Source organism: Lissotriton helveticus, chromosome 12, assembly GCF_964261635.1.
Source record: "Lissotriton helveticus chromosome 12, aLisHel1.1, whole genome shotgun sequence".
In the NCBI taxonomy this organism is placed as follows: domain Eukaryota; kingdom Metazoa; phylum Chordata; class Amphibia; order Caudata; family Salamandridae; genus Lissotriton; species Lissotriton helveticus.
In genome coordinates this window covers 117,250,442-117,538,799 of record NC_136073.1, presented here as the reverse complement: position 1 = coordinate 117,538,799, position 288,358 = coordinate 117,250,442, and the positions used below count along the sequence as shown (strand labels likewise).

General features: G+C 46.6%; 1 protein-coding gene across 3 annotated transcripts; it reads left to right on the top strand.

Moving 5' to 3' along the window:
* The first annotated feature begins 151,656 nt into the window (after positions 1-151,656).
* GAL3ST4 (galactose-3-O-sulfotransferase 4) lies at positions 151,657-274,585 on the top strand. 3 transcript variants are annotated; one of them, XM_078671004.1, is made up of 4 exons: positions 151,657-152,810; positions 244,093-244,203; positions 253,076-253,394; positions 271,739-274,585. In XM_078671004.1, the coding sequence occupies exons 2-4, from the start codon at positions 244,097-244,099 to the stop codon at positions 272,675-272,677; spliced, it is 1,365 nt and encodes a 454-aa protein (XP_078527130.1). In that variant the 5' UTR covers positions 151,657-152,810; positions 244,093-244,096; the 3' UTR covers positions 272,678-274,585. The 3 variants fall into 3 exon arrangements, with proteins under 3 accessions (XP_078527130.1, XP_078527128.1, XP_078527131.1); XM_078671002.1 differs by lacking the exon at positions 151,657-152,810 and adding an exon at positions 153,100-153,167; XM_078671005.1 differs by lacking the exon at positions 151,657-152,810 and adding an exon at positions 187,875-188,184.
* Positions 274,586-288,358: the final 13,773 nt, after the last annotated feature.

The window sequence follows — 288,358 nt, the reverse complement described above, 5'->3', positions numbered from 1 at the left end:
AGCTTCCAAGTGTCCAACCTTCTTGTTCCTGGTGGATCTCTGATGCCAGCCTGTGAAGGTGTTCGATTGCTTTGTAGACGGAAGGTGAGTAGTCTGGGAAGAAGGTGCAACAGCTGGCACCGATGATACGGCATGCTCCTCCACGATCTGCTAGTACCACATCTAAAACAAGGCGGTTCTGTAAAGCCACCAGGCGGACTGCCTGTAGCTCAGCTGTGTTGTTGGTGAGGATGCCGGTTGTGATGTTCAAAGCTGTTTCGACTGCTTGGGTCAGGTGTCGGATGGCTCGACTGTTCGCCATCGGACCCCACAGAGGGATGAGTCCTTTTGCCGCATCGAGGAACTGTGATGCGGTAGAGTCTGCTTGTTCTGTGTCTTTGGAGCGCCTTTCTCTGTGATGGTCGGCTGGTGCTATTTAAGTTGGAGGGAGAACAAAGGCGATGTAGCAAGTGCCCCCCCCAGCCTTTTGGGAGCCAGGTGTAAGCTTTTGTACCGCAGACGAAGTACATGTTTGGCGATGCAACAAGTGATGTGGGATCAGCAGTGTCCAGAGTTCTTTTTATGGAGCAGGAACTGTGGCCCACGATTTTCGTCCCATGGCCTTCAATGCATACAAGGCCTGAGACATTCACCACAGACAGGGCCACCGTCAGAGTTGCAGCAGTTCGTTTTCGCAAGTACGAGAAGGTGGGTCTGGCTGGGTTGTTAAATACTTGTATTTCAATCCGTTCTTTTTCAGGAATGTTCATTTTAAAGGTTGCATTTGATGTCAGAGGGCAAAAGGGGGTAGGCGTTTTCTCAATTTTGTTCAGCCAGAACTCGTTGTAGAACTGTTTCATCGTTCCATCAGATGTAGTATTGTCTTTGTAGCTCTCTTGCAGGAGCATTAACCAGGCAAGGCAGGACCCATGAACAGAGAAGGGTGAAGGGATGAAGGGAATTTAATGTCAGTTGCATGTGGTAGCAGCCCACAGACCCAACAGTTTGTGTCATTGACGGCAAGATTGTGTTGATGTAGTGGTTGTACAAAGGAGTTGTTCCAGAATTCCTTGCGTCGTTCTTGAAGAGGTGGTGACAGTGATACTAGATAATGTTCTTTCTTGGTGGTGGGTTGCATAGTGGGTGAAATTGTCCGGTGAGCAGGAGCACTCTCTTCTATGATCCAGATTATGACAATTAGTAAGAGGCAGATGAGGGATGCAATGAAAAGTACAATTGTCTTTGAACTATGTAGCTTGGCAGTCTTGGAGTCCTTGCGGTGGGTCTTCGGTCGTCCGGGATCTTCCATCATTTTCAAGAGGCTCGGTGACTGTCAGGACCACATACTTTGTCTAGTATCTCCTGGTAGCCTTTTGTAGTGTTAGCTACCGCTCTGAGACTTTTGACTCAGTTAGTGGTCTGCCTCGTCGGAGCACTCTCCTTTCGTCGCAAGTTGTACCCTTTTCTGGATGGCACAGTGGAATCAGGAAATTCTGCCACTTCAAGTGTCTCTGTTTCTGGGTAACAACTCAGGGATGGTCTGTCTTTTGTCAGGAGCTCTTCTTGGGCGTCCACGTCTTCATTCGTTGCCAGTGTTGGGGAGATTCTTTTGCAGTGATGTGCATGCAGCCTGTTCTTCTTTCCCTCCACTCGAAGTGCAGTTCGGGTGGTGATCAAGACTTGCCAGGGGCCCGTCCACCTGGGTTCCAAACTCTTCGACCTCTGGAAATTCCGCGTCAGGATGAAGTCCCCAGGTTTAATATCATGTCCGGGGCCCCTGGATGCGTCTGATATGGCTTGCTGCACCTGTTGGTGGATAACAGTTAGTTCACTCATTAGTCTATGCAAGTAATTAGACATTAGTATGTCCGGGACGTCGTGGATGGAGGTTGGCTTCGGCGCGGCCCAAATGTTCATAGGCCGGCCAAAGACAACCTCATATGGAGTCAATTGGTGTCTGGTTAGGGTGGAGCGCATTGATAGCAATGCTAGTGGGAGTGCGTTGGGCCATTTCAATCCAGTGGTGGCAACTATTTTTGCCAGTTTTAGCTTCAGTGTGGTGTTGTGTCTCTCTACCAAGCCTGCAGATTGGGGGTGGAAAACTGCGTGGAACTTTTGCTTTACCCCCAACCCTTTCAGGATGTGCTGGATAACTTCGGCTACGAAGTGGGGGCCATTGTCGCTCCATAAAATTCTACAAAGGCCGTATCGGGGAAAAACTCTTTCAACAACACCTTTGCAGTAGCGATGACGTTATTGTCACGAGTGGGGTATGCTTCCACCCATTTGCTGAATGCGCACACAATAACTAGGATGTATTTCAGACCATGGCATCTCTCTAACTGAATGTAATCCATTTGGAGGATCTCAAAGGGATGGTCAGGGACCCCAAACCCTCCCCGTGGTACTACTGTTCCTTTCCCTGGGTTGTGTTGCAGGCATACCATGCATTGTTGTACTAGGCGTCTTGCCGAATCTGCTATCTTGTCATTATGTCACACCCTAGTAATCAGTTCGGTCATGGGAGCGGATCCTATGTGTGCAGGTAAGTGTGCCATGGTCAATATAGGGATCAGGTATGCGTTTGGTAATAGCCATTTGTCTTTATCTTTTGTCCTCCAGCAGCCTTTGTCGTCTTTTAGTCCTACCCGAGCCCATTCAGTCAGTTCGTGTGGTGTACTTGTCAGTTGGATGTCTCTTATAGTGGTCCTAGCGTCTGTCCATTTCTCAGCTTGTGACCTGGTCACATACATTCGTGTGGTCGCTCTGTCTTTGGCTGTGGCTCGGGCAGTAATGTCGGCTAGTGCATTTCCCTGTCCTACAATGTCCGTTACTTTCTTATGTGCTTGGCATTTAATTACTGCTAGCTGCTTGGGGAGGAGGATTGCTTCGGTCAAAGCGGAGACTAGGTCTCCATATATGATGGGTGTGCCGTGTGAGGTCAGGAATCCTCTTTCCCTCCAGAGGAGCCAAAATGGTGAACTACCCCGAAGGCATACTGGCTGTCCGTGTATATGTTTACTGTCGTCCCTGCTGCTAAAATACACGCTTGGGTGAGGGCAATCAGTTCTGCCGCCTGTGCGGATCGTTGGGCAATTCGGGCTGTTTCAATAATGATTCGGGCTGTGGTGACGGCATATGCTTCTGAGGTGGTGCCATCGGGGAGTTTGATGCATGAGCCACCCACCCATAGTTCCCCATCAAGTTCTGGGAAGGCAGTGTCTCGGAGGTCTACCCTACTCTTCATCTGTTCGTCGGAAAGGGTCACACAGTCATGTAGGGGAGTTACATTAGGGTCATTATCAGGCAATGATAACAATGTAGTTGGGTTCAGAGTGGTGCATCGTTTCAAGGTTATGTGTGGTGCTAAGAGGGTCAATTTGTACCCTGTCAGTCGTGCACTAGTCAGATGTTGGATCTTGGTCTGATTCAAGAGAGTGTCAACAGCATGGGGTACTAACACTGTGAGGGGGTTGGAGAGTACTATTCCCTCGCTCTGTCGTATCGAAACTGCTGCAGCTGCTACAGCGTGTAGGCAGGCTGGTAATGCTCTGGCTACTGGGTCAAGGGTGGCTGAGAAGTAAGCGCAAGGGCGCTGCTTGGAGCCTATCGATTGTGTCAGGACAGATAATGCGCATCCTTCTCTTTCGTGTGTGTAGAGGGAGAATGGTTTGGAGTAGTCTGGGGTACCTAGAACGGGTGCCGAACAAAGGGCGTCTCGTAATTCTTTGAACGCGGTCTGGCATTCGGGAGTCCAAGGGAGTGGAAAGGGAACGTCTTTGGCTAGAAGGGAAAGTAGGGGTTTGACAATGAGGCTAAAGTTCGGCAACCACTGTTGGCAGAATGAGGTGAGGCCTACCAGAGAGCGGACTTGCTTCTGGTTCTTAGGGACAGGAGTGTCTAGAATGGTCTGGATTCTATCAGGTGTGAGTTTCCTCCCATCCTTTGATAAGAGGTGTCCTAGATATGTTACTTGGGGTTTACAAAACTGTAACTTCTTTCAGGAAACTTTGTGACCATTCTCTGCAAGAAAGTGTAGGAGTTGGATGGTGGCTGTGACTGCAAGTGGAGTGGTGTCTGCTGCTAAAAGGATATAATTTACATATTGTATCAACACCACCCCATCTGGTAACTGAACTGCATCTAACCAATTCACCAAGACAGCCGCTATCTTTTTGGATTTACCCTAAGATCCTGCTCATATAGATTTTGTCGAGCACCCCAGGGGTTCACCGAAAGCCCGAGCATCTATAGCTCTTGAGTGCCTGGCTATAGATGCTCGGGCTTTCGGTGAACCCCTGGGGTGCTCGACAAAATCTATATGAGCAGGATCTTAGGGTAAATCCAAAAAGATAGCGGCTGTCTTGGTGAATTGGTATGGAGAAGAAGGCATTTTTGAGATCAATGACAGTGAACGTGGTGGCAGTGGACGGGATTAGGGTCAGGATGGTGGTAATGTCGGAGACTACAGGGTACTGTGGCACAACTATCTTGTTGACCTCTCGTAGGTCGATAATGAAGCGGTATGCCTTCTAATCTCCCTCTCCTTGTCTTTTGATGATCTGTAGAATTGGGCTGTTACAGACATTGCTCGTAACCTCTTCTACCACTCCTGAGTCTACTAGCGACTGTATTATTTCAATCAGTGCTTTCTCGCCTTCTGGTGATATCTTGTACTGGGGTACTTTCGGTAAGGCTGCGTCCTGTCGTATTGTCACATGCACTGAGTCTATCATCATTCGTCCTACGTCTGAGTCAGCTTTAGCCCATAAGTGTGATGGCAAAGTATGCAGTAGGGACACATCTACTTCGGTAATGGGGTACATGTGTTGGGATGGGAGAGGGTTTAGCTGATGGTAGTTGTCATATAAGATGACTCGAACTCCGTTGGGTAAGCATCTGATAGTTGCTCGAAAATGTTTCAGTAAATCGAGACCCATAATGGCATCTGGGGTATTGGAGGAGAGGAGAAATGTAGTGTCAATGATATTGTCTTTGAGATCAAAAGGGATCGGTTTGGACAAGGGGTTGGTGGAGGGCGTACCATCAAATCCTATTGATGTCACATGTGAGCCAGACAAGGGTGCCCTTGGAATCAGTCGTTTGGATAATGCGCTACGTGTTGCTCCCGTGTCTGCCAGAAATGGAGACTTTGTGCCCAGGACCTTTGCGGTAACTTAAGGGCCTTGCTGGTCAACATAGAGCTCGACTGGATCCCTCCCTTGCCCTTGGCAGTCCTATGCAAAGTCGTATGCGTTGTCATAGTCAGATTGTTGGCACTGATTCTGTCGTGGTCGGTCAAATGTATTCGTTTTACCTGGTCTCCCTTCACTGGCGTTGTTTGCGTACCCACTTCCATGCCCTCTACCTCTCGGTCCATTCGCTAACTCCCTTGTTCCTTTGTCCCTATTCATTTCCATCAGGACCGGGCATTGTGACTTCCAGTGTCCATATCCTTTACACTAAGCACACTTATTTTCCCCTAAGTCCCTACGTCCAGCGTAGGGTGTGGGTGCATTGCTTCTGGGCGGTGGGGTTCTAGGAGTATTTTGTTGGTAACCTCCCTTGTATTGTTCTTTTCCTATATTCAATCCTTGTAGTTGTGCTATCATAACTCGCTCTTTTAAATCTTACTTTTTCTTTTCAGAGGCTCTATCGCTTTCGTTTTTCTAGTGTTCGTAATACTGGGCCATTTGGAGGATGGCCACTGGCTTAGAGGCTGCCCAACTACTTTCACTAGTCTGTAGTTTCTGTGATACCTCCGGCAACAGACCCTTGACGTAATTTTGTACAAACAAGTGATGTCCAGTTGCAGTGGTCATGTCTTGTCGACTATAATCGGAGAACACCGTTTCGAACCGGGAGAAGTATTCGGAGACATCTTCTTGGGGTTTCTGGCGGCAGGCTGTTACTATTGACCAGTCTATCTTTTTCTCTGGAATCAGGGTGTTTACTTTTTGCACGATCTTATCTGGGAGGTCTAATATGGCTTTCAAGGGTTTCTGTCCAGGGTTTCGCTGCTTATCTAGCACATCGAGTTGCTCCCAGGTATGTCCGAACTGGTCAGTGTGGTTGATTTTCCGGATTTGCTTCCACACGTCAGCTGGCAGACATAGCCCAAAGAATAAGTCGATGTCGGCAAGGGTCATGATTGTTGATCCTAAAGCGGTACCTAATTCCGTGTAGAATGCAGTGGGATTCTTTCTTACAACCGGCAAGGATTTGCGGAACGTCAGGATGTCCTGTCTATCCCAGGGCTGATACACCCAGTTGTAAACTACTCTTCCTTTGGCATCCTAGTGATTTATGTTGTCATGAGTTCCCTGTCCTCTAGGGGGAACCCAGTAGGGGTCAGCTTCCTTTATGGGCATCATATTGTCTAATTTCTCTATCGGGGGTTCAGCTATTACCGGTGCGGCGCTCTTGACTATTCGTTCTTGTTCTATAAGGTGGCGGAAGACTTCTAGGGTGTAAGAGAAGAGTTCTGCTAAGTCGTATTCGCTCTCGTCTCCCGTGTCCACCTTTCTATATAGAGTCATGAGTCGGTCAGGTCCTATATTCTTACATTTTTCTTCATATGCCGTGAGGGTGTGATAACAAAAACACACAATGAAGTGTCGCTTGTGATTGTCAGCGTAGGAGTTACACGTATCTGTTATGTACTCTTCCGTTTCTTTTCTGTCAATCAAGGTTTTTACTATTTTCTCTATGCTGGTTCGTTAATTTTTGCTCAAACGAGGGATTCTCGCTGGTTCTTTCCCTTGGGTTTCGACTCTTCCTGAGGTATCTTTTGACAAGGTATTTAGCATGAGAGGCTCGGTCGGTGCAGAGGCCGTGGGTTCCGAGGCCCTGGCTCTACCTTCAATTATGTTCTGAGTTTCTAGGTGCTGTACTAAAGGATGGGTAGGGGCATAAGAAGGTGGCATATGGATGATCGGCGGACCTAAGAGCAAATCATCGTTTATCTTTTGTTTCGATGGTAGCTCAGGGTAAAGCACTGAGGGTGTTCTGACAGGACATTGGCCTGAGATTTCTGATTCTCGTTCTTTTCTAGCTTTCTCTTTTTCCTTGATTTCTTCTTCTAACTTTTTACTAGCTAGGTGAGCTGATTTCTGTAGTTCCTTCTCTATTTTTGCTTTGTTTCTCTTCTTTCGTTGCATTGTTTCTTTTCGCCACATGCCGAGACTATCAAGCATGGTTGGCGTAGTTGTCTTTTCGCGAAGAGCTTTCTATAACGCTTCTATTTTAGCTAGGTCAAAAGATCCCATCAGTGGACACTGACTTTCTCGGTCTTTCTTAGTATGTTTATGCCATAGTTTACTATAAGCTATAGCGACTAGTCCATACTTTACAAACATGTCCTTATTAGGGGTGCCTTCCGGTGGAGCCGGATGATCGACCTCTAATAAACGGTCCGGGTTGAACCAATTACCAATCAGTGGGGAGAAGATAGGCATGACGTATAATCGGACAAGTGAAGATCTCAAATAATTGTGGACAAAGGTCCGCACTACCTATCCTTCACTATTCGGAAAGAGAGAGAGAATATTTCTATTCTTCGTTGTTTGCAAACAGAGAATATCTCAAAGAGAACCAATATATTGAGTAGCAAACGAGGCTAAACGATCCAATCAATGAGAGAACCAATATGTCGAGTAGCAAACGAGGCTAAACGAACCAATCAATGAGTAATACTAGTATTTTCCAAACCCAACAATTCCAATACAATCAAACAACAATCGTCGTGTATCACGACCTTACCCGGACCGTATGGACAATTTCTCGTCTTCCACTTCCAGCGCCCGATCGTCCTCTATTCTCTGTTATAGCCGCGGCACTTCTGTGGGATCCCAGTCAGGACTGTAGATCACTCGAGAGAGGTCCGTTCGGAACCGGTGAAGTTCGGATGATCGTCTGCCAGACGAGGGTCTCTTTCAGGCAGGTGCACTTTCACAATCGTTGCAGTTGTTCACTCCGTCGTTAGGACCTCTCTACTGGACCCACGTGTCGCTGATGGGCCCCGCGTTGGGACGCCAATTGTTGAGTAAGCAGATTTCCCCCAGATATCCTCAAGCACTGCTTGGCGTTAGTCGCCTCTAATTCATACCATAATTATCAAATAAAGAGGCGGGCGCTGGAGACTGGAAAGCAAGAAACGGATTTATTTCTCCGGAGAAAAACACGTCGGTTCAGACAGGCTAAGTGTCTTCTCGAGGTGCTTCACCTGCATCTCTGTGGCCTGGCCTTTTATAAACATTTGTAACATTTTATTGCAGTGTAACACATTCCTGGCATTACTTTGATGCATTGTAAAACATCTTTGGAATCCCCGCTTCAGGCCCGTTCTCACACATATCAACAGTAATGTCCCCCACCCCGGTCTCAGCAGGTGATTGCTATCGCGCAGCTGGGCATCTCAGCAGGAGCTGAAATGGGGTCGTGCCATTGATTAACTCCGGCCCCTTTGATGGGAGGCGAGATTTTACTGTACGGGGAAATAAACTGTATCCGCAGGGGTTTGTTATGGCTTGGGATCAGATCGAACAGCCAGGTGCTGGGGAGGAGATTGTTAAAGGGCCTGTTTGAGCGCGAGGGATGAAAGGGCATGTGGGTTCGGCACGGGAAGTGGCTCCGGGGCAGGGTCGCGCTGAGGATGCTTTATGACTCTAGCATGTGTGCTTAACAAGGGAAAATTGACACAGCTGGGACACTGCGCAGTCCTAGTGTCTCCAAAGTTCTTCAATGAACACAACCACACCACACCTGTGTGGATCCTTGGAAGTCCTTGCACTGAGACAGGGTCTAAGCTGCTCCAAAGCAAAGAAAATAGAATCTATATTCCACTTCTGTGCAGTCACTAGTGTTGTAAACGTATCTAGAACCCTATTTAAATATTCCTTATGTATGCCCTTATGTGGTTATAACAAATAATACCCTTATAAAGGCATAAGAATGATATCCATATTTAGTCATAGCCAATGCAGTCCAAATACGGCAAGGCTACTCCCATAGACTCCTAGAAAGTACAACGCGTTCTTTAAACAAACCAAGCCTCCAGCAGCCCGGGAATTCCCCCTGCTTTTGTTTTGATTTGTCCAAGAACTCCTGGAGTCCAGAAAGAACTGTAAGTTCTTAGTGACGTCTTATGTCCAACCTTACGTCAAACTCGGCACCTTCCAGGTATAAATATACCAGCGCTTGCCTTAAGCAAACACACGGTGGTTTGGAGCAGATCGGCTATCTACTTGCCCGACGCCCAGCTGATGCGAGAGCCGAAGGAAGCCGACCCTCCCATTGACGCACTGAGAGAGACGCTGTCTTTTCTCCTGTCGAGCAATCCAGCTCCAGTGTTCCCAGCACCCTTGCGGGTTGCTGGGAGATCGAGTCCTGAGAAAGAGATACAAGACCTCCTTCATTCTATAACCAAGGTACGGAGCTGATTAGACCCTCAGAGAATTCTTGATTCAGATTCTTGGCAAAAACTAACTTAACTTAAACTGCAGCTCACTTACTCCTTCCCACTTACTAGGCCTAGGTTAGGTACACCGGAGTAGGCGTATGTTAGAAGCACCAGTTGAGTACGTTTAGTCAATGATTTTATGTATGTATATATTTTATCCGTTTTAAGTATCATAAGGCTCAGAAACCATATCAATGCTTTTACAGTATTATTTTATAATACTCCTTTTACTGTACGCACTTTACTCCATGATAAGTATTGCAATTGTGGCAACTCATTTCTCTTGCATGAGAAAGAAGACTGCTCAATAAATAACACCTTTTATTGAAAACGCCCGTCTCTCTATTTCTCTGCACTCCTGGTGAAATTAAGCATGCACGATTGACTGAGTGAAATAGCTGTCTATTGTTTTCACACAGCTCTAGAGATATACTCTTTATTCTGAGGGAGCAAAGTTGTCATGTTTATGTGGTTGTCAGAAACTAATCCCTTCTTGTCTATTCAGGAAAGTTAACTCCTTCCTGTTCACTCGAGAAAGTTTCTAGTGACCTCTGAGCTAGCTGGCAAACCTAATTAAGTCTAACATATTCAGTAGAGACCTAGATGACCTCAGTCCTACGTCTAAACTATCGTTTGTGTTATTCCAATGCACAGAGCATATTGGGAATATAGGAACTACACTACATGGTGCCCAACGTTTGGTAAGGCGATAATCTAACGCTAGATACTAGAGTAACTCAGTCGTGCTTTTCACACAGACCCCTTTTCCCCGTAAAAACTCCAATAGACGTCTGAAGTGGGTGAATGGTTACTATCCGCCAAAACTTAGTAGGATGAGAATCCTATGTATTAGTTCTTGGTTTAGTCAACGTTGAAGGATACAGTGTTCCAAAATATTGTGCACCTAATCTTTGTTTCCTTGAAACTTGCTCTGCAGCAAAACTTTCTGTCAGAAAACATGTCGGAAAGTGATGATGAAAGGGAGAGAGCTAGAATAGCAGCTCAACTTCTAGCAGATGACACAAGTCTCCAAAATGAAGACCCGAATGCTATAATCATTCCGGTAAATGTAATTAAAACTATAACTATGAAACTTATAGAAAATGGAGTATCATCAAGAGGTGGTACAGTCATATTTGTGGTAGAGGCCCATGAATATCGGCAGACAGAGGCATTCTATTCATGAAGCAAATCCAATAACACACGATTTCCACTATTACAAAATAGAGGAATCTCCAGAGGAATACGCCCCTTTCGAGGACGTTGAAATTCCACTAACATACCAAGAGCACCTGCTCTGGTTTAATGGCGCCCTAAAACATCAAAATTACATCACCAGGCTCGGTCCACTAGATAGACCAGGAGCCACATGGCCGGTTCTAGCCAGCTACACACCACATCCCGACATTGAAAAAATGTCAGACCGAGAACTTTTAGTTCAGCTAAAACTATTAATTAAAATACACAGACAATTGGTCCAATATGTCATGCAGACTTCAACAGTCTGACCAGCAATAAGAATTCCACAGCAAACCCCTCACCAGGGGAACACAAATAAAATTACCCCACAGACTATACAATCAGTCATTGGCAAAATTCCCTCAAAACGGGAACAAATTCCGTTCTAGTTAGCTAAAAAAATCACTCAAATAGAGGCAGTATTTACGGATACTACTCCTAATGAGAAACACAGAATTCTGACTATCTGTCTTCCAATGGGGATCGCACCACATGTGGAGGACTGTGACACTTGGGGCACAGTCTTTGCTTCAATATACACAAAAACACATGGTGTTCCATCTATGGCGGTTATACCAGACGTACTAAGACAGATTCAAAATGAATATGGTCCAGAACCTGCTTTAACTCTAGGTATGAAATTACTGAAAGACTTTAAGCAAGTCTCGGCTATACTTTTAGCCAACATAAAAGGAGAAGCAGCATCTGTGGTGATCCGCCAGAAATTGAAATAAACAGATATAGCAGAACAACTGTTTGAACTTACCAGAATCATAGAAAAATCCTATGAAGAACTAGGTAGAGATAGTTTGGGTGGGAAACCACTAAACCCCCAACTAACTGAATATCCTGAAAAAACCCAGAATCATAGAAAAATCCTATGAAGAACTAGGTAGGGATAGTTTGGGTGGGAAACCACTAAAACCCCAACTAACTGAAAATCCTGAAAAAACCTTTATTAAAAATAATCTCAATACTCCAAAAAAGAGGTGGGAGGGTAATAAACAAACCATTCCCAGAGAAAAACAATTTCAGTCCAGAGGAAGGTCTCCTTAGCGGAGAGATAGATCTCCAGAATGAGGAGGAACGTCTCCCCAACGGGAGCCCTCTGAAAAAAGATACAACCTTAGAAATAGGGACAATTTGAGAAAACCTGACAGATATCAAGATATTGATACACGTCCCTCTCGATCTTTTCAGACTTCCTCACAGAAATCGGAAAGAAGAGGACGGTCAGAACACAAAGAAGAGCACGTCAAGTCCAAAGACAAGAAACCTGCTCATCAAAGTAAAAAATTACAATTTCCAAAAAAGAAGGTAGCCAGTATTAAAATAAAACATGCCGAGGATTCTGAGGACACAACTGAAAAACGGAGAATGGGCCCAGACAATGCTAGACAGCGCAGTAGAAGTGACCATAGTTCGCAAGATCCTGATGAATCTTCTGGAGACAGTGGACACGAATGAATACATTCAGGTGGAAACTGCAGACACCAGAGTTAGCGTGCCTCATAAAATATACGAAATAACATTACGTATAGAAGGGGACAAAACTAGGAAAATAAGAGGTCTCTTTTGGGAGACCCTATCTAAAGATCTAAAGGCTATGATATCCTTCTGGCAGAAAAAGACTGGCCACCAGAGTTTGTCAGGGAGTGCCCACATGGCGAAGAAATGATTATGCCTGACTTCTCAAATCAAATTCCAATTCATAAAAAATACACATTTGCAAGAAAATGGGCAGTGGCCCAAGCCCCTGCATTATATAAAAATCATGTAGGATGGGATGAGGATTTCCCTCACCCTAAAATCCAGTTAAAAAATCAACCGACTGCACAAAGGCAGTATCCTGTTAAGCAAGAAGCCTAAAAAACAAGTCAGGGAGATCTTAGATCAACTTGAATATCACGGGGTGATTGAAACATCCACCTCACAAATGAACAATCCTTTGTTTCCTGTCTCCAAGCCAGACGGTTCATATCGTCTAGTTTTGGACTACAGACATCTAAACTCATGGTGCAAAACATTTGCAGTACAAAACTCACACAGTGCAGCACTAATGAATAACATCGTGCGCAAAAAATATAAAACAACATTAGATATTTCAAATGGTTTCTTTTGTCAAAACATTGCACCTGAAAGTAGGTATGTGACCGCTTTCTAAACAATGGGGGCACAACAAAAACAATTCTGTCGACTCCCACAGGGATTCAAGAATAGCCCAGGATTATTCTCAGCAAGGGTAACAGAGTTACTACAAATGTATGATGATGAGGCATTATCTTATGTCGATGACATCTATCTTACAGACGACGACCTGGAGACACACTTGAAAAGAGTGAACACCATTATACTTGGGTTCGCATCTGAAGGGTACAAATTCAACTTTAAAAAGTCACGAATTTCCCAACTAACTGTCCTGTTTTTAGGATATGAATTATCAAGTGAAGGCAAAAGCCTAGCAGACAACTTCTTAGAGAAGTGTGCAGTACTCTAAGCTCCAAAAACGCTGAAGAACTTACAATCAATACTAGGTTTCCTGAATTTCGGAAGAACATACATTCTAAATTATGCAGAAAGGGTTAAACCTCTATACGAATTAATAAAACCTGATTTCAAACCAATCAATTGGACTCAGAAACACACAGAAATGTTACGATCATTCCAAACAGACATGTTAACTAAAACCAAACTGCAAACACGCGTAAACGTACGCAACCTTGTAATCCGAGTCATCCAAGGAAGATGCGCATTCACGTACCTGATCTCTAATGAGGGAGAAACAGTACCAATAGCTTATAAATCACACTTAAACACGCAAGCTGAAATGAAATTCAGTTTTACTGAAAAAAATTCTAACTGCGGTTCAAACTGCTGTAGCAAAAGAAAGAGTCCTAGCCCAAGGCAAGAGCATATCTGTCTTAACAATAGTATCAGCCCTTGAGGCAGTAACAAGACCACGCATTCCAAATGCTGTGGCATTAGATCCTAAATGGATACAATGGGAAAATTCTCTTGCTGCAACAGACGTGAAACACGCTTTTGATCCGAAAATGAAAAAACTAGAAGATCTAGAATACGAACATGAATATCCTCTGCCGATTGAAATTCTGCCTCTAGAACAATACACCTGTGTAATCTACACAGACATATTTGCACAACACTACGTTGTGGGAAAACAAACTTACAATGCAGAGTACCCGATTGTTAAAGGTCGCTGGCGCTTAGGTAAATTCAGACCGATGGTCATCAAAACTGAATCACTCAGAAACTGTACAGCTCAGCGAGCTGAAATAAGATCTTTAAAGATGGCGCTTGAAAATGCCGATTGCGAATCCCCGACACTTATAGTGTGCGATTCACATTACTGCATCCGGTCTTACAATAACAGCATACAGACCTGGATTCAAAACGGTTACAAAGATGAGACAGGTGCCACAATAAAGCATAAAAAACTTTGGGAACAAGTAGTTCTTTTGCAGAAAGAACTACAAAAGACTCACGTGATACTTACACTGAGTCATCAACGTGATGGCGTTCACGTTGCAGGGCATTCATTGGCTAACAGAGCCACAGAGGCAGCTGCAAAACCAGCTTCCGTAGCCACAAAAAAGCGTTCTAAAAAACAAATAGATGGTGAAACGCTACTAGCAGTAAAAGCCTCAATGGAAGGCAATTATGCTGCGTTACCTCTAAATTATCCGCTCGGAAATAAATACATAATTGATGCGAACTTCGTTCCGTTTGCTCAAATCCCTGGAGTGGGGGATAGAGTAATTCCAAACACGAACCGGAGAGCTTACTTGATTCAAGAAGCACACATGGGAATGGGTCTGAGGCACCAAGAGATATTGAAATCTCTAATAGAATTACAATCACAATACTGGTGGCCGGGGATGAGCGTGCAAATTTATAACTTTGCAATGAATTGTCAGGACTGCAACAGAGATCGCACTTGTGAACTGGACCAGACAAAAGCTCGGACACCTCTATTAGAAAGCATTAGGCTATCTATACGCAAAAATCCAGATGGAAAAAGGTGATCCCATAATTATTAAGACGAGATTCATCTAGATGTGGCCCCAGCGCTCGGCTGACGCCAGAACTGTTATAAAAGATTTGCGAGCCTTTATCGGCACATACGCAATTGGCATGCTACATTCTGACCAGGGTCCTGCGTTTAGCTCTCGAGCTTACAAAGAAGCCATGACCAGCATGGGCATTGCATTGCGGTACTCTAGTCCATTCCATCCTGAGGGAAATGCTGTAGTGGAGAGAAAAAAACGTGACATAAAGCAATCTATAACAGCGAGGGTATTAGGTTCGGGTGACGGGTGGATCAAACATCTAACAAGTGTCCAACGTAGTCTTAATAATCTGCCAAGAAATTCTCTAGGAGGTATCACTCAGTACAAACTTTTGTTCGGTACTAGAATGATCATCCAGGATCTAGATTGTCAGACTTCAGTGGTAAAACAAAAAACTTTTGATATCAAAGATCGTTTGGCTGTTTTACAGGACTTAAATGAAACAAGAAGAAGTCTAAGTAACACAAAGCTAAAGCCAACAGCCACTGAAGAAAAACCACCTGTCCCAGCAAGACCTGTCTGGATTCCAAAGATTGGGGATCTGGTCAGAGAAAAGATCGCGGTGAAGAAGGAATTTGGGCCTTCTTACAGAAAAGCAGTACCTGTCTTAGCTGTCAGCGGAACAAGATCAGTTGTACTACCGCCCCTTGCTGGTAAAAAGGAGAACAGAGTTGTATCAATCGACCTGGTAAAACCGCAATCATGTGGCCAATAATAAGTAGTAGGCCCAGTGGACTCCCAAGAAATAGCAGAAGACCAAATCTTGCTGCAATCGAAGAGGTTCAAACTGAGAGACTAATCACATTTGATAAACCTGCAGTGAATAAAAAAGGACTATGCAACAAAGCCATGGAACTTGTGCCTCTTGAAACCCAAATTGCAACAGTTCGTCAAGAAACACCAATCTACAATGATGTAGCCTCTGAACATACAGAATCAAAGATTAATAACAATCCGGAAGCAATTCCAACAATTGACAGAACTGCATCTGGCTACTTCATCAATTTCGATGACTTTTCTGATGATCCAAGTGAACATGAAGAAGCGCCAGTAACAAAAACTTTCAAAGAAAAAATGACTGAACTCTTTCATCAACTCAAAGAGACATATCTGATTTCACCATGGATTGAATTATGGATTGTGTCAGGTGTACTCTTCCTCCTCCTCTGGCTCATTTTGGTTTTAAGCTTGGGAAAATTCATTGATGGAAAATATAGTACAATGGACACAGCAAGTCAGAACATCAACTTGGTCCTGAAGCCTCACAGATCTTCTCACATTGAAAAAAAGAGAACTATCATCAGTGAACATCACAGCCAATCCTATACCGAGTGGTGTAGCATGGGACAAAACTGATTACGAAATCTGTGGCCCGATTGAGCTCTTGAAATATCCACACCAGTACTTTTTTTTTATTTTTTATTTTTTTTAAAGATTTTATTGGCAGTGGAGAAAAAGGAAAAAAAATAATTTATACCAAAAGACAGAGCACAAAATAAGTATACATTATTTACAATTAACATAAGACAGTTAACTGAGCACATGGAGAATCAAAACTTCAGAGAAACAAAGAGTATAGCAGAAAAAATAAACATTGTCATTGTCCTAACCAGTTCGTAATAGGTAGCCATATTTTTTGACCTATCATCTTTCTTCTCAGACCTTTAAATTTGTATACAGCCCTTTCTAACTGATAAATATTTAGCAATTTTGATTGCCATTGATAAAATACGGGTGGTTCAACATCCAACCAACGAGAAGTTATACAATTGCGATAAGTTGACATGGCGATAAATATAAACCCTTCTTCAGCAGTTGTTCTATCGCTAATTTTATCAGTTTGTATACCAATTGTAACAAGTTCAGGTGTTAATACAATATCTACATCTAGAATAGTTCTTAAGAAATCTTGTACCTGAATTAGAAATAAGGTAAATTTTGGGCAATGAAAAAGCATATGACACAAGTCGGCCGCATTGTAGCCACAACGACTACAGTTCACACCTTTCTGAGTTTTCCATTTTGATATTTGAAATGGTGTATAATACAAATCAAACAGCGACATATAATGTTGACTTTTGAATGAATCATTGAAAATGACTTTGCTACAGACTTCAAGAGATCTAACTATGTCTACAGTTTCCAAGCCAAAAATTGTTTGCCATTTTTTTTGTTATGCCCAAACCCGGTCGAGAACTATTGCACCTACGGTTAAGAACTTTTCTGCACGTTACGGTAAGCCGCGTATCACTTTCAATTAACTTGTTTTTTTCTCACAAGCACATAACGTCCATTTCATTCGTAATCGCACCAGAGCACCGTGCATGCAATCCTTTTTTGAGTTACCCCACCTCTTATTTAACCGCGGATCGTCGCCGCGTACTGCACTCCTCCTCCCCCAGCTAGCCACCAACATGTGCATGTAATCTTGCTAGCATATTATTTCACCGGAGCACACGGCATTTTTTTGCACTCCGTTTAACCACACAGCCACCCTTGAGCGTTTCACAGTAAATCACGTTGTGTTAATTTTACTGATTACACTGGCATATTAACCTCAATCTGCACGATTGCTTTACCACGTCGTTCAGCATTTTTGACCATTCTTTTCACTTATTTAATACTTAGAGTACAATCATACTTTCTCTTTGTTAACAGAACATGTCCCCAGAAGAAGGCATGATTTAAATGCCGAAATGCATTGGGATAGTTTGAGTGCATTTATTGAACCGTGATGACATCATGAAATGTATACTTGTGAATACAACGAGATGCATGAAGAACATATGATTAAAAATTAGAGCATCACCAACGTTTGAACTTTGCCATTTATTTTCCATAAAACTGTGAAAGAAACCTTTATATAAGGACATTTGAGGAGCCCGGAGGACATTTCTCAATACTGAGAGTGCTACCCCCTCACAAATCAAACAGCGACATATAATGTTGACTTTTGAATGAATCATTGAAAATGACTTTGCTACAGACTTCAAGAGATCTAACTATGTCTACAGTTTCCAAGCCAAAAATTGTTTGCCATTTTTTTGCGTAAATGTCTAAATTATCCTCCATCTTCTCTAAACACTTTTGGTATATTATACCGACCTTATTACCCAGCAAACAACATTCCAACAAATCTATTTTACTCATAGACTCTGACATAATTAAGTTCTTCATAATTAAAAAACTACGGATCTGAAAGTATTTAAAAAAATCCGCTCTATCTAAACCAAATTTATTTTGTAATTCAGAATATGAAGCAAATTGCCCATCGTGATACAGTAAACCAAATGTTTTTATTTTTAGGCCAAACCATCTGTGCATAACAAGGTCATTAAATAACTCGGGTAGCATAGGATTCTGTAAGAAGGGAGTATAGTAATTAAATTTTGGCAGAAGATGAAACCTTCTGTTGATTTGTCTCCAGGTCTGAAATGCGGTAATCATAATTTTGAATTTAGTTTTTTTGTGGTAGCTAGGTTCTATTATCTTAAATAACCATTGCCTGGCTTCAGCTCCAAGCAGCATTTCATAAATTGATGGAGTCAGGGCATTATCTAGACCATAATCTGGAAACATTAAAATACCCATTTGCTTTAGCATGACTGCCCAGTAGTATAGGCGAAAACTAGGGACTCCTAGACCACCCCTCAATTTTGGAAGAATACACCATTTGAGTGCTCGCCTAGCTCTCCTATAACCCCATAAGAACCTGGAAATGCTATGATCCAATTTATTAAAAAAAAAAAGAAGAAAGGAGAAGAGGAATGGTGCGGAATAAATAAAGACATTTTGGTAATATAATCATTTTAATTACGTTAGTACGCCCAATTAAAGATAAATGCAAATTGTTTAGCCGTTCCAGGGTCCTATTGGTATATGTTAATAGAGGGTCTGTGTTAAGCCCTACTATGTCATCGACTATAGGAGAGATTATCACACCAGGGTACACAGCAGTAGGTGCAAGAGCTATTCCATCAGGTCTACCAGTAGAAGAATGGATTATCTGAGTTTTAGAAATGTTAAGTTTGTAGCCTGATAGCTCACCAAATTCTTGGGCAAGTTCTATAATTTTAGGCATAGATACGCCTACATCGGGAGTAACAACCGCGACATCGTCAGCGTACGCAAGGACTTTATAATCAATCTGATGTATGGTCACCAGAGGGATTCCTATTTCTTTTGTAATCTTATTCAAATATGGTTCAATGTAAAGGGCGAACAGCAGGGGGGAGCAGGGACAACCCTGCCTTGTCCCCCTGGTGATCGCAAATGAGCAACATGTTTCAGTCCCTATACGAATTTCTGCCTTTGGTATATATCTGAATGGCCAAGATATACTCACTGGGGAATCTTTTCCAGATTAGGACAGACCATAAGAACCTCCAGTCGACTCTGTCAAACGCTTTTTCCGCGTCCAGCAGAATAGCGCCGACTGGGGATCCTGTAGCCCGTGCCCAATCAAATAGGGTAATGATACGCCTAACATGATCAGTGGTGTCTCTTTTTTGAATGAATCCATGTTGGATCTTAGAAACCAACTTAGGCATTATGTCAAATATTCTATTTGCTAATAATTTAGAAACATTTTTGCTGTCTGCTGTAATAAGAGAAATAGGACGATACGACCCAAGTTCATTAGGATCTTTTCCCTTTTTTTTAAACACTATAATTGTAGCCAGAGACCACGATGCGGGTGGAGATCCCCGGAATGCTTGATAAAAAATCTTAAGAAGCTCAGGTTTTACAATATTCCTAAAGGTTCGATAGAACTCGACGGGGATTTGATCTGGCCCCATGGCCTTCCCAGATGCTAGGCTAAGAATAGCTAGCTCAATCTCCTCCCATGTAATTGGGGAGCCAAGAAACATTGCATCCTCCTCAGACATCGGCACATTCTCAATTCCCCTCAGATAATCGAGTGAGATTCTGTCTGTGTCGACCTCGGTCTCTTGTTTATTATATAGTGTTTTATAGAAGTCACTAAAAGCATTCAATATCCCTTCCTTGGATTCTTGAAACACTCTAATTATTTCATTTTGCATGACTTTTTGTCTAACCCTTTGAGCTAAAATCCTCCCGTTTTTTTCATTTAATTCGTAGCTCTCTGCCTTATGTTGTTTAAATTGTACCGCTACCGGATCAGCTAAATAAGAATATGAGATAGCTCGTTCAATAGTTAACTGTCGTTGGGCTTCCTGGATGTCAAAATCATTACCATTAATAATCTGCGTCACTAGATTTAGTTTAGCATTACATATTTTATCCATTTTATCTCTTAGCTCCTTTTTTACCTTTAGACGTTGGAAATTAGAATAACTTAATGTTTCCCCTCTTACAACGGATTTAAAAGTATCCCAGACTACTTGAATTGAAGCGGTATCGGAATTACCAGAAAAGAAATCTTTAATGGTCTCCGTCATATGTTGGATATAGTTCTCATCAAGCAGAAGACTCCTTTGAAATGACCAGTGATAGTTTGTATTGTATTTTTTATGGGAAAATGGCAGTTATAATATTATAGGATTATGATCTGAAATCATTTGTGGCAGAATCTCGATTTCGGCATCCTCAAGGAAAAAGGAAGAAGTAAAAAAAAAATCTAGACAAACACATTTTTTATGGGGATTTGAAAAAAAAGTAAAGCCGAGATCGGACGGTTTATTTTTGTTCCATACATCATACAGTCCGTTATTCAAAACTATCTCCCTTAAGGCTTTATAAGTCTTAATCTTACGGCCACTATAGTTTCCAAATGTCCTAATGTTACAATTAGCGTCAACATGGACATTCATGTCACCGCATAGAATTAGCGGCTGACACCAGCCAGCTAATTCCAGATTAATAGTATTAAATACCTCACAGTCGTCTAGATTGGGACCATATAAACAACACAAAGTAAATCTATTACCATTAATATTGAGCTCAGCCAGTCCCCATCTGCCCCATTTATCTGATAATGTTCTGCCACATTTTCCAAGGTTTTTTTTTCATAAGTATTGCAGTCCCCCTTTTTACCCCAGTTTGTTTAGAGCTGACCAAAAGTTCCAACCCCAGATTCCTCAGAATGTTACGTTTTCCCCATGGAATGTGGGTCTCCTGCAGACACAAGATATCTATATTTAGAGACTGAATTAATTTACACAGCACCCCAATCTTTTTAGGGTCATTGAGACCATTGATATTCAAAGTACATATTTTAACTTTCCTATCCATTGTTATAAATTCTGGTTTCTAAAAATATCAGGAATCCTCTTCTAAATAAGGGTATATACAAGAATAACATACGAAAAACTACTTTGGCCAATTTTGCTCTGTTTGATCTAACAATTACCACTGCCTTACACCCCCAGCACCCCCCCCAACCCCACCAATCCCAGCATCCACCCCCCAGTGACCCGCCCTACCCCCCTCCCCAACATCAGAGGCTCAGGAACACCCAGTTCCTGAAAAACATGGAATGCCGTGTCCCCCTGCCACTAGGCCCCCACAGGAAAAACCAGTTAAATAAAATAAGAATAGAGCATTTATAACATAAGACAATAACTGCTCTAGGGCAGAATTATACGACTCAAAGCGATTCTAAATATTCTTTAGCTCTAATCTCGGACTGGAAGAATTTGGTTTGCCCTTTCACAATTATCTTTAGCTTGGCCGGATTTTGTAGAAATACAATAGCGCCTTTCTTCTGAAAATCTGGTATAAGCTGGCGGAGATGCCAGCGCTGGATCACAGTGGCTCCACACCAGTTCAAGGTTTCATTAAGTGACTTTGTGACACCAAGTACTTTCTCTGATGATTGGGACTTTGAAAATATTAATAATATGATGTCAGATTTAGAAATGTCAGCAAAATTTACAGAACATGATTATTTACAAGGTTCATCAAATTATGAAGAAATGTACTGTTTTAATCATTATGGTCATCACTATTTGCATAAATCTGCTAATCCTAGAAATGTTTTTACTTATAATCAATGGGAACATTGTCCAACCCCGCCAAAAGGCAGTTCGAAAACATTTTATGAGAAATTCCCATACTTCTCAGGGTTTAATAACACTGATCCAGAAATGTTTTATTTTAAAATGTTAAATAAGACAGGAATGAAAAACATGTTGACAAATACTAAATTGATTTATTCTGAAAAATGTTATGAAAAAATGTCTACATTTGGTTTTGAATTTTGGAAAAACAACATTGAGACAAAAACCATCTGGGGTACAAAAGACTGGCAGGTACCAGGTCTAGAATCCTTATTCAGAGCCTGCATGATCCCAGAACAGATAATATTCCTGAATGACTCCATTCAACAAACAACCTGCCTTGGCCTAGCCAAGATAAAAAACTTAAACAAACCGTCCATTCCAAAGCCCATACCTGATAGTAATAGCACTACAGATATGGAGATAGACGTATTCCATATTTACACCAAAACAGAACAAATCCTGATTGGAAAAAATGGTTGATCTGGCCCACAGACACTAATAACTGTCAAGATAGATTCCTGAACAAAACACAGGGGTTCAAACAGACCAGGCCAGACCCAAGATATTCCCAGAGACAACATCCAGGGATAGTTACAACATATAGTGTAGGAAAACTATGCCTTGAATGGCTAGAGAAATCCACACTGCCTGAAATTAAGCAACACTTGACTTTACATAAAGAAGGTGCTGACTTGCGAGATTTCATATTGGGACCTCGCACAGCGTCAAAAACATTTCATATACACCGGTATATACGCTTCTTACAACGAAGCTTGGAAAGTAATGCAAATTGAAACTGCTGAAAAAATACGAGAAATTGATCGTATTAATTTGGAAAAATCACTTTCTGTAGTGGACAATGGGTTAATGACTGTGTCCTCCAGAATGTATTCACTGGACAGCATTGTATCATCTGCTATTGATATAATAGAGCAGGACCTGCTAATGTTACAACATGGCCAGTCCCAATTGCGTTCTATTGTACAGCTAGGCTGGACGTTACAAAACCTCTGTTCAGGCTACGTGCCATGGCGTCTAATCAACAAAACGTCATTATTTTCTATCTTTAACCTTACAGATAAACAAATCTCTTTGGCACAAAAAGGAGCAGACTATACGATACTGAGCATTGAAAAACTTGAAAAGTTACCATTGACAATGTCAGAACGACCTGTCATTGAATGGATAATACATGGTACAGTCACAATTCCGATAATGACTTTTCAGTTTCAATATTGCCAAAAGTATATACCAGCAGGCCTGTATGAAAGGTTGGGTAAAGGATACATCAAGTCAACCTGGAATTTACCTTATACACATAGATGTGATAGTGAAGGGAAAAAAGAGGTATTTCTTAGTGGTAACAACTGTAAAAAATCACTAAGCGGTACACTTCTGTGTCAAGGTATTAACTTGCATGGAGCCTGCGAAGGTTCATCAAACAACCTTTCATGTCACCTGCACGGCACCCCTGCAGCACAGGTAGAGCCTTTTTTCAGACAGCTTTCCAACGGCAGTTACGTTATAATAAGTAACCACAGCTGTTGTGGCATGGTGTCAGGAATAGCCTATCTCGTGAGCGTTACTTCCAGGGTCATTTGCTGTATGCAAGAATTGTATCCAAACAGCAAACCAGACATGGAGGCAGCAATATGGCCTTCTCTGAATATCTCTTCTATTCGAATTGATACTTTAAGCAGAATGAAGTCTATTCTTTTACAGACAACTGTGCCTTTAACCTCGTCCAAAGAGACGTATGATCTGCAAGTTGCAAGGACAGCGGCAGAGATATATACACTATTATCGACAAATTGCCCCGTGCATTTCGTAGAAATGTTAAGCCAAATCTTAAATATGTCTGATACCAGTGGCATCGCACATGTATTTAAGACAGTTTTTTCGGGACTATTAGCACCCTTTGAAGCAGTCGTGAATATCTTCCCGAATTTCGTGCACTCTGTGTTCGGCAGCCTGCCTCTTCTTTTGGGACTCGTAGCAGGAATTTTATTTTTGTTCCTTCTGCTCCGATATGGCAAGTCAAGTCACAGACAAAACCCAGGCAACAATGGAAGAAACGATCCTAGAGATGAGATACCGAGAAAGGATTACTAAAGTCCTCGGCTTGGCGAAGCTAAGAGATCTGAATACTACCTGGTTTCTTTCATTCAGACCAATCTGGCAAGATTGCATCTTACCTGTGCTTCGATGTCTGCTATGCGAAGAAGAATGCGTGTTGGATGTCTGTCTTACACTACCATCAGCAGTACCTATGGATATCGATACTTTGCTTGGTTCGGTAACGGCTCATGCAACGTGTTGTCCCCAGCGGCTACCTATTCTGATGACGGCATTCGTTGAGACTTCACCATTACGATTAGGTGGCGGTGAAGTACGAGATGAAAGCAGCACCATACAGGTACAACCTTCTGTGAGCATTGCTGATCAGACATCGATGATGGCAATGATTCTCACATATGCACTATTTCAGCTTTTTCAAACTTGGTCGAACTCTCACCTACTGTTGTAGATGAATTCTTTGCCACCCTATCTGAGTTAATGTTCTCTCCTAACAACGAGAATAACTTTTGAAACAAGCGAGCACACAGCATTCCCTGAACTATGAATTCGGCCTTCAGTTCTTGATAAACAACACTACTAAAAACATCTGAACTATTTTTTCCCCTGAAAGCGAAATTATTCCATTTCCAAAATATTGACTTTTTTTTTTTGAGCAAATGGAACTCTGCATAAAGTAGAACTATTCTTAGAGAACAGAACTTCTATTTTTAGAAACTATAGAGACAATATTTTGACTTGGTCTCTAGCACATGTACAGTCTTGTATAAATATGTGATGAAATGGTCTCGACCTTCTTTTCTGTATTAAGAGCCATTTCATAAATGTAATTTTCGCAATTCATTCAGCCGATATTTATTTATGCATTATCTGAATGATACCACTGCTTGAAAACGTACAGTACAAATACTTGTTTTTCGTGTACATACCATTTCAAATGCATTTTATGTATTTTGGGGTGGGTTGGAAAACACATGCATCGTTATATGTTTAGTACTGCTTAGTATTTAGTAATGATGGACATTATACGTGGAGTGGGTGTTGTAAACGTATTTAGGACCCTATTTAAATATTCCCATTTATGCCCTTATGTGGTTATAACAAATAATACCCTTATAAAGGCATAAGAATCATATCCATATTTAGTCATAGACAATGCAGTCCAAATACGGCAAGGCTACTCCCATAGACTCCTAGTAAGTACAACGCGTTCTTTAAACAAACCAAGCCTCCAGCAGCCCGAGAATTCCCCCTGCTTTTGTTTTGATTTGTCCAAGAACTCCTGGAGTCCAGAAAGAACTGTAAGTTCTTAGTGACGACTTATGTCCAACCTTACGTCAAACTCGGCACCTTCCAGGTATAAATATACCAGCGCTTGCCTTAAGCAAACACACGGTGGTTTGGAGCAGATCGGCTATCTACTTGCCCGACGCCCAGCTGATGCGAGAGCCGAAGGAAGCCGACCCTCCCATTGATGCACTGAGAAAGACTCTGTCTTTGCTCCTGCCGAGAAATCCAGCTCCAGTGTTTCCAGTCACCCTTGTGGGTTGCTGGGAGATCGAGTCCTGAGAAAGAGATACAAGACCTCCTTCATTCTATAACCAAGGTACGGAGCTGATTAGACCCTCAGAGAATTCTTGATTCAGATTCTTGGCAAAAACTAGCTTAACTTAAACTGCAGCTCACTTACTCCTTCCCACGTACTAGGCTTAGGTTAGGTACACCGGGGTAGGCGTATCTTAGAAGCACGAGTTGAGTACGTTTAGTCAATGATTTTATGGATGTATATATTTTATCTGTTTTAAGTATCATATGGCTCAGAAACCATATCAATGTTTTTACAGTATTATTTTATAATACTCCTTTTACTGTACGCACTTTACTTTATGACAAGTATTGTACTTGTGGCAATTCACTTCTCTTGCATGAGAAAGAGTACTGCTCAATAAATAACAACTTTTATTGAAAACGCCTGTCTCTCTATTTCTCTGCACTCCTGGTGAAACAAAGCATGCACGATTGACTGAGTGAAATAGCTGTCTATTGTTTTCTGCGACTCTGGAGATATACTCCTTATTCTGGGGTGAGCAAAGTTGTCATGTTTATACGGTTGTCAGAAACTAATCCCTTCTTGTCTATTCAGGAAAGTTAACTCCTTCCTGTTCACTCGAGAAAGTTTCTAGTGACCTCTGAGCTAGCTGGCAAACCTAATTAGGCCTAACATATTCAGTAGAGACCTAGATGACCTCAGTCCCACGTCTAAACTATCGTTTGTTATTCCACTGCGCAGAGCCTATTGGGAATATAGGAACTACACTACACTAGTTTCTTTAAAATCTGATGCATCATAGTCGCAGACACGTTGAGATGTGGAATTAGTAAGGCTCAGATCAGAGTCTTGGGGTGATAGACCAGTAGAAGCCACAAAATGGCTTTCACTCATAGTCATTGCTAGGAAGACCGATCGGTCGATACGTCTCGTCATGGACTTGAGAGCTCTGAACAAGGAGTTAGTTGTAGATAAGTACCCTGTGCCCAACATCACAGAAATTATGACCAAAGTAGCAGGAGCTAAGGTCTTTTCTACCCTAGACCTTACTTCTGTATATTATCAGGTCACACTACATCCGGAATCTCAGGAGCTCACTGCTTTTATCACTTCCATTGAGGCGTAGAAATTCAAGCGCACACCACTTGGACTTGTATCTGCAGCAGCAGTTTTTCACAGAATAATGACAAGTATGCTACGAGGGATTCCCTGTGTATTTTGCTATCAGGACGATGCCTTGATCTTTGAAGAATCACAAGAACAACACGATGAAAGAATCAGACAAGTGCTGCTGAGGTTTAAGGAACAGGGACTTAGTCAAAGGAGAAAATGTTTAAATAGAATGTTCCATGATAAACTACATAGGACATAAGATAACTGCTGAAGGGATACTACCCAAATCTGAGGTAAAGGATTCCCTAATGACGTTGGCCTCACCCAAAAAGTAAAGATGAAGTCAAGTCATCTCTGGGAATGTTGGAGTTCTACAATAAGTTTGTCAACAATTTTGCAGGTAAAACATACCACATCTGCACTTATTAAAGAATGGGGTACATTTTGACTAGATTGAGAAATGTCAAAGAGAATTTGAAGATACCAAAACTGCATTAGCTATAGCCCCTAATTTAAAAGTTTTCATGCTAGGAAGAAAGATCAATATAACTACTGATGGAAGTTTGAAAAGTTTAGGAGCTGCAATGATGTAAGAGAGTGAGAAGGGTGAAGAGACTTTGCTTTTGCCTCCGGATCATTGAGACAGGCTGAAACTAACTATTCAGTAATCAAAACGTAGGTTTTTGCTGTACATTGCGCACTCAACAAGTTCAAAAACTTTATCTGGGGAACGAAGTTCACTCTAAGGGCAGACCATTAGCCACTCACAGTCTTTTCAACGAAAAAAAGGTTAGACTCCATTTCCAGCAGAATTAGACTGTGGGTGGTAAGCCTACAAGAGTTCTCTTTTCAGGTGGAATATGTTCCTGGGGTGAGATATGATACCGCAGATTGCATCTCTTGTTTAGTTGATGACACTATGGAAGAAAAGGAGGGTGATGTGGAACTGGAGGAAGAGGAATTGGATATATGAAAAGAAAATGTATGTGTCATAATACAAGGGGACGTTGGGAAAACTCAGTGGAAAGAGGAATTGAAATCTGGCCCACTTATGCAGATGGTATGTGAAAAGACTATCAAAGTGTGGGTGGGACAAGAGAGACATGATGAAAATCTTAAACCATTCTGGATGAGATGTGAGGAGTTGTCCATAGTTGACAATTGTCTTGTCAGAGATACCAAATTAATTACCTCATTGTCTATAAGAAACAAACTCATCGACTTCTGGTCACCAAATATGGACTTATGTATAGAGAGGAAAATACATGAATGCATGCCATGCCCATCAAGTGATTAAGTCCTGATGTTACATACTCCACCCCTACACTGTAGACCACTTCCAGAGAGCCCATGAGTGGATATAGCACTGGATATAGTGGGTCCCCTGACATTCACCTTACATGCTAGTACAAATGGACCTTCACTCCCGGTGGCCAGAAATAACGTTTGTTTCTAAGATTAATACAAAATACATCATACATTTTCTAGTGGAAATATTCCTTAGAAAGGAGTTAACCATGAGTATACTAACTCACAATGGGGTCCAACTCTGCTCTCAAGATGAAGGAATTCCTACATTGTAATGGTATAAAATACAATCTTTGTGCTTTGTACCATCAAGAAACCTGGATGGTGAAAGATTCAATGAAACCATCAAGGAGGACTTCCAACTAGCTAACGTCAGTGGATTTATCTGGAGGGAAGAGATAATGAAATGTTTGGAAGCATACTGCCTAACACCCCACCAAACTACTAATAAAACGCCATTTGAATTTATGAAAGCAAGAAAGCCTAATTCCAGATTAGTACATGGGAGGATGAATTGCACAAGGGGTTGGTAATCAACTCAGAGAACACACACAAGCGGGAATAGGAATATAGATCCCAAACTGATCGCAAAGCGATGTACGACAATATACATGGAGCCGAAAACAGTAGACTTTAAAGTAGGTGATCTAGTTAAGGTTAAATCTTCCACGGGAAATGTGAAATTGTTTGCATTCAATGAGCAAATAAAGATGGTGAAACTATTCAAAAATGCTGTGAAAACACAAGATGGGAGAATTTTTAACACGAAAAGAGTGGTGAAGTGTGTAGTCCATGGTAGATATACTAGCATTAGGGCAAGTGACAAAGAAGGCACCCCCCGAAGGGAATAAATAACACTCCCTGAACTCAACGGTGAGAAGATCAGTATTTCCATCAGATCAAGTGGGAGGAAGACACGCCTTCCCAACTTCTTAAAAGAGTATGTGGTTACTACTACATGGCCCCAAACAGAACGTCATAACAATTCGTGAAGCATAAGTTTCCATATCTATTTATAGGGTTGTAAAAACATATTTGTGCAATAATGTCAAACTTTGTTTTCCCTTATCTTGTCTTTCCTTTTCTCCCCACCTTTCTTTGGGCTACATTTGTACAGAGGTTCTTTATTATAAAAAAGGGAAATGTGTAGTATCCCCCATCAGATGTTTCCCTCTATTTCCCCCCTCTACGTCCCCCTCTTCCGGCCCCAATGGTATTTCCCTCTGCCAAATTTACTAGCGAATGATGCTGGCATTAGAATGTTGATCACCGAGCGCTTCGAGTGTGTGCCAACTCTGAGAGGTTGTGAGTAACGACAGCTGTGGCTGAGGTGTATGCGATGTACCTAATAAAGGCATCTCCTTCTGAGTCAGATATCTAAATTCCATATTACTGCTCTTCCCTACTTGTTTTTTTTTCTATCCAATTGGCATACATAGATATACTTTTAAATAAAGTTGGAGTAAGCGTGCAAACATAGCCTAGATTTTAGCTTTCAGCGATACGATTTCTTCACATAGGCAAGTTACACGTGATGTTTAATCCAGCAACATTTACATCTCTGCTCCCCCCTGTGCTCACCAGGGTAAGTTTACTGGAGAAGGGATATGCATGGAAATGTGATTAATGTAGATTTCTAGGCATAGATAGGCCTTTGGATTTTTGCAGCTCCTCTAAAATGTCGAAATGTATGCAGCTCGTAGGAGGAAACATTTCTTGAAAGTCTCTGAAATGAGCTGTGTCAAATGCAGGTCGAACATTCTAACTTTCAGCTGCAAATGTCACATGTAAACAGAGCTTATATTGCATATGGGGCCTACATTGCATATGTAGGTAATATTACCTTTATACCCTGTTTAGGTCCCCAGTTCAAAATCATTCTGACAGCTGGCTTTGCACGAGCAGCTTTATTAATCTGATACAGTGTGAAGTAAATTGATAGTTTGTGGTTCATAATTTGTTTATTAAAAAGAGCTTGCCTGCTCGTGCAATTGTTTATGAACATCAGTGATCTATCAACACTGCCTTCTGACAAGGCCAGTTCGAAGCAACCCCTCCATAAAAGCGACCCAGCCTTAACAGGCCCTCCTAACTAGTGTTCTGGTCAGGGAAACCCTAAGCAACCCTGAAAATTTACTTGGACCAGACCTAGGGAAACACTGCCTGTCCCCGGGAGGCTGAAAACCTTTGGCTGGTGCTTTTGCTACTGGGGACCCAGGGCCTGTTCTAGGATTTGCGAGGCCCTGTGCTAAAAGGGAATGTGCGAGGCCCCTCTAATTTGGATAAGTGGCCCCTTGCAAGGAGACCATTCCGAGAACACCTTCAGTCCGATAGGTGTGAGAATTGCTTGTGGGCTAAAAGTTAAAACTGCGGGGATGCCAAAATGCTGGACAATGGGGCTCCCACAGTGTCTGTGAATGGTCTCCTTGCAATTGAGGGAGAGTCTCCCTCCACTATGCCTCCAGACACCATCCCTGAGAGGCCCAGGGAGGGGGTCCCTCCAATGGACCTTAATTGCAAGGAGACACCTTTCTTTAAAATGGATTGCCAGGGAAACAACAGGACACACCACCAGTGCGGGGCCCCATGGTAGTGGGCTGAGTGCGAGGCCCTGGGCAGCTGCCCACACTGCCCATGCCTAGCACCGGCCCTGTGGGGACCAATATAGTTGTACCGCTGCAAAACTGGCCCCCAGTAACAAAACTGGCCTCCACCACTGCAAAACAGGCCTCCACCCTTCCAGACTCTTGGGGAAATGCCCAATGCCCGTCACAGCCAGTCCGTCCCTGGCTCTGGTCCATCCACTGTAGAAATGGATGCCAAAACCATCCCTGGTAAAAGTGTCCAGACCAGGAACCACTTTGTAGAAGCCGCAGCAAAAAATGCGTCTGGGCGTGGGGGTTGGTTCTGAAAATAGCCTGCACCCTACCAGGGAGAAGCCACAATTTACTTAATGGTCTGTCCAGCTCTGGTCTATTCTTTATTTCTCCCTGAGTAGTCAGTAGGGTTTTCTCTTTGCCATCCTCTTTTAAGAACAGGCTTGTAAATTATAAACCCATGCTTTCAGACAGGCGATGGACTCCTCTGATCTGCCCGCAGGACCCAAAAGGGCTGAATCTTCATTCTGCTCGGGCCGCTGTTTCTCATCCTTTTATACAAACAAAATCCAAACCTCTGAAGATGGAGATCTGGCCAAGAACGTGCTGAGCGCGCGAGTCGCTGACGCAGCCCTTCCCTCATCTCGCGCTCCCGGGCCTTGCCTCCCTCCCCGGCAGGGCGGCCGTGTCCCGCGGCACCGGGCCAGAGCCTAGAAACCTCCTGACTCGGCAGCGGGGCCCGCGGGTGTGTATTACAGCACGAACGGGCTGTGGCCTGGGACCCGCGGGGGCCGGAGTGGTGCATTACAGCAGTCTGCAGGCGGGCCCGAAGGCATACATGATTACGGGCCTGTGTGGTACACGGGTGAATGTATGGGGTTTCAAAACCTTGAAACGATTATCTGTGTCTTCTCTCTATGCCTCCATGAAGTCCATGCCCTCTATGTTACCCCCAAAATTCCGAGAAGCAAAGAATTACTCTTAAATATTCGAAGAGAAGTTACAATTCTAGCTCAAGTTGGGGAGGGGGGAGTGAAAATGTGATGCCTTTTTGTGCTTTCAGCCAACGGGGAGAGATCCCGCCTTCCAGTGAATGCACCTGAAAATCTATAGTAGTGCACCAGCTGGAGACTAGCAGTGCTGGAAATGGGAAAAAAATACTCAGGGAAATTGGGGGTCAAGAAGTGGCAGCAGAAAGGGGAGAAACAGTGGAGTCTGACAGTCAAATGGTGCTATTATTTTTAGAAGCACTGCCTCCGAAGAAATTGCTAACAAGGACATAAGTGGTAGTACATTGCTATGGCTTACTTTATTGGCCAGAAATGTGCTGCTTTAAAAAATATTCTATCGGCTTTAGGCTCTTGCAGAAATATTCGTGTCGCAGCAAGTTTTAGAATATAATAGTGGTAAGATAACTGGTTGTTAACATCCTTGCTGGATCCTAGGGTGTGTAGCATGCAGGTGACAGGTTAATACTATGTAGATAGCTCAGTGGGTTACTCATTTTGCTGCAGAGTTCCTTGTGTTACCTACAAGCTGCAAGTTCTAAGCCTTGTAATGTAGCTCAGTGAGTTATAGTTATGCATCAAGGGCTGCATGCACACTGCAAGCCATACATTTAGAACCTCACGTTTGTTTCTCAATGTTGCATTACTCTAAGGCTGCCGAAAAGGATTGCCTTAGGTAGTTATTAGGACTTTGTGATTAGCAATTATTATTATTACTCATGCAGACAGATATATCTCACCCCCTTAGATGGTACACACAGCTCCTGGAAAACTCAGAAGCTGCCTCCAAACCATAGGTTAGCTAAATAAATTGTGACGCCTAGCTGAATTTCTTTGGTTTCTTGATGGCGTTGGAATTAGGGTGTTAAGCTCCAGCAGCCCTCAGTCAGAATGAGATTCTTACAAAAAGAGTGCTGATGGTCCTTTATATGAAGCATTGGTGTTGGGTCCAACTCAAACTGAAAGGTTCAGATCTCCCTCATCCCATGTAGGCTGCTGCTCTGAACATCAATCACTGGCAAAGCCCCTGTGCAAGAGCGCTGCTGTTCCACATAGCTAAAAGTTAGTGTCCTAGAGTGGAGTTTCGTAATGGAGTGGCGTAGATTGGAATAAAGTGTTGTGGCCCGCTGTAGCTTGGCCATGAGTGAAATGGAATGGAGTGGGATAGAGTGGAGTGCGGTAGAGTGGGATAGAGTGGAGTGACGTAAAGTGGAGTGCGTATGGTTTGATAGCACACTGCTCTGCTCTGCTGACTGGTAGGCTTCATCCTGAACAGCAGGCAAAGTGCGGGCACTGTTGAATGTGTCAGCAAATTTCAGTGCATATTTCAAAGCATGCTTCGCTGAGTCATGAATTCTATCTCCATAATATCTGCTAGATCTGGGGGTCAACTGCATCACCTTCATTTCTTGCTGTGTGTGGCATTGACATATGGTGGAGCTTCAAGAGTCACACTCTGGCAGAGTTGGTATAGAGAGCATACTTGGGGCTTGGTGCATACCATCACATGGCGGTGGGGATGAGGGGCTGCGGGCAGGCATCATGTCACAACAATATACAAACTGGCGGATTGCAGCACTGCTGTCATAATGTTATGGTACGTTAGCAACACTTCAGAAGTACAGCCTTTTTAGTAATGGCCACCACCACCCCTTCTCAGGAAAACTGCTATATTTTTAAACCCAACACAAACACCTCTCACCAAGGAACCTGAATCTATCTTATATATAGAAGCATGTGCCCCCCTATAACAGCAGAATCTTGTTAAAGGGCCCATGGAATTTTTAAGTTGTGCGAGTAAGGAAAAGACGTAGCACCAACAATTTCCTATTGACCATTGATTATTTGTAACTCTGAATTTTACATTAAATTTAGGAGGTCATAACACGAATCAAGTCAAATCCGACTTAGAGAATCAATTCAGCAAACCATGGCTGACTTGACGGATAATACATCTGTAAGTACGCCAGCTGCTTAACACTCCTTGACTCCTCATTAGCCCACAAATGTTTTCCCCCTTTTGCGCTATGTTGCACTTTTTCCAGATTGATGGCCTACCTGTTGTTTTTAGAAGGGACCTCTATTTATTAATTATATTTATTGATAGTATGCTGCCTTGTGGTTGTACTTAAGCAAAGGTCATCCTGTTCCAGAAGAGAACTTTTATATTAATAATTTTACTGTCTTACCTTTATTGAGAATGATGGGAGCAGGCTAAAGAAAAACGGTTGAATAATGTGTTAAACTTCGTCTCTTTTATATGGATTGTAATGATTTACTTAAACAAACAATAAAGTATTTACTGACCTCTCACCAAGGTAGATACACTTGTGCACTTGCTAGCACAGCTGCTGCATATGTAAAGAACGCTACCAGGTTAACATGTCAGCAGATCTGCTGTTCTTGCAATATTTCTGATATGGGGCGTTGAGTTATAATTTCATCACTTCTTCACATAACTGCACCACCACAATTTTATATAGTGCGGACATGGCTCGAAGGCATCAGAGTGCTTTACAACAGTAGCAGGATACAGGGTAAAGCAAGTTACAGTTACACTAATTAAATTCAGACATATCCAGTTTCTAAGAGTCTGTAGGACTTGAGATACACACTGCCTGTGTCTCTAGAGGGTTTTTTCTGACCATCCCCCCCTCATATCACACACAGACATTAAGAGGGTGACTAACGCAGGCTAATACATTGCTGCTGGGTTATGAGGAGCTACAACAGTCTTTGAAGCCTTTCCTTCTCTACATATGTACGCTGTTCTAGAGCTCCTCTGATTTTGGGAGCAAGAGTGTGGCGAAATAGAAGAGCAGCTGAAAAGTACAGGTATCTCCTAGTCTTTTCATGTTTTTAAAGGATGAAGTGGCTGTGCTTAGAGTGCTCCATATATATGCTCATAAGTGACAGCTGTTTCTCTTTAGCAAGGCAAGTGTGCATTTGAGCCAAAATATTCTGCAACTATGCACACCTTTTATGTAGTTTTATTCTTTTGAATGTTGGAAGGTTCATTTATACTTTCCGTCACATGCAGGTATTTATCTCATGCATGTATCACGTACAAAATCAATGATTTTTAGGCCTGGCGTTAGCCAAGAGGTTTCAGATTTTCTAAAATATGTATAATAAGCTTATAAAGGCTTTCAGCCACCTCCCTACATCCATTGGTCTGTTGTTGTGTCATTCAGATTTTGCTTCCTCCTACTACAGCATTTAGGATGGGGCAGCGGGCCTGCCTACTTAACCCACTGGTTGACTTCACTTTGAGTGACTGCATTTGGCTCTCTCACAAGGAGCACATCCACGCACAATCTAGTTCTCTTCAGCACCATTGTTTTTGTTTTTACTTTATAATTACCCTAGTGTTGCCTTTGCCACCAGAGTATCCAGGGAGGCGAAGTGAGCTAAAGAACGATGAGGGATCCAACCCAGATTTGTGACTGGGGGTGAGTGTCTGAAAAGTTTCATCGCTCCGTCCATGATCTCCTTGTGTTTGCCTTTGTGATTAGAGCCTGATGTGATAGCAGGACACTTCTGATGCACATTCCATCTTTATCAGATCCAATCACTTGTCAGTAATGTTGTAAATTCCTTTTGTGGTGATTTGCTTTTCTACTTTCTTCTATTTCACAGCATACCAGATCAGACTGTATCCATTTAAACTTTTATTTTTTTCTTTCTCTTTTTTCTTCTATCACCCCTTCCTTTTCATTCTTGGCTTGTTTCCTTCTTTTTTCTTTCTCTTTCCTTCTCTCCTCTTTCCTTCCTTTTTCTTTCTTTTTTTCTTGGCTTCTTTCTTGTTCTTTCCCTTTTCTTTCTTTCTTCTTTGTTTCTTTCTTTCTTTTTCTGTCTTTCTTTCTTTCCTTCTTTCTTTTTCTTCCCTTCTCTCTTTAATTCTTTCTTTCTCTTTTCATTCCTTCTTCCCACCCTTTTCCATTCCCTTTCCCTTCTCCTTTCTTTCCCTGGCTTTTCGATCTGTGTTAGCCAAGACCTTTTGATTTTACTAAAATGATATGTATAACAAAGTACCTTTAGGGATTTCAGCCAGACTTCATCCGTTAGTCTATGGTTGGTGTCATTTGCATGTTATCCCACGCTCTCCAGTATGCCCATGGTTACACGTTTGGCATTATGGCTCTGTTGTGACATAAAATTGTGCCTATATTTGCACGGATTAATGCCACCATTGGGTGGCACACGTTGTTTATTACAGGCATTCAACAGGAATGCAAGCCGGCCATGTTACACTTTCGCTACAAAAATGATGGTTAACTTAAGGGCACTAATGAAATGCTCGGAATGCCAAAGGGCCACTCCTCTAATGGTTTCAGCTGCTGAGCTTCTGTTAAGATGCTGCGCACCCAACAGGTCTTCTGCTCCTAACATCAGGCAGCTTTGGCAAAGCTTATAACTGCATTTGGAAGCCAGACCTGTTTGCTTAAATTTAGCGCATTATGTTTCTTTTTTGTCCTCATAGCACCCTCAGATGCTCTTTTTCCCAAACGTGTCCCAAAACTTGATAATGCAGACTAGGCCCGCCTTGTATGGTAAGCTCTATTGCCATATGACGTCAAAAGATCCATTAGAAGTACGACGTTATTATGAGACCATTGCTCATATTCTCACAAGTGGGTATTACAAGAGTTAGGCCCTTTTAAGGTCGAGCCTGGCAGTGCATGCGCTGTTGGAGTATGGCCTTGAAGCCCCGCCCACTCCGCATATTTGACATTGGCTTGTCATTGGCTTGTTTCAATTTCCTCCGTAAATGCTGGCTTCTGATTCGTTAATAGGCTTGTTAGTCCCTCCTTAGTACCGCCTTGTCTTCATTTGTATCCTGTCTTGCGGACTGGCCCTTTTACTTCGGTTGTTACAGGGTACAGGGTTGTCACAGGGTAGCTGTAAGCACTATTTTCTGTATTGGTTTCTCTTACCAGGGGTGTAACACAGGCCCCCGCAGCCCACGCGGTGCAGGGAGGCCCCTAGCTCCAAGGGGCCCCCTTGGCACTGAACTCTGGCCGGGAGAGCTCCTGATTGAGCCCGGAGGGGGCCCCCCTAAGTACCGTGCTGGGAGGCCCCCTCACTTTTCGTTACGCCAGTGTCTCTTACTGCAGGCACTACATGCTTTCCTGCAACATTTAGTGCATTCAGCATGCCGTACGAGCTTTCACATGGTACTTTTACAAAAAAAGCATTTGTTTGTCAACTTGACAAACAAATGCTTTTTGGGTAAAAGGGCCCCATACCGCTCTTTCAATTTAATAGTGGTCGTGGACCTCTTTTTACACACTGCTCGTCTAAAGAAAGGGGCGTTGGCTCTATTAACATGGAAGCGCAGCATGGGGCGCTTGTAAACAACAAGCATTTGCAATGCAATAGGTCTCGCATTTTAGAAACTTTGACCTATTGGATTGTAAATGACAATGGCTTTTATTATTAGAGGTTTGTTAAACACAAATAAAAGGCATTGTCATTACAATGTCAAGAGCTCGAAATCTCACAATTGCGAGACTTATTGCATTGCAAATGTTTGTTTGAAAATATGTCAAGTAGATAGAAATGCTTCACTTATCCTGCCCAATCCCCACCTGTTAGTGGAGATTGCTTTATCCAAAATCTACATATACCTTACCTCCCTAATGATATCATATGAAATTCAAATTCCTTCTGTTTATTGCCATAAAAATATATTGATTTGAAAAGTCAAAACCACCTGCTTACCCACATCTCTTCACAGAGAATATCAGAGATGATGTTATTCACAGCTTGCCATGTGGACAATGGCAGAAAATATGCATAGCAGTTATGCCTCACGTATTGCACTTTGGGCATACAGATGCTTCACTATGAACTTCACCACCTTCTGTGGAGTCCAATCGCGTGGTCCATGAAAAAGTTGGTCCTTCTGAGTGGTGCAGCTTTCATAAGTTTCACGGGTGCTGGCAGTCTGTCGAAAATAATCTGTTTGCCCATCCACTGCATTGGTGGTCCATCCGATACATTTAGAGCATGGCAGTTTGATGGACGAGGTCTGTCAACCATCTTTCGCCTACGCCCCATTTTCCTTCCCCCGTTAACGGTGTTAGTGTCCTAAATACAACAGGTGAATCAACAGAAAGACACAACTCTACCATATTTAGAGTAAAATTTATGTCAACACAAACATAGCGGTTCATTCTCCATACCTGTGTTGGATGTGGAAGAGCATAAATACACAAATGCCTTTAACTCTAACTGGCAATGCTGGAGGAACAACAGCATCATCCTCAACCAAATAGAAGGCAAGTACAACCTTTTCAACTTTTGTAAATATACTATGTTAACTATCAGTGACACCACTTTTAACTGTATGTACTGCAGGTAATATCTAACATCAATTCACCTGTTTCTCTGTCTGATCACATGCTTCACACTCCATACCCATAATAAATGTTCACCTAATACAATTTCACTACCCCCCTCACCTCAAGTCATTACTTCAATGCACATTTCTTATAAGTCCAAATATCCAAGCAACCATAATGCTAAAACTGAACATATTTACATAATATCTCCAGATAGGAGTGTTTACCATGAATCAACTATTCTCAAACTAACATTCATCCTACTTTACCCACTTATCACACACCCCACAATCCTATTGTTCAACCAGGTACCCCAAGTACATATTTTCACTACCCATTGACTGATATGTTATGTCTTTAAATCTGGTACATATCATCAAGGGCTGGACACACTCAAATGCCAGACACTGCACTCACATCCTTAACCTAGGCGTAGGCATATATAATGCACTCTTGGAATTATAATTGAATCCCAGTAGCCTGAATTTATTCAATCATTTAATCACCAAAAGCATAAAGTTAAATGAAGTCACACAGACTCCGCCCACACAACAACACAACCACTTGCTTTAACACACACGAGAAAGGGAATTAACTAAATCTCACACAGCACAACACATAGGAAAATTCCAAGATCTTGAAATGGAAGTAAATTGTTAGCCTACGCAACATATTGGTATATGCAATCACATATGGGCATCATTATAACATTTACTCAGACTAATTATATCTTTCAGTACACAAACGATTGAATTACACATTTTCATACATATTAAAGGCCAACAAAACCTTGAGTCTCTGGGTAGCGACTTTTTAAAACTAAAAATAAAACTGAAAGAAAAGTCTGGGGTTGGGTAATTAAAAAAGCAGTGTCATATCACAGACTTAATGCAGCATGCCTTGACTTCTTTATAGTTTCCTCCTCATGGGGCACTCCATTCTCCAGGATCTGATTGGTGCCTGGCAACCATTTATTGGGATGAGGTAGGGGTTTTGAATGTTTTTTGTGTGGGGCAGTGCCAGGTGGTTCTGAGGAGGGATGGCTATGGGAATGGTGAGGTTTTGGTGTATGAGAAAGTTTGGTGAGATGGGGGTAGGTGGTGGTTTTGGAACAGGTGGATTGGCGGAGGGATTGGGCCTGAAGGAGAAATTGTGGTGGGCTGTTGAACTGGGCCTGTGCTTTGAATGGTGCCAGGTGGTGTAATCGGATATGGGGTTGGGATTGGGTCAGGGGAAGAATTAGGGGTAGGTATGCTGGAAGCACTGGTGTTAACTGAGGCACTAGGAGAGAGAGAACCTCCCTGTAAGACAGTCAGGGCAGAGCACATCACCCATAGATGTCAATCACTTATGTGAATTGATGCCTGACATCCTGGATGGCATGGAACAGTGCTATATGTCCCACAAAAAGATTCTTAAGAACTCCAGGTGCCTGCTCTGACGCCAGTGCTGGTGGAACGCCGATAGGGGGAGATGTGACCTGGGCAAAAGAAACCTCTGCCCATTTACGGACTGGGTGTTGGCTTTGTGTTTGGAGAGGAGTGAGGGTACTGCTGGTGGTAGTGGCAAAAACAGCGACAGATGATACAACGTGTGGTTTCAGCTGCCTCCACAAGGGGATGGCTTGAGTCAGAGGATCAGATTCAGATGTTGTTCATTGCTACTGGGTCCCTTGTCTGTGACTCCACCTTTTGGCTCCCAATAACTCTCCTGCGTCTCCCCAGAGTCTGGCAACCTTCTCCCGGCTTGCTCTGGAGGAAGTTGAAAGCACTCACATGCACAAAATGAGGTTCCACAGAGACCAATAGCAAAGGGTACACACATCAAAGAGAGCCAAGTATAAGTTATTTTACCAGGGGCAGCTCCTCCTTGTGGGCGAGGAGCGTCGGCCCACCGCTTTCTCTCAGTGCAAGAAGCTAAGATAATTGGAAGCATCAAGGCCACGTAAACTCCACTGGTTCTTACGCAACTTAAGCTGAGACTTTTACATTCATAAATACTCGAGCCATGGCTCCTTTTTGTTTTAAAGAAATTACTGACTTTTAACATTTGTACGTTTTAAAATTGTGAGTTTTTATTAACTGTACAATAAACAAACCTTAAACCTCAGTGCAAGAAGCAGACACATAAAATGGTATTATAATTAATATATAATAATTAAAAATATAAATAATATATTTTATGTTGATGCTTCTTGCACTGCAAGAAAGCAGAAGGGTTTGGTTGGGGTCGGGCGGGTGAGCGGGTCTGCTCGAAGACAGGGGAGGAATGGCGAGCCCATTGCTGAGGGCTCTGACTGGTTGGTCAGCACTCTGGGTACGACCAAATCAGTCATGAACATTCTCCCTTTTCTCCATGTAGACTGCATGCAGCCTACATGGTGAAAATGGCCTCTCCATAAACGCCTGTGTGGTCGGCGTCCCAACCCATCACAACGCTGCCATTGCAGCGTTGTGATTGGCTTAGGGGAGGTGAAGGAGGCTGCCTGCTTCCTGTTCCAGCGGAGGCAGGAAAGCAGATGCAGACCCATCAGTGAAGGAATATAGGATATCCGACACATTGTGGTGGAATAATCTGTCTGTAAAAGTCTAAATCTGGGCCTAAACCAGAAATCTGACATGCACTTTGGCCAACAGATTACAAGTTAGATAGTCTTTAATGCACTTGGACAATGGTGTATGCCTGTTCTGTTATCTTTTTCGAGAACTATCCCTTCTAGTGAAACAAAACTCAGGTACATATTGATCTTTTTCTTTTGAAATGTTATTGACAGCAATAACCCAAGCCCAGCATTCAAATCTGTACAGATCTATTATCACACTTGCATAAATATATGGATCACAGCTATTAAACAAGCACTGGCGTTGCCAATAGGTCTCGCAGTAGGAAAGTTGGAGCTATTGGTTTTGTAAATGACATTTTATATTTATATATCGTTATTGGCATTGTCAATAACAATATATAAATATAAAATGTCATTTACAAAACCAATATCTCCAACTTTCCAAATGCGAAACCTATTGGCAACGCCAGTGCTTGTTTTAGTATCTCCCCAAGTTCACCCTATGTATTTAAACGATGTGTTTGTCGAATATTTGCGTGGAGTGGGGCAGATTTGTAACGTGTTTATTCATCAACATCCCCTTCTCATTTAACGGCATATGGGAAACATCACTGTGTAACTTCTGCCTCTGTTTGTGTTCCACCTTACAACCAATCACAGCCGGGAAGACCCGGAACCCAGCTCAGACATTCGGGGAACGTGCGCTCTTATCTTCTCACTGCAGAAAACAACCATGTTAGATCAAGAAAGCAACTACAAGAGAAGAATCACCCTAGTTTCATGTGACAGAGGTCACAAAAGTATATTTTGCAAATGTACCTGAAAAGCACTGAATATACGAGAGACAGAGAGAAGGAAAGGAGAAGGGTGAGGGAGAGAGAAAGAGAAGGAAGGGGGAGGGAGAGTGAGGTAGGGATGGGAGGCAAGAGGGTGAGAGAGAGAAGGAAGGGGAGAGAGAGAGAGAGAGGAGAGGGAGGGAAGAGGGAGAGAGAGAAAGAAGGGCCGAGAGATGGAGGGAGGGAAGAGGGAAGGGGAGAGGGAGCAAGAGAGAGAGAAGGAAGGGGCAAGAGAGGGTGGAGAGAGGGGAGGTAAGAAGGAGGGAGAGAAAGAGAGAGAGAGGGGAGGGAGGGAGGAGAGAGGGGGAGAAAGAAAGAGAGAGAAGGAAGAGAGCGAGAGAGTGAGGGAAGGAGGGGGGAAGAGGGAATGGGAGTGGGAGAAGGAGCAAGAGAGAGAAAGGGTGAGAAAGAATAGAGTGGGGGGGTCTAAAAAAATGACTCTCTCTCCATCAGAAATGACTTAGAAGGTCCCAAAAGCGAGACCTGGTGGGCTATGCCAATGCTTGTTTTGTTTGCAGTGGGAAGAGGCTCAGAGGAAGCAGCGATGGAGGGGATGGGTGTTCGGGATGTAAGCAAATGGTGGAAAAAAGCATTTGGTTGGAAGAGTAACATAGAGAAGGGGGGGGCAGGGATGTGAATGGGCAAGCAGCAGATGGCGAGGAAAGACCAAAACCAGAATTGCAGAGGAGCACACAAACTGTCCCGGAGGTGAAGCCTGGCATAGAACTCTACCATGTTGTATCACAATCATAATCTAAAGTGAGTCTGTTGTGGGTTGAGCTGTTCAAAGGTGGTGAATGCGTGAGCACTTCCTGAAATAAACTGTTATCGTCTGTTGTGACAGTGTACACGGCGACAGTGCAGGAGCAGCAACAGTCAGCAATTACCAGGGCATTCGGGAGCTTTCACACTAGCAGGGTGCAACACTCCTTCATCTCGCAGATGGTTGACGCGGTTTGCTCAGGGCGGAGCGAGAGGGTGGAGGAGCAGAGATAGGTAATGCTGCCAACTGTTCCAGCAGTGTGTTGTGACTCAGCAGAAAGGGCTAGGGTTATATTTCGTCCTTCACACTTTCTCCCGCCAGGGCCCACCCATGTTTGCATGACTTGAAAGCGGCTTGAATGCACTGCTGTGCACCAGCTGGAGAGATCACACGGGCGCGGTGTAGAGCGAGTGCACTTGTAATAAAAAAATGAAAGTTATTAAACACGTTTTTGAAGAAATTAAATGTATACTGTCATATGTTTTTGCAGAAAATAAAATTATGTGTTAAAATGAGAAGTGGGATAGTGAACAGAAGCTGGCTGCATATTTGCAGGAACTGAATTTCTGAATTTGCCATTAGCGAGGATTTCCCAAAGACAGACTTCCAACCCGTTCTTGTCATAAACAAAGAGGAAACTTAAAATGCCAGTTAAATGACGCTTAGATGCAAACATTAAAAATATATGAATTGATATTCTCTCCACATCACATGCTCCTGGCTGTCTTTTGAAATAAGATCCTTACAGTGTACCATCATTTCTGCTGAAAATGTGTCGCAGTAATATTTCAATGTTCTACGAAAAATGTCAAGAAAAGCATTGGCCGTGAAAGAGACACGGCCGTAAAAGTGAAAGTGCGGCCGAGAGACACGCTCCTTGTATGTTTATGTCTATTTATCTGTAGATGTGTCCATTTTCGGTATATTATGCAGCGAGCACATAATGCACATTTTCCGAGGCCCTGCCGACCCATGCTTTTTAAGGTTAAATTACATGAATGCAGATGTCTTGCTATCATTTTTACACATGCTTTAATTAAAAATGTCCAACAGCAATATTTCAATGTTCTACGAAAAATGTCAAGACAAGCATTGGCCGTGAAAGAGACACGGCCGTGAAAGTGCGGACTTGAGACACGCTCTGTGGTGGGGGAGTGGGAGGGTCAGGGGCTGTTGTGAGAGGCGCGACAACAAAGGAAAGGCAGAGGCAGAGGATGTTTATAAGATTCACCAAAAGTGTCCTATAAACAAACAGCTACGGCAGAAAGCATTCTTGAAGTTAAAATAAAATAAAACCGAGCTGAGGTTTACAATGTCCTCAGAATTCCTTTCAATGCATCGAATGAAATTACTCAATCACATGATGACATGTAAGGCCTCTGAACGGGATTACAGTGCTGCGTTGGTAAAAGCTTTCTGTTGGATTGAAAGCAGTTGAATTTAAAAGGGTGGCGGGAATGAGAACACAAGACGGAGGGCATTGCTGTGGGGAGGGGGTGGAGGAGAAATGCACACGGCGGGCAGGGGAGGGGGCGGAGCGGGGAGAGCGGCATGTGGGTGTTAAGAAGCCGGGCTTACAGAGAGCAGACAGTCAGTCGGGAGAAATGCACAAGGCGGGCAGGGGAGGGGGCGGAGCGGGGAGAGCGGCATGTGGGTGTTAAGAAGCCGGGCCTTTGAAGTGAAGCTAAGCTTCACTTCAAAAGGTGTCGGAGGAATGCGGCTGACGGCGATTGCGGCTGTGCACGTGCTTTTAAGCTCAATGCACATGCGCATTGAGCTTAAAAGTCACGGGCACTGCAAGGAATCGCCACGATTCCTTGCTTCTCAGTTAAAAGTTGTTTAAGCCGCAATAGGCTCGCAAGCTCGATGCGCATGCGCATCGACAGGCGAGACCTAAAAAACTGTGTGTATGTCAATGTTTAGGCTACCTTCTTAGGTTTCGTGTGCACAGCGTTTGCACTGTACTTGTAAAGTCTATGATATTAAATATATGTTAAAAAGGGTTTAACTTCTTACAGCATTTGCACTGTACTTGTAAAATCTAGTCTATTAAAAATCTTAAAATATCTTAAAAGTGCCATCACTTCTTATTTGTCATTGTGCTTGTCACTTTAGTATTCCTTTCTTTCTATTCGTTGAGCGTCGTATTTCGATTTTCATGGTGTGTTTTTCTTATCAGTATCCTGAGGCCTTATTAATCGTTCTCATCTGCTTCTCATTGGTTTTTATGGCTGAAACTACTTTTTCTGTGACAGCACGCATGACTAAATTGTTTTGTTTCTTCTATATTTCTTTTTAATTTTAATTGAGACTTTACTTAACTTCAGTGGCTGCACAATAAACTTGTCCTGGATGTGTGCATGTGTTTGCGTACTTTAGCTGATGATGGCCCATCCGATTGCCAGGGTTCCCTTCTGCTTTCAAAATACGCATTCAAGTGGAGTTTTGATACCCTTTTGGCTGTGTTCTGTGAAGGAAACATTCAAGGTATTGATTGGTATGCAACGCAGACTGCAGCGGCATCAGAGCTATGTTTTTTCCACAAACCGAATCGTAATGTAAGTTCACCCAGCACTTAAGGTAAATTTACAGCTCTATCTTCACACTTGTTTTCCTGCAAGGTAAAGTCCATTTTAAAATATAACTTGTATTTTAGGAATCTATTTTCATCATGTTCCATAATGCATAATGAGGCACATTAAAACTTAAAAAAGAATCATCCCTAATTTGACAGAAGCTGCATGGCAGGAGCACACAGCTGCGAAAGCCTGTCTGCCAGAGATGCACATTTACACAAGATTTCCGTAAGTAAGAAGGTTTTTTTCTAGAAACCGCCCCCAGCTTATGGTCTCTCAAAAACCTTCCTATTATTATTATTTTTACAATATCGCACCATTTTGAATATACAGAAGCAAGTGCCCGGAGCCTGGAACTGGCGGCACCATAAGGTTATGCTCCAAGTGTTTGATGCAGTGGTAAACATGTTGTATCTTTATTTTCCAGAGATATTCCACAAGCGTTTTTGCAAAGTCTCAATATGTGATTGTCTCTTACATGCAGTTCCAAAGGAAGCGTAGACCATTATACAAATGCCAAATCCCTCTCCTGGCGTGCTCCAAGTTTAACAAGTTCAAACAAGCTGTTTCCCTATCTTTGTAAACAACATCAGTCGAAAAAAGCAATCTTGGATTTTGTAGACTTCAAACAACAATTTCCACACCCAGAGCTTCAAATGTAATTACTTTGAAGTATGCTGCAATTTAGCGGATTTTTATAGCATGCTTCATGTTTACCTGCAAACACTCCTTTCTACTGAACATTCTCCTTGGAATATAGAATTTTAAACGGTCTGTTTCTCTCTCCTACTATATACAGCGCCTTGTCTTAATTAAATGCCTGCAACACCTTCCCATTTGTGCAAAAATTAATTGTTCCCTTCCGATAGTTTACTTTAGAAGTTGATTGATTTACACTGATATTACTTTCCGTGCATATTGCAACATGTATGTCTGGATTATATCTGTCACATTTAATTTTGTAGTTTTTATTGTGTGTCCTGCTAAAAGAAGGCTTCCTGGCACTAAAAGAACCAATAAACGACTAATTGATTTGCAAAAAAAACCTGAATCAATAAACAAAGATGGAAATAATGGAAAAGGAAGGTTTTGTGTACTTTGGGAAAGGCTAGATGTGTTTCAGCCTTCTTCATGATGTCTGGTTTGCTCTTGGCCAAATTTGAGCGAGATGTACATATTTTTAGGTTTTGTCCGTACAGCACTTTTGCTGTGCTTGTTAGGTTTTACCTGCACAGCATTTGCACTGTGATTGTGAAATCTATCGTATTTAATACATCTTTAAAGGGGCTTCCATCTCGTCTTCACTTTTTATTCACTTCTTATTTGTTCATGGGCATGTCACTTTAGTTTTCCTTAATTTCTGTTGGATGAGTGTCATATTTCCTTTTTTATGGGGTGTGTTTCTCTTATCAGTATCCTGAGGCCTAATTACTCATTCTCATCCGCTTCTCATCCACTTTGATGGCTGGAACTACTTTCTGATACATGTGAAGAATTCTTTTCATGGCAGAACACACAACTACATTTCTTTGTTTGCCATACACTTTCATTATTTAATTGTGCCTTTATTTAACTTTCTCTGGCTGCACACTGAACTTTCTCTGGCTGCACGCATTTTCTCGTGTACTTTAGTTGATAGCAGCCCTGTGTTGAAGCTCCGACTCCCGGCCTCCTTTCCACACAATATATTGCCTTTCTTAAAACCTGCAATCAGATATTTGGTGACATGTAATTCCACAGGTTACTTTTCCAGGTAAGGATTTTGATATTGGTTACCCAATGACAAAACCTAAGGATAAAGACATGCACACTAATAATTTGCAAAAATGATTAGTGTGCAGGTCTTCTATCCCCAAGTTTTAACATGGTGTTAAAACAATCCTCTTTTAAATGCTATTACTTTTAAAATGTGTGTTACATAGTAAAAAATCAGGCATGCTGCCTTTTTTGTGACTTCTAATAATATTTACATCAGACCAATGGCATCTAGCATAGCTTTTTCGAGTGCATCAATCAGGCTTATAGCTGTTATTATTGACTTGTCACCATATGCAACTCAGGCTTAATGGACTAAACTTAAGCTTTCCCACAAGGCAACCATCAGACATACTGTCATAAAATTACAAACATATACAGATTTACAGTTTGCAAAGAAAAATACTATCTTGCTTGGGAGGGCCTAACAAAGATTGTTCACAGAGCAAATCTTCTCGACGCATGGTTTGTCAGAGGGGGGAACCAGTAACAAAATCTTGCCTACTACGGTAATCTTCGGGACTCCATGCAACACAATACATGTCTGAATGCTTTAATACATAGTGATAACAACTCACCCTTAAATGCTTATTGACTTTAACATATGCTTTTCATAGTCAATATGGCACACCTTCTGCCTTTATCCTAATCTCATAATAAATAATCAGGCCTATATCCTTTATCATTGGCTTGTCACCATAACCAATTCATACCTACTGTGTTGGGCATAGGATTTTTTTTCAAGGCAGCCATCGGATATATTGTAATACATTTACACATAAGTACTAAATTACAGTTGTCCAAACAATATAAAATCCCTCTTAGTGAAGCCTAATACGGATTAATATAGTGCAAATATTCTACCCCCATGGTTTGTTCAGGTGAGTCATCAGCACCAAAACTGTGATAAAATACCTTGACTGCAGGCATTAGCACAATGTAATATTAATCCACCATAAAAAGCCAATTACTTTTAACACATGCTTTACACAATAAGTAAGTCAAGCCTACTGACTTTGTAATAATGTTTCATAATGAAAGTAAACAGGTTTAATCTGTGGGATTTGGCATTTTTTCTTAGCGAAAGGATTAGGCCCATAGCCAGGGCCACTGAAAATATGCAGCAAAGCAGTGTGGGACACGCGCGGGTTTCACCTGGGTGAAGACCGGGCCCTTAGCAGGCCTGTCTCCATGGCTCTGCCTAAACATTCTAAGCATGATATAGGTAAACATATATCCTCAACGGGTCTTGACACTTAAAAGGGAGCTTGCAAAGGCTTTCAAATCCTGACCATTTTAGCTTCTGCTGCTGGGGCCATCACTGAAGAGATCTCTCCTGCTGAGAAGGAACATGAGTTGGTTGTGAGTGCCAGTGCTTCCGCTGGGTGTGCTTCTGCCTATTGTTTCTCATTCTAAGAATTTCACAATCTTACCTGCAGGCAAAACGATTGAAACTTTAAAAACTGGTTCTCTGCCCTCCTTGAACTGTAGATGATGTTATGGTCTAACTTCTCTACCCCTGGCACCCTGCCTTAAAGAAAGAGGAGAATGAATGGCATGGCACCTGTCAAGGCTTCAAATCACAATCTTGGGGTCGACATTTCTTCTGATTAGCCATGCTATTCTCAACTATGTGACTTATCTCAAGTCTGGAAAATCTAATAATTAAATCCTTCACTTTATGCAATGACAGACTTTCCAAAATCGAAGAAAGCCATGGCAAACTTATTGTCGCTCCTATTTTCACTGCCAACAATTCGGCTAAAAAGAATCTACGGGTTCTGTACCAATGTCCAGGTCTGACTCATGTCCTCCAGTGGGTTCTAGACTAACGCCCAGTGGCACACCTTCAACCAATGTGGGTCAAAATGACAAGTCAATTGTATTGGAGGGCGATACTTCTTGCACAATGACTCTGTCCATGGTAGCCTGAGGTGTATATCTGCTGGCGGGGTGCCTAAACTCAGCAGTGGGGTGGTTGGAGTAGGATCTGGCTTTTAGATCACCTGCACTGCTTGTTGTTTAGACCTATGTCCCTAACTTGAAGGCTGGTACTTCGGAGAAGTATTTCCAATTGAGAAACAAGTTTATTAATTGGCTTAAAGGTCAGCAGGGCTCTTTGTCTTCTCTTTCAAATGCATCGATATGGTCAGCCGTTCCCCTTGGTTGGGTAGGGGCCCTAAAACTTTGACTAGAGACTGCATAGTTGTGAATTTTAATTTAAAAAAAAATTATTTTGCCAGCAACATTTTAAGGGATCTCTCATCACAGCATAGATCTGATACAGGAATACTACCACTTCCTTTGGGCTATTTTGATACATATCTGCAATCTAGCACTGCTACTACATTTCATAGCAGTGCTGCTCTGCCAGCTCAACTAGTCCATTCAAGCAGGGTTAACTTTAGGAGATCCATCAAGAACACCTTTGATCCTCTGAGCAATTTCGACACAAATGATTGACTGTCTCCTTTACCTCCCTTTCTTTTAGCTCAAGGGCCTTGTAAATCGAAGAACACGATTCATATAAATATCTCTTTGTTCGCACTCAACATTCTTTCTTGAAACATTGGGGCATTAGGGATGATCCTTCTTGGTTATCTTTAAGGAAATTTAACATCATCTGCTTCCCAAAAACTTTGGAAGTCAATAATTGCTTTTTTTAGATGGATACTGTGGTTTCTCTGTGGGAGCTCGCAGTTGCGGAAGGCTAAGAGTGGTCGCTTGTTGTTTTCCCTCAGCTTTAACTCTAAATTGCTACAACTGGACTCTGGTTCACCTAACCTGCTTGTAGTGCAGTTTTCCTTTTCCAGCACTTGTAGGCTGTTGTCCATTTCTACAATACCAACAGTATTCATTCTAGTGCGGATCATGTTAGATCCCTTAGATTTCTGCCTGGTAGGTATTCCTACACTGCTGATGTTTACACTCCTGTGATCTTGATGGGCAACTTTAACTTACATTGTTGTCACAAATATCAGGTTCTCTAACATTGCTCATTTCCCTCTTTCTGATTTTCATTTTGAACATACCAATCAGGGGGAATTGGTCAATACTGTGGTTCATGAATACAACAACCAATCAGTTTTGAGCCTGGATCTCACAGATTCTGGCTCAAGTGTCACAATGCCTACCTTCATCTGGAGAGGTGCCTCCACTGTAATAGACATTAGTTTTGTTTCCGCAGGTTTGATCCCATCCTTGATTTCATTCAAGGGGACAGACTGAGGGACCACAATCCACTGACAGCCACTCTAGCCTGGACTTCCAACACATCCCCCATAATGAACACACCACATGGACTGATGTCTCCACTTAGTCATGGACATAGACTTAGATGGAAGGAAGTAAATCCTGACTCTTTTTATTGTAAGCTACCCGGTCCATGCCCTGACGCTTTTATAACAATTCTCAATGACCAGCTCCCCGACAAGGTTTTACTCCGCTCTTTTGATACTGTAAGTCATTATGTGAGGTCCCTTCTTACTTCCGCAACGTAATGTTTGCATGCTCCTGCTAGATGGTTTGACCACTTCTGTAGCAAGGCCCACTGTGTTATCTCTTACTGGCCTTCAATGAGACCCAGATGGATAGGTCTAAAGTTCCTTCCCTTAGAACTTTATATAAAGCTGCTGTGCAACACGGCAAGCAAACTGTGAAGGAGGAGGCTTGTGAGGAATTGATTGCTGCCAGTACCTGTAGGAGTAGTTCTAACATCTGGGAGATGAACTGCCCACTTTTTAATCCAGACTTGGGAAATTTGTGAACACAGTCCTTTTTACCCGATCCTGGGTTGAACACTTTGAAGGTATTCCTGATATACCAAGTCCCGTTACTAGTGATACTGGGTTCCACTCTATTTTGTCACCTTATAGCGGATTCTACCTCTCCTTTGCTAGAGAAGAGCTTAGAGACCCTGTTCTTGCTTTTCCCAACAATAAATCTCCTGGCCCTGACGGAATCCTGCTGGACTTATTCAAGTCCAGCGTGTTTTGTTGTGGGCATCTCCATCCTTACCACATACTTCCATCTTTGTGGTCCCAATCAGTAATAGTGTCAGTTTTTAAACAGGGCTCGAGGAATGACCCGCCAGTGTTACCACAGGATCTCAGTGATAGATTCAGTGGTCAAGGTCATAGGGAAAATGATACTCTCCAGGTTAGTGACCTGGGCCAAAGACCTACAGGTGCTCTCTGATGTGCACTATAGTTTTAGACCGGGCACGGGCAATGTTTGAACCAGTGATTAATTTGAGCCGGTGGTTTTAGGTGCTTGGCTCTGGCACTTAATTGCTGGCACCGGCACTTGGGACAGCTGATCATTTAAATATGCGTAGAAATCAGTTATTAATACACGTTTAATACAAGTAATGACTGCCACCCAAACCATTCTTAACGCTTGGCAGCCTTGAACAGGGTGATTTGGCACACTTGTAGCAGTGTGATGGTTAGTAGTTGTGTACGTTGTGTTATTGGCACTGCTGGCAGTGGCAATGTGTGGTGCAAATTGTGGTGGTCTTATTAGGAGGGCCCGGCACTTATTTGTTTACAAATTAAGCACTGGTTTGTACCTGTATTTATTAATTAACAAATACACCGTGGCCAGATTGGGAGTGATACTTGGCCCTTGTGGACTTGAATTCAGCTTTCGATCGGGCTAAAAGAGAAATTGTGGACTATAATGCTGGAACTGTGGATTGGTCACATTTTTCTGTGTGATTTGCTCCTTAATTTGAATGCTTCTGTAAGATATGGCACGAAGGAGGAATGCACTGAGCACATTTTGCTTAATAGCGGTGTCATACAAGGATGTGCTATGCTCCCCTTTTTATTCACTCTGTATGTGAATAAGTTGGAACAAGGTCACCCATGTTAGGTGGCCAGCTTGTCCCAGGCTTGCTTTACAATGATGATACTGTCCTAGTTTCGAGGACAGCTAAAGGTTTGCAAACTCTATTGGACATCTTCACTAATTGTTGGACCTGGCCTCGTGGCGTGGTTCCCCTGATCCTCAGCACCCTGCACGCACAGCCCTGCACCCCGAGAACCACTGGTCGGCCTGTCACCGGTCTGCCCAGAGCCCTACACAACACTCCCTCCATGATCTGACCCGGTGTCGGGTGTCCCGTTCCTACATCCCTACACGTGGCCACCGGTCACCATTATTGCGACACAGGCCCACCGGCCGCCATTTTCCCTTCGCGCAATCCCTGGCTCTGCAGCCCTTGGCCGACCCCGGCCCCAGAGAAGCTTAGGCGGCAGGCGCGCTATGACCCGGCTGGGGGGTAAAGGGCCCTTGAAGTACCCAGGACCAAAGAATTCGATAGCCCCTACGGCCTCCCCCCGAGAGACTGGTTTCTCTCGCACCTCTGGCCTGCCCCTGGGGGCTGGTTTCGATCACACCTCTGGCCTACCCGAGAGCTGGCTCCAGACCTGGATGGGCGTCTGGGAATCCCCGGACACATCTTCTAAAGCTTCAAAGGGCCAGACGACGGGACCCTCCGCCGCCCCGCCCCGGACCACGAGGTCGCCTCCTGCGAGGGTCCGGATATCAAAGGGCCACTGGACTATATGAAGGCCCGCCCCAGAACTAGTGGGCAGTTGTATCCTGGACAAGAAAGCCCTGCCGATCTGATCGCAGCTGACCTTGAGGAGAGACCGAACTTTTTAACCTACGAGCCCTGCTGACGTGGTCACGGCTCCACCCTCGAGAAGAAGGAACTGAACCTGCGGAGCCCTGCTGACCTCGTCGCGGCTCTTCCTTGGAACTCTAAGGACCTCACTGAACATCCTGAGCCCTGCTGACGCTGTCGCGAATACAGGGCAAGAACTGGATTAGAAAAAGAATAATAAAGTCTGAATTGCAAAGACTACGGAAAGGCCAAACATAAAACAGACACAAGACTTTGGTGGTGTTCTTTTTTGTTTTTTTATTATTTTGGAATGCTTTTTTCACCAGAACTGACACTTACTTCTGGTTCTGACGTGGGTCTGCGAAGAGGAGTTCCAGTGGAGACCAAGGACCCAGATAGACACTGAGACCTGGAAAAGAGAAAGAAAAGGAAAGAAGAGGCAGTACCCCAGAGAAAAGAGATGTCTAAGAACAAGAGAACTTACTTTTGGTTTCAATAATCAAATAATGTTTTCAGGGTCTTAAAATCAACAAATTCTGTCTTGCCAACAAAGAAATAGATAAAGAAAAATACTGATTCAAAGACAGACTATTTCCTTTCTTCATTTGAAAACAACAGTATACACCCCCCATGCATCTCAGGCTCCCCCATTAGATCAAATTACAGGGGTACTCCTGCTTTTCTAGAGCTTGTTTTCCTCTGACATGGCAAACACAAGGAGATGATGGACGAAGCGCTGAAACTTTTCAGACACTCACCCCCAGTCACAGATCTGGGTTGAATCCATCATCGTTCTTTAGCTCACTTCCCCACCCTAGTTCATACCCAGATTTTGCCACCCCAGTTCAGAACAAGATATATGCAAATCAGTCTTGACCCAGTGACTCATAGGAACAGTCCAGACCGAACTGCCAAGCCAGGTCTTCCCTGGACCGGAAACAAGCATCATGGGACGTGTTTCGGGGTAACACCCCTCATCAGCCTGGCTAGCTTGAATCCAGTGGCAAAGTGAGCAAGCGACCCACGTCTGGGCATACCCTGCCAAGTTAGGGCAAACAAAGAAAACACAAAGAGATGATGGAAGGAGTGCTGAAACTTTTCTGACACTCACCCCCAGTCACAGATCTGGGTTGAATCCACCATGGTTCTTTAGCTCACCTTGCCACCCCAGTTCAGACCCAGATATATGCAAATCAGTCTTGACCCTGTGCCTCATGGGAACAGTCCAGCCCAAACTGCCAAGCCTCTGACATGGACCAATCCATCCGCTGACAACAGTTACCAAATGTAAGAAATATTGGGCTCCTTTGTATCTTGGCTATATAACTGTTAGCTACTGCTGAGGCTATATTACCACAGACCTTTGCATACTTGGGGTTCTGCTCCTAACCCCATATACCAGGCAGTGTCAGTCTTAATGATATTTCAACAGGGGACTTGCTCAGGGTAGCAACAAATTCTTAACTGCATAAATATTGAATTCTCCAATTGTGCGCCTGGTAACGTTACCACTTTTAGGATTCCCTTATGATAGAATATTGTATTCCACTTTATTGATGTTAGCATATGCTGACACATGAAGTAGTTAAGCAGGATTAAACATATGATATGGGTAGGTGGCCCCCCTCACTCCTTCTCTCTCACTCTGCTCTTGTCAGACTTCTCGGGTGGTAAAATCGCCAAATGGTATATCCTTTGCTGTGCTTAGTGGTTTTCCCCTGTAGTGATTTCGTTTCATTCCATGTTTTGCATGCTAAAATGAGGGCTAACACCCAGAATCGTTGTTAACCCTCCTCCAAATTCTGCAAATTTTCTCTTGGTCTGACATGATCCCCCTGTCTAAATGTCAGCTGGCATTAAAAGATACATTTGCACATCCAAATATTGACAGCTACTCTAGGGTCTCTGGCTACACTCTGACTCCAAGATAGGACTTACCACTCGACTCGCCATACACTCCCTTATGGAAGATGGCGTTGGTCTAAAAATAGCAAAATACGACCTTAAGGTTGTTGGACCTTCTGTTTCCCACATGTGTAGAGGAGGCATTGATGATGAAAGCAGGATGCTTGAGAAAATTGAGATGTTAACGGATCCCTGAAATATATCTCCCGGAGGGAGAGAGTTGAGTTTACTAAAAGTATGTTGTCTCCGATAATGAATCTCCTCAAGAAGGTTATTCCAATTAACATGACATGTGGATTTGTAAAGTGCACATATCACCCAAGGTGCTAAATAACAGATGTGTATTGTTACCCAACTCAATGGTACTCATTTTATCAACCTCAGATGGATGAAAGGCTGAGTGGACCCACCAGGAGTAGAACCTGTCACCATGCAATCAAACACAGGCCGCTAGTCCACTGCGCCACCAGACCGCTATATTGTCTAAGTACGGATTCAGGCAATTAGACAACATTATAGCAGACTTCTGCCACACAAGAGACTGAAAATAGGGCTATAGAAATGATTAAGAAAAAAGAGGCACTAGGCTCTCACATTTTTACAACTTAGAGACTGGTAGTTTTATAAAATATGTTCCAGTTACTGACTGCGTCCTAAGAAGAATTGCTGAGGCAGAATAAAAATAGTTAGTGAGCCTCTTAACATTATTGCTCTGCACTTCATCCCTTTCTCTTTTTAAAAATGAGACTAGCCTGATTTTTAAACCTACAGCTCATGCTTTTTTAATTCTCAATAAAAACATCCAGCTCTAATTTGAAACTTCTAAAAATCAAGGACGAGTACATTATGGAATCTTTCCTGAATTATACTCAACCGATTCTGGCAAAGAAATTATGTATACAGTTCAGATTTGGGACTCTACCGCTCTGTGCCTTTTCGAATAAGTGGTCCAAAACTCTATCTGGAGGGTTCCCTGCCTGCAATTATAAGGAAGAGACAGACTTACATGTTTTTTTCTTCCCTGGCTATAAATTTCCCAGACAGCGCTTGCTAAATCAACTCTGCAGGATCCTAGGCTTCGTACGTTGTGCTGAGGCATTTAGGGGCATATTATCAAGGGGGTTTATCTCCGCTTTTTTGGCTTTAAAAGCCAAGAAAGAGGAGATAAAATTATCTCCCTATTACCTAGCTGTCGCTAACACCAGTTAGCGACCTCTAGTAGGAGATAGCGACCATCTTGGGCCCCACTTTGCATGTCAGTGATATTTATCACTAATGACATGCAAAGTGGGCGTGCCAAGATGTTAGCGACTGGAAACAGTCGATAACATCGCTATCTCCTATTACCAACTTTTGGAGATATTCACGCTAAGCGCGAATATCTCCAAAAACTAACACCTGCCCTGAGCAGTTCTTAGCCATGTTATCCAATGGGAGGTGAATAACATGGCTAAGAGCATTAGCTCGGTAATGCATGAATATCGCTGACTTTTGAGCGATATTCATGCATTGCGGCCGTTTTTTATCGCATTTGCGATAAACCTTGATAATAGCAAGGTTTATCTGCGATAATTTCTGACGATGCTTAGCGGTAAAAAATTCGTTGCTAAGCATCGTTAGCGATAAATATCGCTTAACGTTGATAATATGCCCCTTAGAGTCTTAAAGTACGACACACATGCCTCCATTGTCTTTGCCGTATCTCGTTTCTTAATTTCAATGTGGGGTGTACGTTGGATTTTTTTCAACTAGCCATTACGGACCTAGAAATTTGCATTCTTTGTATTCTTTTTTTTATCATTGTATCGATTCCTTCCTTTTAACAGTTTTAATGATAATATCACTTAATGTAATACGTTTTTAAATCTCTGATTGCACTGTCCTATATATGTTCCTCTCCCAGTGACTCCCAGGCAGCTTTTTTTTACAAGGATTGAGATATGATTGGCCTAGGCTCATTTCTTGTAGGATTCTAAAATGCACTTTATTATCGCCAATTGTGTCAAACTGTATAGTTTTTACTGTATAGATTTTTATTGGGTCTCTTTCTAGCATATTTTCCTCTATATGAATTAATTGTATGGTTATGTATTATCTATGGTTCATTTGTGTAGATTTCCTCTGGAGAAATGTTATGAATATGTACTTTTATGGTCCATGAGACCGAAATAAAGTTATAGAATGGAATGGAATCGAAACTCTGAGTACATACCTTTATAATAAAACAAATGAATTGACATTTAAGACTCTCCCCTGGATAGAAACCCAGAAAAAAGCTGTAGGATTAAACACATTTAGCCACAAGAATCAATCAAAGAGCATTTGCAGAGCGCAGCACTATCACCCCATGGGGTATCTGGGCGCTGTGTCTCCATCGAGGAGCCATGTCTTGAGTCTCTTTCTGAAGTCTGCCAGCGAGGGAGCTGCACGGAGCTGGATAGGAAGGTAGTTCCAGATCTTGGCCGTGATGAAGAAGAAGGAGCGGCCCCGCTGCGGCTGCGATGGATGTGGGGTGTGTGTGTGAGGGTGAATGAAGAGAAGCTAAATTCTGGCTCTTGTCCTTTCATCATAAAATAAGGGCTGCAATAGCACAGTCCAGATATTCAGACACAGGATATACAAACTGGGACTGAAAGCTGATCCATGATGCAGGAATTATAAGGCTGAGTAAAGGGACTTTGACGGTGATATACAAATGCAACATGGTTCGCCCTCACACTCCCTCACCAGAGGCACATGTAGGATTGGCGGGGCCACAGCACTGGCACGCAGCTCTCCACGCCACTGCAGTGGTGGGCATTGGGATGCAGAGACAACTAAAGGGAAGTGGGTGTGAGGGAGGCCTTTCATTCTCATGCACCTTGGCATTCATGAACACCTACATTCAGGAACATCCAAGGTGGAGAGTTTGCAGCTGAAAGATAGCTACCTTTACCTCTGGACTTTCAGCAAAGTGTGGATAAAACTGGAGGGATAAACGTCAAAATTGCTGAGAAATATGAATATTTAAAAGGAAAGGGAATCTTTCCTAAACTGGGGAAATTGGTACATGAATTACTAGCTCCACTTCCAGTGCTGGCAGTATGCCAAGCGGTCGTAGGATGAACCCATTTTAGAAGGACCAGAACAAGCCCTCTCTCCATCAGAAGATTCTTGCAACTTTGTATTGTTGCTTCACCAGAGGAAAAGGTTCCTGACTGAATAAGTGAGGCAACCGTGCAGCAACTTGGGGCCAGATGTACAAAGGCAATGTGCATTCCAAAGTTTGCTCTACGCAAAAGTCTACCCACTCTTTTCACAGGGCTAACGCCAGTGTAATTTTCTGATAATTTTCAGACCTCCGGACACATGCAACAGCGCCTGCATATTGTCTGCTTTTGTTCAGAGCAGCAACATGGAGGTAGGAGGGGGCTTCTCACATTTCAGGGGACGCTTTTGCTGTTTGTAGCGCTGTTCTTGGCGCTGCATTGGACTTCCACTTGCCTGCTGATCCTGTGGTGACTTCTCGCCGCACCCGCTCCGCGGGTGCCGCTTCGCCCCATTTGGCTGGAGGGCTGCTTTGTGACTCTGCTGTGGAGCCTGGAGTTGGGTGTGGGAGCGAGGCGCTGCGGGGCTGCGAGCGTGTGCAGGGACTCCATTGTCCAGGAGTCCCTGCGTGACCTCTAAGACCTTCCGGTCCGCTCTCCCCGTGGCCCGCCCACCGCCCACAGGAGGGTACTTTACCTCCTTCCACCGCATAGCTCCTTGGGACGCTTTTGCTGTTTGTAGCGCTGTTCTTGGCGCTGCATTGGACTTCCACTTGCCTGCTGATCCTGTGGTGACTTCTCGCCGCACCCGCTCCGCGGGTGCCGCTTCGCCCCATTTGGCTGGAGGGCTGCTTTGTGACTCTGCTGTGGAGCCTGGAGTTGGGTGTGGGAGCGAGGCGCTGCGGGGCTGCGAGCGTGTGCAGGGACTCCATTGTCCAGGAGTCCCTGCGTGACCTCTAAGACCTTCCGGTCCGCTCTCCCCGTGGCCCGCCCACCGCCCACAGGAGGGTACTTTACCTCCTTCCACCGCATAGCTCCTTGGGACGCTTTTGCTGTTTGTAGCGCTGTTCTTGGCGCTGCATTGGACTTCCACTTGCCTGCTGATCCTGTGGTGACTTCTCGCCCCATTTGGCTGGAGGGCTGCTTTGTGACTCTGCTGTGGAGCCTGGAGTTGGGTGTGGGAGCGAGGCGCTGCGGGGCTGCGAGCGTGTGCAGGGACTCCATTGTCCAGGAGTCCCTGCGTGACCTCTAAGACCTTCCGGTCCGCTCTCCCCGTGGCCCGCCCACCGCCCACAGGAGGGTACTTTACCTCCTTCCACCGCATAGCTCCTTGGGACGCTTTTGCTGTTTGTAGCGCTGTTCTTGGCGCTGCATTGGACTTCCACTTGCCTGCTGATCCTGTGGTGACTTCTCGCCCCATTTGGCTGGAGGGCTGCTTTGTGACTCTGCTGTGGAGCCTGGAGTTGGGTGTGGGAGCGAGGCGCTGCGGGGCTGCGAGCGTGTGCAGGGACTCCATTGTCCAGGAGTCCCTGCGTGACCTCTAAGACCTTCCGGTCCGCTCTCCCCGTGGCCCGCCCACCGCCCACAGGAGGGTACTTTACCTCCTTCCACCGCATAGCTCCTTGGGACGCTTTTGCTGTTTGTAGCGCTGTTCTTGGCGCTGCATTGGACTTCCACTTGCCTGCTGATCCTGTGGTGACTTCTCGCCGCACCCGCTCCGCGGGTGCCGCTTCGCCCCATTTGGCTGGAGGGCTGCTTTGTGACTCTGCTGTGGAGCCTGGAGTTGGGTGTGGGAGCGAGGCGCTGCGGGGCTGCGAGCGTGTGCAGGGACTCCATTGTCCAGGAGTCCCTGCGTGACCTCTAAGACCTTCCGGTCCGCTCTCCCCGTGGCCCGCCCACCGCCCACAAACGGTCCATATATCTAGGTCCGGGTCTCCCGCGACGCGGGACGCGCGCGGGACTAAGTCCGGGGCGAAGACCGGGCAAAGAGCGGGCCGTTTGAGGCCGTTCAAGGTCTGAGCGGTCTGGTCTGGGCCCTTCCTCTGTCGCCTTTTTTTCCTTCCTGTGGTTGCTGCTGGCATTTGGGATTGTTCTTAGCGAGGTCCTACTTGGTTGCCGCTGTTAGCACACATGTGTACTCGTGTAACCCGCAACAGGGCGGCCAAGGCGGGGCCAGCTCCGAATGGACCTATGGATGACTTTATTACACGAACGAACATTGCCATAGACCATGAAATTACCAAATTACAGTCTAGAGTGTCACTGGACCTAGAAGCTGCTAGAAAACTGTCTCTGGAATTTGCCACCCTTAAAAAATCCTCCCTTGGGCATATCGCATCTGCCATTACTCCTACTCGGGCTTATAATATAGGGGGAACTGAAGTTAAGGTTGATGTCCACGATATCCCAATTTCACCTACCCCCCTTTCACCTTTGTGCCCGCTTGTTTTGCCCGAGGATCAACCAACGGTTGTGGGTAGCCTCTCTGATGCTTCTACCTCTATCCCAAACTCGCCAGATTCTTCTTTTGCCTCCACTACCTATGGAGGACTAGATAGTATCCCTAGCAACACTAATAAAAGAAAACGCTCACCTAGCATTTCCCCCCCATATAAAAAGATTCTGAAGAGGGGAGGTAACGGGTCTGTTATGGGTAACATATCAGTTATCGGTAGCACAGGGATGCCCTCCATTGCCCCCCAGACCGCTTGGTGTGCTAATAACGATGGGACTGCTTCTGTGGCTTCTGGTGGGTTTCCATCTGGCAGGAGTTTGGACTCTGCCCCAAACGACCAAGAAGGGAGGGAATCAGAATTTATAGGAGTAGTCTGGGACACCCTTAAAAGCCTATTGTCTCCCCTGGATTTAAGGCTCTCTCGAATAGAGAACAACCTCCTTGAGATGGAGAAAAGCATTATTGCTTTGGCCACTCTTGGCCTGAGAGGCCTTGAACACCAGGGTTTGATAGATAACAATAGAGTTGCCCAGGCAGCTATTCCCCCCCACACGGTCGTTTTGGGTTCTCAGCCTAACCTCACTGCGCCTCGCCCCACTCAGCCCATTCCCAAACCACGGACCAAGAGAGTTGACATTGCAACCCCGGCTCCTCAGCCTAGGGCCAACATCTCTAACGCCCCTACTACTCAACCACATGTTCGTGCCAACCCGGCCAATGCGAGAACACAGAATCCCACCAGGTTTAGTTCTCGTTCTGCGCAAACCTCCCAAAACAAATTTAGCACTCGTTCTTTGGGGGGTCCAAGCTTTAGGAGCAACTTCCGAGGGGGATATATCGATCTTCCACCTGAAGCCAACGATTACGTGGCAGTATTGACGGGGGTGCCTGAAATACAGAATGGCCTCTATGAACATCAGCAATCCCTCCATAACAAAGTTATGCATTGGCTCAATTCCCATAGACCCATCCCTAATGGTAGGAAGAGCAGAGTCACAATGGTTCGCAGAGTCCCCTGGGTGGGAACAACTATGAAATCAATCCCTGGGGACTGCATAGTCGTAACTTTTGACGATGTTTTTACGGCCAATTTCATCTGCTCCTGGGTGAGCCAGAATGAGGGCTCTTCTATTGCCCCGAGGCCCTTGTCATTCTTTTATCCACCTCGGTTGGTCCACCCTCAGGGGGGTAATTGGACTCTGGTTCCCCAGCAGCCCAGCTGGGGGCTTACCCCCAGGGTTCACAATCCAGCTAGTGGCTGGCTTGGTATCACAACCTTTAACAGGTTTGCCAGCCTTGAAGATGTGGATTGACCGGTAACACCCCCTGTTCTGGCTCCATCTCTCAAACCTAATACCCCGCAGGTGGAGGCTGTCTCTTCATCACTGTATACTACCTTGGACAGGGGGGGCATTGGTCCTCTGACCCAGGTTACGCCCCTGGCCACCCCTGGTCGGGGTTTGCTGCACCGTCCGCCGCTCGATGGCAATGCTAGTTCTTCCTCAGCACCGATCTTGCCAGCCCAGGATTCGCTGGAAACTATGGCTCATTCTCAGCATCCCGAGCCTGACGGTCTCGATGTTGTGTATCCAGCTACTGCCGCCCAACCTTGCATAAGCTCGGTAGGCATGTCCTCGTTCAAGATCTTAAGTTGGAATGTGGCGGGGCTAGTGCGCAATCTAAATAAACCTGACTGGCATTCTTTTGTGGAGCCTTTTGGGATCTGTCTCCTACAGGAAACCTGGTGTGTGGAGCCCGTGCACAGGGTTGGTTTTGCAACGTACCATGTGCCGGCCTCCAAGCCAAAAGGCAGTAAAGGACGCCCTTCTGGTGGCCTTCATGTCTGGGTCAGTATCTCTCTGGGGCTCACCATAAAACATATCAACACTCAATCGCCAGATCTGTTGAGACTTACCATTCGGTGCCCGGGGGGCAGGATTATGGAATTGTTTAATTTGTATGCCAGGGGGGGTCGGGGGGGGGACTCTTCTCCTCTATTTTTCTCTGGAGTCGAAGAAGAGCTTCGGGGTTGCGAGATTGATTCCTCTATCTTATTGGCTGGCGATTTTAATTGTTGTTTCGAACCGCTGGCCTGCGAAGATATTTTGGACACGTGGGAGGATGATGCCAAGAGAGGCATTCCTCTGCTCGATCTCGACCCCATTAAAAAATGGTCACAGAAGGCCATTGATATCAACTCTCTCTGCTTGGAATATGCCCTAAGAGCCACAAACGGCCGCTCCAAATCAGACACTAGGGGTGCGCACACCTATAATAGGGTGGGCCACACCTCTAGAATAGACTATATATTGTTGAACCACAATTTGTGGGAGCATTTTCTTGATATGGAGGTCCAACAAACAGCGGACAGTGATCACAATCCCTTGGTTCTATCACTTGCTCTTCCATGGGAGGCAGGCGATCTAGTATCGCCTCGATCCACCTGGAAATCATCTAATGAAGTTGTCCCATCCAACTGTGGCAGAAGGCTGAAATGGGCCAAAGTTGCCTTGGATGAATCAAGAATGGCCCAAGCAAGAACCATAATGCTGGAAGCCAAGGGTACCTTGAGTATGTTGGACTCCGATGAAGCAGTTCTAACAACCTTCACGGAGATTATCGCATCACTTGGCAACCTGTTCTTAGTTCCCCAGGGAAGGGGTGGGGCTAGGCGGAGAACTGTACTAAGGGGCAGAGATCAATGGTATTCTCCTGCCTGCCGTCTGGCCAAAAGCAACCTTATTCGAGCAGTCGGCTTGAAAGATCCTGGGTTGATATCCTCTGCTAGGAAGGAATATAGAAAAGCCCAAGAGGTGGCAAGGGCAACTCACGAAACTAACTTCTGGAGTGAATTAATGGATGCGGGTTCCAGGAAGGACTCAAGGGCCTTTTGGGCCTTGTTTAGAGGTAGGGACAGGCCGGTTGACTCATTGTTGACTTGCAATATTACAGGGGATGCTTGGCTGGCCCATTTTTCAAAACTTTATACTAATTCACAGGGGGCTAGGGGCCACTGTAGGGGCGAAAGCCACATAATATCGGCTAACAGCATACACCCTGACTCTACCTTTACAGCCAAGGAGGTAGAAGTAGCAATTAGGTGTATTGTGCCCAACAAGGCAGCGGGCCCAGATGGAGTTCCGGGCGACCTGCTGCGCATAAATATAGAGGAGTGGAGCCCACTTATTGCCAAACTCCTAAACGAGGCCATGGAGGGCGGAGGATTCCCGGATTCCTGGAGGGGCGCAGAAGTTGTCCCGATTTTTAAAAAGGGGTGTAGGGATGACCCTGCCAACTACCGACCCATAAGTCTGCTTGATTCCACCCAGAAGGTAGCAGGGAAGGTGGTATTAGGGAGGCTCCTCCAATGGGCTGAGGAAGCAAAGGTATTGTCTGACTTTCAGGCCGGCTTTAGATCTGGCACCGGCACTATTGAGCAGACATTCCGCTTCCTTATGTTGTATTGGAAAGTGGTTAAACTGGGCAAGGGCAGTCTGTATCTTGCTTTTATAGATTTGCGGACTGCCTTTGACCTAGTCCCACGTAACCAACTGTGGGCTGTTCTTGAGGGGTTGGGCATGCCCGCTTATTTGCTGGCATTAATCATCAAATTCCATGAGGAAAATTTTGCCAGAATTAGATGGGGTGCGCAGGGCGAAAAAACATCTCGCATCTCTGTAGACAGGGGGGTCCGCCAGGGGTGTGTGCTAGCCCCCACTCTGTTTTCATTATATCTAAACGGAGTGGTGGAGCATCTGCTCCAGCTACCTGCAGACGCACCTTCCCTGGCGGGCAGGAAGATACCAACACTCCTGTTTGCAGATGATACCCTGCTGATTTCGAAATCCCCGGTGGGCCTTCAAACCTTGCTAACTAGGTTCCAGGGCTTCTGTGACACCAGGGGCTTGGCTATTAACATCAGCAAAACTAAGTTCCTGGTGTTGAATCCCCCTAGAAAGACAGTCCACCCTCCATCCCTGGATTCAGTTCCCTTAGAAAGGGTAAGGGAATTTGATTATCTAGGAATCCGCCTCTGTGACTCTATGAGCTGGAAGGCGCACCACCAAAAGATCATTCTGGCTCATAGGAGGGTCACGGGTGCCCTACTGAAAGAACACCGTGCCTCCTCGCTCAAGCCCATTGGGGTGATACTAGACATCTATAGGGCAAAAGCTGTGAGTGCGGCTCTATATGGGGCAGAGTTGTGGGGTACCCAGAAATTTGACACTCTATCCCATCTTGAGAACAAATTCCACAAAGATTTAATGAGGCTCCCTCACAGCTCCCCAACTCTCCCACTTTTATTTGATACTGGTACACGCTCCATAGCCGAGCAGGCGAAGTTACGCCCCCTCCTCCTGTGGGCCCGCATTTGGAATGTTCCTGAACTCGCGAGCTATGCAGATGCTCTCCGCGAGCTTCTTTCCACCTTGGGCTGGTATAAGATCGGTTGGCTCTTGGAAGTTAAGCGCCTGCTTTGTGAACTCGGCCTGGATGACGCCTGGGCCAACAGATCCTCACCACCCAAACAATTATTAAAGAAATTATTTTGGGCGTGGGTGGATAACGAGAGATCTAAACAAACCAACCTATGTAGATCTGCGGTGGAGTTTTTGTCATTCAAAGGCCGCCCCCATAGAGAGCACTATTTGGATGTGATTTCTAACCCAACAGATAGGGCGCTGTATTTTAAATTCAGGGTCGGTGTTCTGCCCGTGGGATCATGGACAGCAAATTGGAAACCCCCCTGGCAAACTGTATCAACCTGCCCTTTTTGTCCAAACAGTGTCGAATCCATTTCCCATTTAATGTTTGTATGTCCCGCATATTCTAGTCCTCGCCGTAGGTGGTTGAAACCGCTTTGCTTGAGGCTGGGTACACGGTCATACGAGGAGGCACTATATTTGTTAAGATCAGACTCCCAACCCTTGCTCGCATGTGGCCTGGCGAAATATTTGGGGTGGGCCTGGAGGATAAGATCTACAAGGATGATGATCCTCCAGTAAATGGCTCCATTTGTGGTTCCTTCGGCACAGTTACTTATTGTTGTGTCTCATTCCATCCCCTAAGGTCGACTAAGTATGTGTCCCTATGCTTGCCCTAAGATGGTCGTTTTTTAGCACTGTTGTATATTGCACTTTTTAAATGATTTTTTCTTGTGATTTTAAACTCAATAATTGTTTTTATCCTGTATTTGTTTTATTGTAATGCTTTTAAGAAATGAAACATTTCGAAATAAAGCTATTTACTTACTTACATTTCAGGGTCCATCTGGCCTCCTTTTGTTGGAGTATCCTGGTTGGGAGCTATCAGGACCCTCTCACACCTAAATGCAATGGAGGGGAATCAAAGGTACACAGCTTATCACTTCACAGGCACGTAAGAGAGGCATGCTTTTGACTTTGTTCAGTCCCTGTGTATGAGATATGCGTGCACTTTTAAAATGTCAGGTGTGTTGGTCTGTCCCAGTATTTACATTAATAAAAATTGAAATTCCACTATTTTATTTTATTTCTTTTATAGTGCTATAGTGCTACTCATTCCATTGCAGGATGTCAGACTGCTTTACATCACATGTACACATTATACGTTGACAATAAATCATATGTGTGTAAATCCATGTACAGGGTGTGTTGAATAAGACAGTGAGGGTTACAAGGTGTGGGAGCCTCATGTCCTTGATAGGTCACTGTGCTATATTAGAACGGTTACAATGTATGAACTGCGAGGGACAAAAGGATCTCTGTGTTAAAAGCAGGAACCCACTTACCCATTTACATAAAATACAAATCTGTCATCTGCGTATTACATAATGTTCTTTGTAGAAAATATATTAACCCTTAATGCTACTTTCAAAACACAGACAAGACAAAACAAAACACAGACCTCGCCAGTAAATAGTTATCTTACCATTATTATTATTCCCAGAGATTTACTGGGCACACAAAGATCTCTGCAGCAAGTGCCATTAACCCCATAAGATATTGTAAAATATAAACTTTGCAACCAATTAAGCAGAACATATTTACTGATGCGTTCTCCTTGCTGCCAATTTCTTTGATGCAAAGGTTTTAAAAAATAAATGTATAAGTTAATGACCAGATTTTGCTTTGGGGCTGCATCGCTTTTTTGGCACAACCCTGGCTCAAAAATCTAATTTATTAAATATTGTAATGCACTCAAATGTACTCATTAAAAACCTGCTAAACATATGTGTGAGGTCTTAAGATCTGATGTCACTTCTTTTGAGGTCATGGGTTGCAATCACTTCTTGTTATGCCATGTGCGATGTCACGTGCCATGATATAATTTGCATCGTGCCTAACTTGGTTAGTTCCCCCCACTTCTTTCTTTTAGGACTTGTGCCCTGATAGAAACCAATTGTGGATACACAGATACAGGCGACAATAAGTACTATAAAGGGGAGGATGCTGAGGGCCCCTGGCAACCAATGCTCCAAAAACAAAATCAGCAGTGGTTAGACAAGGACAAGGTGTTAAGGCCTCGCTCGATAAAGGTGGCAAGGGGGCAAGGCAAGGCTTTATAAATAAATAAAATAAATAAACCCTACAATACAAAATACAACTTAATCATCACTCTTGCAATGAAGTATGAATGTCCAGTCAATGTTGTGTGTTACACGCTTTAACCCCTTGCGTGCTGTTGACGGCCCGCGTCCGTCATGCAGCACGGTGGGCGTGTGCTGATGACGGCTGGGGGCCGTCATGAACCCGCCCACTCTTTAGAAGTGCCGCACAGGGGCAGAATCGAATAGATCAAACACATTCACAGTATAAAAAGCAATCTGCAAATAGTAAGTACAGGACATACAATAGATATTTGTAAGATGATAACTACTGTACATATCATGGTCAGGGAATAAAGAAAATAGCAAAAGGGTGAGAGGTAAACTTTGGAAGGGGAGGTCAATGGCAGCTCGCCTCGGTTTACTATGCAACCAAAAATCATTGAATAAGTTGCCACCAGAAATTGCATAAGCAGGGGGGTTACTGGGGTTGTCCCGCGAGACTACAAGGAGAGAGACCATTCAAGATTCTCCCCATTCTCAGGGCACACCAGGGTCTGCTGAGATGCACCATATCTGCAGTTTGAGGAGTTTCCAAGGATTACATGCTCCACAAGTTCTGCCAAAAAGCGAAAATCCAGGACAACAGCTGTAGGCTGTCAGGGATAACGCAGCAGTTATCTCAGGGTCAGGCGTTCGTCCCTACATCTTGCTAATTGCAAGGAAAAGCGGGTGCGAAAGGGGCATGCCCTCTTCCTAGTACCTTGCAAGGAGACGTATCAATGGTCTGTGACCACTCATGTAGTCTCAAACCATTGAAAGGTCATGTCAGCCAGAGAAGTAGGTATGCTTTCGGGGCGTGGGAGCTATCTGGTTTTGAAACCTTCATGGATGGAAATGGCAGCTGTGAGGATCAGGGAAGCAGACAGTAGTGTCAGGATTCAGGTAAGGTGACAGACCCACGAGGGATGGTGGTGCTGGAGAACAGATGGATGGAGGCTGAGACAGGAACAATAGACCACTGACTGTTGGTGACTTTCGTATTCTCCGTTGGTTGGAGTCATTTCTAGGTTATGGATGGTAGAGCCCTATCTAGCCCTGGTAGGACCTCAGTTCTGTGCCTGGCAGCATGTTGCATGGATGTATTGGCTATTCGTTTACTATTTGTTGTTTTTCCCTTTGTGTCCCTTGGTCCCTTTCCCACCTAGTAATGTCAGTTGTGCTGTCCCTTGTCCAGTTTCTTGTAGAGTCTTACCTGCATGTGCTCAGCAGCATCTAGGAGCCTGGATCTGAATCCTGGCACGCTGCCGGCTCGCCATAGGACCATCCACTGCTCAAACACGTAAGCCTTGTTTCAGGTGTCAATTGTTCTTGCCATCCATTCGTATAGAATACTTACCACAGTCCCTGTCGCCAGTTGGTCCGATCTACTTGTTATCGTAAAATCCAGAAAAAGTGTTGCAGTCCCTTGAAAGAAATTAAACCGCAGAAAGTGGGTGCACAAACTAGACTTTCTCTCCCACTGCCTTTCCCCTTTCTCCACAGGTATCTTGTGATCTGTTCCATCTTGTGCACAAGCACAGACCTTCAGAGACAGCAGGGACTTTCAGCAGCTCTGCAATACCAACACCTGAAAAGCAGTCCTATGGAGAGTTGCACACTCTACCATTGTCATTTTGATTGTACCACATATTTCTGTCATTGCAACCTAAGAGGCAGGGGTTGCAATGATGGCAACTAGAGCATGTGGATACACAGAGGGAGGGCCCCCTGCATGCCTCGAGCTCTGCATTCTCAGGTACTCACCAGGACTGGCAGAGGAAATTCTGCTTCTTAAGCACTAGTGAGGCAGGATTTCTGCAAATCCTTACGAGGGAGCATTTTATGTTTGCTTCATTACTAGATATTACAAAGACCCAAAAAAAGTGGCAGGTCACATCATCAAATCAGCATCTACGATTCAACCCGAATCGCACACCTGGAAATTTGGAAGTGGCTTTGTGAACTTTAGTAAACAAGAAGTAGACCCTATCCTGGGTCCTTCTTTATTTACCACACCACAGCTACATTACAGCCAACAGAAGAAGCATGCCTTAAACATCCTTTAAACACCCAATTTTGAAAGTGCATTTACGGCTACAGCCATTTTCTGCTAATGCTAACCATGCCTTCACTTTGTGCCTTTCTCTGACGTGTGAAGTCCCAGAGCCATACTTGGCATTTCAGGTGAGAAATATTTTTATTAGTTTGCTCAGTAGCTACCGTTCACATTTCTGTATCTTTTTGAAGGTTTTCTGCAAACTTTCCCATCATGACTCCAGAATCCTGCTTCCTGGTAACTGCCTTAATTTCAATGATTTATCACATTATCTTCATTGGAGCCCTGTGAATGAAAACGTATACATATGTGTCTTGCCTTTGTAACTTATGATCCTTTATAGGGAGTTGCCTTGTCATCTGTTCCTGTGATGCACATAAATATTTTCTTTTCTTAAAAAACATTTGTATACTTCAGATCTGTGTGTGGGTGAGTTCTTGTTGGTGAGATCTTGGTCATCCCTTCACACCTTCGCCAACCACTACTGCCTGGATTTGGAGTTGAAGGAGGGATGGGCATTTCGCTTGATCTGTGCTACAGGACTTCCCGGTATAACTGTCCATCAGGGTGCTAAGCGCGGCCCGTGCAAGTAAGAGTGGTGAGGCTGGGTGGGGGAAATTTCAACAGACGATGTCTAGGTAAAAATAAATATTTATTTAATTTTCCCTCATCATTGTCCATCGAACCACCACCCGGCCCCACTGCTCTTACCTGCATGGGCCGCGCCTGCAGGGTGCCTATCCCATAAGTCTGAATTGCTTGTGAATCTATTCAAGAGGTAAGGATTTTGCATTAAAAAAGTTCCTTACCCTCATTAACGGTGCTTGTGGTAGATACTCCATCTGAGTTCTGGTCCCTCACTGATCCCTCACACTTTTGGTTGATCGGATTTGGGCCAACATGACATGGTTCCAATTTTCTGAAGTTGTACTACACACCTTATCTGATGTCAGTGTTGTCCTACTGAGTTGGTAATATAAATTTTTTTATCGGAAACTGATGACAATGGCAGTACTTCAAGGGGTTGGTGACATCACGAGGACTTCGCTGCTGGTGTTGACGGAGTGGGCACCCCACTAACGTTGGGGAAGCGCCACCGAGAAAGGTTTTCTGGACCAGTCTGGCGCCTGGCGGAGTATTCAAAAGTTGAGGAATCTGTAGGCAGATAGTCTCCACCAGGAACATTGTTACTTGAGGTAAGTAACTTTTTTATTGCACACAATAAAAACCAACACTTTTTGTATTGTGTGTGATAAATATTGTACAAGGTTGGCCCTGAAAATGGGGTGGGGGGGGATTTTGGTGCTTCTCACACCAGTATCTGGATATGCCGGTATTTACCTGGAATTTTCCTTCAATGAATAGCGGGAATATTGACCTTGTGAAAGTTGCGTGGGTGATGCGTTTTTAGCCCACCTAGTATGTAGCTATCGAGCCACCCGTAAAAGGGCCTAAATCGAAGACCATCTGAACTGCAGCATTCAAAGGGGGAGGGGGGGGCATTTAGATTATGGGGGGTCAGACGTGTTTGTGTGTTTTTTGCAAATGTAGCTCATGGGCATTTAAGAATTTCTCTTCTCCAGGACTGTCCTGGTTTACATGATAGACCCTGAGATAAAAAAAATTAAAAACAGGGGGACCAGCAGAGCGGCCACACTAGCAGGGGCATAGCTTTGGGAGGGGGCGTGTTTGACGTGTTACACCCCTCTAATAAATGTATTATTTAGTAAATAGATGGGTACTGAAGCTTTCATGCGGTATAGTAAGATGCCAGTTCAATTTCACCTGGGATTTTCAAACAAAAACACAGACACACACATTTTCGTCTCTGTTTTGAAGGTCTTAAAACATGGTTATTTTAGAAAATACTGTATTTTAAGTACCCCTCACAATCCGCACTTCATTCTCTTTCTACTGGCCCTGATATGCCAGTGTGACTGTTGGAAAATCTTAAGACCCCCACCCTTCAGTCTTACCGAACAAGCTGCACCCCTGCCCCCTAGTAATGGCATCTCTTCAATGTCATTTGTACTTGTGGCTGCTCTATCTAATGGTTTCCTCTTAACCGAGGCAGTGAGAACTTCATTCTGATGAACTCCACGTTTCCCTGACCTCTAAATGCAACAGTGGGTGCAAAATGCTGGTGGGTAGCCCATCCACCAGTTTCTGGTATCTGCCATCTTAGTTGCCACCTAAGGCCCTAAATCAAACTTGTGTGGAATAGGATGTGGTATTTCCCAGGAGTGAGGCATGTATCAGGTGTAGGAAATGGATCATATTCCACGTTTCAGCTTGCAAATGAGGCACAACATGAAATCTTGGTATTTAGCACACTGAATTCGGCATTTTTGCCTTTCTTCTGTGCCTTTTTACCCGAGATGGTTTTCCCTGCCAGAATCTATCAAGGTAAAAAGGGCAAACCTATGAGAGTTTGATTGTCATACAACTCGTAATTACAATGCCTTTGAAACTTTTTTTTTTACATAGGGGTTAGAATTTTGCCTCAAACTTGTCAAGTGGCCCTAAGACTGAGATCAGTATAATCCTTAAGCGCTACAAAGAGGGCATTTCCACCAGGTCCTGCAGCAGTTAGTGGTTACAGGACGTTATGTGTGGGTGGATTTGTCATTTACTGCCAAAGTCCCAGTGACCTGTGTGCTATCGCTGTCCCTTTTTACTCCTGACCATTCAATGTAGCAGTCGAGGTGAGGACAAAGAGCTAGCAGGAGATTGGGAACTGTGGTACAGCGAACAGTCATTACCCAATGAAGATCAGTGTCCAGTCAGGGCTATGGTTTTTAAAAAGAATAGATCTTTATTTACATCCAGACTAGGTGAACAATTACAATAACATACAACTTTAATCAAGGGCAATTGTGAAAAGCAGCGAGTCTTTTAAGACCCCCAATGCTGCCCAGTGCAGGGTTCACCTCAAATTCACTTTGGGTTCGCTATCAAAATAATGAGGCAAGCGCTGGCAACTGGAAGACAAGAAAAGGGTTTATTTCTCATGAGAAGACCACGTCAACTGCAGACACCGAGATGTCTGAGGGAGGTGTTCTGCTGGTATCTCCTTTGGCTCTTCCTTTTATACAGGTTTTACACAATGCATTTGTTTCATCAACATGGTTACACAAGTTTGGAGTCCCCGCCCCGGGTAGCTTGCCACACAAGCCGAACAGTAATTCTCTTCCCACCCAGGTCAAACAGACAATCTTATCTTGCAGCTGGACCTTGCTTCAGGGTCTAAAACATGTAAGACCGGTCAGATCTAACAGTCCGTTCTGTTGATAAAAACAGGTCCCATTGTTGGTAAAAACAAGTCTTGCTGTTTGCAGTGCAATAAATCATGTTGCAAGGGTCTTTTTAGTGTCTGGAACCTGTTTGTGTAACTAGGTGCGGTGAGGGGTAGAGTGTCCAAAGGTTTGCCTGCTAACAGAGATGAAAGGAAAAACGAGTTTGTAGCAGCGAGTGGCGCAGAGGTTTCTCGTGACAATAGGGTTTATAGCCCCCAGCACACATATCAGATTTGGTCAGAGGGTCAGAGGGATGATAGTAAGGGCAGGGTGAAACAAAGGTGACCAACAGAGTACAAAATGGCTGTGATGGATTAAAATGACTGCAGCTTATATGCACATAGAAATTTCCACCAGGCAAGATGGCGCAGGCAATGTTCACGATTGTCATTTTGCTTTTAACAGTGGCCCATTTGAACATAACTTAGCCAGCTTGTCAGTCTATTTTGATTTCCATAATGTCCTGTATCTCTTGATCATACATCACTCTCATTTTTTGAGTGTCCATAGTTTTAGAGTGCAAGGTAGTTATGCAAAGAGAACACAAAGGTGGTATACAGTGTATACCCAAACAACAACCACATATTGTCAGTACTGGGAACAAGAGAATCATTGATATTTTCCAACCCCACTCCTTCAAGATGCCCCAAAGCCAACTTCCAATTGTCCAAGTCTCTGATCCTTGATGAATTTCTGAAGACAGTCTATGGAGATGTACGATTGCTTCATAGACAGAAGGTGAATTATCAGGAATGTATACACAGCAGCTGGCACCGATGATGCGGTATGCTCCTCCACGGTCCGCTAGTATCACGTCCAGGACCATGCGATTTTGCAGGGCAACCAGACGGACCACTTGAAGCTCAGCAGTGTTGTTGGTGAGGATACCAGCAGTGACGTTAAGGGCGGTCTCTATCCCTTGAGACAGATGTCTGATGGCTCGGCTGTTTGCCATCGGACCCCATAGCGTGACGAGCCCTTTTGCTGCGTCGAGGAACTGTGATGCGGCAGAGTCTGCTTGATCAGTATCTTTAGAACGCTTTTCTCGATGATGTTCTGCAGGGGCTGTGTAGGTTGGTGGCAAAACAAAGGCGATGTAGCATGTGCTCCCACAGTTTCTTAGGAGCCAGGTGTAGGCTTTGGTTCCACAAACAAAGTACATATTGGGTGATGCAACAGGCACTGGAGAGTTGGCAGTTTTCAAAGTCCTTACAATGCTACAAGTGCTGTGACCCACATTCTTAGTCCCACGGCCTTCGATGCATACAAGGCCAGAGACATTCACCAAAGATAGGGCCACAGTCAGTGTTGCAACAGTTCTTTTCTTCAGGTAGGAAAATGTGGCTGTGATAGGATTATTGAACACTTGTATTTCCACTTGTTCTTTGGAGGGGACATTCATCAGGAATGTCACATTGGAGGTGTGAGGGCAGAAGGAGACAGTTGTTCTTCCTGTTTTGTTTAGCTAGAACTCATTTTAGAACTGGGCGATTGTCCCATTGGAAGTGGCATTGTCTTTGTAACTTTCTTGTAGGAGCATCATCCAGACAAGGGAAGATCCGTGAATAGAAAAGGGTGAAGGGATGAAGGGGATGGAATGTTCAGTGTCATGTGGTAACAGCCCACAGACCCAACCATTGGTAGTATTGGTGGCAAGATTGTGCTGGTGCATCATCTGCACAAAATAATTATTCCAGAATTCTTTGCGTCGTTCTCAGAGCTGTGGTGGTAGTGATACCAGGTAGTGTTCTTTCTTGTTGGTTGGTTGCATGGTGGGTGACAATGTTCTGTATGCAGGTGCATTCTTTTCAATGATCCAGAATGCGACCATTAGCAGGAGACAGGTGAGAAATGCGGCTACAAGTGCAATTGTCTTTGTGCTGTGCAGGTTGGCAGTCTTGGTGTCTTTGCGGTGGCTTTGCGGGTGCTCAGTTTCTTCCATCATCTTCGAGGAGCTCAAAACCTGTTAGGACCACAGACATTTTGTCTGGTGTTTTCCTGGTAGTGTTGGTTGACTGTGCTACTGATCTGAGACCTTGACTCAGTTAGTGGCCTGGTCGTTGGAGCATCCTCCTTTCGTCGTTCTTAGGTTGTACCCTTTCTTGGATGGCACTGTGGGGTCGAGAAATCCTGATAGTTGGAGGGCGTCTTCTTGTGGGTAGCAACTTAGAGCTGGTCGGTCCTTCGCGAGTATTTCCTCTTGCACCTCCACCTCTTCACAGGTTGCCAGTGTTGGAGGGACTTGCTTGCAGTGATGAGCGTGCAGCCAGTTTCATTTTCCTTCCACTCGGAGGGCAGTTCAGGTGGTATCAGGACTTGCCAGGGGCCCGTCCACCTACGCTCCAGACTCTTCATTCTTTGGAAGTTGCAAATTAAGACATAGTCACCAGGTTTTATTTCATGTCCTGGGCCCCTGGATACGTCAGGCAAGGCTTGCTGCACCTGTTAGTGGATAGTTGTTACCTCGTTCGTCAATTTATGCAAATAATCCGACATTAATATGTTCGGGACATTGTTAATGGAGGTGGGTCTTGGCGCCGCCCAAATGCTCATAGGCCTGCCGAAGACCACCTCATACAGGGTCAGTCTGTGTTTGGTTGGGGTGGAGCGCATCGAGAGCAACGCCAATGGGAGGGCGTCAGGCCTTTTCAACCCGGTCGTGGCAACTATTTTGGCTAGTTTTAGTTTCAATGTTGCATTGTGTCTCTCTACCAGGCCCGCTGATTGGGGGTGGTAGACGGCATAGAACTTTTGTTTTACCCCCAACCCTCTCCGTATGTTCTGTATCACCTCGGCTACGAAGTGAGGGCCGTTGCCGCTCCATAAAATTCAGCAAAGGCCGTATCTGGGGAAGAATTCTTTCAGCAATACTTTTGCAGTGGCTAAGGCTGTATTGTCGCAGGTGGGGTATGCCTCCACCCATTTGCTAAAAGCGCAGACAACCACCAGGACATATTTTAGACCATGGCATATCTCTAGTTGGATGTAATCCATTTGAAGGATTTCAAAGGGGTGGTCAGGGACTCCAACCCCTCCCCGTGGTACTACTGTCCCCTTCCCTGGGTTGTGTTGTAGGCAGACTATACATTGTTGTACTAGGCGTTTTGCAGATTCTGTTATCTTGACATTATGCCATACTCTGGTGATTAGTTCAATCATGGGGGTGGAGCCTATGTGTGCTGGTAAATGTGCCATGGTCAATATGGGGTTGAGGTAGGCATTGGGTAACAGCCATTTATTTCCGTCCTTAGTCCTCCAGCAATCTTCCTCGTCTTTTAGTCCCACCCTTTCCCAATTGGTCAATTTGTCTTGTGTGCCTGTAGTCTGTATGTCCCTTACAGTGGTCCTAGCGTCAGTCCATTGTTCAGCTTGTGACCTGGTCACATACATTAGTGTTGTAGTTCAGTCTCCTGCCGTGGCTCGGGCAGTAATGTCTGCTAGTGCATTTCCCTGTCCAATGAGATCAGTCACTTTCCTATGTGCTTGGCATTTTATCACTGCTAACTTCCTGGGGAGGAGGACTGCTTGCGTCAAGGCGGAGACTAAATCTCCATGCAGGATGGGTGTACCTTGTGAAGTCAGAAACCCTCTTTCTTTCCATAAAATCCCCAAATAGTGAACCACCCCGAAAGCATATTGGCTGTCGTTGTATATGTTAACTGTCGTGCCAGTTGCTAAAATACATGCTCGTGTGAGGGCAATGAGTTCTGCAGCCTGGGCTGAACATTGGGGAACACGGGCTGTTTCCAGAACGGTTCGGGCTGTGGTGACAGCGTATGCAGCTGAGGTGGTGCCGTCGGGGAGTTTGATGCACGAACCATCCACCCATAGTTGTCCATCTGGTTCTAGAAAGGCGGTGTCTCTGAGATCTATTCTACTCTTTGTTTGTTCATCGGTTAGTGTCACACAGTCCTGTAGTGGAGTCACGCATAGGTCATTTTCGGATAGGGGTAACAGTGTGGCTGGATTGAGGGTGGTGCATCACTTTAGGGCAATGTGCGGTGCTGGCAGGGTCAACTCATATCCTGTCAGTCGGGTGCTAGTTAAGTGTTGGGTTTTGGTCTGGTTTAGTAGTGTGTCGACTGCATGAGGTACTAATACAGTGACTGGATTGGAGAGCACTATTCCTTTGCTCTGGCGTATTGATACTGCTGCAGCTGCCACAGCGGGCAAGCACTCTGGCAGTGCTCTGGCTACTGGATCGAGGGCGGCAGAGAAATATGCACAAGGGTGTTGTTTGTGACCAATTGATTGTGTTAGGACAGACAATGCACATCCCTCCCTCTTGTGCGTGTAGAGGAAGAATGGCTTGGAGTAATCTGGGGTTCCTAGGACAGGCGCTGAACAAAGGGCATTGCATAGTTCTTTAAAGGCTGACTGGCATTCAGGGGTCCAGGGGTCCAGGGGAGAGGTGAGGGGATGTCTTTAGCTAGGAGGGAGAGAAGGGGTTTGACAATGAGGCTAAAGTTCGGTAACCACTGTCGGCAAAACGAGGTGAGACCTATCAAAGAGCGGACTTGCTTTTGATTTTTGGGGACAGGGGTGTCTAGAATTGTCTGGATCCTGTCATGCATGAGTTTCCTCCCTTCTTTCGATAAAATGTGACCCAAATAGGTCACTTGTGATTTAAAGAACTGCAATTTCATTCGGGAGACCTTGTGACCATTCTCAGCAAGAAAATGGAGTAGTTTGATGGTGGCTGTGACGGCTATTGGTATGGTGTCTGCTGCTAGAAGGATGTTGTCTACATATTGAATTAGTGCCACTCAATCTGGCAATTGTATGGCGTCCAACTGTCTTTTAAGTGCCTGGCTATAGATGCTTGGACTCTCAGTGTACCCCTGGGGTACTCTGCAAAATCTGTACGAACGAGAGTTTAGGGTGAATCCAAATATATAGCGGCTATACTTGTGTATAGGTATGGAAAAGAACGCATTCTTGAGGTCAATCACAGTGAAGGTGGTGGAAGTGGAGGGGATTAAAGTCAAAATTGTTGTGATGACGGAAACTACTGGATATTGTGGCACTACGATTCTGTTTATCTCCCGCAGGTCAATTATGAAGCGGTAGGCTTTTCCATCTCCCTCTCCCTGTCTCTTTACAACTGGTAGTATGGGACTGTTACAAACATTACTCACTATTTCCTCTACCACCCCTGTCTCTACCAAAGAGTGTATAATCTCTGTCAGTGCCTTCTCACCCTCTGGCGATATTTTGTACTGCAGTACTTTCGGTAGGGTTGCGTCCTGTCGTATTGTTACGTGTACTGGGTCAATCATCATTCGTCCTACGTCTGAATCAGCCCTAGCCCATAAGTGTGATGGCAAAGTGTCTAGTAGGGATGCGTCAGTCTCATAGATGGGAAACATGTGCTGAGAAGGTTTCTCTCTGTGGTGCTAGGGGTTGTCATACAGGATGACACGCACTCCATCCGGTGAGCATCTGATAGTCGCCTGGAAGTGTTACAAAAGGTCGAGACCCATAATGGCGTTGGGGCTGTTAGAAGAGAGGAGGAATGTCATTTTGACGATATTGTTGTCAAGGTTAAAAGGGATTGGTCGGGACAAAGGGTTGGTGGAGGGCGTACCGTCAAATCCTATTGAGGTCACATGTGAGCCTGACATGGGTGCCCTTAGAATCAGTCGTTTGGATAGGGCACTACGTGTTGCTCCCGTGTCTACCAAAAATGGCGACTTTGTGCCCAGGACCTCAGCGGTAACTGTGGTTCTGAAAATTCTGGACTCATGTAACCATTCTGGACTCGAGAATTAAACTTCGTCGAAATGTGACGAATTTGGTATCAAAAGGTCGAGAATGACGAGTACACTATGTACAAACATTTCCAGCAAATTCGAGTGACGATTTCACCTCGAAATCATCGTTTTCGTTCAGAACCCTCAACTTCCATTTTGGGTATGGAAGCCATTTTTCTGAGTTGCCCTTTACATAGGCTTATAATCCAGCTGAATTCGATCCCAAAAGGACACGTACACCTTCATTGACTTTCCTATGACCTGTGCAAGTTGGAACCACTGCCCCAGGCCGAACTCGTTAGGTCAGTTCCCCTCCCAGTGGCCGAGCAAGATAGCATCAAGGCTCAACAAACCATAAAACCATTTTCAGCGAACACACCTGCCGTATCTTGCTCGCATCTGTCTCTGCTCTTTTTGCTTCACTTGCTTTATGGTGGGGAGGTGCCCGTTTTATTGGGGGTCCACCGATATCTGATGAAATGTTGGGCCTTGCCGGGTGATTTGTTGTAGGCAGCACGAAGTGAAATATGGACATGTCATCGTGACTCTGCTTTTTCTTTGTACTAGAGATATGTCAATGATTTACTGTAAAACGAAGAATGTTTGCCTGAAGCTTAAAATTCTGTATAGGAAGAGAAGCCTGATTTTGTAAATTGAAACAGTCTCCTGAGAATATACTTCCCCGTGTGTTGTACTTCTAGGACACCTGTTACCTTGGTTGCAGCCAATAAAATCGATCCTTGACTTCACCTAGAAGACTCTGAGTTTCTGTGGTCTGAATCAGGAAGAACCCGAGGTCTCTGGGTGTACCCTGACACCGCTGGGTTGCCGGTTCTGTGCCGGTTCTTAAAAACCCAGTACCTCAGCTGGCGCACAACGTTTGGGGCAATTCCAGTGGTACCAGTCAGCCAGAGGTTCGTGAGGAGCTTCGTGTGAAAATTCCGGAGGACGGCCAACCACCTCATCGACCCCTGCATGTCGACGTGGTCCGAAGGTCTTTGCTGCGAGGTTCCCCGCTTCCCAACGGCTACAGAGGACTGCTGCCCTGGCTATCGCCCTGATTTGGACCCTTGAAGTTTGGTAGAGCGAAACACTAAGACGAGTCTTCTGGTGACGTCATCGATATCTCAGTTAAGTATAAGTGGAGCGTCTCCCAGTCCTTAGTTGGCTTTGATTTGGAGCTTGCAAGCGCCAAAGCCGAAGGACTCGTGTATTCACGAGAAATATCGTAATCAATAATCCTTTGAAGTTTGGAGCTAGACTAGTGAGCGAGGATGCCTAGTCTTAGACTTGGAAATTTGTTTTGTCTTGGTTGTAATAATAGGGACTCCCGATTGGAGGACTCATGTCCGGTTCCTCCGGTTGGAACTCCAACTTACGAGTTATATGTGAAACATGGGGTAGGCCCCATCACATATAATGAAGTGTGGATCAAATACACAAGAAAAGATGGTGTTTTAAAATGGCCCCAATATGGCAGCTTTGATACCGAAATCTTAGATAACCTTGAAGTTAAACTCTTTAAAAAGAAAGCCCGGCCGGCGATGTTTGACTCTTTCCGCCTATGGCGTAAGGAGGCCAAACAGAAGGAAATTAAATTAGCTAAGAAAAATAAGAGAGAAGGGGGACTTTCAGTAATGCAAGCTGCTATGGAGTTTAAAGACAATGAGGAAGAGCAGATGAGTGAGCAGTTGCACAGGCAACGTAAAATGGCAATAGATAAATGCTATCCAGTTTTGCTATCTCTTCAGCAAGAGGCGGCAAAAGAGCGTGAAAAAGATCCTTTAATGTCGCATTTATTAGGTTCGCCACCCCCTATGCGCAAAATGCCACGGCACCCCCGCAACCTTTAGTTGTGCAACCTGTGCCACCTGTTCCTCCGCAGCACCCACCAGCTATTCTCCAGCTGACTCCTGTCTCTATGGTGCAGCCTCCTCCAGGCCCACCGACCACATCTGCTTCACCTGTGCTTTCTACGATTTTGCCTAGTGTACTTTCTACTTCTCCTAATGTTCCCTCTACGACTTTGCCTAGTGCACCTTCTATTTCTCCTGATGCTTCTTCTGCTATTGTCTCTGCTCCTGCCTTATCTCACCCTGTTTTTACACCCGTTCTTCCGTCAGTTTCTCCTTCAGTTCGACAGAGAATGGCCAACACTGTTACTAATATTTTCTCACCTCTTTTCGGGTCGCCTAAAACGACCCCTAACATGGGACGAAGACAGTTGCGAAGTCGACTGCCTGACTATCAAGAGAGAGACTCACTGAATGGTTTAGCACGGAAATGGGTTATGGACACTGTAAAGTATGATGTAGAGTCTGTCATGGAAGTCTTCCATCAATGGGAAGCACCGACGCAGAGATATGTTTTTGAACAGATGTGTGTTTTCCTTTGTGAGGATTTGGAAGACAATGATCTGGAATGCAACCCGCAAGAGTTGTGTCGTTTACGGTTCAAGTTTGGAGAGGGCATGATTGTAGGTCCTGATGTGGAGAAAGCGGTGGAAATATTGTTATCATATCGGAGTAAGGAGAGCAGTTCTGGGTCACAATATGAGCCTAGTGCATCTAGTAGGAAAAAGGAGCGACAATACCCCATGAGAGAAGTTCCCCCACAATGGAGAGAGGGCGACACAACTGTTAACCCACCTATTCTGCCACACTTTCAGCGTGTATGGATACATGTCCCATGGAAGCGAGCTGAAGTTTTAGCACTTAAACAGATATTACCTGATCCGCGTAAAAATCCTGCAGGGTATTACAAAGAGTTGTCACAAACTATGGATCATGTATAATGAATTTAGCTGATATCGATATGTTATTTGGGAATGTTGTTCCACAGCCTTTATGGGGTAAAATTCGTCATACAGATCATGATCAGGAATTAGGTGACTCATGGGCTAATATTGCTGCTGCAGATGCCCGACAAGTTGGTGGTGCTAAGCCTGAGCCTTTGATAGCAGAACTCCCTGGTAAAATAGTTGATTACATGAAAACGATAATGCCTGCAATACGCGTAAATTGGGATAAATTGTCTGCATGCAAGCAGAAGAAAGAAGAAACTGTCTCAGATTTCTTCACCAGGTTTGAAGAAACATTTGTCAACCACAGCGGTCAAGATATAACCACAGAAGGTGGTCAGAGATTGTTCGTCGATAAATTCGTGCACAATCTGCTTCCAGAATTGTGTAAAAAGTTAAAGGATTCAGAAAGTTCTTGGGCTGTGTCATCTTCAGCCCAGATATTGGCTACTGCACAATATTACGAAAATAGAGACAAGGACGAGAAAGATAGAGCAGAAAAGAAAACTAAGGAGTTGAAAACAAAGGTTTTGTTACAGCAAGCTATCCGCCACGTGGTGGTGGTGGTCAAAATAATAGTGGTCAGAATAACTATCAGAATAATTTTCAGCAGCCTCAACAGTATCAGAGGAACTCGCAAAGAGTCGAATACACTCAGCCACGTGTCCCTGTAGGCCCCAACCAGTGTTCGTATTGCAGGGAAGAGGGTCATTTCAAGTATAGTTGTCCTATTTTGTCACAGCGTGCAAATGGTGGTTCTAGTGTAAGAGGTCGTGGTGTTCAGCAAGCTCCTAGAGGTAGAGGACGTGGAAACGTCCCCCACAACGCACGTCCCCTTCCACCCCAAAATTCTATGAATAGGTTCGATCAGCAGAACAACGCATCTGACAGGACAGCTCAATACTATGTTGATGATTACTATACAGAAGATGAGTATTTGGAGGGTAATGATTGCTAGGACAGCCATAGACAAAGAGAGGGAGTTGTTTCAGTTCCAGTAGATCAGAGTGGACCTTACGTTGAGGTGATTACATCAGGTGTGTCAGAGCCTTTTCTGTTGGATACTGGTGCTACAAAGAGTTCTATTATGCACTCCAAACTCCCTGGTGCACCTTTGTCTGGCGAAATGAACGTTTCTGTAGGTTTTTCTGGCGCCCCAGTTAGAAATCCGATTTCTGACCCTTTGGCTCTTTCTGTTGGTCCTTGCGAATTCGAAGCACCCCTCATTCTGACGACAGGTTGTGGCGAAAACTTGCTAGGATTGGATTTGTTAAAAAGATTGTATGCAACTTTGTACTGTTCTCCTTCAGGAGTACAGCTTACTTTAGGCAAGAAAGTGGTTTCTCCAATGTATTTGTCGAGGGATAAACTTCCAGCGGAATTGTTGTTTCTTCCAGATATTCTTTGGGCCTCTGGTCCTAATGATGTGGGACTTTTAGAAATACCACCATATGTTGTAACATTGAAAGCCAATGTTCAAATGCCACAAATTCCCCAATACAAAATATCTAGTGAAGGTGAAAAAGCTTTGCTAGCGATAGTTTACGAATTGATTGAAAAAGATGTGATTGAAGAAACACGAGGCAACGTTTGCAATAGTCCTGTTCTGCCTGTTTTAAAACGAACTGATCCCTCTCAGCCACCTGTGTACAGATTCGTGATTGATCTGAGAGAGGTGAATAAAATAGTTGTGCCACAATTCCCAGTTGTCCCCGACATTACCACATTATTGACTATGATTCCAGCTTCTGCCTCTTGGTTTTCGGTGATTGACCTGAAGAATGCTTTCTTCAGTATCCCGATTGCTGAGGAGAGCAGGGATATTTTTTCCTTCAGTTTAGGAGGTCGCAGCTTCCGCTTTAAACGTGCTCCACAGGGCTACTGTGAAAGTCCATCAATATACAGTCAAGCTCTAAAAACACAGCTTGATACGATTGTTTTCGATTGTTTTACCTAAAGGTGCTACTCTTGTACAGTATGTGGATGATTTGCTCATTGCTGCAGATACTGAGGAAATTTGTAACAAGGCCACGCTGTCATTATTGCGTCATCTGTGTGATTTACATCACAAGGTGTCACTTTCCAAACTACAATATTGCCGACAAGAGGTGACCTACTTAAGTCACCTCTTATCGAAGGAGGGAAGGAAACTGACCCCAGAAAGAATTCAGGCAATAGCGAAATTGAGTGTGCCAAGAACACAGAGAGAAGTGGGTGCTTTCCTGGGCATTACATCGTACTGTAGACAGTGGATTCCAAATTTTTCGTTAGTGGCCAAACCCTTGGTGGCACTAACGTGTAAAAATACACCCAATCCCATTCCTTGGTCTGAAGAATGCCAGAAAAGTTTTCTCGAATTGCGCACAGCATTATGTTCGGCTCCTGTGTTAGGTACTCCCAACTACAGTAAGCCTTTCACATTGTATGTCCACGAGAAAGAGGGCTGTGGATTGTCAGTGTTGACTCAGTTATTTGGAGGTAGGCAGCGTCCATGTGCCTATTTTTCGTCGACTTTGGATCTGGTAGCTAAAGCATTGCCAAGTTGTTTAAGAGCCACAGCAGCAGCAGCTGTTTCTATTCGACAGTCTGCTGGTCTAGTAATGAATAATACACTAGTCGTGATGGTCCCACATGCAGTAGACACGTTGTTAAATAGAACCAAGACACAGCACTTAACTAGTGCTCGATTGTCCAGTTACGAATTAACATTAATAGCGAGTCATGTGCACACAAAAAGGTGCAGTACTTTAAACCTAGCCACATTGTTGCCAATTATAGAGAAATCAGGTGTTTCAGAACAGCACGATTGTTTTCTTAGAACAGAGGAAGAGACGAAAGGGAGAGTAGATCTATCCGATACTCCTCTTGCTGAATGTGATGGTACATTGTGGGTGGATGGGTCATGCTTCAAGCTCCCGAATGGTGACACGACTGCAGCATATGCTGTTACGACTTTGCATACAATTGTTGAAGCTGCACGTGTCCCACATAATTCAGCTCAAGCAGCAGAATTAATTGCACTCACGAGAGCATGTGTGTTGTCTAAAGGAATGAAAGTGACTATCTACACTGATAGTCAGTATGCATTTGGAGTGGCTCACAGTTTTGGACGATTGTGGAGAGAACGTGGGTTCCTGACTTCGCATGCAGCTAAGATTCAGCATGGTCAGTTGGTGAATGAGCTTCTTGAATCACTGACCTTGCCTCTGCAGATGGCGATTGTGAAATGTAGTGCTCACAAGAAGGTAACTGATGATGTTGGTCGTGGAAATGCATTTGCTGATGAGATCGCGAAAGAAACGGCAAAGAATGTAATGAGCCGAATGTACGTTGCAGGCCCTGCGAGATGGACTGGTGATATTGGAATGTGTGAAGACACAATAGAGAGTGTGAAGTCCATCCAAGCTGAGGCCACAGAGAAAGAGTTGAGCACGTGGAGAGAAAGTACGGGTAGAATGGATGCAAATGGTTGCTGGATTGAATTATCAGAGCATCAGAGATGGTTGTTACTTGCAGTGGTTACAATGGCTCATGGAATGGCTCATATCAGCGTAAAAGGGATTTGCAAGTTATTGGCTCCAGTATGGCAGAATCCAGGGATTCCCAAGTGTGCAGAGAATGTTGTCAAGAACTGCATGGTGTGTCTGAAACACAATCCTGGGAGGGGAACCCCAAACTCCAGCTGGTCATTTTGCACCTCCTACGTATCCGTTCGAGGTTTTGCAGCTAGATTTCATCCACATGGAGAGGTGCAACAACTTAAAATACGTACTCGTTGTTGTTTGTGCCTTCTCAAGATGGGTAGAAGCCTATCCCCTAAAGGACTACACTGCCTTGTCCACAACAAAAGCCCTTGTGAAAGAGTACTTCCCCAGGTTTGGAATGCCTAGAATGGTCTGGTCTGATAATGGAAGTGAATTTGTGGGTCGTGTGATGAAGAGAGTGCGAGGGGCTAGGTATTCGGCAGAAGTTCCACGCTGCAAATCACCCCCAATCAGCTGGATTAGTAGAATGATACAACGGCACTTTAAAACTTAAACTGGCCAAAATCCAAGCGAGCACAGGTCTTAAATGGCCTGACGCTCTACCCTTAGCACTCCTGTCCACCAGAATGACTGTGCATTCACGAGTGAAACTTAGCCCGTATGAGATCGTTTTTGGCCGGCCAGCCAACATATGGGGAGTGCCTAGACCCACAAAATTCAGTGAGCTTGAACACCCTGTTTTGCTTGATTATCTGCATGAATTGACGGCTAAACTGCGTGTTTTGCATCAACAGGTTCACGACACCCTGCCTCCGGTCTCTGAGACTCCGGGACATAAGATAGACCCTGGATCCTGGGTCTTGGTCAAGAATTTTCAGAGAACTAAGAACGACCAGCCCAGGTGGACCGAACCGCATCTCGTCCTTCTTTCCACAAGATCAGCCGTTCGGGTGGAGGGGAAGGCCAACTGGGTCCACGGGATCCATTGTAAGAAAATCCCTTTTCCTCTGCCTTATGACCAGTGGGTCCAGAAGGGTGTCGCTGACCCAGAACCTGATACCGTGCCACATGTCATTCCTTTCAGTGATACACGGTAAAAAGAACTGACTCTGAACGAGAAAATGAGAACATTTCGCACGAAGCTGTGCCACCATCCAAGCTATTGAACACTACAGAGCCTGAACTTTTGTTCCAGGATCAAGCAGTACCTGGAAGACAACGGTATAATTTGAGACCGAGAAAAACGAACTGATAGAAACGATTTTTTTTGCAATTCGAGACCAAGATCCATGGACTAATAAAAAATATTCTTTTTCCTTTCAAACCCTATTTTTGAAAAGCGCAGCTCTCCCATTTGAGAAACTTGCTCATTTTTGGTTTTTTTGAACCGCCATCCGGGTTCCGCTGCTAGGGCTGCGGTTGCTCAAAAGTCTTTGGGGCGCAGCTGACGACGTTAGGTCGGTAGTTCTGGTTGGTCCAAGGGAGTTGCCCTGGACCGACAGTCACCCCGGTTTTTGAGAGGCCTCTCTAACAGCCTCCTTGGTTTCTTTCCTACAGAACAAACATCCGGAAATAACTTAAATCCATTGCCAACTGGTGTGGTCACGCCGAGGGTGCAAAGAGAACTATACCTTTAGCTGGACAGGATACTGAAATTCACCAGTGAGTATATTTAACTGACCCCTTTGTCTCAACAAATCCGACGTAGGGCGCAGCCTATGACCATGTATTAATTCGCGGTGTTCAAAACATTCTTTTTTGTAGCTGACTAGAACCTCCACCACTTTAACTACATTAAGAACCAGCGACAGGTAAGCTTATGGAGAGTATGTGGCGGCTGAATGACAGTTGAGAGTCTCTCTTTGGTTTTAATGTTTGACTGATAGAATCTTTATCACTCATTATGTCTTTCAGATTAATTGTGTTTGGTCCTGAAGAGAATCCTTTACAATGATTTAGGATTCGAAACGCGTCGACCGAGGTGGTAGTTGTGTGTGGTGCCAAGTTTTGGCTCTAAATAGATTTATATATAATTTAGAGTGATTAGAAACGATTGCGAAATAGAGTTTTGGTCTTTATTACTGTGTTGATCTATGGAGCTCACTGATTGTATTATACCACTCCTATGATTGTAAATAGGTTTGGCTCTAGTTCCACCATAAAAGTCAGCAATCTAACTTTGGCGAATATTTTGAGAACAACTTGACATCAATTACCACCACGTATTTGAAATGTTTTGATATATGTTCACTGTCCTGTGTACACGTGTCTTATGTCTATGTGTGTTGTTATTATTGTGATAAACCACTTTTACACATTTTTGTCCTCTTGCCCCCCAAAGAACCCTATTTCTCGTATATCACTAATCATGATGATAGTGTGTTTTTGTAAATAGATGTACAGACATTTACATGTATAAATTTCTCGTTTGAAATACAAAAAAAACAAATTAAACCACAAGCTAAAAGAAAAATAAAAATAAATAATTTTTTAATTTTCTATGAAGAATCTTGACTGAAAAAGTGGTCTTTTTTTAGGCAACGACTAGGAGTGTCTTATTTAAATGGTTGAAAACTAGTGCACAGTATTGGCATTTTTCTTGTTTACTACTGGACCGACAGAAGCACCCCTTAGCAGAAGCAACCTCCCACCGCGGGCAGCACCTTAGAGAGGATGGAGTTTTCCAAGATGGAGAGACCTGCCAAACCAACGAACTTTAAACGCAAATTATGCAAAGTGATGACAAAGAAAAGTTTTATAATATTGTGCATTTTTATGCTATTTAGTGTAATGATATTTTTGATCAGTTATGTTTTATTCTCTTTTCGTGTAACATTTGCACCCACTGTATCGCCCATACCTCCTCCTACTGTTTCCTCCCATTCTTTCCACCCTCTTCCTGACCATGAATCCAATAGGAGATTGGAGTTCATTAATAACTCCTTTGTTCAGCTCTTGCACCAACACCAACTTGTAATGAACACAACTAACTGTTGGGTGTGCGGTCTTATGCCTCACACCACGGATAAAGGTATCCCTTATCTGGTCCTGCCCTTTAGTCACAATGGTTCTGTATGGGCATATAGGACAATGTTCATATATGCACACGAAATCTACCCCCTACGTTCTGTAACAGACAATCCTAGAAAAAGTGCTCTAGTCAAGGGTATAGTAGACATGATTAAGGAAGGTATTTCTTATGAGACTATCCCGAGAGATGAGACACTAGTATACATAGGATGGAACATGACTGGATATGGAGCTACTCTGAGTGAGAAACAGCAAGCTAAGAGATCGTCCCCGATTTGGATTGTACCCCACCAGGGTCATCTGTGTCTGCAAGGTAATGGCATGAATCCCAGGGCTCAGTTAGGGAAGAGTATCTGCACTAAAACATATGTTTTCGTAGCCCAGACTTCCCCCGCGTTCTTAGCAGCTAAGGGTACTTATTTCATCTGCCATGATAGAGCCTATACATGGTTGCCCCCTGACTTTTCGGGCTCATGTTTTGTTTCATTTCTGTTGCCCCCACCTCCACAGCAGCGGCAGATTACCACAGGACAAGGATAGTTAGAGGTGTCTTGAGTACAGAAGACACTGCAGGTCAAGAATTTGGGGACTTCGCAAAGGGTTTTCTGCCGTTCTGGGGATCCATGGCTAACAGCAGGAACATAAGGCAATTGACAAGGGTAGTTGAGTCCACCGTGATTGAAACTGCTGGTGCCCTTAGTAACTTGACTGCTGAGCTCCAGTCGGATCGACTTATGACCCTTCAGAACAGGGTCGCTTTAGATGTCATACTTGCAGACCGAGGTGGGGTATGCAGATTGATCCAATCTAGTTGCTGTGTTTTCATCCCAGATAACGCTCCAACAGTGTACCAGGCCATCTCCAAACTACATAAGATTTCCGAATCTATTCATGTAGATAAAGGAGATTGGTCATTAATGGGATGGTTCTGGGAACTGATATCCGCCTGGGGATGGAAAATTCTGATGGTCATTGGGATGGTCTTAGCCATTCTTTTCTTCTTCTGTCTATGCGTACAGTGTGCTCCTGCAATATGTGGCCTTTGTGTCGCATCCTGTGTAAGGAAGCCTGTATCAAGAGATGAACTGAGTACTAGAATGATGTTACAGCAACATCTCAATGACTTTAAGAATATAGATCTGGACTCAGATTAGCATGAGAATAGATTAATTGCCTATGTAAGGGCAAAAGGAGGGTTTGTGGTTCTGAAAATTCTGGACTCATGTAACCATTCTGGACTCGAGAATTAAACTTCATCGAAATATGACGAATTTGGTATCAAAAGGTCGAGAATGACGAGTACACTATGTACAAACATTTCCAGCAAATTCGAGTGACGATTTCACCTCAAAATCGTCGTTTTCGTTCAGAACCCTCAACTTCCATTTTGGGTATGGAAGCCATTTTTCTGAGTTGCCCTTTACATAGGCTTATAATCCAGCTGAATTCGATCCCAAAAGGACACGTACACCTTCATTGACTTTCCTATGACCTGTGCAAGTTGGAAACACTGCCCCAGGCCGAACTCGTTAGGTCAGTTCCCCTCCCAGTGGCCGAGCAAGATAGCATCAAGGCTCAACAAACCATAAAACCATTTTCAGCGCACACACCTGCCGTAACTTGCTCGCATCTGTCTCTGCTCTTTTTGCTTCACTTGCTTTATGGTGGGGAGGTGCCCGTTTTATTGGGGGTCCACCGATATCTGATGAAATGTTGGGCCTTGCCGGGTGATTTGTTGTAGGCAGCATGAAGTGAAATATGGACATGTCATCATGACTCTGCTTTTTCTTTGTACTAGAGATATGTCAATGATTTACTGTAAAACCAAGAATGTTTGCCTGAAGCTTAAAATTCTGTATAAGAAGAGAAGCCTGATTTTGTAAATTGAAACAGTCTCCTGAGAATATACTTCCCCATGTGTTGTACTTCTAGGACACCTGTTACCTTGGTTGCAGCCAATAAAATCGATCCTTGACTTCACCTAGAAGACTCTGAGTTTCTGTGGTCTGAATCAGGAAGAACCCGAGGTCTCTGGGTGTACCCTGACACCGCTGGGTTGCCGGTTCTGTGCCGGTTCTTAAAAACCCAGTACCTCATAACATAAGGGCCTTGCTGATCAACATAGAGCTCGACTGGATCCCTCCCTTGCCCCTGGCTGTACTATGCAAAGTTGTACGTAGTATCATAATCTGTGTGTTGGTACTGATTCTGTTTGGATGGTCAAATGTGTTCAATCTTCCTGACCTTTCCTCACTTGCTTCACTCGTTTACCCTCTCCCATGGATGTATGTCATTACCACGCATACTTTTACAAAGCATGCCTTTACCACGCAAGACTTGCGTTGGGGGGCGCTGGATAGTGAATAGTTTAATTTACTATTCCAACTCCAGTCCCCGTGGATAGTAGAGAAGGTTTTGGATAGTAAATTAAACTATTTCCTATCCTACAGCGCCCCCCAGCGCAAGTCGTTGTAACGATTTGCGTTATAGAAGTTGCGTGGTAAAGTTAGTGCGTGGTAAAATTCGCATTGTAAACGCTGTTTACCCTCTCCCACGTCCTCTTCCTCTCTGTCCACTTGCTATTTCCCTCGCCCCTCTGCCCCTACCAGCTCCTAACAAAGCCGGGCCTTGGGGTTTCCAGTGTCCATATTCTTTGCAAAATGCACATTGATCCTGTCCTAGGTCTTGGCGTCCTACATATGATGTCGATGAATTGTTTCTAGGTGGCTGTACTCTAGGGGTATTCTGCTGGTATCCTCCCTTATATTGCTCCCTTCCTGTATTCGCCCCTGGAGTTGTGCTATCATCACCCTTTCCTTCAAGTCCTTCTTTTTCCTTTCTGTAGCCCTGTCATTTTTGTTTTTCTGATGCTCATAGTGCTGGGCCATTTTGAGGATGGCCGCCGGTTTAGATGCTGTCCAACTACTTTCGCTGGCTTGTAATTTCTGAGATACCTCTGGCAGTAGTCCTTTGACATAGTTCTGCACAAATAAGTGGTGTCCGGTTGCAGTGGACATGTCTTGTCCACTGTAATCGGAGAACACTGTTTCAAATCTGGAGAAATACTCTGAGACATCCTCTTGTGGTTTCTGGCGGCACGCGGTTACTATGGACCAGTCTATCTTTTTCTCTTGGATCAGCGTTTTCACTTTCTACACTATTTTGTCAGGGAGGTCCAATATTGCTTTAACCGGTTTTTGACCAGGGTTCCGCTGTTTATCTAGTATGTTGAGTTGTTCTCAGGTATGACCAAGCAGTTCAGAACTTTCCTAATCTGTTTCCACACATCTGCTGGCAAACATAACCCGAAGAACAAGTCTATGTCGGCAAGTGTCATTATTGTTGATCCCAAAGCGGTACCTAGCTCGGTGTAAAAGGCGGTGGGGTTCTTTCGGAAATCCGGTAAAGATTTACGGAACGTCAAGATGTCCTGTCTGTCCCATGGCTGATACACACAATTGTAGACCAACCTTCCTCTAGCGTCTTGATGGTTCATATCGTCATGAGTCCCGTGTCCTCTACTAAGTTCCCAATAAGGGGCAGCTTCTTTTATCGGCATCATGCTATCTGGTTTTTCTACCGGGGGTCCTGCTATTTTTGATGGCCTGTCCTTATCTATCCGTCCTTGTTCTATGAGGTGATGGAATACTTCCAGTGTGGATGAAAAGAGTTCTGTCACATCGTTGTCGCCTTCATCTCCGGTGTCTACCTTCCTATAGAGAGCCACTAATCGCTCGGGCCCTACATCCTGGTACTTCTCTTCATACGCAGTAAGAGTGTGGTAACAGAGACGTACAATAAAGTATTGTTTGTGGTTTTCGATATAGGAGTTACATATGTCAGTCACATACTCTTCTGTCTCCTTCCTATCCATGAGGGATTTAACTATTTTATCAATGCCTGTTCGCTCATTTTTACTTAATTGCAGGACCCTGGGCACTCCTTTTTCCTTTGATCCTACTTCTACTACTGTATCCTTTGATGAGGCATTTGGTGTGAGTGACTCGGTGGGAGCGGAGGCGGTGGAAAACGAGACGATCGTGCCATCTCCGGCTATATTTTGGGGGTCCAGGCATTGTACTATGGGATGAGTAGGGGCGTAAGGGGGTGGCATGTTTATGATTGGGGGACCTAATATTAAATCATCATCTATCCTTTGTTTCGGCGGTAACTCGGGGTAAAGAGTCGAGGGCGTTCTAACAGGGTATTAACCTGATATTTTTGATTCCTGTTCCTTTTTATCGGTTTCCTTTTCATTTAGTTCTTCTTCTAACCTTTTACAGGCTTGGTAAGCTGATTTTCTTGTTTCTTTATCTTGTCTAGCTTCGTCTCTTTTCTTTATTTGAGCTGCCTCTTTTCGCCATAAACCAAAACTGTCAAGCATGGCTGGTGTCGTTTTCTTTTTGTGGGGAGCTAATTCTAACGTTTCTATTTTAGCGGGATCAAAAGTTCTCGTCAGTGGCCACTGATTTACCCGGTCCTTCCTAGTGTATTGATGCCATAGTTTGCTATAAGCTATGGTGGCTAATCCATATTTTACGTACATGTCCTTGTTAGGGATGCCTTCCGGCGCCGACGGCTGACTGACTTCTAACAAACGGTCCAGTCTAAAACAATTACAAAACAATCTAGAGAAAACAGGCATGACGCATTTACCGGTCAAAATGAATATCTCAATCAATCAATTTAGACAAAATTCTGTACTACCTGTCCTTCGCTGTCTGCAAAGAGAGAGAATATTCCTATTCTCTGTTGTTTGCAAGCAGGGAATGTCTCAAATAACTCAATATAAAAAAGTAATACTAGTATTTCGATCAAACTATTCAATCTATCAATCAATTTAAGTCATTTTTTCACGACCTTACCCGGACCGTATGGACAGTACTTCGTCTTCCCCTTCCAGCACCTGGTTGGCCTCTCACTCCAATAATTAATGCAGCGTTCCTCTAAGGTCCCAGTCAGGACTGCAGGTCACTCGAGAGAGGTCCGTTCGGAACCAGTGAAGTTCAGTCGATCGGCAGCTAGACAAAGGTCTTCTCAGGCAGGTATACCCCAATCGTTTAGTCATTCACTCCGTCGTTAGGACCTCTCTACCGGACCCACGCGTCGCTGATGGGCCATCACGCCTGGGCGCCAATTTGTGAAAAGCAGCAAGTCTTCTAAGACCCCCAATGCTGCCCGGTGCAGGGTTCACCTCTAATTCACTTTGGTTTCGCTATCAAAATAATGAGGCAAGCGCTGGTAACTGGAAGACAAGAAAAAGGTTTATTTCTCATGAGGAGACCACGTCAACTGCAGATACCGGGATGTTTGAGGGAGATATTCTGCTGGTATCTCCTTTGGCTCTTCCTTTTATACAGGTTTTACACAATGCGGGGCCATGCCTACACTCCAGGAAACCAAGACGAAAGGGAGTCACCCCTCTTGACCTTCCCCGTAATAAATAGTAAAGCTTTGAACTAATCATGTGTGCCATATATGGTCCTTCCACGGGGCCCGAGGGCCAACTGGTGTTTTTTCCTTTTACAGTGATTCTATGTGTTGAACTGAAAGTATATAGCCTTCTGTTTGAATGCAAGCGAGCAGTCTTCTCCGCGCACCTGATGGGTGAAGGTTGGAGAGGCTCCTCTATAGAGTATTTTGCTTAATAAAGGATTGAAATTTCTTCACTGCCAACTGACTGATTATTTGGTAAATAGGGATTGGGTTATTGGTAGGTATAGCCCTTTCATATTATTTTGTAATACTTCAGTTGGCAACTCCGCCGGGACTTTGTGATAGGGTCGTCCTCCTGTAACTGGGTAAAAGGACAAAGAAAGGGGAGCTCTGGTCGAGCGGGTGGACTTACCGGAAAATTTCAACTTACTCCACTCTCGCGATCAGGGTGCCCCAGCTGCTAGTGACCCTTTGCCGGAGTCCTACGGGCGTAACCCCGGAGTTGACCCTGTTCGTCTTTAGGAGTTGGCAGTGGAGAACGTGCAATCGTACCTGCATGCATTAGGTGAGTGGATTATTTTTGGTGTCTTTTGGAATGCGCTGTTGAGCAGTGCCTTTGGAGCAGTTAACTGTATTGGATTTGGTGGTCGGTGTACCACGGAGAATTTGGGGGGTCTGGCGGGACAGCATTGTGGCTGCACGGGTAGATGCTCCACGGACTTGTTTTTTGAATAATAGAGACGCCGATCGGACGCCTTGGTGTGGCTCGTATGGTACACACCCGGGCGGACTGGTCTCGGAAAGGCCCGTGGTTGTACCTAGGTAGCCTCTGGGACATATCTGAAGCGGTGCTAAGGCAGCAGGCTTAGTCAGAATAGTCCCAAGGGTGAACCAGGAAGACCCCGGGATGGTCTGTAGGACAGTCTGTGGTTATTCCTGTCCGAAGGTCTCTGGGTAGTCTTTGGACTACTTATTTTTGGTATCTGTTGGTCTAGAATCTGAATTGATTAATTCTCCATGAACAGGAGTCGACGGGCTCTGTTCTTTTGTTTGGAAAGGAAAACATAACAAGAGACATGTCATTTTGAAAAAATGTTTATCTGTTTATTGCTCTGTGTGTGTGTTCGAATCGGAGAGTGGGTGAAAATGTTGGGAGTGTTTGAGCATGGCCATGTTTGAAAGACTGTTTCTCGAATAGAGTATAACTGTCAATGATCATTATGCCGTGTTTTAGCAAATTATGCTTTGGATGCTGTTGTCGCTGAAAAGGCGTGCGTTTGGATGAAAGTCAACCTGCCCCACCTGAGGGCAGCCCGAGTTATGATATGTATGTTAAACATGGTATTACATCCATCTTGTTGGATGTACGTCAGTACAACGCGATCATTTTGATCGCGGTACTTTACAACGCGGTTTTCACAATGCAAGTCGTTACAACGACTTACGTTGGAGGGCGCTGGATTGAGGATCAATTCAATTTTCTATTCCAACTCCAGCCCACGTAACAGTAGGGAAGGTGTTGGAATAGAAAATCAAACTAATCCTTAAGCAAGAGCGCCTTCCAGCACAAGTCGTAGTAATGACTTGCGTTGTAATGGCTGCTCGTAAAGGTCACGGGGTGTAAACACAGCATTGTAAAGGATGTTTCCCATCTTGTTTAATACGCTGTGGCATAAATATACTAAAGACAATGTGGAGTTGCAATGGCCCTTAACCTGGTCTTTTGATGAGAAAAAGATACATTTTTTGGAGGATCGATTGTTTTCTAAATGAAGCAGGCAGGCAATGTTTGATTCCCTAAACATGTGGCAGAAGGAAGCAAAGCGTAGACGTATAAGGGAGGATAAATTATGCAGAATAAAGGGAGGTCAGACGATTATGCAGAAAGCCATAGCTTATGATAAAGCTCAAACTGAAAAGGGAATTGATTGTGCAGACTTTAGATTACAGGTGGATAAAACCTATGTAACCAGGGCTGAGGCAGAGGATGAGATGGAGGATTTATTGGATATGCGTCCACCACCTCCTTATGCTCCACAACGTATATATCCCGCTGTCCCTCTAACTTCAGCACAGGCCCCTGTGGCCTCTGCTCCAGTTGTTTCTTCTTCCTCTGTCCCTTCGGGAACGTCCTCTATTTTATCTCCCTCCGCGTTCGGGATGGCTACTTTATGGTCTGATGCGTTGCCGTCTTCTGCTTTGTCCACAGTTGTTTTGTCTCCCCCTACTTCTGCCTGGGCTTCCCAGTCCTCGAGCACGACTCCAACCCTCGCTGACCCAACTCAATCTCGTGCTCTGGGGGATCTTGGCGCACAGAGGTTATTTACTTGTTCGGCGGTAGGACTAGATGAGTAGCAGATGATTGCGAATCAGTCATCCCAGTGGATGCGCCATCCTATTTATACTCTAACTGATACATGGAGCACGCTTCGAGATCACAAGCCTGTTATGCAGCAACATGCCCTGAAACACATGGCTGAATGTTTTATTTCTAAATGGGAGCAATGTTTCCCAGGAGGGATGGCCCCCCAAGTGATGTATGATATTCGGGACAGGGCTCATAAGTCTGAACTCGGACAAGAGGAAGTGTTCAGGAATGTTGAGGTTTTGTTAAATTATCGAGGGCGAACGCACCAGAAATGTCCATCATGGGACTCCCAGCATCCTATGCGAGAAGTCCACCCTATCTTCCATCCTGAAGTACCGGAATTAAAAAATGATCAGGATGTGGTAATTAGACCTCGTGTGGAAGCACGAGTACAAGAACAATGGGTTTACATCCCCTGGAAGAGGAGTGAAGTCCTCTTGCTGAAGTCACAACTCCCTGACCCCCGTAAAAACCCTACGGCTTATTATAAAGAACTCACAGAAGCGGCCTCCTCAGCTGTTATGACCTTCGCTGACATAGAGCTATTTTTTGAGTTACTAGTCCTCGTTGATGTGTGGTGTCAGGTGCATGATCAGGACCATGCTCAAGAGTTAGGCGGGTCTTGGGATGAAATAAAGGACTGGGATAAGGATCGAAAGCCTGGTGATAAACCGAAACCTGAACTATTGGCTTTACCGGGCCGGATTATTACTTACATGCATTCCTTAATTCCGCCTCGTAAGGTGGATTGGGATAAATTGACAGCGTGTAAGCAGAAGAAGGATGAAGGTTTTTCTGATTTCTTTACTAGATTTGAAGGTGTGTTCATTGACTTTAGTGGACAAGATATATCAGTAGAAGGCCTTGTATGATTATTTGTTAATCATTTCGTGACAAATCTGTTGCCGGAAATCTCCACGCGGTTACAAGCCGCTGAGAGTACTTGGACCACTTCTACGCCCTCGATAACACTGAGTATGGCTCAATATTACGAATATAGGGAAAATGAGATTAAGGATAAGACGGGAAAGAAAGCAAAGGATCTTAAAACACGGGTGTTGTTGCAACAAGTTATCCGAGGACAAGGCAGGGAGAGGGGCGGAAGAGGGTTTGTCCCTAGGGGGGCGGGAACTGGATGAGGCGGAGGACCAGCTGTTACTTTCAATCCCCGGGTAAGCATACTTTGCAGTGTTTCATAATAAATGAACCCCTCTCTCCTGAGTTTGCTGCTATTCCAGCAACACTATGGGCCACTGGAGACACAGATGTAGGATTATTAAAGATTTCACCTGTTTCTATTACTTTGAAACAGAATGCTCGGTTACCACGTATACCTCAATACAAAATTTCTACGGCAGGCGAGAAAGCTTTGCTCTCCATAATACAAGATCTGATTGAAAAGGGTGTGGTGGAAGAGGCGGCTGCCAATATATGCAACAGTCCCATTTTACCGATTTTGAGAAAGGCCCCTACTGGGAGCGATCCTAATTATGTATGATACTTACAGTTTTGTGATTGATTTGTGTGAAATTAATAAAATAGTGCTGCCCCAATACCCTGTGGTTTCTGACATCACTACTATTCTCACTATGATACCTCCCACTGCTAAATATTTTTCCGTGATCGATTTAAAGAATGCTTTCTTTAGCAGTCCGATCCATCCCGATAGCCGTCATATTTTCGGCTTCTCCTTATCTGGTCACAGCTTGCGGTTTTGTCACGATCCCCAGGGGTACACAGAGAGTCCCAGTATTTATAGTCAGGCTTTAAAAGCATTGTTGGATGATTTGGTCCTGCCTCTTGGTAATTTGCTTTTGCAATACATCGATGATCGGTTGGTGGCTTCTGGCACCGAAGAGGGCTGTAAAGAAGCCACTGTTAAATTATTGTCTCATTTGGCGGCTAATGGTAATTAAGTATCTCTTTCTAAATTCCAATATTGTCAACAGGAGGTAACCTACCTTGGTCATCTACTGTCAAAAGAGGGGAGGAGACTAACCCTTGAGCGTGTGACTACCATTTCTAACATGTCTGTACCTCGTACTCAGCGTGATGTTCGTGCATTTCTCGGCATAACTTCTTACTGTCGACAATGGATTCCTAATTTTTCTCTTCTTACTAAACCTCTCCTGTACTTAACCACTAAAGATGTGCATGAACGTCTACCTTGGACTGATGATTGCCAAAAAGCTTTTGACTCTTTGAAATCTGCGCTTTGCTCTGCACCCATTCTGGGTACCCCTGACTACCAAAAACCTTTTGTGCTTTATGTACACGAGGTGGACGGTTGCTCGCTTTCTGTGTTGACACAAGGATTTGGTCGTAAGCAGAGACCTTGTGCCTATTTCTCGGCGGTGTTGGATAACGTCGCCAGAGCACTCCCTAGCTTTTTAAGGGCTACTACTGCAGTCGCACTGGCTATTCGACAGTCGGAGGGGCTCGTCCTGAACACTGACCTCAGAGTGATGGTACCACACGCTGTGGATACATTATTGAACAAAACGAAGACCCAGCACCTTACAAGTGCGTGTCTTACAGGTTATGAATTGACTTTGTTTGCTTCCCACATTACGATTAAATGATGTGCCACTCTGAACTCTGCAACATTACTACCCCTCCCTTCGGACGAAAAGAACAATGATGTGAATCATTCTATATTTCAGATGGAGGAAGAGACGAAGGGACGGGTAGACCTCACAGACATTCCTCTATCTGACCCCCAAGGGGAATTGTATGTCGATGGCTCTTGTTTCAAATTACCAGATGGCATGACAACTGCTGCATATGCGATAACTACTCTACGCACTGTAGTTGAGCCTTCCCGAGTACCCTATCAGTCAGCACAGGCAGCTGAGTTAGTGGCATTGCTCCGGGCCTGTGAGTTAAGTGAAGGATTGAGAGTAAATATTTACACGGACAGCCAATACGCCTTCGGCGTGGCTCATAGTTTTGGCCGACTGTGGGCAGAAATGGGTTTTCTTACTTCCCATGGACAGCGAATACAACATGGCCCTTTGATTTTACAATTACTGACAGCATTGACATTACCAGAAATGGTGGCTGTAGTCAAATGAAGCGCACATAAGACAGTGGTGGATGCAGTGGGTGATGGTAATGCCTTTGCTGATCAGGTCGCTAAAGAAACTGCAAAATCTAAAATGACCTCAATCTTTATGACTACTTCTGCTAGGTGGGTGGCGGAAACAGAAATGTTCGATAACACTATGGAGAGTGTCCGGGAAATACAGAAAGAAGCTACCCCTGCTGAACTGGCTCGCTGGGAAAAGGAAGTGGGGAAATTAGATGCAAATGATTGTTGGATTGACTTGACAGAGAAACAGCGGTGGTTGTTGCCCAATGCATTAGTGAATGCCGTAGTGACCATGGCACATGGTTCAGCACATATCGGGGCAAAGGGTATTTATGCATTATTAGACCCTGTGTGGAATAATCCTAATATCCCAAGAACTGCTGCTCATTTGGTGCAATACTGCATGGTTTGTTTACGACATAATCCTGGGGGCAGGGAACCTGTTTTGAGTGGAAATTTTGCACCACCATCTTTGCCTTTTGAGGTGCTCCAAATGGATTATATCCAACTGGATCGCGTGAATAATTTTAAATATGTTCTGGTAGTGGTGTGCGCTTTCAGTAAATGGGTGGAAGCCTACCCGACCAAAGAAAATACTGCTTGGGCAACAGCAAAGGCTTTGATAAAAGAATCATTCCCACGCTATGGATTGCCTCGGGTGATCTGGAGTGAAACGGGGGGCACTTTAATTGCAATTGATTACAGATTAAGCAGAAATTCCATGCGGCTCAACACCCCCAGTCCGCTGGGTTGGTCGAGAAGTATAATGGAATACTGAAACTCAAACTAGTAAAGATTCAAGAAAGTACTGGGTTAAGGTGGCCAGATGCCCTACCACTAGCATTGATGTCAATACGGGTTACCCCACATTCTCGTTCCGGCTTGTCTCCTTATGAGGTAATTTTTGGGTGCCCTGCCAATGTTTGGGGTGTCCCGAGACCCAGAGCATTTTGTGATATTGAGTATCCTATGTTGACAGACTATCTGTATGCTTTGACTAAAGATCTTCGTTCCATTCATCAACAGGTTTCAGCAGTCTTGCAGCCCCTGCCGGAGGGTCCTGGACATCGCTTGGAGCCAGGACAGTTGGTTCTGGTCCGTAACTATCAGAGGAAATCCAGCCTGGATCCCCGTTGGTCTGAGCCACTTCAGATCCTATTGGCCACGCGGACGGTGGTAAAGGTGAACGGCAAGCGACATTGGATACATGTGTCACATGTGAAAAAACTACCCCTCCCGCTTCCTTATGATCAGCGAGTCCAGGAAGGAGTTTTGACCCAGGAAAGTGAACGAGCCCCTCGCTTTGTTCCTTTTTCTGATGCCCAGGAAATTGGAGAAGGGCAAGGAGAAGGAGTACCGGGCTCAGAAGGGGCTCTGTCATCTGCACAAGTGATTGCCCTGCATTCTGTTGCCCCTGCAGTTGAGCGAGAGGCTCGTACTACTCCTGTTGCAACGGATTCGTCATCCTCTATTTTGTTCTCTGATCAGGAAGCGCCTGGCCATGTTCGATACAACCTGCGGCCCCGAAAACAACACGGTACCCCAGGTGAAGATGATAGGAGATAGGGAGAGACTTGAGTGATAGGGTACAGACCTGTCCCACGAATGTCTGTTAGATGCACTTCTGGGGTACTGAGCGAGACACTGGACTGAACGCGTTGAGAGCGTTGAACATTTGCTTGCTCTGTTCAGAAAGAAAGACTGAATTTCTTGTGTAAAAAGGCCCAGGTTGTGTTTTTTTCAAGAGTTGTGTGAGAACATAACTCCAACGTGAGAAGATTGTTTGGTCTCATTTGTGATGAACGATAGGAGCCTGCCCATGAGGCTCTAAACGGACACTGGAAAGAAGCACCCTCTGGCAGGTTGGACTGCATTGCCCAAGTTTATTTTTGGACTTTTAGCTAGCATGTATCCCTTTGCTCGTTTTGTTCCCGAAGAAGAACGCCCTTTTGCACAACGTTATTTCTCTGTAAATATGCCTGTCTTTTCTAGTTGATCACAATATGTTAAAATTGCATTTGTGGTCATTATAGCGACATTGCTAATTATATTAATGGGAGTGTTTGTATACTTAGAATTTCGCTACCCCATGCATACTGTTTTAGGAACCACTACCCCACCTCCGGAACATGTGTTTAATACTTTAGCTAAGCAAGCATCCCCTACCATTAGGCAGACCCTCCAGTTTATCGCTATTTCGCGATTCACGAAAAATTCACGAAATCGGCAGATTACCGCGATGGCCGCGATAATAACCATATTGGCCGCGATATTTACAAAAAAGTGTCTCTACCGGGAGACAGCAAAACAAACAATGCCTTTTATTGGCTGTGCGCCGCCCCCCCCCCCCCCCCACTCGTGTGTGTCAGCAGTTTCCCGGGACACACACAGACAGTCAGTTTTTGAGCTGCCAGCCGCACCCGAGTACTTCACAGGTCATTAAAAGACCTTTCACTTGTTAATGAGGCTTTGTTTTTCAACCCTTCTTTGACCCCTCTGACTAGGGCTGGAATAATTAGCCACACCGCCATACTGGAAAGCACATGGCACACACACATTCTGTAGACGAGATCAGCTTTTATCTCGGGTTTGTTTTTTCTAGTGAATACTGAAATCTTAAACTGGACCCACGGACACCATAAGCACGAGCAAGTGTTATGTTTATGTTATACCGCGCTAGCATCTAGCGCCATCTAGTGGGATGTGCTTCATTTGCGGCCTCAACATTTATAAATAGGCAGTCTTAATTGAAAATGTATAAATCAGTTTCGAAGGGCCTTTTCGAGTTTATGAGTTGCTCCTTTAGTTTCCTATTGCCTTTGCTCCTTATCAGCCTGAATTCAGGAGTGCTTACAAACGAGCAAAAGGCTTTTAAAAGGGAACATATGTATTGCATAGAAAAAATGCCACAGGTGAGATACACACAAATATAATACACTCTCGAAATACTGTTATAAATCTATGGTCTACATCTCTTGTGTGTTGTCAAATATAAGTCTAGAAAGGGGGCTGGACAGGCAAATTGGCAGATTATATGGTTTACGCTAGGCACTCCAGGTGCACTGCTGGCATATTGTAACCATAAATGAGTTGACACTATCACTGGATTAGGTTAGCCAGGATGGACAGAAACATTCGGTAAATTATAACAGCAAAATTTACAAAAAATTAGCGTAGGGGAGCGACGCAAGTCTTTTTGATTTGCTGCATTACGCTGCCAGCCCATGAAGACGTGTCAGGCCGGGCTGACACACACGACGGGGGGGGCCTAAAGCCCCGTGCGCCCAATGGGTGTTGCGCGCCTGACCGTCCATCACGACGAGGCATAAGTAGGGCCGTGAGCCAAAGGGTGTGCATCAGGGTGGACTCGGGTGAACTCTGCATTTGACATCTCGCTCGGTCACGCCATCACCTACTCCAGGTCTGGTTCGACAACAAGCAGAGCACACACTTCAAGAGACCAATGGTGCGGACTGTCCAATGACGTCACGCCCCTGGAATACTTCACCACTTCATTTCCCCACGACCAGCACCAGGATTTGACACATGTTGAGAATTCCCAAACCATATTCAGAGATACACTCGAATATCTGTACATGCTTTTCGAGGGAAACAAAGTGTCTACATTGTAATTAAACCAAATATGCATAGCTTCATGTTGTTAAATAACTAAAAAAGCTAAGATATCTGTGTTTGTTGTAGGAAAAATGGCCAAATAAAATGCCACAAAATTGCCGCTAAATTTCCATATTTGTGCCGCTAAATTTCCTTTTTTGTGCCGCTAAATTTGCGAATCCATGCCGCTATATCCTGGGGGGTCTGATTAGGGGAAGACCCTCTGGGCACAACGTGAAACGCCTGAAGGCGATTAGTTCGTAGACTTTTGTTCAATAAAGTTATTCCATATTTTGTAAATTCAAATATAAGTTTTTATTCCCAAGTTGATCAAAAATCACATTCTTTATGATGTATTTGAGTTGTTTTCACACACGTAAATTGTAATTTCAAAATGGCATTCCCAATGCATTTCGTGCACACCCGTGCACTTCTTCAGGGGAACTCTAAACAAAAATATAATAACTCTCATGAGGATACAGTTTTCGTTTCTGGCAATTCATTAATGTACTACAACAATTTATCAAACAATCGTCTTTGGATCACTAGTTTTCAGGCATGTGGGAACATACCTAAGTAAGATCAGCTGTGTATTTACACTTCTTGTAAAATCTGAAGTTCAAAACATAAAGAAAGTGAAGTGATAAAGAAATAGCGCGTGTTAATCTAAAGGATTGGGTGAGCAAGACATCAAGAAAAATCAAGATCAGAATGTCAGAACATAAAAGCAACATTAGAACACAAAAAACTAACTCTACAGTGGCTATCCATTTTAATGAAAGACACCACAACATTTCTCAACTGAAGTTTATTGTTCTGGAAGTGTTAGAGAAAATACCTGGAAGAGATATGAACAGAACGCTGTTACAGAGAGAAAACTATTGGATTTACTTATTAGACTCGATGAAACCTAATGGGCTCAATGATCGATTGGAATTCGCCTGCTATTTATGATCAATGAAACTGACTACCCTATTACTGTAGTTGAACTGAAGTTCGATACATTATGTTTTGATTTTTTATGATTTTTATGTCATGATTCTTTATGTCATTCTTTATGTCATCATTGATCACTGTTTTCTAATCTTTCTGCTTTCATCGTTAATTTATATAATCATCAGTGGAAATCATCATTCGCTAGCTATAAACATCTAAAGAGAACGCCACTTTTGGTTGTTAAGGAAAATTGATGATTCATGTTAATTGCACACCTATTCTAACCTTATAACAAACCACATCACGTCAATACTAATTCTCCGCATAGTCACTATTTTGGGAGCACGCCCGATTTTAGACATCACACCACTTTAAGATGGCGACCAGTAACAGCCCATGTAGTCTTCTTTCTATGTCCAAACAGTTTGTTTAGACACTTTAAGATGGCGACCATTAACAGCCCTTATAGTCTTCTTTCTTATAGTCTTCTTTCTATGTCCAAACAGTTAGTTAACACGCAAGCGAGTCGTTGAACTTTCAATCACACGAACGGAAGACTAACATACACACGCAATCTAACCGGCAGGTAAGAAACGGACTAGCTAGGTTATTGTATTTTTTACCATAGATCACTTTGATAAATTTAATGTATCACGGAAGTTTCGAGCTCACCCAATCCTTTAGATTAACACGCGCTATCTCTTTATCACTTCACTTTCTTTATGTTTTGAACTTCAGATTTTACAAGATGTACTAACAGAGTAGGCCGAGAACCATACAGACGCCATTTTCTTTCTTCTGACTCGGACACGAGCTGTGATCACGTGTCACTCTCCGGTAGTTGTCAAGCCCCATTTCATTTGAGTTACTGAGAGCAGCTGAAAGTAAACTGTTTTCTCTATGTCCTGGGACTCAAGGTCGCATTTGGTTTTGGGTGCAATAAGCACATTCCAGGAGGCGTCGTGCCTACACTCCCAGGAACCAAGATGAAAGGGAGTCACCCCTCTTGACCTTCCCTGTAATAAATAGTAAAGCTTTGAACTAATCATGTGTGCCATATGTGGTCCTGCCTCAGGGCCCGAGGGCCAACTGGTGTTTTTTCCTTTTACAGTGATTCTATGTGTTGAACTGAAAGTATATAGCCTTCTGTTTGAATGTAAGCCAGCAGTCTTCTCCGCGCAACTGATGGGTGAAGGTTGGAGAGGCTCCTCTATAGAGTATTTTGCTTAATAAATGATTGAACTTTCTTCACTGCCAACTGACTGATTATTTGGTAAATAGGGATTGGGTTATTGGTACTTATAGCCCTTTCATATTATTTTGTAATACTTCAAACTTTCCCGGAAAGCTTGAAGCATGCCGAGATCAACGCCTTACTCAAGAAACCCAAGGCGGACCCCAAGGACCTCATGAACCTCTGGCCCATCTCCCTGCTCCCAGCAAAGGTCATCGAGAAAACCGTTAACAAACAACTGACCCGCTACCTCGAGGAGAACAGCATCCTGGACCCATCCCAGTCTGGGTTCCGCTGCGACCACAACACCGAAACCACCCTCATCGCCGCCACCGGTGACGTCAGGACCCTGCTGGACAACGGAGATACAGCAGCCCTCATCCTCCGGGACCTGTCAGCCGCCTTTGACACCGTCTGCCACCGCACACTACGATCACGCCTCCACGATGCCGGGATCCAAGAGAAGGCCCTGGACTGGACCACATCCTTCCTCTGCGGCAGAACACAGAGCGTCTGCCTCCCCCCCTTCCGATGCCACCGAGAACATCTGCGGCGTACGCCAGGCCTCATCCCTCAGCCCAATGCTGTTCAACATCTACATGGCACCCCTCGCCCACGTTGCCCGACAGCACAACCTCAACATCATCTCCTATGCCAATGACACCCAGCTGATCCTCTCCCTCATCAAAGACCCCCACACTGCCAAAACCAAACTCCACGAAGGAATGAAGGCTGTCGCCGAATGGATGAGGAACAGCCGACTGAAGCTGAACTCGGACAAGATGGAGGTCCTCATCCTCGGATCCACCCCTTTTGGCCTGGGATGACTCCTGGTGGCCGACCACACTGGGAACAGCCCAAACACCCACCGACCACGCACGCAACCTAGGGGTCATCCTCGACTCCACCCTCTCCATGACTAAGCAGGTCAACGCCGTCTCCTCCTCCTGCTTCAACACCCTACGTATGCTCTGCAGGATCTACAAGTGGATCTCCACTGATACGAGAAGAACGGTCACCCAGACCTTCGTCAGCTGCAGGCCATCAAGCTCCTCATCCACGCACACAAAGCATTCCACAACACGGGGCCAACGTACCTCAATAGGCGACTCAGCTTCTACACCCCCACCCACCAGCTCCACTCCACCGGCCTCGCCCTCGCCGCAGTCCCCTGCATCCAAATAGCGACTTCTGGTGGCAGATGCGGCAGATCTTTCTTCCAACATGCCGCTGATAGAGATCGCAGGTCACCCGACCAATATTTTCACCACTCAGGTTTCGGGCCCATATACTTTAATTCACCATCCACATTGATCAGATGACCTTACAACCTTCTACCAATAATTGTGAGTCCCTTTTTCTACTATTTCCTAGTGTACCCGACTTACCATCCACAGATACGGGTACCTATGACCACGATGGGTCAGGGAGCTAGCTGTAAAAGGAACGGCAGGAAAAATACAAACCCAACATTTAAACCTTTACTTTCATTAAAATGACCACTGACAACTGGGAAGTTTTAAAAGTTTTATCTCAGATTTCAGATTCTGCAATCATGCAGTTTATAGCAATAAGGCAATCTATAATCAGAATTACGAAGAGCACATAACCATATAGGAAGAGTATACAGGCAACCATCTAACCCTATAATGAGGAAAATTCAGAAATAACAGAATTGAAATTCGAGGGAGAGTACTTAATGCTAGGAATTTATACACGTATTAGGATTTCATCATTGGGTCATTTTTCGAGAGTAAGACACTAGGGAAAACCTATATCTCTAAAAGAAGGGTAGAAAAGTGCAACACGCTATAATTCTAACGTTATCACTTCAATTCAGTATTTAGGAGAAAATTGTAAAACACATTTAATTCATAAACAGTATGGAGAGATTTATATTTAAAAGGACAGGGTACCATAGGAACATGTCATGAAATTAAAGGCAAATGACTTAAATGACAGACAAATGGTTGCGTGAGAAAAAGCATGGAAAATTATCATATGCAAAGGTATGTCTTTATTGAAGCAAAGACAGAAAAATAGAAAGGTGCAGTTTAAGAACTCAGAGCGATATTTACCTAGACTGGTGTGAAAACCAACCCTGGCCACGGGTCAGTTAAGGGCAGGAAAACCCTCAAGGAAGGATAACCCTCAGTGGGACAGCAGGTGCAGAATGGACACCCCAGGACAGGACAGGAAAACCAGATTAGGATCAGGACAGGACCACCAGGATACGACCAGCACCCGCAGTTCGAAAGCAACGCCAGCGCTCCACCCTCTCTGCAGCTATCAGTCAGGACCCCGATTGGGTCAGCGAATTCCCCAGGAAAGTGCTCCGCCAGCACTTAAAGGTTCAGTAAAACCTTCAGAGTCTATGGTCAAATTTCGGACAGAGAGCTCCGCAGCACCTCTGTATCAAGTCACCTATTGAGTACGTTGGGTCAGTGACAGGTCAGCTATTCAGACAAGTCGGACAAATTCCCTAGGTGAACCTAGGCTAGATATACTGTTTTGGGACAGTGTACCACCCCCCAGATGTTGCAAAGTGTCAGAATCCCCAATTTCGATTGGTCCTAAGGTAGGATTTGGTTAACACACCAATCAGAATAGACTATAGCAAGCCCTATTTTGCATTCTAAGGTGCCGCCTAGCAAGTTTGGGGTTCTCATGAGAAAGTTGCACCAAATACAATAGAATGACTACATTTGTATCGACTGAGGGACACTGGCTCCATCCTCCTGGGTCAGAGGTAACGCTCTCAGGAGGATCTTGACTGTGGCTGCCAGCTGGCTGAGTTCCACTGCCCAAGGTTGTTTCGTGCCTCGCATCTCGAGCATGCGTAGAAGGGACCTTCAAGATGGCTCACAACCCATTCAGATCCCCATTTCCCGCGATACATGAAAAGTAAGCGAAAACAAATTAAAACACAGAAATAATTGAATGTATTACATGTCATGATTTCGTACTTCAGATTTATCATCATAAAAATATACTATGCGATTAGATATTAGTGCAATATATAACAACACGAGAGCAACAGCACGAACTTCAGCACGTTATTGCAGCGAGCTACCATCTTGTGACTATTACGCATGCGCACCCTTTCCCTCCAACTAAATCTACGTAGAGTCACGTGAGTGTGACTAACGCATGCGCAGAAGCAAGTTTAAGAAACGGCGGCCATGTTATAGACAAGAGTTACTTGTATTAGTAGAACACATAGGCAAGCTTCGCTACGACACATGTATACCAAAAATAAAAGATATTAGTACAACGTACAAATTATTATGAGGTTACAACAGATCCGAGGTTCATGAATCGAGCAAGTCGCGATGCGAAATCTTGCTCTATCAATCCCCTCTTTGATGATATTTACTATCATCACTAAAAATGGAAACAGATGCCAACTTTCACACCTTGTACATCTCAATCTCCTCCAACAGGCGATTCAGTTTCTCTTTCTCGTTTTTGGTAGGGTGAGAATTTTTCACCTTTTTATAAATCTTATTATTCAATTCTTCCAATTCAAGCTCATCCGCACCTCTTTTCACACCTCTCGCATTCACTTGGTACTTTTTTGTGTGTTTTCGACATTTGCAACCGATGAATATGAGAAATATGATGAGCCCTATCATTCCAATTGGCATCAGTACCTTAAACAATAAGCTTTTACCTAAGCTAGCAAACCAATGACCTACATTGGAGAGACCATCAACCAGTCTCTTCCAGGCACTGTCAACCTCGAGTGGTTTAAGTTCCTTTTCCAAATTAGTAATGTTTTTCACATATCTTTTGAGCTGTACACTTTTGTCCGGAATGTAAGTGCAACAATGTTGCGCCTTCAACATCCGGCAGACTCCGCCCTCTTTTGCTAATAAGGTGTCAAGAGCAAGTCTGTTCTCCAAAACCATTGATCTGATCGCAACCATTTCGGTATTGACCAACAGAAATTCATGAGCTGTGTCAGTAGACAGCACATCCACTATAGTGGACAATTTGCAAATTCTGGAAGTGTTCAGAACCACTCCCACTCCAGGTATCAGTGCACTAAAAATACTACCCATTATTTCACCTACGCTTTCTCTTTTACTACGCAATAAGCCATTAGTATTTTCATTGCTTCCAGCAATTTCATTCACATGGTATATTTTCGGGAAGACAATGCCAAAATAGCAGCTTCCATACCAGTGATCCGGCAATTTGAAATAAGCCTTGTCTCCACATATATAATAAATTCCAGGAAACACAGGCTCTGACCCATTTTTGAATCCCCAACCTCCAATTACCTTGTAATTGTGTTCACATTGACTGGAACCAATGAAAATGTTATTATAATAACTAGTTCTTTCGCGGTGAAGACAGAGTTTCCCTTTCCTTTCAAAATCCAGCAACAAGGCAGGACCCGCCCCACTACTTGAGGTGCTCTCCATGTTCTCAGCCCATTTAGGAGTTTTCTGTTTCTTGTCATTAGCCTTTCTTTGGAAACTCTCCCTTCTTTTCTCTGCCATGTTTAAAAATATCTTTTCTTGTTCATGTAATGAACAGGTCAAGTTGTCTCTGTGTGCTTCATTTAAGTCTATAGTACCTATAGTCAGAAAGTATTCTCCCATATAACGTGTAACGTCACTTTTGGTATGTACAGGATTCAGATTTCCACGTATGGGAAGTTCAGAAAAAATCACGTCATTGTTAGAGTAGTAGTACTGTAACGGTCCTCTTTTATAAAACAAGCTTGCTAAAATGCTACAGGAAATTCCATATGTCAGGGGCAGGTGATGGTAAGTCACGCCTTCAGCTACAGAAGTAGGTAGCTTCATGCAGACATAGCAATCTTCTATCTCCATAGTTTCTACGTAATGCACTAATAAGTTTGCGAAAACGTTTAAATTAGTCTGGTTCCTAACTCCGTGGTAATGTAGTCCTTCCTCATCTGATGCTTCTAAGTCTCGTTTTGTCTGTCTGAGTGCTTTCTCACGTCTTTCTACACTTTGTGTTGTCAATTCTTCAGTGTCAGTAGTCTGAGTAGGGTCAATGTTAGTATTTTTGCTAACCATAAAAGGAATAAAAACTGTTAATCCTATCCAAACTAATATAACTATAACTATACTACATATACACACTTTGCAGCATGTTTTGCAACAACTGCGACTAGGCCTTCCATTCACTCTTGAATCAGACATTTTGGCTCAGAAGGAGTTTTGCAACCCCTCTTTGTAACTTTACACAGGTAGCTTACTCTGTGCAATTTCAGGTGAGTTCGTCTTCTTCAGTAGACAGATCAGCAACCTGTTCTTCGTCACTTTCGTCAGTGATATCAAGATCCTCAAAGTTTTCCAAGATTAAGTAGGTCCACTCAGGGTCCTGGTATTTTTCGTTCAGTCTTTTTATTCGATCACTCCTTCTTTTGGAACTTTCTCTCCAGGCTGCTCTGCAATCCGTGGACTTCTTCTTTTGTCTGCAAGTTTCTCTTGTACTGTTTTTATTCTGAGTCTCAGTCTCTTAATATATCTGGGCTCAATATGCTTCTTTTTCTTAAGCCTTTTAGCTGGCACTGTTATTCTGTTTTCTTCTAATGCTCTTTTATTTTCGTTTGTTTGTGGCACTTCTGTTTCTTCCCTTCCTGTCTGACTAGTCCCAGGTCTTGTATCTACTTCTTCTGCCTGGTTACTAAGCTGGCCTAGTTCAGGTGAATTTTGATTTTGGCTTTCAAATGTCTCTGTTTCTGTGTCCTGAACCCGTTCTTCTAATTCTATCTGATCCTGTTCGAGCACTTCGATCCCTTGATTTTCTTCTGCTCGAACTTTTACACTAGTTCTAGTCTGTCCCTTTTCTATTTCGGGAGTCAGTGGAGGAGTGTCAATCACTTGTTCTGTCCCTATCTGACCTTCCTCTTCGTCCTCAGATTTGATGTGAATCTCAATATTCTGAGGGTCTTCGCCTGCGCCTGACTCGACCTCTCTATTCCATTCTCTATCTTCAATCAGTCGCTATCTTGTTCTGATTGGATCTTCGATGAGATCGATTAAGGGTATCCAATCGTCTTGGCTGGTACTCGGTTGCTCGTCATCAGCTACTTCCGGACCAACGTCTACAGGACCTTCACCTGGACTGGTGCTCGGCTGTACGTCATCAGCTACTTCAGGACCAACATCTGCAGACCCCTCAGCTGAACAACCTTCCGCTCCAGGCTCCTCGTCTGGTGTCACCTTCTGGGTATGGCTGGCATGGATCCACTTGGGAACGCCTGCACACTTCACTGCTGTCGTTGTGACCAGGATTACTTGGCGTTTTTGCCCCCACCTCGGTTCAAGGCAACTCGAACGAGTGTGTTTCTTTATTTTAACCCAATCACCTGGAACCAATTTGTGAACTGGAGTTGTCGGGTTGGCGACGGCGTCTGCCCCAATCTGGCGAGAGATAGAACGCACTTGGTCACCCAGTTGCTTGCAGTACTCAAGTACTAAATCATCAGAAATGCTTAACAGTTTGTATCCTGGTACCCATGCTTGTCTCATCACTCTTCCCATCAAGATCTCATGGGGACTCAGGCCTGTTTTTCGATCTGGAATGCTTCTGAGTCCCATCAGAACGAGAGGTAAGGCATTTACCCAGTTTATGCCAGTAGAGTCACACATCTTTGCCAATCTGTTTTTAATGGTGCCATTTACTTGCTCTACAACTCCAGAAGCCTCTGGACGATATGCACAGTGCAGCTTTTGTGTGATTCCAAATGCTTTACAGAGCTGATCAATTACTTCATTCTGAAAATGTTTGCCTCTATCTGATTCAATAGTGACTGGAACCCCGAACCTAGGTATCAACTCCTTTAGCAGTAGTTTGGCTACAGTCATGGCATCATTCTGTGGGGTAGGGTAAGCTTCCACCCATTTTGAAAATAAGCAAACAATGACAAGGACATACCTTTTTCCTTCACAACGGGGCATGGTGATGAAGTCAATCTGTACTCTCATGAAGGGACCCCCTGATTTCCCAATTTTCCCTAGTTCAACTACTGTTCTTTTGCCAGCGTTGAACTGCTGACATGTTAAGCACCTCTGACAAAGGGATTCTGCTACCTTCCTGAACTTCTTGTTGTACCAGGTCTGTTGAAATACAAGAACCATGGCATCCCTACCAATGTGTGATCCTTCATGTATTAATCTGGCCATAGGGGCAAGCAGGTGTCTGGGTAACACAGGCATACCATTTGGGCCCACCATGACACCATCCTCACGTCTTGGTCGACAACCAAGTTCCTTCCACTTCTCTTTCTCTTCCCAGGGCACAGCATGCTGCCATTCTCTCACTTCATCCCAAGTAGGCACTTCTTCAAACACCATAAGTTGGCAGCTGTTTCCAATCCCTCCCAGTTTGATATTTATTGACCTGCGATCCATAGCACATTGTTTTGCCACTCGATCAGCAAAATCATTTCCCAAAGATACATGGTCAAGGCCCTTTTTATGAGCAACACATTTGACCACTGCCAATTCTTTTGGTAATTGGATTGCCTCTAGAAGGTCTTGTACAACTTTTCCGTTTCGAATGGGGGTACCTGATGAAGTCAGGAATTCTCTTTGTAGCCATAATTGGCCAAAGTCATGCACAACCCCATAACAGTACTGACTGTCAGTATACACTGTTATTTTTCTGTCTTTTCCCAATTTGCAAGCTCTTATTAGAGCAATCAATTCGGCTACTTGTGCAGACTTTACTCCAAATAAACAGGATGCTTCTTCAATTTTGTTTGATGTGACCACAGCATATGCAGCACTTAGGCCTACATGCTCGTGTCTCATGCATGAGCCATCCACAAACCATTCATCATCATGTACGGGCAAAGGTGTTTCTTTAATATCTGGGCGGGGTTTAGTACTGAACTCTGTCAGGTCAATGCAGTCATGCTCATTCTCTCCTTTATCTTCCATTATCATTGAATCAGGGAGTAGGGTTGCTGGGTTCAAGATATTACACCGGGTGATGACTATATTTGCAGCACCCATGAGAATTCTCTCATATTTATTCAGTCGACTAGGGGTGAGGTACTGAGTTTTCGTGCGAGTTAATAGAATCACCACCGCATGTGGAACATACACTGTTACAGGATGTCCCATGATAATGGACTCACTTTGTTCTAAACTTGTGCAAGTCGCAGCTACTGCCTTCAGACACCCAGGTAATCCAGCAGCCACTGGATCCAAAGTGGCAGAGAAATATGCCACGGGCCTTCTGTTCAAACCATGCTCCTGAGTCAGGACTGACAATGCACAGTTATCACGAGTGTCACAGAATAGGCCAAATTCCTTGGAATAGTCAGGCATCCCTAGAGCAGGCGCTGTACACAGACAATTTCGCAATTGTGTGAAGGCTGTTAGGCTCTCATCATCCCATTCCACTGGGTCTTTTGCTCCTTTCTTTGTCATGCTTATCAAAGGCTTTGCCAGCACTGCAAATCCCACAATCCATTGCCTGCAGTAACCTACAACTCCGAGGAACATTCTGATTTCTTTCTGTGTACGGGGTAACTGCATATTTTGAATTATTCTGACTCTCTCGGATGTCACTTTTCTGATGCCTTTTTCTATCTGGTGCCCCAGATACTTTACCGATTTTGAACAGAATTGCAATTTCTCAGGGGCCACTTTATGTCCCTTCTCACTTAGGTGATTCAATAGGGCAATGGTATCAATTACACAATCCCTATGACTTTTGGACGCCACCAATAGGTCGTCAATGTACTGCACCAAAACAGACTTTCCAGGTAAGACTAAAGATTCAAGAAATTTTTTCAAGATCTGATTAAAGATAGAGGGGCTTTCTGTGTACCCCTGGGGGACCCTATTCCAAACATACACGTAACTGTTGAAAGCAAATGAGAAAAGAAATTTGCTGTCTGGATGCAATGGGATCGAAAAGAATGCGTGACATAGGTCTATCACAGTGAACCATTCAGCATCCCAGGGAATCTGATACAGGATGACTGCTGGGTGTGGGACAATGGGACAGCAAGGAACCACAATTTTGTTTACCTTTCTCAGGTCCTGCACTACTCTGTACTTGCCACTAGGCTTTTTAATGCCCATAATGGGTGAATTACACGGGCTACTCATTACTTCCTGTATGATATTTGCTTCTAGCAATTTCTGTACTTCAATGGCAACACCTGCTCTCACTTCGGCACTCATTTTGTAAGGCTTAGTGTTAGGGTAAACTGCATTTTCTTTCATTGTTATCTGTATGGGATCTACATTTTTCATCAATCCTACATCCTTTCCAGTAAAGTCCCACACGTCTTGTCTCACTGTCTGTTGAAGCTCTTCAGGTAAGCCCTGTATAGTCATTCGCTTTATTTCTGAGTCAGGTCTTACTAACATTAACTTGTAGATACCATCTTCATCTGGTGTCTGAATTTCGACGCCCTTTGGTGTGCAAAAGATAGTGCAGTTCATTTTGCACAGCAAATCACGTCCCAGTAAGTTCACTGGACTGGTATCGCAAACGACAAATCTGTGCATTTCTTTAAAGTTCCCTATTGAGATCTCCATGGGCTCGGTAACAGGTGTACTAATCAGTTGATTAGATACACCCACTACTTGGATTGCTTCTCCCGAGAGGGGTAGGTTTGGAACGTCCGCTGTTCTCACAGTAGAACGTGTAGCACCAGTGTCCAACAGAAAGGTGACATCATTTCCATCCACCTTTCCTTCAATGTATGGTCCTGACTGGTCTACCGGCAAGGAGGCGCCAAGTACACACTCCTCGTCCTCCCCTCTCAGGCCCCGTCAGTACTGGTCATCACAGAAAAAAGTGTCACTCAATAGATACTGCGAAGTTGCAGTATTTCTGTTTTCATCGCCTCCCCAGATTTCTACGTCATCACCCTGCGGTGATTTCCCCTTAAAAATAGGTTTTGGCGCTCGGGGCACTTGAATCGTTTTTACCTGCTGCTGGGTCTTTCTTTGTTTTTCATTCTGCGTCTGTGGAATTAAATCAGGTGTTTGGGCATTATCAGCTTGTAAATACGGACACTCGTCTCGCCAATGTCCAATTTCTCCGCACTGATGGCAGGGAAATTTCTTTTTGGCTTCCTCTCTACTCATTTTAGGTCGGGGCTTTCCTCCACTCCCTCCCCCAGGACCTTGGTTCTGAGTAATTTTGTTTAATTTACTCAGTTGCTTTTCTTGCTGTTCTGCGAGCTTTACTTGGGCCCACATCACTTTTTCCTTTAGGGCCTTTTTCTTCTCTGCCATCTCGTCCTCACAATACTTTGCGTATCGTAGGACCTCATCCATCTTTTTAGTATGCCAACAGATTTTATTATCCTTTATCCACTGACAAATTTCGGGTCTTAAACCGTTTACAAACCTGTAAATGAAGTGGGTCATGTCCTTCATCTCGATGTTATCTATACCACTGTATGTTTTGAACACTTGCAACAGCCTTTCATAAAAAGAGTGCACTGTCTCATCCCTTTCCTGCGTGGTTCTATCTATCTTGGTCCAATCAGTTTCCTTTGCTGGCACCTTTTGTTTCAGGTGTTGAATTACCTGTTCATATTTTCTCATCACTTCTATAGATGGTTCTCCTGTCGCTGAGTCCCTCGGGTACTCCTCACTAGGCCAAGCTATGGCTATTTTACACTCGGTCCACAGATCTACCGGGACCACAATGTCAAAGAACCCATCCAAATCCTTCCACAGGCATTTTTGAACCTTTACAAATCTTTCCACTTGCCTGTACCAGTCCACAGGCTTTTCTCGTAATTTTGGGAAATCATTAGTAAAGGATACAATATCCTGTCTGGACCATGGAACATGTACATATTTTCCACCTGGTACTTCGCGCATGGGGCATAGTTGTTCTGGCTTTTCAGCTTCTCTTAGAGCGAATTCGGGAGTTACCTGCTTAGACCTGGCCTCATCTCTTTTCTTAGCCCATCTAGCCTTCCATCTATCGACATCCCCCCATTTCTGTAATACTGACAATAGTTCTTTAACCTGTGCCTTTTTCCCTGGCACATTCAAGTTTTCTAAATCATTGTCTGAGAAATCTGCTCTGTATGGTTTCTGCAAAGGTTTCGATTTTGAGATATCTATTCCCATACTAGCAGCGGCGTCGGTCAATTTTTCATGAAATATTCGGACATTTCGGGTGAGATTTTTGCAGATGAACAGCAACTCCTCTTCAGAGTAAGTATTTAGTCTGTCTAATCCTACATTTCCGGCCAATAGTTCTTCTATTTCTATCCTCAGTTTGCAGAGATCTAACGGTTTTGACTGAGGAACCTGTTTCTCTAATTCTTGACTCCATTTCTCAATTTCTTCGGGAGTCACCACTGTGACACTCCTGATACCCGAAGTCGATTCCATCTGAATTTCTTTTGTGTTGAAAGGGTTATGTCTTTTCTGCATTCTTTTCCCTGTGTTTCTAATGGGTAGGTCCATTAATGAGACCTCAGACTCACATTCACTGGTCTGGTCGTCTACAATTAAGGGTTCTGGTCTAGGTGGTGCTATAACTGGAGTAATGACTGGAGTTTTCGGGCTCCCTTGACGGTCCCCATATAACGGAACCACCGGTCCAATAGTTACTGGGATAGTCAAGGCTTCAGGGCCTGTATTTAATTGGGAGATTTTCTGAATTATCTCAGCTCTCTGTTTTGCTAGGGCCTCTCGCTCCCTGGCCTCTAATATCCTTTCGACTGAATTGTCATGTACTATCTGAGGAGTTAAAATTGGAGCATAACTCGGGGCAGTGGGATGTGTCTCTCTCGGTCCTTCACCATAATTAGGTTTTGGAAACAAACTCCCCATGCCTAGGGATCTTGGTTCTTCCTCATAAAGAGGATTTAAAATCGGCATTCTGGAAGTTAGTGGTCTTTCCTCGCCTTCATAGGGAAGTCTAGCACAAGACCCTTTTTCTCGTGAGTATCTTGTCTCCCCCCTAGCTGGCATTCTGGGGTAAATGTCTACTGGTCCTAGACTCTCGGTCTCGGGAGGTATTTGGTAACCCCCTCCCATACTCGCGGACCTGGCTTCCTCCTGGGGAGGAAGTCTTCGAGAAAGATCTCCTGCACTGGAAGGTCGGTGTCCTTCATTATAAGGAGGCGGACTTCTCATACACATGTCATCTAGCAACTCATCATCCGACTCACCCAGGGGCACCCAGTGTTTACATTTTTCTGTCCTATTCTCCCCCCCGGGAGGGCCACCCGCAGGCATCATTGGAAACAATCCCTCAACCATCATATTCTGTCTCCACTGTTTCATCTTTTTGTCTCTGGTTTCTTGTTTTAGTTTGGGATAAAATTTCGTTAATCCTTTATCCATTCGTGGTTTGTCCCTTTCAAAAGCTTCAATCTCCCATAATTCTAGTGCTTCATACTGCGTTAATCTAGGTCTGGGATTTAAGTCATTCATTCTGGTTCTCAAATTAAATAAAATCCTGCCATTAAATGTACCGTCTACCGGAAAAGACAATACTCCGTCATCCTTGGTGTACTCCACCCAATTCTCCAACCATACGCAGGTGTGGTACCCTTTGTCAAACAACATGAAGGATGCGGGAGTATTTGGTGGTGGAATGACAACACCTTCTCGGATCCTAATTGGTTTGTCCTTTTTTAAATAATTCTTTACCTTATTTACAAGAGACAATTTTCTCTTATTTCCGTACATAATGTCGGTTTTTACACCTTTCCACTGATCGTTCTCAAATCCCATATACCGTGGATCAGGTCGAGTATGTGGTCTATACGAGTGCCACATACGACTCCTACAAGTGACCTCTGTTTACAAAGTCACTACCAATCTAAATGCGTTTCTTATTTTCGGGCAGCCAATGACATGCACGAATTCAAATAATCTCGACCAATGGGTGCGCGGCCTTTTCGCGAGACAGTTCTCACGCTCCGGCACTCACCCCTCCTTTACAATTCCAGCTCCGCTACCAGCCCGCTGTGTCTACCAATCCCAGCGCGGCACAGAGTGACGTCAGAGCAGCTTCGCGACTGACTCCCTCCTTCACAAGGTAACGGAAACTTTCTTTCTTTCTAGAGTGCTTAGTGCTTGGTTATTTCACAATGAATACACATTCGCCACTGTGCTCAAGTGTCTAGACAGAAAGAATTTCACTGCAAGTAAACTACTTCCATTTACTTGTCACACGCTACGGATAGATCTCTTCCGCCTATCCTTCACTCTAGCATTGGGGAACCTGTTATTTCCTCAGACTCATCCACTTTCTGGGATATTTGCTAAGTCTAAAGTTTCACCCGCGAACCCCTTTGCTTTCAGTCAAGCTTCGGTGAACCCACTACTTTTCCGATGCGACCCTTACTAGGTTATGCCACAATAGGAATTTTGCCAATGAACCTCGTTGCTAACATTTATTCAATCATACATTCAGAAAACCCTAGTCAGTGCTTCCATTTCTAGCTAACCTGCACTAACTTTCCTTCGAGCAAGTGACCTCAACACGAATGGATTCTATTCACCATTCGCTGTTCAATTTCCCCGGGGATTCCCAACAACATCTAACAAAACTCACAAGTGTGTTAATACATATATCAGTATAATAATAAGAAAAACAGTTTAAAACATTTCATAATTTTTTCAAAATAAACATTTCCACGTGAGTGATCAATTCCCGTGAAGTGGTTTACCCTTCTAGCAGCATTAACGTTTGACCTAGCAGCATCCAACTTTATCTAGCTTAACTAGTCCTACCTAACTTTAACTAGTCCCTAACCATTTCCTCTGCTACCAGAAAATTACTGATAGAGATCGCAGGTCACCCGACCAATATTTTCACCACTCAGGTTTCGGGCCCATATACTTTAATTCACCATCCACATTGATCAGATGACCTTACAACCTTCTACCAATAATTGTGAGTCCCTTTTTCTACTATTTCCTAGTGTACCCGACTTACCATCCACAGATACGGGTACCTATGACCACGATGGGTCAGGGAGCTAGCTGTAAAAGAAACGGCAGGAAAAATACAAACCCAACATTTAAACCTTTACTTTCATTAAAATGACCACTGACAACTGGGAAGTTTTAAAAGTTTTATCTCAGATTTCAGATTCTGCAATCATACAGTTTATAGCAATAAGGCAATCTATAATCAGAATTACGAAGAGCACATAACCATATAGGAAGAGTATACAGGCAACCATCTAACCCTATAATGAGGAAAATTCAGAAATAACGGAATTGAAATTCGAGGGAGAGTACTTAATGCTAGGAATTTATATACGTATTAGGATTTTATCATTGGGTCATTTTTCGAGAGTAAGACACTAGGGAAAACCTATATCTCTAAAAGAAGGGTAGAAAAGTGCAACACGCTATAATTCTAACGTTATCACTTCAATTCAGTATTTAGGAGAAAATTGTAAAACACATTTAATTCATAAACAGTATGGAGAGATTTATATTTAAAAGGGCAGGGTAACATAGGAACACGTCATGAAATTAAAGGCAAATGACTTAAATGAGAGACAAATGGTTGCGTGAGAAAAGGCATGGAAATTATCATATGCAAAGGTATGTCTTTATTGAAGCAAAGACAGAAAAATAGAAAGGTGCAGTTTAAGAACTCAGAGCGATATTTACCTAGACTGGTGTGAAAACCAACCCTGGCCACGGGTCAGTTAAGGGCAGGAAAACCCTCAAGGAAGGATAACCCTCAGTGGGACAGCAGGTGCAGAATGGACACCCCAGGACAGGACAGGAAAACCAGATTAGGATCAGGACAGGACCACCAGGATACGACCAGCACCCGCAGTTCGGAAGCAACGCCAGCGCTCCACCCTCTCTGCAGCTATCAGTCAGGACCCCGATTGGGTCAGCGAATTCCCCAGGAAAGTGCTCCGCCAGCACTTAAAGGTTCAGTAAAACCTTCAGAGTCTATGGTCAAATTTCGGACAGAGAGCTCCGCAGCACCTCTGTATCAAGTCACCTATTGAGTACGTTGGGTCAGTGACAGGTCAGCTATTCAGACAAGTCGGACAAATTCCCTAGGTGAACCTAGGCTAGATATACTGTTTTGGGACAGTGTACCACCCCCCAGATGTTGCAAAGTGTCAGAATCCCCAATTTTGATTGGTCCTAAGGTAGGATTTGGTTAACACACCAATCAGAACAGACTATAGCAAGCCCTATTTTGCATTCTAAGGTGCCGCCTAGCAAGTTTGGGGTTCTCATGAGAAAGTTGCACCAAATACAATAGAATGACTACATTTGTATCGACTGAGGGACACTGGCTCCATCCTCCTGGGTCAGAGGTAACGCTCTCAGGAGGATCTTGACTGTGGCTGCCAGCTGGCTGAGTTCCACTGCCCAAGGTTGTTTCGTGCCTCGCATCTCGAGCATGCGTAGAAGGGACCTTCAAGATGGCTCACAACCCATTCAGATCCCCATTTCCCGCGATACATGAAAAGTAAGCGAAAACAAATTAAAACACAGAAATAATTGAATGTATTACATGTCATGATTTCGTACTTCAGATTTATCATCATAAAAATATACTATGCGATTAGATATTAGTGCAATATATAACAACACGAGAGCAACAGCACGAACTTCAGCACGTTATTGCAGCGAGCTACCATCTTGTGACTATTACGCATGCGCACCCTTTCCCTCCAACTAAATCTACGTAGAGTCACGTGAGTGTGACTAACGCATGCGCAGAAGCAAGTTTAAGAAAAGGCGGCCATGTTATAGACAAGAGTTACTTGTATTAGTAGAACACATAGGCAAGCTTCGCTACGACACATGTATACCAAAAATAAAAGATATTAGTACAACGTACAAATTATTATGAGGTTACAACAGATCCGAGGTTCATGAATCGAGCAAGTCGCGATGCGAAATCTTGCTCTATCACCGCCAAGACCTGGAACACCCTCCCCACCCACCTACGGCAGACCCAAGACCTACTGACCTTCAGAAGACTCCTCAAGACCTGGTTCTTCGAACAGTAGCAGGACCCTCCCCACCCCACCCCCAGCGCCTTGAGACCCTCACGGGTGAGTAGTGCACTTTACAAATGATTGATTAATTGATTGATTGATTGCCACAGTGAAAAATTGCTTTTGGGTGATAAGTCACTGTAAGGACATGGTAACATTAATTTTCTATGTGTCCTACTTTTAAACACTATGCACCGTGTTTGTGGGCTATAAGGCCTACATTGGGGTGACTTATTAATATTTGAAAGGAAGATTTTGATCTGTCAAAGGGGTTTATTTTGAGAATTAAAATTGCAGTTTTTAAACTGCCACAGTTAGGCTAAAGTTGATGTACAATGTCACTGTAGTGCACAATAGTTGGTGCAGTTCACTTAGGACATTCAACTTTCAGGCCCTGGGTACATTGTATACCATATACTAGGGACATATATGTAAGTTAAATATTTCAGTTAGGAGTATACCAATTTCATCATGTTGTAAGGAGTAGTAGAGGCACTTTTATTCTAGGTAACAGGGGTAAAGAGTGTGGAGTTCTCAAGCCAGCAAAAAATAAAGGGTTCATCAAAAGGCATAAAAATCTAGGGTGACAACTTAAAAAAATGAGTGCACTACGGTAACTCCAGTGTCCTCCCACATGTAACACTAAAATCAAGTTTGTTAAATGTAAACACAGAGACAGAAATCTGCTAGGATACAAGCAAGGTGCATTAGGAATGGCATCCTGTTCTGTTTTTTTCAAGTGTGCCCCAAGTGTTAATTCTGGCTCAACAGACCTGCCAAGCAGGATTTGACACTGTGCTGTCAAAAGGATGCCAACAACCCCATCCAGCATATTTTGCTGGACTCAAAACCATCATCTCTGGCCATTCTGGTCAGGTTTTGCTCCTCCTGGGAGGCATTTCACCCCTTTTCACACCATTAAAGGCTAACTACTGGCTCAGAGAAGCTGGTGAACCAATGCAAATTAGCCTCCAGGAACTTCAGGCAGGTAAAAGGTTTCCTTTATTAAGGTTACTATTCCTTAATATGTATTAAAACCTGACTTCACAATTGAAATGGATTTTTAATTACTATTAGAAATTGTTGTTTAAATATTTTTGTAGCTGGTTCCATTCCTGAGGTACAGTATTAGTGTTTTAATCTGAACTCTGGTTTTCTACATCGGACAGCTAGACTTGCCACAGTTTATAGCTTTTAGGGCCTTGTCACTCCAGGAACATGCTAAAATTAGCTTTCTACTTGTCCCACTTTTAAATACTATGCCCAATATTTTGTGGGATTCGAGGCTTACATAGGTGTGACTTACTAATATTTTAAAGGGATGTTTTTATCTGTCAAAAGGGGTCTCATTTGACAGGTTGCAGTGCATGTTTTGCACTGTAACAGTCAGGCTACAGTGATAGGCCTAAAGTTATACTTGCACTGACCCTCAGGTATATTTTGCACCAGATACTATGAAGATATAGGTAAGTTAAAAACACCAATTTGAGTATGTCAATTCAACCATGTTTAAAGGGGGACCAACAGCACTCTACTATTTGTTAGCAAGGTTAAAGTGCACAGAGTTGTAAAGCCAGCAAAAATATACGGCAAAAGTCTGGGGAGGACAATATTCAAAAGATGGTGTTAGAAATGGGATTTCTGGTTGGCTAAGGTTAGCACTAAAGCCAGGCAGAATCCACCACTCTAGTCAGGATAAGAGAAGTTACACTCCTAAAAATAACCCCTGCTCACCCCCTTGGTAGATTGGCACGAGCAGTCAGGCTTATCGCAGAGGCAGTTTGTAAAGCATTTGCACATAACCAACAGTAAGACAGTGTTAGCACTACAAAAGGACACCACACCAGTTTAGAAAAATATCCAATATTTTTATATACTGAAAACAAGACCAAATACGATAAAAAACCACAATACAGTATTTTAAAAATAGTTAATTCACCAGATGTCTTTAAATGGAAACAAAAAGTTGAAAACACAGTTCGTATGAGTCTGTAGCTCGGTCCGAGCCTACTGCAATCCTGAAAACAACAGAAACTCGCAGTTCCAGCTGACCGCGTCGGTACGGGCCAGAAACAGCATGAACAGACTCGTTAACAGTACCTTTCTTAGTGCGGCTCACACGGTGGTGCGAGTCAGTCTTGGCATCCTTCGCGGTTGCGATGCAAAGTGGAAGCGGTGCACAGTGCGGTGTCCTCTCGATGCGGTGTGAGCAGCGGCTCGGTGATGATCGTCCAGACGGCGTCGATGAGGCTAAGGCTGGTGGTGCAGGGTGAGACGGTGCTCAATGCAGTGCTGGCAGGTTGCGGTGCAGTCGTGGCGTCTGTTGATGTTACAGTGAAAAGTGGAAGCGGTGCAGGGCATGGTGTCCTCTCGATGCGGTGCTGGCAGGTTGCGATGCAAGCGACAGACCAGGTTGGAGGGAATTGGCACTGGCAGAACCGGACACCTGTAGGTGACAAGGAGGTCACGGGTGTCGAGCCAGCGGCGACTGTGTCTGTGAGACCAGGCCAGAGAAGTGAAGCGAGGCATTGCGGGCTGTGGTGCCTCTCGATGCGGTGCAGGCAGTGGCTCGGTGACGATCATGCAGACGGCGTTGGTGAGACCAAGTTGCACGTGCAGGGCGAGACGGTGCGGCCTGCGGTGCCTTCAGGACACAGGGCCAGCTCTGTGGCAATTGAAACAGCGGTTTCAGGAGCGGTACCCAGAGGTTGGTGAAGTATTTGCAGTAGATAATTTTACAAAACAAAGGAGAAATCTGTTTGAAGAAGGGCATTCACCACTCCTAGTGAGTGGTAGGTCCAGCCTCAGTAGTGCCCTCAAAGAGGAGTAATTACCAAAAATTGCTAGGCTGTTCCTTATGCTAACGGAATGTACGTGTCCCTGTGGTGTGAAGGATGTTGTGGGGTCCCAGGGGATAATACAGTTGGGCATCCATTATGTTGGATGTAATGCCCTCACACACCCTTTCAGGTGTCATGCTTCATCATCTGGGCTTGCTCCTCGTTGGGTCGGCGGTGCAATACCCAATGGGCAACACCTCAAAGAGGGGCTCTTTGGCAGACATCTTTTATCCAACTGCCGTATAGATGAAGTGCGGGTGTGGGGCCAGAGGTGCGTAGATGTAGTAGTGTGAGTTAAAATAAAGCTCGGAGTACCAGGAATGACTTTATTCTGCCAGTCCCCTGCTCTAATTAAAATGAAAACTATCCGGTACTCGTTGGAGTATTATGTTTTTTGTTTACGAGTCGCGGATTAGTATGTGCTGTGGTCGGTCGACATGTTTCTCGCTCTAAAGCTGTTGGCTAGCGATTCTTCAGGACCTATCAGTAGAAAGTGTATCTATGGTGTTAACTGTCTACGTCAGTGTGGTGTGTGTCTTATATTCAGACAAAATTTCTAGTGTGTGTAGCTCATAGAACAAGCATTTGCAATGCAATAGGTCTCGCATTAGGAAAGTTTGAGCTATTGGTCTTGTAAATGACACATTTTTATTTATGTGTTGGTTTTGAAAATAGCGAAATTAATAGCTTTGTCATTTACAATGCCAATACTCTTATCTTTTGCAAATGTGACACCTATAGCATTTGTAATGCAACATGTTTTGTATTTACGTGAATTAGATGTATTGATATTACAAATAACAATGGATTTTAATTTTTTTAAATAATTAATACTTAAATAAAAGTTATTGTAATTTATAATGGCAATAGCTTAAACTTTTGTAAATAACTTTTGTGAAGATTATGTTCAGTGTATTTTATTGTGACGAAAATCCAAGAACAGAAGTGAAATATTACCATCTTTTTGTGACATTTGTAATAAAGATTGAAACATTGAGAGAACATATATGTACCAGTTGTTGTTGAATGGTTGCACAGATTGATACTGTGGTGGCGCTGAGTGATGTTGTGGGGGCGACGAGTGATGCTGTGGCGTTCAGTGATGCTGTGGTAGCGCATAGTGATGTTGTGGTGCCCCTGAGTGATGGTGTGGTGCCCCTGAGTGATGCTGTGGTGGTGCCATAGATTGAGTGACCGCGATAGATAGCTAGAGGGAGGGCGAAAGATAGATAGAGGGAGGGCGAAAGATAGATAGAGTGAGGGCGATAGATAGATAGAGTGAGGGTGATAGATAGATAGAGTGAGGGTGATAGATAGATAGAGTGAGGGCGATAGATAGATAGAGTGAGGGTGATAGATAGATAGAGGGAGGGCGATAGATAAATAGAGGGAGGGAGATAGATAGATAGAGGGAGGGCGATAGATAGATAGAGGGAGGGCGATAGATAGATAGAGGGAGGGCGATAGATAGAGGGAGGGCAATATATAGATAGAGGGAGGGCGATAGATAGATAGAGGGAGGGCGATAGATAGAGTGAGGGAGGGCGATAGATAGAGTGAGGGCGATAGATAGAGTGAGGGCGAGAGATAGAGTGATGGCGATAGACAGAGTGAGGGCGATAGATAGAGTGAGGGCGATAGATAGAGTGAGGGCGATAGAGTGAGGGCGATAGATAGAGTGGGGGCGATAGATAGAGTGAGGGCGATAGATAGAGTGAGGGCGATAGATAGATAGAGTGAGGGCTATAGATAGATAGAGGGAGGGCGATAGATAGATAGAGTGAGGGCGATAGATAGAGTGAGGGCGATATATAGTTAGAGTGCGGGCGATAGATAGATAGAGTGAGGGCGATAGATAGATAGAGTGAGGGCGATAGAGTGAGGGCAATAGATAGATAGAGTGAGGGCGATAGATAGATAGAGTGAGGGTGATAGATAGATAGAGTGAGGGCGATAGATAGAGTGAGGGCGATAGATAGAGTGAGGGCGATAGATAGAGTGAGGGTGATAGATAGATAGAGTGAGGGTGATAGATAGATGTGTGTGGTTGTGTGTGTGTGGTTGTGTGTGTGGTTGTATGTGTGTATGGTTGTGTGTGGTTGTGTGTGTGGTTGTGTGTGTGGTGTGGTTGTGTGTGTGGTGTGTGTGGTTGGGTGTGGTTGTGTGTGTGGTTGGGTGTGGTTGTTTGTGGTTGTGTGTGTGGTTGGGTGTGGTTGTGTGTGTGTATGGTTGTGTGTGTGAGGTTGTATGTGTGGATGTCTGTGTGTGGCTGTGTGTGTGGTTGTGTGTGTGGTTGTGGTTGAGTGTGTGGTTGAGTGTGTGGTTGAGTGTGTGGTTGAGTGTGTGGTTGAGTTTGTGGTTGAGTGCATGGTTGAGTGCGTGGTTGAGTCAGACCCCCCAGGATATAGCGGCATGGATTAGCAAATTTAGCGGCACAAAATGGAAATTTAGCGGCACAAATATGGAAATTTAGCGGCAATTTTGCGGCATTTTATGTGGCCATTTTTCCTACAACAAACACAGATATCTTAGTTTTTTTAGTTATTTAACAACATGAAGCTATGTATATTTGGTTTCTTTACAATGTAGACACTTTGTTTCCTCAAGAATACGGTCTCTCAGATTGAAAAACTGTGATTACTTGCTGCACATGCAAATTAACAGACCTTGCCAGAAAGGCCAATGCCACATATGACACCTTAAAGAACGGTCTAGGCGTTTTGCTAGCAACAGCATGCTGGGGTTGTAGTTTTTGCTTTTTTGAAAACATTTTTACTTTAGAGCTGTTAAGAAGAGACCTTGAGCACCTAAGGAGGAGTACAAGGGTGCACGCCACTGATGCAGATTGTGTTAACCATTTCTAAAATGTTTAGATCAATAGATGCAAAAGCTATTAATTTAAAAACATCAAGTTTCTTTACACAACCAAAGACTATATGCGCACAACCATGCACAAATAATATGACAGGTATTTAGAAACGGTTTGGAAGCTGTTATACATTTTCTAAGTTCGAGACCATTTTTATAAACTAAAACTGAGCCGCTTTTAAAATTGGCAACACAGCAGATTGAAAGACATTTTACCTAGAGGTCCCACCCACCTGCGGCATTAAAAGGTGAAAGATAGCAGTGGAGCCGATTTACCCAGCACAATGACGCCCGGGAAATCGCCCATTCGCTGAGTACTTTATCTCGCTGTGTAAAACATCGCAGTTTGGACTAAAAGAATCCTGTCGCCTTGACTTGTGTTTAGTGCAGAACAGCGGGAGGTGAGGCCCAGCACAAGAAAGTTGATTCCGGACTGAGGGGTCTGCTGCCCACCTGCTGTGTTTCATGAATGATAGCTATTAGCGGTACACTCAGATACTGTGGTTTTTTATTTTAAAGCTAGTCGTGGCTGTCCCGACAAATCCAGAGGGGCTGCGAGCAGATGAGGTGACCCAGCAGTTCTCCCTTCCGTCGTCTTTCTGCAGACTGGCCGTCGACATAATCAGGCGCAGTATTATAACGCTACACCGAGCTGGTTCACAAAAGAAGATATCAGGCAAGTGATTTTCCCTCAACGGGGCTTACTTTGAAATGCTCCCTCATGCTTTCTGCCCGGGGCTGTGTGAAGTCGGATTTCTTCTCCCCAACGCGGTTTGAGTATACCGTGCTATGCATTACTGAGGAGGCTGTTAAATACTTAAAAGAATGCTTTGTATTTATTGTTCCTCTGAAACCTGACAGCACTGTGGCTCTAACAAAAGTCATTTTTTTCATTAGGGAGACCCCCCAGGATATAGCGGCTTTTGTAAAAATGCCGCGATTTCTACAAAAGTGCCAATTTCGCAGGCACTTTTGTAAAAATTGCGGCATTTTTACAAAAGTGCCGATTTTGCGGCAAATCGCGAAATCGCGAAATCCTGGAGGGTCTGTTGAGTGCGTGGTTGTGTGTGTGGTTGAGTGCGTGGTTGTGTGTGTGGTTGGGTGCGTGGTTGTGTGTGTGGTTGAGTGCGTGGTTGTGTGTGTGGTTAAGTGTGTGGTTGTATGTGTGGTTGTATGTGTGTGTGTGTGTGTGGTTGTGTGTGCGTGGTTGTATGTGTGTGGTTGTATGTGTGTGGTTGTATGTATGTGTGTGTGTGGTTGTATGTATGTGTGTGTGCGGTTACAGAAGGATGTATGTGGAAGAGAGCAGCAGATCAGCACAGGAGAAGAGAACAGGGAGTTAGAGAAGGAGGCGGGTGGAAGAGAACAGCAGATCAGCACAGGAGAAGCTAACAGGGAGGTAAAGGAGGAGGCAGGTGGAAGAGAGCAGCAGATTAGCACAGCAAAAGAGAACAGGGAGTTAAAGAAGGAGGCGGGTAGAAGAGAGTGGCAGATCAGCTCAGGAGAAGAGAAGAGAAGAGAACAGAAGGAGGTGGGTGGAAGAGAGCAGCATAATAGCACAGCAGAAGAGAACATGGAGTTAAAGAAGGAGGCGGGTGGAAGAGAGCAGCAGATCATCACAGGAGAAGAGAACATGGAGTTAAAGAAGGAGGCAGGTGGAAGAGAGCAGCAGATCAGCACAGGAGAAGAGAACAGGGAGTTAAAGAAGGAGGTGGGCTGGGAGAGAACAGCAGATCGGCGCAGGAGAAGAGAACAGGGAGTTACAGAAAGAGGCGGGTGGAAGAGAACAGCAGATTAGCACAGGAGTTGGAGGGTGGAGTTGGAGTTGGAGGGTGGAGTTGGAGTTGGAGGGTGGAGTTGGAGGGTGGAGTTGGAGGGTAGAGTTGGAGGGTGGAGTTGGAGGGTGGAGGAGTTGGAGAGTGGAGGAGTTGGAGGGTGGAGGAGTTGGAGGGTGGAGGAGTTGGAGGGTGGAGGAGTTGGAGGGTGGAATTGGAGGGTGGAGTTGGAGGGTGGAGTTGGAGGGTGGAGTTGGAGGGTGTGAGGGTGTGAGGGTTGTGAGGGGGTGAGGGTGTGAGGGTGTGTGAGGATGAGGGTGTCAGGGTGAGTGAGGGTGTGTGGGTGTGAGGGTGTGTGAGGGTGTGAGGGAGGGTGAGGGTTTGAGGGTGAGTGAGGGTATGAGGATGTGAGGGTGTGTGATGGTGAGGAGGTGTGAGGGTGAGTGAGGATGAGGGGGGAGGGTATGAGGGTGTGAAGGTGGGTGAGGGTGTGAGGGTGGATGAGGGTGTGTGAGGATGAGGGGGTGAGGGGGTGAGGGTGAGGGGGTGTGAGGGTGTGACGGTGAGTGAGGGTGTGTGAGGGTGTGAGGGTGGGTGAGGGTGTGAGGATGTGAGGGTGTGTGATGGTGAGGAGGTGTGAGGGTGAGTGAGGGTGGGTGATGGTGAGAGGCTGTGAGGGTGTGTGAGGGTGAGGGTGAGTGAGGGTGAGGGTGTGAGGGTGAGGGGGTGTGAGGATGAATGATGGTGTGTGAGGGTGAGGGGTGAGGGGGTGAGGGTGAGTGAGGGTGAGGGGGTGAGGGGGTGAGGGTGAGTGAGGATGTGTGAGGGTGAGGGTGTGTGAGGGGTGAAGGTGAGTGAGGGTGTGAGGGTGAGTGATGGTGTGAGGGTTGTGAGGGTGTGAGGGTGAGTGATGGTGTGTGAGGGTGAGGGTGTGTGAGGGGTGAAGGTGAGTGAGGTGTGAGGGTGAGTGAGGGTGTGAGGGTTGTGAGGGGGTGAGGGTGTGAGGGTGATTGAGGGTGTGTGAGGATGAGGGGGTGAGGGTGTGAGGGTGAGGGGGTGTGAGGGTGTGAAGGTGAGTGAGGGTGAGAGGGTGTGTGAGGAGGGTGAGGGTGAGTGAGGGTTGGTGAGGGTGTGAGGGTGAGTGATGTGTGTGAGGGTGAGTGAGGTTGTGTGAGGGTGAGGGTGTGTGAGGGGTGAAGGTGAGTGAGGGTGAGTGAGGGTGTGAGGGCTGTGAGGGTGAGGGGTGTGTGAGTGAGGGTGTGTGAGGATGAGGGGGTGAGGGTGAGGGGGTGTGAGGGTGTGAAGGTGAGTGATGGTGTGTGAGGGTGGATGAGGGTGGGTGAGGGTGTGAGTGAGGGTGTGAGGATGTGAGGGTGTGTGATGGTGAGGAGGTGTGAGGGTGAGTGAGGATGAGGGGGTGAGGGTGTGAGGGTGAGGGGGTGTGAAGGTGAGTGAGGGTGTGTGAGGGTGGGTGAGGGTGTGAGTGTGGGTGAGGGTGAGGGTGTGAGTGAGGGTGTGAGGATGTGAGGGTGTGTGATGGTGAGGAGGTGTGAGGGTGAGTGAGGATGAGGGTGTGAGGGTGTGAGGGTGAGGGGGTGTGAGGGTGTGAAGGTGAGTGAGGGTGTGTGAGGGTGGGTGAGGGTGTGAGGGTGGGTGAGGGTGTGAGGATGTGAGGGTGTGTGATGGTGAGGAGGTGTGAGGGTGAGTGAGGATGAGGGTGTGAGGGTGTGAAGGTGTGTGAGGGTGTGAAGGTGGGTGAGGGTGTGAGGGTGGGTGAGGGTGGCAGTGAGGGTGTGAGGATGTGAGATGGTGAGGTGTGAGGGTGAGTGAGGGTGGTTGAGGGTGTGAGGGTGAGTGAGTGTGAGAGGGTGTGAAGGAGGGGGTGTGAGGTGAGGAGGTGTGAGGGTGAGTGAGGATGAGGGGGGAGGGTATGAGGGTGTGAAGGTGGGTGAGGGTGTGAGGGTGGATGAGGGTGTGTGAGGATGAGGGGGTGAGGGTGTGAGGGTGAGGGGGTGTGAGGGTGTGACGGTGAGTGAGGGTGTGTGAGGGTGTGAGGGTGGGTGAGGGTGTGAGGGTGTGTGATGGTGAGGAGGTGTGAGGGTGAGTGAGGGTGGGTGATGGTGAGAGGCTGTGAGGGTGTGTGAGGGTGAGGGTGAGTGAGGGTGAGGGTGTGAGGGTGAGGGGGTGTGAGGATGAATGATGGTGTGTGAGGGTGAGGGGTGAGGGTGTGAGGGTGAGTGAGGGTGAGGGGGTGAGGGTGAGTGAGGATGTGTGAGGGTGAGGGTGTGTGATGGGTGAAGGTGAGTGAGGGTGTGAGGGTGAGTGATGGTGTGAGGGTTGTGAGGGTGTGAGGGTGAGTGATGGTGTGTGAGGGTGAGGGTGTGTGAGGGGTGAAGGTGAGTGAGGTGTGAGGGTGGGTGAGGGTGTGAGGGTTGTGAGGGGGTGAGGGGGTGAGGGTGTGTGAGGGTGTGTGAGGATGAGGGGGTGAGGGTGTGAGGGTGAGGGGGTGTGAGGGTGTGAAGGTGAGTGAGGGTGAGAGGGTGTGTGAGGAGGGTGAGGGTGAGTGAGGGTGTGAGGGTGAGTGATGTGTGTGAGGGTGAGGGTGTGAGGGTGAGTGAGGTTGTGTGAGGGTGAGGGTGTGTGAGGGGTGAAGGTGAGTGAGGGTGAGTGAGGGTGTGAGGGCTGTGAGGGTGAGGGGTGTGTGAGTGAGGGTGTGTGAGGATGAGGGGGTGAGGGTGAGGGGGTGTGAGGGTGTGAAGGTGAGTGATGGTGTGTGAGGGTGGATGAGGGTGGGTGAGGGTGTGAGTGAGGGTGTGAGGATGTGAGGGTGTGTGATGGTGAGGAGGTGTGAGGGTGAGTGAGGATGAGGGGGTGAGGGTGTGAGGGTGAGGGGGTGTGAAGGTGAGTGAGGGTGTGTGAGGGTGGGTGAGGGTGTGAGTGTGGGTGTGAGTGAGGGTGTGAGGATGTGAGGGTGTGTGATGGTGAGGAGGTGTGAGGGTGAGTGAGGATGAGGGTGTGAGGGTGTGAGGGTGTGAGGGTGAGGGGGTGTGAGGGTGTGAAGGTGAGTGAGGGTGTGTGAGGGTGGGTGAGGGTGTGAGGGTGGGTGAGGGTGTGAGGATGTGAGGGTGTGTGATGGTGAGGAGGTGTGAGGGTGAGTGAGGATGAGGGGGGAGGGTATGAGGGTGTGAAGGTGGGTGAGGGTGTGAGGGTGGATGAGGGTGTGTGAGGATGAGGGGGTGAGGGGGTGAGGGTGAGGGGGTGTGAGGGTGTGACGGTGAGTGAGGGTGTGTGAGGGTGGGTGAGGGTGTGAGGATGTGAGGGTGTGTGATGGTGAGGAGGTGTGAGGGTGAGTGAGGGTGGGTGATGGTGAGAGGCTGTGAGGGTGTGTGAGGGTGAGTGAGGGTGAGGGTGTGAGGGTGAGGGGGTGTGAGGATGAATGATGGTGTGTGAGGGTGAGGGGTGAGGGTGTGAGGGTGAGTGAGGGTGAGGGGGTGAGGGGGTGAGGGTGAGTGAGGATGTGTGAGGGTGAGGGTGTGTGAGGGGTGAAAGTGAGTGAGGGTGTGAGGGTGAGTGATGGTGTGAGGGTTGTGAGGGTGTGAGGGTGAGTGATGGTGTGTGAGGGTGAGGGTGTGTGAGGGGTGAAGGTGAGTGAGGTGTGAGGGTGAGTGAGGGTGTGAGTGTTGTGAGGGGGTGAGGGTGTGAGGGTGATTGAGGGTGTGTGAGGATGAGGGGGTGAGGGTGTGAGGGTGAGGGGGTGTGAGGGTGTGAAGGTGAGTGAGGGTGAGAGGGTGTGTGAGGAGGGTGAGGGTGAGTGAGGGTTGGTGAGGGTGTGAGGGTGAGTGATGTGTGTGAGGGTGAGTGAGGTTGTGTGAGGGTGAGGGTGTGTGAGGGGTGAAGGTGAGTGAGGGTGAGTGAGGGTGTGAGGGCTGTGAGGGTGAGGGGTGTGTGAGTGAGGGTGTGTGAGGATGAGGGGGTGAGGGTGAGGGGGTGTGAGGGTGTGAAGGTGAGTGATGGTGTGTGAGGGTGGATGAGGGTGGGTGAGGGTGTGAGTGAGGGTGTGAGGATGTGAGGGTGTGTGATGGTGAGGAGGTGTGAGGGTGAGTGAGGATGAGGGGGTGAGGGTGTGAGGGTGAGGGGGTGTGAAGGTGAGTGAGGGTGTGTGAGGGTGGGTGAGGGTGTGAGTGTGGGTGAGGGTGAGGGTGTGAGTGAGGGTGTGAGGATGTGAGGGTGTGTGATGGTGAGGAGGTGTGAGGATGAGTGAGGATGAGGGTGTGAGGGTGAGGGGGTGTGAGGGTGTGAAGGTGAGTGAGGGTGTGTGAGGGTGGGTGAGGGTGTGAGGGTGGGTGAGGGTGTGAGGATGTGAGGGTGTGTGATGGTGAGGAGGTGTGAGGGTGAGTGAGGATGAGGGTGTGAGGGTGTGAAGGTGTGTGAGGGTGTGAAGGTGGGTGAGGGTGTGAGGGTGGGTGAGGGTGTCAGTGAGGGTGTGAGGATGTGAGATGGTGAGGTGTGAGGGTGAGTGAGGGTGGTTGAGGGTGTGAGGGTGAGTGAGTGTGAGAGGGTGTGAAGGAGGGGGTGTGAGGTGAGGAGGTGTGAGGGTGAGTGAGGATGAGGGGGGAGGGTATGAGGGTGTGAAGGTGGGTGAGGGTGTGAGGGTGGATGAGGGTGTGTGAGGATGAGGGGGTGAGGGTGTGAGGGTGAGGGGTGTGAGGGTGTGACGGTGAGTGAGGGTGTGTGAGGGTGTGAGGGTGGGTGAGGGTGTGAGGGTGTGTGATGGTGAGGAGGTGTGAGGGTGAGTGAGGGTGGGTGATGGTGAGAGGCTGTGAGGGTGTGTGAGGGTGAGGGTGAGTGAGGGTGAGGGTGTGAGGGTGAGGGGGTGTGAGGATGAATGATGGTGTGTGAGGGTGAGGGGTGAGGGTGTGAGGGTGAGTGAGGGTGAGGGGGTGAGGGTGAGTGAGGATGTGTGAGGGTGAGGGTGTGTGATGGGTGAAGGTGAGTGAGTGTGTGAGGGTGAGTGATGGTGTGAGGGTTGTGAGGGTGTGAGGGTGAGTGATGGTGTGTGCGGGTGAGGGTGTGTGAGGGGTGAAGGTGAGTGAGGTGTGAGGGTGAGTGAGGGTGTGAGGGTTGTGAGGGGGTGAGGGTGTGAGGGTGATTGAGGGTGTGTGAGGATGAGGGGGTGAGGGTGTGAGGGTGAGGGGGTGTGAGGGTGTGAAGGTGAGTGAGGGTGAGAGGGTGTGTGAGGAGGGTGAGTGAGGGTTGGTGAGGGTGTGAGGGTGAGTGATGTGTGTGAGGGTGAGGGTGTGAGGGTGAGTGAGGTTGTGTGAGGGTGAGGGTGTGTGAGGGGTGAAGGTGAGTGAGGGTGAGTGAGGGTGTGAGGGCTGTGAGGGTGAGGGGTGTGTGAGTGAGGGTGTGTGAGGATGAGGGGGTGAGGGTGAGGGGGTGTGAGGGTGTGAAGGTGAGTGATGGTGTGTGAGGGTGGATGAGGGTGGGTGAGGGTGTTAGTGAGGGTGTGAGGATGTGAGGGTGTGTGATGGTGAGGAGGTGTGAGGGTGAGTGAGGATGAGGGGGTGAGGGTGTGAGGGTGAGGGGGGGTGAAGGTGAGTGAGGGTGTGTGAGGGTGGGTGAGGGTGTGAGTGTGGGTGTGAGTGAGGGTGTGAGGATGTGAGGGTGTGTGATGGTGAGGAGGTGTGAGGGTGAGTGAGGATGAGGGTGTGAGGGTGTGAGGGTGTGAGGGTGAGGGGGTGTGAGGGTGTGAAGGTGAGTGAGGGTGTGTGAGGGTGGGTGAGGGTGTGAGGGTGGGTGAGGGTGTGAGGATGTGAGGGTGTGTGATGGTGAGGAGGTGTGAGGGTGAGTGAGGATGAGGGTGTGAGGGTGTGAAGGTGTGTGAGGGTGTGAAGGTGGGTGAGGGTGTGAGGGTGGGTGAGGGTGTCAGTGAGGGTGTGAGGATGTGAGATGGTGAGGTGTGAGGGTGAGTGAGGGTGGTTGAGGGTGTGAGGGTGAGTGAGTGTGAGAGGGTGTGAAGGAGGGGGTGTGAGGGAGGGTGAGTGAGAGTGTGAGGGTGAGGGGGTGTGAGGGGGTGTGAGGGTGAGGGTGTGTGAGGGGTGAAGGTGAGTGAGGGTGTGAGGGTTAGGGTGTGATGGTTGTGAGGGTGAGGGGGGTGAGGGGTGAGGGTGAGTGAGGGTGTGTGAGGATGAGGGGGTGAGGGTGTGAGGGTGAGGGGGTGTGAGGGTGTGAAGATGAGTGAGGGTGGGTGAGGGTGTGAGTGAGGGTGTGAGGATGTGAGGGTGTGTGATGGTGAGGAGGTGTGAGGGTGAGTGAGGGTGGGTGAGGGTGTGAGGGTGAGTGAGGGTGAGAGGGTGTGTGGCCTGCAGTTTTTTGCCTGCAGGTGGCGATAGGCGACCACGTCCCGTAATTAGTTTCACATCACAGGAGGGGGATAAAAGTTTGCGGCATTTAAAAACCAGTGCCTTACATAATGTCATCGACTTTCACTTAAAATAGTCACTCTCAGTGAGAGACGGCTAGATTCCATGTGCGTCAAGAGGGCCTGTAAGCTGACATCACAGGGTGTGGATAGAGGGGAGGGTGTAAGCAGGGAGGGAGAGCGAGAGCAGGGAGATGAGAGAAGAGTTGAAGAGAAAGGCAGAGGGGAAAAGAAATGGTATTGAGAGGCAGTCGATATAAAGCAGAGAAGAGAGAAACAAAGGGGCAATATGTAGGAAAGAGGGGAGGGGGGAGAGAGCGCGCAACAGCGAGAGCCTGACTAAAAGTAGAGAAAGGGAGTAGGTGGGAGAGACAGGGTCTGAATGTAAAAGAGAGGATGGTGGCGAGGGAGAAAGTCTGGGACAAATCGGTAGAGGAAATGGGGCGAAGTGAGGGGCGTGAGCAAGGCTAGAGAGAGTGGTAGGGAGAGACCAGATAAAGAGGTTGCAGAATGGAGGGGTTGGCGGTACAGGAAGGGGGGTAGGGAGAGTACCAGGAGGAAAATAACTGCATGGGAAATCCGGAGTTTACTGCCAATGTGTTTGATATGTTCATGTCTGGAGAGTGTCGCCCCGTGTTTATATACAGCGCTGCGAAGATGAACCAAACATAGGTGCATAATAAGTTTCTGGCGTTTTGTTTGGGGGGTGGTGGGCGAGCATTGCCCTCAGACAGCTGGTTCAGTCCCGGAGACCCTTTGATTGGTGCCTCTACCTCAAACCCAGCAAGGAGAGGCCCGGGCTGCTGTGTGTTCACAAGAGCCGATCTGCACATGCACAGGGTCTATTCAAGGGACGCCCAAAGGAAGAGGAGGGGGGTTGGAAGACATTACCTGCTGCCCCTACTGCTAAATAAAGATTGGGGTTGTTTTGTATTTAGTTAACTGTAATGCAGTATTTTGGCAGTATTAACGATGCTACTGTTGTGTGCTTTCACATAACATGTTATCCAGGGGTCGTGAGTGGAGGCTGTGACGTAGCAAGGTGGGCCAAAACCAAGCAGGAAAACTGGAGCCTTCCCCCATCGCCTAATTAAATGGAACAAAAAAAAAATTGGCATTGCTGTGGGGAGGGGGGGGGGAGGAGAAATGCGAGACACGGCCTAATGAAGTGTAAAGCAGTGGGTGGGGGAGTGGACCCCTTTCAAGTGAAGCTCTCGGGAGCAAATGGTAAAAAAAAAAGTCTGTGGGGGAAATGGATTTCATGTGGTGATGCGAGGCAGGCGGATAGAAGCGCGTTCACGAGACCACATGCACTTCTGGAAATCCGCATTTCTCAGAGCTTAGTTTAGCTCTTAGCTTAGCCCCAATAGTCTCGTCCTATTCATTCCTTGCGGAATGGAATAGGACGAGACCTAAAAATTTGTGTTTCCTATGTGTTATCTCTGTCGGACTGCATCTACCTAATAGGCTAAGTATACAGACCCCAACAGTGTCCGGCGGGTTGTATGGCATGTAGAACCTTCAAGTATTTGGTAAATCATGCTTCGTCTCTTCGAACACCTACCCCTCGCCGCCGGACCCGGGTGGTCAAGTATTTGCAGTCCCTGAGACTTCTTAACAGGATGCCAGCTCAGTTTCAGGCCCTTGGAGATACTCAGCACACATAGAGAAAGTTCAGTTCAGTCCTTTCACTGCCCAAGGCAGAAGCAGCAGCTGCAGGCCAACCCAACAAAGCAACAACACAGTAAAGGGGCAGTACTACTCCTGGCAGCTCTTCCAGCTCTTCTTCTTGGCAGGTTCCTTGATTCCAGCGAGTTCTAAAGTCTTGGGGTCTGGGCCCCAATATTTATACAAGCAATTCCTTTGCCCTCCGAAGGCAGAGGGGCCTGGACCTAGTTCAAACCAGTTTGAGGTGCATTCTGCCAGTGTGCGCCTTCTTCCTTTGTCAGTGTGGGCCAGGGTCCTCAGACGTACCACAGGAGGTGGAGCCAGCATTTTGGAAGGGAAGCCCAGCCCGTTTCAGACCCAGGTGCTACTCCTCCCACCCATATGTGTAGATGTGTCTATTCAGCCCTGTGCTGACTCACCCTGTCTCCTAGAGTATCCCGCAGCCCCTGTCACTCACAAACCAGACAGACAATACACAAGCTAGCAGAGGCAGGCTGGATGGTTAGGTCAGAAAATATCTACTTTCTAAAAGTGGTATTTTTAAACACAGAATGTTAAAACCAACTTCACTAAAATATGTATTTTATCATTCTGACTTCAGGCATACTAAACTCGAATTTCTACCATGCTCCCTGAGTCAGTTAGGATTATAGGATGTTATAATCAATCTGCCCACTCTGGCCTATGGGGAACTGATAGCCTTGCAATAGTGAAAAGTGAAGTAGGCTGTAATTCACTATCAGGACATGCCACACACACCAGGGCATGTCCTACCTTTCCCATACAATGCTCCCCTGCCCATGGGGGTGCCATGGGCCTACCTTAGGGGTGACTCACATGTAGAAAAGGGAAGGGGCAGGTACTTGCAAGTGTGTGCACTTGCCAAGTAGACATGGCAGCCCCAGACTGCACACAGGCTCTAAAATGGCAGACCAGAGTTACTCTTCATGGGCTGTTTGCGTGGGTGGCACAATCCAGTGCTTCAGCCCACCAACAGCATTTGATTTATAGGCCCTGGCACTCGCAGTGCACTTTACTAGGGACTGACATATAAATCAAATAAGCCAATCATGGAAATACCAATCCATAACACATTTTACAACAGGAGCACTTGCACTTTACCAGTGCAGTGAGGAAAGTGCGCAGAATCATTACACCAGCAAAAACAGAGTCATAACCGGGAGGTCAGACAGCAAAAAACTCTGGGGAAACATGCCAAGTCTAACACATGTCCCCTCCAGCTGAAAGTAGGGAGAACTACCCAACCTCCTGGGAGTTCTCTTCACTAAGTCGGAAGAACCTGGACAGACCATCAGCCTTGGCGTGTTCTAAGCGAGGGCGGTGTTCCACCGTAAAGTCCATCCCCTGTAGGGAAATGGACCACCTCAGCAGTTTTGGATTCTCACCCCTCATTTGCATCAACCATCTGAGGGGCCTGTGGTCTGTATGAACCCGGAAGTGAGTCCCAAATAGGTATGGTCTCAGTTTCTTTAGCGCCCTGACCGAGGCAAAAGCCTCCCTTTCTATGGCTTTCCACCTCTGTTCCCTGGGGAGTAGTCTCCTGCTAAGGAAGACTACAGGCTGATCTAGGCCCTCTTCGTTCAGTTGTGAGAAGACCACTCCCACACCATGCCCTGAAGCATCAGTCTGCCCAACAAATTCCTTGGGGAAGTCAGGTGCCTTGAGCACGGGCGCTGTGCACATGGCTGCCTTCAGGGCATCAAATGTTTTCTGGCAGGACTCAGTCCAGATCACCTCCTTGGGCTGCTTCCTGGAAGTCAGCTCTTGTCAGGCTCCGTCTTCTTCTACTTCTTCGGGGCTGTGCTGAATGACCTATAACCTCTCCTACGCGACTTCCCCAGAGCCTGAAGTACACACACAGGCAACTAGGACAGTCTCGCCGAGGAGGGAAAGGAAGGGGACAGCGGGGAGGGAGATCTGAAACGAGATCGACAGACAGTTAGAAGGTACCCTCCCACACCCCTAGACACATTTCTAATACCTTGATCTTCCTTCTGTATGTTGTATGAAATTACCCCTACCTGTAAAGGAAAATACGTTGGACCTGAATCCTAGGGGAAGAGAGTCGGGGCGTTGCTAGAGGGATGACACCAACGTCTAAGGGTTCCACAACATCAAATATATAATTCACATTCCCAAAAGGCTGAAGGAATCATACACACAAGAACCATGCATACCTAACAGTGTTTGTTCTCAGTCTTGTTGGCACTACACCCCTGTCAACTTGAACCCCTGTCTCTCTTCTCCTGTGTTGGGATGAAAATAAGATATGCACACAAATAGGCAGATTTCACATCTGTCTCAGTATTCACAAGGAATATCCACTCAATGGAACCGGTAAATCCAAGGGTTCTTGAACGGCTAATGATTCTTAGACGTTCCAGTTATTTACATTGCTCAACATAAACATGAAATAGTTCAAGTCTTGATATCCTAGGGCAAGTAGTTCAATACTCGAAGGAGTTTTAGCTTCCAGTATCTCCCTGCAATGAGACGAATGCTAAGCGTCTCTTCCAACAGGGAGTTTGCTGGCTGTAGTTCGAAATGCCCCCACAAGCAGTCATGGAGAAGCTCTCCGCTCCGAGAATATACGGGAAGTGTCCACCCCAGAACAGGACACTCGAGGTTTCCTTAAACAATAACTAAAGCGGTATCTTACCAGACCGGCACGATACCAACCGTCTTCTTGACGTTGCAGGAATAATCGGTGAAGTCGGCGTCTTTGGGACGCCCTTTTACTTCCGCGTTTTGCGTGATTTACGTCAATCACGCAACGCAATCCCGGGCATGCCGGGAAACGTAGTCTTGGTGTCTTTGTTGCCGTTCTCAGGGCGTAAAGAGCCTACAGCGTGCCGCGGACATCACGATCATGACAGCTCTGTTAAGGGAGCAACGATGGTACCGTAGCCCTTAACAAATCTCCTATAGTAGCCGGTGAGACCTAAAAGGTTCTCACCTCTGTCTGAGTCTTGGGGGGCTCCCAAGCCAGAATGGTGTCAATCTTGGGCTGTAGGGGTGCCACCTGGCCGCTTCCTACCTGGTGTCCCAAGTATACCACAGAACCCTGCTCGATCTTGCACTTACTGGCCTTGATCTTGAGGCCTACTCATTGCAGAGGCCTCAACACTTTCTCAAGGTGCTGTAAATGTTCTTCCCAGCTGGAACTGAACATAGCAATGTCATCCGGGTAGGTGGCACTGAAATCCTCCAGTCCAGCCAACACCTGATTGACCAACCTCTGAAAGGTGGCAGGGGCATTCTTCAACCCAAAGGGCATCACCTGAAACTGGTAATGACCTTCTGGGGTTGAGAACGCTGATCTCTCCTTAGCCCCATCGGTTAAGGAAATCTGCCAATACCCAGACGTTAGATCAAACGTGCTGAGGAACCGGGCAGCTCCCAACCTATCAATGAGCTCATCGGCTCTGGGGATGGGGTGTGCGTAGTCCTGGTGATGGCATTGAGCCTACCATAATCCACACAAAACCACAGTTCTGGAGTGGCAGCGGGTACAGCAGCCTTTGGGACCAAGACCACTGGGCTGGCCCAAGGACTGTTGGAGGGCCGATCACCCCTAACGCCAATATCTTAGAGACCTCATCCTTGATGCTGGCCTTGACCCTGTCAGTCAACCTGTAAATCTTGTGCTTTACAGGACGGCTGTCGCCCGTGTCCACGTCATGGGTACACCAGTGAGTAACACCTGGGGTAAGAGAGAACAGTGGGGCGAACTGTCCCAACAACTGCTGACAGTCCCCCTGCTGCTCTGGAGTCAGTGTAGGAGAAAGGATCACACCCCTCCACTGATCCATTGTGCTCCTTGGTAGACAGGAGGTCAGGGAGAGGCTCACTCTCCTCTTCCACCCAATCATCTGTCACCAAGAGCATACTCACTTCGGACCTCTCGAAGAGGGTCTTGAGGCGGTTCACGTGGAGGACACTCTAAGGGTTTCTTGGAGCCCGCAAATCCACCAGATAGGTGACGTCACTTTTGTGCTCCATCACCTCAAATGGTCCAGTCCACTTGTCCTGCAAGGCACAAGGTTCCACTGGGGCCATTACCCACACTTTTTACACAGGTTGAAATTCGACCAGAGTGGCATTCTGGTCATACCACTTCTTCATTTCTTCCTGGCTTGCTTCCAGGTTCGCCTAAGCGAGTTTCCGGAAGTGGGCAGTTTGGTTTCTGAAGGCCAGCATGTAACTAAACACATCCTGGGGGGTTTTCCTGGGAGCTGCCTCCCAGCCTTCCTTCACCAAACTCAGAGGTCCTCGGACCGGGAGGCCATACAGGAGCTCAAAAGGACTGAACCCAAGAGACCTCTGAGGCACCTCTCTGTATGCAAAGAGAAGGCATGGCAAGAGGACGTCCCACTTACGCCTCATAGGTTCTGTTAGACCCTTGATCATGACTTTTAAGGTCTGGTTGAATCTCTCCATCAGACCGCTTCCTTGGGGGTGGTAAGGAGTGGTGAACTTGTAGGTTACACCACACTCCTTCCACAGGGATGTCATATACTTGGATATGAAATTAGTTCTCCTGTCAGAAACCACCTCTTTGGGGATTCCCACGTGGGAAAAGATCCTCATTAACGCCCGGCCCACCACTGGCGCCGTCGTTGTCCTGAGAGGAATTGCCTCCGGGTACCGGGTGGCATGGTCCACCAAGACCAGGATGTACCTTTGCCCATGGCTGTCTTGGGATCCAGTGGCCCCACATTATCCATCCCTACCCTTTCAAAGAATGCTCCAACAACAGGAAAAGTTGGAGAGGAGCTTTGATCTTCCTCCCCCTCGAGGTCCGCCTCCTCCTGGTCCATGGGAACTTCAGGGGCCGGTTTCCCTCACCCCCTGCCCTTTCTCTTGGCAAGGACTTGGGCCACTGTTTCAGGCTCCAAGTCCTCTTTATCACCCTTCCTGGATGCCATTGACCGAGTAGACATGCATGCCCACTCTGGCAACCCAAGCATCCCCAAGTGAGACCTGAGCTCAACATCCTTCCATAAGGATTGCTCCAGGTCGTTACCTAGCAGACAATATACAGGCATGGTAGGGCTCACAACCACCCTAAAGGGACATGAGACCCCCTATTCAAAGGGAACCTGCACCACCATACACTGGCACACAGAGTTATCCACAGCAACTACTTGGTGGAATGCCCCTGGGACTACCTGCTTCTCAGAGACCAGGTGACACCGGACTGAGGTCACACTGGCTCAGTGTCTCTGAGAGCCTCTACCCTTTTCCCATTGATGGTCACCCAGGTGCTGTATTTCTTTGTATTAGGGGGCACCTGGTTTCCTTGAACCATCTCCCCTAGTGAGACAGGGGTCATTTGTGTGGGATCACCACCCTCCTGTGGGCACTCCTCCTCCCCAAGCGCTACACTAGCCAACACCTTGGACTGCCCACCAGTGGGTGGCTGTGTCCTCTTTGTGCACCTGGGGTCCCCGTTCAAGTGACCCACCTAGTCCCATGCAAAACACTTGCAGGGGCCGGTCTCAGCAGGCTTTCCTATAGAGACTCCTTTCTTCTTATCACCTGGGGGCTGGGAACCTTTACCTTGGGAACTGGTTTGGGGCCCTTTAGAGAACTCCTGTGTTTTACCCTTGTCCCCCCCACTTTTCTGCTGGGGACCCTGCCCACCTTTGGCTGAGTCTCCCCCAAACGCTTTCTTGTGGACCCCGTACTCACCCAGCGGTCAGCCTCCATAGTAAGCTTTCTGGGGTCAGTCAGCTTACTATCAACTAGGTGCTGGCGCAGATCTACAAAACATAGACTAGACAAGTGCTCCAACGCAATCAAATTGTAGAGCCCCTGGAAATCTGCTACATTACTGCCTTTCACCCAGCCATCCAGCAACCTACAGAACATATCTACACATTCCAACCAAGTGTTGGTTTCAGACTTGTTACTGGACCTAAACTGATCCCTATACTTTTCAGGAGTGAGTCCATACCTAGTGAGTAGAGCGCCTTTCATTTCAGCATAGGTGAGGTCCTGCCCCTTACCCAAAGCTATCAGAGTATCCCTAGCTTCTTCTGGAAAGAGATGCCACAACTCTGCCCCCCAGTTTCTCTCAGGGACCCCATTAATATGAATAGACAACTCGTACCCTTGAAACCACCTTTGTATGTCATCCCCCTTTTTGTACTCTTTACCTACATTCTTGGGGATGTGTACAATCCTGTCTGTGTGTGCTGAAGAGTTGCTGCCACCATCTGAGCCAGTTCTACTCTTTAGCTCCAGCTCCTTGATAATTCTCTCATGATCCAATATCATCTTCCTTTCCTCCATGGCTATTCTTTTGTTTTCCCTCTCACTTTCTATTCTGAGTTTCTCCAACTCAAACTTCCTTGCTTCATGCCTGTCCTCCAGCTCCTCTGAGGACAAGCTACTGCTGCCTAGCCTGGTGGGTTCCCCCCTCCCAAAAGCACATCCACCCTAGGAACAGGTTCCTCCACCTCTCCACTGAGATCACCAGATTGCCCACTGGCATGTCTGGCAGCTACCCAGGCCCTCAGCGCCTTTTGTACCTCCTCCTTCCTGGTGAGGCCTCTGACCTGGACTTTGTATGTATGTATGTATGTATAAACCATTTTATAGCGCGCTCTGTTACTTGGGAGTATCCTGGCGCGATGGAGAAAGACAAAACACAACGGGGGAACCAGCTTATACCACACCGTTAAACAGATGAGTTTTCAGACTCTTCTTAAACTGACCCACGCACTGAATGGAGCGCAGGTGAAGGGGAAGGGCATTCCATGCCCTGGCAGCCACCACAGCTATCGACTGACCCCCTAATCTCGTTCGCTTAAAGCGAGGAAGAGTCATCTTATACAGGGAAGACGATCTAAGGCAACATGAAGGAGCATAAAGGATGAACCGTTTCCTCAAGTAGGCAGGCCCTTGATCGTGAGTTGCTCTAAAAGAGAGCACTAGAGATTTGAATCGGATATGCTGCGCCACTGGCAGCCAATGAAGGCTACGCATGTGGGAGCGGACGCTCTATCATCTCGGAACATTGAACAAGAGACGGACAGCGGCATTCTGGATGACCTGTAAACGTTTGACCAGATATGCAGGGATACCGCTGAACAGAGCGTTCGCGTAGTCCAATCTCGATAAAATGAGAGCTCGGGCGACAGTCTCCTTTGCTTCTCTAGGGAGGAGTGGGAAGAATCTTTGCAGCGCTCTCAGAGTGGTGAAGCATGTCCCTGACAATTTTCTTATATGATCTTCAAATCTTAAATCTTCCCCAAACCATATGCCAAGATTTTTTGCAGGGCCCCCCATCACCTTAGGGCTGGCAATGTTCGAGGGCCACGGCGTGTCTTTAAAGCTGGAGGGAATTGTGCCGTAAAAAAGGACCTCGGATTTGTCCTCGTTACATTTCAGCTGGGCCAGAGTCAGCCAGCGAAAGACTGAGGACAAACAGAGCTGGACTGCCACAGTATCCAGATGATTGTCCGGCCAGGTAAACAGCAGTTGCGTGTCATCGGCATAACCAATTATCTTAGCCCCGTACTGTTCCGCCAGGTAAACCAAGGGAGTGATGTAAACATTGAACAGTAAGGGACTAAGAGTGGAGCCCTGAGGGACCCCAGTGAGAAGTGGCTTGGGCTTCGAGGCATGGGGCGGCATCCAGACCTGTTGCTTCCTATCCGATAGGAATGACGACAACCAGGCCAAGGCACAACCACCAATACCGACCGCAGACAGCCTGGCGAGAAGGAGCTCATGAGGAACGATGTCGAACGCGGCAGAGAGGTCCAGAAGAATCAAGACCGCTCTGAGGCCACCGTCCAGACACTCCCGGATTGCCTCCGTCATCTCAACCAGGGCTGTCTCAGTACTGTAGGCCGGCCTAAATCCCGATTGAGCTGGGTGCAGAGCGTTAGAAGCCTCCACAAAGCTCTCGAGTTGGTGAAAAGCCACTTTCTCACACATTTTTGCCAATGCCGGCAGGAGGGATATAGGACGGTAATTCCCTGGAACAGCAGCATCCAACCCTGATTTTTTTAGGAGCGGCAGAAGCTTTGCCTGCTTCCAGCATACAGGAACAGTTGCTGAGGTTAGAGAAAGAGTCACAATCTGGGTGACCTCACTGCATACAGTAGTGGCTACTTCTGAAAGTACCCGAGCAGGGCAAGGGTCTGAAGGTTAGCCAGATTTTAAAGTTTGAAGGAGTGCCAAAATATTGCACTCAGCAGCCACTGAAAAATCCGTGAACTGCTGGGTGACACAGTGACACATTTCAGGTTCTTGCAAATGGTTTTCAATTCCTTTACGTTGTAGGATTCCAACCTATCCTCCTCAAAGGCAATTTCCATTGATGCAATTGATGATGCTCTAGATTCAGGCATGTTGCAGTAGCAAGTTCAAATGGCAAGATCAATATTAGCCCAAAAAGAAAAAAGAACACGTATGTGGTACGTAATGATCTGCAATATGGTAGTAGTGCACACCAATCACTAGAAGTCAAGTGAAAACACAAGTCCTATCGTCACCGCTGACAACCAATGTTAGAAATGGGATTTCTGGTTGGCCAAGGATTGCACCAAAGCCAGGTAGAAACCACCACTCTAGTCAGCATAAGGGAGTTAAACTCCTAAAAATAAACCCTGCTCACTCCCTTGGTAGCTTGCCATGAGCATTCAGGCTTATCTCAGAGGCAGTGTGTAAAGAATTTGCACATAACCAACAGTAATACAGTGTAAGCACTACAAAAGGACACCATACCAGTTTAGAAAAATATCCAATATTTGTATATACTTAAAACAAGCCAAATACGATAAAAATCTACAATACAGTATTTTAAAAATAGTTAATTCACCAGATGTCTTTAAATGGCAAAAATACATTGAAAACACGGTTAGTACGAGTCGGTAGCTCGGTCCAAGCCTACCGCGATGCTGAAAACAACAGAGTCTCGCAGTTCCAGCTGGCCACGTCCATATGGGCCAGCAACAGCATGAACAAACTTGTTAACAGTACCTTTCTTACTGCGGCTCACACGGAGATGCGAGTCGGTCTTGGCGTCCGTCGCTGTTACAGTGCAAAGTGGAAGCGGTGCAGGGCGCGGTGTCCTCTCGATGCAGTGCAAGCAGCGGCTCGGTGACGATCGTTCATACGGCATCGGTGAGACCAAGGCGTTCAGTGAAGGTAAGGGCGGTGCTGGCAGGTTGCGATGCAAGCAACAGCTGGTTGGCAGGAATTGGCACTGGCGGAGCCGGACAGCTATGAGTGACGAGTCAGTCACGGGTGTCAAGCCAGCGGCGACCGTGTCGGTGAGACCAGGCCAGTGAAGTGAAGCGAGGCGGTCGAGGCAGCGGTGCCTCTCGATGCGGTGCAGGCAGCGGCTCAGTGAAGATCGTGCAGATGGTGTCGGTGAGACCAAGGCGTACGGTGCAGGGCGAAACGGTGCGGTCTGCGGTGCCTTCATGACACAAGGCCAGTGATGGAGTTGGATCTCAGAGTCGGTCGCGGTTCCCTCTTCTCTGTGGCAACTGAAACAGAGGTTCCAGGAACTGTACCCAGAGGTTGGTGAAGTCTTTGCAGTCCCTGAGACTTATTAACAGGAGACCAGCTCGGTTTCAGGCCCTTTGAGATACTCAGCACACATAGAAAAAGTTCAGTCCAGTCCTTTCAGCAGCAGCTGCAGGCCAGGGTCCTCAGACGTACCATAGGAGGTGGAGCCAGCATTGTGGAAGGCAAGCCCAGCCCTAATCAGACCCAGGTGCTACTCCTCTCACCCATCTATGTGTAGATGTGTCTATTCAGGCCTGTGCTGGCTCACCCTGTCTCATAGAGTATCCCCAGCCCCTGTCACTCACAAACCAAACAGACAATACACAAGCTAGCAGAGGCAGGCTGGATGGTCAGAAAATACCTACTTTCTAAAAGTGGTATTTTCAAACACAGAATGTTAAAACCAACTTCACTAAAATATGTATTTTATAATTCTGAGTTCAGGCATACTAAACTCGAATTTCTACCATGTTCCCAGAGTCAGTTAGGATTATAGGATGTTATAATCAAACTTCCCACTCTGGCCTATGGGGAACAGGTAGCCTTGCAATAGTGAAAAACGAAGTAGGCTGTTATTCACTATCAGGACATGTCACATATACCAGGGCATGTCCTACCTTTCACATACAATGCACCCTGCCCATGGGGATGCATTGGGCCTACCTTAGGGGTGACTCACATGTAGAAAAGGGAAGGTTTAGGGACTTGCAACTGTGTGCACTTGCCAAGTCGACATGGCAGCCCCAGGCTGCACACAGGCTCTGCAATGGCAGGCCAGAGTTACTCTTTACGGGCTGTTTGCGTGGGTGGCACAATCCAGTGCTTCAGCCCACCAACAGCATTTGATTTATAGGCCTTGGCGCTCGCAGTGCACTTTACTAGGGACTGACACATAAATCAAATAAGCCAATCATGGAAATACCAATATACAACACATTTTACAACAGGAGCACTTGTACTTTACCACTGATCAGCAGTGAGGAAAGTGCACAGAATCATTACACCATCAAAAACAGAGTCAAAACCATGAGGTCAGAAAGCAAAAAACTCAGGGGAAACACGCCAAAGGATGCCAAGTCTAACAGATGGTCATTTCCTAAAGGGCACATAGGCAGACAATGCAAAGCATGCATCAGTATTGCATGGGTGGAGATGTTCTGTCTAATTTGTTGTGTTGAAAGTTCTGTTATTTGATGGTTACAAGCATGTCAACTTCAAATTGTGTATGGTGCTGTTGGTAGAGTGCATTCTAAACATGTATTCTGGGGAAGGTCACGTTGGTGTTGCTTGGTTCTGGGGACTCAGAACAACTATATAGGGCATGTGTATGCTGTATGGGTGCATGTGCTTTGTTTTGTTCTTAGAGTACTGTTGAGGTAGCCTACAGTGCATCTCAAGGAAAGATGATGAGAGTCTGAACATTTAATGTAAACAGAGGACATGACAATAAATTAAGAGGTGGAAGGTATAGCAAAGTGATTAATCAATCATTTCATTTGTAAAGCTCACTACATACCCACGAGGGTCTCAAGGCGCTGAAGGGGGGGCGCTACTGATCGAACAGCCAGGTCTTGAGTATCCTTCTGAAGGTCAGCAAGTCTTGAGTCTGTCGTAGGCTCAGTGGCAGGGTGTTTCATGTCTTGGCGGCGAGGTGAGAGGAGGATCTCCCACCGGTGGTTGTTCTTCAGATGCGCGGGACGGTGGTGAGTGAGAGGTTGGCGGAGCGTAGCTGGCGGTTCGGGATGTAAAAGGAGAGCCGTCTGTTGAGGTAGACTGGGCCGGTCTTGTGGAGTGCCTTGTGTGCGTGGGTGAGGAGCTTGAAGGATATCCTCTTGTTGACGGGGAGCCAGTGCAGGTTTCTCAGGTGGGGGGTGATGTAGCCGTGGCATGGTTAGTCGAGGATCAGTCATGCCGAGGCGTTTTGGATGCATTGTAGTCGTTTGATGAGCTTGGTCGGGGCTCCCGCGTAGAGGGCGTTTCCGTAGTCGAGTCTGCTGCTGATGAGGGCCTTGGTGACTGTCTTTCTTGTATCTGTCGGGATCCATCTGTAGATCTTGCGGAGCATGCGGAGGGAGTTGAAGCAGGAAGAGGAGATGGCGTTGACTTGCTTGGTCATTGAGAGCGTTGAGTCGAGGATGATTCCCAGGTTGCGTGCGTGGTCGGTGGGTGTCGGGGATGCCCCGATTGCCGTCAGCCACCAGGCTGAAGGGTTGGAGCCGAGGATGAGGACCTTCGTCTTGTCCGAGTTCAGTTTCAGACGGCTGGTCTTCATCCAGTCGGCGATGGCCTTCATTCCTTCGTGGAGGTTGGCTTTGGTGGTGATGGGGTTCTTGGTGAGGGAGAGGATCAGCTGAGTGTCGTCGGCGTAGGAGGTTATGTTGAGGTTGTGCTGTCGGGCTACATGTGGGAGCGGGCCTTGTAAATGTTGAACAGCGTCGAGCTGAGGAAGGATCCCTGGGGTACGCCGCAGATGATCTTGGAGGCTTTGGAACGGAATGGAGGAGGCGGACACTCTGGGTTCTGCCGGAGAGGAAGGAGGTGGTCCAATCCAAAGCCTTGTCTCGGATCCCTGTGGCGTGGAGGCGTGCACGTAGAGTGCGGTGTCAGGCAGTGTCGAAGGCGGCAGAGAGGTCTAGGAGGATGAGTGCTGCGGTCTCGCCGTTGTCCAGCAGGGTCCTGATGTCGTCGGTGGCGGCGATGAGGGCAGTCTCGGTTCTGTGGTTGCTGCGGAACCCTGACTGGGAATGGTCCAGGATTCTGTTTTCTTTGAGGTATTGGGTTAGAAGTCTGTTGACGGTTTTCTCGATGACCTTGGCCGGGAAGGAGAGCAGAGAGATGGGCTGGAAGTTCTTCAGGTCTCTTGGGTCTGCCTTAGGTTTTTTGAGCAGGGTGTCGATCTCGGCGGATTTCCAGATCTCTGGGACGGTCGCGGTCTAGAGGGAGAGATTGATGACGTTGCTCAGGTGGGATGAGATGGAGATGCTTGCTCTGTTGAAGATGCTCAAGCTGTTCCAGGCTAGCAGGGGGTCATGGTTGATGGTGTGCGGAGGGTCTGTTGTGTTGCTGTCTGTTGGGGCTGTCTGGGTGTTGAAGCTGTCGTGGATGTCTACTATCTTGCGGTGGAATAAGGTGGCGAGGGGGTCGCAGAGGGCTTGCGACGGCGGGATGTCGTTGGTGTTGGAGCTGGGGTTGGAGAGTTCCTTCAAGATGTTGAGGAGCTCCTTGCTATTGTGTGCGTTGTTGTCGAGGCGGTCTTTGAAGGTGATCCTCTTGGCCGCCCTGATGAGGTGCTGGTGGTTGCGGATGGCGTGGCTGTCCAGCGTTTGTTCACGGTGCCATTTCTTCTCTAGTTTCCGGCAGGCTTGCTTGGAGGCTAGGAGTTCTGGGGTGAACCAGCTGGCCCTCTTGCTGGTGTCTCTATGGAGGAGTTTCTTCAGCGGGGCAAGGGTGTTGGCGCAGTCCTCGATCCAGCATCTGAGGCTGTGGGCAGCATCGTTGGTGTTGGAGGGTTCAGTGGGTGGGCTGAGAGCGAAGTTTGCGTGTAGTTGGTCTTCTGTGATTTTGGTCCAGCAGCGGCGGGGGATCTGTTGGGTGCGGTGGTGTGTGGTCGGTTTATGGAAGACAAAGTGGATGCAGTGGTGGTCAGTCCAGAGGAGTTTGGTGGTGTGGCTGACGGAGACGTGCAGGCTTGAGGAGAAGACGGGGTCGAGCGTGTGGCCGGCGGAGAGGGTGGGCGTTGTGACGAGTTGCTTCAGTCCGAGGTTGGCGAGGTTATTGATCAGGGTTGTGGAGTTGTGGTCGTTGTTCTCAAGGTGAAAGTTCAGGTCTCCAAGGAGGATGTAGTCTGTGGAGGTCAGGGCATGCATGCTGATGAAGTCGGCGATGGAGTCGCTGAACTGAGGGCAGGGTCCAGGGGTATGTAGACGAGTGTGCCTCTTGGGGTGGAGTTAGGGTCTGTGTGGATCTGGAAATGCATGTGTTCAGCGGTGCTGAGCGCGTCGTCGGTGCTAGTCGAGAACCTGATGCTGTTCTCGTGGACGATGGCGATTCCTCCTCCGACTCCGTTTGTGCGGTCTCTGCGGGTGATCTTGTAGCCGTCTGGGATGGATATGGTGATGTCGGGTGCGGAGGAGTCGTTAAACCAGGTCTCTGTCAGGAAGGCGCCGTCCGGGGATGTTGTGTCGAACAGGTCCCAGAGTTTGATGGCATGCTTACGTGCGGAGCGTGTGTTCAGTAGTATGCATCGGAGGTGGTTGGGGTCTTTCTTGGTGGGTGGTTCGTCGGCTCTGAGGCTGGTGCAGCTGCAGTTCCGGCAGGTGAAGGGGCCGTGTGTGCGTTTCGGGGTGGCCTTGAAGCAGGTGTGGCTCCGTCCGGAGTTCAGAGCGTGCAGCGAGCTGGCGTCGTAGTGGCAGCGGTCGTTGTGGCGGGTGCGGGGGCCAGGGGTTCTAGCGCTCTCCCCGGTCCAGGCACGGACGGACGCAGACGGGCTTGCCTTAGGCGTGCCTCCAGCCAAGCAGCGGTTGGAATATATGGGGAGGTGGTAGGGAAGAGCAGCTCGGAGGTGGGAGGCAGGGGCAGCGAATGGGCAGTGGGCAGTCAGGGTGGCGGGGTCGCAGGGGATGCAGAGGCGAGGGCGGTGAGGGACAACGAAGATAACAGAGGGAAAAAGGGGCACAGAAACGAGGGAAAAACACGAGTGGCACAGCGGGCAGAAGGGTACAAAATAATGAGTGGAACAGAGAGCAGAAGGGCACAAAAAACGAGTGGAACAGAAGGCAGAAGGGTGCAAAAAACGAGGGAAAACGAGTGGCACAGAGGGCAGATGGGCACAAAAAAGAGTGGATCAGAGGGCGGGGGCACAAAAAAGGAGCGGAACAGATGGCAAAAGGGGCACAAAAACAAGGGGAAAACGAGTGGCACTTAGGGCAGAAGGGCACAAAAAAACGAGTGGAACAGAAGGCAGAAGGGCACAAGAAACCAGTGGAACAGAAGGCAGAAGGGCACAAAAAACGAGGGAAAAACGCGTGACACAGAGGGCCAAAGGGCACAAAAAAACGAGTGGGACAGAGGGCAGAAGGGCACAAAAAACGAGTGGAACAGAAGGCAAAAGAGGCACAAAATTGAGATGCGCAGTGGCGTTATCGGAGCCCACGCTGCGACACTAAGGGGCACAGCGGCGCTGCCCGGCCGACTGCCGATATCAAAGAGGGTTCCAGCAGCGCGCCAGGCACATCTGTTTCAACTCACTGTTTTGCATGGGCTCAGATTAGTGTTGATTAACTAAAACATCCATCAAAAAGACAAATATACGATTTCCTGACATGACTCTGTAGAGAGTGGGAGGTGGTGAGAGAGAGAGAGAGAAATTATGGAGAATAAAGAAAAAGAAAATGAAGACGTGCAATAGGAGGAAAAGCTAGAGGCTGTTAGCAAAGACAGGTAGGACAACACAGGAAAGAAGGAAGGATGTTAGGAAAGGGAAAAGTGGGAAAGAAGAAGCGAGAAGTACAAAAGAAAGAGAGGGTAAAAGAAAATGAGTCATGGCGAAGAAAGAGCCCGAAAACAGAAACTGAAGGTAGGGAATGAAGAAAGCAATGAACAGATGAAGATGAAAAGAAGCGGGGGAGTTAGAAGAAAAGAGTAAAACATAAAGTGGTGCTGGAGAGTAAGGAAGGGAAGGGAACAAAACAAATGAAAGCAAAATATAGACAAGGAGGAAATGAAGGAAAAAAGACTAGCATGAAGAAAACGACAGTGGAAGAGAGAAAAAAACATGGAGGAACTAAAGGAGGAAAATGATAAAATAGAAATTTATAGGAAGAATGGAAGCAATAAGGGAAAGTCACCGCCATAATTCGTACACATACATTTGTCATTGATTGATCCTGGACCGCGCTATATTTCCATGTTCAGGCATTTGTAAAAGTGAAAGTAATGGCCAGCGATGCGGAGGAAGGGATAACAAAAGGCAGATGGTGGCTGCGCGTGTGCACGCTCACGTGCACGCAAGCTTGAGACCGGGAAAAGTTTGTGGTAACTCTTTGAAAACTCCCTTACTAAAAGTCGAGCAAGCAGCGCATGCGCTACTCTAGGCTCGACCTAAAAAGGCCTGAACTTTCCGGGTTTCATCTCATTCCTCTGCTACCCCAACGCCAAGATGCCTCTGCAATCGAGCGCTTTATATAGATTTTACTTACTTATATAAACATACATAATCAGATTTTTCAGTGGCATTTGCTGTTTACTTGAAGTTCTCTAAAGATAAAGCCAGACAGGCATTTCAAAAGTACTTAAACTAAGAAAAAGCTCTAATTGTGTGCCTTATCGGTCTAAGGTGTCAATAAAACGATGGATAGAGGGCCAGATCTCTGTACTGGGAGTGAGAGTTTGACATTGTTGTGCCGCGCTCTTCCACTTCGCCTCTCTCCCTCCCTCACCCCATCACCACGCCTCCACTCGCGCTGGTGAATCACTCAGCACTCCATATGAATAGAACTGTTGTTAAAGGAAACGGGGACAGATGCAAAATGAGTGTCAGGGAATGTCTGAGTAAAGGAGGTCGAGTTTAGAGGAGGGGTGAAGATACAGGGTACAGAGAGATGGAGGGGGGCGGAGGTAAAGGAGGAACGAGAGAAGCTTTAGAGCGGGAGACTTGGGGCAAATGGAGAGAGGGGGGCCATGAAAGGGAGAGGGTTAGAGAGATTAATGGAGGTGCGATATAAAAAAAAACAGAAATCTGGCAAAGGGTCGATAGTGATAAAGATGGACTCATGGAAAGGGGGAGAAAGCTTTAAAATTGAAGGCAGAAAGAGAGTTAAGGTGAAGACCAGAGAGTAGGAGGGCCGATATAATGAAGTAGGGGGGGGGGGGGTTGCAAGGCAATTAACGAAAGAGTGAAGAAAGCTTAAGAAATGAAGGTGGGGTTAAGGAGAGGATGGTTAACGCAGCAAAAGAGGCAGAGGGGGCTAGGGAGGTCGGGAGCGGGAAGGGTAACGCGAAGAAGGAGGAGATACAGGGAAAGGGGGAGAATGATGGAGGAGGCAAAGAGAGCAATAAAGAAATAAAAACAGGAGGAAGTAAAATAACAAAGGGGGTTAGGCGGCGCGCGGGAGACTTCCGAAGAAGGGGTGTTTATGCGTGAGAGGTGACGCTGCACGAAACGGCAGCGCGTGAGGCAGAGCGCGAGGCTGGGGTCCAGCGCGTGGATGGGAAGGGGCGCGTGGATGGGAAACGCGCGAGGCTGGGGTCCGGCGCGAGGATGGGAAACGGCAAGAGGCTGGAAGCGGCGCGTGGATGGGGTCCGGCGCGAGGCTGGGGCTCGAGAGGGCCGCGCGGGGAGGACGGGGCTCGAGGACGGGCAGGAGGAGGCCCTGCGAGCCGGCGCTCCGGAGCGGGGATAACGGGAGGGAAAGGAGGGCGGGAGAGACGGAGGGGGCGGAGACAGCGGAGGGGTTGCGGTGATTTGGAGGGGGGAGGGAGGGGTGGGTGAAGAGGGCACGGGGACTGTAGGGGCGGAAAAGAGGCGGATAAGGCGGTTGGGGCACACGGCCTATTTGTATGTATGTGAGGCTAGCGCCGAGAGGGGAGGCGCTGGAGGGTTGGCGCAGAGGGTCAGAGGAGGAGGAGGGTTCAATGAAGGAGTGAGGGAGGGGGACACACACCCGTGGGGGGCAGCCTTGTGATGTAAATACGGAGGGAGAGAGGAGGGAGAGCGAGAGAGGAGGAGGAGGTGGGGGGGGCGAAGGAGGTAGAGAGAAGGAGAGAGGAGGAGGTAGGGTCATACAGAGGGGGGGCGAAGGAGGCGGGGCCAGGGAGAGGGGCACGGATAGGACGAGCAGGGCAGTGTAGCAGACCCAGGGGCAGAGACCAGGAGAGGGGTGGGAGGCCTCAGGGCTGCTGAGGATAGGACTGGAAGGGACATGTCGGAGGGTCTGGGGCGGTGTGAAGCTTGCGGACGGGGTGGGAGGTAGGAGCAGGGGTGGCAAGGAGGAGGGCTGAAAGTTCAGGGGTAGAGGCTGCCCCCTTGAACAGGAGCTCCGTCCGTGAGACTCGGCGGCACATCTGGCCACGATGCTGCACGGCTCATCCCAACAGCAGAGGACTCATCCGCACAGCCGGCCATCAGGACAGTTGGGATTACTATAAAACCCTCCCACATACCTGCACATACCTTGGGGTTCAACAGCACACCAGGGCGTCATGCAAGACGTATCCATGCAGCATAGGAAGCCCCAGACTCCTCAGGTATGCAGTTAGACTCGTCAGTAGCACCGCTCGGGCTCTAAGAGGCATTAGTGTAGCAGTGGACTAAGTAAAACTCGTCAACACTTCCAAACTCATCAGCTGGTCCATCGGTTTTGAATTAAATTCTTTTTGCATTCAATAGCTTTGCTTTTTTGAATTTATTTGAAACAATGGAATAACATTTGTAAATTTCTCTGTTCTGAGTCTGAGGACCCCTTCTTTTTATGTCCATCGAGCAAGCAGGAGATTAACCAGCAGAGCAGGGACATTGCGCGACAGATCAGCACAGCAGCCTGTGCTCCAAGACTTTTTAACGTTGTTAACATAACCCAGCATCCAGGAGCACTCCTCAGCACATCTGGACACGCAGAGGACTCCTCCTCAGCACATCACAGTCTGTTATAAATCACATCATCTGCACAACTGAACTCGGTGGTAAATCTCACCAGCACATGTCTTGGACCAGAAAAACAGCTGGAAAGCCCCCGAACAGAGCAACCAGAAGCCGCCTCCCATCCCACTTGTGACCCAGGTGAGCGCTGCTATGGGAGCCTTGAGCTTTTTTTTTAGGGGGGGAGGTTGAGTTGCTGGACTTTGTGTTCACTTTTGTCATAGTCAGAGAACAGTAACAATTATATGTTCTTTCCACCAGAGAGAGAAGTAACAGAAAGAGAGAGAACAGAGGTGGAGACACTTATGGGGTGGGGGGGGGGGGGGGTCGGAGGCGAGGGGGACAGACAACAATAGAAATAGAGAGAGCGAGATACCCCAGATGAGGAAAGAGAGTGACAAGCAGGCCGACCAATGGAGAGAGAGAGAATGAGGATAGGACTGGGAGGGACATGTCGGAGGGTCTGGGGCGGTGTGAAGCTTGCGGACGGGGTGGAAGGTAGGAGCAGGGGTGGCAAGGAGGAGGGCTGAAAGTTCAGGGGTAGAGGCCCGCCCCCCTGCTACCTCTCACATGTGTTTACCTTTGATACTTGCACAAGTGCCACCTTTGCCTACGTAACGCTTGTTCTTGTGCCTGAGTGTCTAACTCTTATTGCTGTATTATACCTCAAATTATACTTTGTTTTCTCTTGTAACTGCACACTTGTCACTTTTTCCTCTTGTGCACTTTTTACTACCTCATGTATTTTTGGTTGCTCACAATTTTTACTACCTCATGTATTTTGTTTGCTCACAATTGTCACTATTACCTTATGTAACGTAACGTATGGTTTTGTAATCTGTTCTTGTGTAATGTTTCTCATTATGTTTCATTTCTGTTCCTATTGTGAAGCGCTCTGACGCCTTCGGGTAAAGTCCGCGCTATATAAAAATGCATAAATAAATAAATAAAAAAGAGAATAGCGGGGGAGTGGGGTGGACACACAGAGAGTGAGACATTTGAAGTTAAACCATAGTCTGGGGCTGAGGCAGGACGGCTCGTGAGAGGGTCGCAGTGTCTCCTGCTGTGGCTGCAGCTTGCCAGGTGAGTTTGACCTTGTTGGAATGGGCGCAGGATATCTCAGGGGCGCAGCAGGTATCAGTAGTGTGGCATGTGTAGTGGCACCGGTGCCCAATGGCACGAGGGGTCCACTCCACCCTAGTTAGTATTGTTTTTAGTACCAAAGCAAGGGATTGGGAGAGGGGTGCAAGTTCCTCGCTTGCATGAGGGCCCGTGAAGCCTTTGCCTTGCCACCCGACAGTGGAGTCGCGATATTTTGTGAAGTGTGGTAGCTTAGGCGATAACCTGCAAACGCTCGTCAAGTGAGGACCAATAGTTCGTAGCAGAGGTGCAATAAGTTGTGGTGCGAGTTGGAAAGGTTTGTGTGGTGAGTCGCAACACTTTCTGAGATGACGAGTGACAGCTTATGAAGTGAGTGGCAATAGCATGTCAGGGAGCTGCAACATGAGGTGTGATGGCTTGTGAAGTGACATGAGGTGTGATGGCTTGTGAAGTGAGTGGCAACAGCTTGTCAGGGAGCTGCGACATGAGGTGTGATGGCTTGTGAAGTGACATGAGGTGTGATGGCTTGTGAGGTGACATGAGGTGTGATGGCTTGTGAAGTGACATGAGGTGTGATGGCTTGTGAGGTGACATGAGGTGTGATGGCTTTTGAGGTGACGTGAGGTGTGATGGCTTGTGAAGTGACATGAGGTGTGATGACTTGTGAAGTGACATGAGGTGTGATGGCTTGTGAAGTGACATGAGGTGTGATGGCTTGTGAGGTGACGTGAGGTGTGATGGCTTGTGAAGTGACATGAGGTGTGATGACTTGTGAAGTGACATGAGGTGTGATGGCTTGTGAGGTGAGTTGCAATAGCTTGTCCGGGAGCTGCGACATGAGGTGTGATGGCTTGTGAAGTGACATGAGGTGTGATGGCTTGAGAAGTGACATGAGGTGTGATGGCTTGTGAGGTGACATGAGGTGTGATGGCTTGAGAAGTGACATGAGGTGTGATGGCTTGAGAAGTGACATGAGGTGTGATGGCTTGTGAAGTGACAAGAGGTGTGATGGCTTGTGAGGTGACGTGAGGTGTGATGGCTTGTAAGTGATATGAGGTGTGATGGCTTGTAAGTGATATGAGGTGTGATGGCCTGTGAGGTGAGTTGCAATAGCTTGTCAGGGAGCTGCAACATGAGGTGTGATGGCTTGTGAAGTGACGTGAGGTGTGATGGCTTGTGAAGTGACATGAGGTGTGATGGCTTGTGAAGTGACATGAGGTGTGATAGCTTGTGAGGTGACATGAGGTGTGATGGCTTGTGAGGTGACATGAGGTGTGATGGCTTGTGAAGTGACATGAGGTGTGATGGCTTGTGAGGTGACATGAGGTGTGATGGCTTTTGAGGTGACGTGAGGTGTGATGGCTTGTGAAGTGACATGAGGTGTGATAGCTTGTGAGGTGACATGAGGTGTGATGGCTTGTGAGGTGACATGAGGTGTGATGGCTTGTGAGGTGACATGAGGTGTGATGGCTTGTGAGGTGACATGAGGTGTGATGGCTTGTGAGGTGACATAAGGTGTGATGGCTTGTGAAGTGACGTAAGGTGTGATGGCTTGTGAAGTGACGTAAGGTGTGATGGCTTGTGAAGTGACGTAAGGTGTGATGGCTTGTGAGGTGAGTCCCGTTAGCCTCGGCGGTGGGTCGCGATAGCCTAGATTCATTGGAGGCTGGGCAGCGTGAAAGGCTGGCCTCGCAGATATTGGCTCTTTCTTCCCTTTAAAGGGGCCTCTTCTGACAGCCCCTAGGTGTCCTCGTAGATAACGCCCCAGCCCCGCATCGGGCCACGAAAACTTGCAACGTGAGTCGTGACAGTTGCTTGGTTTGCACGTCAGAGTGAGAGCGGGGATATGATAGTCTGCACCATGTCACGATAGTCCGTCAGCTGAGTCGCGATCCCATGCAGGCCGAGCCACAGTAGCCTTGAAGGCAGCATGGCATGGCAGCCCCCAGAGCAGCCCCAGGCCGCCCGACGGCACTCGAGGCCTTTGACCAGCTGTGACTTTTTATTATATCTACCACCAACGCAAAGGTCAGGTGAAACCTTTGTAACTTCGTTTACTGTGTAAATGTGTGTGCTTCGGAACGTAAACAAATGAGACTTTGTGACACTTTTATGGTGTACATTACTGTTGTAGTTATCAGAAAACACAGTTCATATCTCTGTGTTTCCAGAGTGACATTGTGCAAAGAAGAGCTCCGCAAAAGATAAACTATGACCTGTCAACATTTCCATTGCACTACGTAATCTCGTGTAATTTCAATGTACACTTGTTATGAGGACAACCCCAAATTATACTATTGTTATGTAGTTATTCCTTTTGCATAAAACGTGTAGCACACGTGCACAGAAAATTAGAATAATCCCAATGACCAGAACCAAGAGGCTGCAGCTTGTGACACTTATGTTTCTTGTGCTACTTATTCTGACCTTAAATGTGTTCTCACGTCGATTGCATTTTACTCTAATATATGGCTCAAATGCAGTTTTGCATTTCACGAGATTAGATGTAATTACCCTTGATTTTCTATTTTTCGGTTGGCGTTATTGTACATGGCAAGCTCCGCATATGTCGTCGTTGCTACCAAATATCTGCACTTATGTGTCTCGAACGCAAAACAAAGTGAGAGATGGACACAAGGGAGTAGCCAGAAAATGAAAATACCCCCCCCCCCCCCACTTCAAACCAAAGCTCTTATGGCACCAAGCAAACAAATCAAGCCATCGCGACCCTCCCCAGAAGACCTCTCTTGCCTCTTTCATCTAAGAATCTGTCCATTCATCCTTCCATCCACCTGCTGATATCTACCATTTTACCTTTACATCTGTCGCCCATTCATTCTTTAACCCATCTTTCAGTCTTTCTTCATTCTGTCTGCTTGCTCATCTCTATCCAATCATATCCATTAAACCTATTGTAGTATACTACACCTATCCAGTACACCATCCTTCCTTTCTCTCATCATCTGTCCATTCTCAGTTTTACTCATCCATTCACTCTTTCATCTATCCATCCATCCTCCCTTTCACTCATCCATCCATTCTTTCACTCATCTATCTATTTTCCCATTTACTCATCCATCCTTACATCCAATCTTTCATTCATTCATCCATCTACCCATCCATCCTTTCACCCATCCATCCACCTATTCACTCACATCCATCCATCCTATCACTCGCATGCCTTTGCCTGCCAAGTTGCAGACATAAGAGGCCCATCAAGAACATCACCCCGGCTGTAGCTGCTAAAGGTGGGGTTCATAATGCCCCAGCATCCACCCTTTTACTCATCCATCCATCCTTGCGCTCATCCATCCATCCTTTTGCTCATCCATCTATCCACCCTTTTACTTCATCCATCCATTCAGTCAGCCATCCATATTTTAACTCACTCATGCATCTATACTTTTCATCCATTCACCCTTTCAATCATCCACCCTTTCATCCATCCATCCACCCTCTCTTTCAGTTATCCATCCATTATTTCAGTCATCCATCCATCATCCCTTCACTCATTCATCTATCCAGCTACCCATATACCCTGTCACTCACTCTCCCATCCTTTCACTTACACACCCGTCCATCCATCCTTTCACAAACTCATTCGCTCACCCACCCTTTAACGTTATTTATGAGAATTGTCTGCTGAGTTGCAAACAGAAGAGGCCCATCAAGAACTCCACCCCCACTGTAGCTGCTAAAGCTGGGGGTTCACAGCGCCCCTGAATGTGCATGTTGTAGCTCCCATCCTTATGGTAAATGGTTCCGGGTTCAGGCCGGTATCTTCCTGTATTATGCCTCATCCATATTTTAGGTCTGACTTGACACAGCTGCTGTCGACAAGACCTAGTCATGCAAAATCTTTAAAATATACACAGAGTGGGTGTTTGCTCTACACACAGGAGTATCCCTTACTGACCTCATGTTAGTTATTCGATGTTTGGAAGAGCCACTGAAAGCTCGAGCCTGAAGCCTGACTCTAGCTCAGTCAGCTGAAGGTCTTGTTGGAACCTCGAGTCCATAACGACCCAAGCTTTCTTCTGCCTCCCCCCTCCCTTTTCAAGGTAGTGGAGTCAGGGCCAGTGCTGCCGACTTTTAAACTGGAGAAGCAAGTTTTGGTCTCGGAATCGGCACAATATCCTGTGAATCTGGGCAAATCACTTAATTTTCCAATGCCTAAAAGCAATGAATATTACCTTGTGTACTTTAACTAGTGCTCATATAAAACTTTGCGATTTGGAATTTGAAACGAGTTGACGCTATATAAAAACTGCAAAAAATGAACCAAGCGGTAAAACATATGCTTAAAATACGGTTGTGAAAAAAAAAAAAACATATGCTTAAAATAAGGATAGATTGTCATTTTCTGGCTGATTTGCACAAAGTGATTTTGGAAAAAGGGGGTGGTGATGGACAGAGCTTCTGAATGATGCAGAATACTCTTACCAAGTCAATAGATCATGGTTTTAATCCATCACTGTTTTTTTAGCTCACTGCACCATCCCAGCTCAGAACCTGGCTATATGCACAAAGTGAACCAGAAATCCTTGATAAATCGAGGCTCCACTGCTTAAATTGTGTGATATTGGGGAAATATCATACTTAGCTAAAACACTTTTTTCTTCTTTATCGTGTATGAAAAGCACTTTCAAATATGTGAGTTAAGAATACCAGGTGCACAGAAACATTTTGTGCTTGAATTTAGTATAATGTTTTAATCTGGCCCCCATACAGGGTTTACATGACAATTGTCTAGCCTCTAAGTACTTCTCAGTTCAGTGCTATGATGTGACCAATTAAAGCCAAAGCTTCACATGTTATAGAAATACTCATTTTTCAATTTTGAAGCAACTATATATATATATATATATATATATATATATATATATATAAATCTATATCCACAACTCAACGCTCCTTCTGGAACTCAGGACCCTTGGGAAGTGACTTGCATGCCGGCAGAGCATACTGGTTGTCCAAACATTCACCAAAAGTTCAATAGGCGCGCTCAGTACGAGTACAATCCACACCAAATTGTTGCAGGAAACTGTTTAGTCACACAACGCGTTTTAGCTGCACAGCAGCTATGTCACATGTGACCAGGGCTGCTGGGCAGCCGAAACGCGTTGTGTGAATAAACAGTTTCCTGAAACAATTTGGTGTGGATTGTACTTGTCCTGAGAGCGTGACTATTGAACTTTTGGTGAATATATATATATATATATATATATATATATAAAAGCTCCAACACACCATAACGTGAGTCACTCACAGGGCGGGTGCCGCGTAGCGCGATGGTGCTCGCGTCCCATATGTCAGCTCCAATTTCCCAAAATACCCAGCCGGGTTCGTAGAAATAACGGCACTCACACAGGCAGCGGCAATCTTTTAGCAGGGCGGTTTATTTAAAAGGCAAACAAACGCGTTTCGGGACTAGAAATCCCTTCGTCAGTGTTATCGTTTGGGCGCCAAACTTTTTTCCTTTTTAAACACTGTTCATGCCTACTGTTGACATAAACAAAGGACTAATGCATTGCGTCTATAGGGCGCGCCATCTTTGAACGCCTTACATTTCACACATTTCGTCTTAATGGCTACATATAAAGCAGTACTTCTTTTGTGTATAAAAAAACATTATGAGTGTATTTTACACTTAAAACATATCGCCGTGTATCGGCAAATTTCAATTCACATTTCGAATCCTTTCATTCCCAAAGGTGGCCAAATGTCTGAGAAACAACGCATTACTAAGAATGCACAATTAAAGCCAAACATCGCTATATTTATAAACAACGCTATTTCAAGCAAATCTTGCCGTGGATCGGCATTTGCAACCTAAAATCAGGTTGCATAATTCTCAGGACACCGGCCATGGGATCAACACAACAGCATAACTCATTAAGACGACAAAAATTCTTTCACTATATATACATTTTCAAAAATATATAACCCTGATATATACTTCAAAGCATTCCAAAAACCTTCCAGACCAATATCGTATGATTTAGACACATTCCTCACAATATTTAGCCCAAGTGAGAGGCAAGTTCCTCCCCCATATTCAATCCCTTCGGAGCCTTGGTCTCAAGGTCGATGATAAATCTAGACTCTAATCGTCTCAAGATCTGCAACCGGTTACCTCCTCTTGGGGTCTCAGCTGCTTGATCTAGGCAGAAGTATCTTAGTAGAGTCCTATCACTTTTGTGCTTTATGGCAAAATGCCTTGCTACCGGGTAGCTGAAATCCTTGTTGGCTATAGCCCGCATGTGTTCGAGTATCCGAAGTTTGACGGGATTGATGGTACTGCCCACATACCTCAATGAACACGGGCAGATCAGGCAGTAAACTGCGTGGTCTGTGTGACAAGACATAAACTTAGTGATTTTTCTAGCTTGACTGCCAGGCACCTCATATGCTAGCGTTCTCTTGCTTGCTGAGCAGGCTTTACATTTCCCGCACGGGAAAAACCCCTTAGCCTCTTTTAGGGTACCCAGTTGTTTCCTTTCAATTGGTAGATAGCTGTGGACTAACTCATCTCGCAGAGACCTTGCCCTCCTAAAAGTGATAGCTGGCACAGCTGGAATATCAGAGCCCACAATTGGATCTGATTTCAATATGTGCCAATGTTTGGACAAGATTGTTCTCAATCTAAAAGAGTTTGCAGCATATGGTGTAATCATTCTGAACTGTACCTTTTCAGATTGAGTCAATGCCTTCTTTTTAAACAGTTGGCTGCGAGGAATTTTTCTCACTTTCTTTAAGGTTTCATATAGCTTGTTAGTATTGTAACCTCTGTTTTGGAACCTAGTTATACTGTCACTTGCTGCTCTTTCAAAATCTGCATCATGGGTGCAATTGCGTTTTAAACGTAACATTTCCCCATAGGGGATGTTGGAGATTAGTTTGCGGGAATGACTACTTGAAGCGTGTAAAACGCTGTTCCCTGCGGTTGGCTTACGATAGAGCTGGGTACTTATTTTTCCATTCCTCACACTTACTTCTAAGTCAAGGTAATTGACCCTTTCTCTGCTAATATCCCCAGTAAATACCAAATTGCACTCATTGTTATTGAGCACTGCAATGTACTCTACAGCCTCCTCCATAGACCCATTCCATACCAGGAGCAGGTCATCAATATACCTGCTCCATGCCACTATCTTATCGTTCCATACGGCATTATTGGGGGACCAGGCTACCTGCTCCTCCCACCAGCCCACGAATAAATTCGCGTAGCTGGGGGCGAAGCAGGAACCCATCGCCGTACCGGAACACTGTTGGTATATAGTCTCCTGAAAAAGAAAGATGTTATTGTAGAGACAAAATTTTATAAGTTCTAACAGCATCTTGTTGTGCAATGCAAATTTTAGTTCTCTTCGATTCAGGAAAAACTCGACAGCTTTCATGCCTTGTTCGTGGTCTATACAAGTGTAGAGGCTTGTTATGTCAAGTGTGATCAATATGTAACTCGGTTGCCAAATAATAGACTCCATCTTTTCAATAAGAGTATCAACAACCCCCCTGGGAGACCCATTATCTCCTCCATTGGAGGTTTAACTGAGAACCTTTCAAAATTTTTGGATCACTTTCTTTTTGGTTTTGTTTTATCTTTGAAATCATATGTAAGAGACTCTACAGATTTTATTGAAAAGATGGAGTCTATTATTTGGCAACCGAGTTACATATTGATCACACTTGACATAACAAGCCTCTACACTTGTATAGACCACGAACAAGGCATGAAAGCTGTCGAGTTTTTCCTGAATCGAAGAGAACTAAAATTTGCATTGCACAACAAGATGCTGTTAGAACTTATAAAATTTTGTCTCTACAATAACATCTTTCTTTTTCAGGAGACTATATACCAACAGTGTTCCGGTACGGCGATGGGTTCCTGCTTCGCCCCCAGCTACGCGAATTTATTCGTGGGCTGGTGGGAGGAGCAGGTAGCCTGGTCCCCCAATAATGCCGTATGGAACGATAAGATAGTGGCATGGAGCAGGTATATTGATGACCTGCTCCTGGTATGGAATGGGTCTATGGAGGAGGCTGTAGAGTACATTGCAGTGCTCAATAACAATGAGTGCAATTTGGTATTTACTGGGGATATTAGCAGAGAAAGGGTCAATTACCTTGACTTAGAAGTAAGTGTGAGGAATGGAAAAATAAGTACCCAGCTCTATCGTAAGCCAACCGCAGGGAACAGCGTTTTACACGCTTCAAGTAGTCATTCCCGCAAACTAATCTCCAACATCCCCTATGGGGAAATGTTACGTTTAAAACGCAATTGCACCCATGATGCAGATTTTGAAAGAGCAGCAAGTGACAGTATAACTAGGTTCCAAAACAGAGGTTACAATACTAACAAGCTATATGAAACCTTAAAGAAAGTGAGAAAAATTCCTCGCAGCCAACTGTTTAAAAAGAAGGCATTGACTCAATCTGAAAAGGTACAGTTCAGAATGATTACACCATATGCTGCAAACTCTTTTAGATTGAGAACAATCTTGTCCAAACATTGGCACATATTGAAATCAGATCCAATTGTGGGCTCTGATATTCCAGCTGTGCCAGCTATCACTTTTAGGAGGGCAAGGTCTCTGCGAGATGAGTTAGTCCACAGCTATCTACCAATTGAAAGGAAACAACTGGGTACCCTAAAAGAGGCTAAGGGGTTTTTCCCGTGCGGGAAATGTAAAGCCTGCTCAGCAAGCAAGAGAACGCTAGCATATGAGGTGCCTGGCAGTCAAGCTAGAAAAATCACTAAGTTTATGTCTTGTCACACAGACCACGCAGTTTACTGCCTGATCTGCCCGTGTTCATTGAGGTATGTGGGCAGTACCATCAATCCCGTCAAACTTCGGATACTCGAACACATGCGGGCTATAGCCAACAAGGATTTCAGCTACCCGGTAGCAAGGCATTTTGCCATAAAGCACAAAAGTGATAGGACTCTACTAAGATACTTCTGCCTAGATCAAGCAGCTGAGACCCCAAGAGGAGGTAACCGGTTGCAGATCTTGAGACGATTAGAGTCTAGATTTATCATCGACCTTGAGACCAAGGCTCCGAAGGGATTGAATATGGGGGAGGAACTTGCCTCTCACTTGGGCTAAATATTGTGAGGAATGTGTCTAAATCATACGATATTGGTCTGGAAGGTTTTTGGAATGCTTTGAAGTATATATCAGGGTTATATATTTTTGAAAATGTATATATAGTGAAAGAATTTTTGTCGTCTTAATGAGTTATGCTGTTGTGTTGATCCCATGGCCGGTGTCCTGAGAATTATGCAACCTGATTTTAGGTTGCAAATGCCGATCCACGGCAAGATTTGCTTGAAATAGCGTTGTTTATAAATATAGCGATGTTTGGCTTTAATTGTGCATTCTTAGTAATGCGTTGTTTCTCAGACATTTGGCCACCTTTGGGAATGAAAGGATTCGAAATGTGAATTGAAATTTGCCGATACACGGCGATATGTTTTAAGTGTAAAATACACTCATAATGTTTTTTTATACACAAAAGAAGTACTGCTTTATATGTAGCCATTAAGACGAAATGTGTGAAATGTAAGGCGTTCAAAGATGGCGCGCCCTATAGACGCAATGCATTAGTCCTTTGTTTATGTCAACAGTAGGCATGAACAGTGTTTAAAAAGGAAAAAAGTTTGGCGCCCAAACGATAACACTGACGAAGGGATTTCTAGTCCCGAAACGCGTTTGTTTGCCTTTTAAATAAACCGCCCTGCTAAAAGATTGCCGCTGCCTGTGTGAGTGCCGTTATTTCTACGAACCCGGCTGGGTATTTTGGGAAATTGGAGCTGACATATATATATATATATATATATATATATATATATATATATATATATATATATATATATATATATATATATATATATATATATATATATATATATATATATATATTGCAATGTTTGTTGTGTGCAAACGGTTTCAGGTCTTGGATATAAGATTCGAGCCAGCCCCTTGGCTCGGCTCTCCTTGCAAATTTATTGGCTCACCAACCTCCACTGTTTAGTGTATCTTATTTTATTTTATGTGTTTTATAGAGCGCAAACTTGACCCGTTAGGGTATCAGAGCGCTTTACAGGAGAGCAAAGAAATATACATAACAAACTTAGAATCGACCAATTACAGCTCGAGTAGTAAGGGGGAGGGGTGCCGGATACATAAGGTAAAGAGGAGAATGTATTTACAGTTTACATAACCAATTACTCAAGGCAGGATACCTTATTTACAGAATACGTTTATCATAGTGTATCATTCTGCCTCCTTTTGAGTGCGTGCATTGCAATACTAGGGACTATTTTACTTTTTAAAGGTACACTGAATCATTACACTTAGCTTGTAAGATATAAGTGCCAGGGCCCATGGCATTTCTAGGAGCCCACCAAGCATGCACCACCCATTGCGGCTGCCAAATGGTAGTACAAACACTAAGTACTAAGCATCACACTCCTATAGATTAGTCCATAAACTAGTACCATGAAAATGGTGTAGAAACATGTACAAAAAATGTAATACCCTTAATATTATCCTCGAAAATAATACAACATTTACAAGTGCTACATCTGGACAGAGAATAGGCATAGAGGAAGACAGTAAATTACAAAAAAATAAATTGAGACCAGATTTTTTCTTAAGTTATTTATATTTGAGATGGCAACAATGGCAATGAGGGCCCATGGCACCCAGACATGATTCTGTGCTTTATCCGAAGCACATCGTGTGCAGATTTTCCCTTTATTCTTGATTTTATTTTCAAAGCCTAGCATTGCAGAACTCATGGGAAAGGTACCTTAATGTTACTACAGTGTGGCCCACTACCCCAATAAACAGTGTTCTTTTGTGCCTTATAATTATGACTGCTGGATGTATGGTATTTATTTTTTAACATTTCCATTTGTATTTGTGCATATTTACTTTTGGTCCATCTTTTTGGTATTTATCCATATTTATTTTGTGTTTTGAGAATAAATGAAGTCATAAAATCATAATTTTCCACATTTAACTATTAAAAATGCACCCATACTTTTAATGCACGTCGTGCTTGAGCAAGTTAATCAGCCAAATATAATAAAATAATACACCCAGAGGTAAATATTAGCCTTAATCTACAACTATATGTTGACATATGCTTGTTAGTGATGTAATCTCATCCTGTTTTTAGCTTCCCATGCAGTCGATCTGCTCAGCTGTTGGCCTGGAATTTATGAAAAACAGTATGTTGAGTCACTCACAACTAGCCCACTTACTGTATTTTTCCGCTTTTAAAAATAAATACAGACAGGAAAACACGTTGTTTTCTGTCTGTATTTATCTGTAAAAATCAGTGAAAATAGAAAACTGGAAGCCTTACTTATTTATAATTAAGCCAGCAGTAAAACTATTTTTATAGAACTGCGCATCACGATATCTCCATCAGGTTTATGTTACTCAGGTTAACACCTAAGGAGGGTGGAAGGCTGACAAAATTCGAACTCGTAATTGTAGGTCAGACGTATAGGTTTCAAATGTATTCGGGGAGTATACCCCACAATTGGCCATCTTTCTGGCGATACAGATGTATTCAGTGCAATTGATGTACTTCTATGTATAATCTTGGCTTTGCGATTTAGCATCAACCACCACGGCAAAGGGCAAAGCCATTTAAAAGTTCTTGGGGAGGGAGAGAGGAAGTGCAAGGGTTAATGCGTGATTAAAGGAGCACTGCCCAAACAGATTAGGAAGCTTGTATTCCATTCAGTTTCTTTGTAAACAAGGATGTCCAATATAGGCCCAGGAGGGCCTGGTCCCTGCAATATTTTCAGGATAGCCACCCAAGATAGAGGCATATGCAATTAATTTGTATGGAACTCTTTAGTACAGAGTCAGTTGTTGCACCTAAACCAGGGTTGGATCAGTTAAGAAGTAGCACGGAGAAGGTCTGTCGAGGGTCCTTTTAGAGGGCTTGAGGTAAGGGCGCCTCCTCCCAGCAGTCACTGTGCCGTCATGCACAGGATGATGTATGCGAGACGTGACCTCTCCTTTAGACGGCTACTGCTCGAAGGGAAAACCTTAAAGGGGGAAAAAAAACTCCAGCGGCAATCTTAGTATATCTTGATTGATTAAAAAAAAAAAAACACGACATCAAACTCCTCTTGTGGCCAGGAAGGAGAAAAGAACCAGCAAGGAGAAGATGTAGATATACGGAAAGATATGCAAAGAAAATGATCCTGAGCTTATCCACTGCGCCATGCCATGCTGCACCCCGACACGCCTGCTGCCACCGCTCACGCGCCACACGACCCACGCACCACACCACCCACAACCCACAGGAAACCCTCCGGGTGACCACAGCTGCGGAAGTGGCGGAGCAGCGCTGGCAGCGATGGAGTTCCCTGTCCGACTGAACATGGGACGAAGCAATGCACTTCGGTGCGTTGTTGGTGCTGTCTACCGCACGGATGTGACAGGATCCTTCCCTCCTGGGCCTTGTCTATGGACCATAGTGCATCAGTGTGCACGAATTATAAAAATACGAGTGCATGCACTCGGCTATATTTATTTATTTACATGCAGCTTCCTTTAGTCTGACTAGGCCTCGGAGGGTGTCAGTGCTCTTTGGAGGGCTCAACATACTGAGGAGATAAGTACAATGAGAAAAAAGAGTATACACATCCTTTTACATGTTTAAAAGGTACAGCTGGAGGGCACATCTAAGTTAAGATAGAAAACAGACGTACATAGAGTTATACAGTTGCATTGGGCAGAGAGTGTAACGGTCGGAAATATAACTGGCTTGCCAAGGCTTTTTTTTTTTTTTTTTTTTTAAATGATCGATAATACGGTGTGTGTTGCAAAATGACTTCTCCAACAAGGACCAAGGGCCAGATGTATCAAGATACACTTTTGCGATTCTCAAATAGCGATTTTTAAGGAATCGCTATTTGAGAATTGCAAAATGTCAAGGACTATTGAAGTACAAATCAAAATTAACTTAAACAAAGAATTGTCCTAAACACACACAAACACAGAAGGTCATTAGGAAAGATTGTTCCTCTGGCTCTGATGCCATTTCAGATTGGACGGAGACACGATACACATTTCTCACAGTGCTCCTAGTGCATTGCATGACGGGTAAAACAATAAGACTGTTAGCATGTACATTCAAACACTGGTGGTAGCAGAAGAACTTGTCATACTGCATTAAGAAAGAGTTGTATCACAGAAACAGGCAGACAATTGTGCATTCATTGTCTGTTTAGTGATAACAATCACTTCAATAGTTTAAGGACAGAAAACAAGCAAACACACTCCTACGGTTTTTATGCAGAGCACATAATCGTTCAGTCATGGAAACAACTCCCCTTCATTGATTTTCATTGTATAAATTAGAGGGGGTATACAAACACTGAAAGGGAAGGAGTGCGAACATATCAAGTAACCTGTAATGACAACATGCAACATTTAGAAAAATGTGGCTAACCATACATTCGCATCAAGGTGTACACCCATTGGGGCGTACTGTGATTGGCAGAGAAACCTGTTGCAATATTGGCCACGTTGGGTTGTCTGTCCCACATTAAGAAGGACACAAAACATTTAATGAAGAACACAAAACTGGAATTTCACCGCCTGCAAGATACATTGCAGGGCACAGACTTTCCTCTCATCTAACAGACTTAGCTTTGGTTATAATGACTGTATTGCAGTATGCTGATTTACTATGGGTGCACTTAGGCTACATGAGCGCACTGACTGACTCTGGGCACACTGTTCCCTGTAGATACACTTCTTTCTGTGCACACTGACTCTTGGATACTAACTCTGTGCAGGTGAACTAAATCCATAGGGGTGCCCTGACTCTATGAATGCATTGCCTCTCTCTGGCACAGGTCTTAGTGGGTCCTAACTCTCTGGACACAGTGACTGTCCAGGGGCACCAAAAACGCTGACTGCTTGACGAACACCGGACACGGCTCTTGCTAAGACCCTCATTCCACGAGTTAAATGTCTTCTTGCTCTCACCTAGACATTCCCTCCAAATACAGGAGTTTCCTACTTTTGGACCAAATTCCATTGTTCACCCAACCTTGAAAAAACCCATAACGAGTTTCTTCCTTACCTACATTTTGTGCCCTGAAGAAGCCCTTCCTTGGGCGAAACGCGTTGGCTGATCCTATTACTGTGCATACCTAACATTACATCTGACAATAAAAGAAGAATTTCGACACAAGACCGACTTCGTCTGTCTAAATTTGTACATGTGAATTGCCTTTGTAAATGTTGCCTCTCATCCACAAATCGTTTGCATTTATTTCATGATCTACTGGCAGCGGATCATTTGATGTGAGCAACACAGATTGTTAATACTGTGACTAGTACTGGTAGTGCTGTCAGCTAGAATCCAGCTGCTTGCTCTATTTATAGATACTGTCCAGGAGCACACTGGGTCTGCATGGGTGTGTTGCCTCTCTGGCACGGCTCTTAGTTGGTCCTCTCTTGACACAACGACTGTCCAAGAGCACACTGGGTCTGTCCCTGACTCTCTGGACACACTGACCCTCCCATACAACACTGGATCTGTATGGATGTGTTGCTTCTCTCTGGCACAGTTGTTTGTGGGGCCTGACTCACTGGACACACTGACGTTTCCAGAGCGCACTGGGTTGGGATGTGTGCATTGCCTCTCTTGCACAGCTCTTTTTTGGGTGTTCTCTGGACACACTAACTGTCCAGGAGCACACTGGGGTTATATGAGTGCATTGCCTCTCTCTGGCACAGCTCTCTGTGGGCACTGACTCCCCAGACAACACTGGATCTGTATGGGTGTGTTCCCTCTCTCTGGCACAGCTCTTAGTGGGTCATCTCTGGACACAATGACTGTCCAGGAGCGCACTGGGTCTGTGTGAGTGCATTGCCTCTCTCTGGCACAGCTCTTAGTGGGTCCTGACTCTCTGGACACACTGACCGTCCCGGGGTCCGGGGGCACACTGGGTATATATGGGTGCGCTGCCTCTCTCTGACATGGCTCTTTGTGGGTCCTCTCTGCACAAACTAACTGTCCAAGAGCACACAGGGTCTGCATGGGCGCGTTGCCTCTCTCTGGCACAGCTGTTTGTGGGTCCTCTCTGGACACACCAACTGTCCAGGAGCACACTTGAGGTACTGGGTTTTTCAGAACCGGTACCGAACCGGTAACCCAGTGGTGTCAGGGAACACACCCAAAGACCTTGAGTACTTTCCTGATTTAGACCACAGAAACTCAGAGTCTTCTAGGTGAAGTCAAGGTTCGATTTTATTGGCTGCAACCAAGTAACAGGTCCTAGAAGTACAACAACACGGGATGTATATTCTCAGGAGACTGCTCAATCTTACAAAGCCAGGCTTCTTTTTTATACAAAATATTATGCTTCAGGCAAACATTCTTAAATTTACAGTAGGCCATTCACATATTTTCACTACAAAGAAAAAGCAGAGTCATGATGACAAGCCCACGTTACAGTTCGTCCAGCCCATAATAAATCACCCGGCAAGGCCCAACAGTTTCATCAGATATCGGTGGACCCCCAATAAAAACGGGCACCTCCTCCTCGTAAAGCAAGTCAGAGAGAAAGGAACAGGGACAGGTGGGAGCAAGATTAGGCAGGGTGTGTGTGCGATGAAAAGGGTTTATGACATGTTGTGCCTTGATGCTATCTCGTTCGGCCACTGGGAGAGGAACTGACCAAACAGGTTCGGCCTGAGGCAAAGGTTTCAGCTTGCCCAGGTCAGAGAAAAGTCAATCAAGGTGTACGTGTCCTTTGATATCGAATTTAGCTGTATTATAAGCCTATGTCAGGGCAACCCACAAAATGGCTGCCGTACACAAAATGGAAGCCAAGGGTTCAAGACGAAAATGACGATTTCGAGGTGAAATCGTCACTCGAATATGACGAAAATGCTTGTACATAGTGTACTAGCCATTCTCGGTCTTTTGATATAAAAATCGTCATGCTATGATGAAGTTTAATTCTCGAGTCCAGAATTTTCAGAACTACAAACCCTCCTTTTACCCTTACATAGGCAATTTAACCTAATCTCATGCTAATCTGAGTCCAGGTCTATATTCCGAAAGTCATTGAGATGTTGCTGTAACATCATTCTAGAACTTAGTTCGTCTCTTGATACAGGTTTCCTTACACATGATGTAACACAGAGGCCACATATTGCAGGAGCACACTGCACGCACAGACAGAACAGGAAAAGAATGGCTAAGACCATCACAATGACCATCAGAATTTTCCATCCCCAGCCGGATATCAGTTCCCAGAACCATCCCATCAAAGACCAATCTCCTTTATCCACATGAACAGATTCGGAAATCTTATGCAGTTTAGAGATGGCCTGGTACACTGTTGGAGCGTTATCTGGAATGAAAACACAGCAACTCGATTGGATCAATCTACATACCCCACCTCGGTCTGCAAGTATGACATCTAATGCGACCCTGTTCTGAAGGGTCATAAGACGATCCGACTGGAGCTCAGCAGTCAAGTTGCTAAGGGCACCGGCAGTTTCAACCACGGTGGATTCAACTACCCATGTCAATTGCCTTATGTTCCTGCTGTTAGCCATTGGTCCCCAGAACGGCAGAAAACCCTTTACGAAGTCCCCAAATTCTTGTCCTGCAGTGTCTTCTTCGCTGACGACACCTCTAACTATCCTTGTCTTGTGGTAATCTGCCGCCGCTGTGTAGGTGGGAGGCAGCAGGAACGAAACAAAACATGTGCCCGAAAAGTCAGGGGGCAACCATGTATAGGCTCTGTCATGGCAGATGGAATAGGTACCCTTAGCTGCTAAAAACGAAGTGGAAGTCTGGGCTGCAAAAACATACGTTTTAGTGCAGATACTCTTCCCTAACTGAGCTCTGGGATTCTTGCCAGTACCTTGCAGACACAGGTGACCCTGATGGGGTACAATCCAAATCGGGGAAGATCTCTTAGCCTGCTGTTTCTCACTTACAGTAGCTCCATATCCGGTCACGTTCCATCCTATGTACACTAGTATCTCATCTCTAGGGATAGTCTCGTAGGAAATATCTTCCTTAATCATGTCTACTATACCCTTAACTAGAGCACTATTCTTAGGATTGTCTTCCACAGAACGTAGGGGGTAGATTTCATGTGCATATATGAACATTGTTCTGTATGCCCACACAGAACCATTGTGGCTGAAAGGCAGGACCAGATAAGGGATACCTTTATCCGTTGTGTGAGGCATAAGACCACACACCCAACAGTTAGTTGTGTTCATTACTAGTTGGTGTTGGTGCAAACGCTGGACAAAGGAGTTATTAATAAACTCTAATCTCCTAGCGGATTCGTGTTCAGGAAGGGGTTGAAGAGTGTGGGGAAACAGTGGAAGGAGGAGGTATAGGCGATGTAGTGGGTGCAAATGTTACTCGAAAAGAGGATAAAACATAACTTATTAAAAATATCATCACACTGAATAACATGAAAATGCACAATATCAAAAAGCTTTTCTTTGTCATTATTGTACGTATCTTGGCCTTAAAGTTCGTTTTTGGTAGCTCTCTCCATCTCGAAAAACTCCATCCTCTCTAAAGTGCTGCCCGCGATGGGACGTTGTTTCTGCTAAGGAATGCTTCTGTCAGTCTAGGGCAACTCCCTTGGACCAACCAGAACTGTCGACCTAACGTCGTCAGCTGCACCCCAAAGACTTTGGGCAATCGCGGCCCTAGCAGCGGAACCCGGAAGGCGGTTCGAAAAACAAAAATAAGCAAGTTTCTCAGATGGGAGAGCTGCGCTTTCAAAAATAGTATTTGGAGGGAAAAAAACTTTTATTAGTTCGTATTTCTCGGCCTCAGATTATACCGTTGTTTTCCTGGTATTGTATTATCTTGGAAAAGGAGTTCAGGTTCTGTAGTGTCCAATCGAACTGATGGTGATACAGCTGGTTGCAAAATTTTATCACTCTCTTGTTCAGTAAGTGTTCCTTTTACTCGTGCATCACTGAAAGGCAGAAAACGTGGCACAGTTTCAGTTTCTGAGTCGGCAACACCCTTCTGGACCCACTGGTCATACGGCAGAGGTAAAGGTACCCTCTTGCAGTGGACTCCGTGGATCCAGTGCTTCTTCCCTTCCACTCGAACAGCTGATCTTGTGGAAAGAAGGACAAGGTGCGGTCCGGTCCACCTGGGCTGGTCGTTCTTGGTTCGCTGGAAATGTTTCACGAGAACCCAGGTTCCAGGGTCGATGGGGTGACCTGGAGTCTCAGAGACCGGAGGCAGGGTGTCATGGACCTGTTGGTGTAAAACACGCAATTTAGACGTCAATTCGTACAAATAATCAAGCAAAACAGGGTGTTCTATTTCACTGAACTTAGTGGGCCTTGGCACTCCCCATATGTTGGCCGGGCGGCCGAATACGATCTCATAGGGACTAAGTCCCACTCGCGAATGCACAGTCATTCTGGTGGATAGGAGTGCTAAGGGTAGAGCATCAGGCCATTTAAGACCAGTGCGCGCTTGAATTTTGGCTAATTTAAGTTTTAAAGTGCCGTTGTAGCATTCTACTAATCCAGCTGATTGGGGGTGATTTGCAGCGTGAAACTTTTGCTGAATGCCTAGCCCTTCACATACTCTCTTCATCACACGACCCACAAATTCACTCCCATTGTCACTCCAGACCATTCTAGGCATTCTGAATCGGGGTAAGAACTCTTTCACAAGGGCTTTAGCTGTGGATAAGGCAGTGTTGTCTTTTAGGGGATAGGCTTCCACCCATCTTGAAAAGGCACAAACAACAACGAGCACGTATTTTAAATTGTTGCACCTCTCCATGTGGATGAAATCTAGCTGCAAAACCTCGAACGGATAAGTAGGAGGTGCAAAATGACCAGCTGGAGTTGGGGTTCCCCTACCAGGATTGTGTTTCAGACACACCATGCAATTCTTCACCACATTCTCTGCACACTTAGGAATTCCTGCATTCTGCCATACTGGAGCCAACAACTTACAAATCCCTTTCACACTGATGTGAGTCATTCCATGAGCCATTGTAACTACTGCAAGCACATACGCATCGGGTAACAACCATCTCTGATGCTCTGACAATTCAATCCAACAACCATTTGCATCCATTCTACCTGTACTTTCTCTCCACATGTTCAACTCTTTCTCTGTAGCCTCAGCTTGAATAGACTTCACACTCTCTATCGTGTATTCACACATTCCAACATCACCAACCCATCTAGCAGGGCCTGTAACATACATTCAGCTCATTACATTCCTTGCAGTTTCTTTCGCGATTTCGTCAGCAAATGCATTTCCACGACCAACATCATCAGTCACCTTCTTGTGAGCACTACATTTCATAATCGCCACTTGCAGACTCAAGGTCAGTGATTCAAGAAGCTCATTCACCAACTGACCATGCTGAATCTTAGCTCCATGCGAAGTCAGGAACCCACGTTCTTTCCACAATCGTCCAAAACTATGACCCACACCAAATGCATACTGACTGTCGGTATAGACAGTCACTTTTATTCCTTTTGACAACACACATGCTCTCGTAAGTGCAATCAATTCTGCTGCTTGAGCTGAATTATGTGGGATACGTGCAGCTTCAACAATTGTATGCAAGGTCGTGACAGCATATGCTGCAGTCGTGTCACCATTCGGAAGCTTGAAGCATGAACCATCCACCCATAAGGTACCATCACACTTTGCAAGAGGAGTGTCCTGGAGGTCTATTCTCCCTTTCGTTTCTTCTTCTGTTCTAAGAAAACAATCATGCTGTTCTGAATCATCTAGTTCCTCTACAGTTGGCAACAACGTAGCTGGGTTGAGTGTGTTGCATCTTTTTATGTGCACATGACTTGCTAACAAGGTTAATTCGTAACCTGACAATCGAGCACTAGTTAAGTGCTGTGTCTTGGTTCTGTTTAACAACGTGTCTACTGCATGTGGAACCATAACAACTAACATGTTATTCATCACTAGACCAGCAGACTGTCGAATAGAAACAGCTGCTGCCGCCGTTGCTCTTAAACAACTCGGCAATGCTTTAGCTACCGGATCCAAAGTCGATGAAAAATATGCGCATGGACGCTGCTGTTCTCCAAACAACTGAGTCAACACTGATAATGCACAACCCTCTTTCTCATGGACATACAATGTAAAGGGCTTACTGTAGTTGGGTGTACCTAACACAGGAGCCGAACATAATGCTGTGCGCAATTCAAAAAAACTTTTCTGACACTCTTCGGACCAAGGAACGGGATTGGGTTTATCTTTACACGTTAATGCCACCAAAGGTTTGGCTAATAACGAAAAATTTGGTATCCATTGCCTGCAATATGATGTAATGCCCAAGAAAGCACATACTTCTCTCTGTGTTCTTGGCACACTCAATTTCGCTATTGCCTGAATTCTTTCTGGGGTCAGTTTCCTTCCCTCCTTCGATAAGAGATGACCTAAGTAGGTCACTTCTTGTCGACAATATTGCAATTTTGAGAGAGACACCTTGTGGTGCAAATCACACAAATGACGTAACAAAGACAACGTGGCTTCTTTACAGATTTCCTCAGTATCTGCAGCAACAAGCAAATCATCTACATATTGAATGAGGGTAGCGCCATCAGGTAAAACAATCGTATCAAGCTGTGTTTTTAGAGCCTGACTATGTATCGATGGACTTTCACAGTAGCCCTGTGGAGCGCGTTTAAAGCGGAAGCTGCGTCCTCCTAAACTGAAGCCAAAAATATCCCTGCTCTCCTCGGCAATCGGGATGCTGAAGAAAGCATTCTTCAAGTCAATCACCGAAAACCAGGTGGCAGAAGCTGGAATCATAGTCAATAGGGCAGTAATGTCAGGAACAACTGGAAATTGTGGCACAACTATTTTATTGACCTCTCTAAGATCAATCACAAATCGGTACACAGGTGGCTGAGAAGGGTCAGTTCGTTTCAAAACAGGCAGAACAGGACTATTGCAAACGTTGCCTCTTGTCTCTTCAATCACATCTTTTTCAATCAAATCGTAAATGATCGCTAGCAAAGCTTTTTCACCTTCACTAGAAATTTTGTATTGGGGAATTCGTGGCATTTTAACATTGGCTTTCAATGTTACAACATATGGCGGTATTTCTAGAAGACCTACATCATTAGGACCAGTAGCCCAAAGAATATTAGGGAGAGATGACAATTCTGTTGGAAGTTTATCCCTTGACAAATACATTGGAGAAATCACTTTCTTACCCAGTGTAATTTGTACTCCTGAAGGAGAACAATATAAAGTCGCATACAATCTTTTCAGCAAATCTAATCCTAGCAAGTTTTCACCACAACCTGTTGTCAGAATAAGGGGTGCTTCAAATTCACAAGGTCCAACAGAAAGGGACAAAGGGTCAGAAATCGGATTTCTAACTGGGGCGCCAGAAAAACCTACAGAAACATTCATTTCGCCAGACAAAGGTGCGCCAGGGAGTTTGGAGTGCATAATAGGACTCTTTGTAGCACCAGTATCCAACAGAAAAGGCTCTGACACACCTGATGTAATCACCTTAACGTAAGGCCCACTCTGATCTACTGGAACTGAAACAACTCCCTCTCTTTGTCTATGGCTGTCCTAGCAATCATTACCTTCCCAATGCTCATCTTCTGCATAGTAATCATCAGCGTAGTACTGAGCTGTCCTACCAGACGCGTTATTCTGTTGATCACATTTATTCATTGAATTTTGAGGCAGAAAGGAGCGCGCGTTCTGGGGAAAATTCCCACGTCCTCTACCTCTAGGAGCTTGTTGAACACCTCTACCTCTTGAGCCAGAAACACCATTTGCGCACTGTAACAAGATAGGGCAACTATACTTGAAATGACCCCCTTCCTTACAATACGAACATTGATTGGGACCTACAGGGACACGTGGTTGAGTATACTCGGCTCTTTGCGAGTTCCTCTGATACTGTTGAGGCGGCTGATAATTATTCTGATAGTTACTCTGAGCACCACTATTTTGACCACCACGTGGTGGATATGCTTGCTGTAACAAAACCTTCGTTTTCAACTCTTTAGTTTTCTTTTCTGCTCTATCTTTCTCGTCTTTGTCTCGATTTTCGTAATATTGTGCAGTAGCCAATATCTGTGCTGAGGAGGAAACTGCCCAAGAACTCTCTGAATCTTTTAACTTTTTACACAACTCTGGAAGCAGATTGTGCACGAATTTATCGACCAACAATCGCTGGCCACCTTCTGTACTCATATCTTGACCACTGTGGTCGACAAATGTCTCTTCAAACCTGGTGAAGAAATCTGAGACCGTTTCATCTTTCTTCTGCTTACATGCAGACAATTTATCCCAATTTACTCGCATGGCAGGCATTAAAGTCTTCATGTAATTAATAATCCTACCAGGGAGGTCTGCTACTAAAGGCTCGGGTTTAGCACCACCAACTTGTCGGTCATCTGCAGCAGCAATATTAGCCCATGTGTCACCTAACTCCTGATCTGCATGACGAATCTTTCCCCACAAAGGCTGTGGAACAACATTCCCAAACAACATGTCTATATCCGCTAAATTCATGATACATGACCCAGCAGTCTGTGACAACTCCTTGTAATACCCTGCAGGATTTTTACGGGGATCAGGCAATGTCTGTTTAAGAGCCAAAACTTCAGCTCGCTTCCAAGGAACATGTACCCACACACGCTGAAAATGTGCTGGTATAGCTGGGGGAATATTATTATGACCAGCTGCTACTTCTTCCTTCCATACCGGAGGAACTTCTCTCATGGGATATTGTCTTCCCTTCTTTTTACCAGAAGAATCAAATTCAAACAATGACTTAGAAACACCTTCCGTCCTAAGTGACAACAACGTCGCAACTGCTTTCCTACTGCTTTCCTAACATCTGAACCCACAATTGCGCCTTTTGAAAACTCAAAACGTACATGGCTCAACTCGGGCGGATTAGAGTCCAAATCATTTTCCTCTAAATCTTCACATAGAAAAACACACATTTTCTCAAACACGTATCTCTGCTTTGATGCTTCCCACTGGGTGAAGACATCCATAACACATTCTAAATCATATTTTTCCGGGTCAGCAACCCATTTATGTGCCAAATAATTCAACGTTTCTTTCTCCCTAGAATCAGGCTGTTGACTACGCAACTGTTTGTGCTCTGTGTCAGGAGTTACACTCGTTGCACCAAAGAGAGGATGCAAAAAAATAGCGACAGTACTAGCCACTCTCTGACGAACAGAAGGAGAAGTCGATGAAAAGACAAGAGGGAAAGCAGGGTGAGACGAGGCAGATGCAGAGGCAGTGTCAGGAGAAGTACCAGGAGTGGTAGTCGTTATAGTAGTTAAAGTTGTAGGAAGTATAGGAGGAGCAGATGTAAAAGCCGGTGGCCCTTGAGGAGGCTGCACCGGAGGAGCAGGAGCCAGCTGAAGAACAGCTGGTGGATGCTGTAGAGGAGCAGGAGGCAATGCAATCACAGGTTGCGCAACTAAAGGTTGCGGAGGTGCCGTAGCATTTTGCGCATAAGGGGGTGGCGAACTTAATAAATGCGCCATTAACTGATCTTTTTCAAGCTCTTTTGCTGCATCTTGCTGAAGAGGCGGCAAAACTGGATAGCATTTATCTATTACCATTTTACGTTGCCTGTGCAACTGCTCACTCATCTGTTCTTCTTCATTGTCTTTAAACTGCATAGCAGCTTGCATGATCGAAATACCCCTTTCTCTTTTATTTTTCTTTGCTAATTTAATTTCCTTCTGTTTGGCTTCCTTACGCCATAGGCGGAAAGAGTCAAACATCGCCGGCCGGGCTTTCTTCTTGAAAAGTTTAACTTCGAGATTGTCTAAGATTTCCGTGTCAAAGCTACCATATTGGGGCCATTTTAAAACACCATCTTTTCTGGTGTATTTGATCCACACTTCATTATATGTGATGGGGCCTACTCCATGTTTCACATACAATTCATAAGTTGGAGTTCCAATCGGAGGAACCGGACACGAATCCTCCAATCGGGAGTCCCTATTATTACAACCAAGGCAAAACAAATTTCCAAGTCTGCTAAGACCAGGCATCTTCGCTCACTAGTCTAGCTTCAAACTTCAAAGGATTATCGATTACGATATTGCTCGTGAATACACGAGTCCTTTGGCTTTGGCACTTGCAAGTTCCAAACAAAGTGATCCCAAAGGGGGTACTCAAACTAAGACCAACTAAAGACTGGGAGACACTCCACTTATACTCAACTGAGATATCGATGACGTCACCAGAAGACTCGTCTTATCGTTTCGCTCTACCAAACTTCAAGGGTCCAAATCAGGGCGATAGCCAGGGCAGCAGTTCTTTGTAGCCGTCGGCAAGTGGGGAACCTCGCAGCAAAGACTTTCGGACCACGTCAACATGCAGGGGTCGATGAAGTGGCAGCCTTCCTCCAGAATTTTCACACGAAACTCCTCACGAACCTCTGGCTGGACCGGTACCGCTGGTATCGCCCAACGTTGGGCGCCAACTGAGGTACTGGGTTTTTCAGAACCGGTACCGAACCGGTAACCCAGTGGTGTCAGGGAACACACCCAAATACCTCGAGTACTTTCCTGATTTAGACCACAGAAACTCAGAGTCTTCTAGGTGAAGTCAAGGATCGATTTTATTGGCTGCAACCAAGTAACAGGTCCTAGAACTACAACAACACGGGATGTATATTCTCAGGAGACTGCTCAATCTTACAAAGCCAGGCTTCTCTTTTTATACAAAATATTATGCTTCAGGCAAACATTCTTAAATTTACAGTAGGCCATTCACACATTTTCACTACAAAGAAAAAGCAGAGTCATGATGACAAGCCCACATTACAGTTCGTCCAGCCCATAATAAATCACCCGGCAAGGCCCAACAGTTTCATCAGATATCGGTGGACCCCCAATAAAAACGGGCACCTCCACCTCGTAAAGCAAGTCAGAGAGAAAGGAACAGGGACAGGTGGGAGCAAGATTAGGCAGGGTGTGTGTGCGATGAAAAGGGTTTATGACATGTTGTGCCTTGATGCTATCTCGTTCGGCCACTGGGAGAGGAACTGACCAAACAGGTTCGGCCTGAGGCAAAGGTTTCAGCTTGCCCAGGTCAGAGAAAAGTCAATCAAGGTGTACGTGTCCTTTGATATCGAATTTAGCTGTATTATAAGCCTATGTCAGGGCAACCCACAAAATGGCTGCCGTACACAAAATGGAAGCCAAGGGTTCAAGACGAAAATGACGATTTCGAGGTGAAATCGTCACTCGAATATGACGAAAATGCTTGTACATAGTGTACTAGCCATTCTCGGTCTTTTGATATAAAAATCGTCATGCTATGATGAAGTTTAATTCTCGAGTCCAGAATTTTCAGAACTACACACTGGGTCTGTATGGGTGCCTTGCCTTTTTATGGTGTATTCGCTTTGTATGGGAAGGCTGCCTTCCATGGGCCCAGTGATGCGCTTTCGATGCACTGACTCTACGCTTAGAAATAATGGTACACTGACCCTCTGCTGAATCTCAGTGGGGTCACAATGGGTGCACTGAAACTCTGTGGGCACAATCCTTCTCGTTGGGTGCGCTCAGTCTGTCCAGGTGCACTGCCTCTACACTGTGAAATGATGGCGTAGTGGCTCTGTGGGCACAGTAACTCTATGAGCACACGGACTCCCTGCTGGGACATTGACTTTATACTGTAGAAGTATACGCGACACTGCCTCTCTGTTGGTGCACTGCCCGAGGTGTGCACTGGCTCTTGAGGGCGCACTGAATCTGTAGAGACATCCTGATTAGGATGTTTTATGATGATGCACTGACTATGTGCACTCCTCGTGGGCACGATAAGTCTGTGATGTAACATAATGGAGATGTGACTGTCTCTGGGTGCACGCCCTGCCTCAGTCGGTGCACTGAATCTTTAGTACTGTCCTACCCTTTTAATGGGTACGCTGACTCTATGGATGCATTGAGGGCCTAGGGCGCATTGACTGACTCTCATTTGGGATCAGTGACTCTGTATAGGTGCACTGCCTCTCTGTTGGGTGCACTGACTCTGCATAGGTGCAGTGCCTCTGTATAGGCGCACTGACTCTGTATAGGCGCACTGACTCTGTATAGCTGTGCTGCCTCTCTGTTCGGAGGACTGCCTCTGTATAGGTGCACTGACTCTCTGTTGGTCGCACTGACTCTGTGTAGGTGCACTGCCTCTCTGTTGGGTGCACTGTTTCTGTATAAGTGCACTGTCTCTGTATTGGTGCACTGACTCTTTGTTGGGTGCACTGACTCTGTATAGGTGCATTGCATCTGTATAGGTGCACTGCCTCTCTGTTGGGTGCACTTTTTCTGAATAGGTGCACTGTCTCTGCATAGGTGCACTGTCTATGTATAGGTGCACTGACTCTGTATAGGTGCAGTGCCTCTGTATAGGCGCACTGACTCTGTATAGGTGCACTGCCTCTCTCTTGGGAGCACTGCCTCTGTATAGGTGCTCTGACTCTGTTGGGAGCACTGCCTCTGTATAGGTGCACTGTCTCTCTGTTGGGTGCACTGACTCTGCAAAGGTGCACTGTGTGGTGCACTGCCTCTGTATAGGTGCACTGTCTCTGTTGGAACAGTGATTCTATGTTGGGGTACGATTGCACACTGACTCCCTGTGGTATTTTGCACTCTGTATAGGTGCACTGTCTCTGTTGGAACAGTGATTCTATGTTGGGGTACGATTGCACACAGACTCCCTGTGGTATTTTGCACTCTGTATAGGTGCACTGTCTCTGTTGGAACAGTGATTCTATGTTGGGGTACGATTGCACACTGACTCCCTGTGGTATTTTGCACTCTGTATAGGTATACTGACTCTGTGCTGTAAAGAATTGGCCCACCGGCTCGCCATGGGCGCTCTGACTGTGAGCTCCATGACTCTATGCTTTACTCTGATAGTGCACTGCCTTTCTATGAACACATTGATTCTATGATGAACTGACTCTCTATGCTGTGTTATGATGGCCCCCTAACTCTAGATGGGTACACAGACTGTATAACACACTCACTTTCTACAGTGCACTGACCCCACACTGGCTTTCTACGGTGAACTGACTCCGTATGACACACTGGCTTTCCACGGTGCTCTAACTCTGTCTGACACACTGTCTTTCTGCAGTGCACTGACTCTTGATGGTTGCACTGACTCTGTGTAACACACTGGCTTTCTACGGTGCACTGACTCCGTATGACTCACTGCCTTCTCGTAGACACAATGGCTCCCTATGGGCCTCTCATTCCCTATCAGTGCACTGACACTCTACTGCCCCACTGCCTTCCTGTGGACACACTGGCTCCCTATGGGCCTCTTGCTCCCTATCAGTGCACTGATACAATGGCTGCAGTGCCTTCCCGAGGACACACTGACTCCTTATGGGCCTCTTGCTCCCTATCAGTGTACTGACACTGTATGGCCGCACTGCCTTCGCAAGGACACACTGGATCCCCATGGGCCTCTCATTCACTACCGGTGCACTAATACTCTATGGTTGCACTGCCTTCCCATGGCACACTCTCTCCCTATGGACCTCTGACTTCCTATCAGTGCACTGATTCTTTATGGCCACTCTGCCTCCCCATGGCACATTGGCTCCCTATAAGCCTCTCGCTCCCTATCAGTGCACTGGCCTTATACTGCTGCACTGCCTTCCCGTGGACACACTGGCTCCCTATGGGTCTCTCGCTCCTTAGCATTGCACTAACACTCTGGCTGCACTGCCTTCCCGTGGAAACACTGGCTCCCTATGGGCCTCTCTCTCCCTATGCAATGACACTCTATAGAGGCACTGCCTTCCTATGGACACACTGGCTCCCTCTCCTCCCTCCACCCCCAATTAGGACAGATGCCAACACAGCGGCAAGCAACCTCCACCAATTGATCGCAAACTGCGCCAACACTCTCGCCCCCTCCAGAACACCACAAGATGACGCAACACGCTCACTACTCAACCACTCACCAACGGCTCTCTCCACCAACACCTTCCCCAATGACCCTCCTGACCTGACTTTATCCACCCTCCAACAAGTCAAAGAGGAAATCTTACAAATCAAAAAAGACATCCACGCAATCAAAGACCTTCTCTCCTCACAGCCCAGTCTACCTCCCACCATCCCACTACCCTACAAACGACGCACACTCCCTGCATACCCTCGCCCCCGACGACACCAGCAATGGCCTACTATCCCACGCCCCCGACGACACCAGCAATGGCCTACTATCCCCGTGCGCAATAATTCCCACCGCCCCCGTCGTGTTCTCAACTCCTTGTCGGACCGCGACTTATGCTCTCTCCTACGCTCTTATGGCCCAGGTCCGGTAAAAGACTTTTCCAACTCACACATCCCCATACCCACAATTCTTACAAACCCTCTAAGGCCCCCAACACTCAACAACAGAGGCTCCGTCCCTAACAACCTCAGAAAAGTTCCCCTCACACTAGAAAGCTCGACCACCCTTCTCTCTCCCAAACTCAAATGCATCCTACTAAACTGCAGATCGGCCCAGAGACATTCCTCCGACATCGCGGATCTCGTCTCAGATAGGGATCTGGACCTAGCCATTCTAACGGAAACGTGGCTCACTGAAGCCTCTACCCCGATTATGGACATACTAGTCCCCCCCAATTATCACATCATCAGGCTGGACAGGTCTCCTGGCAAGACGGGCGGGGGAATTGCATGCATTTTTAGGAGCAACCTCTCCGTTACTCAAGTCACCTCCCCCTCCCTTTCCTCCTATGAACTCCTCTGCCTCGACATCACCAGTGAGGGCAAACAAGTCTGTGCTTTACATCTCATCTATCACCCGCCTGGTGACAATCTCATATTCACTCAACAATTCATGGACCTGATCACTTCCAATGCCGGTCGGCAGACCACTCAAGTCTACCTGGGTGACTTCAATCTCCATTGGAACGATCAGAAAGACACCGTGGTGAATAGTCTCAAAACTTTCCTCAATGCGCTTGACCTCACCCAATTATGCGATAAACCAACACACAACAAAGGCGCGATACTCGATCTCATCATTGCCAAAGAGAACGCTATTCAACTGGAGGCGATTCTACCCTGCGATTGGTCAGATCACCACATTATCACCTTCTTTATCAACGAAAAAGTTAAACCTAACCCTACTCAACCAATCAAAACCAAAGCATGGAAAAGGGATTTGAAGAATCTGAATCCCTCTACCCTACCTCCCCACATCGGCAACCTCCTCCTTCCCCCTTCAGGGGCCTCAGATGTTCAATCACTGACTGACCACTACCTTGACTCTATGAACACAATAGTCAATGAAGTCGCCCCTCTGCAACTGAAGAGAGTCTCCACCAAAATCTCTAACCCCTGGTACGATGACAGACTCAATGATGAAAGGCGTAATATGCGAATGGCAGAGCGCACCTGGAGATCGGACCCTTCAGCGCTGCATCTCAAAAAGCTTAAGAACAAGAGAAATGCCTACTTTAGGAAAATAAAGCGCACAAAGTCGGACTTCTTCAGCCGCCAGTTGGACCAAGCGAAGAACAGGCCAAGAAAGCTGTTCGAGCTAATCAAGACCCAAACAAAGGCACAACCCACACAATCAAACAGCTCAACAAACGACACCCCACACTGTGAAGCCTTCTCTGCTTTCTTCAAACTAAAGACTGACAACATAAAAAATGACCTCATCATAGATGTAAGCCGATACCCCAGCCACACCAGAATGGCAGACACTCAACCTAAAAACAAGGCATCCTGGCAGGACTTCGATACCTATTCAGAAGAAGCAATATACAAACTGCTCTGCACCTTGAAGCCCTCTAATCACCTCACAGACCCCCTACCTGCTAATGCTGTAAAAGACTTTATCCCCTTGCTCCTCCCTCTCTGGACCAAGATCATCAACAGCTCTCTGCAACAAGGCCACATTCCAGACTCCCTTAAGGTGGGGCAAGTCACGCCCATACTCAAGAAACCTACAGCTGATCCGTCTGACCTAAACAACTATCGGCCCATCACCAATATCCCCACCCTGGCCAAACTGCTGGAGAAATGTGTCCAACTCCAACTAACAAAACACATTGATCAATTTGACCTCCTCAACCCTCATCAATCAGGCTTCAGAGCGAAACATAGCACGGAAACAGCTATGACACACATAATTGATGACGCCCTCCAAATTCTGGATCGCAATGAGTCCTGCCTCCTCATCCTTCTTGACCTCTCGTCAGCATTTGACACGGTCAAACATGAGAACTTGCTGGAGCTGCTAAGTACTAGAATGGGGCTATCGGGAACTGTTCTCAAGTGGTTTTCGTCTTTCCTTCACAATCGGTCTCAGAGGTTCAAGATCGACAATGTGCTATCTACACCTGTGCCTGCAGACCTAGGTGTCCCACAAGGGTCCACCCTCTCCCCTACACTGTTCAACCTCGTTATGGAACCGCTCGCCACCTTGCTTCAAGCATCCAATGTTCAATTCCATATGTACGCCGATGACACACAACTCTATCTAAAGTTACAATCCCCGGAAGATATCAAACATCTGAATTCCACGCTTATTAACACCCAATCTTGGCTGGCCGATAATCACCTCAAACTAAATGCTCTGAAAACTGAGTTCCTACTCATCACACCCCCGGCGAAAATCTCCACCACCCAAACCTGGCTCAACAACCTAACAGCACTCAATGTCCAACCTACCATTGTGGACTCGGCGAAATCCCTAGGCATCACACTCGACGCCAAGCTCAACATGCAGCAACACGTCAGCAAAGCCACAAAAGCAGCTAATTTTCAAATTAACACGCTGAGGAAAATTAAACCCTTTCTCCCGGCCAAAGACTTCCAAACTGCTGTACAAGCTTTAGTCATCCCTAGAATAGACTACGGAATTGCGGCCCTCAGCGGTCTCCCACTAGCCACAACAGCACCCTTAAGAGCCTCCCTGAACGCTGCCGCAAGACTCATTACTGGCTCTAGAAAGCATTCGCACATATCCCCAGACCTAAAGACTCTAAAATGGCTGCCTTTTGAGGCCAGAATACATCTAAAAATTGCAGTTATGACACACGCGGCCGTGCACCACAAGGCACCCAACTACCTCGCTCAAAAGCTGTCTATATCAGGAGGTTCGAGATCCAATAGGAGTACAAATAATCTACTCCTGAAACCTCGTAGATTCCGGAAAGTGAAAACCTACAAGCGCTCCTTCTCAGGAATGGCACCCAGGATCTGGAATGCGCTCCCTCCTGAAATCAGGCTGATCCCCTCCACTTCACTCTTCAAGAAAGAGGTGAAAACCATCCTTCTGGCCAAGATCTCCTGATCGTTATAGATGGTGGTTCAGAGACTCTTCATTGCTTGTATCACTGCGCAATATCCCCTGGCACTATACTCTACTTGTTGGGGGCGCCACTACGCTACTCTCTTACTACCGACCAAGATGTGATACACGTTGGTTTACTGATTCACCTGTACACCTCTGTAGTGGGATCAATGACCTGTGCTGTCCTATATTACTTCCTTATCTGACTGTATATGGATTGGTTTTATGTATGTTTTTATTAACCTTGTTATTACCATGCTATTGACTATTATGCTGTTCCCATTATCTCTGTTGACTCCTACTGCCCCTACCCTGTCTTTGTAAAGCGCTCTGATATCTGTAAGGATCCTGTTCGCGCTATATAAAACTTTGAATAAATAAATAAATAAATAACAAGAAAGCCAACTGGTTCACCACGGCTCTCTAAGAATCCAAGCGCTCCTGCCGACAAATGGAAAAGACGTGGAGAAACAGCAAAATCCCAGAAGCACACTCTGCCTAAAAAACTGCCATCACAGCACACCACCAACTCCTCAAATCAACAAAGAAAAACGTCATCCAAGACAGAATCCTCTCCAACGCCCACAGCTCCAAGGAACTCTTCGCCATCATACAGGAATTTGCCAAACCCAACAGGGAAATAACCGACAACCCTCCCTCCTAAGACATCTGCAACAGACACAGCTTCTTCTTTCACCTCACGATCAAGGCGCTCTATGACAACTTTGACGACCACGACCACTGCACCGCTCACCCCCAATTACTCCACCCAACAGACCCTTCTCACCTAGACCCCTCTCACGACAGAAGACACCCTAAAGACCATGAATAGCATCCACTCCGGAGCACCTTCTGACCCCTGTCCGCCACAAATCTTCCACAGAACCGCCACTACCATCGCACCCGAGCTACCTCAAACTATCAATTGCTCCCTCGAGACAGCCACATTCCCCGACAACTGGAAGCACGCCGAAGTCAACCCCCTCCTCCACAGACCCGACGGACATCAAGAACTTCAGGCCCATCTCACTGCTTCCATTTGCAGCCAAAGATATCGAAAAGTCAGTCAACACCCAGCTAGCACACTTCATAGAAACCAACAACATCCTAGACACATCTCAATCCAGATTTTGCAGCAACCACAGCACTGAGGACGCCTTCCTCGCCGCCACCGACAACATCCGCGTCCTCCTCGACCAAGGCCATACAGCAGCCCTCATCCTCCTGGACCTATCAGCAGGCTTTGACACCGTCTCCCACCACACACTAGCCACCAGGCTCCACAATGCCGGCATCCAAGGAAAGGCCTTAGACTGGCTACGATCATTCCTCTCAGGCAGAAAGATCACAGAGAATAAGACTCCTACCTTTCCTCTCAGAACCCACAGAGATCAAATGTGTAGTACCCCAAGGATCCTCCCTCAGCCCCACACTCTTCAACTTCTACATGGCCCCCCTCGCAACCATTGTCAAAAACCACAGGCTCAACATCGTCTCCTACTCCGATGACACCCTGCTCATCCTCTACCTCACCAAGGAACCCGACATCACCAGGCACAAATTTCAAGGAGGGATGAAAGCCATCGTGACATGGATGAGGAACATCTGACTTAAGCTCAACTCTGAGAAAACAGAGTCCTCATCCTCGGCTTCACCCCCTCCGCATTGGGACAACACTTGGTGGCCCTCGGCCCTCGGAAACCGACCCACCCCAATGGACCATGCACGCATCATCTGCATCATACTCGACTCATCACTCAACAGGAATCGCCAGATCAACGCCGTCTTCTCTGCATGCTTCAACACCCACTGGATACTACGCAAGACGTTCAATTGGTTCCCCCCCCCCACTCCAGGAAAACTGAAACTCGCGACGAACTCATCACCAGCAGACTGTACTACAGCAACGCCCTCTAGCCAGAAATAAACAAAAAACTCCTCAGCAAACTCCAGAACGTCCAGAATGCCGCAGCCAGACTAATCATCAATATCCCACGGCACAACAATATCACCCAACACCTCAGCGAACTCCACTGGCTCCCAGTCGAAAGAAGAATAACTTTCAAGCTGCTCACACACACCTACACGGCCCTCCACAACACCGGACCTCAGTACCTCAACGACCGAATCTCCTTCCATGCCCCAAGAGAAACCTCCCCTCAGTGGACCTCTCCCTAGCCACCGTCCCACGCTTCTACAGGACCAGAGCAGGTGGACGATCCTAGTCCTACCTCGCAGCCAAGACCTGGAACAAACTCCCCCTTCACCTCCTGCACCAATTCAGGAAGGACCTCAAGACCTGGCTCTTCGAATGACCCTAATGGAGCTGCTCACACCCACCCCCAGCGCCTTGAGACCCTCACGGGTGAATAGTGCGCTTTACAAAACCCTGATTGAATGATTGACTCTATGATCGCACTGCATATGCACACTAGGTCTGTCAGTCCCTAGTAGTGCTCTGAGTGGCCGCAATTGCTCTCAATGCTTTCCCAGGCTCTGCATAGCATCCATGGATGCGCTGTGATTCTCTGCTGTAACTTCGTGGCCCGGTGAGACTCTGCTCCAAGGCGCTTGAGTCATCGACTGTGGTTGGTTTTGCCACATCCGGACCAAGGCCTACTGGACGCCGTGTTCAGAAGCAAAAATAGGTCTGTCGCGGAGGGGGCGTGGCCAGGCAGATTAATATCCAAGAGGAAATATGTTGGCACGAGCGGCTACGGCAAGAAATTCCTGAGTTATTACAGGCGGTGCAACTCGCCCAGTCCGTGTCGGGAGGGGGGAGGTGGGGTAAGGGGGCGGGGCTGCCCGTGGGGAGCATCTGGAACCAGTCGCAGATGAAAGTAGTGGTCTTCGCTGGAGAGCGGGGTTGTTAATTACAGCCCCTGCCCGGGCAGGAAGCCCCCTGGGGCAAGAATGTCTCGGCGTAAGAGGAATGAGCGGCCGCTGCGGGGGGCCTTCCTGTGGGCCCCTCCTGTCTCCGTGCGAGGGGCTCTCGGACGCAGCTTTCCTCCTTAGGGAGCGCCATCCACAGGTCTGTGTCCTGCTCCATGTCCGCACTCTTCCCGCCGCTTTTCAATGCAGTTTCTCCGGCCCCCAGCCCCTCATGCTCACACTACTTTCTATCACTCCATCACAGCCTCTCTAGGTACGAATGGATTTGTTAGTTTATTTATTAGCCGTGTGATCGTCTCCAGTCCATACATAAGCTCTGCCCTCGTTTCTCCAGACACTGCCCGTCCAGCACTCCACCAATAACGTGTGGCCGTCCGACTCCAGACTCCACGGGTTCTGTCCTGCTCGCCCAAAACGTAGGTCTTTCTTTTTAAGGGGGGGGGGTATTAATCCCAAGGCTTATGAATATAATATCCATCTATGAGATAACGGAAGCTCGGAGCCTGGCCTCGTCACATTGGGAGCGGGGGGCATCGTTTTGTGCTACGCGGCTGCCATGTACCGTTCTCTCTGCCCAAGAACATATTGTTATATATGTGACCTCTGCAGCCCCTCCTCTGCCCCCCCCCCCCCGAACCCGACCTTTCAGCCAGTCACGAGAGTCACTTATTCTCCCTGCCCGCGCCCCCTATGGCCTCGTCTGTGTCGCCCCCATGTCTCTGCCCCTATAAGCCTGTAGACTGCCCCACCCGCGGGTGCTTCAGAGTTCCACTGCTTTATTAATTCATGCTCTGTCTGGAACGGGCCTCATATATTTATGGATTACTGTCGAGGGAGAGGGGGTCGGGGGGTCCCCATTAATCAGATGTCTGCAATTAGTGGTTGGGGAGGGGTGAGGGAGCTCTGACGCAAGAGAGACTTCTTCAAGCAAACCCCCCCCCAGGGCAAAACATGAGAGCTTCCTCCCGCCCCTCGCAGCTCCGAAATGCAGGACGGCCATGGGCCAGCTCACCCTGCCCTGCACTTATAGCCAAGGACGGCCGGGGTTTCACTTTCTCACTCCTGCAAGGAAGCTACTTTCTCGGAGCACTGGTAACGCACAACACATTTCGCGGAACTTGGTGTAGTTAGGTGGGGGCGGTCCGCCCCAGCCGGCACCATTTTTGAAGCGGCCGCACCGCGGCCGCGCGGCACTGGAGGCCCGTGCGGCCGCCTTTATAATTTATTTGGGAACGTGTTCAGCCGAAATGTTTTTGCAGGATACAGAAGTGGAGGGCTCGCAGCAGCATTAGTTCACTAGCGCCACAAGCCTAATTTCGAGGTGCGCTCCAAGTGAACAATCGCGCTCACGGATGCATTCTTGGTTGTCACTTTGCCCCTTAGGAGGAGATGAGAGTAAATATCTCTCACTTCCGATTTTGGCACAGGCAGTTTCCACTGCAACCTGTCAGGAGATAATTGTGTCTGCAAAACTGTGGGGTAGGGTTAGCGCCAACACGAAATTCATGCTCGAAAAACATTTGAGCGCTTTATTCCCCATTGATTACTGCAGAACTAAAACACAGGTGGAATGCACATTCAAATAGTGTTTGCACCGCGGTGTATTTTTGGCGATCACAACACTTGGAACAATTGTTCTTGGGTGTGGACATTTCTCATGCATTCTTTCCACAGATATCACCCGGAGGAATTTGCACTTGGAGTTTACCGTTTGGTGGAACTACCTCGAATTGAAGTAACTCTAAATTTGTTAAACTATCAGTGCTTTTAAATAAAACTGCTGTCCCTTTACTCATTTGATTAGGCCAGATTTAAAACTGCCGAGCAGTCAAGAAAGCGAATAGGTAAAGCTTGTTATTTTACGTTAGAGCAGAAGAAATTAAAGTACACCTGCTCAAAATTTCGGTAGTGGAGTCTGCAGTGCACCGTGGCTACATTCCATACCCCAGCGAACGTTGATGTGTGCTACTGCTTTCAAGTGGGAGGACCCATGGAAAACAGTCCTTCCTTATTCGCCTCCCTCTCTGTTTATCCCCCACTACAGCAGTCGTTATTCTCTGTAAGGTGAGCAAGTGGCAAGCAAACTGCGCAGTTTTTTGAAAAACATAATCTAACCCATTACAATAACTGACCGCTAAAATTGACAGAAACATTCTTTTGTTTGCAGTGGCGGGGCGCACACTGAAAATGAGTGGTGCAGACCTGAGTCCTCGTTTTGTATAACAATACGATCAGTTTAGAACAGAACTAGGTGCTTCAGTTTCTGGTGCTTTGCTTTCCAGCAGTTTTAACATCTTCTTAGAATGTCTTGTTGCTCAAATGGGTTTAACTGCTCACATTTATATGTTTTCCTGGTTTTCATTGCTTGATTTTGGTTGCGACAAAGTGTCACTCATATTTGTTGAAATGTCACACATAATTACGCTGAATTAATGAAAATGTCACACACAGCAATCTGAAACCTTGGCAGCTATGGTTTGTTCAGCCACTACTCTGCTTAAATAAAGGACGCATGTTGGAGAATAGGTAGATTAAAGGACACAAACTATGCCATTGTGCTGGCATTGTTGACCGAAACAGATCTTTGCTCCCCTGTAGCTAGTGAGATGTGAGAGGCAAAGAATGCTGAGTTACCACCTGAGCTCTGCAGTGCAGTTCCAGCATGTCTTCAGGCCTGAGCAGCGGAGATGCGTTACTGTTGTTGTTAAGGTTAGTGACACATGTGTAAGACAGTCTCTGCCGTTAGTATCACACACAGAGACTGCCTGCTTTCGGTAACTGCTGCACAGTGCACACAAACGCGAGACTTACTTTTTGGCAATTTAATTGAAAGCACCGCGGCCGCCTGCAACAACAGTGCTTTCAATTAAATTGCCAAAAGCCAAGTCCCGCGTTTGCACTGTGCAGCAGTTACCAAAAGCAGGTCAGGAGGAGTGCAGGCTGCAGCGTGGCTTAACTAAGTCCCGCGGCCGCCGCGTTAGTGTGTCCTCCGACCGTTGTTGGCCCCCACCCGTCCCAGCGTCACCAGGGTCATCAATCAGTTGTAGCGTGCGCGGCGTGCGCAGGCGCTACCAATGACAGCCCTGTAATGACATTTTTGGCCAGCCCTCGCCCTGCGATCAGAACATAGCTGTGGCGCGTTACGCGCTTCACCGCTACGGTCTCGTCCTGAGGTGTCAATTCTGGCCTGGGGCGGTGCTTTATTATACATGCAGCAGCTTTGGGCATTTTGCTGGCCTGGCTGGCTCTCTGGACTGTGAGTCTGCTGCACTGCAGACTCAGTACTAATAGGGGAACAAAGTTGAAACCCCTGGAACCGCCCCTGCCTGCCATAGATCCTGCCTGGAGCGAGGGAGGTAAGAGGAGAGCAGCAACAGATTCAGTGGGGTGGGTGGGTGGCTGAGTCTGTGGCTCATCCATGATAGCTGCCAAGGTTTCAGATTGCTATGTGTGGCACTTTCAGAATTTCATTGTAATTATGAGTGACATTTCAACGTCTAGAAGTCACAGTTTCTCAGGGGCAAAAATTTAAATCCCTCAATAAAGATGAAGGAAACATATGAATACCGGCAATTACACCCATTTGATTATGGGGAAACTCTTAACATTTTGAAACAGGTGCAAACCAGTGTCATGTATGTGCATGTTTGCATTGTGCTGAGGGTAATTGTTCACAGAGCTCTCTGATGGATGTCACATGGTTTTTCTGAGTCCCCAGATAGATCATGCTGTCTGTGTGTTCTCTTTTGTACTGCCAGTCACCGGTGTATTCAACTGTGTAACCTTTGATGGTGTCATGTACGTGCATGTAACTTGCATGATCGAGGTAACTATTAGCAGCTATACTACGTGTCTCTCGGACATCTTTCAAGTGCTCTCCTGCGCGGAAGAGATTTCAAGGTGAAAACACTGCCAAGGGAGAGGATGTGTCGGTACAGCCATTGGTGCCCACTTTTGAACTGGGGAACCGGGAGAGTCTCGGCGCCTGCTCAACATCCTGTGACTCTGGGCAAATCACCTAACCTCCTTGGGGCTTATTTACAAGCCCCTTGCGCCACTTGCATCACTTTTCCCATGTTAAAAGTGGCGCAAGGGGCCTAAAAAATGAGGGTGTCCTTGTGTAACGTAATGCGACAAATTAATGATTCAAATTTTACGACAATCTTCACTGGTTTCAAAAGCAGGCACATTAACTTGCCTTCTGTAACGTGAAATGAAGTAAACAGTATTTGAACCGAGGCGCACATGGCATATTTATTGGTTGTGTTCACATAATGATATTTATATGAAATAAATGTTCTCTACTTTTTTAATGTACAAGATAAGTTATGCTTAACGCAAGTATCTTTATTGCTTTTAATGCACAAGTAGGAAACCAGTGAAAAATAAGTTTACCGTTTGTTTTAAAGCAATGATTGTGACATCACCTATGTTTTTTTTGTTAAAATCCCTCAGCCACTTGTGAATTGAATTATGAGCCAAGTAAAGTCTCTGTCTAGAAATGGCTCCTTAATCTGTTTTCTGATTTTGGCCAGGTGCGGAAATCTTTAACGGGAAATAAATTTTTACAAATCTGTATTAGAGAAGTGTTCGCGTTCAGTTTTTGTGGTGCGTTCCCTGGAGGGGTTGGAGCTTGACCTCGGTCTGTACCAGAGGGGGTTGTTGTGGTGGGAGTGCCCGAGGCGAGGGCTTGGGACCTCACAGAGCCTTCTCATCACCATCCTTCGAGGGCCCAGGGATACAGCGTTGCTTTCAGAGAGCTGAGCTGGAGGCTCCAGGGTTGGTACATGGTTAGCCTGAGGTAGAGAGCGTTGCTTCCCCTCAGGGCAGAGGATTAGAGGTGGTATGAGGACAGGCGGAGGATGGAGGTATAAAGTTGGCTAGCCTGAGGTGGAGAGCGTTGCTGATCACCAGGTTATAGGATTCGAGGTGTAATGAGTGCAGGTGGAGGATGGAGGTATAAAGTTGGCTAGCCTGAGGAAGAGAGCATTGCCGCCCCCCAGGGCAGAGGATTCTAGGTGTTATGAGGACAGGCGGAGGATGGAGTTATAAAGTTGGCTAGCCTGAGGTGGAGACGGTTGCTGTCGCCCAGGGCCGAGGATTTGAGGTGTTATGAGGTCAGGCGGAGGATGGAGGTATAAAGTTGGCTGGTCTCATGTAGCGAGCGTTGCTGCGTCTCAGGGCAAAGTATTCGAGTTGTTATGAGGGCAGGCGGAGGATGGAGGTATAAAGTTGATATTCCTGAAGGTTGAGATTTGGAGAATTGATATGTGTGTCTGTGGTAATGCGAGATTGTGCAGGGTTCATGTGATGTTAATCTACTTGAGTTAATAAAATTGTTCACACTAATAGTAATATTTTCATGCATATGGTTTATAGATAGTCATGCTGTGTGTAGTCATGCTTATGAATAAAACATTGTCATGCCGTTAATGCAGGTTTTCCCGCCCTTATTTGTGAGACACGGCTTGGTATGTGGAATAACAGAAGTGCAGGTCACCAAGGTGGCCTCCTTCCTCTGTCGACGGTGGCGACCAGCTTCTTGCCTTGTCCTGGTGGCTCGCTCTAGCTGGCATACAGGTTTATCATTCCTCCTCTGTGCATGAGCCACAGGCCAGTCGCCACAGCAGCAATCTTCACAGCGGCATACGGGGTCGCCGATTTGGTAAAGCACATGGGCTAAGGCTCCGTCGGTACGGCAGCAATATGCACAATGGCCCCACCTGGCATATGGGGTCGCCAACTTGGTACTGCATTTGGTTTACAGTCTGATCGGCAAGACAGCAATTTTCACGACGGCCACACCTGGTTTACTGGGTTGCCGACTTGGTACTGCACATAGGTGATGACCCATTCGGTGCAGCAAAGATCATGGATCATATCACAGAGTCTCCCCCTTTAAGACAGGTGTCGCCGACTTTTACCTGCACATGGGCAATGGCCAGATGGGTGCAGCAGCCATCTCCACACACCTTGCTCCAGGGATCCACTTGCCAGGTAGCCTCCACTGGACTTTGCTCCCTCCAAAGCTCTCCTCTCCCTCTCAGTCACACTGGTCTTGGCAAGCAGGCAGATGCCGGTGCTCCAGGTTCCAGGGGCAAGTGGTCTTGGATTCATTGGGTGATGTCCCCTCACCCAGCTGGGAGACAAGCAAGCCTTGGCCCTCTGCCTTAGTCACCAGCAGAAGTCTTGCAGAATGTTTCCTCCTCACACAGCCTGACTGGTTGTTTGACAACTCAGAATGTTTGGGGTCTCAAGCTCCTCTTCTTATAGTCCATTACAAACAACAAATGTGTTTTAGAGTCTGAGTCCTTGAAGTTTATGTTGGGGGTTTGTTTCCTTTTGAAGTGCTCTCTCCTCTGTTCTCCCTTCCTCTTGAAAGCAGTCTGTCACAGCAGGAGCATTAGTGAGAGGGTGGGAGCAGAGATCATACATTATTTATTTGAGAGTTTTATATAGCACTAGCTAGACCCAAAGGCATCAGAGCACTTTACAACAGTAAATGTTCACATCAAAGATAACTAATGAGAAGATGGGTAAAAAGACTATGCCTCAGTGAGTGTGGGTGCAGACACCATCCGTTAGTGAGCAGATGGACATGTACACCATATGTCATTGAGCATGTGGGTTCATAGATTATATGTCAGTGAGCCAGTGGACATCGAGGCCACATGCCAGTGAGTGGCTGGGCACGGAGATCATAAGTCAGTGAGCTGGTGGGTGCAGAGACATGTCAGTGAACTGAGGAACACGTACATCATATGTCAGAGAGCTGGTGGGTTCATAGACCGTACGTCATTGCGGAGGCAGGCACAGACACCATATTTTGGTTAGCTGGTGGACACAGAGAGTATATATCAGTGAGCGTGTTGGCATGGACACCATACTCCACAGAGGGGGTGGTTGCATAGACATACATCAGTGAGCTAGTGGATTCAGAAACCATACACCAGTGAGTAGGTGAACATGAAGACCATACGTCAGTGAGCAGGTAGGTGCAGAGATTATGCATCAGTGAGCGGGTTGGCATAGAGACCACTAGTAAGTAAGAAAGCGAGTGCAGAGACTGTACATCTGTGTGAGGTGGGTACACACCAGATGATAACTTCACGTGTAGAGTCCTTTATGGTTGGAGCCCTGGGCCACGGGTGCAATCCTCTAGGCGAGTCGCGGCAGTGGAAGGCTTGTGGTGTGCCTGGGGTGTATCGTAGACTCGTGAGCTAGGTGAGTGGCGGCGAGGAAGGAACAAACAGTTGCTGAAGCTGAATGAAGTCAGGAAGTTGGAGAGGAATCAATGGCTGGTAGTCCGCCAGCTGACTTGGTGTCGGTATGAGAGCTGGCTGGGGCTGTAGGAAGTGCGTGGGTTGGAATTTAAGGATACTGTTGAAAGTTTGGAGGACTGGGGGGAGGGAGAAGGCTGCAGCTAGAGCTTTGTTGCAGGATAGTTTACGCTTCAGGGTTTGGATGCTAACACCGACCCTAAAGACAATAGTATGCTCTACTCATGCATTGCTCTTCTAAGCCCTGGTGAACCTTGACACCCCCAAGTGAAGGCCAGGCGAGCTCTTTGGAGAATAACCGGACAAATCATTAATGACAGATTCAGCAGCCTAAAAAAAAAAATACCAGCTTGCCAACAAAAACACTTTTCCAAACCAGTCACAGAAAATCATATATATCTGTTAACGATTTTCGAGGTTGAGCTAGGCTTCCTTCGAGGATGTATAACCCAAAGCAGGGGAATGGTATTGCAAGCACATGTTCTTTGAAGCTAAGACTCGACATGTACCTGTAGTGCTCTGTTAAAGAGCAGCGCTTTCCTCTTCCCCACATAATCTGTACATTCCTTCCCAGGTACACACACCCCAGTCAGGCAGAGCTGCTAAATCCACTCAGTGCCGGTCCCTGTCGAGTGAACCTTCAAAGGCATTCTTGTCAACTCCTAAATTTGAACCATTTGGACTGTGGCAAGTGGGAGTTTTAAACCCTTTATTCTTGCACACTTAGGTTATTAACACCTGCTTGGTCAACTTTCAGGACTCCTGAAACTGTGGAATCCTGAAGGGTCATCGTGTGCTGAGAGTTGTCGTTGTATTTCCCCTGACTCATAGATTTGGCATCGATGCCTCTTTGGAGCTCTCAAAACGAGTGTGTGTTGAAATGAGGGGTAGTGAGGTACGCGTGTGGGGGGAGTCCATGAGCATCCGGTAGGGGGGTGCGTTAAGCCTTCATAAAACTGATGGAAGAATGGATGCGAACTGCCCTTGGAATGTGTTTTTCCAAAATACAGACTCGGTGTTGGGGCTTTGTCTGTTGAAAACTATACGTACAACTGCTTTTAGCAGAAAGAGAGAAGAGACCCGGAAAGAGACGAGGGACCCGGAAACAGATGGGACCCGGAAACAGATGAGCGACCTGGGAAGAGATGAGGGACCCGGAAACAGACGAGGGACATGGGTGGTAGTTGACGGGGTTGGGCAAGTGTAGGGATACTCCGTGTATGGCACGTGTGAAGCAGGCGTGGATGAGGCCGACCAGTGTCCTAGAATAGTGACGTATTAGAGGCCTAACACTCCCAGCTAGGCCTTCTGAGCCACGTGCTCCCAGCATCTGACAAGTAGCACTGACGAGATAAAGCCCGCCAGTGACTCCAGGTTCTCTCTTCTTACACTTGAAATGAAGACATGGCTGCCCAGCTGCATGATAGGCGCTATGAGACCTTTACTCATGCAGGGTGTCATGGTAGTGGTAGGGAGGCCTAGTCACAGAGAGGCGGTATCTGGTACACCCAGTTCATGAGCGGGAGAGTGATGGATGGAGGCTTCTGTACAGAAGGCCAGTCTCTAGGAATGCGTCTGGTCTGGGGTGATATTTTAGGGCTTCCTGGTTGAGAGTTTCGAGGGAAGGCACAATATGAGCTGCTGGTTCCAATGAACGTGAACGTATGCAGTCAGAGAGAAATGTTGCAATTCGAGAGGGTAAAGAGATCAAATTTAGGATTTTAATACAGCAAGGCTGGACTAGAGTGACTCCCTTTCTCCAAGCCTCCCTGGATATTTGATATGGACTTCGGCTTGTACAGAATGTCGCCGCTAGACTGGTTCTTAATCTGCCATGCAGACAGTCAGTCGCACTCCACCTATAAAGTATGCATTGGCTCCCAGTCCAAAAACATGTCCTTGTCAGACCTCTTTGCTTTGTTTGTGAGCCCCTGTCCAAGGACCGACCTTCCCTTCATGAGATCCCTCTCCCATCCTTGTGTCCCAGCCCGCACTCTGGCCTCATCCAGTTCCAACATGGAGTCTATTCCTGGGTCCAAAGGAGCGAGAACGGCGGGAGGTTGCTTCGCCCTCCTGGCCGCCTCACTCCCACTGGAACTCCATGTTCAGAAAAACGTGCTCGTTTTGTGGCAACGGCAGTGCTTGATTTGTAAAAGAAAAGAAGTGCCAGGACCCTCCTCAGGAGGTCACTGCAGCTTGCACCACTCATTTCCCCTGCCAGTGCTGCCAAAGACAGTACCACCACAACTACTAACCATCGTACTCCTACAAGTGAGACAGTTCAGGCTATTCCAGGTCCCCAAAGCTATGAGAATGACTTGGGCGGCAGGTATTAGTAATTTTAAATGTTTATTTAATTAATAAACAACTGTTGTGTGCTTATCATTTACTTAGACAAACATCACCACTATGTGGCAGAGTCAGAAGTACCGGTATTGGCAATTAAGTGCTGGTTCTGAGCACCGGAAACCACTGGCTCAAATTAAGCACTAGGCCCCGGTTTACTGCTTGTTTACTCCATTTGGTAATACTGTGCAATAGCATTACTACCAGATCAGAGGATTAACACTGTAGTCAGCAGTGGGCTCTTAACGAGCCCTCGGTGAAGAAGAATTGATCTAAATAGACAATATGTTTTGTAGCGCCAGACTCATGGGGTTTAATGGGAATGAAAACACGTGGGGGTCTCTCAAAGTGGCGTGGCCGATGTAATTAAGGGTGTGGCTTAAAAACACCTATTGTAATAATCTGTGCTTAGCATAGAGTACCGACCGACTAGTACTTTGCTGCTTTTGTCATTGCATCCAGATATACAATACACCACGTAACATTTCACCTACAGCAAACCAGAACTATTGGCTTTGTCGATTGGTTGTTAGTTGCATAAGATAAATAAGCAACAGCTACGGCTTCTGTATCGCATACTGAAAATGCATCAATTCTGAAATGATGAGACTTGAAAGAACTATAACGAGTCTCTTCGAAGTGACACCACGGCAGTGAAGGCTGGCACTGCTGCAGAGTCAAGGTTTTTTGTTTCACCCTGAGAGTGAGGGCAAACATGGAGAGCCCGACAGGGACCCGTCTCAGCACCTGCTTCTAAGCACCGGCAGGACCCGGCCAACTTAAAGCCCTGTAGCGCCCACTTGCCAGCTGTGTACATAAAAGGGGTAAACAACAGTGCCCGCAGTGCAGGTCCGCACCCGCCTTGGTCTCGCGCTTGCATAAACATGGACAAGAAGCGCTGACGCCCTCAGATGACGGCATCTCTCCCAGGGCCTCCGCCGCCGCCATGGGATCAGCACCTCACCTGACCGCACACCTGCGGCGAGTGCGGGCCTTGTTCTTTTTAAAGCAGGCTTTGCCCCTGGGCTTTGGTAAACCACCGCTCAGCAGCCGCCGGCTGCTGCTCAGCAGTAACATCCATGCAGATGCAGCATCTGTGCAGCAGTTGTCCGATGCCCTAAAAAACAAGGATTTAGGCAAGTTTCCCATATTATTGTCTGCCAGTATAGCTTACTAGCTAAGCGTAGCTGACAGGCTATCATTGTTATTGCCTCCAGCGGAGCCTGATGTCTGAACAGAGCTGGCAAGTTGTTGCATTATTACCTGCCAAGGATCCTCCTGTCTGTATGTGGCTGCCCTCATCCATTCCCTTACATGTGTGATGCTTCAGTGTTTGTGCGCCCGGGCTCATCTTTTTACCAGGTAGGTTTGGGTCGTGCACGAGAAGTGAGTGCTGATTGATGGTGTTGCTGTATTATCAAATAAGGAATTCAACTATATTTGCCTAACTTGCATGTGTTTTGAGATCTGGATACACACAGCTTTAGTGGGTTTGTTTATCGAATGGCATAAATATTTGGAAGCCACTGGTTTTCATGTGCTTTTCATGGTTGCCATTACTTGCATGAGTTGACCCTAAAGGCCAGTAAATTTTATGAATAGTTATGTTGTCTCTCTCTTTGTATTCCCATTGGGTTTTGGGGATGGGGCATCAAGTCCCTCTTCTATTATACTGCAAATTTGAGATGTTGTGTAGCTTGTACATTAGTCAGTTTGTGTTCTTTGTAGTATTTACTTTGCTAGCGTAATATAATTTAAATTACTGATTTATGGTTTTGTTTAGGAAGTGCGTCCTGTTAGGATGTTTTAGCATATCATAAAGACAGTGGTATTCACCAATCACCTTTGCATTCATTTGTTTTGCTTTGCTACCATGATAACATGTTGTTAGATTTAAAGCTTTATTGTACACAAAGTAAAGACAAGCACATAGAGGCTTTCTTAAATATTCTTCAAAATACTGACCCTTTGTCAAAAGTATCTACTGTGCAAATATTTTGCTGTATGCGTTCTCGTCCGCCACTTATGATGCAAGCTTCATCTTCTGACACTTAGACAAAGCAGTTTTCGCTACGATACAGCTTAACTCTGCTAGTGCACTCTGGCTAGAAAAGGGAGCTTTTCCCAGAGTCCATATGAACACAGCCCAAGATGTTGCGTCATCATGACATTTTCTTTTAGCACAGCTGGTGATAATAAACAGAGATATCCAACTAATACTGAACAGTATGCCTAAGATAATATCAGGTCTGTAGGCTTTGCCAGTGATTGTTTACACTGGTGACGCATATGGAATAAAACAAAACTTGTGTGCAAAACACAAAAGGATTAGCACTTACACTGCTTGCTTGACCTAGTGCTGAAACTGGAGAGGACTAGTCTACAGGCTTCAAAGTGGGTAACTTGCCCCTTAGAGCACATCTCCTTCCCAGAGAATGTACTATTCAGACTAGTGAAGGAATCCATCTCTGAGGACAATTTTGATCTCTCAAAGACGTAACTTGCTTTTCCATGAAAAGGGTGATTTTCGTCAAAACGTTGACCTCATGGGTACAACAAGTAACATTCGCACAGAGTACTTGACATTGTTTTTGCCCGAAATAGACTATACTGTAAAAACAAATAGCGCCCTAAAGGCTTGAATGGTTGCTGCACCAGTTGTGCTCCCATTTATTAGGCTCAGCTTCTAATGGGCATAGACCTAAAGAGGGGGCGCATAAGAAACCTTTAGCGACAGCTGTTACTAGTTCAGTCCACTCAGGTATGGATGGTTGGATGATGATAAAGAGTTGTGTTGAGGGTTAGGACTGTGCCCATTCTGGCGAGGTGCTGGTGGGGTGCTTTGCCTCTTTGGTAGCGTGTCGAGGAGCACTGCCTCCATGCTCCAACAGTCACTGCTGTTCCAGTTTATTCTACTCCTAACAATGCATTGATTGACTTATTTCAGTCTTTGGTGTGGTGTTTGATGCAGTGCTGTCATGCCGCCTGTCAGCTGATTCACAGCATCCTGTGCTCTCAAGTCCAGACAGGCACAAAAGACAGTAGCAGAATTCAGCACATCAAGCAGTCAGGGATGTGTGAAAGGCAGTAAGGATTGCAGCGAGCAGAGCGCATCTGCTGTGGCATGCTTTCATTTACTTCCAGCCACCTGTAAACATTGCTGCCGTTTTAGAGGCGCCGCGCTTTGTTCAGGTGATAGAAGGCCTCTTCATTAGTGTACCTCCACAAGTCGGCCCCAGAGTGTAAGACAGGGCCTAAAACATGGCCTTATTTCAAGCGAAAGGAGAGCGCCACAAAAGAAAACAAGCATTGAAAATGCAATAGGTCTCGCAATAGGAGAGTTTGACATTTTTCGTTTTGCATATGGATGAGTGGCGTTGCGTGGATGAGTGGCGTTGCGTGGATGAGTGGCGTTGCGTGGGTGAGTGGCGTTGCGTGGGTGAGTGGCGTTGCGTGGGTGAGTGGCGTTGCGTGGGTGAGCGGCGTTGCGTGGATGAGCGGCGTTGCGTGGATGAGCGGCGTTGCGTGGCTGAGCGGCGTTGCGTGGCTGAGTGGCGTTGCGTGGCTGAGTGGCGTTGCGTGGGTGAGTGGCGTTGCGTGGGTGAGTGGCGTTGCGTGTGTGTGTGGCGTTGCGTGGGTGAGTGGCGTTGCGTGGGTGAGTGGCGTTGCGTGGGTGAGTGGCGTTGCGTGGATGAGTGGCGTTGCGTGGGTGAGTGGCGTTGCGTGGGTGAGTGGCGTTGCGTGTGTGAGTGGCGTTGCGTGTGTGAGTGGCGTTGCGTGTGTGAGTGGCGTTGCGTGTGTGAGTGGCGTTGCGTGTGTGAGTGGCGTTGCGTGTGTGAGTGGCGTTGCATGTGTGAGTGGCGTTGCGTGGCTGAGTGGCGTTGCGTGGCTGAGTGGCGTTGCGTGGCTGAGTGGCGTTGCGTGGCTGAGTGGCGTTGCGTGGGTGAGTGGCGTTGCGTGGTTGAGTGGCGTTGCGTGTGTGAGTGGCGTTGCGTGGTTGAGTGGCGTTGCATGTGTGAGTGGCGTTGCATGTGTGAGTGGCGTTGCATGTGTGAGTGGCGTTGCATGTGTGAGTGGCGTTGCATGTGTGTGTGGCGTTGCGTGTGTGTGTGGCGTTGCGTGTGTGTGTGGCGTTGCGTGTGTGTGTGGCGTTGCGTGTGTGAGTGGCGTTGCGTGTGTGAGTGGCGTTGCGTGTGTGAGTGGCGTTGCGTGTGTGTGTGGCGTTGCGTGTGTGTGTGGCGTTGCGTGTGTGTGTGGCGTTGCGTGTGTGTGTGGCGTTGCGTGGCTGAGTGGCGTTGCGTGGGTGAGTGGCGTTGCGTGGGTGAGTGGCGTTGCGTGGTGAGTGGCGTTGCGTGGGTGAGTGGCGTTGCGTGGGTGAGTGGCGTTGCGTGGGTGAGTGGCGTTGCGTGGGTGAGTGGCGTTGCGTGGTTGAGTGGCGTTGCGTGTGTGAGTGGCGTTGCATGTGTGAGTGGCGTTGCATGTGTGAGTGGCGTTGCATGTGTGAGTGGCGTTGCATGTGTGTGTGGCGTTGCGTGTGTGTGTGGCGTTGCGTGTGTGTGTGGCGTTGCGTGTGTGAGTGGCGTTGCATGTGTGAGTGGCGTTGCGTGTGTGAGTGGCGTTGCGTGTGTGAGTGGCGTTGCGTGTGTGAGTGGTGTTGCGTGGGTGAGTGGCGTTGCGTGGGTGAGTGGCGTTGCGTGGGTGAGTGGCGTTGCGTGGGTGAGTGGCGTTGCATGGGTGAGTGGCGTTGCGTGGGTGAGTGAATGGTTAGCTGTTGCTTATGCGACGTATAGCACTTAATACTAAAGTAGGCAGACCTTCTTAGCCTTTGTGAGAATAATAGCAAAATAAAAATAAAAACCAGATCAAGTCAAGGACGCAAACGGCACCATGCTATTGTTTATTTACTCAGATGATATGCATAAAAATGTAACTTGTGAGCACGTTTCTCTAACTCTCCAATAATCCCATTACAACACTTTGTACAAATGAGATTGGGACTCATCCTTCCGAAGTCGAGAAAAATGTGCAACGCTGTGTTGAAGTTAATTTTTTTAATTAACAAAATGCAAATAATGTGGAGAGATTTCAAGTGATTCAGGAATGGGGGCCCTTGTAAAGAGAAAGTACGGCCGGCCTGGGCAGTGATAGGGGAGGAGGGAGGAGAAATGCGAGTCACGGCAGCAGCAGCCTTTGATGTGCCTGCCGGCCGGCCGTGAATAATTAGGGGGTGAGAAATGCGCTCGGAGGGCTGCCTTTGATGTGGTAATGCGAGGCAGGCAGGCAGGCGGCTGGTGGCATTGTGCACGCGCTTTTTAGGGCTTGCGCAAGCGCAATGACCTAAAAAGCACATGCACTTGAAGGAATCGCCAGTGGAATCGCCAGTGGATAAACACTGGATAAGCCCCTATAGAGCTTCGCCAGCTATGCGCTGAAGCGCATCAGCAGGCGAGCCCTAAAAATGTCATTTTGCTTGGTGGTGGGGGAGGGGTCCGAAGATCCTTGCGCTTTAGTTGCGTCTACAGAATCTGCTCGTTGCTGCCCATCTCCTTTAGCTGCCTGCGGTTGATGCTCTACGAATGTTACCGAAGGTCTGTGATGCTGGTACTCTTGCTAAGTTTGAATTCTTCTTGACCTATTGAAACATGAAACACACACCAGCTTCGGTATTTCTTGGTGTTTTTTTTAATCAATATCTTAAATCAATAGCTGAAATATATTTATAGACTTATAACGATAGTATTGTTTAGAGTCAGTCACAGAAATTTAGAGAGAGAAAAATGTATAGTGGTCAGAATTTACAGACAGTGAGCAGCATTTATAGAAAGCCAACAATATATGTAGACATCAGCAACATTTACAGAGAATCAGCATCGTTTATAGACAGCCAACAATATATGTAGAAATCAGCAACATTTACACCTGGTCAGCATCATTTATAGATAGCCAGCAAGAAATGTAGACTCAGCATTGTGAGAAGTTGGCCTGATATATAATGTTCACTATTCTAGTGAGCACTTTGTATCAGTCCAAACAACCCTTATTGATGTTTGGTTGTAAGTCAACCTGATAGACCAGCTATCCTAGTAGCATGGACACGTGCAGTCTTTAGGCTAAACTCTAAAGGGCATGTTAAGCCAGCTGTTTTACCATCACATTTACCCCTTGAACACCAAGTGAAAGGACACCACACAAGTTGTTATGAAAATAAAGTATATTTATTTATAACAAGACTACCCTGAACTCTTTATGAGTCAGGGAGCTAAGCACAATACAAAACTCTTAAAGAAATACCGAAAGTCGCACAATTTACACAAATGCCCGAGGGGCACGAAAAACCATATACTACAAAAGTGGAATGCGAATTACTAGCAGGTAAGTAACTATTCTCAGAGGATTTGGGATCGCTAGGACTAGACTACTGAACCTTTAGATTACGAGCAGGAGGTCTAGGGAGATCGGGTGCAGAGTGTGCACTCTCACGCAGGATGCGGAACAAAGTCTATGGAGGCTAGTAAATGCAAAGTTAGTGTTATCGAACGAATCCGACTAGGTAGAGCTGAAACGAAAAAGGATCTGGACACTTAGATAGTTAAGCTATGCTGGAGCACCGAAATGCTCAGGTTACCTAGCCCAGGGGCTGCGGCTGCATAGGTCTGAAAAGACGTCGGGAATCCTCATTGCAGTCTATGGAGCCTGAAAGAAGAAGTTGCTGGCAGGCGACCAGTGATGAAGTTCGATGTGATCCAAGCCTGGATCGATGAAGATGGAGACCTGTAAGCAGAGGGGACCAAGTCCTGAATCACTAGCCAGTGATTAGGTGGGCACCAGGATGGCACCGGGCGAAGTCACCTCGACCAGGTGAGTGGGCGACGCTGGGCTCTGCAGTCTCTCGGACCAGGAGGCGTTGTCGGCGACCAGGATGGAGGTGCGAGCTGTCCCACGAAGGTGTCTGCTGTCGACGTCGCTGGACCCAGGATTGGGGACACAACTCTTGGCAAATGCAAGCCCACGCGGTGGACTCAAGATGGCGTCTGGAGTGGACCAGGAGGGTCCGGGGTGCTCCTCTGTTGGAGGGGAGCAAGGGCCAGTCTAGAGCAACCAGACCAGCGGTGTTGTCGCCGTGGTTCGTCGTCAGAAGGGCCACTAGCCAACGGGCAAGTGGCCTGGACAACGCAGTGAGCAGCAAAGAGCAGAAGGGCCCCACGCAGATCTCGTGGATGCTGGAGGGCTGGACTTCGGTGCTGGAGCTGCTCAGGGTCGGGGCTTCTCAAACCCCAAAGCACTCACTCAAGGATCCCTCGGTGGTCGTGCTGGGCAAGCGTCGTGCAGTCTTGAAGATGGCCGGTCCCTCGAGGTCTCGTCACACCCACGAATCTCAGCTGGGCTGATGATGCAGGTAGAGGTCAGAGGTGCCAGGGAAGCCGGTTCTCGTCGAGCTGGGCAGTCTTGATCCGGAGGAGAGACTTACAGCAGACCGCGATGCTTGGATGGTGCCTGCGGGTGCAGGGTGGCTACTCCTTAGCCACAAGGGAGAGTCTTCAGAAGTAGTTCAAGAGTCCTTTCGTGGAAAGTAGTCAAGATTCAGAATTATCTCATTTGGGAAGAGGGCCCGCTCCTATCTTTATACTAAGAAAAGGGGCTGGCACGCGACTAATAATAATAATAATCCACATTTGTAAAGCGCACAATCACCCGTTAGGGTCTCTAGGCGCTGGGGGCCGTCGGGAAGATTAAGCAAGCTATTGCCCAGAGTCACATGGTGCTGGGCTAACCTGCCGCCGGCGTTGGGGATCGAACCGTGATCCCCAGATTCCGGAGTCAGTCGCCCTGGCCGCGGCGCCACACCTCTCCCACTAGGTCCTGCCCATGGGTGGGACCAGGAAGGGGGGTGGTTACACCCCTCTCCCCTGCTGGACGTCCCCCAGCTCAGGGGCTGGTGTGCCCCTGGAACTGGTTCAAGCCGGCATATGCACAGTGAGCACCGGGGTGCCACTTGCAGTCACCTTCCTCTAAAGCCCTGCCTACCTAGGATACACAAAACCCTGTCTGGGATGGTGCTAGCACCGCCCCTGACAGGAAACCCTTTGTCCAAGCTCTCCTCGCTGGAAGGACTCCCAGCAGCAGGAGGTCAGACTTGTGTCTGTGGTGGCAGCATCCATTTTGTGATGCTGAGGCTTGAGTTAACTTTAACCGGGGTTCACAGTTACATACATGTCGTGTCCCTCTAGAAGGGTGGAATGCTAACCCCGTCGCCAGAATTGGCGAGGGGTTAGTATTCCAATTCGTATGACACCTTACTCGACATGTTTTGATAATGTTATACCAAAGTTAGCATTTGACCGCGAGGTACATAATGCACTTAAGAGTATATGGTATAGCGTTATCATGGAACAGCTATTAGGACTTGGTTCCGCAAGCTGCAAACGGGCTCAGCTCATGCCAGAGCACCATTTCACATTATTCCAAGCACTCTGCCTTCAGGATTGATAAGGCCTGCCATAGGAGTGACTGATAGGAATATATGTGTCCATTTTAGGGTTAGATATAGGAATACTATATCTAAAGCAAAGGGTGTGTACACCACCTTGCCCCAGCTGTCAAGCAGCCAGTTGTGTCTGTTTTAGTTAGTCAGCCCAGGGGTGGCATAATACATGCTGCAGCCCCTGGGAGACCTCTGGGTACACCTCTGCCCTGGTTACAGGGACACAAGAGAGGGCCCAGTGCCAATTCAGTACCTGGGTACAATTTGGAATAGAGAGAACAGCTAGGCTGTGGGTCTGATTAGCAGGCCCACAGCCAGGGAAAGTCGTAAACCAGTGAAGCAAAAAGCAAAAATCTGGGGTGATCATAGGATTGCAGACCCTACTCTCCTACATGACCCCCCCCCAAACTTTGGGACAATAAGCTAACCGTGACCAGGTGAGTCTTCTTGCTCTAAGTGGAAATACCTGGAGAGCCCATCAGCATTGCCATGATCAGTACCAGGTCTATGCTCCACTGTAAAATCCATCCCCTGTAGGGAAATGGATCACCTAAGTAGTTTGGGGTTTTCACCCTTCATCTGATTTAGCCATAAGAGGGGCTTATGGTCGGTCTGAATCTTGAAGTGAGTGCCAAACAAGTATGACCTCAACTTCTTCAGGGCCCAAACCACAGCAAAGGCCTCCCTCTCAATAGCTGACCAATTTTTCTCTCTGGGGGTCAGCCTTCTGCTAATAAAAGCAATGGGCTGGTCGTTACCATCAAAATTCAGCTGAGATAGAACAGCTCCCACACCCAACTCAGAAGCATCTGTTTGGACAATGAATGTTTTGGAGTAGTCTGGACTCTTTAGGATAGGTGCTGTGCACATGGCCTGCTTTAGGTCATCAAATGCTTTCTGACAGCTTGCTGTCCACTGAACTTTCTTTGGCATCTTTTTACTTGTCAGGTCATTAAGTGGAGTCACAATGGACCCATAATTCTTGACAAATTTTCTATAGTAACCAGTCAGGCCCAAGAAAGCTCGGACCTGAGTCTGGGTGGTTGGAGAAGCCCAGTCCTGGATGGCCTGTATCTTGCTCTCCAATGGCTGAACCTGGCCTCCACCTACAAGGTGGCCCAGATATACAACCTGTGTCTGCCCTATCTGGCACTTGGTGGCCTTGATAGTGAGACCTGCCTTTTGCAGTGCCTCTAACACTTTCCTCAGGTGGACCAGGTGATCCTCCCAGGTGGAGCTAAAGACAGCTATATCATCAAGATATGCTGCACAGAAGTCATCCAACCCAGTGAGAACTTGATTCACCAGCCTTTGGAAGGTGGCAGGTGCGTTTTTCAAACCAAAGGGCATTACCACAAACTGACCCCGCCCCTTTTTGCCTTCTGTTCCCTCCCCGCTCCCGCCTCCCAGCTGCTCCGCCCACCCGCGCACTTGGCCTTATATGGCGACCGTGCGACGCAGGTGAGTGTGACCCACTTGTGGGACACCCCCGCGCCGCACGGCCACCAGCTGCTGCGTGTGCCCCTTTGCCTTGCCCTCTGCCTCGCTGCCTGCCTCGCTGCCGGCTGACCCCGCTGTCGTTTGTTTTGTTCTGTTTTGTCTCCATTTGTGCTTGTTTAACTAGTATTTTCGCCCGTGTTAGCGTTTTTGACATCCATTTGTGCCTGTATTTTGTCAGCTTGTTTAACTAGTATTTTTTGCCCGTGTTAGCGTTTTTGATATCCATTTGTGCCTGTATTAGCGTTCTCCTTTCTGTTTGCCCGCCTACCTCGCCGCCCCCGTCTCCCCTCCCCGCTCCCCGCTTCCCGCCACCACCGCTGACCCCGCCCCTTTTTGCCTTCTGTTCCCTCCCCGCTCCCGCCTCCCAGCTGCTCCGCCCACCCGCGCACTTCGCCTTATATGGCGACCGTGCGAACGCGCAGCGTTCACGCGCAGTGGGCGCGCCGATTGTGCGCCGAAGGCACGCCAAAGGTAAGCCCGTCTGCGGCCGTCCGCGCCTGGACCGCGCCCAGTGCCAGGACCCCTGGCCCACGAAGACCCCGACCGCGACCGACCCGCCTGACGTACACCGCCGCCACCCTCATCGCACTCAACACCGGCCGACTCCCAGAATGCCACCAAGCCTCACCACGACGCACCCACGGACCTTTCAGCTGCCACGCCTGCAAATTCTCCTGCACCCGGACCTGCCTCACACCAGCACCCGCCAAGTCGAACACCAGCAGCACCCACCTCAAGTGCATCCTGCTCAACACCCGCTCCGTCCACAGACACGCCATCGAACTCTGGAACCTCCTAGACGCCACAGCCCCTGACGTCGCCTTCCTCACGGAGACCTGGATGAACGCCTCTTCAGCTCCCGACATCGCCATCGCTATCCCAGAAGGCTACAAGATCGTCCGGAGGGACCGCAACGCCAACCAGATGGGAGGAGGCATCGCCATCATCCACAGGAACACCATCCGGCTCACGACCAGCACCGACAACACCCTGACCACCGCCGAACACCTGCATTTCCAGATCCACACCGACCCGAACACCACCCTCAGAGGCACCCTGATCTACCGACCCCCGGGACCACGCACACAATTCAGCGAGGACATCGCCGACTTCGTCAGCCCGCATGCCCTCCCCTCCGCTGACTACATCCTCCTGGGGGACCTCAACTTCCACCTGGAGAACAACAACGACCGCAACACCAGCTCCCTGCTCGACAACCTCGCCAATCTTGGACTCAAGCAGCTGGTGTCCACCCCCACCCACCTCGCCGGACATACACTCGACGCAGTCTTCTCCTCCAGCCCAGACATCGACTTCAGCCACGCCACAGAGCTTCAATGGACGGACCACAGCTGCGTCCACTTCACCTTCAAGAGAACGACGACCCACCACCACCAGCAACAGACCGCCCGCAGAAGCTGGAACAAGATCACAGCAGACCAGCTCGCCACCTCCCTGAGCCAGCACCCTCCTGCCAGCTCAGCGAACCCCAGCCAGGCTGCCGACAACCTCACGAAGTGGATCAGCATCTGCGCGGACGAGCTCGCCCCGCTAAGGACCCCGCCCAGCAGACCCGGCAGCAAGAAAGCCCCGTGGTTCACCGACGAACTCAAGAGCTCCAAGAAGAACTGCCGAGCCCTCGAGAAAGTCTGGAGAAGGGAACCTACACCGGACAACAGGACCACCTTCAAGCTGGCCACCCGGAAGCACCACCAGCTGATCCGAGCCGCCAAGAAAACTGCATTCAAGGACCGGTTGGACAACAACGCACACAACTGCAAGGAACTCTTCAACATCGTGAAAGAGCTATCCAACCCCAGCGCAGGAAACAACGACATCACCCCATCGCAAGACCTCTGCAACTCCCTCGCTTCATACTTCCACAACAAGATCGCAGACATACACAACAGCTTCAACAACCAACCAACGCACACCAGGACCGGACAACCACCCCCCACCACCACCCTCCACGCCTGGACCCCGATCAGCACCGAAGACACCATCCAAACAATGAACTCCATCCACTCCGGATCACCGACTGACCCCTGCCCTCACTTCGTCTTCAACAAGGCCGACGCTGTCATCGCACCCCACCTGCGAGACATCATCAACACATCCTTCGACACCGCCACCTTCCCTGAGAGCTGGAAGCACGCCGAACTCAGCGCTCTACTCAAGAAACCCACAGCGGACCCCACCGAACTCAAGAACTACCGCCCCATCTCGCTCCTCCCATTTCCAGCCAAAGTCATCGAGAAGACCGTCAACAAGCAGATGGCCGCCTTCCTCGAGACGAATGGATCCCTCGACCCCTCACAGTCCGGCTTCCGAGCCAATCACAGCACCGAGACCGCCCTCATCGCCGCCACCGATGACATCCGAGCCCTGATGGACAACGGAGAAACAGCGGCCCTCATCCTCCTAGACCTCTCCGCGGCATTCGACACGGTCTGCCACCGCACCCTAGTACAGCGCCTCAGCAACGTCGGAATCCAGGACAAGGCGCTGGAATGGATCATCTCCTTCCTCGACGGAAGAACACAGAGAGTCCGCCTTCCACCGTACAAGTCAGAGGCCTCCGAAGTCATCTGCGGCGTCCCTCAAGGATCCTCTCTGAGCCCCACCCTCTTCAACGTCTACATGAGCCCCCTCGCGGCCATCGCACGCCAACACAACCTCAGCATAATCTCCTACGCCGACGACACCCAGCTGATCCTCTCCCTGACCAACGACCCAGCCGCCGCCAGAGCCGACCTGCACGAAGGGATGAAAGAGGTAGCCGAGTGGATGACGACCAGCCGCCTGAAACTGAACTCCGACAAGACGGAGGTCCTCATCCTGGGCTCTTCACCCTCCGCCTGGGACGACTCCTGGTGGCCTCCCGCCCTGGGCACCGCACCCAAACCAACAGACCATGCACGCAACCTGGGCTTCATCCTGGACTCCTCCCTCTCCATGACCAGGCAAGTCAACAACGTCTCCTCGGCGTGCTTCAACATCCTACGCATGCTACGGAAGATCTTCTGGTGGATCCCCACCGAGACCAGGAAGACCGTCACCCAGGCCCTCGTCACTAGCCGACTGGACTACGGCAACGCCCTCTACGCCGGTACCACCGCCAAGCTCCAGAAGAGACTCCAGCGGATCCAGAACGCCTCTGCCAGACTCATCCTCGACATCCCACGAACCAGCCACATCTCCGGACATCTGAGAGACCTTCACTGGCTCCCCGTCAACAAAAGAATCACCTTCCGCCTCCTCACCCACGCACACAAAGCCCTACATGACCAAGGCCCGAGCTACCTCAACAGCCGAATCAACTTCTACGCTCCCAAACGCCACCTCCGATCAGCCAACCACGCCCTCGCCGCCGTCCCCCGCATCCGAAGAGCGACTACAGGTGGAAGGTCCTTCTCCTACCTGGCCGCCAAGACCTGGAACTCCCTCCCGACCGACCTGCGCCTGACCCAAGACCACCTCGCCTTCAGGAAGAAGCTGAAGACCTGGCTGTTCGAGCAGTAGCGGCACCCCCCCTCCCCCAGCGCCTTGAGACCCTACGGGTATGTAGTGCGCTCTATAAATGTCATTGATTGATTGGTTGATTGATTGATAATGCCCACCAGGGGTAGAAAATGCTGTCTTGGGTTTGGCCTCCTCAGCTAACCTGATTTGCCAATACCCAGCTGTCAGGTCAAATGTACTTAAGTAGTTGGCAGAAGCCAATCTATCTATAAGTTCATCTGCTCTTGGTATTGGGTGGGCATCAGTCTTAGTGACTGCATTGAGACCCCTGTAGTCTACGCAAAACCTCATCTCTTTCTTACCACCCTGGGTGTGAGGCTTTGGCACTAGAACTACTGGACTAGCCCAAGGGCTATCTGAGGGCTCAATGACTCCCAGCTCCAACATTTTCTGCACCTCTGTCTTGATGCAGTCTCTGACATGATCAGGCTGTCTGTAGATTTTACTCTTGACAGGCAGACTGTCTCCAGTGTCAACCTCATGGGTACACCAATCAGTTTGACTGGGGGTCAGAGAGAACATATGTCTAAAAGACTGAAGAACCTGTTTACAATCTTTTTGTTGATGTTCAGAGAGGCTGCCACAAAAGACAACAGCATCTACTGATCCATCATCAGGATTCTGAGTGAGCAGGTCTGGGAGAGGGTCACTCTCTTCCTCCTGTCCCTCATCTGTGGCCATGAGCAAGCCCATGTCCTTCCTGTCGACATATGCCTTGAGCCTGTTTACATGGAGCACCCTGAGGGGGCTCCTGGGAGTTCCAAGGTCCACCAGGTAGGTGACCTCTCCCTTTTGCTCAATGATTGTGTGGGGCCCAGACCATTTGTCTTTGAGTGCTGCTGGGGCCACTGGCTCCAGCACCCACACCTTCTGTCCAGGCTTGTACACAGTCAGGACAGCCTTTTGGTCATGCCAAGCTTTTTGGAGTTCTTGGCTTGCCTCAAGGTTTTTAGATGCCTTCTCCATGTACTCAGCCATCCTGGAGCGGAGACCAAGTACATAGTCCACAATGTTTGTTCCAGGCTTTTTGAGAGGTCTCTCCCATCCTTCCTTTACCAAACAAAGGGGTCCTCTTACAGGATGCCCAAACAGAAGTTCAAAAGGGCTGTAGCCAACCCCCTTCTGTGGGACCTCTCTGTAAGCAAACAAGAGGCAGGGTATCAGGACATCCCATCTCCGCCTGAGTGGTTCAGGTAGTCCATGAATCATCCCTTTGAGGGTCCTGTTGAATCTCTCAACAAGCCCATTGCACTGTGGGTGATAGGGTGTGGTGAACTTATAGTTGACACCACATTCCTTCCACATTGCAGTCAGATATCCTGACATGAAGTTTGCACCTCTGTCAGAGACAACCTCCTTAGGGAAGCCCACTCTGGAGAACACTCCAATTAGGGCTCTTGCCACAACAGGTGCTGTAGTGGTCCTAAGGGGTATAGCTTCAGGATACCTGGTGGCATGATCTACTACCACCAGTATAAACTTGTGCCCTGATGCTGTCTGGGGTTCCATTGGACCAACAATGTCAATCCCCACTCTCTCAAAGGGTACCCCCACCACAGGTAGTGGTATGAGGGGGGCCTTTGTTGGGCCACCTGACTTACCACTGGCTTGGCAAGTGACACAGGAGCGACAAAACTCCTTGGTATCTTCATTCATGTGGGTCCAGTGAAAGTGTGTGACAAGCCTGTCCCATGTCTTGTTCTGGCCTAAGTGACCTGCAAGGGGAATTTCATGGGCCAAGGTAAGAAGTAAACCTCTCTGAGACAAGGGGATGACCAGCCTCCTGGTTGCACCAGGCTTGGGGTCTCTTGACTCAGAGTACAGGAGTCCATCATCTAGTATACCTTGTGGGTACCTGTGGCATTCCCTGCAGCCTCAGCAGCAGCCTGCTGTCTGAGGGGTTCAAGTGAGGGGCAGTCTAACTATGCCTTCCCCAGGTCTGCTCTGGAGGGTCCCCCTGAGAGCAGAAACTCAACCTGATCAGGTTCAAGCTCTTTAGGCTCAGTTTCCCTCAGTTCCTTGAGATCAGCCTCCTCAGAGACTTGATCCACAACCTGGGGCAAGGGGGAAGGCAATGCCTTAACCCTACTGCTCCTCTTCTTGGGAGGTGTCTGGTCCATTGTTCCAGGAACCAGCACCTGTTCAGTGGGGCATCTTTTGGCCTGTGACCTAGTCACAGCAAGGACATGTGCTGCAAGCCTAACATTTCCATGTGAGTCCTCTGCTCCACTTCTGACCATAGGGATGTTTCCAAATCATTGCCCAACAGACATTCTACTGGGAGGTCTGAACTAACCACAACCTTCTTTGGGCCACTTACCCCTCCCCAGGAGAAATCAACAATTGCCATACTGTGATTGGTAGTGACATTGCTGGCATTGGTCACCAGGTAATCTGCACCTGGCATGATCTGTCCAGGGAACACAAAGTTAGGTGTCACCATTGTGACACTGGCACAAGTGCCCCTGTAGGCCTGAGCCATTTTTCCATTAATTAAAGGTGTCTGCCTGTATTTGCCCAAAGTATTGGGACTGGCATCAGGGGATCCACATCCCCTGTACAGACAAGGACAGCCTGAGTGAGTGTGCCAACTAAGTTGTCAGACCCCTCAGTTCCCAAGGTTAACCCAACTATTCCCTTGGGAGCTGCACTACCACTCAGTCGCCCGGTGCCATCATGGTGCCCACCTAATCACTGGCTAGTGATTCAGGGCTTGGTCCCCTCTGCTTACAGGTCTCCATCTTCATCGATCCAGGCTTGGATCACATTGAACTTCATCACTGGTCGCCTGCCAGCAACTTCTTCTTTCAGGCTCCATAGACTGCAACGAGGATTCCCGACGTCTTTTCAGACCTATGCAGCCGCAGCCCCTGGGCTAGGTAACCTGAGCATTTCGGTGCTCCAGCATAGCTTAACTATCTAAGTGTCCAGATCCTCTTTCGTTTCAGCTCTACCTAGTCGGATTCGTCCGATAACACTAACTTTGCATTTACTAGCCTCCATAGACTTTGTTCCGCATCCCACCGCTGCCACCAATGTGAGAAGTTGGCCTCATATATAATGTTCACTATTCTAGTGAGCACTTTGTATCAGTCCAAACAACCCTTATTGATGTTTGGTTGTAAGTCAACCTGATAGACCAGCTATCCTAGTAGCATGGACACGTGCAGTCTTTAGGCTAAACTCTAGAGGGCGTGTTAAGCCAGCTGTTTTACCATCACATTTACCCCTTGAACACCAAGTGAAAGGACACCACACAAGTTGTTATGAATATAAAGTATATTTATTTATAACAAGACTACCCTGAACTCTTTATGAGTCAGGGAGCTAAGCACAATACAAAACTCTTAAAGAAATACTGAAAGTCGCACAATTTACACAAATGCCCGAGGGGCATGAAAAACCATATATTACAAAAGTGGAATGCGAATTACTAGCAGGTAAGTAACTATTCTCAGAGGCTTTGGGATCGCTAGGACTAGACTACTGAACCTTTAGATTACGAGCAGGAGGTCTAGGGAGATCGGTGCAGAGTGTGCACTCTCACACGGGATGCGGAACAAAGTCTATGGAGGCTAGTAAATGCAAAGTTAGTGTTATCGGACGAATCCGACTAGGTAGAGCTGAAACGAAAAAGGATCTGGACACTTAGATAGTTAAGCTATGCTGGAGCACCGAAATGCTCAGGTTACCTAGCCCAGGGGCTGCGGCTGCATAGGTCTGAAAAGACGTCGGGAATCCTCGTTGCAGTCTATGGAGCCTGAACGAAGAAGTTGCTGGCAGGCGACCAGTGATGAAGTTCGATGTGATCCAAGCCTGGATCGATGAAGATGGAGACCTGTAAGCAGAGGGGACCAAGTCCTGAATCACTAGCCAGTGATTAGGTGGGCACCAGGATGGCACCGGGCGAAGTCACCTCGACCAGGTGAGTGGGCGACGCTGGGCTCTGCAGTCTCTCGGACCAGGAGGCGTTGTCGGCGACCAGGATGGAGGTGCGAGCTGTCCCACGAAGGTGTCTGCTGTCGACGTCGCTGGACCCAGGATTGGGGCAACAACTCTTGGCAAATGCAAGCCCACGCGGTGGACTCAAGATGGCGTCTGGAGTGGACCAGGAGGGTCCGGGGTGCTCCTCTGTTGGAGGGGAGCAAGGGCCAGTCTAGAGCAACCAGACCAGCGGTGTTGTCGTCGTGGTTCGTCGTCAGAAGGGCCACTAGCCAACGGGCAAGTGTCCTGGACAACGCGGTGAGCAGCAAAGAGCAGAAGGGCCCCACGCAGATCTCGTGGATGCTGGAGGGCTGGACTTCGGTGCTGGAGCTGCTCAGGGTCGGGGCTTCTCAAACCCCAAAGCACTCACTCAAGGATCCCTCGGTGGTCATGCTGGGCAAGCGTCGTGCAGTCTTGAAGATGGCCGGTCCTTCGAGGTCTCGTCAAACCCACGAATCTCAGCTGGGCTGATGATGCAGGTAGAGGTCGGAGGTGCCAGGGAAGCCGGTTCTCGTCTAGCTGGGCAGTCTTGATCCGGAGGCGAGACTTACAGCAGACCGCGATGCTTGGATGGTGCCTGCGGGTGCAGGGTGGCTACTCCTTAGCCACAAGGGAGAGTCTTCAGAAGTAGTTCAAGAGTCCTTTCGTGGAAAGTAGTCAAGATTCAGAATTATCTAATTTGGGAAGGGGGCCCGCTCCTATCTTTATACTAAGAAAAGGGGCTGGCACGCGACTAGGTCCTGCCCATGGGTGGGACCAGGAAGGGGGGTGGTTACACCCCTCTCCCCTGCTGGACGTCCCCCAGCTCAGGGGCTGGTGTGCCCCTGGAACTGGTTCAAGCCGGCATATGCACATTGAGCACCGGGGTGCCACTTGCAGTCACCTTCCTCTAAAGCCCTGCCTACCTAGGATACACAAAACCCTGTCTGGGATGGTGCTAGAACCGCCCCTGACAGGAAACCCTTTGTCCAAGCTCTCCTCGCTGGAAGGACTCCCAGCAGCAGGAGGTCAGACTTGTGTCTGTGGTGGCAGCATCCATTTTGTGATGCTGAGGCTTGAGTTAACTTTAACCGGGGTTCACAGTTACATACATGTCGTGTCCCTCTAGAAGGGTGGAATGCTAACCCCGTCGCCAGAATTGGCGAGGGGTTAGTATTCCAATTAGTATGACACCTTACTCGACATGTTTTGATAATGTTATACCAAAGTTAGCATTTGACCGCGAGGTACATAATGCACTTAAGAGTATATGGTATAGCGTTATCATGGAACAGCTATTAGGACTTGGTTCCACAAGCTGCAAACGGGCTCAGCTCATGCCAGAGCACCATTTCACATTATTCCAAGCACTCTGCCTTCAGGATTGATAAGGCCTGCCATAGGAGTGACTGATAGGAATATATGTGTCCATTTTAGGGTTAGATATAGGAATACTATATCTAAAGCAAAGGGTGTGTACACCACCTTGCCCCAGCTGTCAAGCAGCCAGTTGTGTCTGTTTTAGTTAGTCAGCCCAGGGGTGGCATAATACATGCTGCAGCCCCTGGGAGACCTCTGGGTACACCTCTGCCCTGGTTACAGGGACACAAGAGAGGGCCCAGTGCCAATTCAGTACCTGGGTACAATTTGGAATAGAGAGAACAGCTAGGCTGTGGGTCTGATTAGCAGGCCCACAGCCAGGGAAAGTCGTAAACCAGTGAAGCAAAAAGCAAAAATCTGGGGTGATCATAGGATTGCAGACCCTACTCTCCTACATGACCCCCCCCCCAAACTTTGGGACAATAAGCTAACCGTGACCAGGTGAGTCTTCTTGCTCTAAGTGGAAATACCTGGAGAGCCCATCAGCATTGCCATGATCAGTACCAGGTCTATGCTCCACTGTAAAATCCATCCCCTGTAGGGAAATGGACCACCTAAGTAGTTTGGGGTTTTCACCCCTCATCTGATTTAGCCATAAGAGGGGCTTATGGTCGGTCTGAATCTTGAAGTGAGTGCCAAACAAGTATGACCTCAACTTCTTCAGGGCCCAAACCACAGCAAAGGCCTCCCTCTCAATAGCTGACCAATTTTTCTCTCTGGGGGTCAGCCTTCTGCTAATAAAAGCAATGGGCTGGTCGTTACCATCAAAATTCAGCTGAGATAGAACAGCTCCCACACCCAACTCAGAAGCATCTGTTTGGACAATGAATGTTTTGGAGTAGTCTGGACTCTTTAGGATAGGTGTTGTGCACATGGCCTGCTTTAGGTCATCAAATGCTTTCTGACAGCTTGCTGTCCACTGAACTTTCTTTGGCATCTTTTTACTTGTCAGGTCATTAAGTGGAGTCACAATGGACCCATAATTCTTGACAAATTTTCTATAGTAACCAGTCAGGCCCAAGAAAGCTCGGACCTGAGTCTGGGTGGTTGGAGGAGCCCAGTCCTGGATGGCCTGTATCTTGCTCTCCAATGGCTGAACCTGGCCTCCACCTACAAGGTGGCCCAGATATACAACCTGTGTCTGCCCTATCTGGCACTTGGTGGCCTTGATAGTGAGACCTGCCTTTTGCAGTGCCTCTAACACTTTCCTCAGGTGGACCAGGTGATCCTCCCAGGTGGAGCTAAAGACAGCTATATCATCAAGATATGCTGCACAGAAGTCATCCAACCCAGTGAGAACTTGATTCACCAGCCTTTGGAAGGTGGCAGGTGCGTTTTTCAAACCAAAGGGCATTACCACAAACTGATAATGCCCACCAGGGGTAGAAAATGCTGTCTTGGGTTTGGCCTCCTCAGCTAACCTGATTTGCCAATACCCAGCTGTCAGGTCAAATGTACTTAAGTAGTTGGCAGAAGCCAATCTATCTATAAGTTCATCTGCTCTTGGTATTGAGTGGGCATCAGTCTTAGTGACTGCATTGAGACCCCTGTAGTCTACGCAAAACCTCATCTCTTTCTTACCACCCTGGGTGTGAGGCTTTGGCACTAGAACTACTGGACTAGCCCAAGGGCTATCTGAGGGCTCAATGACTCCCAGCTCCAACATTTTCTGCACCTCTGTCTTGATGCAGTCTCTGACATGATCAGGCTGTCTGTAGATTTTACTCTTGACAGGCAGACTGTCTCCAGTGTCAACCTCATGGGTACACCAATCAGTTTGACTGGGGGTCAGAGAGAACATATGTCTAAAAGACTGAAGAACCTGTCTACAATCTTTTTGTTGATGTTCAGAGAGGCTGCCACAAAAGACAACAGCATCTACTGATCCATCATCAGGATTCTGAGTGAGCAGGTCTGGGAGAGGGTCACTCTCTTCCTCCTGTCCCTCATCTGTGGCCATGAGCAAGCCCATGTCCTTCCTGTCGACATATGCCTTGAGCCTGTTTACATGGAGCACCCTGAGGGGGCTCCTGGGAGTTCCAAGGTCCACCAGGTAGGTGACCTCTCCCTTTTGCTCAATGATTGTGTGGGGCCCAGACCATTTGTCTTTGAGTGCTGCTGGGGCCACTGGCTCCAGCACCCACACCTTCTGTCCAGGCTTGTACACAGTCAGGACAGCCTTTTGGTCATGCCAAGCTTTTTGGAGTTCTTGGCTTGCCTCAAGGTTTTTAGATGCCTTCTCCATGTACTCAGCCATCCTGGAGCGGAGACCAAGTACATAGTCCACAATGTTTGTTCCAGGCTTTTTGAGAGGTCTCTCCCATCCTTCCTTTACCAAACAAAGGGGTCCTCTTACAGGATGCCCAAACAGAAGTTCAAAAGGGCTGTAGCCAACCCCCTTCTGTGGGACCTCTCTGTAAGCAAACAAGAGGCAGGGTATCAGGACATCCCATCTCCGCCTGAGTGGTTCAGGTAGTCCATGAATCATCCCTTTGAGGGTCCTGTTGAATCTCTCAACAAGCCCATTGCACTGTGGGTGATAGGGTGTGGTGAACTTATAGTTGACACCACATTCCTTCCACATTGCAGTCAGATATCCTGACATGAAGTTTGCACCTCTGTCAGAGACAACCTCCTTAGGGAAGCCCACTCTGGAGAACACTCCAATTAGGGCTCTTGCCACAACAGGTGCTGTAGTGGTCCTAAGGGGTATAGCTTCAGGATACCTGGTGGCATGATCCACTACCACCAGTATAAACTTGTGCCCTGATGCTGTCTGGGGTTCCATTGGACCAACAATGTCAATCCCCACTCTCTCAAAGGGTACCCCCACCACAGGTAGTGGTATGAGGGGGGCCTTTGTTGGGCCACCTGACTTACCACTGGCTTGGCAAGTGACACAGGAGCGACAAAACTCCTTGGTATCTTCATTCATGTGGGTCCAGTGAAAGTGTGTGACAAGCCTGTCCCACGTCTTGTTCTGGCCTAAGTGACCTGCAAGGGGAATTTCATGGGCCAAGGTAAGAAGTAAACCTCTCTGAGACAAGGGGATGACCAGCCTCCTGGTTGCACCAGGCTTGGGGTCTCTTGACTCAGAGTACAGGAGTCCATCATCCAGTATACCTTGTGGGTACCTGTGGCATTCCCTGCAGCCTCAGCAGCAGCCTGCTGTCTGAGGGGTTCAAGTGAGGGGCAGTCTAACTATGCCTTCCCCAGGTCTGCTCTGGAGGGTCCCCCTGAGCGCAGAAACTCAACCTGATCAGGTTCAAGCTCTTTAGGCTCAGTTTCCCTCAGTTCCTTGAGATCAGCCTCCTCAGAGACTTGATCCACAACCTGGGGCAAAGGGGAAGGCAATGCCTTAACCCTACTGCTCCTCTTCTTGGGAGGTGTCTGGTCCATTGTTCCAGGATCCAGCACCTGTTCAGTGGGGCATCTTTTGGCCTGTGACCTAGTCACAGCAAGGACATGTGCTGCAAGCCTAGCATTTCCATGTGAGTCCTCTGCTCCACTTCTGACCATAGGGATGTTTCCAAATCATTGCCCAACAGACATTCTACTGGGAGGTCTGAACTAACCACAACCTTCTTTGGGCCACTTACCCCTCCCCAGGAGAAATCAACAATTGCCATACTGTGATTGGTAGTGACATTGCTGGCATTGGTCACCAGGTAATCTGCACCTGGCATGATCTGTCCAGGGAACACAAAGTTAGGTGTCACCATTGTGACACTGGCACAAGTGTCCCTGTAGGCCTGAGCCATTTTTCCATTAATTAAAGGTGTCTGCCTGTATTTGCCCAAAGTATTGGGCCTGGCATCAGGGGATCCACATCCCCTGTACAGACAAGGACAGCCTGAGTGAGTGTGCCAACTAAGTTGTCAGACCCCTCAGTTCCCAAGGTTAACCCAACTATTCCCTTGGGAGCTGCACTACCACTACTGACTGTACTAGGGGGTGCAGTCGCCCGGTGCCATCCTGGTGCCCACCTAATCACTGGCTAGTGATTCAGGGCTTGGTCCCCTCTGCTTACAGGTCTCCATCTTCATCGATCCAGGCTTGGATCACATCGAACTTCATCACTGGTCGCCTGCCAGCAACTTCTTCTTTCAGGCTCCATAGACTGCAACTAGGATTCCCGACGTCTTTTCAGACCTATGCAGCCGCAGCCCCTGGGCTAGGTAACCTGAGCATTTCGGTGCTCCAGCATAGCTTAACTATCTAAGTGTCCAGATCCTCTTTCGTTTCAGCTCTACCTAGTCGGATTCGTCCGATAACACTAACTTTGCATTTACTAGCCTCCATAGACTTTGTTCCGCATCCCACCGCTGCCACCAATGTGAGAAGTTGGCCTGATATATAATGTTCACTATTCTAGTGAGCACTTTGTATCAGTCCAAACAACCCTTATTGATGTTTGGTTGTAAGTCAACCTGATAGACCAGCTATCCTAGTAGCATGGACACGTGCAGTCTTTAGGCTAAACTCTAGAGGGCGTGTTAAGCCAGCTGTTTTACCATCACATTTACCCCTTGAACACCAAGTGAAAGGACACCACACAAGTTGTTATGAATATAAAGTATATTTATTTATAACAAGACTACCCTGAACTCTTTATGAGTCAGGGAGCTAAGCACAATACAAAACTCTTAAAGAAATACTGAAAGTCGCACAATTTACACAAATGCCCGAGGGGCATGAAAAACCATATACTACAAAAGTGGAATGCGAATTACTAGCAGGTAAGTAACTATTCTCAGAGGCTTTGGGATCGCTAGGACTAGACTACTGAACCTTTAGATTACGAGCAGGAGGTCTAGGGAGATCGGGTGCAGAGTGTGCACTCTCACGCGGGATGCGGAACAAAGTCTATGGAGGCTAGTAAATGCAAAGTTAGTGTTATCGGACGACTCCGACTAGGTAGAGCTGAAACGAAAAAGGATCTGGACACTTAGATAGTTAAGCTATGCTGGAGCACCGAAATGCTCAGGTTACCTAGCCCAGGGGCTGCGGCTGCATAGGTCTGAAAAGACGTCGGGAATCCTCGTTGCAGTCTATGGAGCCTGAAAGAAGAAGTTGCTGGCAGGCGACCAGTGATGAAGTTCGATGTGATCCAAGCCTGGATCGATGAAGATGGAGACCTGTAAGCAGAGGGGACCATGTCCTGAATCACTAGCCAGTGATTAGGTGGGCACCAGGATGGCACCGGGCGAAGTCACCTTGACCAGGTGAGTGGGCGACGCTGGGCTCTGCAGTCTCTCGGACCAGGAGGCGTTGTCGGTGACCAGGATGGAGGTGCGAGCTGTCCCACGAAGGTGTCTGCTGTCGACGTCGCTGGACCCAGGATTGGGGCAACAACTCTTGGCAAATGCAGGCCCACGCGGTGGACTCAAGATGGCGTCTGGAGTGGACCAGGAGGGTCCGGGGTGCTCCTCTGTTGGAGGGGAGCAAGGGCCAGTCTAGAGCAACCAGACCAGCGGTGTTGTCGTCGTGGTTCGTCGTCAGAAGGGCCACTAGCCAACGGGCAAGTGTCCTGGACAACGCGGTGAGCAGCAAAGAGCAGAAGGGCCCCACGCAGATCTCGTGGATGCTGGAGGGCTGGACTTCGGTGCTGGAGCTGCTCAGGGTCGGGGCTTCTCAAACCCCAAAGCACTCACTCAAGGATCCCTCGGTGGTCGTGCTGGGCAAGCGTCGTGCAGTCTTGAAGATGGCCGGTCCCTCGAGGTCTCGTCACACCCACGAATCTCAGCTGGGCTGATGATGCAGGTAGAGGTCAGAGGTGCCAGGGAAGCCGGTTCTCGTCGAGCTGGGCAGTCTTGATCCGGAGGAGAGACTTACAGCAGACCGCGATGCTTGGATGGTGCCTGCGGGTGCAGGGTGGCTACTCCTTAGCCACAAGGGAGAGTCTTCAGAAGTAGTTCAAGAGTCCTTTCGTGGAAAGTAGTCAAGATTCAGAATTATCTCATTTGGGTAGGGGGCCCGCTCCTATCTTTATACTAAGAAAAGGGGCTGGCACGCGACTAGGTCCTGCCCATGGGTGGGACCAGGAAGGGGGGTGGTTACACCCCTCTCCCCTGCTGGACTTCCCCCAGCTCAGGGGCTGGTGTGCCCCTGGAACTGGTTCAAGCCGGCATATGCACAGTGAGCACCGGGGTGCCACTTGCAGTCACCTTCCTCTAAAGCCCTGCCTACCTAGGATACACAAAACCCTGTCTGGGATGGTGCTAGCACCGCCCCTGACAGGAAACCCTTTGTCCAAGCTCTCCTCGCTGGAAGGACTCCCAGCAGCAGGAGGTCAGACTTGTGTCTGTGGTGGCAGCATCCATTTTGTGATGCTGAGGCTTGAGTTAACTTTAACCGGGGTTCACAGTTACATACATGTCGTGTCCCTCTAGAAGGGTGGAATGCTAACCCCGTCGCCAGAATTGGCGAGGGGTTAGTATTCCAATTAGTATGACACCTTACTCGACATGTTTTGATAATGTTATACCAAAGTTAGCATTTGACCGCGAGGTACATAATGCACTTAAGAGTATATGGTATAGCGTTATCATGGAACAGCTATTAGGACTTGGTTCCGCAAGCTGCAAATGGGCTCAGCTCATGCCAGAGCACCATTTCACATTATTCCAAGCACTCTGCCTTCAGGATTGATAAGGCCTGCCATAGGAGTGACTGATAGGAATATATGTGTCCATTTTAGGGTTAGATATAGGAATACTATATCTAAAGCAAAGGGTGTGTACACCACCTTGCCCCAGCTGTCAAGCAGCCAGTTGTGTCTGTTTTAGTTAGTCAGCCCAGGGGTGGCATAATACATGCTGCAGCCCCTGGGAGACCTCTGGGTACACCTCTGCCCTGGTTACAGGGACACAAGAGAGGGCCCAGTGCCAATTCAGTACCTGGGTACAATTTGGAATAGAGAGAACAGCTAGGCTGTGGGTCTGATTAGCAGGCCCACAGCCAGGGAAAGTCGTAAACCAGTGAAGCAAAAAGCAAAAATCTGGGGTGATCATAGGATTGCAGACCCTACTCTCCTACAAGCATCATTTACAGATGATCAGCATCGTTTATAGACTGCCAACAATATATGTAGACTCAGCATCATTTACAGAGAATCAGCATCGTTTATAGACAGCCAACAATATATGTAGAAATCAGCAACATTTACACCTGGTCAGCATAATTTATAGATAGCCAGCAAGAAATGTAGACTCAGCATCATTTACAGATGATCAGCATCGTTTATAGACTGCCAACAATATATGTAGACTCAGCATCATTTACAGAGAATCAGCATCGTTTAGAGACAACCAAAAACATATGTAGACTCTGCATCATTTACAGAGAATCAGCATCGTTTATAGACAGCCAACAATATATGTAGGCTCAGCATCATTTACAGAGAATCAGCATCGTTTATAGACAGCCAACAATATATGTAGAAATCAGCAACATTTACACCTGGTCAGCATCATTTATAGATAGCCAACAAGAAATGTAGACTCAGCATCATTTACAGATGATCAGCATCGTTTATAGACTGCCAACAATATATGTAGACTCAGCATCATTTACAGAGAATCAGCATCGTTTAGAGACAACCAAAAACATATGTAGACTCTGCATCATTTACAGAGAATCAGCATCGTTTATAGACAGCCAACAATATATGTAGGCTCAGCATCATTTACAGAGAATCAGCATCGTTTATAGACAGCCAACAATATATGTAGAAACCAGCAACATTTACACCTGGTCAGCATCATTTATAGATAGCCAACAAGAAATGTAGACTCAGCATCATTTACAGATGATCAGCATCGTTTATAGACTGCCAACAATATATGTAGACTCAGCATCATTTACAGAGAATCAGCATCGTTTAGAGACAACCAAAAACATATGTAGACTCTGCATCATTTACAGAGAATCAGCATCGTTTATAGACAGCCAACAATATATGTAGGCTCAGCATCATTTACAGAGAATCAGCATATTTTATAGGCAGCCAACAATATACGTAGACATCAGCAACCTTTACAGATGGTCAGCATCATTTATAGACCGCCAACAAGAAACGTAGACCGCCAGCATCATTTACAGAGAATCATCATCATTTAAGAGAGCCAACAATATATGTAGACTCAGCATCATTTAGAGATAAGGGAATCCTGTCCCTCTTCTGTTATACTGCAAATGTTGGATGTTGTGTACCTTGTACATTAGTTAGTTTGTGTTCTTTGTAGTACTCACTTTTCTGGCATAACAGCATTTGAATTACCGATTTATGGTTTTCTTTAGGAAGTGCGTGCTGTTAGGATGTCTCAGCCCATCATAAAGACAGTGGTATTCACCAATTACCTTTGCATTCATTTGTTTTGCTTTGCTATCATGATAACATGTTGTTAAATGTACAGCTTTATTGTACACAAAGTAAAGACAAGCACATAGAGGCTTTCTTAAATATTTTTTAAAATACTGACCCTTTGTCTAAGGTCTCTACTGTGCAAATAGTTTGCTGTATGCCTTCTCGTCCACCACTTATGATGCAAGCTTCATCTTCTGACAGACAAAGCAGTTTTGGCTAAGATACAGCTAAACTCTGCTAGTGCACTCTGGCTAGAAAAGGGAGCTTTTCCCAGAGTCCATATGACCACAGCCCAAGATGTTGCGTCATCATGACATTTTCTTTTTAGCACAGCTGGTGACAATACACAGAGATATCCAACTAATACTGAACAGTATTCCTAAGATAATATCAGGTCTGTAGGCTTTGCCAGTGATTGTTTACACTGGTGATGTGTATGGAATAAAAGAAAACGTGTGTGCAAAACACAAAAGGATTAGCACTTACACTGCTTGCTTGATCTAGTGCTGAAACTGGAGAGGACTAGTCTACAGGCTTCTTGTCCTACTGAAACATGAAACGCACACCAGCTTCGGTATTTCTTGGTGTTTTTTTAATCAATATCTTAAATCAATAGCTTAAAGATATTTATAGACTTATAACAATAGTATTGTTTAGAGTCAGTCATAGAAATTTAGAGAGAGAAACATGTATAGTGATCATAATTTACAGACAGTGAGCAGCATTTATAGAAAGCAAACATTATATCTAGACATCAGCAACATTTACAGATGGTCAGCATCTTTTATAGACCGCCAAATAGAAATGTAGACCGCCGGCATTATTTACAGAGAATCAGCATCATTTAAAAGAGCCAATAATATATGTAGACTCAGCATCATTTACAGAGAATCAGCATTGTTTAGAGACAGCCAACAATATATGTAGACGTCGGCATCATTACAGATGATAAGCAGCGTTTAGAGACAGCCAACAATATATGTAGATGTCCGCATCATTTACAGTTGATCAGCATCGTTTAGAGAAAGCAAACAATATATGTAGACGTCAGCTTCATTTACAGATAAACAGCATTGTTTAGAGAAAGCAAACAATATATGTAGATGTCGGCATCATTTACAGATGATCAGCATCGTTTAGAGACAGCCAACAATACATGTAGACGCCGGCATCATTTACAGAGATCAGCAGCCTTCAGGACAGCCAACAATATATGTAGAACGTCAGTATCATTTACAATGAATCAGCATCATTTGTAAACAGCCAACAAGAAGTGTAGACCGTCTGCATCATTTATAGACAACCAATAAGAAATGTAAAACGTCAGCATCATTTACAGAGAAGAAGCATCATTTAAAGACAGCCAACAAGAAGTGTAGACCGGCTGCATCATTTATAGACAGCCAATAAGAAATGTAGAACATCAGCATCATTTATAGACAGCCAACAATATATGTAGACGTCGGCATCATTTTGAGAATCACCATTATTTATAGACCACTAACAATATATGTAGATATCGGCATCATTTACAGAGAATCAACATAACTTATTGACAGCTAACAAGTGAAGACCGTTAGCATCATTTACAAATATTCAACAACATTTGAGACAGCAGACAACATTTACACAGACATCCACAGTTAGTGACGGTCAGCAAAGTCACTGATAATAACTTTTATAGCAACATCTACCAACATGCACTTACATCCAAATACAAGACATCCCACCCATGATCACCAACATTGTTTCTCCAAGGATTTAATTTGCAGGCATGAAGACTTTTGGTTTCTTATCAAATGCCAGGAGTACATTTATCAGTGTCACAACACCAACTGTCACAATGTATTAGCATGGGTGATGTGTTTCCCAATTCAATTAAATTCAAAAATCCTTTATTGGGTATTTAAAAAATACCATAAAAGTACAAGTTATACAATTAAAATACAATATAATGCAATTCATAACAAGTTACAATGGAGACAATTAGCCAGAAAATTACTTCCGCACAACCCTCTTGTGTTCCTAAGTCTTAGAGCGACCTTGATAAAATTCATAATACATGACAATGTCAAAGGATCGCTAGCCCTTTGCAAGAATAAAAGTGCAACCTTAGCGTGTCTAAACTTAGCCTGTTTTAAAATTCTTACTAAAAAGCTACGCCTGGGTAAACAAAAAAATGGACATAAAAGTACAAAATGAAGGGTGTCCTGCGGAGACCTATTGTCGCAGCTGCAGGCACCCTTCTGCTCAACCGTAACAGTAAAACCTGGTGGGTCAGCCAGTAAATGATGTAAAAGGTTGAGTCTAAAACAGGTAATTAAAAATCTTTCTTGTGTATTATACATGAGAGCTAAGTAAAGTTCCATTCCTTTCCCTGTCTTAACCATTCTGTGGGCGCAGATTGTGGGCTTCCTACCTTCCATGGCAGCCCTGGGTGATTCTACTGTGTCCATAAAAATTATTTTAATTCTCAATTTATCTTGGGGGGCAATTGCCGTTGGGTTGGTAAAAAGATCCTTACAGCCAATTCCCTCCAAGGTGGTCTTCACATATTTTAACCACGGAATTCTCATGCCTTTGTCCCTGTCTATACAATCTCTAATAATTTGTCTGTTCAAATCTGCCTCCGGGTTGGACCAAATTTTTAGCCAGGCCATGAGAGGTCTGGCCTTAATCAGGTCCTCCATATACACCCTGCCTAATTCCTCGTGAATGATATAGGCCGGTGTGCTTTGTGGGGTTTTGAGTACTTTTCTCAGATATTTATTTTCCTCTATTTGGATCTGGTTAGTGCTTACAAAACCCCACACTTCAGCTTCATATACCACTTTGGAGCAACAGATTGAGCTGTACAGATGCAGGACCTGTTCCGGGGACCACCGGCCCAACCTGTGTCCATAATTCATTATGGCCCCAGTAGAGGCCACTAATTTGGAACACCGCTCTTCAGTTAAAAATTTAAAATTTAAGAAACCATCAAATAGCATTCCCAGGTATGAAAAGGTCTGTACCTGCTCCAGTTCATGTGTGCCTATTTTGTAAGAAAACTTCTTGCAAGGTTTGAATATGGCCAACATAACATAGGACTTAGTTAAATTGGCCGATAGATCTAGTGTATCCATAAAACTCACGAACCCATCTATCAAGCACTAAAGGCCCTTAGGGGTGTGCGCTAAAAGAACTGCATCATCGGCGTACAGAAGCACTGGGACCGGACGGGAACCAATTCTTGGGGAGTCTACTTTCAATGTGCCTAACGCTCGATCTAAATTGTTAATGTACAGAGAAAAGAGGAACGGGGCCAGGATGCATCCCTGTCTGACCCCACTAGTGCAAGAGAAAGAAGCAGTAGTGCCCCCTTCAAGATTAAAACGCACTTTAGCGGAGGTATTCCAATGGAGGGCTCTCAAGATGTTTACCAGGCCCTGGTCCACTCCTAGCCTAGTCATCAACGCCCACAGCTTCTCCCGATTGACATGGTCAAAGGCTGCAGTGAGGTCCATAAAACCTAAATATACTGCCTCATTGCTAGCTAAGGTGTATTTGGCCACCAATAGATAAAGGTTCAGGCACTGATCCGTCGTGGATCTTCCTTCCGTGAACCCATACTGGGTATCCGTAATAATTTGATGTTCCTCGGCCCAGTCCATCAGCCGCATTAAAACAACTCGACTCAAAACTTTAGCCGTCACATCAATCAGTGATATAGGGCGATAACATTGGGGATTATCTCTGTTCTCCTTTTTAAAAATGGGGACAATTGTTGCCGATGACCAGGTGCGCGGGAGGCCGGTTGCCACAGCCGCATTTAATACTCTCGTGAGAATTGGGGCCCACAATTCTATTTTACTTAAATAAAGGTCTGGTGGTATGCCGTCTGGGCCAGGGGCATTATTTTGTGTTAGACCTTTAATACCCGCTACAATTTCATCTAACATGAATTTGGTTGCCGCAACCCACGGGCAGCCCTTCCCATTGTCCTGGTTCTTCTCAGGGGTGTGATTATATAAAATTTTAAAGTGGTCCAGCCATTGTTCTGGGAGAATGGATGTGCCAACTTCTGGGGCATTAGCATCCCAGAAACATGGATTATTTATTATTTTCCAGAATGCACCAGAATCCCGTCTATCTGCTGCGTCCCTTCGGTCTTCCCAGGCTTGCACTTGTAAGGAAATTTTCCTGCTTTTGATCGCCTTTCTATATACCCTCCTGCACTGAGCAATTCGTTTCCTGTCCCTAGGAGTGGTTTTCAGGCTCACTTTTAACTCTTTCTGAGCCCAAGAACAATCTTTATCAAACCATCTTGGGATAATGTTAGCTTTCCTATGCGAAGTGGACCATAGCAATCCGTCTATCAAATTTGCCACTTCCTCGAATGCTTTGACCACAGCAGGTCCCTCCACAGCTAAGTCCAGGCACACCCCAATCGCATCATTGCCTTTCTCCATTAGGGAATTATAGAAAACAACCCCATCCACTTTTGACCATCTGAGTCATCTCCCCTGGTCCGTTACCCTTTCGCAGCTAGTGGCCACCAAGCCTCTCCTAACACCTCTAGGGGTCAGCTCTTTTATGTTCAGAACTAAGGGGTTATGATCGCTAAATATGCTCCATTCAATCATGGTCCCTCCTATCCAAACCTTAAACTGGCTGGAAACCACTACATAGCCGATGAAGGAGCGGCACCCTCTGCCCTTAAATGTTGGATTAACCTCACCTCCACCTACTGGCATCACCAGGTCGATTGTGTGCACTAAAGCGTGATTTTTCAAAACCCTGTCTAGTTTCATCCCCTCCATAGAATGTTCAAAGTGCGGTCCCTTTTCCATCGTACAGCGCGACCAGTTGCCATTAATGGGTCTTAAATTTGGGCACAAATGGCAATTCAGATCGCCCACTAAGACCACACACGGGGCTACTGCTCCCTTCCTCATCGCATTCTGAGCAGATAGTCTGTTATCTAGCTCACCTATTACAGACCCCTTCCCCTTCACTGGTACTGCATTGTACAGGTTAATCAAAATCTCATTAATCTCGTGTGTGTGAAAACCCAGTGCCTGCATATTATTGGAATTCCAATTTAAGTTAGTCCACACACCATCTAACTGCAGATCCACAAAAATAAATAACCCTCCCATGGCTCTTCTCGAGGTAGTCTTCTGTGCGGGAACAAAAAAACGCTTATACCCCGCCAAGTAAAAGGGGCTACAGTCCACTGCCCAGGTTTCCTGCAGGCAGATTACCTGGAACCCAGTAATATACTGCCTCCATTCCTGGTTGTCCAATTTAGATGACAAACCGGCTACGTTCCATGATATCAAACTGAGCCCTTCCTGAGTAAGTCTCTCCTTGTTGTGTGGTGTAGCTGGACTATGATGATATGGCCCTTTAGTATTACTATCCTCATTGTTCCCAGTTCGAATATATAAAACATCAGGGCCCTGCCGCTGCTGGGCGATGTAATCCAGTCCCAGTGGGTCCTCACTCCCTGCTAGCCTAACCTGATTGCCCTCCGGGCTTCCACAAACACGGGTAATTGATGTGGGGTAAGCAAGGGACCTGTCCACAAACTCCACTCCTTGGTTAGGAGGCATGTTCGCTATCAAATGGAAAGATGGGATTGTGGGCGAGAAAATAGCATGACTACTGTCTATAGCAGAAGGGTTGGATTGCAGAAGCCCTCCCACTCTCTTCAGTCAATCGAGCTCCTCTAATGACATGAGGGGGCCAAATCTATTTCTCAGGCTTAGTGCACCCCAGTTTCCATTCAGGACATATGTCGTCGGGGGATACTGGAAAACACTTGCGGCAACATTGTGCCGTATTTCCAATCGCACAGCGACTTCAAAATTATTACAACTCTTCCGTTTATTCAAAAATCCGACTTTATTCCATAATTCATCAAATTTTACTCTGCTATTCACGATACTGGCCCATCCCTTCGTGGCAATCTTCCCTGCTGGAACAATGGGCGGTATCTTGACCCATACTAAGGGATCCCTTTGGATAGAAAAAGCCGAGGGGCAAAGATCTAGTGTTGCTTGAGTGGCTTCCCGGTCCCCAGCTCAATATATGGTCTACTGCTCTGCGATCCCTAACATTTACCACCACACAATCACCGGTACCGTCCTTCTGACTATTCCCCAGCCGGCTCACCCTCCACGCCAACAGAATTTCCCCCTGTACCTTTCCTGATATTGGTCTATTCCTATTTAGCCAAAACATTACTTTATTCTTTAGTTCGTCATGAACTTCAGAATGGCCAGGCCTTAGCTCTGGGACCCCCGTAAGAATAATAACATATGGAGCCGCCTCGGGTGGTAAGTTTATGCAAGGTAATCAATTAGGTTTCCCATTGGTCTGTAACTCTTTCGAGTGGGGTGGACATAACAAATCTGTTGGCAAAACAGGAGTTGTTTGCCTTGGGCTCGAGATGGGTCTGTTAAGTACGCTACTGGTGTGCAGGTGATTATGGTTTGGGGGCAATGGTGGGTCTGTGTTAACCAGAGTTTTCCCAGCTGAGGGTTTACACTGGTGTACAACGGGCGGGTTCATGATAATTACCTCAGCATCAATATGTTTTACAGGTGGTGGAGGAGGCAAAATACTACCTGTGCCCACCCCCCTCGTCTTTACTAGGGATACCACTTTGTCCAGCCTGCTCATAATTTGTTTCATCTGAGTGTTCAAAAGCTGCTCAAAGTGGTTCTGAAGGTCACTAAGAATTTGGGACACCCAGCTCGGGGGGACTTGTGAGTTCAATATAAGGCCCGTATTTTCCCCTGTGTCCCCATGCAATAGGGGCTTTTAAGACCGGATTAGTTTTGCGTTTCTTCTGCCTGGGTTTCCTTTTACTAGTGCCATTTTTTTTAGTGGTACGTGCATTACCCCCGACTCCCCTTGTTTCTAATTCATTACTGCTCTCTATCTGGGCGCAAGAAACATCTGAGCCTGGAGTTGTTAATGAAATAGTTGGGGGGGTCATGTCCCTATCAGGCTCCGAATCCTGGGTCAAGGAGAAAAGGTCCAATTGCGGAGTTGGAGAGAGACGCCTCTCAGTCCGCTCGATTTCATTAGAGACCTTACCAATGGCTTTACGCAGCATTCTATCGATTGCCGTAGGCTGTGCGGGCATAGGGGGAACCCCCCTTTGGTTTAATTGCAGGGCGATATTTGGGTGGGTTGTTAGCGCTTAATGTAGAGGACCTTGTTTGCACCGGGTCAGCCATTATGTTTGAGTTCTGGCAATGGACTAGAAGGCAAGTAATAGACAACTCTGCAACATCTGTGCAACACACCCTTTGCGATCTTTAGTAGATCCTAATCTCCACTGCCCCCACTACTCCACAAACCAACACACCACCTGAGACAGTCCACCACCCCCTCCAATATAACAAGCAGTCTCTCAGTAGCCGCCCTGTCCACTGCTTCTCCCGCTGTGCAGACTCACTTTAGGTCCGGCTGTCAGCACATTCCTTGCTCCCGTCGGTGTTCCAGGGGCTCTTGTCAGAGGGGGGGCCGGCCCGACCTCTTCTGGCCCCTGGCGGCCACAGACGGCCCGCCCTTTGCCCGGGCTTAGCCCTGCGCGTCCCGCGTGGCGGGAGGAGCTAGATGGTTAAATGCACCTCGGAGCAAGGGGGAGGGGCCGGCAGTCCGGTCCTGGCCCCGTGGCAGTCTGGGGCGTGTAGGCGCTCTTTCAAAGTCCCCCCGTGCTGGCTCGCCGCTTTCACCACCAGCGATGCATCTCCCGCTAAGCGGGAGGCGCGAGATGTTCTTAAAGTCCCCTGGAACAAGGGGGAGGGGCCGGCAGTCCTGTCCTGGCCCCGTGGCAGTCTGGGGCGTGTAGGCGCTCTTTCAAAGTCCCCCCGTGCTGGCTCGCCGCTTTCACCACCAGCGATGCATTTCCCGCGAAGCGGGAGGCGCGAGATGTTCTTAAAGTCCCCAGGAACAAGGGAGAGGGGCCGGCAGTCCGGTCCTGGCCCCGTGGTAGTCTAGGGCGTGTAGGTGCTCTTTCAAAGTCCCCCCGCGCTGGCTCGCCGCTTTCACCACCAGCGATGCGTCTCCTGCAAAGCGGGAGGCGCGAGATGTTCTTAAAGTCCCCCGGAACAAGGGGGAGGGGCCGGCAGTCCGGTCCTGGCCCCGTGGCAGTCTGACGCGTGTAGGCGCTCTTTCAAAGTCCCCCCGCGCTGGCTCGCCGCTTTCACCACCAGCGATGCGTCTCCCGTATTCAGTCATGGGTGATGCATTTCTTACAGCAATTCCTCTTCTAGTTCATTTTATTGACATCGTCAAAATCGGTATAGTTTCACAAAAATTTGTCAGCTGACACCTGTTTTGCTCATCTGTAAACTATATCAAGGCGAAAAGAGCAAACAAAGGTGCATGATTTGTGGAGATGTGACACTGAATGACATTTCAGAAATCTCTAAAACGTTGTGCTATACACAGCGACAGTCACATCTCCCCTTTCCTTTTTAGGTTTCGCCTGTCGAAAGCTGCGCAAGCAGCGTTTCGCGCAGGCAAAATCTTTGGCTAGAGTATGTGTGTGTAGTCCCGCCCCTCTGTTCCATTGGCTAGCTCCATAAATGGAGGCTAGCCATTGGAACAGAGATCTGTCCGTCAATGCCGGAGCTGATTCGTGGGCGTTCCCGCGAATTTTAGGCTTTTGCCACATCATGCGGCTGTGGGCGTGTTTTAAAAAAAAAATGTAAGCTTTGTTTTTGCCATTTCGGAAGTGTCCTTTGCAGGGGTGGGTTGCGCGATGTCCCGCTGTCCGTTCCCGCCCCCCTCCCGCTGTCCGTGATCCCATTCCCGCCCCCCCTCCCGCTGTCCGTGTGCCCGTCCCCCCTCCCGCTGTCCGTGTGCCCGTCAATCTTATGCACATTCACTGTTTGGCCTCTTTGTTTATCTGCCCCTCTCTCCTCCCCAGGCCTCCATCTCTCGTCGTATGGACTGGACTGGAGCGGCTTCTATTGAAACCCTAGGGCTTTGATTACCACCGAAATCCTTTGCCCCCCTCCCCCCCGCCCTCCGAGATCCCACATGCCTATCCACTCCTGAGTTTCCCCTCACAAACCGTGTGTTCTGATGCTTCTGCCCAGTCAGGCCAATAGAGGTGAGCCAGAATTACAACTGGGAGAGTTCTCTGAGTGATTTAACTTACTGCCGTGCTCGCCCTCACCAGCCCATTCTGCATGATCTGCGGCTAGGCGCTTCTGCTCTGAGCTCAGATCAACCTCCCTGTCTCCAACATGAGGTCTGACTCTGCAGCAGTAGAGCACATCTGTACCCGCCATTTTGCCCTCCCCCTCTCCGTGGATGGCTGCCTGACCGGAGCGGACACACCAATACAGTTACAGCGTGGCCATGATTTTATTTTGCAAATGGGACCTGTTACCCGTGGGCGGGCTGAGGAGTGAGGAGGACCGGCTGCCTATGAAGCACTGACTGCAGTCGGGAGGCTTTGCTGATATTGTGGACAGCAGAGGATATATGGCAGCTGCCCCACTAGGAACAGTAAGGGCACCAGTGGTGCGGGGTCTCATCTGGTCTTACTGTGCATCATAGCCCTGTAAGATGTGAGAAAGATCTGGAGGCAATAGAGGGACAGCGCATAGTATGGGGTGACTCACTGTCTGTGACTGCCGTCATAGCGCCCTGCAAACTCTGGGTGACCTGTTTCATGAGGGAGTCCTCAAGGCCGCCTCTGCGATGGCCAACATAGACTGATTGTTAATCTTAGACAGGTAAACATTCCACCGTCTACATAGCATGCTCCTGACGGTGCTGCCTACAGAAGGGAGTTAGCCCTGCTCTGCCTGCTGATTGCGTCCCCCGATAACAGCCACTTAGTTTCTATACTTTACCTTGTCTCCATTGGATTGAAGCCTATGGATGGTGAGGACTTGAGTGGCATGGAAGCGGGATTTGGGCACTACCCTCTTGGACACTATCTGGTATTATTGCTCTATGCAACTAGGCTAGTGTCAGGGAACCATAGACACAAAATACTGCATTACAAGTTGTTTTCGCCATTTCGGAAGTGTCCTTTGCAGGGGTGAGTTGCGCGATGTCCCGCTGTCCGTTCCCGCCCCCCTCCCGCTGTCCGTGAGCCCGTTCCCGTCCCCCCTCCCGCTGTCCGTGTGCCCATCAATCTTATGCACATTCACTGTTTGGCCTCTTTGTTTATCTGCCCCTCTCTCCTCCCCAGGCCTCCATCTCTCGTCGTATGGACTGGACTGGAGCGGCTTCTATTGAAACCCTAGGGCTTTGATTACCAGCGGAATCCTTTGCCCGCCCTCCGAGATCCCACGTGCCCATCCACTCCTGAGCTTTCCCCTCACAAACCGTGTGTTCTGATGCTTCTGCCCAGTCAGGCCAATAGACGTGAGCCAGGATTACAACTGGGAGAGTTCTCTGAGTGATTTAACTTACTGCCGTGATCGCCCTCACCAGCCCATTCTGCATGATCTGCGGCTAGGCGCTTATGCTCTGAGCTCAGGTCAACCTCCCTGTCTCCAACATGAGGTCTGACTCTGCAGCAGTAGAGCGCATCCGTGCCCGCCATTTTGCCCGCCCCCTCTCCGTGGATGGCTGCCTGACCGGAGCGGACACACCAATACAGTTACAGCGCGGCCATGATTTTATTTTGCAAATGGGACCTGTTACCCGTGGGCGGGCTGAGGAGTGAGGAGGACCGGCTGCCTATGAAGCACTGACTGCAGTCGGGAGGCTTTGCTGATATTGTGGACAGCAGATGATATATGGCAGCTGCCCCACTAAGAACAGTAAGGGCACCAGTGGTGCAGGGTCTCACCTGGTCTTACTGTGCAGCATAGCCCTGTAAGATGTGAGAAAGATGTGGAGGCAATAGAGGGACAGCGCATAGTATGGGGTGACTCACTGTCTGTGACTGCCGTCATAGCGCCCTGCAAACTCTGGGTGACCTGTTTCATGAGGGAGTCCTCAAGGCCGCCTCTGCGATGGCCAACATAGACTGATTGTTAATCTTGGACAGGTAAACATTCCACCGTCTTCATAGCATGCTCCTGACGGTGCTGCCTACAGAAGGGAATTAGCCCCGCTCTGCCTGCTGATTGCGTCCCCCGATAACAGCCACTTAGTTTCTAAACTTTACCTTGTCTCCATTGGATTGAAGCCTATGGAGGGTGAGGGCTTGAGTGGCATGAAAGCGGGATTTGGGCACTACCCTCTTGGACACTATCTGGTATTATTGCTCTATGCAACTAGGCTAGTGTCAGGGAACCATAGACACAAAATACTGCATTACAAGTACCTACGGCGAGTGTATGTCACTCCTGATGTCTTGGCTAAACTGGTCCCTACTAGATCACACAAATGCCGGAAATGCCATGTCTACCATGCAGATTTCCCCCATTTGACATGGACGTGCGTACACGTAGCTTCCTTCTGGAGGGCTGTTTTTTCTACTGTGTCACTTATGATTGAGCTGCCACTCTCACCTGATCCTCTGTTAGCATTGTTGGGGTACGTGGGTCCTCCATTTTGCAGATCCGAAGGTCCCTCTGATTGTTCTTTAGGTTTCGCCTGTCGAAAGCTGCGCTTCGTGCAGGCGAAATCTTTTGTCTAGAGTATGTGTGTGTAGTCCCGCCCCTCTGTTCCATTGGCTAGCTCCATAAATGGAGGCTAGCCATTGGAACAGAGATCTGTCCGTCAATGCCGGAGCAGATTCGTGGGCGTTCCCGAGAATTTTAGGCTTTTGCCCACGTCATGCGGCTGTGGGCGTGTTTTAAAAAGAAAAATTTTTAAGCTTTGCTTTCGCCATTTCGGAAGTGTCCTTTGCAGGGGTGGGTTGCGCGATGTCCCGCTGTCCGTTCCCGCCCCCTCCCGCTGTCCGTGAGCCCGTCCCCCCTCCCGCTGTCCGTGTGCCCGTCCCCACTCCCGCTGACCGTGTGCCCGTCAATCTTATGCACATTCACTGTTTGGCCTCTTTGTTTATCTGCCCCTCTCTCCTCCCCAGGCCTCCATCTCTCGTCGTATGGACTGGACTGGAGCGGCTTCTATTGAAACCCTAGGGCTTAGATTACCAGCGGAATCCTTTGCCCCCCTCTCCTCCCCCCCGCCCTCCGAGATCCCACGTGCCCATCCACTCCTGAGCTTTCCCCTCACAAACCGTGTGTTCTGATGCTTCTGCCCAGTCAGGCCAATAGACGTGAGCCAGGATTACAACTAATACAGACAATAAAGATTGTAATAAAAAAAATGTATACTAAGTATTCTAAATATAAATTGTGTTACTATAGCGCTTGCAACCTCAGTATTTTTTCCAGGCACTATAAATAACTGATAAAAGGGCCGTGTTTCTCGCCCCAGGTTTCCATTTATTAACCTTTTGCAACCAGAGTGTCATTAAAAAGGAGAGAAACATTATCAGCTATTTATAGTGCCTGTGAAAAACATACTGTGTTAACAAGCGCTAGAGGGGAACTGTAAGTATGCCACCCAGGCAGGGCCGCCGCCCTCACCCCGTCTTTTGAGACGGTGACCCCAGTATATTGTCAGAGAGCAGCAGAACCAGGTGAGTGCCCCCCCACCCCACACCGCCCCCCACACCCTGCACACACCCCCTCCCCTCCAATCTCGGGCCTTTGTGTCCCACCCTGGGGGGGACGCGTTAAATGAGCCTCCCTGCGGCTCGGCCTGCCCTGGTGAACAAACAGGTGGCCGGGGGCTGACCTCAGCTGCAGAAGCCATTGTCAGGGGGGGCTCCGAGCACTGGCCCCCACGGTGACTAATGGCAGCCGGGCTCAGGCAGGAGCCGGCCTTCCTGTGTGCTTTGAGTCTTCACAATACCCCCAGCATGTTTGCTCTTGGGCACTTTAAAGGGGCCTGCGTCTTACAAGACATGCCTGCCTGTTTGCACAGCTTATCTCTTCTTCTCCTTGTCTAGGGCCTGAATTCCTTGAAAATCCTGCTCCGTTTTTTGTTGTTTTAATGTCACAAAACCTGCTTTTTGGCATTAATTTATTACACAGGCTGATCCGCTAAAGAGCTTTCTTTAGCGAGTGTCGGATCTGTTTACAATCTCGGCCAAAAACAGTAAACATCCAGAAATAGAAGAATGGGGTTTCCAAGGTGTGACATGGTTGGCATGGCGCCCACTGTCACCAGCTGTGACACAGGAGGCATGGCGCCCACTGTCACCAGCTGTGACACAGGAGGCAGGGCGCCCACTGTCATGGACCACTGTCACCCCGTGACACAGCCGGCATTGCGACCACTGTCATCAGCTGTGACACGGCCATCAAGGCGACCACTGTCACCCCTGTGACACGGACGACATGGCGACCACTGTCACCCGCTGTGCAACGGCCACCACGGCGACCACTGTCACCCGCTGTGCAACGGCCAGCATAGGAACCACTGAAACCAGCTGTGCAACGGCCAGCATGGCGACCACTGTCACGCGCTGTGACACGGCCAGCATGGCGACCATTGTCACCAGCTGTGCAACGGTCGGCATGGCGACCACTGTCACCCGCTGTGACACGGCCAGCATGGTGGCCACTGTCAACCCTGTGACACGGACAGTATGGCGACCACTGTCACCAGCTGTGCAATTGCCGGCATGGCGACCACTGTCACCAGCTGTGACACGGCCGACATGGTGAGCACTGTCACCCGCCGCTGTGACACAGCCGCACGGCGACCACTGTCACCAGCTGTGCAACGTCCAGCATGGCGACCACTGTCACCAGCTGTGCAACGGCCAGCATGGCGACCACTGTCACCAGCTGTGCAACGGCCAGCATGACGACCACTGTCACCAGCTGTTCAACGGCCAGCATGGCGACCACTGTCACCCCTTTGACACGGCCGACATAGCGGGCACTGTCACCTGCCGCTGTGACACGGGAGGCATGGCGCCCACTGTCACAGACCACTGTTACCCCGTGACACGGCCGGCATGGGGTGCACTGCCACCCGCCGCGACACAACCGGCATTCAAACTACTGTCATCAGCTGTGACACAGCCGTCATGGCGACCACTGTCACCCCTGTGACACAGCCGGCTTGGCAATCACTGTCACTAGCTGTGCAACGACCAACATGGCGACCACTGTCACCAGCTGTGCAACGGCCAGCATGGCGACCATTGTCACCCCTTTGACACAGCCGACATGGCGAGCACTGTCACCCGCCGCTGTGACATGGGTTGCATGGCGACCACTGTCACCCCTTTGACGCAGCCGACATGGCGAGCATTGTCACCTGCAGAGTAGTGAGTGCAGAGTGCAGAGTGACTAGGGAGTGCTAGGGAGTGCAGAGTGACTAGTGAGTGCTAGGGAGTGCTAGGGAGCGCAGAGTGACTGCAGAGTGCTAGGGAGAGCTAGTGAGTGCTAGGGAGTACAGAGTGACCAGGGAGTGCAGAGTGCTAGGGTGTGCTAGGGAGTACTAGGGAGTGCAGAGTGACTGCAGAGTGCTAGGGAGTGCTAGGGAGTGCAGAGTGACTGCAGAGTGCTAGTGAGTGCTAGGGAGTGCAGAGTGACTGCAGAGTGCTAGGGAGTGCTAGGGAGTGCAGAGTGACTGCAGAGTGCTATGTTGTGCTAGGGAGTGCAGAGTGACTAGGGAGTGCTAGAGAGTGCAGAGTGACTGCAGAGTGCTAGGGAGTGCAGAGTGACTAGGGAGTGCTAGGGAGTGCAGAGTGACTAGGGAGTGCTAGGGAGTGCAGAGTGACTGGGGGTGCTAGGGAATGCTAGGGAGTGCAGAGTGCAGAGTACTAGGGAGTGCTAGGGAGTGCTAGGGTGTGACTAGGTAGTGCAGAGTGACTTGGGAGTGCAGAGTGACTAGGGAGTGCAGAGTGACTAGGGAGTGCTAGGGAGTGCAGAGTGACTAGGGAGTGCTAGGGAGTGGAGAGTGACTAGGGAGTGCTAGGGAGTGGAGAGTGACTGCAGAGTGCTAGGGAGTGCTAGGGAGTGCAGAGTGACTGCAGAGTGCTAGGGACTGCTAGGGACTGCAGAGTGACTGCTAGGGAGTGCTAGGGAGTGCAGAGTGACTGCAGAATGCTAATGGGTGCTAGGGAGTGCAGAGTGACTAGGGAGTGCTAGGGAGTGCTAGGTAGTGCAGAGTGCAAGAGAGTGCAGAGTGACTAGGGAGTGCTAGGGAGTGCTAGGGAGTGCAGAGTGCAAGGGAGTGCAGAGTGCAAGGGAGTGCAGAGTGCAAGGGAGTGCGAGGGAGTGCGATGGAGTGCAGCGTGACTAGGGAGTGCAGAGTGACTAGGGAGAGCTAGGGAGTGCAAAGTGACTAGGGAGTGCTAGGGAGTGCTAGGGAGTGCAGAGTGACTAGGGACTGCTAGGGAGTGCTAGGGAGTGCAGAGTGCAAGGGAGTGCAGAGTGCAAAGGAGTGCAGAGTGCGAGGGAGTGCTAGGGAGTGCTAGGAAGTGATAGGGTGTGACTAGGGAGTGCAGAGTGACTAGGGAGTGCAGAGTGACTAGGGAGTGCTAGGGAGTGCAGATTGACTAGGGAGTGCAGAGTGACTAGGGAGTGCTAGGGAGTGCAGAGTGACTAGGGAGTGCTAGGGAGTGGAGAGTGACTAGGGAGTGCTAGGGAGTGGAGAGTGACTGCAGAGTGCTAGGGAGTGCTATGGAGTGCAGAGTGACTGCAGAGTGCTAGGGAGTGCTAGGGACTGCAGAGTGACTGCAGAGTGACTGCTAGGGAGAGCAGAAGGACTGCAGAATGCTAGGGAGTGCTAGGGAGTGCAGAGTGACTAGGGAGTTCAGAGTGACTAGGGAGTGCTAGGGAGTGCTAGGGAGTGCAGAGTGACTAGGGACTGCTAGGGAGTGCTAGGGAGTGCAGAGTGCAAGGGAGTGCAGAGTGCAAGGGAGTGCAGAGTGCAAGGGAGTGCGAGGGAGTGCAGAGTGACTAGGGAGTGCAGAGTGCTAGGGAGTGCAGAGTGACTATGGAGTGCTAGGGAGTGCAGAGTGCAAGGGAGTGCAGAGTGACTAGGGACTGCTTGGGAGTGCTAGGGAGTGCCGAGTGCAAGGGAGTGCAGAGTGCAAGGGAGTGCCGAGTGCAGGAGTGCGAGGGAGTGCGAGAGAATGCAGAGTGACTAGGGAGTGCAGAGTGACTAGGGAGTGCTAGGGAGTGCAGAGTGACTATGGAGTGCTAGGGAGTGCAGAGTGCAGAGTGCTAGGGAGTGCAGAGTGCTAGGGAGTGCAGAGTGCTAGGGAGTGCAGAGTGACTAGGGAGGGCTATGGAGTGCTAGGGAGTGCAGAGTGACTAGGGAGTGCTATGGAGTGCAGAGTGACTAGGGAGTGCTATGGAGTGCTAGGGACTGCAGAGTGACTGCAGAGGCTAATGGCAATGTAAATGACAATGCCATTTATTTATCTGTTTTCAAAACCAACACATAAATACAAATGTTGTCATTTACAATGCCAATAGCTCTAACGTTTCCAAAGGCGAAACCATTGCATTGTAAATGCTTGTTTTTCTATTTGTAAAGAGATGGGTGCCATGCTCAAAAGGACTACTGGCAACAACACTTGCTAACAGAGTATTTGGTAGCCACTTACTCTGCCATTTCAAATTCCCCTACCACTTCTTTAGCTGATCATCACTCCATTTCATGGACCCTTTGGACTGGCAAATTAAATTATTTAGGAAAATACTTTTGATACGAATTTAAGATATGCAAAACAAGTTTTTTTTACGAATCAAGGCTGTTCTGAATGCCCTGCTCATGTGTTCTCTTTTTCACATGTGAATTCCGCTTTATATTAACATATACGCTTAATCAATGTGATTCATTTGATGAACACATGCTTAAAACAAAAAGCATTTTGATGTTGATAACCCACATTTGTATAGTGTAAACTTTTAGTACGCATAAATGTACTCACCCGCTAAAGACATTTTCCTACATTCAGTGGCCCCATACAAACTAAGTTTCTCAGGCACTCTTTAACAATGTGTTCATGTCAAACCGACCTTAAAAATAACATTGCACCATCTTTACTTGTACATTTAAGGACCTCATTACTGTTGTTCACACCCATTTCTCACTATTTCAAAATGACCTTGATAACCTGTTATAGTTCAAAAACAAGGCAGCCTGACCCACTCTCTTCCTGAGCCGACATGTTCATATTATGCCCTGCCTCACTACACTGGCAACCTCTGAAACAAAGATCACGGTTTGACACTCTTTGCCTGGTGTACACAGCTACCTATAATGCAGGTCCAGGTTACCTTTCCAAGATCTACCAGCTTGACCTGTCCTCGAGAAGCATTCAGGTCGGCCAGCGATAGCCTTCCAGTCACCTACCATGCCGGTATCCACAGTACACTACAGAACACTCCAATACAGTGGTCCTTTCTAGAGCCTATCTTTCTTTCTCACCTCAGACTCGAGAAATTCTTCTAGAAGTTCTGGAGAGGCACAACATGAAGTTCTGTGGAAGTGACTCCACTCCCCACTGGTAAATCAATCTCATATAGTGCCCTATAATCTTTGTGGCTGCTTGAAGCTAATTGACACACTTTATAAATATATATATATATATATATATATATATATATATATATATATAAATAAATAATTGTAAAATAGATCGATGACACTTGTGAAAGACCGATTGTCAACTTGGAGTGGTCTTACAGCCCGCTTATTACTTACCATTGGTTGACTTTATTATCACTCTCATTTATTTCCATCTTACTTGATGGCTTGTCTTCCTCTTCTGTGTTTGTCCCTCTCCTAGACCATATCACCCTGGTGATTGGCTGACTGTATCCTTTCACTGATCACTAATGGGAAACTACTTTTAACTCTTTGGTTGAACACTCCATGAGAGTGCATGTATTTTCCAGCTCTCATCCTTGTGTGCCTCTGCCCACTCTCTGTGTTGCTCTCTCCTTCATGGCTGCTTGACGCATCATGGCTAGAAATTATTGGCAAAGCCAGTGGGTCTCATAGGCAAAACCGATTCGCTTTGGCATTTTTTTTTAACTTTTAGTGTCGCTTACCGCCAGGTTATTCCTGGCAGTGACAGGCAGTTTAAAAAAAAGCCATCCAATCACCCTTTCTAAAAGGGGTGGATGATTGGACGGGTTTCCTTCAATGTCCTTTACTTCCTCGAGCCCTCGGAGGAATGTGTGCAACAACAGGCTAAATTTGAATACATCGATGTAAACCTGGCGATCCACCCAACTCTAAATCCGGCAGGCGGACAAAGAGAAGGATGGACAGAGAACTCCGTCGCGGATGTATGACGGTACAACACGGGTTTTACACTGCATTACCATTACAACAAGGGTTTTACAGTGCAAGTCGTTACCAAGACTTGCGCTGTAGGGTGCTGGACTTAGGAATAGTAAGATTTACTATTCCAACACCAGCCTACGTACAGTAGGGAAGGTGTTGGAATAGTAAATCTACTATTCCTTAGTCTAGAGCGCCCTCCAGCGCAAGTCGTGGTAACGACATGCGTTGTAAAACCCTCGTTGTAATGGCACTGCGGTGTAAAACCCGCGTTGTAATGGATTTTCCCCCTCCGTCGCTATTGCAGGAGAGCACCCTGTCCGCCAAACTCTATTTTATTTTTTACAGAGTTTTATATAGCGCAAACTTGACCCGAATTGGGTATCAGAGCACTTTACATAGCACCAGTTGCATTACATGAGGACACAAATCTAAACCCTAACTCTAAATCAGTCAATGTATCTAAATGCTGTCTATATATGTCTTTCAGTAAATGCTTTTGTTTGCCTACGGATGCTATCTGTCACTGTTACAGACTGTCTGTAAATGTTGTCTGCATATGTTACAGGCTGTGCGTAAATCTTGTGCACTGTATTTTCTGGACTATGTAAATGTTGTCTGTAGATGTTGCAGACTGTCTATAAATGTTGTAACCTATACATGTTGGGGCCTGTCTATGGATGTTTTTTGTGCATGTTGTTGACTGTCTGTAAATGCTGTCTGTAGAATGATTAGATTGCAGACTGTGTAAATGTTGTTGCTGGATATGTTGCAGACTGTCTGTAAATGTTAACAACGGCGTGTAAATGCTGTCACCTATACATTTTGCTACCTGTAAATGCTGGTGATGTAAATACATGTTGCTGACTGTCTCTAAAACACCACGAATAGCTCATGATGGTGGTACCTGTTCCCAAGTTCTCACATTTCTTCCCTCTTCCTCTTTCTCTTTTTCCACAGGACCATGAGGCTATGTGTGTGCTGCCGGCTCCATGTGCTGTGGGCAGCCCTGGCGGTGTGCCTGGCTGTCGGATTCATGATACAGATTCTGGGAGTTCCCTTCCAGAAGAGGTGAGTTTTATCTCTTCTTCATCAGTGACCCGCCATTCCGTGTAGGTGCGCGCCCCATTATCAAGGAGAGATCAGACATGACATCTGCATGGACACCCCACATGGGGTGAGTTGCTGGAGTCTGTCCTTTGAGATCACAGGTTCTTGTTCCATTTGGAGATCCTAGCATCCCAGACTGTGTCATTTGGCTGTTCAGTGTCCCAGGAATATGTCCCCTATGGAGAGCCTAGGCTCTGTATCCTATGGCTGTGCAGGGGCCGTTGAGGTGAGTCACAGGGGTGCGTATCTTATGGAGTTCCCAGGGTCTATGTTATATGGTGCTGCTGGGGCTCTTGATGTGAGTCCCAGGGGCACACACTCTAGGGAGAGCCCAGACTCTGTCCAGGGGCTGGCGAGGTGAGGCCCAGGGACATCTACCCTGTGGAGATCCCAACCTCTGTGTCATGTATCTGTGCAGGGGCTGGAGAGGTGAGTCCCAGGGACATGTACCCTAAGGATGTCCCAGGCTCTGTTTCAAGTGGCTTTGCAGCGGCTGATGAGATAAGTCTCAGGGGAGCATACCTTAAGCTAAAGGGATCCCACAGTCTGTGCCCTGTGCTTGGTGCAGCGGCTGGTGAGGCGAGTCCCAGTGGTTTATACTCTATGGAGAGTCCATCCTTAGAGTTCTGTGACTGTGCCGTGTGCTGGTAAATTTAGACCCAGGAACCCATACCCTTGGGAATTCCAATGCTCTGTGTCATGTGGCTGTGCAGGGGCTGATTATCTGAGTCCTAGGGATATACACCCTATGGAAAGGCCATCCTTTGTTTTCTGTTGCTTTGTAGAGTCTGGTAAGGTGAGCCGCAGTGACATCCATGCATTGTGGCTCTCAGGCTCTGTGTCTCATGCCTGTGCAGGGGCTGCTGAGATGAGTCCCCTGGGTGCTTACCCTATGGCTAGTCCAAGGTCTGTGTCCTGTAGTTAGTTCAGGGATGGTGAGATGAGTCCCAGGATCACGTATCCATGGGAGGTTCTAGGATCCCTGGCTGTGTAACCTGCAGGGTCAGACTGGTATGGTGGGCACTCAGGCAATGGGTCGGTATCTAAGTTGCAACTGTGGGCCGTTTTTTAGGTCGGGCCTGGGCCATGAGCTGCTTCACAAGATATGCTGTATTGGAGTATGTATTGGAGTATGTACTTAAAGCACCGCCCACTCTCCGCCCATATTTGTCATTGGCTTGTATCATTGTCCTTCGTAAATGTTGTCTTCTGATTCGTTATTAGGCCTGTTAGTCCCTCCTTGTTTTCATTTGTTACCACCCATGAGGACTGGCCCTTTTACTCTTTACTGGCCCTTTTACTTTGGTTGTTACAGGGCAAGACTTCTTTAGTCTGTTAGCACTATTTTCTTTAATGAGCTTTTCTTACTGCAGGAGGGTCTCTCGTGTGCAGTTGTCACCACCGGCTTGTTTATCTAACTCGGACCAAACAGGGAGCTCTTCAGAGGCCATGGGAGACAGAAGGGGCAACTCAGCGATGCCTTCAAGCATTTGCAATGCAGTAGGTCTCGCATTTGCGAGAGTTTAAGCTATTAGCATTGTAAATGACAATGCCTTTTATTTATGTTTTAAAAACCAAAACATAAATAAAAGGCATTGTCATTTACAATGCCAATAGCTCAAATGTGCGTAAATGTGTGACCTATTGCATTGCAGATGATTGTTTGGATAGTATGGGGGCTGATTTGGGCTTTGTCTGTGCTGTTCAGATGCCGCCCAATGGGGGCCTAAGCAGTCTTTCTGGAGGCAGATGGGCCTCTGTTACCTTCCTTCTACCAAAGGGGGAGGCAGAGGTGCCATTTCCAGTCTCTTGCTGGGCTGGCCCTTTAATGTGTGCAGATTGAGCAAGGGGCCTGAGAAGTGGCCTCGCCTATATTCAGGTGTGGTTGACCAGTGTGAACTAATCTGTGAACAAAGCATGCAGGCAACATTTGCATTTTTCTAAAAATGTTCCCGAAGTTAAGAAAATATGCCTCTTTTAGAGAACTCCACCCTTTGTTTTTTGGTAAGGCGCAATCTGCAAATGTGGGCCACTTTTTTGAGCTTGCCCTGGCAATTCTTTTTCCCAATCCAACCCTGGTGACCTGTGGTTGTGCAGAGGTCAGTGAGGTGAGTCCCCGCAGAGTGTATGCTATGAAGGGTCGATCCTCTGTATGCTTTTGCATGGTAAGGGCTGTGAGGTGAGTCCTAGGGATGCATATCCTATGGAGAGCCCAAGGTCTGTGTCCTGTACTTGGTGAGAGGGCTAGTAAAGTGAGACCTATGGACATGTCCCTTTTGGTGAGTCCATCCTTTGTGTCCTGCTGTTTTGCAGGGTCTGGTGAGGTGACCCCCAGTGATGTGTCCTCTGGAGAGTCCATGCTTTGTGTTCCTTGGCTCTGGGTTACAGGCACAAGAGAGTTGAGTCCCTGGGGTTCTTACCCTATGGCTATCAGAAGGGTCTGTGGCCTGTGGTTGGTGCAGGGGCCGGTGAGGTGAGTCTCAGTGACATGTACCCTTTGGAGATCCCAGGCCGTGCAGGGACTGGGAGAAGAGTCCATGCGGTGTCTACCCTACGGAGAGTCCATCGTCAGTGTCCTTTTTATTTGTAGAGGCTATTGAGGTGAGTCACATGGATGTGTGACCTATGTAGAACCCATAGCCTGAGTTGTGCTTGATGCAGGGGTCTGAGAGGTGATTTTAGAAACATGTTCCGTATGTTGGATCCTTAGGAATGTGTTAAATGGGGGTGCTGGAACTCGTGTGGTGAGTTCCAGGGATATGTACCCTCTGGCAATTATAAGATCTGTGCCCTACTGTGATGCTGGAAATGGAGAGATTAGTTCCATTAAAGTAGACTTTTCTGTGATGGTGCAAGGAGGGGAGGGGGAAACCTAGCATTGTGTACCCTGTGGAGGCACCACACCATGTTTCTTGTTCTGATGCAAGAGTTAGTTGCATTATTGCCTAGGTATTGTTCTTATCTGATAGAGACTTCTAGGTGCAAATTCTATAGCTTAAAATTATCCCCAAGCATCAGACTGGATCTGGACCATTTTAGTGAGAAGTATCCCTGCGCGCCAGTAGGTGGTGTCATTCGGCTTCGCATGGCATCGTTCTCCCTGCCGGAAGTGATGTGCGCAGTGCCTATATAGGTGCCACCCAGGCTTGCTGTCGTGAGTCTTTTGCTTTCTGCGCCAGTCAGTGTAAATCCGTAGAAGAGCTGCCTCCAGTAATTTTATCACTGACTTTTTCTCAACCCTTTTGTCTAAGATTTTTGAGACATTGTCGCCTGGTGTGTCAGGGATGTCCACAAGGAAGGCTGGTTTTAAGCCCTGTGGCACCTGTCACTGGCAAATGATGGTGACAGACCCACTCCTCGTCTGCCTCTGGTGCCTTGAGCGCTACCACGACGCTAAAACCTGCATCGACTGTCACGCCATGCACCCCAGAGCCTTGAGGGAGTGGTCCCTCAAACTCGTTGACGCTCGACGTGCAACGCCTCAATGGTCTTTACCCTGTTCAATAGGAAGTCCTGGGACCAGTCGCCGACCCACTCCAAGCACATTTCATCGCACTTGAAGACTTCCAGGCATTTGAGTAAGTCCAGCAAGCGCAATAAGAACAAGAAGTAAAAGAGGTCTTCGACTTTGCCATGTCCGTCGAAGTCATCTGATGAGATGAGGGAGCATCAACATTTGAGGCCTGGCTTTGCAGTTGAACCTGTGCTTGCGCCTCTCTGAGTTTCCAGGACAGGAGCTGGAGTGACCCACGCCCAACACTGAGTTTAATGAGGCCCTGCACCTCATATTTGGGTGGCCCGTCCCTGTTGGAGCACCTTCGGACCACATAGGCTTGGGAGAGGCCCCTACTGGTCTTCCAACCACCGGTTTGCCTCTGATTCTAATCAGGACCCTTGGATCTATGGACAGATCTGGACTAGCACCAGTCAAACCAACTCGACCTTCCCCAGCGCAGGCTCCACTGCTGCTGTCCCCATACTCATACCGACTCCTAACTGGAGCCATATGGGCATCACCCGACACCAACTCTGTCACCTACTGGAGGCATTCCATCCAGGCCAGAGCCTGTGTCCTATTGCTATGGGTTAGGACTTGGGGATGACTGGAAGAGGCCACTGGATCCTGATGAATGCCAGCCTCTAGATGTCATCGAGGACACATGGTGTGAAGGTTTGGCAGATGCCAGTGGACTGGACACCTCCCTAGTTACTGGCTTGGTCTCTCCTCATACGCAGGGAGATTAATATACTATGGTGGTGAGGAGGGCGGCGGAGTCCTAGACCTTCAGCTGCTCTCCGTGGCTCTCAAGATGACCGTCCTGATGGAGGTGCTTCAGCCGGTAGTGACCCCTTCTGAACCGCTTCTTCCATTTGATGAAACCCTAATGTACTTCCTACATGGGACCTGGTCCAGCCCCTGCACAAGGGCTCCTGTGAATAGGACAATTGGCTGCCACCATTACCCTGCCCCATGGGACACCAATTTCCTAACCCAGCACCCCACCTTGGAGAGCTTGGTGGTTCAAGCCTCCATTTTCAGAGAAAATCGTGGAGCATTCCCTAGTACTCCACCTGACAGGGAATCCAAGAGGTGGGTTACCTTGGGAAAGAAGATGTTTTCTTCCGCAAGTTTGGCACTACAGTCAGGGAACACCGCATGCCTTTTGGGCCGATACGCCCATTCGCTCTGGGACTCGGTTGCGCAGGTGCTGTCTATTATCTTGGAAAGGACTGAGCCATACTCTCCCAAGCTATTGCTGGGGGAAGGGACACAGCTATGTTCGGCATACGCTGTGGGCTGGATATGACTGACTCTCTAGGCAGAGCGGTTTCATAATCGGTGGCCCATAGGCACCACTACTGGTTAAGAACAACTGGCTTTTTGGAGATGTCTAGGCCTCGCTCATGGACAGGCCCTTTGAGGGTTCCCGTCTCTTCGGAGACAAGGCGGACACAGCGATAGAGTGCTTCAAGGACAGAAGGGCTATGGCCAGGTCCTTGGGCCTTTTCATGGCCCTTCGCCAACTTCAGACCACCTTGCGCTCCTTTCATGACCATGGAAGGGGCTTCCAGCTGTGTCACTACCTACCCAGCCACTATGGCATGCAAGCTTTCCAACCCCTGCGTGGCCGAGTGTGTGGTAGAACAGACCTCGTGGATCAGGTAGCCAGAGGTCGGGCCAGTCCGCCACCACCTCGGCAGCCACAGCCTCCAAGCTTCTTTAGTTTGCCCTCCGACCATCATGGGCATCCAGTGTGAGGCAGGATACGCCATCACCTGCACCCCTGGAAGTCGATAGCATCCGACCACTGGGTTCTCCAGATTGTCCGAAGGGGCTACATCCTCCCCTTCATGACTACCCCTCCACCCAGTCCACCCACTTGCGACCGGCTGATGGAGGACCACATCTCTTTACTCTGCCAGAAAGTGGTGGCTCTCTTGGCCAAGGGAACCACAGAGAGGGTGCTGGCATCAGACGTAGGTCGTGGTTGTTATTCCCCCCACTTTCTGGGGCCCAGGAAGGTCAGAGGCCTTTGTCCCATGCTAGACCTGCTCCCTCCCAATTTCTTGCTGAAAAAGGAGAAATTCAAAATGCTCACACTCACTTAATTCTTGTCTGCCTTGGACCCTGGAGACTGGATGGTGGCATTGGATTTGCAGGACGCATACTTCAACATTCCTGTTCTGCCTGTCCACATACGTAACCTGTGGTTCACTGTAGGCCACAAACACTTTCAGTTTGCCGTGGACCCCTTTGGCCTTACCAACACTCCTCAGGTATTCACCAAGGTGATGGTGGTGGTTGCAGCTCTTCTGCGAAGATCAGGGGTATCTTTCTTTGGCTATCTCGATGACTGGCTGTTGAAGGCAGGGCTTGCCCCAGGTGGTCGTCTCCCAACTCCAGACTACGGCAGACCTCCTGCTCTTACTGAGGTTCACAATCAATGTATCAAAGTCACAACTGATCCTTTCTCAGATCCTCCCTTTTATCTGAGCTGTTCTGGACACAGTGCATCTTCGGGCTTATCCTCCCGAACAATGAGTCCAGGATATTCAGGCATGATACCTATATTTCAGCCTCTATCTTAGGTATTATTAAGACTCAGTCTGAGGCGGCTGGGCATCATGGCCATCCTGAATCCTGTTAGTGACGAATGTCTGTTGGCATATGCAGGCTCTGCAGTGGGACCTGTTGTTCCAGTAGGCACAGCATCAGAGGAATCTCTCTGATATGGTCCAGATCTTGGAGGGTACTGCAAAAAATCTGCAGTGATGGCTAACAGACTGCTATTGGGTCAGGGGAAGACTCCTCTCCCTTCCCCAACCAGATCTAATGGTAGTGACAAATGTGTTACTCCTGGGATGGGGCGGCCATCTGGGAGAGGTGGAGATCAGAGGACTCTAGTCTTCAGAAGGGTCCAGACTCCACATCAACCTGTTGGAGCTCCATGTACAGAAAACCTTTCTACCACCTAACAGGGGAAGGCTAGTGCAGGTGTTCACGGACAATGCCACTGCCATGTGGTACTGCAACAAAAAGGGCAGGGTGGGTATGTGGACCCTCTTGTCAAGAGGCACCTCTGGACATGGTTGGAATGTCAGGGCATTTCCTTGGTGGTTCAGCACCTGGCGGGATCTCTAAACGCCATAGCAGACAAACTAGTCCAAAGATGTCTAGCGGATCATGAATGGCACCTCCAATCCAGAGGTAGAGCATGGTCTCTTTAAGCAGTGGGGAGAGCCTTGGTTAGATATGTTCGCCACCACCGATAATGTGCAATGCCACCAGCTTTGTGTGCTGGAGTTTCCAAGGTGGCTCTCTCTCGGAGATACTTTTTGCCTCGAGGGGTGCTTCGGCATCCTGTAAGCCTTTCTGGCAAAACCATGTATGCCCAGTGTTCTCAAGAAAATTAGCAACGACCATGCCAAAGTCATCCTTGTGGCTCCGGACTGGACTCAGAAAGTCTTGTTTCCCAAACTGTTGAGCATTTCCATCGTTCTTCTGAGCAGGTTTCCCCATGGGAGGATCTCCTGTCACAGTAGCAGGGGATGGTTCTTTGCCCAAATCTGTCAATGCTCCATCACCATGTGTGGAGCTTGAGTAGCACCAGTTGACAACTTTTGACCTACTGTTGATAGTCTGTCATTTTGGCAGCCAGGCTTCCCTCCATCATGACAGTATCCTCTGAGCAGGTTTCCCCATGGGAGGATCTCCTGTCGCAGTAGCAGGGGATGGTTCTTTGCCTAAATCTGTCAATGCTCCATCACCATGTGTGGAGCTTGAGTAGCACCAGTTGACAGCTTTTGACCTACTGTTGATAGTCTGTCATTTTGGCAGCCAGGCTTCCCTCCATCATGACAGTATACTCCTTCCTTTGGGGCAAGTTTGTGACATGGTGTGCACAAAAGCTGGTTGCTCCCCTAACTGCTCCCCTTTCTCAGGTTATTTTTTCTTTATTCTTTGTGTAGCTCAGCAAGGCTCTGCTTTGTGCACCTTAAAAATGGCACATCTGCTATCTCAGCATTTCCGCGATTGCCATCCCTATTCAAGTCCCCTATTATACATAGGCCTTTGAAAGGTCTTCCACATATATTCCCACCCTCATCTTGTCTCAGTGGGTCCAAAATGTAGTCTTTACCTTTCTGATGTGTGCTCCCTTTGAGCCATTACACAATTTCCCTATCAGGCTTCTTACTATAAAAACAACTTTTCTAGTGCCAATAACATCAGCCCTTAGGGTCAATGAGCTCCAGGCTTTGTCATCTTAGCCTCTGTATCTTAACTTCTACCCAGACAAGCTGGTTCTTCGGACTAGACCATCCTTGTTACCGAAGGTGGTCCCTTTCATATAGGACAGTCTATCACCATGCCTACCTTTTACGCTCCACTTCATCTCTCTAAGGAAGAGTAGCAACTACATCGGGTGGACCCAAAAAGAGCATTGTTGTTCTGCCTTGACCTCACAAAAGAGTTCCAGATGGACGACCATCGCTTCGTGGTGTATGTCGGAGCCCAGAAAGGGAAGGCGGTACAGAAACAGACCATCTCACAAAGGATCGTGCTCTATATCAAAAGCTGCTAAACATTGGCCAAGAAGCACCCCCCTGAGGGCTTGTGTGCTCATCCACCAGTGCCAAAGCAGCTACCACTATGTTAGCACACGGAGTCCCGGTCCTAGACAGCAATATGGGCACCTCTGCACACGTTTACCAAGCACTACTCCTTGTACAGTCAGCCCGCAGAGAAAGCCATTTTGCCTATTCGGTCTTGCAGGATTTCTTAGTGTGAAATAGTTTTGCAGACCACCTCCAGGGATTGTTGCTTGGGTATTTGTTCTAAGGTAAAGAATCTGTGGTTAGTAGTCTCTATTAGATGAAGAAGTTACTTACCTTCAGTAACACCTTATCGGGTAGAGGTCCTATCTAGCTGCATATTCCTTACCGACCCACCCATCCTCACCGCTCTGCGAATGGATTTATAGATTCAGGGATGTTCCTCTTTCAGGGCCTTATTTTCACACACCAGTGGTCATTATTCTTCGTGGCTCTCCGCTTCTGGTGGGGAAAGTTGCATAAAGAAATAGCCATCCGTGTAGTGGGGTGGAGCCTGTATAGACACCATGTACATCACTTCCTCCGCCGACAACGCTAACACAGAGTCGAACTACGCCACCTACCAACACGCAGGGGTACTGCTCAGAAAAAAAAACACTCTGACCCCTGGGGATAATTCTAAGGTAAGGGTTCTGCAGCTAGATAGAGTCTCTACCAGATAAGGATTTACAGAAGGAAAGTAACTTGTTAGCACAGATCTTTGACTATTCCTTCTCAGGTTGCCTCCTAGAAATGAACAGGGAGACCGCTTCTTGCCATGGAGTTTCCTGGATAGAGTGGCCAAGCCGGCAGCGAGTGCGACGTGCCAGCCCAAACTGCATGTGGTGTTCCTCAAAACTCACAAGACTGGCAGCAGCACCATCTTGAACATTTTGCACCGCCTGGGAGAACACCGGAACCTGACTTTTGCCCTGCCCATGAAGTACCAGTTCAACTACCCTAACCCCTTCTTTTCTCGCCGTGTGAAAGGCTACAGTCCGACCTCGAAGCAGAAGTATGACATCTTGTGCCACCATATGCGCTTCTACCTGCCTGAGGTAAGTGACCCTTGCCTTCTGTGACGCTAGTCTCTGCCTTGGCACCATTTCCCCTCAGTCAATGAGTAAGCTAAATAGCTAAATAGCAGATCATAGTTGCCCACAATGAAACCTTTGAAAACATATGGCTGAGGAATGCATTTAACCCAGATTATTTTCAAAATATGCAGTACGTGGCAGGGGGGTCACTAGTGGAAGCATAGAGGCTGCAAGTGAGATATGGGAAGCCTTAGGTCCAATGTTAGCGTACCTAGAGGCACATTTATGTATTTGTCATTTATGCTACCACACTGACATAATGCTTTATGTTCAGGTTTCAATAGATGATCACCATTCTGCAGCACAGCAGGTGGCATCAACATGTAGTGAGAGTGTTTTATTAAGACAGCCACAGAGAAAGAAGGAAATAGCAACATCCTAGCTCAAGAAGATGGCAAGGTTAAAATATGAACTTGGCATGTGTGTATCAAAATGTAAATTCTTAAGTTATGAACAGACATGAGGTTCACTGAAACAGTAGTCTATTGGCTCTGCACCCAGCTCTCCAATGGATCCTAGTTCATCCATTCATTCCCCTCCCACAGCCTCCCAGTGACCCTCATTGTCCAAAAGGCTCCATCCTCTTGCTGTTCCTCTTTAGTCAGTTCAGAGTCCCACGCTGTCCACTGCTGGCCACCGTAGCCAACTCCACCCAACACCAATAGGTCTCTGCAAGCCCTCTTACAGTACAGAAGCAGGACTGACTGCCTCTGGGACTGCCTGTCACCCAAGCACTGGTGCCAAGCAACTGCCTGAAGCTAAACCAAACCAAGACAGAGAATCCATCCTCATCATCAAGGATAGGACTTTTCATCCTCAGAGGCTTGTCCCAGAGAAAGAGAGCAAAATGTTAGAAGAATGGCGAAAGAAGGAGGAGGAGAAAGCAAACAGTTACAAAAGGAGAAAGCGAGTGTTGAAAAAGAACCTGCAAGAGTGAGATTGAGATAGCCAGAAAGAGGCATGAGGTAGAATTAAGAATAGTTAGTCTTGGTATTCAACAACCCCAGCATTCAGCAGTACCTACAAAGTACTCCTAAGAAAACTTATGGGCTCCTGCGCTTATTTTTAATTTTATTTTTATTCTAGTCTATTTTATTTATTTAGATTTCAAATTAAGCATCTTTGTATGTCTCTAAGGGGTCTATTAGGATGGCGGTCGGAAAATCACTCCAACCGCCATAGTAGCAGGAAAATACCGCCCGCTAGGACCGCGGGAAAACCGCTGGTCCAATTAGTATGCTCCGCAGTCAACGTCTGACCGCAGCGGTTGGATCGCGGCATTTAACATTGTAGCGGTTGCTGCTGCCAGCAGCACCGCCTCAATGTCCATAAAAGTATGTCCTGCATATCCCTGCATTGCGTGGCAGTCACTGCACAGTGCCTGTCACCTGGTACAGGGACATGACCCCCCCAGTGCACCCACACGCCCCCCCAACACATTAGAGGCCACATTCTCCACATGCCTTTCCATGGCGCTCCCACCGACGTGGAAAGGCTGGCTACCGCCGGCATCATAATCATGCTGTTGGAGCATGGCCCTGCACCTGCACCATTGTGGCGGTCCAGTTCCACCCGCTAGGCTGGCGTGCGGACTGATACTGGCAAAAAAGAGGGGTGCGGAAAGTCTCACCGCTACGGTCGTCACCGCCATGCTAATGGGACCGGTGGTTTTCCGGGTTGCAATCGCGGGCGGATGTCCGCCGCCGGTCGGTTCGCCATCCTAATAGACCCCTAAGTTTTAGACAGTGTTAAGCCAAGGTTGTATGTAGAGATATCTAAGTTCCAGACAGTGTTTAGATGATCTTTACATAAGAGGATTCTTCTCTCTTTCTAACTCTCTCAGTAAAGCGTGCAGTCAAAACATGGTGAAACCATGGTTGCTCAGATAGAAAACACTGATGTGCATGTTTGGCAATGACCAGAGAAACAGCTAACTTCTCTTACAGAGATTGGAATGCTACACACTGGGCAGGTACTGTTGCAAGGTGACTTAAAACATTTAAAATGAAAAAGACACAGACTCCTCTTTGGCAATGTAAAGACAGTCCTTTACTGTCGTGACAGGGAGACAGGCCCTCCTTACACACAGGTAGGCTTTAAAATATCGACTCCTACACTTAAACAGGTAAGTACAAATATGTGGACTAAAAATATTGATGTATAAAATATCTACTTTTATATAAATATAAAATAATATATATTAAATATATTCAATTTAATTGAAACAAAATAAAATACATGTAATATACATTTTAAATGAATATCAGAAATACATTTAATAAAAAAAGATAAACACACTAACATAATTATTTATACCTATATATTTACTTTAAAACAATTAATAAACTATTATTTTTAAATTATGGTAAAAGTTTAAAATTATATCAAAAACTAAAAATATAAATCAATGATTTAAAATATAAAAAAACAAAAATCTATAATAAATTAAACATTCAAATATTAAAAAATATTTAAAGCTTACATTCCACAATACAGTCAGTGCAACAGTAGGGAACGTGTTGGATAGCAGAGGGGTAGAAATTACTATTCCCACTCCAGTGAGAGCAACAGTACGGAAAGTGTTGGATATCGGAGGGGAAAAAATTACTATTCCGACTCCAACGAGTGCAACAGTAGGGAAAGTGTTGGATAGCGGAGGGGTAAAAATTACTATTCTCACTCCAAAGAGTGCAACAGTAGGGAAAGTGTTTGTATAGCGGAGGGGTAAGAATTACTATTGCCACTCCACTGAGTGCAACAGTAGGATAAGTGTTCGTTATTGGAGGGGTAAACTTTACTATTCCCACTCCGGTGAGTGCAACAGTAGGGAAAGTGCTGTATAGTGGAGGGGTAAAAATTACTTTTCCCACTCCAGTGAGTGCAACAGTAGGGAAAGTGCAGGATATATATATATATATATATATATATATATATATATATATATATATATATATATATATATATATATATATATATATATATATATATATATATATATATATATATACTAATATCTATAAATAATATTTAAACATTAAAATCAAATATATTAAATATATAAAAGGTAAACATATAATAATAATTATATATAAAAAATACCTACAAATATGATATAAAATTAAATAATAAACTTTTTTTTTAAATTCTTTTAAACTAGAAAATATTTACAAACAAAAACATTAATTAATACATAAAAGTATGTATTTTATTTCCTACCCTATAACACCACACCAATAACAACACACTTCAACATTTTAAATAAAATGCACTTCCATAATTAACATAATTAATAATACATTAAAAGTTATTTTAAAAAACGAATAAACATTAACTCCACACACTTTAACACTATAATGTCCACAACATACACCTAAATTCAACTTTAAAATAATAAAACAGAATTAAAACTTATTTTTAAATTAACTGTTACTACTAACAATGAATTATAAAGTAATTAAAATGTATTTAATACCCATCCTTTACCCCTTTAAAAGTAAAAACACAAACAATTACCCAAATAAATATCACATAATAAACATTAGGTAACAACTATATATTAATTAATTAAACACAAATTACTTCCCATCCAGTACCCCTATAAACACCACAACACACACCTAAAATTATCAATTATTTAAAATTAGTACCCAATTACTAATTCATGAATTAAAAAGAAATTACTTCACACCCTTTACACCAATAAACACCAAAACACACACCTAATTAATTACACAATTACCATACTTCATTACAAAAAAAATAATTATTAATTAACAATACATTATGAATTAATTAATAATAAATTACTTTACACATGTAACACTATAATATCTTACTTTAATAAATACAAATAATCAATTCATTTAATATAATTAAATTGCTTCCCACCCTATTCCCCTGTAAACCCACAACACGCTACAGAAGTAAAAACACAAAATTCCAATAAAACTTTTTAATAACTACTAAAACTGTAACACATATATTAAAAATACAAACAATTCTTATACAAAAAATATATCACATACATTTAAAACATATACCAAAATACATAATATTAATTAAAAAATCGATTTTTTTTTAACAACTATATTTTTGCAAGCGATATTAAACAATTCAATATTTTTTAGATTGATATTACTTACCGTAAGTCTATATTCTTGATTACGATATTCTAGCTATCGATATTTCTGAACCACAATATTTCAGACTCGATCTTTGTGCACCTCGATATTTTAAACTCAATATTCTGTCTGCACACCACCTCTTCCTATTCCTCTTCGTTCTCCTCTGCTTCTTCCCTACATCCATACATTATCCTGCTGCTTTGGGTACTGTTGTTGGGTGGCCCCTGGGACTGATCCCACAACCATTGCAGCCATCTAAGTGGCGGCTGCCAATTCAGGTCCTTCCACTGCTCCTTTCTTTGCCAACATCTGCTGCACTAAAATGGCTGCTGCTTTCCCCGCCACCTCCTGTTTGTTCCTTTCTTTCGCCTGCTTTTTCTTGCACAAATGGATTATGTGCGCTTGAATTTCTGTCCAGGGCTTGGCTTCTAATGCCACTATATTACCTAAGCTTTTCTGTACATCAGAGGGCAACCCTGTTTTTTTACTACATTATAAAATATTATGGCATTTCCTCCTTTTACCTCCCAACCCTGACCTACTTCTTAGGTTCATTTTTCTTTTATCCTAAAATGGAACTGAGCGGGATCCTCATTTGGCTATATTAATTGAGCCATGAGAGAACCAATATCTAGCCTAATCAGGTTACATATTCCTCAGCGGATTCCAAACCACTGTTGTTTCAAATTAAATGGAGACCCCCTGCACTGGTGCTAAATTTAACTGCCTAGCGGCAAAACAGGCCCCCTTGCACAACAGTGCAAGGGTGTCTGCGTTGAGTGGAAGATTGTTTATGTGCAGGAAGATGTCCCTTCTGCACATAAACTATCTTTTAAATGGCGGGTTGTAACTTTTATGTGTACTGCTTAATGCAGCACTCTTAGAATTAGCAAATTGTATATTTTTAATGAATGTTTATGTATAGGAAGGGAGCTCTTCCTGCCCATAAACAATCATTGGGGTTTTGCTGTTTCCATGTGTGTTCCAAAGCAGCACACATGGAAATAGCAAAAACAAAGAGAAATAAAGTGTTTCTCCTCGTTTCGTCTGTTTAAGACCAGTTTTCCATGGGTCTTCATTTTGGCGCTGCCTCCTATTTACACCACTCTTGTAAATAGGGGCCAGTTACAAAATCAATGGGTATTGCGGTGGAACGCCCACCACAACACCCATTGCCCTCCCCTTTCACGCTAAGTACAGTATGAAAGGGTGCCTTATTTACAAGGCAGTGTTAGGCCAGTGGCTTAACGCTGCCTTGTAAATAAGGCGAATTCCCTATCGCCTCCTCAACGTCACTAAAAGTCATGTTGTAGAGGCAATAGGGACTTGTAAATATGCCCCCTAGTCTCAGTGATGGTAAAATTTCTCACTCCAGACTTTTGAAAAACAGTGTCTGTTTCATCTTCTGTAAGGGAACTGAGCAGACACTTTATGACCCCTACTGCTAAGGTGATACCTGCAGTTTGTTTTTCAAAAGCTCTAATCCATTGCCTTGCTCCCTGTGTGAGCAGAAGCAACATTTTTTAAAGATTTGCCTTATCCATGTGTGGCCAAGGAACACAATGAGGTGCCCGAGGTCCCTTGCCTATTAGGGGCAGTTGATGAAGGGAGTGGTAGAACGCTAGGGATTATGTTGTCCAAAAGATTTCTGCCATACACGCAGACATTTCCGCTTGTAGGTATAATCCCAGTCTGGATCTCCCTCACCATGAAGAATGCAATCCTCAGCATTCGCCATATCGCATGGATCTAAGGACCCTTCTTGTGCCATGGAGTCCTTTGTGAAACTAACCGCTCAGTCCAGTCTACTAAATTGTCTACATATGGTGCAGCATTGTACCAGCTATTCTCTCCTTCAGCAACTATCTCACAAGGGGTGAGATCTGTGCTGTGCAAAACTGATTGAACTTTCATTTGTTGCTTTAATCTATCATGTAGTGTCAATCTTCCCATTGCCTCACAAGATCCCATCCTGACGTCTGGATGGCCACGTGATCCCAGAAACCACAACCGCTCAAGCTCTGTCGCTCAAGTTTTGCTAACTCTAGAAAGAATATCCTGCTCTCTCTCTCTTTCTCTAGTATAAATATGTTTAGTCAATCTTCTCGCACTCTTTGTGTGGTCAAAATCAATAAGGGATCTTGGATATTAACATCATAGGCAGGGTGCCTAGCGTTAGGGGGTTGAAGCCTTTCACCCATACTATTCACACTCTTATATATAGATTCTATCCTACCTGTTATTCTCCCAAAACCTCCCTGAAAGTCACTGTAGTATCCCTCGCTCCTCACTTCACTTGCATCTCTCCGACCCTCACTTTGCAAAAGGCACTCTTGAACACTTTCTGGTGAAACTATTACATTCCCCTTCTCCTTCTGCCAGGGTGATAAACTTTCTTAAGTTCTTCTAAGATCCTCATCTCTTCCTTGATGTACAGGCCACTGTGCCATAACTACAGCCCCATCCACATAGTCACTCACCTTGCATCATCGGCATCTTTTCGCTGTGGGATAGACACTAAGGGGTCCATTACGATGTCGGGCGGTTTGCCTCCGCCAGGCTGGCGGTGGCCACGGCCGGCCTGGCGGAGGCAAACCGCCCGACATCTCAAGCCCAAATCCCCCCCGCCATATTAGGATGGCGAAGGGAGCGGTGAAAAACACCGCCGGCCTGTTTTCCGCCCCGGTCGCCTTGCGGCCGGGGCGGAAAACGAGTAACATGGAGGCGGTGTCTGTTAGACACAGCCCGCCATATTACTATGGGCTTCTTTCAATGCCTTTCCGTGGCGGCAATGTCGCCACGGAAAGGCATGCGGTGTTCACTATTGGGGCCCCCTGTGGGCCCCCAGAGTGAAGGCCAAAGGGGGGTGCATTAACGAAGAGGCAGGCACCGTGCGGTGCCTGCCGCTTCGATTGTGTAAATGGTATATGAGGAGGGGTCCCAGATGGAACAACATAAAACACACAAATTCAAAATTTGAACAATGACAAAAAAACCTCATCAATATAAACTTCAGAGAATGTTATTTAATATACATCCTCATTTGAAAATTAATTACCATGTCTTTCACAATAATACAGTTTAAAGCATTTCATGACAAGCCCAGAAAAAAGCGTGGAGGAGGGAGTGAGGAAAGGAAAATTGTGCAACATAGGTTTAAATTAGTCATAGAGGAATAACATAGTAAGTGGTCTCATCAACATTTGAACATGTAGTACCACACTAGACATATATACATTATCATGTATTTATTCATGTATTAAAATAATCCTATCCTGTTAATTGCTGGCACAGTCACAAATGATCCGTTTGCTAACAGGTAGGAACAGATATCTGTGCCAGCAATTAACAGGATAGGATTATTTTAATACATGAATAAATACATGATAATGTATATATGTCTAGTGTGGTACTACATGTTCAAATGTTGATGAGACCACTTACTATGTTGTTCCTCTATGACTAATTTAAACCTATGTTGCACAATTTTCCTTTCCTCACTCCCTCCTCCACGCTTTTTTCTGGGCTTGTCATGAAATGCTTTAAACTGTATTATTGTGAAAGACATGGTAATTAATTTTCAAATGAGGATGTATATTAAATAACATTCTCTGAAGTTTATATTGATGAGGTTTTTTTGTCATTGTTAAAATTTTGAATTTGTGTGTTTTATGTTGTTCAATCTGGGACCCCTCCTCATATACCATTGACTACCCAGGTCCCAGTACTAGTGGGTTGACCCATATATTATAACATCGATTGTGTAAAGGCGTGCTTTTGTTTTTTAACATTGTGGCGGGCGGTGCAGTGAGCACCGCCCGCCACAATGTTAAATTGAGGAATGCGCCCACCACTGTGGCGGGCGCATCCTAATGGCAATGTCGGGACCCCCGCCCTTTCGGCGGGCGGTCCCGATTTCCGCTAGGGTGCCGCCATCCTAATGTGCCCCTTACTCTCTAACTACTCTTCCTGTGGTGTGCCTTCTCAGCAACAAATGTAATGTTGCTGATGAAACATATGACTGCTCATCACTATCTCCTGGACATTGCTCCACACGTCTATCCTTCTGGGGAGAGGCTGGGTCTAAATGCAGTGTAAACTGCGCTTCTAGTTGTCCTCAAAACTGGGGGTCACCTACTCTTGTTTGCTGCCTAGATGTACTAGCATGTTCTGGCTTAGGCATTTGTGGGGCAACATTAGGGATAATTTTTGGAGACTATGAAGGGGCCTCAATTTCAGAATTCTCTGAAATCTCTGGGTTAGCATCATAAAAGTGCAGCTAACTAGCACAAAATGTTTTCTCCCTAATTTACTTTCCAGTGCAAAACTGGTTTGCACTGGAAAGTACCCTAAAAGTAACAAAAAGCAGCACGAAGCACTGCTTTGCGTTACTTAGTGCTAAGGGGGCATTACATGGGTACATGGGCACTCTCAAGCAACCACAAATGTATTTTGATGCAAAACCCTACCTACAAACAATTGTAGACCGGGTTTAGCGCCAAACGTTAATGCTGCTTCAAAGGAGGCATTAAAAGGAGAAATGTTTTTCTCCTTTCTTTCAATCAATCAATCATTTGTAAAGCACTGTACTGTCACCCTGGGGTATCTGACCGCTGTTTCTCCATTGAAGAGCCAGGTCTTGAGTCTCTTTCTGCAGTCTTCTAGCGAGGAGGCTGTACGGAGTTCGAGGGGAAGGTTGTTCCAGTTCTTGGCAGGGATGTAGGAGAAGGAGCGGACCCCGCTGTGACTGTGATGAATGCAGGGTGTGTGTGCGAAGGCAGGTAAAGAGTAGCACAGGTGTCTGGAGAGCTGGTGGAAGTTCAGTCAATGATTGATGTAAGTAGGTCCTAGGTCATGGAGGGCTTTGTAGGCATGCATAAGGATCTTGAACTGGCATCTCTTCTGGATGGGGAACCAGTCGAGGTCTCTCAGATGGAGGATGATGTGGGTTAGTTTGGGGAAGTCCCGGATGAGTCTGGCTGCAGCATTCTGTATGATCTGGAGTCTTCTGAGGAGCGATGCCAGAATAGAGGGCATTGCCGTAGTCGAGGTGGCTAGTGACAAGGGCCTGAGTGACAGTCTTTATGGTGTTGGTTGGAATCCATCTGAAGATTCTGCAGAGCACGTGAAGAGTGTGGAAGCAGGAGGAGGCGACTGTGTTGACTTGTCGTTTCATTATCAATTGGCAGTTGCTGATGATGCTGAGGTTGCATGCATAGTCGGTCCTTGGGGGTTTGAGTTCTGCAGGCCACCAGTTTGGTCCCATGCAGAGGTGTTCTTCTCGAAGATCAGTTCTTCAGTTTTGTCGGAGTTGAGTTGGAGGCAGTTGTCTCTCATTGATTTCGCTATGATGTTAGTTATGGCTTTGCAGAAGCTGGTTTTGATGTTGGAGGAGTCCTTGGTGAGAGAGAGGATCAGTTGAGTGTCGTCTGCATAGGAGGCAATGTTTAGTCTGTGGGATCTGACGGCTGAGGATGATCCTTGTGATACGCTGCATATGATGTCTTTGGGTGCGGAGGTCAGTCGGATGCTCTGTGTGCGTCCTGTCAGGAAGGAGGCGATCCACCTGAGGGCAACTTACTTTCTGCCTATGTTGTAGAGTCTGTTGAGGAGGGTGTTGTGGGAGATGATGTTGAACGCCGCAGAGAGGTCGAGGAGGATCAGGGCGGAGTGTTCTGATGGTGTCTGTGGTGGCAAACAGTGCAAGTTCAGTGCTGTGGTTGGCAAATAATCCAGATTGTGAAGCATCTAGTAGGTGGTTTTGTTCCAGGAATTTGGTGAGTAGGGGAATGGGAGATCAGATAAACGAAAGTGTGCAGCACACATACAAAGTGGGGAAAGTGATTAAACTTGTCTAGGCATAGTATTTTGTACAGGAGGGGTACACTTCATGTACAAAAACTATGCTAGTTTCAGGTACGCACCCTAGCACTATTGCACTAAGGTGTATGCCTGGAGCACTGCAGCTGATCTCAGCAGTGGTGGTAGGGAGAAGGGAGGAGAGAGCCATATCTCTGTAGATATGCCGCTCTCATGCTCCATCTGTCACATAACGCAGAGCAGCCTCTTTGGGTGCAGCACTGCATTGCATGTCTTTTTAAAAAACATCTTGCCCTAGGTACCTTGGGAGAGGTGATCATATGAGTCTTTACATTTTTCACAAAAAACTCGCCAAAAAGCCTTAATAGCTTCTTTCTTCTGTAAATTGGCTCCTGCATATTTACTTTTAAGATATGTAGTAATATGGTCAATTATTTTGTCATTAAATCTCCCTTCTTTTGGCCAGAGATATATATGTTTTTGGGTGGCTTAAAACCATTCTAAGTTATATTATTGCAATGTTCTCTGATTGTGTGGAAAAGTCTTTTGCATATACGCTAAGGGAGTCTCCATGATCATTCGTATTTCTAATGCTTTCTACAATTTAACTTTTTCTCTATCTGAACAAATACAATTCCACTTTTATAAACTTACACTAGCATTTAAAAACAGGAAACGTCATCAACTGTGTGTCGTACAACTTATGCAGTGTACATTAAAATAACATAATGTACATTATGCTACATTACACAACAACATCATTCTGTGGCCACATTTCATTCATTAATACTCACTCACCATAAAACATGAACACTTCTAGTACTTCTAAATGATGATAATGAACGTTATTCTATTCTAAACAGTAAATGCAATTGGCAACCCCTGGTCACTTTCCTCCACGCTATGAGACGATGTCCTTTTCACACCATGCATCTCTCAGACCATGAAATGACTTTTGGACTTTAGGTCCAGGTCAGTAATATGAGTGTTCAGATTTTACCTAGAGGTAAAGTTTAACAACGCCAGCTTTTCAGCTGTCCCTCTGTGTGAAGCCTTGGAACACATATTGGCGGCACCTTCCAATTTTCAAATTACCCACATTGACCACTTCCAACCTTCTATTGCGAATTACAGGTTAACCAGTTATGTAACACATTTCTGACTATTGTGCAACACATGTACACAGTCTTGCATGCAATAACCTTATGTCTCTTATAACCTTATATTTACATCTGTATTTACTATTGTAAAGGGAAACAAGTCACAAGCATTTAAACATGGAACGTATTCCGTATTGTCCTCACCTTAAAAATACAGCAATCTTCCCTTAAACCCTGTGCACAGGCAGCACTTCAGTGAACACAGTGTCTGCTTACCTCAATAAAATGTGCACAATTATCTATGCATCGGGAGGTAGGTGGTCTTCCATTGCCAATAGTCAGGTGGGGCAAGAGGGACCTTTTAGGCTGGCTCTGCAACTGACTTTAAACATTTTATTGAAAAAGACACAGACTCCACTTTGGCAAAGTAAAGACAGTTCTTTACTGTCGCGAGAGGGAGACAGACCCTCCTCACACACAAGCAGGCAGCTGGTCTCAACTTGCTGCTTCACAGGCAGCTCTATTAATGCAGCATTTACTAAATGCCTTATTACAAACCAGAAAATAATAGTTGACTCACTGGTTACAGATTGAAAACTGAAAAACATTAAAAGACTTGTGACCCCATAACCCCATTCTCTGACCTAATCCTCTACACATTCTTTATTGCAGTTTTAACAATGATTAACAAACGAAGCATTCTTTACTTGTGATTGTATGAGTATTCGTGGTAAATGCAATTTTAGTGGAGTGCGTGGTTTTATCATTGTGCACCTAAGACCTCCTTGTGTTCTTTCCTAATTGGATTTCCTGCACCCATTGTCTAATCAAGTTGCGATCTATTTGAAACCACAAAATCCATGCCAGCAACCCCTTGTGCAAAAGCCATACATTATTTTATACTTGCTAAACACGAATTGGCCTTTAATTGCTACCATTTCAAGTTACTTATTCCATTGTGCCCTCAAGTGAACTCTTCACCTTCCTCTCGTCAGTACAAGATTTGAGCCTACACTGTTCTTTCACCACATACAGCTGTGTGGTTTCTGCTGGTGTCTGTTGTCGAGCTATATTTTCGTTTTCTACAGTTTCTACTGTGTATTCAAATTTTACATTACAACAGTACCATGCATTCTATTGATTGTTGTGAACTTCTCAGTATGGCCAGTGGAACAGGAAAATGTGTCAGGACTGTTTCAGTCGTGTCCCTCTCCTGATCAATCCCTCCTCTCTTTGCCTCCTCATGCAAAGCCCTTTGGGAGGAAATGAGCAATCATTGATGTTTCTCTCTATTTAACTCCCTGTTTCCCCTACTTCCCATTCATGAGATGTGATTAAGTTGCATAGATAAAGTGAATCCATGAATGGGTTGATATTCTGCACTTGCATAGTGCTTCATATAGCACAGATCACTTCTTAGTAATACCTAGATATCTGCAGCATTAATATCTGCATTGGCCGCTATTAACGGCACTGAATCAGTGCATTACCTTAATCCTCAGCATTACAAACAGCAGAGCATTTGCCCCTTATGGTACTGAAGGTACATTGTCTGCACTTAGCATACAGCTGACTCTTCTCTGGCCCTCTTGACTTTTAACGGGCCAGATCTTCCCAAAATCTCCCTGTTTTTTCTAAAAGTCAGCCATCCTCCATACAGAATTCACGACTGCTGTGACTGTACTGTAATGGAATAGCGCGGTTGTTGTACCACACGGTTTTTTCCCACTGGAAAAACTGAGATGCATTTTCTGGCAAGGCACATGAAATATTTTCATCTTCAGTGACCGTGAAACATGAGAGAGCATCTCATGCCGTTAATAATGCAGAAATGACAAGTACAATAAAATGCACTTTGCAATCAGACTTTCACATCCCCAAGCAGCTAGTGAGTCTGATCTCTTTGCTGCCCTGTTTAGGGGACATGCTAAGGCATGTCGGGAAGGAATGTCTCTGTGCAAATGACCCTCAGATAAGAAGCAGATGTTAAACTGGGACTGCAGATAGAGTGGTGGTAACCAGTGAAAGGTCGTGCAGCTGGTCTATGCTGTGATGTAAGTGTCCAAACAGTGTGTGAATGAAGTACTAGGAGAATGGCAGATGGCAGACAGCTTCAATGTGTAGGAGAAAACATGCAATATTACCTCTCCGTCAGCTGTTTGTTGCCCCACATGTTAATGTTAAAGGCATTTTTAAGCCCACAAATTCCCATCAAGGTGCTAACTCAGAGAAGTGGGCTAGGATTCTGCAACTGATTTAGACAAAAAACCTTAAGTGCATTTCTGAATACCAGTAAGCTTGGCATGGCTCTGACAGTTGGGGACAGTTCATTCCAAAGTCTTGCTATGCCCATCACGAATCTTCTACGTCCCCAGTTGGCCCTGTAAATCCTGGGAATGGCCAGATTGTTTGCCCCGGATGAGCACAGGTATCTGGATGGCTCATATTTTTCAAAACAATGTCTCAAATAATTTGGCCCGCCTCCTACATGGAGTAAGGCATCCAGTTCTGTAGTCCTCACCTGAACATATACTACTACTCCTGCTCCACATTGTACCAAACTAGACCACTGAACTGACCAGAGCATCCTGAGAAGGACACGTCTGCATGTGTGAATGAGCGAGAGCACCACCATGCATCCACCTTGGTAAGAGCGTTAATTGCACTGTGGGTGTGGTGCATGGCTCTGCCCTCTCAGACTTAAGGTTCCTACCCATTCTTTATCTGTACCCCCCTGTGTATTGAAGTGCCTCTGCTTTGCTTAGAGAGAAACAAATAACTCATCACTCAATAACACTCAATAACACTACATTGTTTCATTAGAGAGCTAAGAGGGTCTATTTTCAATGCAATTCATGTTATAACAAAAATCATTAAAAAGTTTACTTCACATGTGGGCTAGACCTCACCTCTGTACTTTGTAAGACACACAGGGACTCACCACACCTACTGGGTGCACCCAATTCAGACACAGTGCCTTAGTTTCAGCACGTAGGGCCCTCCTTTGCAGCTTGGGTCAGTGTGCACATCTGCCTCATATTCAGCTGCTTATCACTGGCAGGGGCAATGTAAGCTCTGTCTATGCTACAGAGAATGAGCCACGCTAGGGACAGAGAAACAGTCACTTGCGCACAGGAATCAGGAGTTACCCATACCATTGGGTCCCCCAGTTACTCATTCTTGTCAGGGGTGATTTGGTTTTGGGCTGTCTTATTCCTTATGCTGATGAATCTGGATACATAGGATGTCTGGTTTCTGCAAAGGGCCTCAGCTAGGTGCTGTCCCTTGATGCCCCACCCACTGACAGGTGTGCTAACCATAATGGTGGCCCCAGCATGCTCCTTGCTTGCCACTCTTATTCCTGAGACCTCCTGTACCACTGCAGCAATTTTATTTAGTGCCACCATAGATAACCGGCAGTGGCTTGGTTCACCTGGTGCGAACAAGATTTGAAATGCCTCAGTAACATGTGTAGGGCCAGAAGGCACTCCACAAGTTTCCGCTGACACACTTTCTCAGTCAAGCAGAAACACCTGCCATACAAAACATCCACCAGTCCAATCAAAAGAATGTATTGAAAGTGCAGACACACAGGATGCCTTCAACTATATGGCTTGCTGTAGAGCGGGTACTGGTATAGATGACACTCCGCTATCCATGGCTGGCAAGATTCCTATTACCAAGGTGGTGGTACTCCACAGAAATGTATACCTCTTTTGTTAATATTCCAATCCCACTAACTAAACACTTCTTTAACTGTGTTACATCCAGCATCATTGGTTTGACATGGGCAGGCAAACATCCTAGAGTGGCAATTAAGATCTCCATATTACCGTTTGAGCAGTGTGGTATGTGCACCTTTTTAAGAATTATATTATTACTGTGCACAAGCCCAGTTCGACATTATTTTTGCATCTCCATACACCATTTCAACCCCATACTGCCATTGATGGTGACAACTTGTCACCCTCCCCGATGAATACCGCTCTTTGTTTACCTGCATCCTAGAGCTGAAATGAACACAGTGGACTGCTCAGTCTAGGCCTGGAGTCGTCTCCAACGTAGGCCTAAATTGAACTGTCTATATGCTAGCGAGATGCCATTTGTACGCAACCCATTATTACCTCTTACTAAAAAGAATGGTATCTGCCTTCAGCTAATCCATATGTGTCTGACCACACTGAGGTATTTGTACACTAACTTCCAGTTTCTATCCTTAAAGATGATTAAAAGTGAATTCCAAAGTTTGCCCTTAGGCATCTTTCTCTATCACTGTCTTTGCGCACCACATAAAGATATACACTGCCTGCTCCCGATGTCCCCCAGTACTACATGCATTTGAGATACTGCCTGATACTCCTTCCTCCTCATGTCTGTACACCATTATGCAAGACAAAGCTATTTGCACCCAAGGGGTGAAATCCCTCTAGATGGATGACCTCGACTCTTCCCACTGAGGACCAGTGGTGCTAATGTTGCACTCCGACTGGTGCATTGTTACCAATTTACAGGCTGAGACTTGTATAAATGCTCCTGGGGGGTAGCCGTACTGCATGCGCTACAGTGTCCTAAGAAGCAGACTTTTTACATTTGGTTTGGAAGTACCCTGTTGTTGCTAAGGTCTGGTTGTCCGTGTTTGATACTATTGACTTAATCACTAACTACCATCCTCAGAGAAACCTCCTAATGGTATTGCTGTGAAATGTCAGGAATGTCCCAGTTGGAGTTAGATGCCTCACGGGCTTACTACTTCCACTGACTAAGCGAAGGGTGGCAATGCACCGGTGGCGGCGTCCCTCCTCCCATAACTAAATACTGGGTGCTGCCTATTGCCACGAGCAACTTGAAGGATATTGGGAGCTGAAGGTCTGCGAAGTCCCGCCTTAAATATTAATGGGGTCCATTCACTACCTATTTGGCATTCACAGCGAAACGATCTCCTGTAGGCTCTGCTTGAGAACTTTGCAGCAGTGACAACCCCACCTGCTTCCGGATTACACAGATTACTAAATGTGTAATAAATTATCTTGCACTATGTAATACTCACTGGTATACTGTCATGATCCTATGATATACGCTTAAGCATACAGTTTTTATAGTTTGCTTTAAAATCCATGCATACAAGTTTTAAAAAACTATATGGCTTGCTGTGCCATATAACTGTTGATCATGGTTTACCACCAAGAACTACCACATACACTTTCATCTGCCAGGCAATGAACATATCTAATGACCTAAAACATGGGTAAACAAGTGGAAAACGCCTCAGCTTTCAACCTTAAACATTAAAATCATGCATTTTACACTCAATGAAGGAGTCATAGACAACACCAGCCCACGTATGTTATCAGTAGACAACACGTGTAATACATCATCACAAGCAGGAACAGACAAAGGCCAGTGATAACATTGGAATCCTTGGGGAAAGTCAACCACACGTCTGAAGCCAAACCGATGGCAGAATGAGTGCTAGATAACAATGGCAAGACATAATGCAACATAACATATTCCATGAAGAGCATGGTGTTTTAATACTGCATTTTCTAAACAGTACTGTGGAACTAAAAAACAGATCATTAACACATCCTTCATGCCTCTTAAAATGGATTATAAAAGCATTAATCATAGCCAACACTCAAGTTCCTTAAAAAATCAGATTTTGACAGAAAAACTGTGCTCACACTTGCCATCCAATTCACCACCCATGAATCTAAGAGAAATCCCTGTATGACTTTCAGATAAAGGCACCAAAGGAGGACATGTCACAGTGTCTCACCCTAAAAGCCACACAGTCCACACATCTTAGATGCTGCCCCAAAGGTGCTGTGTCTTGTTCTGTAGGATTTTGTCCAGTTGTCCCGACTTCGTCTGGACACATCTAGAGCATTGTGTCCTCTTCTGCAGGCCTCACTTGGACTATTGTTTCCATTTATAGTAGCTAAAGCTGCAGTGTGCTCTCTGGCTCCGCAAACCTCATCTAAGGGGCTGGGTTTGACACCTGAGATACAGGACAACCCCAAGGTAGGGTGTAGGGTCTGTGCAGCTACCTCTAGTTGGGCCCATCCAAAACAGACAACTGTCCTTGGGTGATGGTGGAAGATGGGGCATAGGCATGCATAGAAATAACGATCCTGGGCACTGTACTATGCACTTAAGTATTGGATTATTTCTTAAGGTTCTCTTTGGAATTGTCTGTAAAATCTGTTTTTAGATTGTATATTTGGTAAAATTATTCAGTAAATAAATCACTCAGTCTCCTTTCTTGAGGAAGAATCACCCCAAACCAACTTGTTGAAGGTCAGTCTCACTTGGTACAATGAGGGAATGGTATTAAAACATTTTCAGGGCTTGCTTAAGCTCCCAGTTCTGCTCAGCTGGAGTACTGTGTCCAGTTATGGAGGCCTCATCAAGAGTACTGCACCGATCTCTTGAAGAGATGCCTCCACGAGGATAGGTTCAGCTTACAGACCATCATATATAACCTATTACAATAGCACACAGTCTGCATCAAAGAAGAGGTAACAAGCCCAGAGTCAACGTAACCTGGAAGAGAGGTATCACAGACATTTAAGTACTCAAGGCATGTAAGAAAAGCTGAGTTGGGTTAAGGGCCTAGGTTGATGCATTTAAATACTTCAAGGATATTTTAAATACTTCAAGGATATAAGTGCCACAGAAGATGGATTACAAGGGAGACATGAAAGACATGTATTTGCCTTACTGGTGTTGTAGAGTAGAAGACGGTAACAAATAGCAGACCTTAACTACTTTAGGGGTATAAGTACTCAGAAGTAGGAGAGGATATATGGTAAACCTTTTACTACCTCAAGAGTTCCTTTACTCAGGTGTAGGAGGAGAGAATATATGGGAGATCATGAATTACCTAAAAGGTGTGAGAACAGGAGAGCAGGTGAAGTGAGTTATGGGAGAATCATTTAAATACCTCGGTGGTACTACTGCTTTAGAAGAGCTGAGCATAATCCAGCAGAGAGGAGGCATTAACAGGCGTGGATATAAAATACGACTTCTTGGGGGAACTTTGGAGCAAAATAAAGAAAACTTGATAAAGGGATGAAGCCTCCTTCTAGTGGAGATATGGGGTTCAATTTGGGAGCTAAAACTTGTAAAAAACCTGCATTAGGCACAAACGTTTAAACAAAGTGTGACAGAAAATACAAAGCAGGAGACTGAGTGGCGATTACCCTGTTCCTTCCCTTCCCAGGTCAGGTGACTCCTTAATTGTGTTTTTCTTTACTTCCAGGTGAAGAAGGTGATGCCAGATGACTCTTTCTACTTCTCCATCCTGCGTAACCCAGTCACCTTGGCCGAGTCTTCCTTCACATATTACAAGTCAGTCTCATCAGCCTTCAAGAAGGCGCCCAACCTAGATGCCTTCATTAATGAGCCACTGCGTTACTACAATCCCACTGAGAAGAGCAATCACTATGCCCGCAACCTTCTCTGGTTTGACTTTGGCTTTAACCACAACACCTACTTTTCACCAGGCTATGTTAGTGGTGTGGTGACTGCTGTGGAGCGGATCTTCCAACTCATTATGCTGACCGAGCACTTCGATGAGTCACTTGTACTCCTCAAAGAGGCACTGTGCTGGAATCTGGATGATGTAGTGGCATTCAAGCTAAACTTCCGTAGTGAGGAGAGCGTCCGCTCACTGAGTGCACCGGCAGTGGCCAAGCTGAGGGCTTGGAATTCCCTTGACTGGTACCTCTATGACCACTTCAACAGGACATTCTGGCAAAAGGTGGATCAGTTTGGGCAGGCAAGGATGGCACGAGAGGTTCAGATGCTGAGGGCGAGGCGAGAACAGTTGATGGCTGAGTGCCTGCAGGGAGGCAAGCCAGTGGAGGCTAGCCGAATCCGGGACGAGAGCATCAAGCCCTTGCAATTTGGTCAAGCCAAGATACTGGGCTGGGAGCTGAAGCCTGATCTGCCACCAGGCTCCAGAGACATATGCATACGAATGGTAACCCCGGAGCTACAATACAAGGATCTCTTGGATGCCAAACAGTTCCCACTATTCAACATCTCCAGCACTTCCAAATATGCCGGAAAGACTCTAGCCAATCACAGTGTGCCTCTCCCGCAAGATGATGGAAGATGGAGGGACATGGCAATAAGGCCAAACCTGCTCCCAGGCAGCAAGGACTCACAAGCTAAAGACATCAGGGTGGTGAGGTGACACTCCTTGAAAGGAAGAGGATAAGCAGAGAAAGGAAAAGCATGCCAGGCAAGTCAAGTGCCATGGAATAGACACACAGAGATGCCTGACAGCCTGAAGTGCGAATTCCAGCTCAGTTTGGGGAATCAGGGAAACCTTGGGCCTGGCTCTGTGAGACTGAGCCCTCTGGCCACTGCAAGCATACCAAAGATACCAAGTGCCTGAGTCTGTGACTTTGGAGTGAAAATAACGGATTTTCTAAACCAAAGCAACTCCAAGCACACCACACTCTATAAAACACTTGAATAATTGCAAATCAGTCACATTACCCCACCTATGCCCTCTCAGGAATTCTTTAAAAAGTAGTTGTTGCTTTGAGAATATCAATTAGTAACGTCGCTTGAGCTCCTGCGCCAAATAGGCAAACAGGGTCTAGATCTCCATAGGCAGACAGCTAGACCTCACCAGCACTTGCACCACCATAGGAAACATGGATGTTGTCGCCGTAGGATTGACCACTGAACCTCACCTAACCAGTCCTTGCATCACCATAGGGAACATGGCTGGGATCTCAATAGGATGGACTACTGAAACTCATTCATCCAGCCCCTTCACCAGCAAAGCACACAGTACCTGAGCTCTCTATAAGGTAGGCTCCCTAGATCTGATCACCCCCTTCACCAGCAAATGAAACCGTGCCTGAGGTCTCTGTAGGATAGGCCTTCAATCTAATCAATCCCATGCAACAACAGGACATTGCATCTATACAATAGACCTCTGGAAGCCACCTCTTATTTCAACACCACCATTAAAAAATGGGACGGTATTTCCGTAGGCTAGAACAGTAATTTACATCCTTATAGGACAGATGGTGGACCTCACAGTCAACTACATTAGCACTGCAGCCCCATTCAATAGACCCCTGAAATTCACCTCTACAGTCCTTCACTAGCACAGAAAGCAATGTTTGAGATCTCTGAAGCATAACTCGCTCGACCTCATATTGCTCAGATCAACAAATCATGCCTTAGCCTCGCATAAGACTAACATCACCAGCCCTGTCCCACCACCATAGGAAAAAGCGCAGGCTAGGTACCCGCAACTCACCTAATCTCTCCAGCCTCTGTACCACAGGAACAGTGCCTGAAATCATAAAAGGATGTTTCCTTAAGGCATGCCTCCCCTGCCCCTGCACCATGCGATTACAGTGACTGAAGTCCTGAAGTCTCTGTAATTGACCACCAGCAACCCCTGGAACAAAATAGCATCTACATAGGATTAAGCCCTGAACCTCAATGCATTCCCCCCAAACTCCGTGGAAACAAGGCAAGGGAACTACGGTGGTAAAACTGGAGACTTGCTTCCAAGCTCCTGTATCATTACTGACCCAGGATTGGAAGACACAACCCTTTAATTCTTCTCCTCAGCAACTGTAACACTTCAGCAAGCAGCCTGCTGTCTCTATATGTCCTTGTGGGTCTCACGACCCCAACCTCCTCATTACAATAAGAACAAGACCAGATACTTCCATTGACTCACACCACTGGAGTTCACGTCATAGAACCGGACCCACCATTGGAAACAGGGGCTGGTATTTACCATAACAGGGGCCACATGAGATACAGAAGGGTCTTCTACACATGAGCTCTCATCAGAATAGCGCTTCCACAACTTGTTGGCATAGGGACAGAAATGAGTAAACCAAGCTTTCCATAACCACGCTCACATTATTTCATGTATACCGGTCCACTGCCAATGTTAATTTTCACTTGAGGAAGATGGTGGAAGAGTCACACCTCTCAGCAGACTCTTACTTGGAAGATAGATTCTCATTGACCAGACCAGATTTGTGCTGTGACCTTCCAAATGTGATGGCTAGACAGACAGCAAACTCACCTGTCACGAACTGTAATAAATATTTGTATTTTATGGTCTTGAGTGTAGTGTGATAATTTACAACCTGCATCATTTCATTTTACATCCTTTTTAGGTCTCGCCCAGGCAGCGCATGGGCTTTCTCTTCGAGACATGCTATTCCGAGAATATGGGCTTTAAGCACCGCCCATCATTTCAATTGGCTCCTCTTACTATTCTTTCTAAATGCCGGCTTTTGATTGGTCTTTTTGGACTTTTGTATCCTCCCATGAGGACTGCCCCTGTCACATGTGCTCTTATTCTTCTGGTTATTTAGGAATTTTGGAGAGCACTCTTTATTTTGTTGACCTACTCCTGTTAAGTGTTCTATTTACTGTGTGCACAGGCTTCATGAAACGCTTGAAGCTGCTGCTTCATTTGCCTTGCTGTTTGCCCCCCTTCATTGTTTATTACGCTTAATCTCTACTTGCTGACCATTACCCCTCCCACAAACACGTTTTTGTTTTTTGCACCCATCTTTGATGTTTCAGCTTTGACGCTACTTAATTTCCCTGTGCTGAACCCCACCCGGTTACTCCTCATCACCCCTCCCACAACACTGTTTTTTTAAATTATATTTTTTTGCAGTGTTTTATAGTGCAATCCTGACTTAAAGGTATCAGAGCACTTTATATGACCACCAGTTGCATTATAGGCGGACATATTACATTTTTAGGTAGGGACGATGACGAGACTCAAACCTGGTTCCCCAGCTTCAAGGTCGGCCACTCTGGCCGTTAAACCACATCTGACCACTGCTCTCTGCTCCTCCCTCTTTCCTCCTCATATGATCACTCCCTGTGCCCATACGCATTTCATTGGCGTCGTCCATCATTGGCTGTACACAGGGAAGAGTGGGGACAATGGGTGACGGTAGCAACATGGTTTGCTCGCTCTCTCTAGGGTTGCTTGACCCATATTCATAGAACAGCAAACACTTGCAAGCATGTCACACGTGCTGCCTACAGAGAACGCACAAGACTCCGGGAGCAAACCCAATAATAACAGACTAGAGTTGTAGCCATTTTGGAATGAGGCATTTAATTCATTACAAGGTGAGCATCAGTTCTGCAGTAACTTTGCAATAGGATGCGCCAAATCTAGTGCACTTTTAAATATTACTATATTGGATTTCTGTGTGCTTGATAATTTTCTGTTTTTGCCCTTCTGCGTTTCATTTGCGCCATGCATCATTGGCTGCACACGGGGAAGAGCAGGAGCGATGGGTCACTGCGGCAGAGTTGTTTGCTCGCTCTCTTGGGCTGCTGCTCCTGTATCTGTAGGAACAACAAACAGTTGCAAATGAGTCTGAAGTGCAAGCTATAGAAGACGTGTAAGACTCCAGGAGCATACACAACTATAACAGACTTAAGTTGTGGCCATTTTGGAATGAGGGATTTCGTTCATTAGAAGGCAAGCATCAGTTCCGCAGTAACTGTGCGATAGGATGCGTCAAATCCAATACACTTTTAAATATTACCACATTAGGGATACCCACAAGCACAGGATTGGTTCAAGAATCTAACATAGTTTGTGATCTTTTCATACAGTATCATGCCTGAGATTGGGGAATGGCTATTATTTTTTATTAGGGTGCATCTGATTAACTATGGTCTTAGTTTTTCTGAATAACATTGCATACATTGTAAATTAAAACACAAGCAATGTTTTCAATATACCAAGTCCTAGAAGTTTTATCTTAAGTTCTCATTTAAAAAAAGTATTTTCTTAACCAAAACCTGGAGTATAGTTTATAACAACACTCCTGCCCTTTTGGGTACCTCTGAAATGTTCGTGCCTTTGTCCCATACCTTTAATAATGTACCCACAAATTCAGAGCTTTCAGCTGATGTATGAAGTCTGACTACACACAAACAACTCCTCACTCTCTCCTCTCCCTCTATGCACCAACTCCCGAGCTCCCTCTTTCGTCCATTCTGCTCCGGTCTCTTCCTCGCAAATTCAAACCCCGCCCTCTGTTTCCCACTCCCTCTCATATTCCTTTTCCCCTGCCCCATTCTTCTCTAACCATCCCTTTCTCTCTGTCACTCACACACACACTTCTCTCTAAACCCTCTGTCGCTCTCTGTCTCTCAGGCACATATCCTGCTACAGTATCACGTTTACTCCTGCCATGCATTATCCATGACCCTTAACAGACAGCATCTCCTTCCCTATTTTTTAAATTCCTTTTTCCATTGGTGTCATTTATTTTCCACCCCTCCCTTGTAACCTATTTCCCATTTTCTGGTTCTCCAGTGCCAGAAGGTCATGCAAAATTGATGACTTAACTGCAAACAAAAACAAGCATTTGCAATGCAATAGGTCTCGCATTAGGAAAGTTTTAGGTATTGGTATTGTAAATGACAAATATTTTATTTATGTGTTGGTTTTGAAAATAGCGAAATGAATAGCTTTGTCATTTACAATGGCAATAGTTTTAACTTTCGCAAATGTGACACCTATAGCATTTGCAATGCAATATGTGTTGTATTTACATGACTTAGATGTATTGATATTATAAATAACAATGGCTTTTTAAAAAACAGATATTTAATACTTAAATAAAGTTATTGTAATTTATAATGGTAATAGCTTTAACTTTTGTAAATAACTTTTGTGAAGATTATGTTCAGTTTATTTTATTGAGACGAAAATCCAAGAACAGAAGTGAAATATTAACATCTTTTTGTGACATTTGTAATAAAGCTAGAAACATTGAGAGAACATATTTGAACCCGTTGTTGTTGAATGGTTGCACAGATTGATGCTGTGGTGGCACTGAGTGATGTGGTGGCGACGAGTGATGCTGTGGCGTTCAGTGATGCTGTGGTAGCGCACAGTGGTGTTGTAGTGCCCCTGAGTGATGTTGTGGTGCCCCTGAGTGATGTTGTGGTGCCCTGAGTGATTCTGTGTTGGTGCTGAGTGATGCTGTGAGGATGCGATAGATAAATAGATAGAGGGAGGGCGATAGATAGATAGAGGGAGGGCGATAGATAGATAGATAGACTGAGGGCGATAGATAGAGTGAGGGCAATAGATAGATCGATTGATGGTTGTGTGTGGGGGGTTGTGTGTGGGGGGTTGTGTGTGTGGGGGTGGTTGTGGGTGTGTGGAGAGGTGTGTGTGTGGGGGGGTGTGTGAGTGTGTGTGGGGTTGTGTGTGTGTGGGGGGGTTGTGTGTGGGGTTGTGTGTGTGGGGTTGTGTGTGTGTGGGGTGTGTGTGTGGGGGGGTCTGTGTGGGGGTGTGTGTTTGTGGGGGGGTGGGGGTTGTGTGTGGGGGGGGTTGTGTGTGTGTGGGGTTGTGTGTGTGTGTGGGGATGTGTTTGGGGGTTGTGTGTGGGGGAGGACGATCAACAGATGAGAGAGAAAGGAGAGAGTGAGAGAGAGGGAGGAGAGAGAGAGAGAGAGAGAGAGAGAGAGAGAGAGAGAGAGAGAGAAAAAGGGGGGAGAGAGGGGAGAGGTATAGAGGGAGGGAGGGAAATAGAAGGAGGGCGAAAGAGAGAGCGGGAGAGAGAGAAAGAGAGAGGAGAGAGACAGAAAGAGAGGGAGGAGAGAAAGAGAGAGAGAGAGGGAGAGAAAGGGAAAGACTGAGAAAGAGAGAGTGGGGAGAGAGAGCCAGAGAGGGGAGTAGAGAGAGCCAGAGAGGGGGAGAGAGAGCCAGAGAGAAAGAGAGAGCGGGAGAGACAGAAAGTGTGAGGAGAGATAAAGAGAGAGAGAGGGAGGTAGAGAAAGAGAGATATAGAAAGGGAAAGAGTGAGAGAGAGAGAGAGAGCGAGAGAGGGGGAGAGAGAGAAAGAGAGCAGGAGAGACAGAGAGAAAGAAAGCGAGAGGAGAGAGAGAGACTATGCGCCCTGGTGGGAGCTGTGGGAAACAGGTTCAAACAAATTCTGTTGAAAAGAAAGGGTGACATAAGTAACATTAGATGGATTCTTGAAAAGCACCGTGGCTTCTTACGCCTGTTCTCGACAGTTGGCAATGTACGAGGCGAAGTGGGGACAATGGGTGACGGTAGCAACATCCAATCCAAGAACATCCAAGAAGAGCCCATCACCAATATCACACCATGACCAGATAATGCTTGCTTTGCATGTGGCAAAGGCGGGGAGGAGTAAGCTGTAGCTCATTGCATAGGAACACATTTCACCCCAAGCTGGATCCGAACACCGATGGGGTACATCTTGTTTCTTTTACTATACACATCCAGTCGGCAGCGTACCCCAGCGGTAATACTACGATATTAGAAATACGCATGCGCAGAAACATCCCAGGACGAGCGTTTAAAGTAAACATAACCGAAAGGAAGCGCCCGTCAACTAGGCTTGAGGATTAACTGCAACCTGAACATGACAATGATTTACCACGTGCATTGCCCTGTATATCTGTTTACAGAAACCTATTTAACATATCGATTATAAAAAGCAGAAAAGGGGAGTTAAAAGATGTAATTCGACGAGTAAAGATGAAGCCAACTGTCCGGAAACTTAAGTGCTTATCGGCTTCATAAGCAACTGTATAAGTTACCAAAACATGAACCAAATCCACCCAACGCTAAAAAAACAAGCAATGGCGGCTACAGGCAGCAGGGGGCCAAAGTGCAAAGGGAGAGCGGATTAACAAATTACATTACTTTGGGGTGATTCGAATGGAAACCTGCCAAACAAGCCCGGGGTTGTGTTTAAAGTAAAAAAGAAAAAAACGAGGCACGGCCTGCGGCCGTGAAAGTGAAAGTACGGCCGGCCGGCCGTGAATAATTAGGGGAGGAGAAATCCTTTGAAGAGCTGCTGGCGGCAACAAGCTGGGCAACAGAAGGCTGGCAATTTGATGCTGTGCACGCACATTTTAACTCATTGCGCTTGCGCATTGAGCTAAAAGCGCACATGCACTGCATCAAATCGCCAGTCTAGTTAAACTCTGTTTAAGCCCCTATAGTCTCGCAAGCTCAATGCGCATGCGCATTGACAGGCGAGACCTAAAAAAAATATATAAAGTATTGTCATTTACAACTTCATTAGCTCTACCTCTCACAACTGCTAGATCAATTACATTACAAATGCTTTTTTTTTTATTGATGAAACACAGTGACCTCAACAACAAGAAAGGGGCGAAAAACTAGATTTGTAACATGTATGTTCCAGTCATCCAGAGCTGCGGCTGACATCTCTCTCTCCGGAACAGGTGCTGTGGAGCAACCAACAGGTGAAGGACCAGCGCGAGGCCGGTCATATATCAAAACCAGGCAGATATTACTAACCAATAAACATACCGCTGATTCAGAGAAAAGGGCCCAAATGCAAGCCACTATGCTTGCATTAAAGAATATCATTCTCTGGCTGCCTTTATTACTGTACTGTATATCTTTATTTCGACAATTATGTCCTAAAAGAGCAAACAATTATTTACAAACAATTCACAGTAAGTTCATTTCATTTTTAAAAACAGAAGTAAGACAAGGAGTTAAAATCACCAGCTGTTCCAGTAGAAAGGGAATAGAAAGTCTGCAACACAGAATACATTAGGATAAAATAGATCATTACTCAACATTCGCAGTTCAGTTTAAAAAGTTGCATGTGCGCTCGATTAGCATAGTCTGTTTAGTTAGAAGTCCTGGCCCCCAACAACTAGGCGGATATCTCGGCTGTGATCTGTTTTAGTCCATCTTCGCTAGCTTCCTTCTGATGATCCACATGGCTCCTAGGTATTTCGAGACTGCAAACACAATTGCCGGGGACAAATCCATCTTAAAAATTCTATGTGCTTGCATACACTGGTTCATGCCCAAGTTCTTACAGATAGGAATGATCCACCTTTTCCTGGCTTTTACATAGGCAGAGCAGAAGAATAGAACATGCAGTTCGTTTTCTATACTCGCTTTGCAGCCAGGACAGTTCTTTGGAGATAGTGGGCACCACTTGCTTGTAAATTCTCTGATCGGTAGTGACCCTTACCTCCACTGCAGATAAAGTTTCCTAAGGGTAACTGGGCTAACATCATTGAAAGCAGTTTCGAATTTGTAACAAACTTTAAACATTAAAAAAGTACTAGTTAGGCTACCTGTTTGGGTGTTCGATAGACGTGCATTTAAATTTTTCCCATGTAGAACTTAGCCAGCATCTTTCGGCGGACCTTGCTGCATGCCTCATCTGGATCAGACCACAAGGTCGCAAGATCAAGTCTCTCTAGTTCTTCCCTAATATATTTCAGCCAGGGAATATTTCGTGCATTGGGAAGCCTTAAGACATCGAGGAGCTCGAGCCTATAGCCCTTTAGCTCCGGGGTGACCCAAAGTCTCCTCCAAAAGGCTAGGGGCTTGAGACCCAGTTCTTCGTTAATGGGTCTTAGGTCTAAGTCCAGCCTGAGTGGGAACAGTGGTGTGCTTGGTGGAAGAACTGTCAATTGCCTTAAAAATCTGTTCTCCACTGCCGTAATTGCAGGGGTACATTTGTGGCCCCACAATTCGCCTCCATAAATTACAGCCCCCTGAGCTTGCAATTTATAAATCTCGAGGGGTGGGCCCAGTGGTTTTAATTGTGCATTTCCTAGGAGCCTAAGGATACCCCCCACTTTTTGTGTGAGCCTAAGCTGCGATTTTACTTGGTGTTGTCCCCAGGACATGGTTTCATTTAGTGTGATGCCCAAGTACTCGAAGGTCTGGACTCTTTCAAGATGTACACCTCCTATCACAGGGCACGGGCGCGTGCTTTTTGGAGGGTTGAAGATCATAAATTTTGTCTTCATAGTGTTGATTTCCAACCATCGATCCTGACAAAAGGACACAAAGCCATCCAGAAATCGCTGGATACCCATTGGTGACTTAGATAAAAGTAGGGTATCATCAGCGAACATAATCGCTGAGATACCAGTACCAGCGAGCTTTGGGACATCGTTATTGGGAACTGCTTGCAGGTGAGAGATTACCCCGTTGAAATAGAGGCAGAACAGGGTGGGAGCCAAGACGCACACCTGCCTCACCCCCCTGCCAACGGGGAATCTGGCTGACAAGGATCCATCCTTGCCACACCTGACCTGCGCATAGTTGTTTTCGTGCAAGCGTGTTACCATTGTCAGGAGAGCCGGTGGCATGCCCAGTTCTTCCAGCACGTGCCACAGTTTCCCCCTCGGGACAAGGTCGAAGGCAGCACGGAGGTCAACAAACACAGTGTAAAGTGAACCTCCTTCGATCCTGACAGTTTTCCAGTAGAGCAGCATCAAACGAAAGATCTGCTCCACCGTAGACACATTCTTTCTAAAACCAGCTTGGTAGGGACTTAAGATGTTACCATCTTCTATCCAGTCTAGGATACGGTCTAGGATCAGCCTTGTAAAGAGTTTTTCTGACACGTCAATGAGGCTGATGGGTCTGTAGTTGGCTGGGAGCAGAGGTGAGCCCTTCTTGAAAATCGGGACTATCTCTGCGCCCAGCCAAGTACTAGGAACCGCCATACCTCTGCATATAGCATTGAAGTTAGCCACAAGGTAGGGGGCCCAAACCCTCGGTTCATGCTTAAATAGGTCCCCGGGCACCTTGTCGAGCCCCGGTGCCTTGGCTGTGTGTAATCTAGAGATCGCGGCCCTCACTTCTCCCTCTGTGAATTCAAGTTCAAAGATCTCGTGGGTAGAGTTTTGCGGAGAGGAAGAGCACCCACGCACCCAGTGATCAGTTTCAGCATCCCCTTGGTACAGAGTTTAAAAATGTTCCTCCCAAACATCCGCCGAGATGTTGGGAGTGACAGCCACACCTGATTCATCCGAGCCTGTATTAACCACTGACCAGAACTTCCGCGCGTCTCTTATTGCGAGTGCGGATACGAGTTTAGCCCAGTTCTCGTTTCCCCACTCTAGCTTGGCGTGGTAGGTTAGTTTACGATATGCAAGCCTTTTTTGCTTGATACACGCCCTGGTTGAGTTTTGTTTCAGGGCCGCCAGAAGTTCAGTTTTTGCCCGTCTACAGGCCTTGTTATACCACGTGGGTTTATTGCCAGCTCTACGGACACTTGGCCCTATAGGATTTAAAATATCCGCTAGGATGTCAGCTAGATTTCTGTTTAACTCTCCTAGCTTCAAAAATGCTGGCAGAGATGAACTCTCCAAATCTAATGCAGCAACTGCTTCCAGTACTGGTATTATTGATCCATATAACTCTGCCACTTGCTCAGGCTTAGTGACTAGTCTATCCCATCTAACCCTACGTCTGTTGGGTGCTAAGAGCAGCCTATCGTCAGATCGACTCACAGCACCAGACTTGTCTTTGCAGACGCTGGGTGTTATGAGATCTAGCCTCAGTGCATTGTGGTCGCTGTCACCCCTGGATACTATCCTAAAGTCTCGTACCTTGTGTCACTCCCGGCACTCGACAAAGATATAATCCAGGCGTGATTCCTGCCCGTGTTTGTTAAACGTACATTTGGCAGGAATATCTGATTTTGTGCGGCCATTACATGCCCTGATTGAATAGCTTAGGGTCAGGGCAGTGATCTGTAAAGCCAGAGGCGCCCATGACCTTGGTGGAGGCCCCACCACTTGAGGAATTTCCCAGTAGTCGTCCTCATGATCTCTTAGACCATCTAATATACCTTCAAGCGGCTCGAAGTGCGAGTTGAGATCTCCCCCTATCACGACAGCAGTGCCCACAGGAATCTCATTTAAGAAGTCTGACAGCTCATTTATGGTTTTGGACTCAGCAGTGATACTCACAGGTCTGGAGTAGATATTAACCAATGCGAGTCTTGCACCGTTCTGCCATTCCAAGACCACGCACTGTATATCCTCTGAGTGCGTGGCCATTACCCTAGCACTACACCCTATATGGACTCCCACCCAAACTGCTAGCCCACCTGAGAGCAAAGCCAGCTCTAAATAGATCGTCCCTGGCCGATGTTTCCTGGAAGAGGCAGATTTCATTCGCATCTACAAAAGATCCCCAATCAGGGCATGCCAGCTTGTTACATAGGCCTGCGACATTCCAGGAAAGAATTCTTAGTATAGTTGGATCCCGGTTGACTTCCGCGCTGGGGATTAGTGGAGATCCAGTGATGGAATCAGCCGGTTCCGTAAATTGTCTGTTAGGAACAGGGCTGAGTAGCATAGTCTCCACAGTTACTAGGGGGCTATTGTTTGTCCTACCTCCGTCTCGGGCAATATTATGTACTACTGCAGCAAGGGCCACCTTCCCCTCGCAACCCTCAGGTCTGCCATCACAGTGCAGTCAGTTTACCTGATCCAGGCAGCTGTACCTATTGGGGTGCGCATAATTTGTTGGCCGATTGTACTCGTAGTGGTTATGCCACTGCCCTCTAGTAAAGCCCTTGTTACCCATCCGCTTCCAGCCTTCCTCTGTGCCAAATTCTAGCTAATTGTTTGTTGGGGGGTAAAAGAATGCAAGTGGGAGGGTCTGGATTACAGTATTTGCGTCCCAAGCCGGCCAGTTGCAGACATGTGAGACGGTCCCTGGATTCCTAAAATTCACTAGGATACAGTCACCCTTGATGGTTTTGTTAGTATAGCCTAGCCATGGGACTCTCCTAACCATTAAAATGTCACTAGTAATGTGTGGGGGGAGGGGCCTAAACCTGTTCAACCAGCTAGAATCTTTGTTTTTTAATGCTGCATATGTTTCGGCTGCTGGATTTGTGAGCTCAGGGATACCAGAGAGAACCACTACATGGGGAGCAGCTTCGGGGGGGGGGAGGTTAACTATTTTCTTTCCCCTGGCTCTGTCTGCATGTCTAATGTTCAGCTCATCTATTTCAGCATTGCCCCTGGTGTGCCGGATGGCATTTACTGGTCCTGCGGTTTCTTTATGCTCTATGGGAGGTTGGAATTATTTGTGTTTGTCTTTCGGCTGTTGTAGGGAGATTTGGTGTCAAATTACACCCATCCATATCAACACAGTCCCTAGGCCTCAGCCCGATGGGCTTCAGGTGTGCTACAATAGCCTCTGTGGATGCCTCTAGAGTTTGCAACTTGGCGTCTATACGGTCAAGTCTAATAACAAGGGGATCTAAGAGTGTTTTCATAATATTTGTTAATGCGCAAATAGCCTGATCACACCCAGCAGGTGGCAGCTCCCCAAATCTAAATGCGGTAGAAGTACCAGTAGGAGCCGGGTTGGGTGGGGGAATTATACTAGAACTAATGACTTGATGAACCGTTCTATCCTCATTTGGACCTGTCGCCTTCTTACTGACGGGGCCACTTTCTAGTCTCGCCTTTTTGCCACCCCTTCCCTGGGCTCCCCGCTTCCTTTTTGGGACTGCCCCCTCTCTGATTCCCTTCTACTGAAGTACATTAGAATCTACACTGTCTACTAGTGAGACATTGGAATCAGTACTAGGGATAATCTGCAGTGATGGGACCTCGGGGATAGAAGGGAGTGACAGTGGCTCTCGCTGTGTATCTGGACTACCCCTGAGGTCCTGTAATGCCATTGAGATTGTTCTGTCTATGCTGTCCAATAAAGCAGTAGGGGAACCCCCAGATTTATCAGGAGTTTTAGCATTAGCAAGTAGACCCGGAGATGATCTTCTGACGTTATCAATACCCTCCGACAGCCGTCTTTCAATAATAGTAAGTTCATTCGTCACTAGGGAATTTGCTCTCACAAGAAAATTGTCCAAAGTACCTGCCACCTTAACGCTGGAGGCCGTAGCTCTACTCCTGGTTTCTCGAGTTTACATTCCCCACGAACCAGCGAGGATTTCCTCCTGTAAAAACTTTCCAATTGTAGGATGGTCCACGCCGTATTTGATCAATGGACCATGAGGGATGGCCTAGTCCGGTCTTACTCGGTCTCTAACGGGCTACAACGGGCCCGCCCTTGGCCCGGGCTTCGCCCCGTGCTCCGTCCCGCGGGCCGTGGGAGAGGGCGTAGTTTAATAGGGGGAACAGGGGGCGGGAAGAGACTCCAGCTGCTCTGCGTTGGCTGAGCGCTCAGAATGCTGGGTCTCGCAGTCCCGGCCCCTGCTAAAGATGGTAGTTTGTCGGCTTTCTATTCTCGCCCCCTCAAGGTCCTCCGTGCAAATCCTTCAATGGCAGCAGCAGCAGCAATGTCCCAATATCCGAGGGAAGCAAGGTTTCCACACACCAAACGGCTTGCGAGCGGCTCCCGCGGAGCGGGGGCCGCGAGCCGTAAATAGCCTGCGGGGGAACAGGCGGCGGGAAGAAACTCCAGCTGCGCTGTGTTGGCTGAGTGCTGAGAATGCTGGGTCTTGCAGTCCCGGCCCCTGCTAAAGATGGTAGTTTGTCGGCTTTCTATTCTCGCCCCCTCAAGGTCCTCCGTGCAAATCCTTCAATGGCAGCAGCAGCAGCAATGTCCCAATATCCGAGGGAAGCAAGGTTTCCACACACCAAACGGCTTGCGAGCGGCACACCATTATTACAATTCCATTGAAGCTTCCATAACAAGTTACAATATGTACAGGACAGCACTGTGATAGCGAATACATTACATTTCCTAGCCAATACTACGGAACTAATAGTGAAATGTCCTAGCAAATACTCCAAAGGATGAAAGGTTGACCACCCCTCAGGCCCTTAGTGACATTGGCTGATTGAACTGACTTAGACCCAGGACCAAACCCGGGTGGTCCCTCCATAAGTTGTCCTCTACCTGCCCCCTCAAGATGGAGGAGGCTTGGGCCAGCATAGCAGCTAGTCCCCAAAACAAGCATGCCAGAGCCACCCAATACAGGAATACCCCCTGGGACCCAATGGGAGATGGGCCTTGGCAACCAGGCCATACCTTGGTCCCCTCGCACAGCCACCATCCTCCAGTTATCCAAGAGCTGTTTAATGGAGTACCCTGGCTGGCTATGGATAATCGATGTTGTGGACGTCTACAGCCTTCCAGTAGAGATCATAGTACCACTGCTCCGGCTTCAGTTAAAGACTTAAAATCCAATTCCATCTTCAGTTCGCCTGCACTGATATTCTTGATGCCAAGGTTGTCTACCTGTTTTGTGGCCAACCATGACTTCTTCCCCTGCCCACCCCGAATGATGATCAAAGGCACCACACTCAGTGAAATTAATATAGGGATGGGGGGTGTGGGGAAAAGAACTCCGGTGCCGAAAGGGCAAGTGTCACGTCGGCAGTTGTCAGGGGCAATCAGGCATCGATGTATGATCAGGTAGCATTGACCTATTATTTAACCTGTCCTGCCGCCCCTGATGATCGCCCAGGCTACCCCGCCAATCAAGTGTCAACCAATGGTTGCTCACTGTGTGGGACCGCGAAATTCAAAACGTGGCCACGGGGGGCCACTGCCCTCTACCGGTTCAATTCAGCCCACACCTGTCCCCATTGGTGGCTCCTCCGCTAAGGCGGAGTAGTGTCACCCCACTGAATGGCAGCAGTGAAGGAAAGAAAAAACAAAATAAAAATAACAATGTTATTATAATTTTATATGTTTCTTTCTGCTGTGGCAGCATGGGGCCGGGGATGCTCTGCTCACAGGGCAGGCGAGGGGAGGAGCGGCGGGCACACTGAAGTGCGCATGACGCTTTGGCCGGCCGTCTCAGGCCGACCAAACAGTCATGCTCATTTAGCATGTTCTCGACCCAGGCTGCATTACAGGGTGATTAACATGCCCAGCACCCAGTCCCTGTCTGAGCGCCGAATTGCAGCTTTTAGACCAATCACAACGCTGCAATGCAGCGTTGTGATTGGCCCAAGGGAGCCTGGCTGCTTCATGGTTGGCAGACTGAGGAGAGACGACGCAGGAGACGAGGGCAAGGAGGTAAGTCATTTTTTAGGTTTTGCCTACGCAATGCGTACGAAGTACGCATGCGCTAGCAAAATCTAATGATATCTCTATGTGGGGTCGGGTATCCGCCCCCTCCTCCCATTGGCTAGCTCCATAAATGGAGGCTAGCCATTGGTAGAGGGCTCTGTCTGTCAATCCCAGACCAGATTCGGGGGCGTTCCCGAGAATTTTTCCCTTTTGGCTACGTCACGCGACGTCAGCCAAAAGCCGGGAACGCCCCCGAATCTGGTCCGGCATTGAGCCGGCACCCGGACTCTAATTCTCATCCACACCTTGCTGGCGAACAAATAATGCTTCATGGGCACGCAAACACAACGTAATATGTGGGTGGACATTGATTTGCTCCCGTCTGCATATCATGAAACATTTACTTTTATTCAAACGTGTGTGTTTTTTCAGTCGTACTCAGTCCGTGCACGCCGTAAATATGGGGTGCGGGGAGGTGGTGTCGAGGGTGTGATTCTTGGGTGAACCGTGAAGAAAGAATGCGCTGTGGACTTGCACCTACTTCAGTGCGCTTCAGCGGCAACTCTGGTGCAGGATGAAATCCAGTCTGCTCCGAGCACGCGCCTCTCAAAACAAAATATTCTTTATTCGGATTATTTCCGAATCCTGGCTAGGCCTAGCGGCGATGCCCACAAACCACACAGTCTCTGGTCGGGACTCGCCTTCAGCTGCGGTGTTGCGTGACCTCACCAACCTTAAGGTGAGCCAAGCGGCTGTCTAAAACATACACCAACAGGCGTCCAGATCGAGAGTGGTGGCTCGAAACAGCTGCCCTATTGGCTGAAAGTGACAGCAGCAGACAATATAAGGCAAGAGCAATCTAGGAATGTTCTCATTAAAGGCTGACGGCTCTGGGAGGAAGATATCCCAATACTTGCCCCGTGACCTTCGCTGAGCACCTCTGCCAGGGCGGCTCTTCTCGCCATGGGAGCACACCTGACCGCGGCAGACCGAGTAGGAAACCACTCGGACCCGGGCCGGGAGATGGTCGCGCTGCGGGACCCGGAGACATGCCGCGAC

Bases quoted from the DNA above. Each gene is read 5' to 3' on its own strand.
- GAL3ST4 (XM_078671002.1), top strand. From the start codon at position 153,121: ATGTCGGAGGGTCTGGGGCGGTGTGAAGCTTGCGGACGGGGTGGAAG. The intron at 244,204-253,075 runs GTGAGTTTTATC...ATTCCTTCTCAG, and splicing joins GGAGTTCCCTTCCAGAAGAG to GTTGCCTCCTAGAAATGAAC. The intron at 253,395-271,738 runs GTAAGTGACCCT...CTTTACTTCCAG, and splicing joins TGCGCTTCTACCTGCCTGAG to GTGAAGAAGGTGATGCCAGA.